The sequence below is a fragment of the Sebastes umbrosus genome, chromosome 1 (genome assembly GCF_015220745.1).
Source record: "Sebastes umbrosus isolate fSebUmb1 chromosome 1, fSebUmb1.pri, whole genome shotgun sequence".
NCBI classification, from domain to species: Eukaryota; Metazoa; Chordata; class Actinopteri; order Perciformes; family Sebastidae; genus Sebastes; species Sebastes umbrosus.
Window position 1 is genome coordinate 26,624,990 of NC_051269.1, and position 235,000 is coordinate 26,859,989.

The window sequence follows — 235,000 nt, forward strand, 5'->3', positions numbered from 1 at the left end:
GCGGGACTCTGGTGCTGAAACGTCTCTGTGACCAAATCCCGGTCCAAAGACAACAAAACGACCCATGTGGTGTTCAGCTGTTCTCTAGAGGATGTTAAGCTCGACTAATACTAACACCGATTATCAACTATGATCAGCAGCAATAACACATTATACAGTTACAGATACTTATTTATCCCCGAAGGGGAATTCAGTTTCTGCAGTCCACCGAGACATATACACACATTCATACTGCACAAGCATCAATGACACACGGAACACAGTAGGTGGCATATGGGGAGGTGCAAGATCAATAAAAGTACAAGAATAAAAATATTTGCAATAAAAACAATAAATACAAGAATAGAAACAAGCCGAGATAAAAGAATAAAGGAATACATTTTAATATAATATAATATATATCAACCCCTGAGACCAGTCTGTATAGTTTCAATTCAAGCAATTTATAAAGTTAATTTTAGCTGCAAAAATGTAACTTTGGCACATCTGCAAAACAACTGCATTTTTTTTTTTTTTTTTGGAAATAATATATGCTGCATGAGTTTGCAGTCAAAGTATTGTAATGATGGTCATTTATGCCAAATAGAGACAGGCAGGACATCAAATATCAAAGTGAAACCATGTTTTTTTTTTATAGAATACATTTAATATTTATGGTAAAAGAAGTTGTTGCTTGTTCTGTTTTTGTATGTTTTTGTATTTTGACATAATATGCTATGGTCCAACCACCAATGACTCATATTTACCTCTGCACTCTGTGAATAGTATTAACTTGAACCTATAGGTCCTGTGTTGTGTCTTGAATATTGTTGTGTTTTGATGTTGTGGTCATTGTTGGTAAAGATTGTAATGTGATTATGTACTGAGATGTAGCCTAACACAGTTCAAAGTGATTTAAGTGGGCTTCAGCCACAGCTAATGGAGATCTGAATAAAAGACAGAGATAAAGATACATACGTGTCTCCAGTTTATCCCGATTCACCTCCTCATGGATGGACATCAGCAACATTTCAGGAGTAAACGCGTGCAAACTTGTACAGTGTCCGTGCAGGTCTCCGGAGCTCCGCTGGGAGAGGATGGAGGAGGCATCATGAGCTACAGTATGGCGACATGTTGGAGAAGACAAGTGTTTTTTAAAGCAGATTTCAGCTTGTCCACATGTCCGTCCCTGTCCTGATGGGGTGAATCAACAAGTAAGACTGTTGTTGAGAGTGGATGCTGTCTCTCCTCCTCTCAACCTGCTCACAGTAACTGTGACTGGGACTGGGATCCTGCAGGAGGCTGATTTCACTCCGGCTCCTCCAGCAGCTGCAGCCTGTCTGAGTTTAACCCTCACAGAGCCAGAGAGAGAGACACACAGGAGCAGCTCAGTGCATCTACACTGTGTTGCTGCTCACATCCTTCACCAGAATTGGATCCAAAATAATTTTAACAAGTGACTAAATATCCAGAACTATCACAGCAAAACTTTAATTCTATGAGTATTATTATAGAGATTTTAAATAGTTTATTTATTTGAACAGGGACAATGCACAAAGAACATTAATATACCTTATATATACTTACATAGAAGACTAGACATTAAAGCAGCAGTGGGTAGAATTGGAGCAAATATGATAAAACAAAGTTATTTTTATTTTGGATTTATGTATATATGATGTATGAAGTGGATTAAAAAGGTGCAATAATATTTCCTTTTGAATTGTTATGGAGTAAAAGTATAAAGTAGCGTGGAATTTAAATACTCAAGTAAAGTAAAAGTACTTCAGACTAGACATTAAAGCAGCAGTAGGTAGAATTGGAGCAAATATGATTAAAAAAATGTTATTTTTATAAAATGGTCACTATATCCTGACAGTAGTGCATGAGACAGGTAATCTGAAAAAAAAAATCATGTGCCTCTGGTGTCTTCCGGTGCTCCTAATGACATCTGCAAGATTTCACAGACCGGAGGAAAACAACCAATCAGAGCCGAGCTGGAGTCTTGCTGTCTCTGAGCAGCTGTCAATCACTAACGAACTCTGATCAAACGGTCAAACTAGGCAGCGCTGATCAAATATGAATCAATATTCTGTGACAGTAATGTCTATTTCTCGCCTCAAATGTTTTCAGAATAATCTTGTAGAGTACTGTTTAGCTGTAAAATGAGAAGGTTTGATCAGGTTGGTGGGCGGTGCTTGGTGTTTCCTCAAGGAAAGGTGTTCTTTCACACAGAGGGAAGCAGAAAGAGGGAGTGTGAGGGAATGAGTGAGAAAGAGAGGTTTAGTGTAAAAGTAAGTGCAAAGTACAACAGTAATGTTGGCAAAATGGGTAAAGAGTGAGAAAAAGAAACAACTAAAACAACAACAAAGAAGGGCCAGATTTGAAAAACAGTGAGTGCCAAGCAGCTGGACATTTACGTTTCTGTGTCTGATGTCTGATCTGCAAACCTAGGAATTTTAATGTGAAAACAATACTCCTTTTTAATCTTTGTAGATTATTGTTTTAATAAACACAATGTTGCACTCAACCTCTTTTTTTCTGCTTAAACAGCCTGAGTTAAAACTTTTTAACAAAATAAGTATTTCTGTGCTAAACAAGACATAACGAAACAAATTGGCTAATTATACTACTAATAAAATGATGATCTACTAATAATCAAACAATATAAACACCCATAAACTTAGCAGGTTATTTAAAACAATGATGTTGCTTTTAACAGTCCGTAACAGCGTCAATAGCATGAGGGGTAATTTTGATGAACGGGAAATTATTATTATTTTTTTTTTTAAATACTTTTTTCATATTTATAAATTATCATAGGGACGGATTGAGGTTGTTAAAGGGTCGGATTTGGCCTGCCCTATAGAATTGGGGATAAAAAAAGTGCCACAAATTCAACCTGGCTGACCTTTTGTAGTGTGTGAGGCCTCCTAGGCTTACTAAACTTACAATATCTGATATAAGTCTGTGCAACAGTATAATCAGTCTTGGCAGAGACGACCAAACTGGCACGCAGTCAGGCTCAGTGGAATAGCTACTCATTGATCCACACAAAGGGACTCCACACAATGAAATTGAAGCCACATTTAATGAGACTGACTTTGTCCTTGATAGTGCCCTAACTTCTTCATGTTTTTCATTCCTAAATATGATGTAAAATATGAGCAGAAATAAGAGCATGTTGTTTGTTGCTCCTCTGCAAACCTGTGCTCTACCTTCAAATCTGCTAGTTAGTGATCAGCTGCTTTCCAAACGACATATAAATGTAAACTTTCCACTCGGCTTCACTCTGCAAACATCGGGCGTGTTGTTAGTGTGACAGATGTGTGGCCGGCTCTGTTTACAGTACAGGCAGTCCCCTCATTACTCCCATGCTCTCTATTTAACACACAGAACCAGGCTACAAAGATGAACTTATTACAGCTCCTAAAACTGGCAAATGTCAACATCTTATTATTAGTTTTTAATAATGTGGGGCTGCAACACAAACTTATATGATCTAGGGCCGTCAATCGATTAAAATATTTAATCGCAATTAATCGCATGATTATCCATAGTCAATCGCAAATTAAACACACATTTATTATCTGTTCAAAATGTGTGGGCATGTCTGTAAAGGGGAGACTCGTGGGTACCCATAGAACCCATTTTCATTCACATATCTTGAGGTCAGAGGTCAAGGGACCCCTTTGAAAATGGTCATGCCAGTTTTTCTTTGCCAAAATTTAGCGTAAGTTTGGAGCGTTATTTAGCCTCATTCGCGACAAGCAAGTATGACATGCTTAGTACCACTGGATTCCTTGGGTTTTCCATTTTCATATGATGCCAGTTTCTATCTTCAGTCACTCTAACTTTTAAACTGAGCCCGCTACAACCTAAAGAACGCAAGTTACTTTAATGAATTAAAGAAATTAGTGGCGTTAAAACGAATTTACGTTAAACGTGCTATTATTGCGTTAGTCAATCATTTTTTCCAGTTATTTAACCTCCTTTGCGACAGCCCAGTATGACATTGGTTAGTACCAATGGATTCCTTAGGTTTTCTAATTTCATATGATGCCTGTATCTTCACTGGCAATCTAAAGATCGATTGTGTTAATATGTTAAGGTTATTAGTGGCGTTAAAACAAATTTGCGTTTACGAGTTATTGCGTTAACTTTACCAGCCCTAATATGATCGTATCATTTTACCCCAAAACACAAAGACATTTGACAACACAATATGGTAAACAATATATTAATTACATTTATTGATAAATAATAAAATAATGATACACTATATGATATAAATATAGAATACAAAAGTACAAAGGGCGTATTGACACTATAAACAATGTGCATGTGTTGAAATGTGCATAACAAAAACAGGTGTTTTTTTTAAAGTCCTAGTGTGTATTCCTAGGTTTGTATCGGACAAGCAGGTCCCCCTCTGGTTGTAGCATCCCAAATCCATAACGACTGGCGTTCACCTCCGGCATCGGAGCGTCTGGATCACACAGCTCCAATTCATAGTTAGTCAACAGCGTGTAAACAAACCTGGAGAGTAAACACAGATGAAACATGAAATTAGAACATTCAAGCAGAAATTAAAGGTAACAAACATTTTGAGGTCTTAACGGATTGTAAAGTTACATGGTGCACTTCTACTCACTGTCTGATGGTATTGATGGCGAACTGCTTTCCCACACAACCGTTGGTCCCGGCGCCCCACGGCATGGTGTAATACTTCAGCCGCCTCCCTCCTTTATAAAAATCTTTCTTCGCTGATCCATCTTCATTCAGGAAGCGATTGTACTTGTATTTCTGGAGAGAGATGCAAGCGATTAGAAAGGACATATTTATTTATGAAACATTATTGAAACATTATTTTCTGGTGCTCAGAGTTTCTTAATGCAGCCTGACTGCAAAGTCCTTCCCACGCCTATTAGCTGTGTCTCTGTTCCCGTGCTCAGCTAATCCCACACTGGTCCACTGGGTTTGACCTCTCACTGGGTAATACCGGGTCAGCTTTGTGTAGGCGTTGATGGCATCTTACACAAACAGCCACACTAATAACACTTAAGGCTGCCTCCAACTAGTCCCAAAGACAATTACTACTATTCCTTTTGGCAGCACAGGAAGGTTTTGAAACGTGTTACTTTAACAAGACAGGGCTACAAACCTGTGGCTCATGGTGAATCTCAGGGTCCATCTGAGGGCTGTTGAAGGGGAACAAACACACTCGGTCTCCTTTCCTTAGCAGGTACTCTTGGCCATCAGCCATGAGGAGGGTCTTTTGATGCACTACCTCTCTGGTGATGAAGGAGGCAGCAGTGAGTCGAAGTGTCTCTTCCAAGACGCTATCTGGAGAGGGGCACAAAGAAATGTTGTTAATAACAGCAAAAGAGCACAAGTGTCCCAGTGGGTCACCTCCGGGTCTGAGAATTGAAGCCAATACAGAAGTGCCTTAAACTTTCTAATATCCAGCAGGGGGCGATTCCTCTGTTTGTATAGAAGTCTACGAGAAAATGACCCTACTTCTCACTTGATTTATTACCTTGGTAAACATTGTAAACATGAGTTTATGGTCTCAATTGCTAGTTTCAAGTCTTCTTCAATACAGCATGATGTTCATGGATGGACAAAATGCCGAACTCAAGGCTTCAAAACCGTTATCCACAAACCAATGGGTGACGTCACAGTGACTACGTCCGCTTCTTATACACAGTCTATGGTTTGTCCTCATCTGCAATATTTCTCTACTTTTTATGATATTTGTTTAACAAATTTTGCCTATTTCATGCTGTACACCAAGTTTTCTCTTGGGTGTAGCATTTTCTCTCAAATATTATATATTGCAAAGAAAAATCACAAATTGGTGCAATAGAATATGTATATAATGGTCATTATTCCAGATTTCTTGAAATGTGAATCCAGACTTTAGTTTCTACCTCATCCTACTAACAATAGGAACAACATACAGTGCTACCAATACATGTTTCTGTGTTTACACTAGCTGGGGTCAGGGCCTCACCAAACACAGGGGTGTTCACAGGTCCGTCCACTAATGAGGTCTCTGAGGTTTCCATCGGTGAGATCCCGCTGAACTCCCTCCTCACCGCAGTCAGAGCTTCAGGATTTGTCAATAAGTAGCCCAACAGCCAAAATGCAGCAGGACCAACATTACCCTGAAAGCAAACACATGATAAGGTTACCTCTCTCGTTCTGGCGTTGCATAGTGACAGCTAGGCAGCAGGTGGTTATTTGGTAATAGCAAATAAGTACACATAACAACCATCACACCTATCTTTTGTTAGAGTTGCAACAAAACACACATTTCAATTAAAGTTCAATTAAATAAAAAAAAGCCTATAATGAATCTTAAGTGCTTTTTGAGATTCAAAAAAAGAACAGCTTCCTCTCATGTGTCCTGGATGAGAGGAGCTGCTCTGGATAGTGTCATGCTGGCAGAGCTCAGCGTGGTAATGGTTTACTTAATAAGGAAAACCTGAGGTCCCCTGCCATCTGCCTGCGTGCAGGGACGAGACAAGCTATGAAGATATTTAGTTTTACGGCAAACAGCAGCGCTGTCTACCGGGAGTAGACACATAAAATAGTGCACTATGTGGAAATTTAATACCGTGAATAAATGACAACAGAATTGCCTCCTAAGTCACTGCAAATACACCCCAAAGTGTAAATAATGCTTACTTTAAAACTACTTTTGGCTGATGTATCACAGACCTGAGTGTGGGAAAGCTTCCTTAGATACAAATATTTCACTGTTTGAACTCAATAACACAAAGTTGACTGATGCAATACTGTTTGTTATGACTGCAAAAACTGTCCTACACGTCATCTGTATGTCACGCAAGTACACGTTAATTTCTCTCACTGAAGTTTTAGGGAAATAAAAAATGTGACTCACAGACGACCAAAACTTGTGATTCAGAAGTCGTAATCAAATGGAAATAAATCATGGTGACAAGCGCAAAAACGGATGAGTAAGCAGCAGGCTGCAGGGAAAGGCAAAATGTTGAAGTAAATATCTGATTAACGCCATTGATGCAATAAACCCCTCCAGCAGGGCTTTAGGCAAGACTGCGTGAGTCAATACCAAGTCCAGCTATATGTGAGGAAGAAGTCAAGACTAAAACTAATATAACCAATAACCTACTTTTGTTTTTGTAAATGTAGAAATAACAATACTTTTCTTTAATATGGGAAGAGATGCAGGTAGAAACACCATAACCTGTATGTACTGTATAGTGACAGAGAAAAATATCAATGAAGTTGCTATTTATTTTATTTTAGTCACAACAATATTCAGCCTGTCCCACTCAACGGCAGAATAACCGCTGTGAAAGCAGAAGTGAACAGCACACTCGTGTGCTAAATAAGAGTACTGCACACTGGTGGAAGTACTCAGACTGTTTTGTGGTATAGGTACCTATACCACAAAGTAAAAATATTCCACCACAAGTCCTGCATTCAAAACCATACTTAAGTAAAAGTATCATCAACAAAATTTGACTGTTGTAGCTGGTTGAGGTGGAGCTAATTTTAATTACTTTTTATACAGTTAGGTAGTTTAATTCAGGGTCACAATATGTATCTGAGGGGTCCAGAGATGATTAATGGGGTCAGAAAGAAGAAAACACAAAATCTGTGCTTCACAAATATCTATTCATTTTTATTCATAACTCAAACAGTTATTTAAATGAAACCATTTCAGATGTTTAAAGAACAAATGTCTCTCATAGACATGGACAAATTATGAGACAATGGACCCCTGAGCACAGATATGTAAAAGACAACCCCCCACCATTTATAGAAGCGAGACATCCAGACAGAAAGAGACACAAAATGCAGCTGCATCTTTGTGTAGTTGTTTTGATGTGTCTCTTTGGTAGTTTGCATCTCTTTGTGGATGTTTTGTGTCTCTTTGGTGTTTTGCGTCTCTTTGGTCATTTTGTATCTCTGTGGTAGTTTGTGTCTCATTGTAGTTGTTTGATTGACACAATATGTTAACAGTCACTTCCAACTGGCTCTCTTGGTTTAATCTTTTACAATGTGTTGTATTTTATAAGCGTATTATATTTAGTTTTAGGTAAATTCTCCATCTACAAAGCTGTGCTATATTTCCCTCTGAACTGTGGTTGAGTAGAAGTATAAAGTAGCCAAACATTTAAATACTCATGTCTGTACCTAAGTACAGTACTAGAGTAAATGTACTTGGTTCACTTCCCACCACAGAGACACGGTGGCATCAAGTTCATCTGGCTGAACTCACGATGTTCCTGATCTCTAGAGGTGATAACCAACTGAAATTCTTGCTTTGCACATGCCGTGTTTCTTGTGCCATCTGACTCACCTGTGTGGCCCAGAGCTGCATCAGTAGAGCTTTCTTCTGCGTCTCCTCGTCGGCCCCTTCCTCCTGCAGGAGCTGCCTGTAGGCGTGAAGCCAGGGGCTCGACCCCGAGTCCTCAGTCAGACCTGCCGGAGCCAGTAGCTCCCACAGTCTCTGGCGAACACTCTGGGCTGTCCTCTTCTCCTCTGTCACACAGATAAACAGCACAGAGTGAGTGAGTGAGTCACAGTCAAAACATAAACATATGAGCTCAATGTGAATGACCAGATACATAAACAGATATCATTGTGCGTAAAAAGGTGGGAGCGGATGATTATTCCATGTATGACAGGCGCGACTGGAGGAGGTGCACAATAATATTGTAATAGTCTGACTTGTCCTGTGTTGTTTGGGTGGAACAGAGGCCTCGAGGGGATAAGGTGTATGTAGTGAAGTACAAGTTAGCAACTGTGAGTGATACTCCCCATGGCAACTGCAAAACAAATCTTGGGGAGCATCCATCGATGATGTCAAAGTACGTTAGCGACAAATGTAAACACTGAGAACACACCTTCTCCTGACTCATAGATTGTAATGCTGACGATACAAATCTACGCTTGATGTGCATCATCATAACCAACAGATGTTTTTTTGTCATTCATTTGGTCAAAGTGCCATCAGATAAACGGACTGAACCTTCTGATAAAGAACATCAGGAGGTAACATCACGAGGTGTTGATGGCGTCAGTACCTGGCTTTAGCGTGCCTCTCGCCATTTTGGTTAAGAAGCCATCAAACTTCTTGTACTCCTCGTAGACTCTTGAGGGATCTGTGCTGTTGTTGTTTTGTTCTCCTCCGAACAGCGTCAGGTACCCCACCCTGCGGAGAAAAAACAAAGCGTGAGAAAGTGCGGGACTCTCCTCTCTCTGATATTTTTCCTTTCTTGCCTTGATGGATAGATAACCAGCCCACACAGTTTTTCCGTTTGAAAGCACACAAGCGATTCCCTTTCAACTGGTATTTTTCCACCATCTCCTCATGACGGATGTCACTGGGTCACAGGTAACGTTCCCACCATATACTATTTCACTTTCCAGATGTACAGTATACTCTCTCCTTTGTTTACAAATGATAATTCACATAAAGAAAGACAGCTTTGTTTCGATTCTGCCAAAATGTTCGACCGGAAAGGTGACCTTCCAACATTCATGTGGTCATTCTACATTTTTCTCGCTGTGTTTACAAACAGAGGACCACAGGGTTGACTTCTGTGTAAACTGTTTAGCTGAATGCTTCTTTTAACATAGTTAGGAGGGAATCCTACTTACTGGAAGAGTAAGCTGTAAGAGAGGTTGAACAGTCCCTCCTCTTTCCAGTCTTTCTGGTTCTGAGGCATTTCGGCTTTCAGCGAGGCCTGCAGGTGTCTGCTCATGGTGCTGTTCATGGTGGCCAAATTCATTCCCTGGAAGTGCCTGCGGACACAAAACAAAAAGGTATAATAAGAGTTAAGAGAAGGTTAAATGCTGTTTACCACGGAGAGGAATACTGTAATTCATACCACACTGATTGATGGTGTTGACATGACACACATTATTAGAGCTACATGTTTGTTTGATTGCCCTATTCTCCCTGAGGTAATAAAACTTAACACCATGAGAAAACAAAGAAAGGAGGGGAAAGCTGCACACACACTGATGCAACTTGAAGGTTTAAAAAGTTAAAATATAAAAAGGGTGTGCCTTCCTTTCTTTGATAATATCACACTGGGTGTCTGAGCAATAACAAAACAAGAAGCCCTAAAAATAGATTTCCAAAATTAGGAAGGGTGTTTTTTAGAAATACCCAGGGCGATGCTCTTCATGAAACTCGAATGGGAGGATTTCCACAAACAAATCTCGCTTCTACATTTACGTGAAAACGAAAATGAAAATACACAGTACAAGCTTTCAGTTTAGAGTAATTAACTAATAAGGACGTACTGTTTCATCATGGCTTTTGCTTTGGCCGGCTGGTGATGCGGGAGCCGCAGGTTGAAGATCCGCTCCATGAGCACCTGAGCATAGCGAGTGAAGTCCAGGGAGTCCGAGTCGTTGATGACCTTGTCGTACGAGTGCGGATCCAGCAGCACCGTCACATAGCGTCCAGCAGCACGCACCTGTACGTCACCGGGGAAAAAGTGAAAATATATGAGATGCAGACAGATGCAATTCTTTTTGCATGCATTTTCTGAGTGTTTACATGTTTTATAATAATAATTATAATAATAATACATTTAATTGGTGGGGCCTTTCAGGACGCCTTACGAAGATAAAATAATTACTCGAACAGAACTCGAATAGGCCAGCATTATTATAACATGCAATAAACACAGTAATAATATCTACAATACTTTGTTGTAATTATAGTTATGTATTTAATATATTAACTTGACTCTGATGAAGTGCAGTATTCCTTTACTCGTTTTAATGAATACAAAACTCAGGATCACATTTCTTGGAAACATGTCAAATATCAAACTTTGTATTTTGTTTCAGGATAAGTGAAAATCATAGTGTATCCTGATAAAAGTAATTTCATGATGTTATCCATACAGTAACATGCTGCTACATGAATATCAACATATTCTTAAATCTTTAGAAAGTATTCTACTGTAACATTTGGAGACTTTTAGCCTCTTAGATTAGATTGTATAAGATAAAAACAAGCAGAAAGTAAATTCACTGACTTTTATCACTTTACGCATCTCTTTTCTCCTGTTGCAATCCCTCTAAATTTAGCATCAAAACTTCCAAGCATTCAATATAATAATATTAGTAATAATATACTTGTACCATGAGGTCCATTTAGTAGCTGATTTATCACATTATCTTCTTCAGTTTGTCATATATAGAAACTTAATAATAAAATAATTTTCAATTTTTTGTTCTGAGCAGTTTAAAGACTTTGAAGTTGAACTTTTACTCCAATATGAAGTCCTTCAAAGTGCTCATAAATATGAACATTTAAATATCTACAGAGGTGCAGTAGGTTTCTTTATACTCACTGTGAAGATGTCGCCGTGTTTCAGCTTCATTCGATTCAAGAACTTGGAGGCATCTTTTCCAAACTCCAGTGCATGACCTAACCATGGGATCACCCCTTTGTCCAGAGGAGGATCGTTCTTCGATCTAAAGAAACAATACAAAAAAAAAGTTAAACTTGTTTAGTGTGTATTTTCAAGTAGTTGCAAGGCACTTTATCTTATACTGGCATGGTGATGACACAACTAAACATCCAGTCCTCTGGACAATAAAACAACAATAGTGGACACATGCATATCCTTTTGTTGTCCGCCACATTGATAAAACATTACAGTGGAGTCTGTGTTTGTATGACTAACTTTTTTATCATGACAACAACTTGGATTATTTAAAATATATATTATTATATTATATATATATAATAAATATTATATATTTTTTTTTGTAATTTGTAATTGCCTTAAAGGAAAAGCAGTGAAGTGCAAAGCTTCCCAAAACACTTCAACACTGTGGTGGTTCAACCACATTCCTCAGATTGGAGAAGAAACAAAAGCACAATAACACAATAAATAGGTAAACCACAAAGTTATTAATACCCATACATGATATATATATATATGATATTTAAACCTGCCACAAATTTACTTCACAGATATTACAAGAAAATATTTGACATCAGATTTCAAGGATAATTTCCCATGCCTTCCTTGTTCTTGCAGATATTACAGTATATTTACAACATGTAGGACAATAGGATAATATAAGTGATCAACTCACCTCGACCTGTGTGTGAGGATAACATAAAGCAGCACAGCTTGCACCAGCAGGAAAACGGTCCAGATCATCTCGTGTGTGTTTCTTTCTTTCCCCGCTGCGCAGAGACTCAATGAATCTCTCCAGCACTCACATGGCTTTTTATGAGCGCGTCAGTGACGTCACCGCGTCACCTCTCCTGCTCACAACACCTGCTCAGCGTGCTCTCTGACGTCATGCCCTTCATCACGAGTATTATGACACCAGGAAATAAAAACGATATTAATGTAATTCCCCTAAAGCCCATTTTACAGGTGCAGCTAATGGTGGTGTTGCAGGACTTTTTGTGCTAGATTATGTGTTGTTGACCTAGAAAAGGTTAAATAATTAAGTCAAACTAGGTCAAACTGGACAATTTAAGGAATCCATTGGTACAGTGCCAACCATGTCATGTCGGGAAGTAATTAATGCTCCAAAGTTAGGCTACAATTTGGCGAGGGAAAAACTGGCATGTTGGTTTTCAAAAGGGGTTCGTTGACCTCTGACATCAAAGATATGTAAATGAAAAATAAGTCCCACAAGTGTCCCCTTTACAGACACTTTATGATAATCACATCGCAGTTTTTTTGCATTTAGAAATGGTGATATTTCTGCATACTGGGGTCCCTAAACAGTCTTGAATTACATAAATTTGGTATCACTGTAAAGGTGAGACTCTTGTGGATCCAATGAGCCCAACTGTATTCATGTGTGATGATGTTAGTCTCCATAGTAGCCATTTCATTGTAGTGAGGCAATTTTTTTTTTCAAAACTTGATCTCACTTTATAAAATGACCTGTGGTGACCTCTAGGATAATCACAGCCTCATGAAACTTTACAGCCACAAACTAGAGAACTAGAGCATTGAGAGGATGGATGGCTTTCCTAGCTAGATTGACAATAAGGGGATTTCTGAGCAGTTTCCAGAAGAGAAGTGCTCGCCATCCAATCGCCGAAAAATGCAATTCTTGCAGAAATCTCCAAATGTTGAAAGTTTTTGATCCCAAAATCACAGCATGGATTTTTCTATGGTGTTCCTCAAAGTCTTGGTGTCTTAATGTTGTAATTTGGAGGGATTATTGATCATTTTGATCAATTCTCGAGTGGTAAAAAAAAATGGTTAAATTTAGCACCAAATCTGTGTAACAAATGGTATCAACCCAAAAATTGCTGCAACAACTTATGAGACATAAAAGAGCATGGGAATGACCATCATGTACTTCTATCATAATGTTCTAAACCCTTATACACTTTCACAATTTATTTAAATTAATTCATGTTTATTTCTGATTTATGACTAGAACAACTTGACACACAGTGCTGAGCAGCATCTCAAATTAATCTTCAGGTTCCCAGCTTTCAGATGATGTACACCACTTCTATGTGACATCTACTGTTGATCTATCTCCCCCTAAAAAAAAGACAAAAACAGGTCTATGTGGGTCTCTTAACAGCACATTATTTAAAACATAGCATTATCTACTGTACTTATTCTTGTTTGGGAATATCTCTAGGTCTTTAGGGTTAGGCAATACTTAACTGAAAGGCTAAAGGAAGTCTAAATCTGCATGCAAATGTTCACGCACACCGGAAGTTATTGCGGTCACGCACTCTCCAATGAGTCACACACCGGTACTTCCTTTTTGACTTAATATCAGCTATTACCTTCACGTGTCTCATCACGTTGTGTGGTCGGATCAGCACGTCAGATATGGAGAAATGAAGGAAAAAGCCCACTGATTTTACATACAGTATGTGCTGGCTTGCAGGTAGACGTTAAAGAAAGGAGGGGAACACCCTTTTCCAGCAGGTCAAATATAAAATGATAATAAATATAAAAGTACACCTTCCCATGCAGGTTAGTCTCTGTTGTAAATGTATCGCTGGCAAACAACTTGTATTATGTGATGAATATTTACATCAACTGACATTTTTGTTTGACTCTTTATTGATCAGAACAATATGGCAATGTGCATTTCCTGTAAAGTGGATTCAGCGGGTCTGAGGTGTGCAGTGAGACGACTTTTTAGCAGATTTCTGAATGGCAATATGACAAAATGAACTTCCTCAGACAAACAGAGAGGGTGAGAATCACTAAACTGCTGCTGAACATGAAAATAGCTTTTCTCTTTTCCAGTTAGCCATTAATCACATTAAAACCAAAATGAGAAATACAAAAAAATGATGCACTAAAACTGCTTGGCAAGCTTGACAAGAGAATTAAGAAAAAAAAAAGAGAATATAAATAATGTTGATCCTACATGGCGTCAAATATAAATTCAGAATTTTAAACGCAGGATGTGAATTAAGAGAGCTCCTTGTCAGCCTTCTCGTCTCCCTGTGCATTAACCGTTCCTCGTGATTCATAGACATCCTCCGGAGTTTGGCCAAACACGGCCCCGGTCCGCTTGAGGAGGTAGACTCCAGCATGTAAACCCCCGACGTTGACCCAAACAGTGTGCAGCTTCCTCCACAGTCCTCCCATCCTCGAGACCGCCTGGGGATCACATAAATCTTGTTGAGGGCAAACTAACAAATGAGACATTTGTTTTGTGTAAAACAAGATCTCTGAGCTTAGACAAATACAGCTGGTTAAAGTCTTTTTCCATGACTCAGAGACTGAGCTGAGCTAAACCTGCATCACTCAAACTGTGGAGGGATTATTTAGAGATTATTTCAGGGTAAACTGATTCTGCACGTGAGCTTTTAAGCAGAGGACCACATTCGATTGTTTAAACTTGATAGTGAGCTGCATAAACATTTAAAAAAAAAAAACACTGGCATTTACAAATGATCAGAACTGATGGATTGTAGTACAAATAAAAACCAACAACACTGGCTTTTTCTATTTCACAATAGAACGCCATTTTACTATATAATATTAATCATCATTTGAGTTTGACCAAATCTGGGAAAGCCCATAAATGTCAACAGTAAACCATGTCATTGACTGAAACAGAGTTAAACTTTTGCGACCTATGACCCCATTCAGAGGTCCAAAATTTGCATAACACACCTTCTTAATCTGATTTTACGATTTTACTCAGCATTCTTTCAAAAGTCATATTTAAATATAGATACAACTATAATTACTACCTCGCGCCTCCGCCAACCGATCAAGTTAATTATTGTTATAATTAGCATACGAATTCTTGAGTTATGGCCAAACACGTGTTTTGTGAGGTCACAGTGACCTTTTACCACCAAAATCTCCCTGAGATGTCATGAGAAATGGGACGGACGTGAGGTCACAGTGACCTTTGACCATCAAATTCAAATAGGTTCATCCTTGAGTCCAAGTGGACATTTGTGCCAAATTTGAAGAAATTCACTAAAGGCGTTGCTGAGATACGGACGGATGGATGACCCGAAAAAATAATGCCTCTGGCCACGGCTGTCGCAGAGGCATAAAAACAACACCATCACCTCATTGACTTCGTAGATATACCATGCTAGCAGCGTGGCTCCTGGGATGGCATTATCAGGCTGTCGGTCAGTGCCGGTCAGTGGTCTAGATTGAAGTCTTTAAACAACTACTGTATTAGATGGATTGCCATTATTTTTTACAGACCTTTATGGTCCCCAGATGATGAATCCTGAGGACTTTGGTGATCCTCTAACGCCACTATCTGGTCAAAATTATATTTGCCCAATACTTTGGTTTACAACAAAATCAGCCTCATTTGATACACATGAGTATCGTGATATTACGCTTTGAGATACTGTATCGATTTTTAATCAATAGTTTGCATGCAAAGGTTCATGAGATAGAAACTGAGATAGATTCCACTGTTCTGACTGCGGGAAAATGTAAACTTCTTAACCCCTGTATCATGATACGTGTCATATCGCCAGATTCTTGCCAATACACAGCCCTAACTGTGTTTAGTGCTAAGTATCAAATGTTAGCCTGCTAACATGCGAAACAAAGATGGTGAACATGATAAACATTAGACCTGCTTATCGTCATTGTGAGCGTGTTAGCATGCTGACATTTGCATACAGCTGTGTCTAAGTACAGCCGCACAGAGCCGCTAATATGGCCTAATAAATGATAGGTCAGCCAGGTGGTGACTAGGCTGGACAGGAATTTGGAAAAAGAAAACAACCTCATTGAAATTAATTATTTTTAGAATAACTTCCATGGCGACTCACTGAGGTGTGGAGAGAGCAGAACAATTGATATACAAGGGTGGAGATCAAAAACAAATTAAATAGTTCTGGGGTGGAGCATTGGTATTTAAATTGTGTATTCTCTTCCTGTACTACAATAGGAACACATGTCTACTCAACGCAAATGACGGCAAATGGCGGCGCATCAGAGGTTTATGATAATTACAACAATGTATTGTACCTGTTCCCATTCCAGTGTAAATGAATACCACAATACCTATTAACATTATTAGCTTGGCATAGGAAAAACGATTCCGTCTTTAATGATTAAAAACGGCACCTATTGAGCATGTTAATTGATAACCGGTGCATGTTGCCAACTCCCAAGTAGTAATCGTGCGTCCAAAATGATGCAGCTAGTAACAATATTAAGTATGTTGCCTCAGTGTTTGTTGCCTCACACGTTTCTGTGTTGTCTAACATAGGTTTAAGGATTGTTGTTCATTCTGCCATTTGTTTATTGGTTTGAGTGCTTTATGAATAATAAGGCTACTGGGAAAGGCAGTGGTTGTTGTATCCCTAATAGGAAGTCTCATGCGTGCATAAACTGCCAACAGGCGTCCCATATCCGGATTAACATTTGGATTAAGCAATCAACAGCTATCATGAGTTGTTATCAGGAAGATGTTGGGCGGGCCGGACTTGCACTGTGATTTATTTGGAAATTCTCACGAACTGAGATCTTAATTTCCTGGAAAAACATCTTAGTTGGAAACCGTGTTCCGTGTGCGTTACGGTTACCTTGGAGAAGCATTTCTTGTCCTGTGTCAACAAGACGGCCTTTCCTGAGCCTGGTGTGCACACACGGGCCATTTCTCTCAGACAGGACGGGTACAGGTCCCAGTTCTTCTTCCTAGAGCCCATTCTTTAAGAGAACAAACGGAAAGATTTTACCTCATGGTTGATGTGAAAGTGCTGAAAAATAAATCCACTATTAAGTATTTTCTGTTTCAAAGTTCAATTTTCAACCAACAGCTAAAACACCGTGGTTACGTTAGAGTCAGACCTTAGTATTGAAACCAGTGAGTTATTCAGCATCATTTCAACATATTATTTAAAGGAACAGTGTGTAACATTTCAGGGGATCTATTAGCAGAAATGCAATATAATATTCATAACTACGTTTTCATTAGTGTATAATCACCTGGAACTATGAATAGTTGTGTTTTCATTAGCTTAGAATGAGTCCTTCATATCTACATACGGAGCGGGTCCTCTTCCCAGAGTCCACCATGTTGCTCCGCCATGTTTCTACAGTAGCCCAGAATGAACAAACCAAATATTGTCTCTAGAGAGAGCCTTTCATGTGTTTACGTTACCTGAAGGCCACCGTAGTTCTCCGACACGCTTGTGAAACTGCAGTAACGTGAGCCGCAGAGTGCAAAACCGTGGTACCGCCAGCTAAAGTAGTGTTATTATGGTAAGGACGGCACTGTCCCTTTAACCAAGCATGTACTGTACACTACTGTTGTTATGGTACCTCTTCCCAAAGGGCATGTCAGTGATGATGATGTCAACAGAGCCGGTCCTTATGGGTAAATTGCACAGATCCCAACGCACTGTGTCAATGGGCAATCCAGATGCACTGTTTGAAATGAGCCAAAAATGATTTAAAATCATTATGATGATCATCAACTACACAAAATAGAATATTAAAACTACCTCCTTATGGGATGTCCAGCTGTGCACCCACTCACCTGCCCTTGGCTGCCTTCCGTTTCTGGAAGTGACGTATGTTATTGACCGTGCGGTTCACTGCCATGTCATTGTTGTCGCCGGCAACGTAGAATGCATTGTTAAATTCAATGGCCCCCTGTAGGAGAAAAACACAATACACAAGTTTTAGAAAAAGTGCAAGAGAAGTGCACGTTTATCAGTACTTTGTGATCATTTGACACTTGAAATCTTTAGTCTGTAGTTCGCTCATTCTTTCAGTGCGAGGCGCTAAGCAAGTAACACTGTATACTGTAGAATGTGAACAAATCATGAGGTTAATGGAGACGGTTTTAACAATACACTGTGTTTTATCTTTGCCCTTTTTCATTTAAACAATATTGTAGTCGAGGTACAGAAGTTATGTCTCACCTCCAACGGTATCGCTCCAGTCCCACACATTGGATCAAGTATTATATCTGATGCCTGAGGTTTACACAGCCTGTCAACAGACAACAGAGTATGAATACAGTGTAACGCCAGTTGCAAAATGACAATATATATAGCATTCACCAATTCTGCTGTTCTTCTCCTCAGATGTCCGGCAACATGTTCCTGCTCCTGCTGCTCTAACCAATTAGACCCTGATTCATTTGAGCCTTTCGCCTGCAGATTTACATTACACATATATTTCTACTGTCTACTCAAGCCGTCTGGAATATATTAGGACTGATTTTACTTGATTTCATTGTTTTTGATTTTGACTTTTATTGCAAAGTGAGAAAGATATGGTCATTAGCAGCAAATCTATCTCACTTAGCACCAGCATAAACATGTTTTGCCAAACAATACTGCACTATAATGGCATTTCATATTACCGCCAACTTCACCTTTTCCTACCTCAACACCATTATTTGTATCTGATGCATTCATCACTTCATTAGTAGTACAATCTCTAAATGTTAAATGCTTGAATTTCATCAAAGTCATATTTATAGTTATAGTTAGCACGGCATTACATTGTTATCATTTGTATTTCTTTGCAAAAACAGTAACTGAAGCATGACCTCCACATCAACATCAACTCGGGAGTTGGGAGAGACAATCCTCTACTTGCGTACAGCATGTCTAAATGGACCATTAATGACTCATATCAATCCTATCCGGGCTAATGGCCTCTGTTGTACAAACAATGAATCATTGTCTTCTCTCTATGATGCCTAAAATGATTAGAATACTTTCAACTTGGTCAATGATCTCTGCCAACTACTGTCTGTTCATTCAACCTCTCTTCTACTTGTAATGTGGACATACAGTAACTGCTACTCTCCATGCTTCATCTATAAATCTGGCATTTACTGCCACTAATATGCTGATGATGCCCAAAACAAACAAACGTCCAAATATTAGCCGAACAAGTAAAGAAACTGAATTTAACGCGCGGGCAAACCTTGTCTGCAGTAGTCCAATTACCTATAAATTAAACCTTTTGCTCAACAGTAAGATATATAAAAATAATTCTAGATAAGGTGCACATATCATCGCAGTGTGCGAGGCTTACTAAATAATTCAGAGAAACTGGTGTTTTAAAACAGAAATATAAAAAAAAATGCATTTTAACTTGGCACATACTGTTTTATCTACGAGCTCATCTTTATGGAAAATGTTGCTTAGAAGAGGAGTTGATTACGTCAAAAGAGAAGAGTTGTTCTTGGTCAGTGTGATGGTATTGGATATTCTTGTATTCAGTCAGGACGTGCACTGAGTCATGTCTACTATCAGATGGAAGGATTGTTTTACAGCTGCACCAACGTCTTTTGTAAATATTCCAAAAAAACGTGTTATTGATCCTTTTATTCTCCCTGTCTTTTGTACACAGAGAGAGTTCTCTGATAGGTTATTATTAGATGAGTTATGGAGCATTATTCAGGTTCCTGCTGATGAGGATTTAGTTTGTGTGTCTCTTTATCTTTCACCTTTTTCTTCATGTGTGTCTATTTGTGTGAATGGAAATAGACAAACAATCAAATCTGCTGTTTTTGTTGGTGAGCGTCTTCGGTTCCAGTATTTTTCTCACTAACTCTTCCTTCTTCCTCCATAACCTTGGCGGCTGTCCAAGGTGATCACATCTGTTGTTGCAAGTGTCATCATGACGTTTTGGGTTTTTTTTTAAACTCTGTCATATCAACACAACCTTCACTTTGTGAACCAAAATCATCAGCTAATTAGAAATTTGGAATTAAACCTTACTTAAATAATATACATATTAACAAAACACGTATGCACAAATTCAGGAGCTCAACTTTATCTTTATAAAATCCCTGATAAATTTAAAAGCAGAGCTTAACCAGTGTTGTAGAATTACCTGAGCATGCCGTAGCACAAGGTCGACCGCAGCGTAGTGGGTCCAAAGTGACTGATGTTTCTCCTGTGAAGACTCTCTTCTGTGAGCGCGATGCCGACCACCACCTCTTCTCTGTGTATGTTTAGTAACACCTAGGGTACATTAACACACAGTGAGCGATTAGAAAGCAATGATCAATGTAACCACGCATACTTTTTTATATTCTACGGAGCTGAAACAATCATCAAACTACTGTTTTGATGTGGATTCATTGTTTCTTAGCAGCCTAATTCTTGTTAATTATCTTTAGTAAACTGAAACGTGCAAGCACACAGCAAACACATAGATGATTTACTGATTATTTCAACATGTATCCACACAAGCATTTAAATATCAGCTCAACCAGAATAGGCACTAAAACTGAATTTATTCTGTGGACTAACTGCAGTTTTAGTAGACAAATTACACACGCCTGGTAACTGCAGTAAAATACTTTCCTAGAAAATGTAGACGGCCACCGATTGTCATCGCTGTGTGAACAACTTTTAAAATGAACTCAAGGAACATAAACATCATCTCCGTCATTTGAAACAATGAAGCATTTTTCAGCTTGTCACATCGTGTGACTCGCTAATCTTCATGGGAAAATGTTACCTAATGGAGTTGTTATTTTTTCTTTTGTTAATCCTCAAACTAAGCTAACATTGTGCCTTGCAAATTTAATCTGAACAGGAAGAGGTTTTTTTTGGCCAATGTGCTGGTATTCCCTTTCGCCTCAGTCCAGTCTGAACAAGCATTACCTACCTCTATGTCAAACTTTGTCATGTCTGCTTTCCACTGGAAGAATTCTTGCACGGCCCCGCCAAAGTCTCTGGCTGCCTCATTAGAGGAGAAGCTGTGTTTGTCACCAGCCCTGTTGCACGTCACACGGAACTTGATGACTTTGGCCTCGGGTGTTGCGTCCTCTGGGGCTGCCTCCTCTGAGTCCTGCGCGCTGGTTTCCGTGTCGGCAGTGCTCTCCGGCTCCTCTGAGTCCTGCGGGCTGGTCTCCGTGTCGGCAGTGCTCTCCGGCTCCTCTGAGTCCTGCGTGCTGGTCTCCGTGTCGGCAGTGCTCTCCGTCTCCGTCTGGCTTTCAGCAGCGGACGTCGCCTCAGGTAGCTGCTTGGTGTCAGCCACAGTTGCGTCAGTGGCCTCGCTTTTAGGTTTTACTTTGGTGCTATTTCCTCCTTTCCGGTAGCCTTTCTTCTTTTTTAGGGTGCCGTTTAGTTTCCAAACCTCTAAAGCGTTAGTCCAGGGGAGTGTGGAGGCGAGCTGCATCATCTCCGTCAATGTCTCCTCCTGCATAAAACACAGTGTTTATTACACTGACGATAATGCGCTTAACATCAGCTACAACAGAGTAAAGCTGGCTGTACGTTTACCTTTGATTCTTTGAATTGGTAATGATCATATTCCTCAACCACAACAAACAGGTTGTCCACAGACCTCAGGAGATGGACCTACAGGCGGGAACACACAGAAAGACAAGATACATTTTTAGATGTAGGTTTTCTGTACCCCTTTTTTCAGCTAGCAAAATCAAACTGAGGGTTTCAACGGTGGTGCAGTGGTTTGCATTGACACCTCACAGCAAGAGGGTCATAGGTTCGATTCCGGCTTGGGGCCCTTCTGTGTGGAGTTTGGATATTCTCCCCGTGTTAGCGTGGGTTTTCTCCGGGTACTCCGGCATCCTCCCACAGTCCAAAGACATGCAAGTTGGGTTAAATGTTGACTCTAAATTGCCCGTAGGTGTGAATGTGAGTGTGAATGGTTGTCTGTCTCAATGTGTCAGCCCTGCGATAGGCTGGCGACCTGTCCAGGATGTAGCCCGCCTTCGCCCAATGTCAGCTGGGATTGGCTCCAGCCCCTTGTGCAACCGCTTCGGTGGATGGATGGTGGATGATAATGAATATGGTTTCAAAGATATCACCACTCGTCTCCATATAAACAGCTATTACCCTTCAGCATCAAAGCTACATTTTCTATGCGTATAATGCAATTTGACAGTGAAAAACACCTTGGCATGCATTTGACTCCAGGTTTTCCTACCTGGAAAAGCTTGTCGGTGGTTATTGGAAAGTATATACGACCACGATCTTTGCTGATTCGTGCATCAGCCCCAATTTTCTCCTTGACCTCCTCTGCAGCAGTGTGCTCAAACCCTGTGGGCACAGTTGCTCCAATGGTGATAGTGATGACATCACTCTCAGCTGGTGCCACTGTGTCAGGGCCTGGCTCTGCAGCAGCAGCAGCAGCATCTTCCTGGGAGGACATGCTGGGTGCACCTCACTAGACACAGATGGAGGATATTTATCACAGCTGATCCAAAAGCTCAGAGGCTCACATGCAACCCCTGCAGACACACACAGAGAGAGAAAGAGAGAGAGAGGCATTCAAACTGGTTATACTGCATATTTAGCCATACTCAGGCATTAAGGGTCATTTACAGGAGAGCAACGTGCTATAAAGATCTACTGAGTACTATCATGTTGTCATACTTTAGCATGAAACTACTGTTTATTTTAACACAGTGAATAAAGCTGCAGATTGCTCGAGAAGCACCGGTTAACTTAGCTGGCTAACATTAGCTTCAAAGTTGTTACGACTAATAAACAAGCTCACTTTAAACACAGATACTTGGCTTTAATATTAAACTTCTGCCACATCATGATACGTGTTTATGTGATAAAACCCCCGGTTGAACTGTCGATGACATTAGTATAAGAGTTAGTTGTGTTAAACTTGCTATGTGGTGTCAGAACCAACCTGTTAAACACGAGGCGAAAGAGTCATGCTTTCACTCAGCAGCAACAACACCACGACACTTCCGCCGGATGTCCTCCAGAATAAAAGCATCATCATCTCCACACATTTAATCATCTGACAAAATGAAAGAATTTTATGATAGACTAAATGTAAAAAGTTAGGGCTGTCAATCGATTTAAAAATATTTAATATTTTGTCATTTTTTGAGAAACCCACTACAGTAATCTCCGAGTATCTTCTTTTTCCTTTTTTAAATTTTATTTTATTTATTTATTCAGTATTATCATTATTATTTGTATTATTTTGTTTCTTCTTTTATGCATATCTTTTATGTATATGTGTGTGTGTATGTATGTATGTGTGTATGTATGTATTTGTATTTGTATGTGTATGTATATATATGTGTGTGTGTAGTAGTATCTTCTTTTTCCTTTTTTAAATTTTATTTTAATTATTTATTCATTATTATCATTATTATTTTTATTATTTATTTTTCTTCTTCTATTTTTTATGTATATGTATGTGTATGTATATATATATGTATATATATACGTATATATATATATATATATATATATACATATATGTGTGTGTGTGTGTATGTGTGTGTAGTATCTTCTTTTACCCTTTTTTAAATTTAATTTTATTTATTTATTCATTCATTATTATCATTATTATTTTTATTATTTATTTTTCTTCTTCTATTTTTTATGTATATGTATGTGTATGTATATATATGTATGTATATATATATATGTGTGTGTGTGTGTGTGTGTGTGTAGTAGTATCTTCTTTTTCACTTTTTTAAATTTAATTTAATTTATTTATTCATTCATTATCATTATTATTTTTATTATTTTTTTTCTTCTTCTATTTTTATGTATATGTATGTGTGTATGTATGTATGTGTGTACGTGTATATGTGTGTACATATATATATATTATGTGTATATATGCATGTGTATGTGTGTATGTAGGTATATATATATATTTTAAATGGGTTTTTTTCTCTTATTATTATTATTTCATGACTTATTTGTGGATACTTTCCCTGTGTTGTATTCTCTACAATTTGCATTTTTTATTTTTTTATTTGAATGACTGTCTTGTACCTTAGTTCATTTAATGGGTGTGGTGCTTAAATTCCAGTGTACTTTATTAAAACTATTAGAAATCATTTAAAAAAAAAAACAACTTTGGTTTTGTTTTGAAAGCCAGAAGCCCAAACAGGAAACGTAGTTGCCTTCGTCATCTTGATCATGTGTTTTCATTCATTTTCTCTGGCTTCTACTTCCGGGTACAGCTCTCCTGTAAGTGACCAGCAGAGGGCGCCATGATGTAATGTTTTGAGCTTAGTGGGAGAAAACTGAACTAAACCATTAAAACTAACATGTAAACAACAAACAATGAAGAAGCAGAATAAGAGAGAGAGACCCCAAACTTAACTTATTATCCCCAGCACTGGGAAAAGTGAAGAAGGCAGGATAATAGATATACAAGTGCAATACCTCAATCATATATCTTATACTGTATATACTGTATATGTTCTTAATATGCCTTGTACAAAGTATTTCCTTTTATTATTGTAATACAACTTATTATTTTTAATAGAGTTTCCCAGCACAAAGTATTTCACACGATTGTACTTGTATAACCGGCGTGACAATAAACATCTTATGTAATAATGTATAAGATAATAATATAATAATTAATTTAATAATTTAATAATAATAAAAACTAATTGTGATGTGTTTTGTTTTTTGTCTGATGGGTCTTACTTGTCTGTTTATGGTAACAGTATGTCTATTGTATGTGTACTTTTTCCCAAACTGAGCTGCCCATGGATGCAAAATGAATTTCAGTGCAAACTGACAATAAAGTTGTATCGTATCGTTTCTTTAATCTTGAATCTTGAGATCTAGTGGGAGAGAATAGGGAAATTATGAAGGAAAAAAATAGATAAATTCTTTTCCCTTACATTTTTGTCTGTAATTACGGGTTGTTATTCACATTAAGCAATGTGTAATCCATTGTATGGACATTGTGTTGACAGAGATATAACAGTTTTATAGATCTGTGTTTGTCATTAAGTCATTAAGTCATTAAGTCATTAAGTATACATTTTTCAACAATGAGCATACACACATATCACACATTAGACTACTCATACACTTGCCAGTTTTAAGTTGGAACAACTTCACAAAATTAAGTAAATATAACAAAATTTAAGTAAACTTAACAAGTTGATATAAAGTAAACAAAACTTAAGACTAATACTTATATTTACTTACCTTTTTCAAGGCAATCGGTTTCCAGATTTTTTAAGTAAGTTCAACTTTTTTAAAGTGTAGTGACAACTGCATGCTAGATTTTTGGCATTTTAGTGGCTTACAATAGTATAACCAAATACACTGCCATTGATTTAAAAAAAATAAAAAAATATATTAGTTTTTCCCATTGCCAGTCCAGGAATCTTAGTTGTTTTAAAGTCACCCATAATCTCCTTTCCAGACTTATCATTTGTGATTAATGATGTTTATGTAGGGAGTTGTGATAAGAATAACTGTCTTCTCCTCTGTGTCACATTTCCTTGTGTGATTAATCGAACCTCTGGGAAGTGGACGTAACAGCTTTAACTGTGTACGGTAATTCTCTATCTATTAGCAAACACCTGTGGGAGAAAATAAAGAGTAAAATATATTTACCTGTTTTCTAATTTGAGTTTAGAGCTCTTAATTAGGATTAAAAGATAATTCTTAAATGCTCTATCTGCAGGACTTTGACAGAAAAAAACACCCATATCATAGCTTGTTTTAAGTCTCTCCACATTACATACAGATGTATGTTTATTGAAAACGTTTTGTTGTTTTTCTAACTTTTTGTTTCAGGTCAACGTCATTCTTTCTAACTGATTAGTAACTGTGAAGTCTGAGAGACAAGTGGGCGTGTGTGTTCATGTCAGGGAACGAAAAGTCCTGCACAACAGATGGCCAGTGTTGCGCAGAGAACAGTCAGACACTCTGCTCTCGTAAACACATTAGCAACACACATTTGCTTGTTCTCTGCAAAGAGAATAAGCAAAGAGTGGCTGACAGTGAAACTCAGAGAGAAAAAAGTATAGTGCAGCTCCAGGGTTTGACAGAAGATCAAACAGACACAGACCTGTTTGACTTGTGTGTACTTCAGGTGTTATCCATGCAGGTGAGATATGCTTCTATCCTCACATGTAACTCGGCTGCAATGACATGCAACGCAGAGAAAAGACATGCAAGAATGAGGGAATAATCCTCAAAGCAGTCAGGTATGATAAATCCACTGGGATTTTCTCCCAGTGTTGAGAGGACACTCACTGAGATTAATCTTCACATCCTTCTCTCACTGTGGTATTACTTGTTAGGATCAAATTCGTAACATTGGCAGAAATATGAGCCTACTTAGATAGCATATCAAGTAGACGTCTCTTTCTCAGCAGCGCTTGTTGACTGATTGATGATTGTGGAAATCAGCATCACGTATCGCAGACAATGATAGAGGTTGTCAGTGGTTTGCATTTGAATGTGTTGCATTACAATCAGTTCTAACTAAAGACAGACGTCAGAGCCTCTGTAGCCTTTAACTAACTGGAAAGAAAATATAACAGTGAACAAAGCATGAAATCAATTTCAACTGCATATTTACCCAGAGATATGTGCATGATGGGAACCATAAAAAAACACCTGAGGAATTTTATGATGCTGCAAATGCATTTATCTGTACAACTGATGGACAGCTGACAGCAACAACAGGGCACAACACTATACACCTTGAATCGGGATCCCAAAGAGCACTCATTTGTTGTATTTCTGCCTAGTTTGTTGCATTTATATCATTTCTAAATCAGGAAAAAGGACTTCCAAATTCAGACACGTCATATTTTGGAGGATATTGTTATATAGACTTTGATAGAGCAGCCTGCAATTGACTGTAGTGTCAGGCAGGTTGTTCTTAAATACCTTAGGATGTATTTGCTGATCAAAATCTACCACTTTTTCTAAAATATACAACAAATGTATGTATGTATGTATGCAATGTATTCCGTAGAAGTGTATATTTTAAATTCTAAGCAACAGTTAATGCAACACGATGAAAATGCACTCTGAATCTGAGGTAATAAGCAAAGTTATTGACTCAGAGGTGTGTACACTTTTTACATCACACTTAATAAATCCATATACAATGTTGTAACAAATTCATCACACAGTTTGTTAAAGGTAGGAAGGATGCTAAAATGAACAAATATATATTGATTCCACAAATACACCAAACTTTAATGTTGAGTGGATGTCAGACGATTGCTGTTGACCCTGACTCAATGAAACATACTGTAGGCAAAAAGCTGTGCACAAACGTGACATACCTTCACTCAGATTATTTACTGAAGGAGCAAAACATGGAAACCTGTTACATCACATGCTGCCTATTTCAAGATTCCCACAGGGCAAATATCTTTTAAATTCAAAGAGGTGCAGTTATGAGTGATATGAGAACCCACACATGTCCGTACAAAGATTCATCTGGTTTGAAAAAGAAGGAGGATATTAGGACGAAGCAGCCCTAAAGGCTTATCATCGGTCTTCTTTCTCACAGTTTTGATATTCACTCTTTAGTTGAGCACTTTCACATTAAGTCTCATTAATGCGTTTTTTTGTATATGTATATGTATGTAACTATTCTGTGGATTTAGAGTTAAAATATATACTGAAGTCAGTTTGTTTTTGGGCCCACATTGTCACTTTTATTTGACATTCATTGCACGTAAGTAATCAAAAGTATTACGAGGCAATTTACAGTACGATGTCCTGGTGACTGAGTGGTGTGGTGGCAGTTTCTGTTAAAACAAGACACAAACCAACGTAACAACTTGTCTTTCAGTGAATTTAATAAAAAGGCATACATTAATAACTAAAACATCTGCAGATGGACTGCAGATGGACTCACGAGCACAGCCACCTGTTGTGGACTGTGGCAAGTGAGCCCCGAATACAAAGAGTAGTCAGTATTTATACATTTAAAGCATAACACGAAGATAAGTGCAAAGAAGAAAGGAAGAGAAGGATAGAAAGTGTATCAATGCGTCAGCACACAGCAGACAACAGAGCATCACAAGACATAACAAGTATTTCAGCAATCTGTTGTTTGCAGTTACAGAGATCTAAAATGTCAGGTCACTGTCCTATGGTGACACAGTTGAACATGTGAGGCCCTGAGATTATCTAAAGGTACAGTGTTAAACTGCAGATATGAAAATTGCCATTACAGTGGTCTAAGATGCCTGTAACCGTGACAACACATGACTCCCATCACATTTTAAAGGAACAGTGTGTAACATTTCTGGTGATCTATTAGCAGAAATGGAATATAATATTCATAATTATGTTTTCATTAGTGTGTAATCACCTGAAACTAAGATCCTTGTGTTTTCGTTAGCTTAGAATGAGCCCTTCATATCGACATAGGGTGCGGGTACTATTCACAGAGTCCGCCATGTTGCTCCGCCATGTTTCTACAGTAGCCCAGAATGGACAAACCAAACACTGGCTCTAGAGAGAGCCTTTCACGTTTTTACATTACCTGAAGGCCACCGTAGTTCTCCAACACGCTTGTGAAACGTGGGTCGCAGAGTGCAAAACCGTGGTACAGCCAGTCAGTCAGACTTCCGTTGCTCCTAAAGTAGTGTTATTATGGTAAGGATGGCCTCTGAGTGAGGCGGACAGCGTTACCACGGTTTTGCACTCGGTGGCTTTTGGAAAGGGAGGAGTTAGCGGAGGGGTACTCAGTTGGTTGCAATCTGCACCCACACCGCTAGATGCCGCCAAATTCTACACACTGTACCTTTAAGCAATGAAATTTCGGACAAATCAAATCTGATAAATGTATTATTTATTACATAGAAATATTACATTTGTTCCATTTGTTGCACATATAAACAATTGTCTGTATGCATTTACAGATTCACTGAGATATTTTTTGGCTGCCAAAAATGTGCAAGCCTCAACACTTCTAAATGAATATCTATCACAGCATTCAGGCCCAGACTGTATCCCAGGGTGGCATTTTTTCACATGTTGGGTACGGAGACGAGAGCAGTTCCCACTCTTGTTCTATAGAAAGAAATAGTAAAAGGATCCCACAATGGATCTTTGTGCCATAAAAACAGTGAAGTCACAGTTTCCCAGGCTTCCCCCCCCCCCGAGACTCCTGATGAGAGAGGTAGAGTCGAGGAACAGAGAGACGTGGGAGGGATGAAGGGGACTGTGGAAAGGTTACCTCCGCTGACTTCTCTGTGGTAAACACAATCAAAAGCAGAATCCGCCCTGCTGTCGCTCTGGCCCTCCAGCAGGCATCTCCGCCTGTCACAGCTGATGTGTCTGCTCTCTCAGGGCTCCGCTCCTCAGACGTGGAGGTAATGCACAATCAGGCGTGACAAACAGCTTAGACTCATCACCGGAACTGCAAAGACACACAAGGCAGCGTGATGCAGTGAGACACATAACACAGGAAGACACTCACCCTGTCTCTGTCTCTCTCTCATATCCAGACTCGCTGAACACAGACATAGATATACACACACATGCACTGCCAGAGGCCATTTATAATTCCTCGGGGGCTTTTACTCCTGCGAAGGAGGCTGTGCATGCTGTGTTCAACGGCCAGAAGAAATCTTTGTACATCATAAGGCCAGCAAAGAATGCAAACCTGATTTCTTAAGTCAGTACTGGTGGGAAAACAGGAGGGCAGTAGTACGCCGACATTTGTGTGAATGGATAATGATGGGGCGAGAGAAACACTATCTTCCTCAAAATCTCTGTAATTGTTCTATTAGACCCTCTAGGACGACTAGCTAATTGTTCCACCTCATTTGCGCAATGTAATATCTTCATTTTTCATATTACATTGTCTTTTAAGTTGGTGTTGCTACAGTAATGTGCCTTACATTGACATAGTACGTCCTTTTGGCAACATGAATGTTTTTTTTCAGCTATTTACCGAGAGAAGTGACCACATCGGACCGATCCTTGCTGCCCTTCACTGGTTACCTGTGAGTTTTAGAGTTGTTTTTAAGATGTTCCTGTTTTTAAAGCCTTGAATTGCTTTGAATTATAACCCTTTAGTGCGTTGCCAGGTTGTGAACAATCCTTTTGGCAGGTGATTGCCGTTTCTTTATGATAATAATGCAGTTATATATGTTGGTAATCCATTAATATATGCTTATTGGTTTATCACTCTGTAATAAGCCATCACGTCTGCAGTTACTAATGTTAATAAGACATTGATAAAGGGTCATGACTTTCTCATGTTCTAATAAGCCATCTGCAAATGATAATCTACAAACATTTTATTAAAGCTGAAGTAGGCGAGATTGGAGCAAATATGATTAAAAAAAGTTATTTTTATAAAACGGTCGCTACATTGTGACAGTAGTACATGAGACAGGTAACCTGACAAAAATCATGTGTCTCTGTGTCCTCCGGTGCTCCTAATGGCATCTGCAAGATTTCACAGACCGGAGGGAAACAAGCAGTCAGAGCTGATCTGAGGTCTGCTGTCCAGCTGCTGTCTATGAGAGCCGGCTGTCAATTACTTGCGAACTCCGACCAAACGGTCAAACTAGGCAGCGCTGATCAAATATGAATCAATATTATGTTACGTTAATGCCTATTTCTCACCTCAAATGTTTTCAGGATCATCTTGTAGTGTACTGTTTAGCTGTAAAATGAGAAAGTTTGTGACGCCGCCTCCATTGTGAAATCTGGTGAAGGAACGCCAAGACCGCAGCACAGCCAATAGGAACGCTCTCTCTCTGAAATGACCTGTGATTGGTCAAAGTCTCCCGTCGCGGGCTAGATTTTTTAAAGCCTGAAAACAGAGCCATGAGGAGGTGCAGAAGTCTAGTTTTCTCTCAGAACACTTGAATTACAATATGCTGAAAGGTTATTATGGATGTTTTGCCCAAATGATGCCAAAAATATACTGCCTACTGCCACTTCAAGTGTAAGTGGTGCAATTTTTTGTAGAAAATCCTTTTTATCTGTTTTTGTAAATGTGGCAGAATGTAGACCTAATATCTGTCAAAAATGTCCTCCCTCCTGTCAGCTTGAATTATGCATCGAAGCTTGTGTGGTGCAGATGGAAATGAAATGCAGTGGGCTTCTACAGTTTGGCACTTTGCAGGTTTGAGTCACCTCATTGTGAGTCAACAGCCCGTTCCCTTCTGAACTGAGAAGAGCTGAGGTGACAGACAACAAACCGAGTCCCATGGACTGTTAAAAACACGGTGAAGCTTCCAGATGACAGTATCTGTCAGGAATCATGCTCAGTCCCCGTCACTACAATGCTTTTCTTCATGATATGAATTCAAATCGTTTCCATGCAAGAAACACAACTCCCATTGCTTAGGCATGAAGGTGAGAAGTTTTGCTTGCCTTTCCAACAATATTTTTACAGTACTATTATTATTATGCATGTGTTCTTGGTTCTGCTCAGCCATATTTAACATTAGGTATTATTATAAGTTTTTATCCCCTTTTACATGCTTACAAGGCTGAATACATTTCTGTCAGTGACATTTTTGCTGTCACATTCATCTTTCAGCCATAAGAGAAGAAGAGGTGGAGTAAACAACGGCTGCAGAGGGCATGATGACGATACACCTGTTTGCAACTAAAGAGGATGGTGCAAAGGACAATTTCCCTTTTAAAAGATAATAGTCAGTGTACATTTGCAGCCATCACAGCAGCGCCTCCATGATTCCACATCAGAGCATAAGTGGTGGTGTTGGTGCTGCTGGTTTGTCATGCCTGAGACATTTAACCACCGGTCCCCTCACTCCACAAAGTCTCTACTCTGGGTGCTCTGGCGTACTCAGACTGTCTGAGTTGCAGGGGTGAAAAAAATAAAAAGGGCACCAACTGCATGCGGTGAGGTATCAACGCACAGAAAGTAGCATTTAGGGCAGCCTTTATGACACTGCATCATGTTTTCTCCTCTGGAAGGGCACCCTAAAGGGCACCTCATCACATTTTCTCCTCTGGAAGGGCACCCTAGAGGGCACCTCATCACATTTTCTCCTCTGGAAGGTCACCCTAGAGGCACTTTATCATATTTTCTCCACTGGAAGGTCACCCTAGAGGGCACCTCATCACATTTTCTCCACTGGAAGGGCACCCCAGAGGGCACTTCATCATATTTTCTCCTCTGGAAGGGCACCCTAGAGGGCACCTCATCACATTTTCTCCACTGGAAGGTCACCCTAGAGGGCACCTTATCACATTTCTCCTCTGGAAGGGCACCCTAGAGGGCACCTTATCACATTTTCTCCACTGGAAGGGCACCCTAGAGGGCACCTCATCACATTTTCTCCTCTGGAAGGTCACCCTAGAGGGCACTGCATCACATTTTCTCCGCTGGAACGGCACCCTAGAGGCACTTAATCATGCTTTATCTACCATAGGGGCATCCAAGAGGGCACTTTCCCTCCTGAGTCCACCAGTGGTGTGAGGGAGCAGCATGTCAGAGATCATCCCTCACCACGTCTGCTGGGATGTTGCCACATCTCCTAAACAGTATAGGGTGAAAGGTAAAATTGTGTGGTTTCCATGGCAATGGAGTCTAAAGAGGGGGGACGTTTTTATTGCTATAGGTCTATTTTCACTTCCAAAAAACATGAATATGATTGTTATCAGGCAGACCTACAGATGATGATGAAGATGGGGATGATGATCTCTATGTGTGTGTGTGTGGTGGTCATATTATATTTGAATTACATAAATCAAATGTGTGTGTGTGTGTGTGTGTGTGATTGTGTGTGTGAGTGTGTCTCTTTGTGTATGTACGTGTGTGATTGTGTGTGTGAGTGTCTCTCTCTGTGTGTGTGTGTGTGATTGTGTGTGTGAGTGTGTCTCTTTGTGTGTGTACGTGTGTGATTGTGTGTGTGAGTGTGTCTCTCTCTGTGTGTGTGTGTGTGTGATTGTGTGTGTGAGTGTGTCTCTCTCTGTGTGTGTGTGTGTGTGTGATTGTGTGTGTGAGTGTGTCTCTTTGTGTGTGTGTGTGTGTGATTGTGTGTGTGAGTGTGTCTCTTTGTGTGTGTGTGTGTGTGATTGTGTGTGTGAGTGTGTCTCTTTGTGTGTGTACGTGTGTGATTGTGTGTGTGAGTGTGTCTCTCTCTGTGTGTGTGTGTGTGTGTGTGATTGTGTGTGTGAGTGTGTCTCTTTGTGTGTGTACGTGTGTGATTGTGTGTGTGAGTGTGTCTCTCTGTGTGTGTGTGATTGTGTGTGTGAGTGTGTCTCTTTGTGTGTGTACGTGTGTGATTGTGTGTGTGAGTGTGTCTCTCTGTGTGTGTGTGTGTGTGTGTGTGTGTGTGTGTGTGATTGTGTGTGTGAGTGTGTCTCTGTGTGTTTGTGCGTGTGTGATTGTGTCTGTGTGTGTGTGTGTGTGTGATTGTGTGTGTGAGTGTGTCTCTTTGTGTGTGTGTGTGTGTGATTGTGTGTGTGAGTGTGTCTCTCTGTGTGTGTGAGTGTGTCTCTGTGTGTGTGTGTGTGTGTGTGTGTGTGTCTGTGTGTGTGTGTGTGTGTGAGTGTGTCTCTCTCTGTGTGTGTGTGTGTGTGTGTGTGAGGGGCGGGCTGAAGGATGGCTGGTTGACAACATGAGGAGGTTCATCACGTGACTATCTTTTAAATTCCTGTTCCCCTGCAGCGCAATTTGTCAGAGAGTCCGACTGGTGTCTGCTGCCTCGCTGCTGCTCCTGTACGCATGTCTGCTCATTTTTGTGACACAGAAGAAGAAGAAGAAGAAGAAGAAGCCACAACAACGAGGACTACTTGACTGCTTGAAACCTCGTCTTTCAAGCGTCTCTCCGCGCTCTTCTTCTTCTCCTTCTTCATCATGTTGTTGTTACAGTTTTGAGCTCGCTCGTCTCTTTTGTGTTTTCCTGCTGAAGCGTTGAGAGTTGTCCGGTACCAGGAGGAGGAGGAGGAGGAGGAGGAGGAGGAGGAGGAGAGACAGAAAACCCGAGCAGAGAAAGAGAAAAATGCAACATTGTAACACAGCTGTGTTATTTCTGCACCGATAAGGCGGTTTAAACTGCACACTGCGGGAATACAACACATTTTGAAAGCTTTCTGTTCTCTTCAGTAGAGAAAAGGAGGAAAAAGCGCTGCAACGTTACAATCCCTTATAATAAAGAGCCAAGAAAGAAGACAGTCCTCGACCTCTGGGGTAGTCCATCACCCTAAACAGCCCGAGGAACCATGTCATCTACCAAATACAAGAAGGATAAGGAGATCATAGCGGACTATGAGACCCAAGTGAAAGGTGCGGTGTGCATGTGATGTGTGTGTGTGTGTGTGCATGTGATGTGTGTGTGTGCATGTGATGTGTGTGTGTGTGTGCATTGTCTCTGCGTGCAGAGGATGACCAACAAACAGCCTGTTTATCATTATTCATATATAACACAGTGCAATCCAGCTCTATAGCTGTTATATATAGTGTTAAAACAGAGAGCATTATAGACTTCCCCTCTCAGATGATGGCAGGTAAACCGTGACAGTCAACCCAATGACAGAGCATCACTGTGTTATTTCTCTTGTGTGCAAAGATTTTTTTTTTGTTAATGAATACAACAACAGCCAGAGGGATTTTTATGTGCTGCATTTTTTGATCTGTCATAATATGGTTAGGATGGTGGTTGAGCAGGGTAAAAAATGATCCCTGTGTTGAAAATCAGTGCAGGATGATGGAGGACTGGCTGTCTCATTCTTTCACATTTTGGGGCCCTGCTTTTTTGGCTCACTGTGGTTATAGATATGTTGATGAAATCTTTGTGAATATTGCATTTAATTCATTTGATTCAGTGTCTTGTGGTGGCTTCAGTTTTAATCCACAGAGCCGATCGCACTCCGCTCACGTTCTGCCTTTGATTCATTGTCAGATTTGGCTGTTTTTCCACACTTTGTGGCTTAATGTCATCATTGAGTCCTCCTTTTTCCACACTCTACTGCCTCGTTACCTGAAACATCATTTTACTTACTGAGTATAATCCTAATCATCTCAAACCTGAGGGTAGATTATAGACTGGTGGGCGGCAGTATTATTTTGTAGGGCTGTCCTCCACCAGAGAAAACCATAGTCAACTAACACCTGACACCTGCAGAGTATGTTTTTAACTTTGAGCACGCAGACCTCGATTCTCAGATTTATTACTACACATTTAATCCAAGGACTTGTACCAATTCCCTACTGGTGTATGGAAATATTTTCTCTGTAAATATTCCAGTAAAATATCTCTCTCTGCAAAGCACACACGAGCTTCCACATTCCGCCGTCATTTCTGCAACAACTTGAGTCAGTAAACACTTATGAGCTGTATCCAGGGCTGTCCTCGACCAAAGAAATCCTTAGTCAACTAACGCTCATTTGATTTTTTCGACTAATCGATTAGTTGATTTAATCGACAGATCTGTGAAACTGAGTTTCTCCACAAAGAATCACACAAAAGCACCTCTTTAAATCTTGTGTTTACCAGAGATGTGCTTATAAGTTTCATGATAAGTTGCATGATAAAAGCATAAAAACCGACTAATCGACTACAGAAATCTTAGTCGACTAAGACCAAAACGACCGATTAGTCACGAAATTGACTAAGAGGGGGCTACCCGAATGATTAATGTCAAACGAAACTGTGCTTGTTGGGGTCAACTCGACTGTATTGGTTATTGAGTCAGACTATGATGAACTGTGGAGCCAGTCGATTATGTAAAAATATGAAAGCATTGTGGAAAAACAAGATAACTGATAATATATTTAAAGTTTGTGTAAGCAGCAATCTACGAAATAAAAGGGCTCCCAAATGAACAATCAAAAGATCCATACACTGACAGTTTATTCTGCCATGTGGTGTAAAAATGAAGGGGGCATACTGTACGTACAAGCAGAGTAGACTGGTTATGAGCAGACATTTCCCTAAGTGGGTTCAGTTTCAAGGCTCTGGACCCATTACTAGCACTCTCCCTGTCAGTGGTTTCACTAATGTTACGCCTCAGGGGCTTCAACTGATCATCCCCCGAGTCATCGTGTACCAGTCCAGACCTTTGGATGCTCAGAGTGAGCGGGTTGATCTACTGACTTGTTCTTCTTTGTGTTGATAATCTTACCTACTAGACTTCCTGTGCCTCTTTAACCTCGGTTTTGTGTTGTGGTAGGCTATTTGCTGGTCATTCAGAAAACTGCACGTCTTGTTTCCACCATATCACTGCCCATCTTTTCATTCGGCTGCTTTCCGTTTTACTCCAGGCCATTTTTTTGGCTAATTCAGACATCAATTATTCATCTTAGACCCGACTGGGGGAATAACTCTTGTCTCACAGAGCCAGGCCCTGTGTGTGCTGTGCTGCCTCTTTGCATCAGACGGGGACCTTGAACTGTGTGAGGATGAAGTTAATGTTAATTTATGGAGAATGCCGCTTGTTTTCTCATTCACAGCTGGTGCGTTGCATCGCCTACAGACACGGAGGGCTCTGCTCCCCGACATCCACCACCTCCCTCACAACAATGGCAATGTTTTGAGTCGAAGTAGGCAGAGTGAGCGAAGCTTAATGAAATTCAGATTGGAAATTGCACCCGTCTTCCTCTGAGTTATTGCTTTATGGTTAATGTCTACATGGCAGAAGGGGCCCAAATCATCAGTGTGTCATTGATTGGGTCATAACAAGATCGCGAGGTTGCTTTATTATGTATGAGGGCTAATAAAAAAAAAAAATCACTTGGTTTCAGCAGTAGTTTTACAACAAAGAAGCAACGCAGTACATTCACTATTGGGTTTCCTAGTGGCTGCAGGTGTGAAAGCACATCGTATTATTAATTCCTCTGTTGCAGTGTAACAAACTACTCTGTTGAAATCTTAACGCACGGCCATTAATGAATTCTTGACGACCCTCGAGGCTGGCTGCCAAAGCCGAGGTCTCTGAAGGACCTTGGGAGATGGTGTTCACTTTATTCAAGCTGTTCAGCTGGCAGATCCTGCATTAGCATGTCAATAGAGAGGGTCCGTACGCTGACTAAAGAGCCTGAACCCTGTTTTGTAGCTTACCATCGTGTGGTTGCAGAGGACTGCAGCTCTGCCTCCTCCCGTTTGCCAGTTTAATAGGCAGCTTGTGAAGCGTTGCTCTCGGGGCTCAGCCATCAGCAGCTGTTTGACATTTACACGCCAGGTTCAGAGACTGAAATATGGTTTCAGTGTAAACTCATACTTCCACATCGAGGATAAACTGAACCATCAGTCTTTATTATATAAAACTGGGTGCTTTAAAAGTCCAGCGATCATAAGTTAAAGTAGCAGTGGATAGAAATGGAGCAAATATGATTTTAAAAAAAGTTAGTTTTATAAAACGGTCACTATATCCTGACAGAAGTGCATGAGACGGGTAATCTGAAAAAAATCATGTGCCTCTGTGTCCTCCGGTGCTCCTAACGGCATCTGCAAGATTTCACAGACTGGAGGAAAACAACCAATCAGAGCTGATCTGGAGCCTTGCCATCTCTGAGCAGCTGTCAATCACTCGCGAACTCCGATCAAACGGTCAAACTAGGCAGCGCTGATCAAATATGAATCAATATTCTGTTACTGTAATGACTATTTCTCTCCTCAAATGTTTTCAGAAACATCTTGTAGTGTACTGTTTAGTTGTAAAATGAGAAAGTTTCTGACCCAGCAGCCATGTTGAGATCTGTTGGGGAAATACCAAGCACCGCCCAACATCCGGAGCAAACTCTCTCATTTTACAGCTAAATGGTACACTACAAGATAGTTCTGAAAACATTTGAGGTTGATCAAAGATCAGTGCTCCGTAGTTTGACCGTTTGATTGGAGTGATTGAAAGCTGCCTCTGTTGAATGTCCAATAGGAACGAGGAATGAGATTTTTTTAAAGTCTGAAAACAGAGCCGTGAAGAGGTGCAGAAGTCTAGTTATCTCTCAGAACACTTGAATTACAATATGCTGAAAGGTCATTATGGAATTTTTGTCCAATGATGCCAAAAATATTTTGCCTAGTGCGGTTTTAACAGAGAAAGAAAACACAGGTCAAAGCTTTGAAACCAAATAAAAGTCAAGACATGGCTGCACCCAGCTAAGACTCCATTGTCTTCCTCACAGCTCAGTTTTATTAAATCGGCCTTGTGTTTACATCTTTTTGCTGTACTGTACTTTGACTCGAGGGACAGCAGGTTGCCTGTTCTGTTGGCGGCGTTCCCTGAATCCCCCTCTGCAAAGAATGTCTGATTCATTGTACTTGGAGTGCAGCACGATTTTACCCCACTCTCCTTCTCTGGCATACTAGGTTCTTAGTGACCATATTTTTCCTGCAGTATTTAGATAGATAAAAGTCAGTGCGATCAGTGCTTTAACTTGTTGTTTTACTTTTCCTAAATGTGACCATTGTCTAACTCAGACACGACCATGACAGTCATTACCCGCACTGACACCAATACACCCACGCACAAACACAGGCGTGCAGATAGACAGCCATTGATAGACATATAAATGCGTGTGTTTGAGAGGAGGCACAGTTTGGATGTGACGGAAATCACACCAGACTTCATTTGCTTTTCATTGTTTTTACTCCAGGCTGCTCTGATCAGGGAAATGAATGCAGGCAACTGCTCTTTGAAATTATTCAGTGTCCTCCAGATGTACAGTAAACAATAATGTCCACCCATGCCAACCACACATTCACACACTGAAGGAGGCTAAATAACGCTCCAAACTTACACTAATTTTTGGCGAGGAAAAACTGTCATGGTCATTTTCAAAGGGGTCCTTTGACCTCTGACCTCAAGATATGTGAATGAAAATGGGTTCTATGGGTACCCACGATACATGCCCACTTTATGATAATCACATGCAGTTTTGGGCAAGTCACAGTCAAGTCAGCACACTGACACACTGACAGCTGTTGTCACCTTTTGGGCTTGAGTTTGCCATGTTATGATTTGAGCATATTTTTATGCTAAATGCAGTACCTGTGAGGGTTTCTGGACAATGTTTATCATTGATTTGTTCAGTTAATTGATTTCCAATAATAAATATATACATACATTTGCATAAAGCAGCATATATGCCCATTCCCATATTGATAAGAGAGAGAGATAAGAGATACTTGACAAATCTCCCTTTTAAGGTACATTTTGAACAGATAAAAAATGTGTGATTAATTTGCGATTAATCGTGATTAACTATTTTCATCAATTGACAGCCCTATACGTTTTATGTAAAATCTTTAAGTGATGTCATGTTATATTCTTTGCAGCTGTATAATACATCAATCATCAGCTTATAGTAACAATACCTAGCGGGGTCACAAACCATACTTTTCATCACTTATTTGAAAATAAAACTATAGTATGTCTTGTGTGATATAATGATTCCTCCTAACGACCCGAAAAAGTGTCGTCAGTTTGCTTAAATGCTGATGAGAATCATGTGAGACACTAGGTGTGTCTCTGTTTGTTGTTGCTCCAGGCTACAGACGGCTCTGCTGAGGGAGATCAATGCTGAAAACGGTTCACGCGTCTTCTGTTTTTTTGGATTATAACTGAACCTGTGGAGTCTTTGCACTCTAAAATACCTACGACTAGTGATGTGTATTACGAACACTGAATGTGTTGGTCAGTTAATGCTGGAAACGTGTCTCCAGATCAGAGCTTGTTAGGAGATCCAGGTGGGATTTGGTTATTTAGCTATTAACATCCTGCTGGGCAGCATGAAGCCGGCTGTGTACAAACTGACGTGTTGGGAGAGAAATTGTCGCGCTGACTCACCGGCAGCTTGTTGGGCAAACCTGCTGCTGACTGAGAGAACATTTGCAAAGAAAAAAAAAATCATCTATTAGCTATTTGGACAGAATAATCTTTAGTGGGTGAGCTTGTTTACTCTGTGGTCCAATAAAGTTTGGGTTGGTTTGTTTGTGTGCTGTGGCAGCGAGTAGTCATACAAACAAACAAACAGCTCAAGTGGCTCTGTTGCTGACTCAGTTAAGATTGTGTGATTTCATTCTATTAATATACAGAGAAGTCTTAAAGGAGAAGTTTTTTTTTTTTTTTTTTTAAAGTTATTTTTTAGGGTGATTTTTAAGCATTTTATTGATAGGACAGTGGATAGAGTGTTGGAAAGGGGGAGAGAGAGAAGTGACATGCGGAAAGGACCACAGGCCGGATTCGAACCCGGGTCCACCGCTGCTAGGACTGAGCCTTGGCATTTACATGGGCGCTCGCTCTACCGACTGAGCTAACCAGCCGCCCAAAGGGGAAGTTTGACATTTCAGGAAATAGACTTATTCACTTTCTTGCAGAGAGTTAGATGAGAAGGTTGACACAACTCTCATGTGTGTACGCCAACTACGAAGCTACCTCCAGCAGCCAGTTAGCTTAGTTTAGCGTAAAGACTGGAAACAGGAGGAAACAGCTAGCCTGGCTCTGGCCTACCAGCGTCTACAAAGGTCACTAATCAACACATTATATCTTGTTAAAGCCACACAAAAACTGAAGTGTAAAAATGTCTGTTTTATGAGGGTTATGTGTCAGACTATTGCTTTGAAGAAAGCATGTATAAGTTTCACTTTCAGTTCCCCGTCAGAAAGGAGAAGGAAAGGGCGGTCTGACGGCAAGATAAAGCGGTGAAAATATTCTAAATATAGCGTACACTTAAACTGATAGGATATTTTTTAGGTGAGCCTTTCTTTTAGGAGGCTAAAATATGTTTTTTTACCGTCCCCGTCCACAGCACTGTATTTGCTTTGCTCCGGTGTCGGTATTCCAGTCTGTTTCTCCAAGCTGGGGGCGTGCCGACGCCATCTACTATCAGTAATACACTGACTATGGATAAGTACCTTATACAAGCCTCAAACACTTGAACTAACATTTTAATGCACAGACGTAAGAGTGGTATCAATCCTCTCATCTGACAAGAAAGTAAATAAGCGTGTTTCCACACATGTTGAACTATTCCTGTAACTATTATTTTGTACCTAATCGCATTTTATTGAAGAAATTTCAGAAGAAAGCAACAAGTCTAACACACACAGTATCTTAGACTCTCCACTCTTCATTTGTGTCCATCAAAGAAGTACAATATATTAAGCATGTGTGACAAAGAAGACAAGAGATCACCATTTAAAAAACAATATAGGCTATTCATGTCATACTGAGCTATCATCATCTGCCACCATAAATCTAGTTATAGTGTTGCATCGGACTTATCTGGTCTCTGTAAACTCAGTGTGAGGAATGCAGCTGCCACTCAATAAATCAAGAGTTTGTTCTGTCCGTTTCACAAGGATTCGAGAGATAATCAGCCCTTCATGAAACGGGTGATCTGCCAGGCGTAGATTATCGCTTAAGACAGTCTCACAATTTGTTTGTTTTTTCTTTGGTTTGTGTGCTGGCATTGATGAAGTAGACAGAGGGTCCTTTAAACGGGAAAAAAACGTTCCATTTTCTTGGTTGTTTGGTGCCAGTCAGTGCATGATCCCACTTCTCTTCTCATTCAGTCGTGTATGCTGAAAGAATTTTAATGGACACTGTCTGGAGAAGTGTCGCTGTCAACACCATGATTGTATTACAAGTCCAGTAATGCACTGCTGTTTGCTGCGGGACTAAAACCTACTGTAGTTACAGGACTGTTGCACTTACATTTAATTTAAATCGAGAGTGATGGTTCTGACATGAATGCATTAAATATTTTTAGTCTCTGAAATGAACAGTTATTGACTGAATGGATGCCCTTTTGATAGACAAACCATATTTGCTGAACTGAAATAGCAAAAATAAATTTCTGTAAGATGCTACGTATAGTTTTCCATTGGAGATTGACACTAATGGAAGGAAAAACTATACAAGCTCAGGTCCCAGGTGATACGAGTGTTTTGGTTCAGTAACTTTCTGCATTATGTAAGTCAGCGAGCTCTGCGTACATTCAGAAAGAAAAACCTTTGACATGAGTTTAAATAGATTCTGTCTCTAGTTTATTTTTTGGTTTATTATGTTTATAAAGTTTTATTGAACGTTTCGTATCGCAAAACATTCACTGAGAGTTGGAGACAATATATCCTGGTAAGTGACCGCTCAGTTGCCCCCATTATTTCCCAGCAAATCCAAAATTACAGGAAATTATGACATTATTTGTTTTTATTACCCAACAAGCATCCATGGTGAGATGAAGCAACGGTTGATACAAGAAAAAAAATAATAAAAAAACAAACTTCCTGCTGAGAGACTGTAACCTTAGAAACAGAGGAAACAGTGCAGTTGTGCAAAAATAACTCAGCAGCGAGAGGGACTATTTGATAAAGTAATTAGTTACGTTCTTCCAGTGCAGGCTTGGGACCTGCTAAATTAACTTCATTATGTAACAGTGAAGCTCAGGTCCCACTATAGACTTTAGATAATTAAAGAGTGTACCTATTTGCTGCACACAGAATTCTCTCCGCCACCACGGAGGGTAGAAATAGAAGCATATATGGCACAGGCTCGTTATTATTAGGAGCACTCTACTTTAATTCATTATTTATTATAGGGCTGCAACTAATGATTATTTGTTTGGTTTGTAAAATGTCAGAAAATAGTTAAAAATCACAATTTTCCTTAAAGCCCAAAGTGGTGTTTTTTAATTGTTTGTTTTGTCAGACCAACCAGCCCGGTCACAGGAAAAGGCGTGTGAATGACACGATAAAAGCGCGTAATAAGAACGCCGTTCTTGCTTTAGGCATGTTAATTGTACACCATGTAGTCTAACTGCAATGTAAATGCATCCGTGTGAATATGCTACGCTCAGAGCTAGTGACGTAGAATAAAAAGCGAGAAAGTCAGCTTATGGTGGGAGTGGAAGTGGATGGGTCCAACAAACACAGGACTTTCAACCAGGAGACCGGTGTTTTGCAAGTGACGTTAGTGACGTTTGTCACGTGTTTTCCGTACGTTGTTGTTATTTTAAGGCCATCACTAAACCTAACTAAGAGGTTTTATTGACCCTGCTGGTTCTGCACCTTCATACATACGTCTCTGCGTGGCAAAACGTGACACTGACACGTTATCCTCTGATGGACAGGCGGGTCTATTACATGATTTGGCGCGATATCGGGTTGGACCAACAGTCCAAACCCCAAAGATATTCAGTTTATTTTCACACAAGACAAAGAAAAGCTGCCAATCTTCATGTATTGTATATAGCCTAAGCCTATACATTTTGAGTTTCTGTAATTGCAGTATATGGTGTCTCTAGGATGTGCAAGCTTTCTACCCACTAAAGGGGAGTTCTTCTTTGCTATTATCACATAATAATGCATGCTCATGGGTGATCTCTTGTTGGGTCTCTAAATTATAGAGTACGGTCTAGACCTGCTCTATATGAAGAGTGTCTCGAGATAACTTCTGTTATGATTTGATGCTGTATAAAAATAAATTGACTTAACTATAAGGAGCTCCTTTGGTTGTGACTCAGCAGAGGGTGAACTATTCTTTCTTTGTCATTTTTCAACTGAACTTTACTCTCTGTTTCACCTACTCTGAGACAATGAAGAGCCGTCCTTGCAGGTTTAGAGGCCCACACACTACTATTTATAAAAGCTAAATTGGATAAATGGAGTCATTTAAAGCTTCCAGTGCATTTCTAAGTACCACATGTGGTGGGACTATTTTATTTTAATTTGATGCAATCAGTGTTCAGAGGGAAATAGTGAAATGAGTTTGACTGCTTGGAACAGTGGGTTCCTTATCAGCTTCACAAATGTACACCACGTCTCAGTCGTTTACATCCGTACGTGCATCCTCACTCAATGCTGCCACCTGTCCACATCCGTCAGACTCCACCTCTCCTCCAATAAGCTGCTCCCCGGGGACTGGTGCACGCCCGTGTTGCCATGGAGACACCTCTCAGCCTGGTCCTGCAGAGCTGGATCCTGGATACAGCAGAGATGGACAGCTAGGCTCTGAAAGGGCGTGTTTCTGGTTGTAGCTTAAATGCTCGGGCTTCTCTGAAGCATCAGACGACTCGTATAACGTGCTGACGTGATGACGTGATACGAGCACCGGAGAGGAAATCAATGTCAGCCAGCCATGAGGAAGTCTGGGATGATTTTCCTCTCCTCGCATTGTGAAGTACAGCAATAACTGATTGTTAATGTGTATTTTATTGCCATCAGGAGTTGAGTGTTTTCCTTCAAAGCAGTGCGATTTGAGGTTTATTACAGTTTGGGAGGCTTAAACGAGCTGTTTATCATCTAGCTTATTATCACAGACAGGACGCAGTTGCCTTAATAGCGTTCATTTTCAATAAGAGGCTACAAGTTAGTTAAAATACTGCATGAGACAAGCTCATTTGATTGATTTTCAGTTTGACAGAACATCCAGGGGAGAATGCGATAAAGCAGCAGATAATTAGGAGGGAGGATTAAGCGTGAGGGACGACTGACAGCTGACATCTTGCTGTAGGACGCTCCGTCGGTTCACCTCTGCTCAGCCATTGATTGGTCTCAGCTCCTGTTGTCTTATCTGTGATTACACGTGCTGCAGCAGCCGGGGCTCTTGAGGGAACAGGCGAGATAGAGAAGAACCTGCGCTGACATCAGGAGCATGCCCTCATGAATCCAAAATTGCATTAATCATTAGGGGATTTCAAAAAAAAAAAAAAGAGCAGAGAAGTGGGGGATTAGTTCAACGACTGGAACTTGTAGTATGAAGCTCAGTGCGAGGGACAGAGAGAGTGAATTATGGTCTGTATAAGGGGTAGCGTTTGTCTGCTTTTCATGTGAATGTGGCTCTGCAGTGTAGAGCCCAGATACTGCAGAGCTGAGTTGGGGATTAGGTTAGTGAAATTTGGCTCCGAGTGGCTTTTGTCTGGTGTGTGTGTGTGTGTGTATACACAGTATGTGTGTCTTGCTGCATGGTGATGTGAGCGCCCAAGGACGTTATTTTCAAAGTGTTTAATACCTTCTGAGGCTGGTTATGATTTATAATTTATCCCCATTACATGGAGACATGTAGTTCTTTCCTCCACACTCACTGCACCAACATCCAAAAACACAACTGTGCTTTTCATTGAGTCAATGAAACACTTGCGCGTATGCTAAGCATGGCTGTAATTATCTGTAGAGAAGGCACCGTCAAACCCGACTTTATGCGAGATATTATTTCAGCCTTGTTGCCCTGCAGGGAAATGATCCATCCCTCCTGCTCCTCCTGCCGCCCCGTACAGCCCGGCTTCCCCTGCTGCCCTCAGGACGCTCTGCAGAAAATCCCTCTCATTCACTGCACTCCAATTTTATCTCGACTTCATTGCGCCAAGACGTCACGTGGCCCTCCTAAACAGCAGACTTGCAGTAAAATGCTGCACCGGTGCATCACCACTGCTGTCCTGAATTGACCTCAGGAGGAGGCGCAGGTTTTTATTTTTATAAGATAATAAGTAACGTCTCGTTGTCAGCACATAAAATGTGTCCGTAATACATCGGAGGCAAGGATATAACTTTTTAAGTGCTGAGGAAATGTCAGAAGTCCTTTTATAGTGCGGATCACTTTTACATCCGTTGGGGAAGTTGTTGACAATGTTTTGCGCTGAGCTGCATTTTGCCTGAGGGAGACGAAAACATAAAACACCACAGATATTGTGAGTTCGGCTGAAAAGAGGAACTTTATCCAAACTGTTTTGAGCAACAAACACTAACCCCATGTAGATTATAAAATGTTTGTAGTTTTGAGAACAGAGACTGTTTTCAGCTGGAGTGTCAGTGGATTTCAACAGTGGAGAAAAACATCCATAGAAACCTCTTTCTTTAATCCTCTAAGACAGTAGACTGAATATCTTTGAGTTGTGGACAAAACAAGACATTTGAGGACGTCATCTTGGGCTTTGGGAAACACTCATTTTTCACAATTTTCTGACATTTTATAGACCAAACAACTAATCGATTAATCGAGAAAATAATCAACAGATTAATAGACAGTGTAAATAGTCGTTTGTTTCAGCCCTACTGTCTTCACTTCAATCCTCATGTACGACCATGTAAAGCTCGCAAGCAGGTTGTTCCTCTTCTATTGGTCAGAATCACTGTCTTTATTCACTCTCTGTTAAGTTAGAATTACTCAATAAACAAGAACGCTCAATAGGCCCAAAAACACAATAGCCCGTGGAAGCCTAAAAATGTTTCTGGCGTATTCGTCTAGGGCTATGACTAATGATAGTTTTCATTTTTGATTATTCTGTTGATCATTTTCTTGAATAATTGATTAGTTGTTTGGTCTATAAAATGCCAGAAAATGTACAAAGTCCAAGATGACGTCCTCAAATGTCTTGTTTTGTTTTGTCCATAACTCAAAGATATTCAGTTTACTGTCATAGAGGAGTAAAGAAACCAGAAAATATTCACATCTAAGAAGCTGCAATCAGAGAATTTATAGTTTTTTTCATAAAAAAAATACTATTTAAACTGATTAATCGATTATCAAAATAGTTGGTGAATAATTTAATAGTTGATAACTAATTCATTAATCGATAAATTGTTGCAGTTCTACTGCAGTGCATTGCAGAGTTTACAGAGCACAACCTTTACTGCAATAAAAGACAGTCATAGGCCTGTTGAAGGGTGTCGGCAAAAGCATAGTTCAGATCTGCTATCAGATGAAATACGGAGTCAAAGATAACAAAGACAAAATCGAAAGGAACTAAATTTCTTCACAAAATAAAGAGATTGAGTTCCTCAAATGTTTCTCTGTGTTTTTTCTAGTGCGTACTGCATGGTTGGACTTCATGCCAACAAGTGTTTTTATTGGACAAACAAGTGTTTTTCTTGCTTAGGCCCACTTGGTGTTTTGGTGGCTCACCATGAGCTTAACATGCACTAAAGTAGGAGGAAGGTCACAGCACAGGGCGTGTAAACAGCTGAAAATATTCACATTTAAGAAGCTGGAATCAGAGAATTAAACTAATCGATTAATCGTCCTATAACCAGTTCTCTTAATACATCCATAGTGCATGAGAATTGAGATAGAAGCTGTCATTTGATGCATTTGTTTCATGCTCTGTGAACCAAACCATTTACAGACACTTGGCAGGAGGTGACTGTTCAGTTCACGCAGACGATTCTGGGTGGAGTTCCACTCCACTAGACAGTTTTCAGTTCATTCAGCCTTTGCTAGAAAACATCACCACGCTGAGCTGTAACACAGCTGCCAATACAGGGTTTTTGTCTGTGAGGGTCAAAGGTCAGAAATCTCCAACATCCTACTATTGTTTTCAGAGGGTTTCCTGTGCTGAGAGGAGACAAGTGTCCTTCCTGTCCTTAAACGCCAGTGTAGGGGAAATTATATTGTGGAGCAGGTGTCCAGTGGAAGGGGTAGGGCTCTTTATATATATACTGCCTGCTCTCATAATATGTCATATACAATATATATGTCATAATGAAACCTAGTAATTTACAGAGCGGTAGCAATGAACCAGAACATTAAAACATGACTGTTGACCTCAGACACATAATCAGACTTGCTGGAGATCTAAAGCTACACATTAATATAATTATATGCAAATACATGCACACACACATTTTCCTCTATCTCAACATACTTAATGAATTGTTGTAATGAACAGACTGCATTTTGATACTTATGGACTAAATCCCAGTTGTCTGCAGCTCAAAAGAATAAAGTGTTTGATTCCAGTAGATGTGAGAAGTGCAGCATTACTGCTCCATCATTATAGTTTAGTGTTACAGAACACTGAATATAAAAGGCTATTTTTCATGCATATAGCAGAACTGGTAACGACAGAGGCAGAGCAGGAATCAAATTTGATTGTACTGTCACAAGGTCCTCCAATAGGCTGTTAAAGCTTTAAAGGACAAAATTATCCTTTTTGGCCTTTATGTGCTTGATCCCAAAGAGTTTGACCATATTTCAGCTGCTCCCGTCTCATCCCCCCCCCCGCCCCCCCCTTTCTCTATCAGCCTTTTTGTCTGAAGATAACCCCCCCCCTCCCTTCTCCCAAAAAAAGAGAAAAAAAGCAAATAAGCAGATGGCTTCATCTCTAAATAGAAAGACGTAGAGGCAACAACACACAGGTCTGCCACAGATAATAGCTGCGTGCTTCATCAAGCAACAACATTAAAGGTTTATAATACTTTGAATTAGAGGAATTGTGTTTTTGCTCCAAAAAATCCCACCTGCTTGCCCCTTTTTAAATAACAGTAACAGTGTGATCAAAAACTGTTTGAAATGAATGGTCAGCAACTTCAAATGAGCCTTAGCGGGGGTTTTTTACATTAAAAGACCTGCAGTATTGCCGTCGATTCCGACCAACTTTACTGTCTTTCAGAGGCTGTAGCAGGCTGTTTTATATGAAGATACTGGTATCATGTGAAATTAGAAAACCTAAAGAATCCATTGGTACCAACTATATCATGCTTGTTAGCTGGATCGCAAAGAAGGCTAAATAATGCTCCAAAGGTAGGCTCAATTTTTAGTTAAAATGGGTTTCTACGGGAGTCTCCCCTTTACAGACATGCCCACTTTATGATAATCACATGCAGTTTGGGGCAAAAGCAATGCAGTTTTTAATAAATAGTATAAATGTGTTATTTTGGCCTATTCTAAAATGGTGTATTTGAATATTTCTGCATTCTGGGGTCCCTAAACAGTCTGGAAATTGCATAAATTGGGTATGACTGGAAATGAGCCCAATGGTATTCAGCAGATGGGTCTTAAGGGGTTAACTATGATAGATAGATAGATAGATAGATAGATAGATAGATAGATAGATAGTAACTTTATTGATCCCGAGGAAAATTCAAGTAAAAACTAATCGAATATTCAATTATTACTGTCTTTATTCACTCTGTTAATTTAGAATTACCCCATAAACAAAAAAACTCAAGTCAGCTGGATCAGCCCGAGAAGGACTCTACTGTAAACGCTAGATAGACCCAAAACACAATAGCCCATAACGTTTTTGGCGCATTAGTCTAAGGCTGTGACTAATGATAGTTTTCATCGTCGATTATTCTGTTGATTATTTTCTTGAATAACCGATTAGTTGTTTGGTCTATAAAATGCCAGAAAATGGTGAAAAATGTTGATCAAAGTCAAAGATGACGTCCTCAAATGTCTTGTTTTGTTTTGTCCACAACTCAAAGATATTCAGTTTACTGTCATAGAGGAGTAAAGAAACCAGAAAATATTCACATCTAAGAAGCTGGAATCAGAGAATTTAGACTTTTTTTCATAAAAAAATACTATTTAAACTGCTTAAGCTACTTGGGATCCTAGTACCATTTTGCATCTAAACAATACAATACAATCGGTGTTTGCTTTTGGCCCGTGGCCCACCATTAAGTTCCAGTTTTGGCCCTCCAAGAGGGAAACGTTTGGGCACCCCTGCTTTAATACATGCACTGCTTTGCTCTTGAACAATGATGCTAATAGTTAAACTGTAAATCTGGCTGCTAAAATTCCCTTTTCATTCCATGAACTCAGTGATGTTTGCATGTATCATTTTCTAAAGAGATCTATCTGGAACGATCTGTTAATTTTTTTTTTTTAAACCAAGAAATCCAGAGCAGCCGAGCTGAAAGTGGGGCATCCATGTTTAGCATCTTTACACTGAAATGTGTGAGTTCAAAGCCTCGTTACATACATGTCAGAAAGGAGGGGAGGCATGAGATGGTGGTGGGCGTAGCTCAAGAGACATTTATACCGCGGTTACGTTTTATACAGATCATATAGAACATGAGAGGTCTCTAATATTAAACATGAATCTTTTCAACAGCTTTAAAAGCACTTGATGTGTTGCTGGTGTTGAACCAGTAATCACTCTTGAAAGCAGTAAAGGCGTGTTGTGTGTCTGAGTGTTTTATCTACACCATTAACGCCAGTCTTTTTATTTCTTCACTTGGTTGCAAATCAGAGCAGAAGGATTTCTTTATTTAAGGAGTGTCATAATAGTGAGCAGGACTTATGTTGGTGGTGATCCAAACAGATAAACAATCATCTTCACTTTTGCTTCAGGCCTATAAACGTTCAGATTCTCCTCACAGATTGAAAAGAACCACAGAGGGGTCCCTCACTTTATACGGTATAAACCGCAGCCAATGAAGCCACTCAAAGAGCTGGGAACACTTAGGGAATAATTCTCCAGTTGCTCATGGTTTCTGAGAGGGATGGGCACGCTACTGGTGTGCGTGACCTATTTTTCCAAACTCATCTGTCAAATGCGGAGCTGCAGCTGGAGGTTCAGAGTTCCCTTTTAGTGTGTTTTCAAAAGTCCTCCCCGTCACTCATGCACGTCGGTGTCACATTTTTCCTGGGGCATTTCTCTCGGCTTGCCTGCTTCGGCACCGTTTAAAGAAAAATCATATAGAATAAAAAGAACATCGCAAACAGGGAACGTGTTTTGGAAAGCAAGATATTCCCGTCAGGACTGAATCGGTTATCTCTCCCCGAGCTCTGGTTCAGGTCTCCCACTAAAGACTGAGCTTTAAGCCCTGAGAGCTGGGAGGGAGAGGGAGGCCCCTGGATGAAGAGGAGGGCTGGGACAATGGTTAACCACAGAGTGAGGCATGCCGCTCCAGGCTGAGGCCAGGCGGCACGACATCACAGGGCTCGCCCCCACAACATCACTGTTTCAGTTCAAATGGCAAGCAGCGAGAAAGAGCCTGCATATATCTAGAGGAGGGTTTGGCTGACCAAATTACACCCTCGGCAGCATGGAAACACAGTCTGTGTCGCTGCAGCGGTTTCACCATTCAGTCAGCAGCTCATCTTCCATGGCTCAGTTATGTAGAAAATCCACCCTTAGTCCTTATTTTTTAGGGCGATGACTCATGTTGTAAGTCGAGGATGTCACAACTTGCAGTGACTTACAATGAGGAAATTAATTTTTCCATCGCTGTTTTCAAGTACGTTACCACGCAGACCTTTTGAAGATAGAATTAAATACAAAAAAGTCCTTTTGAGAGGCTTGAATGGGCTGGCCAAATACATTCTGTGCTGTGCATAATGAGATAGATTGTCTATTGTTGAACTTCTTTGCTTTAAATGAAGGAATTCAACATTTTCTAAAGAAGTCATCACACAAGAAAAACACTGAAGGCATACAAAACCTGTGATGAAACCGCTGCTGGATGAGCTGTAATCACCGAGGCAAATAGTGTTTGTACGTGACAACAAAACGTCTTTAATACGAGATGATCAAACATCATTTTAGGTTTCTAATAAAGGATGCTCATTAGTTCAGGAGCTTTCCTTCCTCTTGAGAAGTGACACCACTCATCCTGTTTGCGGCAGCTTCTTCCAGCAGGTTAGGTTTCTGTTAAAATAGGCCTTTCTCTGTTCCTGAGCGGAGGCATCGGTGCTGCTGATGACAGCACTACAAAGAGGAGTCAGGTTGCTCTTTTGGGTTCCCACTGGCATGAAGGATCTGTAGTCTGCCTGGCAGCATCAGGTTCCTCTTTTACTCTTCTACTCGCTCCAAGTGGGGGAGTGCATTAGCTTCACATTAAATCAGTTTGATCTCACAGTACGTCTACAGTGTAGACACCTACGAGACGTCGTGCACACACGGGTCACCTTACAGCTTGGCGTGGAGCCTCGCTGGTTGTTCCCACTCTCAGCTAGAGGCTTTATGGTGTTGCTGGTCTGAAGGAGTGTAATGAAAGAGCTTAGAATAACGCCATTTGATGATTATTGATTACATACACCAAAATTGCGATTTGAGGATTGATGTAGCAGCCCTGCTTGGCTTGTGTTAACATGTCTCTAAGTGACTGTGATAGTGTTGTCATGATACTGGGATTTCTAACTTCTACACAATACCTCGAAAAATATCTATGCAATACCATTTTCGATACCACAGGCAAAAATGGAAACACTTGGGAAGGGGAGGCAAATCTGAATGGCTTGTTGAATCACATGTTTTCTGATCTCGGCAGCCCACAACAACTGACTGGGTTGTCTTATTTTATAGTTGGTTGGTAGGCACTCCAGATACCCAAATGTATGAGCACAAACACTGAAAAAGTGAGTTTTCATGATATGTCCCTGTGGTAAACCATCCTACAACTTCAAATGAGTGTGTGGAAGATAGCTAATACACTTCATAATAATGCTTGCCATCATCACAACATGTTTTTGACCAGGGCATGTAGCGCACTGTTGTGACAGCAGCATAAACAGTTGACTCATACCATTTTTGCTTGTGTGTTTTGATGGACAGAGATCCGTAACCAGCTGGTGGAGCAGTTCAAATGCTTGGAGCAACAGTCTGAGTCTCGCATCCAGCTGCTGCAGGACCTGCAGGAGTTCTTCCGCCGCAAAGCGGAGATTGAACTGGAGTACTCCCGCAGCTTAGAGAAACTGGCCGAGAGGTTCTCTTCCAAGATCCGCAGCTCCAGGGAACACCAGCAGTTCAAGTGAGTTTCCCTCTCTGCCAGGCAGGTGTTTGAAGCTGTTGCCTGTGCAGTGTTTGTGCAACTGAGAGCTTGTGAGAGAGGCTGATGTTTTGGGTTTTACATATCTTTATCTATGCTTTCTAAATCAATTTAATGATGGTCGCTGGAGACAGTGTAAATATAATACACAGCATTTTTAGCTTTATATAATAGTTAACTATGTTGTATGTATGGAGCTGTAATGTAGCCTATACAAAAACATACAGGCAACATACAGATTTACAGTATCTATCAATCAAAATGAATCTTTTTTCTTCTGTCTATCTATAGTACCAATTTATCATATTAAACTACATTGTGAATCTAATATGATAATATAGGCAACAATTAAAAACGGATTATAAACTTCTGAAGACTGACATGTACAGTATGTTTCACTCACTCTTCCATCCCAGCAAAGATTTGCTTCATATAGTAGTTTTTCAGCAGGGCATATGGCAACTGTTGGATAATGTAAGAGCTTGTCCGAATGTGATAAAATGAGTTTATACTTCATTTAGTTTACTAATTGCTCGATAATGTAATGAACTGGGAATGTGTTTGTTACTTTACTTCAGGTGGAATAGGCGACAGATGGATCTTTTTGCAGGTTTATTTGGAAAATTTAAAAAGTTTCAAAAGGTAATGTTACAAATAGAACATTTGCAAACACGATTTAAAAACAGATGTGCTCACAGCGGGCAGTACCATAAGGAAAGATCACTGTATAGCACATTTGTTAGGAGAAAATGGGTGTATAAGTTCAGATTGTTATTTTTTTAACTCAAACAAGTGCAGAGGAGTTTGCACTATTTTTTTCAGTAGTGCCCTGCAGGCTTCTCTCAGAACCCGGGGCAAAATAAAGTCCACAAATGACTCACTGCTGCTCATTAAGCTTATTGCTATCAGCACAATAATAATTGAAGACGACTCAGCAGCATATCAACATTTTTATCTCATCTGGGTTTTGAATACTGGACAGTAAGAAGACATTGTTTAAGTGAGTAAATCTAACTGAGACAATAAAAGTGATTGGGACAAAAATTGGATTTTGAAAAATGGCGAGGACATGTGTCCCTCATCGTCGGTGGAAGTTACGCCCTTGTCTGTGTATTGTTGTTTGAAAGCAGCAGCATTTTCATATTTACTTTCCTTAATGTTATTTACTTGTAACTGAGCTGATTTTTGTTCGGTTTAAATGTATTTTTGTAAAGCTACTGTCCCTTTTCCCTTTCAACGTGTGTCCAGACCACAGGGCTGATGTGTATGCCAAGTGACTTTATCCCCCCTCTAAACACTTGACTATTTATAACCTGACTGTAAGACCCAGCCCTGCTGCTAATCACAGTGTCTTGTTTGATTACAGTGCAGAACTATACAACAAAATGCTCCAATATGATTATGTACTGTAAAGGAATCTCTATTATTACAGCCATCTCTATATGACGTCTTCAAAGGTCAGCTGGTTCTGGCACGATGACGAGGATGCAGTTCATTATAGAAGTTAAAGACTGTTGAGGGGCCGGACATAACAAATCCAATGCTGTAATCTAGCACTTAACTTTATAGAAGATGCTTTGAGTGAAGCTTTATGCTTCATTATGTTTTTAATTGCATCCATTATGTACAAATACGGCAGACTCTCGACGGGCTCTGCATCAGACAGAAACCTGTGGAGGTGGTTATTAAATTTATAACCATGTCATTTATCCAAGATAGAAGCGTATCAGTGGACTGATACATCTTACTGTAAAGATATTGACTAACAAGGATGAATTAGTTGTCATAGATTAAAACGTTTTTAGAGTGCTTAAGTCTATAGCATATTGTACTAAATTATGCAATATCATATTATATAATTATAGAACTACTTTTAAAAGTTATAAAAACGCAATTATAGAGTCAATAATCTCCTACTACTTTTATTTTATTATTTTACATGTAATATTTGAATGAAAGAAAGACTGTTGAAGAGAAGGGTAAAGCCAGTGGTGAAGTACAAAGGCATAAAGCATGAATAGCTCTTAGGAGTAAAGGAAACAGTGAATAAGGAAGGTCATTGAATGTCATCAGATCAAAATCAGCTCACCCGTAGTAGCCTTGACCCATTTAGATCTGCAGCTCTGGAAACACTGGTGGAAAAAAAAGAGGGATCTTGTGCTCAGAAACCACCAATAACACATTGGTACATGACTCATGCAGGGCATGAAATTAAAGCGCTGCCGCTCCCAAAATCAATCACCTCCGGCGAGCAAGTTTAGTCCAGTCTGGAAACGGGACGCTACCCCAGCTGTGATCTGGCAGCAGATCTCAGACATGATGAATCTATACTTACATGTAGTCTATTACGCCAGCTCTGATTCTTGCAAATGGAAACAGCGGGACTGCATTCCTCACATTTTCACATTTTGAGTCTTGAAATGTGTGATATGAAGAGGTCCGTCTAACTCTCAGAGGATCACTGATCTGCTGCACGACGATGTTATTACTAAACTGCTCAAATGAAAACACAGATGTTCTGTGTCTGTTGCTCAGGTGTGAAAAGATAGAAAATACAGTAAATGCATATTCTATAAATACTACAGCAATGTAAAACAAAAACCACAAAATGCCTGTAGGTTCATCAGTAAAAACAGGAAATGACAACACAATTAATACATTGAATTGGGCTGTAATGCAAACTACATCTTGTGCATACATATATAGTAGTGCAACATTAAAGGAACAGTGTGTAACATTTTTGGGGGATCTATTAGCAGAAATGGAATATAATATTCATAACTATGTTGTCATTAGTGTATAATCACCTGAAACTAAGAATCGTTGTGTTTTCGTTAGCTTAGAATGAGAGAGTCACAGAGTCCATCATGTTTCTACAGTAGAACGGACAAACCAAACACTGACTCCAGAGGGAGCCTTTCATGTTTTTACGTTACCTGAAGGCCACCGTAGTTCTCCGACCGATTGTGAAACTGCGGTAACGTGAGTCGCAGAGTGCAAAACCGTGGTACCGCCAGCTGCCATCTGACTTCTGTTGCTCCTAAAGTACTGTTATTATAGTAAGGAGATGGGGTACTCAGTTGGTTGCAATCTGCAACCACAGATTGCACAAATCCACTGTAAGTTTTAAAAATGCATAGTGTATGTATCCTGGTTATCGATCATGTGATCCACAAAAACAGATATACTTTTCTGAAATGTTGCCTTCCATCTATTAGAAGCCAATTCACCATATTGGATGTTTGCATTTAAAGAGTAGTGAGTTTAGTTATGATGATTATTAAGTGACCTGGTTCAAAGTTTAGACACATGTGCCTCACATTCCACTGTTCATTTGTAAACTAAAAAAGTCACTGTCAGCTAATCAAAAGCTCTTTTACTTTGGTAACACATTTTGGACTTCTTCACAGAATGAGATCATGTAGAAATGTGTGGATACGTGCACGTACTGTATGTAGGAGAGCAGTGTGTGTGAAGTGAATGAGGATTTGACTGTATAATTGAGTCCAGATGTGTTAGAGGAGACGTGCTTCACTGTGGCGTCTAAGACTTGGCTGATAGTAGACAGAACTGTGCTGCTGCTGCTGCTGCGACACAGTAGCTTAACCTTTGGCCTGTACAGTTGATCTTATCCACACAGTGAGAGACAGGTGTTTGAAAAAACACATGTTCTAATAATATTATACCTTACACTGTCGAGATCATGGCAGACTGTGTATTGAACTCCACAGTTCAACAATATGAGCTTAAGAGTCAAACTGAAGCAGTGACAGACCACAGAGGAAGCGTGGGCGGGAGGCTACTGCTCACACTTGACATGTACAGAGGGTGTCATACTGAAAGATATGTGTCACTCATACACACTCTCTCTTTCAAGTATTGGAATGAAACCAGTTTTACCTTTTCCTGCTTAGAGCACATATACAGCGTACATAAAATCCAAACTGACCACTATTCCAGTTTTTTAAGCTCATAACATGATTGCACCTTGTGCCATGCACTCCAGGTCTGAGCAGGCGGGCGACCACAAATCCTGGTAATCAGCTGCGACACGCCCTGCACTCTGTGACCTTCCTCCCACTTTAGTGCATGTTAAGCTCATGGCGAGCCACCGAAACACCAAGTGGGCCTAAGCAAGAAAAACACTTGTTTGTGGAATGAAAACACTTTGTTGGTATAAAGCCCAAAAAACACAGAAAAACACTTGTAGGCCCTCAAGTCTCTTTATTTTGTGAAGACATTTAGTTGCTTTTGCTTTTGTCTTTGTTATCTTTGACTCCGTATTTCATCTGATAGCAAATCTGAAATATCCTTTTGCCGACACCCTCCAACAGGCCTGTGAATGTCAGTCATTGCAGTAAAGGTTGTGCTCTGTAAACTCTGCATTGCACTGCAGTAGAGCTGCAACAATTAAATCAATTAATGAATTAATCACCAACTATTTTGATAATCGATTAAAGGGAGATTTGTCAAGTATTTAATACTCTTATCAACATGGGAGTGGGCAAATATGCTTGCTTTATGCAAATGTATGTATGTATATATATAATTATTATTGTAAATCAATTAACAACACAAAACAATGACAAATATTGTCCAGAAACCCTCACAGGTACTGCATTTAGCATAACAAATCTGCTCAAATCATAACATGGTGAACTGCAGCCCAACAGGCAACAACAGCTGTCAGTGTGTCAGTGTGCTGACTTGACTATGACTTGCCCCAAACTGCATGTGATTATCATAAAGTGGGCATGTCTGTAAAGGGGAGACTCGTGGGTACCCACAGAACCCATTTTCATTCACATATTTTGAGGTCAGAGGTCAAGGGACCCCTTTGAAAATGGCCATTACAGTTTATCATCACCAAAATGTAGTGTAAGTTTGGGACATTATTTAGGCTCCTCCGCGTCAAGGTAGTATGACATGGTTGGTACCAATGGATTCCTTAGGTTTTCTAGTTTCATATGATATCAGTATCTTCACTCTAGCTTTAAAACTGAAGCTGCTACAGCCTCAGAAATATCGATATCGGCAGTTGTGTTAATGCGTTAAAAAAATTAGTGACGTTATAACGAATTTGCGTTAACGCGTTGTTATTGTGTTAAATTTGACAGCCCTAAAAAGTCAAAATACTCTGATTCCAGCTTCTTAAATGTGAATATTTTCTGGTTTCTTTACTCCTCTATGACAGTAAACTGAATATCTTTTGAGTTGTGGACAAAACAAGACATTTGAGGACGTCATCTTGGGCTTTGGGAAACATCTGACATTTTATAGACCAAACAACTAATCCATTAATTGCGAAAATAATCAACAATGAAAATAATCGTTACTTACAGCCTTACACTGCAGACGAGTACTTCAGGAGCAGCCTAGTATCTTGTGCCTAGTTATAACTTTATGTTTTTGAGGGACATCAAAACAGAGCAGTACGATAGAGTCATCTTGACCGGATCCCTGCCTGCAGTCTGTTGGCTGAACCCTCCCAGTGCAGATTCATTAGCAGGCTGAATGCCACAGTGATTTACAGCTACTGCAGCTACAGCTGCACCGCAGCAACCCGACCAAGGATAATTTTGCTTCTTCCACTTTACCTCATTTGCCACAGTGAAAAGACACACTGAAGGGTTACTGAGCTGCTCCGTACTGCAGTCGCCGTGCCAGATAGTGCACCACTTCCTTTCTCTTACTTGGTTCACAGTTCCCTGAGAGACATCAGCTAACTTGATTATAATTATGGAGCAGACGTTTCAGGATATATATCACGGATGGCATTTAGAACGTACCCCATCAAGTTAGAGTGGATTGGTATCTGACATACAGACGTAACATAGCACCATTAAAAAGGCAACTCATGCAATATTGATATGGAGAATAACCTGTCTGAGAGAGATAAGACCGGGCTTGTAGTGATGTCCAAATTGGTGTGCGTGCATGTGTGCGTGTTAATCTCTTTGTGCATGTGTCCAAGCAATTGGTTTGGGAGGAACTGGGGGTGAAAATTGTTTGGTATCGTTACAGTGCCAGATCTTTGTAGAATAAATGTGAGCTATTTTAGTTTTGAAGCTTTTTTTTGCTCATTTTCAAATGATGTCTCTGTTAATTTCATGGTCAGCAGGGCACAGCTTGGGAAATATATCAATGGATATTCCAGCGTGTGTTACTTTTAAGAACAGTTAATTGTGATGCAGCCTGTGTCCAGAATACGTTCATCTTTAAACAGCCACTATAAAAAAGTGTGATGCAATGCTCTAGTTATTATTTAATTATGATGAATGATGTCTGCTGCGTAGTACCAGATGCTTTAATGGTGCTTCGTGCACTGGCACCAAACTACAGCTGTAGCTTCAGTTCCATTTTGTGTAACTATAGTAGGGCTGAGCGATTTTGATAAAATATGTAATTGCAATTCATTTGACTGATATTGCGATATGATTTGCGTAATTAGAGGGAATGATAATTTTTATATCATTATTCTTATTTTCACAGGAAAAACATATTAAAATGATTATGGTGCCATCTGTACCAAGCAAAGATGTTTTGTTAAGTCAGTAGAATATGATGTGTAGGCCAGGACATCTCTGCAGCACCACAATATTTAATTTAAAATGATATTCTGACACATATTTTGCCTTTAACAAATATTGTGCCTCCTGCAATTTGAATATTGCAGTAAGCCACATTAAGATTTGATCAAAGTTAGATTAATTTTGTAGACCTACTATGTAGTTGAACATCGTATCCTCATACAGCGGTTCGTATGATATCTTACGAAAAGTTATTCCTCAATTTTTTTGTGCATTTTCCTACAAATGTCCAGCAACACGAGACACACGTGTCAATTTCCACTCCAGTCTTTTCAAAATAAACTTACATCTTCACAGGAAACAACAAAACTACTTAGTTAGGTTTAGGAAAAGATCGACTTGGTTAGGTTTAGGGAACAAAACTACTTTTTTAGGTTTATGCAACAAAACTACTTAGGTTTAGGAAAAGATTGTGGTTTGGGTTAAAATAACACCGGAAGTGGCGTGACTTATGTACGGAAGTTATGTGACAAATAAATAAATGTTGACTTGGTTTCACACGGGGTGCGAACACTGGTCTCCTGGGCGAAAATCAGTTTTTTTTTTTATACCTACCCGTCCACCCCGACCTCCTCCCTTCGTGGCGTTTGTCGCTCTTTATATTTCCTGATTCACAATTACGTGGATTACATATGAATTGATTTTGTGGGATAATACTGTTATGATTTACACTGCATTGCTTTTCGTAGGTGTAGCTACGAACAGTGTATGAGCACAGCCTGAGTTGAACCGCGGCTGCTCTCAGGAGCTCTGAGGGTAAAAGGTCAAAGTTTAAACTATATCTCTTTGAGCTTGGTTTGTTTGAACACAGCAGTCCGTTCCCTGCTCCTGTCAGGTTGACAAGTCCAGCTGGTGGAAGTCAGCATGCACGACATCGACAGATTAGCTGGTTTGCAGTTTGTTTTTCAGATCTTGTCAAACCCTTCATTGACGCTGCTATCCTGTGCTCTGCTCTGCTCCGGTCTGGCCCCTGTGTCTGTGCAGCTGTGCATTATCAAATGTTGGCAGTGTGTCCGCTCACAAAAAAAAAACTTGCTAAATGATGTGCAGATCAGCGCCGTAGCATATTAAAGCCCTGCTTGAAGACGGGGGCAAAACGAATTTGAATGGCAAAGCTGGCTGCATGTGCCCACGCTAGCCTTGTCTTTTGAAACTGTTTGGCTCCTTCTCCTCTTCCTCGGCTGTTTCATTGATAAGCAGCAGGCTGGCAGTGTGGAGGGGATTAAAGGCCTTCACAGAGCTGAGTCCTGGTTTGATAAATACACACTTCCTTCTGGAAATCCTGGCTGAGACACATCAGAGGCCCTGGGTGATTAGATGGTGGCATCCAGTTCGGCCGTGACTAAAGCACATACACTGTTCTATACAGTATAATGCTGACTTGTTCAGGGCATGCACATTATGAAGACAGCTTGCCATCAGTTTATCCTTGAATCAAAGGATTATTGCAATACTCTCCAACCATACACTCTTTCTTTGTTTCTCATTTCACTTCTGCTGTCTGATCTTCTTCATGCTCCTTCATGCACTCACAGATTATACTGCATGTCTGCCTCACAGAGACACTGATGCAGTGCAGAACTTGTAAAAAAAAAAAACACGGAGACTGCCAGGCAGCGCTTTGCAGGATGAGACAGATGTAATAGGATGCCAGAAAGCTGCACTCGTCTCTCCTCCTCTTCCTTCTCACTTCTCTAGAGACTCTCAGAGCTCATTGTTTGCCTTCTGCATGTTAATGATATCCTGTGTATAAATACCGAGGGCACGGAGCCATCCGAAAGCAACCCTTTTTGAAGGCCTCTAGATTAATTGACCCGCAGGCTCTCGACTGATACTCAGCCCTTTTTACAGGAAATAAGCGAGGAGAAGTGGGTGCAGAGTAGAGATGAATGAGTTTTGCTGCATGCTGAAGTCGATCCTTTGCGATGGAGGCCTCTGTATAAGAGCCAGTATAGTGAAGGTAGCATCTCTTTTCCATAAAACAAGTGGAGGAGCTACATTCATTACTGTGTTAAAACGCTCCCAGAGATGCTGCTGGTACACAGGCCTAATTACCGACCTTCTGCTCCTAATTCCTGTGAAATGAGGACAGCGACTGGGAAAAACAGATCTCGTGTCCTGTCTGTCTCTCTCTTCAAGGCTTTAACCCTGAGCATTAAGAATATATAAATTATATAAATATAAATTCCAATATTATCAGCCTGAAAAGTAAATAACCTGGAACTCCAGTCGAGTGAAACACCTCAAAATCTAAAAGGAAAGGTAACTTTAGAGGGTGAAAAGAGGTGCCGCAGCACATCCGGTATGAGGAAAGTAACATGAGTAACATTTCTTGAACATTTAAGCGTGTAAACATGTTCTATGAACCTGAAAAGGAGCATAATAGGTCCTCTTTAAACAGCATATTTAGCAGCAATATTTACATCGGGGACTACAGGTCCACAAGCACTTTCAACCATCAGAGGAGGGCCAAGGATTTACCTGAACAGTGTTTGGGTGGAAAGCTAAGAAGGATAATAAAAAGGGACTAAATGGGACCCTGGTTGTGCTTGGGGATGTGATGAAGCATCTCTGACCACTTTTAGGGATTAGCAGAGAGTAGAGGTGCTCGTCCCCTAAACCTCTCAACCACGAACTGCAATTATACACCGAGGAGCTGCGTCCCTTACAGGCAGATAGGTCAGTCAAGCACAACTGGTACAAAGTGAGGGATGGTGACTGAGGAGGTAGAAATAGGCCATCCCAGAGGAGCGAAGGAGAATATGCTCTACACCGGGTCCTCTATTGTTAGTAAAACCTAAACCCTGCCAATCTTCTGCATATAGTCTGTCGGTCGGGTTCATCTCAGTTTGATACATCAATTTAATGTTCAATTTCATCATTTTATTATTACCTCTCGATTGCAAGGCTGAAATGTGGCGCGAATTTATGGCTGGATTATCTCGGCTCTTTCAAAGTACTATTACATTTCTGTAATGGCAAATTAATCGACTTGCTTTTCAGACAAAGTGTATCTCAGGGACGCCATTCTCAATCTCACGTTGAAGAAGCAGGCCCAGTAATAAATGGATGGATCGAGTTTTTCTACACATGCCATGCTGTTTTCTGCTCCTCACAGAACAATGTGCTGGTGTTAGTGTGCTGTCAGCCTGATGTGAGTGCGTTTAGGGGCAGAGTTAAGTAAAGGAATAATGGGGAAGGCACTGTGGAGTAGCTGGATATCAACTTCATTAGATGTGATTAGCATTATGGAAGCTCTCTGAAGGAGGGCTCTTTGATGTTGCTGCTCATCTCTGTTTTCTGCTCCACAGTGAAACCCTATCCCCCACCCTACTCTGGCTATCTCCCTCCTTTGCTCCCATTCCCCCCCCCTCTCTCTCTCTCTTTGTCTCCTCTTCGGGGTCGGTTGATTGATTAATGCTCAGATAGGACCCAGACATGGGTATGGGGTTTGAAGGGATTGTGTGCGTGTGTCTGGTTCGATGTGCCTCTGTCTTTCTGTTTGAAATCACCCGAGGCGGAGACAGTTTAAACTGATTATGCAGCAATCAGAGCCCATGACTCTCACCATCATTATGGTCACCAGCAGCATCATACATTTACAACAAGTTGATGCCTTACTAGACCGTAGCATTGTTTGGAGTGTGGTGGAAGACAGAGAGGAAATGATGGAGTGAGGGATGAAGACATTCACCAAAAGAAGGAAACATTGTGGTATTTATGCTTTCAGTGGGTCATATTCGTAGCTATATTGTTTACAATAACTTCAAATGCTTTCATCTTGCAGATACAGACACTCATCACCTCCACAGGATGAATTGTAATAACTCTAGTGATCCCCTAACGTTACATTTAGCACCATCATCGGGTCAAAATGTGACTTTCTCTAATACTTTGGTTTAACTAAATACCTGCAAAACTAATGAACTTCCCATCAGCCTTTGCTGTAATGCATGCCAACTAGAGTTGTTCCAATACCAATACCAGTATCGGAAAGGCCTCCAATACAGCCTAGAAACTTTATTGTCTTTGGCTTCACCACAATCAACATGAACTACAAATAAGACAATAGTAAGAAACAGTAAAAACACTGGAAGAGCTTGAGGATCAATCACATGCAATCAAATACAGTTCAGTAGGCCTATTACCAATGTACAATGTGCAAATTCTGCAAACATGAGACAAATGTGCAAATCCATATTGGATCGGGTATCGGTGAGTAAGCGAGTCTATGCACCGATACCGTTATCATATCATTTACTTTTACACAGGAACAACAACAACAAAATGTGTTGCTCGCTACCCGATCCGTGCATCCGGCCCGATCGGTACAGCACATGTGCAACTTTCAACAGAGACGAGAAAGAAGCCAGATTGCTCACTCGTTAGTTGCTTTCATCATCAGCTCTGGGAAAAAACGAATGCTGCGTCTCAAATCGATGATAGAAGTAGCTAACGAGTGAGCTAATGAGTGCGCCACCTTGCATCTTTCTCATCTCCGTTGAGAGTTGCACATGCGCAGTACCGATCGGGCGGTTGCTAGCGGAGAGTGTAGAAAAATGTAAGCAATTTGGCAATATTTTACCCTGGAAAATCTGTCACACTAGATAATAAAAGAAAGTTCTATGGCATTCATTCTCTGTGTGTATTTGTTCATGTTTTACAAAGGGTTTAACCTGAGCCAGGTATAGCTAGTAGTACACAGCCGTTAAAAATATATATATATATATATATATTAATTTTGTTTTTAACGCACTGGTATCAGATCGGAACTCTGTATCGAGCAATATGCAAGATCAGGTATCGGAAACGGAAAGGGAAGGAAAAAATGGTATCAGAACATCTCTAAACACACTATACTAAGATGGTAAACAGGGTTACCATTACACTTGCTACACATCTGCATCCTAGCCCTGTTGTTGTGAGCATGTTAGCACGCTGATGTTACCATTTAGCTCAAATCATTACGGTGTCTAAATATAGCCTCACAGATTGTTAGCTTGGCTGTTGACTCTTAGACCTGTTTAAACTGGGATTATGTTACATAAAATAGAAAATTTAGAGCAAATGAACATTAAAATACATTACCACCTGTCCACATTATGACATTCTAACAGTCCTGCATTTCCCTGTTTTTCAGGAAAGACCAACACCTGCTGTCCTCCGTAAACTGCTGGTACCTGGTGCTGAACCAGACGAGGCGAGAGAGCCGTGATCATGCCACCCTCAGCGACATCTACACCAACAATGTCATCGTCCGCTTGGCCCAGGTCAGCGAAGACATCATCCGCCTGTTCAAGAAGGTCAGTGAGACTATCATCCTTCCTTCTTTTTGTTACTGCTACTCCCTTATCAGCAGTGCATAAAATGCCAGAGTTAGAAGGACAATACAAATACCAAGCAATTTGCTCGGAGCTTTCATTTGCTGAAAACAATGTTTTTATCTCTCCATTATTGTAAACTTTGGGCCTTGTTGTCATGCCTTGGTGTTGTTATGAACTTGCAAGTTGCAGCATCTAAAATGAAAGCTACGTCTCTAAGCATACAAATGATGATGGCAGCCCAAAGAAATGTGGTGCTTTGAGCTCCGTCTCAACGCACATGGATTTAGTAGAAGGTGTATGAGTTTGGTCTGGCCTGCCAAGCAGCATGCAGAAAAGTGAAGCTGAGCACCCCTCGCCCAACACCCTGCAGCCCCTACAGTAGCGTGAGCAACATCTGGCTCACTGTCAGCACATAGCAGAGATGTCTGAGGTCTTATCCAAACATCAGAACCCTGTTTTCACCTTGCAGGCCTTCCTGTAGGTGAGCTGCACTCTGCTTACTAGGCTCCATTCAGATATTACTCTGTGTGTGTGTATGTGTATGTGTGTATGTAGACATGTGCGTGTATGTGTATATATATGTATACTTGTGTGGATGGCAGCCAGGCCAGTGTTTGTCAGAAACTATGCCAGAGCTGAAAAGGGAGAAACACTCCGTCCTTTTTGAGTCATATGCCCTCAGGTAGCTTTTTCTATATTTGTAAGTATGAATGGGTTTCTCTGCTGCTGCTTGCTGGCAGACATTATGGGAGGCAATAAATAATGCATCAAAGACGTCTTGCAGAAAATTAAAAATGTTAAACAGAAATGAATGCAAGAGCTTTGGATGATTGACTGTTGGACATGACAAAGTGATCAAGGACAAAACGGGGAGCTGTCGACAAAAACTTGATCAATAAATCGTTTAGCATGTGAAAGACAAACACATCTGTGACTTATAGAGGGAATGTATCGTATTAATGATGCATAGGAGTGATGAATATGAATGTACATAAGGCACCGTTTCTGTTTCCATGACAATCTCAAACTCAATATAGATGAATTGCAAAGAGAATATATTAATGGGGCAACTTCGGTATTTTTCAACCTGGACCCTATTTTCCCATGTTTTGTGTCTAATAGGGACAAACATTTCTGAAATTGGTCCAGTACTGAGGGAGAACGCTGTAGAGGGCAGTCATGAAATGAGCTGTGGGGCAAGTGAGCAGCGCCACTGTAACGTTATGTCCACTAAAAGTGATTGTTTTTGCCACTGACTGGCTCAGATTGTTATTGTAAGTGTCTGACAACATTATGGAAAGGACCCTACAAAGAAATAAAACCTTTTTCTTACCTTTCGCTTGATCCAATCTGCTTGTTATTGTGTCCAAGTCCCGCTCAAGGAGAAGAATCGTTGTGAAATCTGAATATCCGTATCCTCTGGCTCAAGTAAATACGGCTGGCCATCGAATTCAAAGACCTCATCCACATTGTCGAAATCATCTAAATATTCAGCCATCACATCGAAAATCTTTTAGATAACACTAAGCTACACTTTCTGTACTCAACACAACAAACTCTTCCCGGCTGACACTCGCGTTTCCACCATGGAGGTATTCCACTATTCCACTGTTGTCTTCCAGCAACACGTCACCTCGCCAGATTTCAGAACGAGACTTCTCCTTGAGCGAGACTCTTTACATAATGTTGTCAGACACTTATAACAACAATCAGAGCCTGTTATGGCAACAACAAGCACTTTTAGTGGAAGTAAATGACGGTGCCAGCTTGCCCCAGTAGCACCATATTGCAGCCCGTGAGCAGCTGCTGTCTACAGCACTCTCCCTCAATACTGGACCAATTTCAGAAATTGTTGTCCCTATTAATCAGTTAGACACAAACATGGGAAAATTGTGTCCGGGTTAAAAAATACAGAAGTTACCCTTTAATACATAAACTACAGCAGTTTCAACTCTACTACTTTTTGCGTTTCATAGAGGGAAGGCTTTAAGGATGTATACTAACACGCGTTCCTATAAGGGCTGTTACAATACGACCCGCCACATCTCTTACAGTGTGTTGCATCACATTCGCTGGCTGAATCCTCCCTGAGCCTCTGCAGTACATGGTGCAGTCTGTCTCACTTCAGAGCCACTGATGCATACCGATGCCATTCACCAGCAGCCGGAGCCCTCGGAGGATATTCCCCATTTATCCCACTCAGTCCAATGCTTGTTTGAGCAGGACTTAATGCCTGCACTCCAGAAACAAACAAAGTCAAAACATCAAATCCCTTCTGTATCACTGAGGTGATTTTGCTTAATCTCTTCTGGGTACATTTCATTATCTAGTTTAGAGCTGTCGGAGCAAGATTTATTTTGATGAGTTTTTCCCTCTTTGATGATTAGTTAAGTCTCTGACTCATCAGTAGCAAGTTTGATCAAGCACAGTTAGCCGAGCAGGGTGTAGACCAACATATTGGGGGTAGGTGTGGTTTGACTATGTGTGTCTGAATAGCGTGAATACTTACCTGTCACTGTTCAGACAGTCATTGTCCATAAAGGTGCAGTGTGGTTTTCTTTCAACACACTTCCTGATCTGACAGAAAAATGATACTCATAATGATTCATATGTGAAAAGACCATTATGCATCTTGCTGAGTCACCATGATGCACCCGAATTAATGAGTCCGCACTGTTAAAAGAAGCCTCTAAGAAAGGTAGAGAGAGCACAGAACGTTTTCTTCTATTTGAAATGTTATTGCCATATTTAAATGCATGTGACACACTGCAGACTTTAGTATGCAGTATCCAAGACATCAGCTATTGTTATATGCACACCAACAGCCCACCCATCTAACATAATTAGCTGTATGCATCAATCTCCAACTGACAAGTGTCATTGTTCCGCTCATGAACATGGCGTTAATTTTATCGACCTTTTCACTTTCAGCAGTTTTTCCTTTCCTGTCCATCACCTGTAAAGACCCTCAAGATCAGACTTTTGTTTTGCCAAAATGCAGTATGTTTCAGATTACTAAGTCTCACTCATTACAGCAACCGGGCTTTGTGAAGGATTTTAGTTTGCAGCCACTAAAATTTCTTGCGATTACTTGCTCAGCATTGATAATTAAGTTTGAGGGTGGACTTTGGTTCTTTTTTTTTTTTTTTTAATTTGCCATCTTAATGGGACTCCTCTCCTTTACTCATGGTAATAGACTGTATATAAGAAGTGGACGTGGCGTCACCGATTGGTTTGTGGACTGCCGTTTTGAGTTTAGCATTTTGGCCGTCCCCACCTTGGCTTTTTACAACCAGAAGTGACATGAGAAGGTGGAGCTAAGCGCAGCAGAACGCTGAATAAGACATTTTTAAGCGATGAAAATGTTACAATTAACTTTCATGAACTGAAAACACACTGTGAAAGGGTTAAAGTTGTAAGACGAAAACACGGACAACTCCCAGACCGGACAACGCCGTGGTAGCGACCTGTCAATCACAAGGTAGCCACGCCCTAAAGCATCCCCTGCTTTATGGTCTATTTGACTCTAAATGGGATCATAATTTACTAAATGAACATCATGTTGTGTTGAAGAAGACTTGAAACTAGTGATTGAGACCATAAATTCATGTTTACAATGTTTACTGAGGTAATAAATCAAGTGAGAAGTAGGCTCATTTTCTCATAGACTTCTATACAATCAGACTTCTTTTCGCAACCAGAGGAGTCGCCCCCTGCTGGCTGTTAGAAAGAATGCAAGTTTAAGACACTTCAGCATTTGCTTCACTTTTCAGACCCAGAGGTTGCTCTCTGCTCATGGTGCAGTCAGACCAGAATCCGCCTGGCAAAATGTACTCGTTCTCCAACATTTTACTGTCGGTAACCTCCGTTACTGTCCTTGCACTCACTACAGACAATCAGCATCCCTTCTTCTCTCCTGCTTATATTAGTTTGTCGTGCAACAATAAAACAAACAGTATACCAACACTATCATACTATAGATGTGGTGACACCTTCAAACACACACAATAAAACAAAAACTGAATTTTTGCTGCAGTGACAACCCACTGACATGAGAATACACAATTAGATGGAATCTGAGCTGCTACAGCTGGATGGAGAGCCCTGGCACATATGGCGGAGGATGTAGACATCACACTTAATGACTAATGCATGCAGGGATAAGGTTGAAAATGGGCAAACTCTGCATAATTTTCCTTCATGTCTCTCCAAATTATAATCTTAAGTGATAGGAATCTTTGCTGAACTTTATGTTTATAGTACATGTACATGTTTTGCAGAAACTTCGTCTACATTTTGAGTAAAAATCGACAGTAAATATCTACTAATATCTAACTGTAAGTTTCCTGATCCCACCACTACATTAAAGACAAATTAAGAAGACTAATTATAGTCACACTGTAGAGAGTAGCTCAACCAGCGTCCTATTTGTGATTGGACTGACATGGGTTTTTGCAGCACCCTCTCTCAAACATAACATATATATAACACATTCTATAGCTCGGTAAGGTTAGGAGAGGTGTTACTTCTGCTTCTCTGAATGTGTCAGACCATTATACTGAGAAACGCTGGTGCTGCTGGTGCATTTTCTCACCTCAGTGTCTTCAAATAACGTCTTTTCTCTCCCACACAGACAGACATTATTATATTCACTCTGTCATTTATATCTCCCTCCAGTCCAGGTGTGTTTCCCATGTTTTTGATCACAAAGCATGCTGAAAGGTGCAGGTGCATAATATCTGTGCAGCTTTATGAGGTGTTCATTGACTCTCTGACAGTTTCTTCCAAAGGAAACATATTAAATTGGTGGCAGAAGGAAATGATGGCTTAAGCCAATCTTTTCCTTATTAATATGAGATATGAAACTGGAAATGGGGCTTGTTGTTCCTCTTGATGCATTATTGATTTTTATTTATCTTTGTAGAGCACAGTGAAACATCAATAGAGCGTGTTTTTCCTTATCAGAGGATGTCACACATTGTCTTCACCCCTTGACGCACTTCAGACACGCACACACACAAAATTGAGACTTTTGAAAAGGTGCAAAAAACACAGGAAATTAAATGTGGCGTTGTTCACAGTTACATGTTGCTGCAGTAAGTAAATGTGTCATGTAAATTTGTACATAAGAGGTATACTACTGAGAAATCGAAAGTCCAACAACACTGTGATTGCTTGTGCATTGTACAATAGGTTTGTGAGCCTCAATATTATTTTTAATTTATTAGAGAAGCGGCCTCCATGTTTGCATTAATTTCCTCATGCAACCTGTTTCATGTTTGGAAGGAATAGCTGGTGAGATGGAGGAAATGAAGAAAATGGCTGTGTTATTGGCTGTAGAATTTCAAACTTTAAAGAATAAAATTTGAATTCAATTAATTTGACTTAAAGGTACAGTGTGCAGGATTTGGTAGCATCTAGTGGCGTGGTTGCAGATTGCAACCAACTGAGTACCCCTCTGCTCACTCCTCCCTTTCCAAGCCTGCAATAACGTGAGTGCAAAACCGTGGTAACGCCGTCGCCTCGCTCAGAGGCCATCATCACCATATTAACTACTTTAGGAGCAACGGAAGTTGGCCCCTTAGCCCCCCTTCTTCCGGTGCCCATGCAACATGGTAGACTCCGGGAAGAGGATCCGCTCCCTATGTAGATATGAAGGGATCATTCTAAGCTAACGAAAACACAACAATTCTTAGTTTCAGGTGATTATACACTAACAAAAACATAGTTATGCTGATAGATCCCCCGAAATGTTACACACTGTTCCTTTAATAGAACATTTATGACAAAAAAAAAAAAAATGTTTAACATTCAGGACATGTGGGGCTGTTAAACTGTAACATGTCAAAAATCCAAATTGTTGGAAGAAGAAAGGCCTACTGACGGGTTTATCTTTTTGGTGAGCCAGTCATTCATTTCAGAGGCAGCTTTTCACAAACTCAGGTGTTGGAGAAGTGTAAATTCTGACCTGACAGTGGCGCTGGATGAAAAGTCGGGGAATAACCAGAGTCATTAGGACTCACCCTCTGATGTCCTTGAATATCTGAACCAAATTTGGTGGCCATCCATCCAGTCGCTGTCGAGATACTTCGCCATGATTCACCAAAGTCACCGTGTCAGCATAACCGGCCGAGTTTGTCGGGTCACAGCTGAAGGCTCAAACCTCATTTGTTGTCTCATCCCTGTTTTTTCTGCTCGCTGTGTTTCAGAGCAAGGACATTGGGATCCAGATGCACGAGGAGCTGGTGAAGGTGACGAATGAACTCTACACTGTAAGTAATACACTGTGTCTCCTGCAGATCGATGCCTCACACCTTATCTCATCACTGATCTCATCCACTTCTTTCTCATCTCTCTGGCCTTCTCACATTTTATTTCATGTTCTTTCTTTTTTTATTCTCTTTTATTACCTCACTTTCTTCTTTGTACCTTCCGAACTACTGGTGCTTTCCTCTCGTGATTGAACGTGACTTTTCTTTTTACTTGCGCACCAAGTAGACAAGTCCCACTTTCACTACCATGCTGGTTGTGTTGAAAACTGGAAGCAACCAGCACCAGAGTACTGGATTTATTCTAATTGCCAGTTTATTAGGTACATCTAGCTAAACCTAATGCAGTCAAATGCAACAGCCATGAAATAAATCCTACCTTCATGAAGGTTATAATGTTGTGTTGATTCGTATTGCGTTATACTGTGAGGAGAAGCTCATGAGAATGCGCTCCATAAAATATTTGAAATTAATGTTGTATTATAGGGCTGGGCAATATGGCCAAAATATCCCATCCCGATATAAGTCACGTCATATGTCGATGACGATATACTGTATATCATGATATAACATGTTTTAATAAACAGTCTTTATGAAATAAGCGCATGGTAAAGCCTATTTTTGTATATATATATGCTCAAATCATAACATGGCAAACTCAAGTCCAACAGGCAACAACAGCTGTCAGTGTGTCAGTGTGCTGACTTGACTATGACTTGCCCCAAACTGCATGTGATTATCATAAAGTGGGCATGTCTGTAAAGGGGAGACTCGTGGGTACCCATAGAACCCATTTTCATTCACATATCTTGAGGTCAGAGGTCAAGGGACCCCTTTGAAAATGGCCATGATAGTTTTTCCTCGCCAAAATGTAACACAAGTTTGGAGCGTTATTTAGCCTCCTCCACTTCAAGCTAGTATGACACGGTTGGTACCAATGGAATTTTCTAGTTTCATATGATGCCAGTATTTTCACTTTAGCTTTAAAACTGGGCCCGATACAACCTCGGAAAGATCGATTGCGTTAATGCGTTAAAGAAATTAGTGACGTTAAAACAAATTTGCGTTAACGTGTTATCGTGTTAACTTTGACAGCCCTTATTAAAATATCTTGATATATGATTTCACCACGATACAGTTCCATTGATAAATGATCGTATTGAGTTATTGCCCAGCCCTATTGTATTATAGAGATTTTAAAATGTATTCTATTCCTGCTTAGTACATATGGGGTTATGATGATGATGATGATGATTGATGATGATAAGTGAGAGAAAGAGTGGGGCTGTTGTAAGTGATGAAATACGTTTCTCTTCAAGTCGGACAGTTTCTGGGCTCGAATCACTTTCACATCTGGTGGTTCCTTCAACTCTGGTCCTGTTCAGGGTTCACCTCACTGGTTGCCTCTGTGGAATACCTGCCTGTATTAATACACCACTGTATTATTTCTTAGACTGTGTTTGCATAATGTTTGTTGAGAGGTACAGAGCTTTTGTGGAGAAATAATAAGCAGATTGCATAATGTGTATCTTGTTTCCATAACAATGGACTCTCTCATTCATTTTAAGAAAAAGGTAGTACATATCATTCACTTCTCTAAAAAACAGATTTTTTTCTCTCAGCTTTCGCACAACACAAACTGCCACAAACAGATTTTTTTCAGCGACCAACTCTTGGGCATCCTGCAGCTGCTTCCCATACATTTTATTATAAAAAAGGTGCTGAATGAATGTATGGATGGATGTTTCCTGTCGTACTTTATAGCCAAGATGTTTGGTTTTCAAAAATCAGTATAACACAATAAGAGGGCATGTATTAAAGACACTATGTCTCCCAAGACCACATTTTCTCAGTTGTATTTTAAATGGGGTGTCACCAAGGCGAATTCCTTGTACGTAAAAACCTACTTGGCAATAAACCAGATTCTGATTCAGCAGACTGTGTTGTTACAACACTGTCAGATAACATAAGCAATAATCTTACATACTTAGTTAATTTATCTAATCAACATTGTTGTGTCTGCAATGTCCTCACTATTTCTTCAACCATTTGCAGTATTTATTCTACAATGATTGGTAAGAACTGAAGAACTGAATTGTTAATAATGGGATTTCCTGCAGGAAACCCTGCAGATAGATGGACGTATGTCAGGGATTATAGGACGTACTGTACTGGTGCTGCACTGAGCGCTCTGGGATGAGTTCTTCTTTGAGGGAGGCTTAGTGCCCAAAAACTGGACGAGCTCCAGGCAACTTCAGCAATCCTCTACCCCCCGAGGTGAAACAGAAGAGATGGCAGAGCTGCCTTATATGACTTATTCATCTGTGCAATGTGACGAGAGTCAAACTACCAAAGGGCAGCGCTGGCAACTCGACCTGATCTCGCCATCTGTACAGTTGGCTGCTGCCACAGATCAGTGTTATGGAGGGCAAGTGATAATCAAAAGTGCATGCACATTCATATGCATTTTAAAAGGACTGTGTTATTTAAATTCTACGTTTATTATTATTTATTATTCTACACTTTATGTCTTTATGTTAAAGAGGACCTATTATGCTTCAGTGCTTTTGTCCTTTCCTTTAGTGTGTTATATATTTTTTTGTGCATGTAAAAGGTTTGCAAAGTCCACGCCAAAGAGAGTTACTCTCCCCCACAGAAACACTGATACTGAACTGTCTGAAACGCCTTGATTGAAGTCCTGCCTTTTCTTCTGTAACGTGGTGATGTCACCAAGTAACACCTTTGCATAATACCTGCCTAGCGGGTAGTTTGCCACACCCTCAAACAAAGCTAGTTAGAGCAGAGCTGGAACGGAGTCCGAAGAGTTTGGTTCGGTTGACCAATCACAACAGTGGGCCAGCTGACCAATCAGAGCAGACTGAGCTTTTCAGTGAAAAGAGGTGCTGAGGCACAGCCTGTATGTGAAAAATAAACCGTTTTTTTTAACATTAAAGCATGTAAAGATACGCTTGTAGAAACCCAAAATACAAGTATGAACCTCAAATAAGCACAACAGGTCCTCTTTAATAAATTGAAATGCAATTATAGTTTTTAAAGGTTATGCCTGCCAGCCATCTCCAGTTTGGTTTCCAGTGTCAGGGTGTATTTCAGGTTCATTGAAACACATGGAAATATATCATTTTTCTATAACTTAATACTTTTTTTTTTTACTAAACATCTGTTTCACCCATTCCCCCCTCCTCTCCGGCTGAGGACAATGCTGCATAATAAAACTCAGATGGTCCCTCTTCGTCTCATGCTCTACTTGGCCTCAGCTGCAGTCTGGCTGAAAATGTAAAATCCAAATGTAGACTCGTTCTTTATGAACAGGAGGATTGTGGGAGTTGTGGGAACCTTCACAGCTAAGGTGGGAAATTGATAATTGTTGCAACAACATAAATATCACTTCCTATAAAATTAACAATTTCATGCTAGAGAATAAAACACATACATTTTCACACTTAGTCATTGTTTTCTCTCTCTAACTATCCATCGCATGATGACCATAGGGGAAGGGGGTCCCCTGCTTTGGTATTTCTCCACATAGGTAATTCCTTTTTTTCTTTTCTTTAATGACGTTTGTGTTTATTAATCTCAGTAGGGTTGGGATGTCTTTATTTATTGTTCTCATAATTCTGCCATTGTGAAGCTCTTTGGGGCCAACTGTATTAAAGACAAATGAAGCTGACTTGGCATTATTTATATGAAAGCATTTCCCAGTTGCCACCATAACCATTGGGTTGGGTTGCCATAACGTATGACAAATGCACAGCCAGGCAGAGAAGATATTTCACAAATGACCCTCCGGCAGCAGTAAGAGGAAAGAGCATTGTTTTTCATGACTGCACCCTTGTTAATATTTGATTGTACAGAAATAGCTAAATCAATAGCGTGGCCACATGGTGATTGCCTTGTGGTATTTTATAACAGTTTTCACTGGCTGCCAACATAACAAAAACTGTGAAATCCCATTTGGATCCCTGGCTGCTCAGTGAGCGGTATAAGACTGTGGGCTGAAGCTATTGTTCAGATATTGTTTAAAGTATGATGCTGCTGCAGCACGAGTATCACTGAGGGTGAAGATCTTGTTGTCGTTGTTGTGGCTTGTCTTTAATTTAATAGCAAACCTGAAATGAGAAATAGGAGCTGAAGCCAGAATGTACAAAGAGCCACTGGTCACTTCCTGCTTTCAGCAACATGTCCTCAGCTTTCTCAGCTTTTACCTGTTTTAATTTCCTGCCGCACTGACCTAATATCCCCACTGGGATCAATAAAGCTTATCTTATCTTTCTGATCCACCACCTTGTGTCTGATGTCTGCTCTTCAGTCTCATACACGCTTTTTCTTTTGTTAACAACAACACTGACAATCTCTGTCTCTCAGTTCTTGCTGCTGCTTCCATTCATTCATTCATTTACTCATTTGTAGTTCATTCATTGTTTTATCAGCAGTATTTAACAACATTTACTCATGGCTTGTTAGTGCTGAAAAAGAAATATCAAAATGTCATCGCTGCTGCATATTTGGGAAAAACACATCAGATTTTTTATATTTAAGATTTTTAAATAACAAGAATCGGATTTATTTTGTGCATGATTGATCTATTTTAACCATCTCAAAAATATCCATAATATCACATTTTGGTACATTAAAAAATATTTTCATACCTAATCAACTAGCTCCTAATGTTAATTTCTTGCCTATGTTTTATCGACTATTATAATAAGAAGATAATAAGATTTTGTTATGCCTTTTGGCATCATATTTTATTGATTTGTTTTTCTTTTTTGTTGTCCTTGCTCATGCATCACCCACCATATAGTATATAGATTATGTTAGGACAAATAACATTTAGACTCTCTTGAAGTTGGCTTTTTCTGCAAACCTAAAGTTTTGGTTAGACTTTTGTGATAGTTGTATTTTACCATGATGTCGTTACAAGCCCCTTTTCACTCATGACAGTATGGCAGATCTTTCCAAGTGGTCAGAGAGGAGAATATTTTAAGAGAAGACAACGAGGGAGTGCAACAAAGGTCCCCAGTCGGAGTGGAAACAGGGACATTGTGGTTAGTCAGGGACTTAAAGGGATAGTTTGGGTGTTTTTAAGTGGGGCTGTATGACGTACTTATCCATAGTCAGTGTGTTACCTACAATAGATGACTGTCGGCACGCCCCAGCTTGGAGAAACAGACAGGATCAACAGAAGAGCAAAGCAATACAGTGCTGTGGACAGAGGCAGCAGCAAAATACATTTTAGCAACCTAAAAGAAAGAACCACCTAAAAAAAAAAACATATGTAGAATATTTTCGTCGGTTTACCTTGCCATGAGACAGCTATACAGTCTATGTTTCCGACGGCGAACTGAAGCCGTTATCTGTTCTCTAGCCAAAGCCAAACTCCATTGAAAAGAACAGCAATTTTAATTACTAACTAACCAACTAACTAACCGATCGAGGCAGCGGTAGACCAGCAACCCCCTGTGTTATGCAAGGTAAAATTACAGTTTTCTTCAATGGAGTCGGGTGGCTTTGACAAGAGCATAGATGGATATATAGCGTACACTTAAACTTGTATTGATTTTTTTAGGTGGCTATAAAATACATTTTGGTGCCGGCCCCGTTCACAGCAGTACATTGCTTTGTTACCGTGCAGTAACTCCTGTCTATTTCTCCAAGCTGGGGACGTGCCGACCGTCATCTACTGTAGGTAATACACTGATTATGGATAAGTAACTCATACAACCCCACTTCAAAACACCCAAACTATCCCTATAAATCCCTAAAATATCTACTTCTTGCCTTGCATTTATTATGAAAAACCCAAGCCATTCTCTCACTGTTGGGTTTCTCTCACCAGCTCAGAGACTGCAGGAGTTAAATAACCCCAGGCTGTCGTCAGAGGACTCAGCTATACACACACCTTCTGTAGACACAGCCGAAGCTCAGTCTTCCTGCAAATGAGTTTGTGTCTTTAGCTGCAGGTCCTGTAGTCATATGGTTCAAAGTTGGCTGGAAATATAGCACGTTTTCAGAAGAGTTTGAAAGGAAACGGTTTGACAGCCTGGGGACGAACAGAGCGTTAGCCTAGTTTCCCTCTTCGTGGAGTAGCAACATCGATGTCGAGCTTTGTCACTCTGAGAATAGACTGGTGGCTTTTATTCTATGTATTTATTTTACTCTCAGGTGTTTGCCTTGCAGCTTTTTTGTCACTCTGTTGTTCTCGTGTTTCCAAGAGTTCCTGCTCTGCCTGGGGAGGAGTACTATTTATTCACACAGCACACAGAGGGGAATAAATAGAGCCTCCTCAAGTGGTGAATATCACTATCACAGGGTTGGAGGTCAGTGGTAGATTATAGTTGCGAGTGACCCGACGGCAAACATGTGATTTTGATGAGCAGCTCCCATAGAGTTAAAAGGAACCCCACTGCTTAAGTTCAGCACCACGTGAGCATTACTTACTTGATCACAGGAAACAAATAAATGACTGTTTATGTTGACTGTCTCGCATCCCGAGGTGTTCATAGAACATCCTGAATGCTTGAGACGTTTGAAGACGTGGCTCCACATCTGGACGTTCCTTTATGAGGCTTAAGAATGGGCTTCCCAAAGGAGAGACTCTCTCAATGAGCATCTGGGACGAGTTAAAGACGCAGGATGCTTCTGTCTTGTCTAACGAGGGTTTTCTGTCACTACAATCTTGTCATCGCCGTGCGGCAGTGGGGCGTCGGCTGTCAAAAGTTTGAGCGTCTAAGTAGAGATCAGAGTGAAGAGGTAACTGTGAAGAATACAGAAAACAATGCCGTCACTCTGCTTCATAAAAGAGCTGAAAATTAACCCGTCTGGGGTGATGAAGAAGCGTTACTGTAGAAGGGATGTGGAGGCTGGGAAAGCCACAGTGAAGAGGGGGATGAGGGGGTGAGTTGAAGATTTGACAGCCAAGGCTACACCACGCAAAACCCTGGGCCCCTGGATTCACTTAAAATATTCCACATGCAGTGACATCTGTGTTAACGCTGCATCGACGCCCAAAGTGATCCACCAGGCCACCATGAAAAAGCTCAAATCAAACCAGATTTGGGACGCTGAGGGCCTTGAAAAAAGTGGCTTCTTATCTACTTATTGTTGGTTGCATCTTGGAGGGAATATGGCTGTATCAACAACACTACAGTAATGCTGTTGTAAGTCAATGTACAGGTGTGGGTGGTTGTGTGTGAATGGGCGTATGAGCACAAAAGCACAAACGTGTATTCTCGTGGATTCTCCTCCCGACAGGGTGTGTCAAGATTGCTATGCTTTTTTTTTTTTCGTGTTTGGCCTACAAAGAAGCTTGTTAAACCATCTTTATCCCATCTCAAGTCAATCCACCTGTAAGATTCTATGAGTGGTGTTATCCATGTCACGCCCACGGTGATGTCTTCAATTTGCTTGTTTTGTCTGACCAACTGTCCAAAACCCCAAAAAGTAGCAAATCCTCACATGTAAGGAGCGGAAACCCCAGAATATTTGTCATTTTTGCTTGAAAACTTACTGAAACAATCGATTATCAAAATAGTTGCTTAATAGTAGTAGTGCTTACTAGTTGATTAATTTTCTGTGGTTAATCACGTTGTTGTTGCAGCTCTAACTGTGTATAAAGCACTGATATAAAACCTCCCCCGTCTTTTAATATGACACACTAAGCAACTATTGTCTCTGTATTTGCTTGTCTAAGTCTGTGGGCTACTGAATGTACTGTTGATAAAACCAGGGTATCCTCTGGTTCGTCACATAGTTTGACAGCATCTGCGAAACATCTTTAAATCTTGTCAGTTCAGCTTATAATAACCGTTATTGTAAAATGTGATGATGATGATGATAAGGCCCGTTAATGGTCAACCTATTGAATGTCTGTGTTTCTCCTCCTGCAGGTGATGAAAACGTACCACATGTACCACACTGAGAGCATCAGTGCAGAGAGCAAGCTGAAGGACGCTGAGAAGCAGGAGGAGAAGCAGTTCAGCAAGTCGGGAGATCTCAACGTTAACCTCCTACGCCACGAGGACCGCCAACCGAGACGCAGCTTCGTCAGGAAAATAGAGAAGATGAAAGAGAAGGTGAGTTTGCAGGATGGATAGTGTTGTGTTTGTTTATATGTAGTGCCATTCAGCTTCAGTCTTCTTTATAATCAGTATTTTTGTTAATATTTGTGTGTAATGTGAAAGGGGTCGCTCATAGTGAGGAACACACTGCATTTCCTCTCAGCTCTACTGAGCTATGTAGCTTCTTTTAGCTCATTGTTTTGGTTCACTCTCACCACTCTCATGCTGTCATTTTTGCTCACAGCAGGCAGCTGTATTGATAAACCCACTGTACACAACCTGCCCAGCACCAAACGACAATGTAAACAACAGCTTGGATGACTATAGCCTGGCTGTGCACAACCGGCCTAATTTTGTGTGTTGGATTAGAGGATACAATATTATGGTACAGTAGGTACAGTATATTGAAGTGTGGTATGTGATATCTGCAATACAGAATGATAATAATTACTTCGCAGTGGCATCAAATTGGGAATTTAACCTGGTATATCAGTAACAGGAATAAATAAACAGGGTTACACATCTGCTCATTGACCAAGGTGAGCACCTTGTGAGTCAAGCTAAAAGCCTGGTGATTACCATCTAAGCTTCTAAACACTACACTATTTTACAGTTAGTATTATAGCGCCATGAAGACCTAACGCCAGGTATTATTTATGATGACTTACATTGTCACTGACGCACACTGTTGAAGCAAAGGCTATTGGTAACAAAGACTGAAGAACGCACCAGCCGAGTGAGGGGAATTAACACGACACAGTATATGTGTAAGAAAATATTGAATGTCGCAATATTATGTTTTGTGACACCGTATCAATTCTCAAAAACGCTGTATCGATTTTTAATTAATAGTTTATATGCAAAGATTAACTCAGTCAATACTTTATTTAATTTGCAAAAAGCCCTCTCAGTGTATCTCAAAGCAGTGCTAAATGCTGATAAATGCTAATGCCGATCTCACTGTTCTGATTGCATAAAAAAGTCAACTTATTTTTACTCATATTTTATGCATATGGTGATGTGTTCTTTATACTATGGCAGTTTTCATAAAATTACATTTTAAAAATTGCAATATATCGCCCTGCTTACAGTATCGCAATATATCATAATATATTGAATTATAACCGCCGTATCATGATACGTATCGTATTGCCAGATTCTTGCCAACACACCGCCCCTACAATAAAGTCTGTAACTGAATGCGTGGCGTGCATGCACACAGTCTCTGAGGCAGAATAGGAGTGGCATGCTGTGACATCAATTATCCTCCAGCAGGGGATTTTATACAGACAAACATACACGTTTAGTCAGGAGTTAGAAGACCAACAACAGAGCTAACAGGAGATTAAATATTGGAGTTACTACCGCCAGGTGGTCAGAAATTGGACTCCAAACAAATCATAACATCTTCCATGTCTGCTGGAAGTTTGCCAACAAGTTCACCATATCAACTTAAAAGATGATATATGTAAGTGTAATGTTCTCCTCAAAGCTGAATGAGGAGGTTTGAAGAGTTTAGTTGTGTAAATGGAGGAGTAGCTCTGTTTGTTGGATTCACTTGGAGCGAGTGAGAGAGGAGCAGACTAGCAGACAGGCAGCAATATATAATGTCAGAGAGTCTCAGGAGAATACTGTAGGTCTGCAGCCAGATACGCACCGAGCAAACAGCAGTACTCCAGGCCAACAACCCAACCCTCTTTCCATCTTATGCAGATTTTTGTGTAAAGGCGTCTCTGCCAGCAGTGCAGGGCTGGTGGTCTCTGGAGCACGGTGTACTTCAGATGCATTTTATTATTCTGGATCTTCTTCTGGAATGTTTTTCATGCAAATGAAACTCCCATTATCTCTCAGGTACAGGAAATCAAAAGGCTGTCAGGACGACAGCGTCTCTCCCTCCTCAGGCTGGTATCCTCAGAGACGCTGCTCAGCTCGGGAACTGAACACTATTTATAACACAGCGAGGCAATGAGTATTTTCCCCTGCTTCTAGAGCAGGGGAGGAAGAGGAAGGAATAAAAGTTAATCTCTTCCTCTAACCCACTGCTGAATTTGCATCATAATGGCTTTGTGAAATTGGAAATAAAATGTCCATGTATAGTGAAATGTACAAACAAACTGTTCAAATAATGGGCGAAATGTCTCTGCTTTAGAATTATGATGCTTTTATTGTATTTCAGACAGCTGTAATGCCTTTCTGAGTCATGCCTGAATCACTGAGTTGCTAAAGTGAAACTACTTGGTCGATACTGTTAGTACCATAGTTTGAAAAATCAGTGTGTACAAATGTCACTTAATGGAAAACATTATTTTGTTTATATTCTTTATTAATAAGCAGAATTGCATGTATTTGTCTGAATTCATATTAGAGATATAGACCCACAGATTGTCTACCATGTAAGTTAAACTTGCAATCTGTGTAAATACTTTTGAAATTGTATTTCTCAGGAATAGTTTGACATTTTGGGAAATACACTTATTCCCTTTCTTACTGGGAGTTAGATGAGGAACTGGATTCCTTTTCATGTGTGCACGGTAAATATATAGCTGCAGTCGGTTAGCGTAGCTTAGCATAAAGACTGGAAACAGGGGGAAACGGCTAGCCTGGCGCCGTCCAAAGGTAATAAAATCTGATTACTTGTTATTTTGACGCTTTGTTTTTAGGATGGATTAAAGAAATGAGATATAACATGTTAATTAGTGAACTTTAGAGGTTCTGGTAGTCAGATTTTGTTACCTTTGGACAGAGCCAGGAGGACTGCCCATTATTCCGAAGGCCCATTGCGAAAATACACGCTCTACGTGCAACAAACAGAAGCACATGGCTAATAATTATGCAGAATGTCATCATCTGACCTTCATGATTCCTACTCATGAAGGCATGACCCACCACTCTGCCTCTTATTACTCGTTTAAGCATGAGGAGTGAGATTAGTTCGGTTTAGGGTAAGAATATCAGTGTAAGCCAACCAGAGGCAGAGGAGGGCAGGTCATGCCTTTGCCATGGTAGGAACAAAAATATCACGACCTATGATGTAATATTGCATAATAATCAGCCCTGTGCTTCTGTTCAGGATAGCGTACTGTCGAGCCATTTTTCGGACTATTGGGATTTCGGAAAAATGGGCCCTCGGAACACTGGCATGGCACCGATCCAGGCTAGCTGTTTCTAGTCTTTATGCTAAGCTAAATGAACCGGCTGCTGATCCCCGACGTCATGTTTACTGTACAGACTCAATCTTCTCATCCAACTTTCTGCAAGAGAGTGAATAAGCGTGGTCTCCAAAATTTCAAATTGTTCCTTTAATGCTACTTTAATGTCACTAAGCTGTTGAACCCTTCATACATAAACACATTTTACACAACTTTCTAAAGCCAGAGCCTCTTTAAGTGCTTCTTTGTGAGCATCCACACTCTGCAGCCTCTCTGGTACTTAAGTGTTTAGAGACAGAATAATGACTAAATGCAAGCCTGGCTGTGGCACTTAACACGTCACTATCTAGAGGCACTTTCTCTACAGCCTGTTCCTCCAAACTTTTCCCTGCCGTCTCTACCTGTCTGATGGTCCCAAAGCTGCAGCCTCCTGAGCACACATTCAAACACTCCCCACTGCTTGATTTTCCTGCACTGACTTTTTTTTTTTCTCATCATCTGCTCTGTCTCTTCTCTCCTCCCCAGAGGCAAGCCAAGTACTCAGAGAATAAGCTGAAATGCACAAAAGCCCGGAATGACTATTTGTTGAACCTGGCAGCAACAAATGCAGTTGTGGCAAAATATTACATCCATGACGTCTCTGATATGATTGATGTAAGTATGCGCTAGGCACATGTGTTTGTTTACATCTCTCAGCTGGGATTTCTGATGTTGATTTAACTCTGCAGCACTGTCGCTTTTCTCACCATCTGTTCCTGAGTCTCTTTCACTCACAGCCTGTTAGCTGTTTGTTTTCAAGCTGCTCTGTTGGCCCCAATTAATGTATTTGCCATCATTTTTTCATTATTAATTTCTGCACAACGAACTCAACGCTGAGATGCTGGTGACTGACTGCTGTTGACAGGAGTATTAGTGCAGTGATCTGCAGTATGACGCAGCCACAGACGGATGATTTTGACTATTTTAAGGGACTCCATCAGTGTTGATTTCTCTGTCTCGTCATCATTCATTTGTTTTTGTTGATGCTGCTTTTGGGAGCTTTGCTGGGACAAACACAGCATGTCCTTGTTATCGTCTGACTCTAGAGCTGGGCATACACTGTACGATTTTAGCCCGTCTCTTGCCCAAATTTTCAGCAGCACGACTCGATTTTAGAGTCGGACCGAATTTCAGCTTCATCGGGCATTTTTTGCCGTGTAGTGTACAGGGGGGACGAGGACCGATTAACTCCTCCCGACCAGGCATCGGACCGTCAGATGAATTTCTGACATGTCAGAAATTTTGGTCGGCCGACTACAAGTTCTCTCACAGCTGAAGCTGAGCTATGAGCCGATTCCCCAACGTCAGGGCCTTTTTTCTACTTTCTTTACAGCAATCTACAGTAAAGTGTAGCTATCAAGATAACAATGTAGGCTACAATAGATATAGCTAGTAAAACGTTTCTAGCTTACCTCCAATTCTCTACTGTCACACGTCTTCCTCGCCACCTGCGAGTCCATATAAGCCGGCACCTCTTTTTTTTTTAGACGTTTCAGCATACAGGATGGCACAGATGATCAAGGATGCACGTTTCTGCCTTGTTAGCATTATGACCCGTAAAGACCTCTGCTAGAAAACAAACTTTACCTGCCTTAAAGCTTTCAAACGAATCTTTATTGACAACTGTCTACAGCCAGAAGGTCCGTGTTTTTTTTTTTCTGTTTTACATTTACAGTGTGAGCACATAAATCGTGAGCTTTGGCTTTACATCGCAAACGATCTACTCGTACAGTATGAGTAGGAAGTACAACATTTCTAAAATCGTACAGTGTTTGCCCAGCTCAACTGTCACCAAGTAAAAAACATGACCAAAGACTCACACTCACTCTCTCTCTATTGTCTATTGTCTGTCCTTCTGTGGTCTCGCGCGCCATGTGTCAGAGCAGAGGAAGCAGTCTCTATAATGTTCCCTTCATTATTACCTAAAATAATAATCCCCATTTTGTATGTCCAGAAAACCTACCTATCCAACACTTTAAATATGAAGTCACTTTTATTCAAATCATGGACCAGTGGCACTGCTGGAAAGTCTGATTACTGGGGTTTGAGAGGATGACTTTGTTTTTGCAAACCACTAATGGTTGGAACTGGATCAAAGTCAGCTGGTGAGCAGAAGCGGTGTTTATGCAGGCATGAATGCGGTTAATGTGGTTGGCAGCGGGCTCTCAGCCCCGGGTGACCTGCTACCAGTCACCCTGCAGACAAACAGATGAACACTGAGATGAGGTAGCCTTTAATGACCATTTTAGACAAAAGCAGTATCTGTATCTGTTCCTTTTAGATATGCACACATTCAGCTCCCTCTTCACGGAGGTGAGACTTTATTTGCTTTCTCATCTCATTGTCTTTCAACATTTCATTGTCTGTTTTGTTTATTTGGTCCAGTTCCTCTATTACACAACACACAGCCAACACAAAGAGGGGCGGCCACTATTAACTGATTTATTGTTTGTCCATTTTTCCACCCAAAAAAGGTGTTTCCCTTATCTTCATTGAAGGTTTGGGTTTCAGAGACGATTATGCTGTTATTGTAGTGTGTTATTTGGTAGTTGTGCTAGCAAGTAAGATCGTTCTAAAATTGTATTTTGGATTTTTTCTTGTGTTTTACGATGTTGCATACTGGATACAATCATTTCGTTTTGGCATTGACTTTGTGTTGATGAGTAGAAACGAAGGTTGAATCGTTGCCAGTGAATGCATACTTTGTTATAAAGGCCTGTGTTGCAGAGTTTAAGTGACAAATGTTAGTGAATGTGGGCTTTGTGGCTGTCGATACCAAACAAAAAACTTAAATACTAAGATTTTTACCACTGATGTTAACCTGTCAGCCCTTCAGTGTGTCGTTTCCCCTCCTCTCTCTGTGCTAATGGCCTGGTTGTCACGTTTTTGCTTGAGGCCTGACCACCATACGGCACTACATTAGTCACAGTGATAGATGCACATTTTCCAGGTCAGGCGTGATAAGATATGAATTTAGAGAGATTCCTATAATATAATGAACATTACATTATTTAAACAGTTGCAGTTGAAATAGCATGATGAGTTTGTCTCTGCTACATGCAGCGTGATGGTGATATGTTGGTAGCTGGACACACTGAGAACCCGATTCATGGCTATCCTTCCCTGCCTCTTTGATGGATCCGGTGTCTTGAAACTGAAAGGTCCGTGTCATCCCAAATCCTGCTGAGCTGCAGGTAATGGGATTGTGAGCTTGACTGGTTTGGCTGCCACAAGCGGGGCAGAGGAGGAAGAAGGGTCCGTTTGTCATGTCAGAGTAACTGCACGCCACACATCAAACCAGACGCTCACGCAGCAAGAAGTCGGCTCTGTCTGTCAGCATCGGTGACTTTAAACTGTTGTAGTTGAGTTTATTTTATGCTGCCGAGAACTGATGAATGCTGTGAGGAGTGAGGTTGTTCAGCGATGTCGGCATGATGAAGTTTTTAAATTGACGACAAGCTTAATATGGTTCAGTTTAATGAAATTTTCTCTAGCAGCAAATAGTAAGCTATAGCATTCAGCAAGAAAAAAGAGAACAAAACAACAATTCAGTACATAGTGGATTTGCATATATTATGTGCTGTGGTGCTTACATGTGACAGAGTTCAAATGAAAGCATTTAAACTGAATGTGTGAGGTTGCTGAGGATAAAATAACTTGAGTAGACTTTAATCAACCAAATAAAATGCAGCCTATGCAAACATGAACATATTTAAAAGGAAATTAGTGTCATGGAATAAATGGGAAATATTTCCAAATATTAAAGAGGATCTATTATGCTTATTGTGCTCTTCCCCTTTCCTTTTGTGTGCTATATAGTTTTTTGTGAATGTAAAAGGTCTGCAAAGTTACAAAGTCCACGCCAAAGGGAGTTACTCACCCCCACAGAAACTCTGATCCAGAACTGCCTGAAACGCCTTGATTGAAGTCCTGCCTTTTCTTCCGTAACGTGGTGATGTCACCAAGTAACACATTTGCAGAATACCTGCCTAGCAGCTAGTTAGAGTGGAGCTGGAGTGGAGTCCGAAGAGTTTGGTTTGGCTGACCAATCAAAACGGAGCATTTCAGACAGAGGGTGAAAAGAGGTGCTGCAGAGTTTTTTGAACATTAAAGCATGTGAACATGTTCTAGTCTAGTAGAAACCCCAAATACAAGTATGCACCTGATAATAAGCATGATAGGTCCTCTTTAATGTGCAGTATGCATCTACAGTATGTTTGCACGGCTCTAATGAGAAAGATGAGAACATAAAAGAGAGTATTTTGATTAAAGAGTGTATCTAATCTTCCTTCCCCGATCATCTGCTTCCTTCAGGCTGCTTTTGCAGATATGAATGTGTTCTCACTAAGTCACTCTGCTAGTTTAAAAAGAAGCTAAATTGCTCCCTTTAGTCTTTAGTCTTTAGTCTATTGAGCCACGTTGACTGAGTGGTGCAATGAGGCTTGTGCACCAAAGTATAGAGACGACTTCCTCGGTGCTAAAGAGTGTTAAAGAGTGTTTGCTTAGTGATTCACAGAGCTGTCAGCTGCCTCAAGCTCCCTCTAAACCGCCTCACTGCCATCCTCTGCTTAATTAGGTTACTTCATCCAGCTCGGTATGATAAGGCTCTGTAATTATCCCTGGTGTCCTACTGCGCTAGCTCCTGTAATTCTGTGAACTCTAATGCTATTTTTGAAAGGTAGCAGGATGTAATTTGGGATGTAGTCCATTAAATAGGTCTGAACATGATGGAAGGTCCTCAAACTTTACAAATTTGCACATTCTTCCACATTCCCTGATAAATTTATATTGATTTGTCAAATTAAAGAGCAACTTAACACCAGTCGCCTAACTTCCCAGCTGCAGCAGTGATGTAGAAGTGTACTCCAGGGTGTGGTCAGTACACCATGACATCACTGTTGGGCGTGGTTACAGGTGCAACACTGTTTTTGAGCCTGGTGTTAAATTATTCTTAATTATGTCAGATTCTGTTTTCCTGGTTATTTATTAAGATATTTTATCCCCGCAGTGCTGCGACATGGGCTACCATGCTAGCTTGGCACGCACCCTCAGGACCTACTTATCTGCCGAGTATAACTTGGAGACGTCGCGCCACGAGGGACTGGACGTCATAGAGAATGCGGTGGACAACCTGGACTCCCGCAGTGACAAGCACAAGATCATGGATATGCATAACCAGGTGTTCTGCCCTCCGATGCGCTTTGATTACCTGCCACACATGGGAGATGAGGTGAGATGCTTTAAAAGGCTGCAGATTTGTTTATCACTTAAAGGAACAGTGTGTAACATATCGGGGGATCTATTAGCAGAAATGGAATATAATATTCATAACTGTGTTTTCTTTAGTGTATAATCACCTGAAACTAAGGATCGTTGTGTTTTCGTCGATGAGTCCTTCATATCTACATAGGGAACGGGTCCTCTTCATGGAGTCCGTCATGTTGCTCCGCCATGTTTCTACAGTAGACCAGGATGGACAAACCAAACACTGGCTCTAGAGAGTCTTCCATGTTTTTTTGTTACCTGAAGGCCACCGTAGTTCTCCGACACGCTTGTGAAACTGCAGTAACGTGAGCCGCAGAGTGCAAAACCATGGTACTGATAGCCGCAGTCTGACTTACGTAACGCCTAAAGTAGTGTTATTATGATAAGGATGGCCTCTGAGTGAGGTGAACGGCGTTACCACGGTTTTGCACTCGGTGGCTCGCATTACCGCAGTCTTGGAAAGGGAGGAGTGAGCGGAGGGGTACTGAGTTGGTTGCAATCTGCAACCATGCCGCCAGATGCCGCGAAATCCTACACACTGTACCTTTAACACTGATCTCACTAAGTGGAGCACTGTTTTTTACAAAGTACCTCTTTAACCTTCAGATGGATCTCTTTTGTCTGTCGTAACCCATGTGTCCTCCTCCTCCTCCTCCTCCTCCTCAGGTGTGCCAGGTGAGCGCCCAGCAGCCCGTCCAGACTGAGCTCCTGATGCGCTACCACCAACTGCAGTCTCGCTTAGCTACGCTAAAGATTGAGAATGAGGAGGTAAGGTTTTATGATGGCCTGAGGTCTGTCCAGCAACCCCTCCACTGCCACCTTCAGCCCCACCCCCCAAAACCAGAAAGCCCTGTCTCATTTCCCCCAGTGCCAAGTAGGAGGGCCACATCACCATCTGTTCTCATTGCAATTACCCTCCAATGACCCTTGCTCTGCAGGAGGCGAGAATATATTAAGATTGTCACAGCGCCAATGTTACGGTTTCTATGAAGTTATACATGAAATTGTCTATTTTGTGATGAAGAGAGGACTTTTCTCATTAAGAGCCGCAGACACGAAGGTGGGAATGGAGGTTATAATAACCACATCCTGTTAGACTCTCCTGTGCCAATGGCTCTGCCTCCTCCCTGTCTCCCTGAGTCTTGTGCTCTGGAGGATAATGGACGAGCCCTGCCATTACTGGAAATGAGCTTTATCAATCTCAGCCCTAAACAAAAAGCCTCCTTCGGTAAATTTCACATGCAATTTGTATCTTTGCCAGACACTCTTCATTTTCATGTCTTAGTCTGATGTATGCCTGACGTCCCAGTTGCTCTGGACTGTTATTTCAATGCTGCTTGATGTCATTTCTGTGTAATTCAAGGTCATTTATTGTTTAGGGGTCAATTTGTCTTTGATATAAATATGCTAGTGCTGTAAATCACTCACTTTTGCCCTTGAAAATGTAATCTTTGGTTCCATCAAGGCTTGGGAAAAATAGCCAGAAAAAAGGGAAAATATGAGCAAGACTGAGTAAGATATGATGCTTCATTTGTCATCTTTCCTTTTTTATCTCCCCCCCCCATCTGTGCAGGTGAGAAAGACCTTGGATGCAACCATGCAAACGCTGCAGGACATGCTGACGGTAGAGGACTTTGACGTGTCGGATGCCTTCCAACACAGCCGCTCCACTGAGTCCATTAAGTCCGTGGCCTCCGAGTCCTACATGAGCAAGCTGAATGTAGCCAAGAGGAGGTCTAACCAACAGGAGACAGAAATGTTCTACTTTTCAGTGAGTTCATGTCAAATTATGATCTGTCTACCCTTCCAAACTGTACCGGCCTGCTATGAACTCCAGCTTTGCAAAATCAAGCCATCAGTCATCATTTCCACATGCCCTGAAAATAGAAATTAAATTAAAACTAGAACAGATTGAATTTATGCTGATTTGAGCCACGCTGAATTGTTTGACTGAGCTCATGTTACACTGGATTAGTGCTGCTGCTGCTCGCTCATTGTTGCCTTCGTCTCTCTGTGTAGAAATTCAAGGAGTACCTGAATGGCAGTAACCTCATCATTAAGCTGCAGGCCAAGCATGACTTACTGAAGCAGACACTGGGCGAAGGTAAGGAGTCCATTCTCTTCGTCTGTCTTCATCTATGACCCACAGAATCCCGCCACAGCTCTGTAAAATCACCGCCTTCAGGGTTATAGTCATGACTTTTCACTGTGACATCACCCATTGGCTTGTTGACTGCTGTTTTGAAGCCTTGAGTTTGGCATTTTGGCCGTCACCATCTTGGTTTTTGGCTGTCGCCATCTTGGTCTTTTGTAACCACAAGTGGCATGAGAGGATGGAGCTAAGTACAACCGAACGCTGATTAACACCTCTCCCTAACTGGATGCGATGCAAACGAACGAACGAGCGAACATGCAATTGTTTCTGTTTTTCCCAATGAAGATGTCCTAACCGGCTCCTACGTCAGCAAACAGGCAAAGCGGCGCGTCGTTTGTTTGAAAAATCGCTTGCCTTGGCTCTATTTATGTAAAGTTTTGCGCACCTCCAACCTATTTTTACTGATCAAAATTGACGCTAACAGTTAATCAATATTGTGCTCTCTATGTAATAGAGTGACATCGCTCGTAGTATATCTAGACAATTTTTTGCGCCCCATTTGCCAAAGTTCGCTCGCTTACTGTATGTTAGGAAGAGGTGTAAGACACTTTTAGGTGACCAAAAAGATTATAATTAACTTTCATGAACTGAAAACACACTGTGAAAGGGTTAAAGTTGTAAGACAAAAACACGGACAACTCCCAGACCGGACAATCACAAGGTGGCCACACCCTAAAGCATACCCTGCTTTATGGTCTATTTGACTCTAAATGGGACCATAATTTACTAAATGAACATCATGCTGTATTGAAGAAGATTTTAAACTAGCGATTGAGACCATAAACTCATGTTTACAATGTTTACTGAGGTAATAAATCAAGTGAGAAGTAGGCTCATTTTCTCATAGACTTCTATACAATCAGACTTCCTTTTGCAACCAGAGGAGTCGCCCCCTGCTGGATATTAGAAATAATGCAAGTTTCCACACTGGCTTCACTTTTCAGACCCCGGAGTTTCCCACTGGTTATTGTGGTGCAGATTTTATCTAATAAGCAGCATAGGATGCTAAAAAGACAACAATTTTTATGGAAGCAAGAAGGAAAGAGGAAATGAAAGCTGATATTTAAATGGAAAGCTATCACACCAAAAGCAGATCACGTCTACTTTGAGGTATCCATTCCTGTTTCTACTTATCTCCATTGGTTAAAGCGGTATCCGGTTAGTCTCTGTGTGGTGAAGCCGCAGAGAGGATTTCCATTTCCAGGCTGTAAGAGAAAGGCTTCCCTCGGCCCCTCCCTCCCCCAAGGGTCCCCTTGTCACCTCAGCCGTGAACAGTTTGCGCCCAATCAATCAGCAGGATCAGACCCAGGCCCGTTTCCGCAGCTGCTCCTGCATCAGGGGTTCAACCTCATAGCAAAGGGCATCAGGCACACACAGCTGAGGCCTCGTAACACAAATGAATATCTCCACATTTCACACCTTGGAATCATTCATTCATTCAAGTCTTTACTTTAATATTTTATTTTGCTCTGTCATCCAAAAACGTCCTTGTGATTCCCTCTGTGGCAAACTACCAGCTCCAGGCTTTTGCTCTCATAAACACTCACATTATAGTTCGTATCAGATCTGTTTGTATGTCCACGGTGGAGCAGCCGAGAGAGTGCACGAACACGGACATATGGCGCCTCCAGGTACCACCCATGTTTAATTATTCAGATGATCAATCAGGGCTGCGTCGTGCTCATTAGCTCGTTGCCTAACGCCCCAAAAATAGCGTGTTTGTTTTTGTATGTGGTTGTTTGTGAGCATGACAGAGGGAACACGATGAGACTGGTGAGTGCCACATGGTGTTTACATCTTGCTGCATGTATTAATAAAAACATAATGTCGAGCACTGTCACCAGACAAGATGGTGCTAGGATATCTGCCAGCCCTTGTTTCCCAGATAAGGAGTCACCAATTCCCTTGTTCAGTGAATCGGATTTGTACTCGTCTCCTTTTATGTTCCTATAATACATATCTCTCTATCATTGAGGCACTTTTTCTTATGAAATTATTTTGCTCATGCTTGAGAAACTGTAATTTTGAGGTTGGTTGGTCAGAGGTAGACAGAGGCTATCACTCAGAGGAACGCGTCTGGGAAATGTGCTGTTGTTTCTTCACATGAATGCTCCAGAGCCCCGTCCCATCTGCCAGAATGATGTGTTGAGAAATGGGTTAGCCTTTGCTCTCACTGTCCATTGTTAGATGGAGCAAAGAAATAATGTTGGAATGCTTTTTTTATACATTGACAGCCTTCCAGTTGATAATCCAGTCACTGGCAGACAAAGAAAATCTCTCTGTTCATAAAGAAAAGCTGGGTCATATTTGAATTAACAGACTAAGGATGTACTGTTAACAGTAGAAACATACACTTTGATGTATTCTTAGTCCAAACCAGTGTAGCTGGGCTTAATGATGACTTTGCAGACTGTGTTTTCTGCCTATAACATGTGCGTGTGTTGTTGGAAAGCCATAACAAAAGGCTCAGTGAACCAGCACAGACATCCCCAACATAATATACACACTGCACTACACCCCCCCTTTTCTCTGCTCTGCGAGGAGGCCTATAACCCCACAGGGTCCTCCGAGTCCCCTGTGGTTTCAGCGACGACTGCTCAATAGCTTTGTCCAATGAATGGTGTTAGCACTGCTCCATTCATCTCCCTCTCAATAGTCATGTTGTGTCTCATCAAACCCTTCAGTGACGGCGGACACTGGAGTCTGTATAAAATGTACCACAAAGACATAACGTGTCCCTCTTGTTTTTTTTTCCACAGGGGAAAGAGCCGAGTGTGGAACTACAAGGTATGATCTCCTTTCAGCCATGAAACATCTGCTTAAATTATCTTTCCAGATCGTTAGAATATTTAAGAGAAAGGGAGACAAAAGCATGTCAGTTGATGCTTGAATACCCAAACAGAAACATATATATATTTGAATAATTGAATTTTGTCTATTATATATTAATTGTATTTGACTGCGTTGCCTAGCAACGTTACAGTCAATGAATGACGAGCAGTGTCTAAACAAAGACCATGCTTAGTATGCTATATAGACATCAGAGCTACAACGATTAATCAATTAATTGATTAGTTGTGAACTATTAAATTAATCGCCAACTATTTGATAAATATTAAAATAACTTTTAGCTACACCTCGCTTTACATATAGATGCATGATTTTATAATGTTGGATAAAACGGTACAGCATATTTTTGCATTCTGATATGTGTTATATTATTTGTGCCCAAAGACAATATTTAGTATGATAAGGAAAAATGACAACATTTGTTCTGATTGGTCAAAAGTCTTGAAATTTGGTACTTTGGGCAAGTATCTAACAGTACATGACAGTGATCACATAAAAAAACACTGTTATTAATAGTCAAAGTCTGGAGATTTGAAAAATTAAGAAAAACGCTAACATTCTGTCTATTAAATGTTTTCCATATATAATATTTTTTACACTCTACCTATGTGTGCATATCTTATATATTCAACTTGTTTTGAGTTCATAGATACCAAATACTCGACTGTGCTCCTGGCAATTTCTGAGATACAGCCATTTTCCTATCATCTAATATTTGGGCATAAGGCACTACTGTTCTTAAAATACGAAGGAGTCTTTTGCAAAAACAGTAATCCCATCTTGTGCTCAAATCCTGGATATAGTATGATAAGAAAAACTCACTTTTCAGCCAAACAGTTTGACCGATTTTGAAAATGTCTTCACATTTGTGCTTAAGCCCAGAGAACACTTCCACCAAATTAAAAATTTCAGTTGTGGGCACAAATGGGTTGATAGAGGGACATAGGAAACATGGAATTGTATTTTTTAAGTGAGGAATCATGTATGTTCCAACATGTGTTAATATGTGATATGTTTGGATTGCTAGTTTAATGCTGAACTTTTCAGTCTGACAACATGACATATCAATTAGCAGGTGCTTTAATTGGCCTTGGTAATAATGCTCATTAATCTGTGCTGTGTCGTTAGTAAGTCAAGAAGTGTTTTACTGAAGATGCACACCTAGAGTTTGGTACAACCCCTCAGCAATAATTAAACGGACGACTTTTATCAGGCGTAAGTGATAAAAGACCTCTTTAAAGAAACACCTCACTTTGGGTTTTTCTCAACTTTTAAAAGATGCTTCTCTTTTTCCATTACTTTACTTAAACAGATGATTTTTTTTTACTGCTCTGTGTTTTTACATACCTGCTTTTGAACCTCCATGTTTGGTTCTACAGTTCTCACAGAATCTGGTGTTTTTGTACCTTTTGTCCATCACTTCACAGGCCCCCCACCCTTCCCCCTAAACCACAGAAAATGCGGAAGCCTAGGCCACGCTCCGTGTATAACCATAAGCTGTTTAACGGCAATATGGAGACCTTCATCAAGGTACCTCTGGTGGTGGTGTATGACTGAGCGGCCCCTGTGGAGCAGGAGGAAGGCAGCTAGAGCCTTCGCTCTCATTCTCTTCCTCACTTTGGCCTCCTGTTCCTCCCTCTGATATCGCCTGATATAACGCCTCTGTTTAACCTCTAATCCTCCTCCTCGCTTCTGCGGTTCTGCCGGTGCAGACAGAGCGGCAGTCAGCTGTCTCTTTATTCCCCTCCAGAACAATTTACCATCTCTGGCTTTATTTCTAAATCCACTCTTTAGACAACTGAGAGGCAGGAGACAGCAGTGGATCTGCTTTGTCCCCTCACTGCACACAACCCTTTACTGCATCTCTGTAGCTTTCCTGTCGCCAGTCCCTGTGCTTAGCCTTCTTTAACCTCCAGACGGGTCATCCGTCATCTGAGCTTTTCTAACTTTGTGCTTCTCTGCCCTCTCTTCCTCTGCTACTCTGTGCTTTGCGGCTTTCTGTCCCAGAGGAAGAAGGAATGCCCGTACCCGCATTCAGGTACCTCTGTTGTTGGAGCGTGTAGGTCAGGGCACAAGGGCACTAAAACTTTTAGATAGTAGAAGTTTACAGGCTGCTGCTCGGGCTACACTTGCATGCTGCTTTTGCTACGTCAGGCTGTTAATAACAGTTTCTTGTAATATAGATGCTTTTGTTTGTTTTATACTGCTCATGAGATTTGCTTAATAAAATGTTTATGAGGCATCAGGATGTTTACGAGGCATTAGGTTTGTGATGAAATGGAGCATTAGACTTTTCCTGTCTTGCATATATTTAATTAATATGAACTAGAACGGGGGAGTCTATATTTTTACTGTATGCTATAATTCTTTAAGAGACTTTTATTCATTTTATTAAGAGGATATTGGATGTTTAATGTATTCATTTATTAAGACATTGTATAGTTAATGTTGCTGTTACTAAAAGTTACATGAAATACTATAGACCTTTTCACAGTTGTAAACCAGTTTATTTCCTGTTGCAGTGTATGTGAATGACATAAGGATTGCGTCCGAAAGTCCATACTAACATGCTATTTAGTACACTAAAACACTATGTGAGATATTTTAGTTTGTACAAAACTTTAATATCAAACCAATAGTACACGAATTGCATACAAATTCCGGTGAAATATTACAGTATGTAATGCTGGACACTAGGGTGACATAAATATCCCACAATGCAATATGGTAGTGACGACAACGATCATAGCAGGCGTTGACGGACAGCTCTGTAACATCATCAACGCTTTAATTTAACTGTAAGTATAAGATTTCACTTTGCTATGCGTAATATATATTTAAAATTAATTCAGGTATGAGTTACCATGGTTACACGTCTCCAACCGGCAAGGAGGTTCTCAGGAAGTGACGACGTCAATTACTGCTCAGTGCGTCCGAAAAGATACATACTGTGCCTTCCAATACCCTTACTACCCTACTATTTAGTATGCCAAAAAAGATTTAGTATGTCCCAATACATAGTATGTCAAATGCAGTATGCCTAAAATAATGTCCTACTACATCCGGTCGCATTTTGCAGTATGCAAGCCAGCATGCTTTCCTGGCTATTCTTACCCACAATCCTCTGCACAGCAGAAGAGGATCAAAGTTCAAGGCACAATGTTATAACGAAGTAGTACAGTATGTCCTAATTATACGCATACTGCATGCAACAGCACGTACTTTATAAGGGCAGCTGCAGTATGTACTAAAAGTAAAAATAAAAAGTATGCAATTTGGAACATAGCCATACTGTTTATTCACACGAAAGTAGGTTGAACGATAGTACACATATTGGGTATGTAGTGCATAGTATGAGATTTTGGACGCAGCCAAGCCGACAGGAGGTAAACATGGAGCCCAGCTGTTGCCTAGCAATGCAATTCCTTTGAAATGGTCTATATATTACTTACTCTTTTAATGATGTCTTCTTTTATATACGGTATATATATATATATATATACTGTATATAGTCTTGCCTTGTCTGTATTTATTTATTTTTCACACCATTTCATTTCAGGATTCAGGTCAACCAATCCCACTTGTTGTGGAAAGCTGTATCAGATACATCAATCTATACGGTGAGTCTCACATCATGTTGCCGTGACGACTACTTCTGAGTGAAAGGGCAGAAAAAGAAAGCAAACTATGAAGTCCTTTTGAAAACTCCTTCAGCCTCATAAGAAGTGACAGCAGCTATTGGACGAGGCAATCTATTTCCACAAATAGCCGCAGGTACAGAGACTGACCCGCTCTGCTCTGCCAGTGATTTGACAAGCTTATAACAATAGATCACACACAGAGAGTTTTGAAAGTCCCATTGGTCTTGGTTTAGTCAGTTGAGCCAGCCCCCACCCCCCACACCCAAACCCTCTTTATAACCCCTCCCTGTCTACCTTCACATCTGTCTTCAGCTCATTGCTGTAGCCTGCAGGCCTTTCCTCTGGATCTGGACCTAATGAAACCTCCAGAAAACTGATTAGGAGCCCTCTAACTGAAACCATATGCTGCAGCCTCACCGAGGGGCCCTCTCACGGAAAAATACGCATCTCCCTTTCTGACTAGATTACATTTCCTGCTCTGTGTTATGTGTTTCCAATGGGCTTTCACGAAGCTGGCACTGGGGTTTGGAGATAATGGTGGCTAGCTAGCGTAAATCTCAATCTCTGAATTCTGGCTTGTGTTTCTTTCAGGCTTGCAGCAGCAAGGCATATTCCGCGTGCCGGGATCACAGGTGGAAGTCAACGATATTAAGAACTCATTTGAGAGAGGTTAGTCAAAGACAGATGCAGTTATATATCCCCCTTTTTCATGTCACAAACACTTGATAAACCCATCAAATGTCACCACTGAAAGCACACATATTTTTCATAATCAGGTGAAGATCCCTTGGTCGATGACCAGAATGACCACGATATCAACTCAGTGGCGGGGGTGCTGAAGCTGTACTTCAGAGGACTGGAGAACCCAATCTTCCCAAAGGAGCGCTTCCTGGACTTCATCTCTACCATCAGTGAGTCAAGCACAACAGACAATATTCAAATTAAAAAAGAGAAAACACACCTTGCAGTTTCTTAGAAGCTCAGCTTTACAGTACTGAAGACGAGAAAAGCATGCAGCGCAGCACATGGAAGCAATCACAACACCAGGGCTCTCTCTGCCTGATATTTAACAGAAAGCCAGTAGACAGAGGAGAGCGTGGGCCACATCAGTCTGCCGTGTGCGAGTTCACCACAGAATCATCTCCCCGCTGTTTCTACAGTAATAGTTTGATCACTCAATGTGCCTCAGGGGTCTGGTGAAAGGCAAGAGGGGGCATCTATTAAAAGTGTCAAATAACAGTTTTCAGAATCCTCCTCTGCCTTCTGCGTTTGCTCACTTTGATCATATCTCCTTGCTAGGGTCTGGTATATATATATATATATATATCATATTTCAGTGGACAGTGTTGTTAAATGCTTGGTGCCCACATATATAAAAGTTCAAAAGTGATATTTGTCTCATTTATTGCGGTGTAAACCACTGTTTATTCCACTTCTCTATCTCTATGTCCTTCGTGTTTCAGAGCTGGAATCTGGAGCTGAGAGAGCGCATCACATCCAGCAGATCACTGTGACTCTTTCTCGCACCATCATAATCGTTATGAGATACCTTTTTGCTTTTCTCAATCAGTGAGTTCACACTGATTCACACTACATGTTAAGCCACAGGTCCTGCTGTATACCGACGAGCATGTGCTGTACACATCAGTGATGTAATTGAATCTTAAACTTAACTTACATGTAAATTTAATTCTGTTATTTGGGAAACTCCATGTTGAACACACACACAGAATAGTTATAGTCAGGTGAAAAGACATGATCCAAAAATATATCGGGGGGGGGAAAAAAGCACCTGCTATTTATTGCTACATCTGTCTGCAGTGTTTTAGGAGTTATTTATGGGCTCGGAAACTCATGCTTCGCTGAAGCAGTATACCTGTCCTCTTATAATGGACGTTATTAATGCTCCTTTTACTGGGTTTGCCTGCAGAACAAAGAGTTTGATTTCATACCCCAGGTTTTACTCTGCTCTGCTATACTTCATTGTTGGAGCAGTTCCAGATGTGGTTTTACTGCTCAGCCTCAGCTTGTTGATAATGTGCAAGGACTGATTATGACTTCCTCTCGCAGCGCTGAATGATTTGGTTACCCAGAGTGGGCTGTGGCATGTGCTGGCTATGTCAATTTCTTTAAGGGGTTGGCTGATCAGAGTGCTTTTTAGGCAAATGTCTAACTAAGCTGTGCAATGTAGCATGTAATACTGTGTGTCAAAACTGAATTCAGTTGAAGCCAGACTCTGACTGTTTCCACTGTTCCCCAAGTGGCCAAAACAATCCGTTATTGCAGATTTAGCAATGTAATAACTAGTCTAATGATTTATGACATAATCTATAATCCAAAAGTAAACAAAAAGGTAGCCCAAGCACAAAAAATACAAAACAGAAATGTAGCCTTATCACTCCCAATTTGATCGATCTTTTAATACAGACAGAGTTAACGGACGTTAACGGTTGCCTACTTCATTAAACATACAATGCTCCCCTGTCCCGTCCATCAGTCTCTCCCAGTACAGTGACGAGAACATGATGGATCCGTACAATTTGGCAATCTGCTTTGGTCCAACCCTGATGCCCATCCCAGACGGACAGGATCCTGTATTGTGCCAGGTACATGTTAACGAGGTCATCAAGACCATTATCGCCCACAACGAACTCATCTTTCCCAATCAACGTGAGCTGGACGGCCCAGTGTACGAAAAGTGCATGAGTGGGGGGGAGGAGTACTGGTGAGTGTTGATGGTGAACTTGTGAGCAAAGTACAATTATGTTGAGACTACAGTTGTTTTTGGAGTTTAAAGGGTAACTTTGGTATTTTTGCAACCCTGTTTTCCCATGTTTTTGTGTCCAAGTGACTAATGGGGACAACAATATCTGAAATTGGTCCAGTATGAGGGAGAACGCTGTAACCAGCAGCCGTGAAATGAGATGCGAGGGCAAGTGAGCAGCGTCAGTGTAACGTTATGTTCACTATAAGTGCTTGTTTCTGCCACTGGCAGGCTCAGATTGTTAATATAAGTGTCTGACAACATTATGGAAATGACTCTACAGAGAAATACAAGGTCAAATAAAGACAGGCGGCCATCGAATTCAAAGACCTCATCCACATTGTTGAAATCATCTAAATATTCAGCCATGACATTGAAAATCTTTTAGATAACACTAAGCTACGCTACCTCTACTCCAACACAACAAACTGCCCGGCTGACACTCGTGTTTCCACCATGGATGTATTCCACTATTCCACTGTTGTCTTCCGGCAACACGTCACCTCGCCAGATTTCAGAACGAGACTTCTCCTTGAGCGAGACTCTTTCCATAATGTCAGACACTCATGATAACAATCAGTCTTTCATGGTAAAAACAAGCACTTTTAGTGGATGTAAATGACAGTGTCAGTTTGCTCCAATAGCACCATATTGCAGCCTGTGAGCAGCTGCCATTTACAGCGCTCTCCCTCAATACTGGACCAGTTTCAGAAATTGTTGTCCCCAGTAGTCAGAGACAAAAACATGGAGAAATAGGGCCCATGTTGAAAAATACCAAAGTTACCCTTAAAGAGGAAAGTCTGTCTTATTTTGTTTTGTGTTCATAAAACAAATATTTGTCACATCTACAGTATATAGCGGGGACGTTTCACTTTCCCTTTGCTCCCACAGTGACAGCCCACACAGTGAACCAGGAACTATTGACGAGGCTGACAATGGAACTGAACCACACACCAGTGATGAAGGTCAGTATATCACACTCTAGTTGTCATTTTCATCATTTCTTTATGAAGGGGTTTTGTTATTACCCAGGTATGTCCCCAGGGATGGCAGCATTGGTCTATTGGTCAGTCTGGTCCAACTATTGGATGGATTGCCATGACATTTGGTTCAGACATTCATGTTGCCCAGAGGATGAACTGACTTTGGTCATCCTTTGACTTTACCTCTAGCGCCACCAGCATGTTGACATTTGTGCTTTTGAGTTAAATATCCTGACAACAATTGTATGGATTCCCATGAAAGTTGGTACATATATTCATGTTCCCCTCAGGATGAATTGTAAAAACTTTGGTGATTCCCTGACTTTTCTTCTAGCGCCATTTTTTTAATTTCACCATTACTTTTATGACCAAAACCTAATACCATAGCCATCAGTCTCTGTAGCTGTATTTTGTGTTTAGTGCTAATTAGCAATGGTTAAAGATGGTGAATATAACACATACCTGCTAAACATCAGCAAGTTAATAATGTTATTTTGAGTAAGGCTGCAGTTAACGATTATTTTCATTGTCGATTAATCCGTTGATTATTTTCTTGATTAATCGATTAGTTGTTTGGTATATATAAAATGTCAGAAAATGGTGAAAAATATTTCCCAAAGCCCAAGATGACATCGTAAAATGTCTTGTTTTGTCCACAAGTCAAAGATATTCAGTTTACTGTCATGGAGGAGTAAAGAAACCAGAAAATGTTCACATTTAAGAAGCTGGAATCAGAGAATTTAGACTTTTCTTTTTTCTTAAAAAATTATCGATTATCAAAATAGTTGGTGATTAATTTAATAGTTGACAACTAATCAATTAATCGACTAATCGTTGCAGCTCTAATGGTGAGCATGTTAGTATGCTGACCTGTTTTTGCATTCAGGCCATTTTTCATGATTTATTGTATCTAGTGTTAGCATCCATGTGAACTGTGTGTCTTGCCGTCAGTATCAGAGCTAAGTTAAGATGTTACCATTGTATTCTCTAATACTACAGCATACATTAAGACTTCATTTTAAATTAACTTAGCATACAAAATATTGAAAATCAAAATAGAAATTCACATCTTGGCAAGTAGTATCACATGGATTTCACATGAGAATATATGTGATATGACTTTCTTTGTGGATAAGAAAGCCATACAGACTGACCTTTTTTTATTAAGTGCTTTTGACTGAGAGGTGAGTGAGGGTTTGCGCTGCAACAGCTTACGATTGCAAAGGCTTATGTGATGTTTGAAGTTGAGTAAACAGTGTTGGCATGCAGCACTGCCTCTTTGATCCGTCTCTCTCTCTGTGTGTGTGAGAGTCTCTCTACCCCCTCTCCCTCCCCCCCTCCTCCCCCCCGCTCGCTCTTTGTTCAGTGTTAGTCAGCAATTCTCCTGAGACTTTCTCCTTTGTGCAGTATTTCCCCAATTCTCCTCTGAGCTTTGAATGCATAACTGGGCCAGGCACAAAAGCCAAAACACGGGTAATACACAGAATAATATCTCCTGTGGCGTATATGAAGAGTCAGTGGACAGGTCTGTGTAGTGTGTGTGGAGTGTGTGAGGTCAGACTGAGGTAACCGTATCTATCTTTGAGCTTCAGTCGTGCTGTTGGCTGTGTTTGTAATGAGTGCTGCTGACCCTTTCTTTTCTTTTTTTGCTCTTACTTGAAATAGACAACAAAGGCTGATTGCCTGCTGTAGGTTCTGCTCCTGCTGGCCTCAATTATGGGCTCCGGTGTTGTGCTGTAGTTTCTGTAGCCGGTTCAGTTGGAGTCCTCTGGCAGCAGTTTAGTTTTTTTAAGGAAGAAAAACAAGTTGGTGTCTGATTAAGAACTAAGCAACCATGCTGTACCTTTTCTATTTTCAATACTTTGGAATTGAAACCAAATTTGAACAAAACAGCTTTTTATCTTTCACAACTATGACTGTCCTCTTTCAGCACACGGGAGAAGTTTGCCTTCAGGGCTTTCTGCCAGAAATCTCCTTAGGTTTAGGCAACAACTTAACCTACTTGGTTTGGTTTAGAAAAAGATTGTGGTTTGGGTTAAAATAAACCCTTTCTGGCAGAAAGCCCTGAAGGCAAACTTCTCCCATGTGTCCTCTTTCACATCCTTGTACCCCTCGGGTATGTTTTTCTTTAAATAAAACCTATCAGAGGTGTGCAAAACAGTTTTTTTCTTGGTAAGAGCTGATTGCTGTTAACCATACAGTTAACTCTGACTGACCCCTGCTGGCTAAATGTTGAAATACACTGCAGACAAGACATTCTGTGCGTTCTAATACCCATACTACCACACTATTTAGTATGCCAGAAAAAGATTCAGTGTGTCCCAATACATAGTATGTCAAATGCAGTATACCAAAAATAACAGGATGTCCTACTACATCCGGTTACATTTTGCAGTATGCAAGCCAGCATGCTCTTCTGGCTATTCTGACTCACAATCCTCTGCTCAGCAGATGCAGTATTTCCCAAATGTATGGATACTGCATGCACCGGTACGTACTTTGTAAGGGCAGTTACAGTAAAAGTAAAAAGAAAAAGTGTGCAGTTTGGAATGTACCCTAGGTTTTCTTTTTAAATGTCAAAATCAGACTTGTTTATTTCCCATACAACATGTTAAAACAGTAGTGGCTGTTTGTCATGCAATCACTAGTTCAATAATTATTGGTAAGTCATTTCTCCACACACACGTTTGTTATATTTCAGCTTTACTCTGTAGTATGTCTGAGGGATTTACAATGTAAATGGACTCGGAATTTAACTTTTTGCAGATAACATTATTACTGAATCAAAATTTTATTTTTGGATTTTGTTTTATTGTTTGTTTTAGTGCTGTATGTACAGAATACGATCTAGGATTGTATATAATGTTGTTGATCATAGCCATGTTGGGGTCTATTAAGCAATTGATTTTTTTTTGTTGATGTCTATGTTTTTTTCCAGAGGTCGAACAGATCGAGGCCATCGCTAAGTTTGACTACGTGGGACGCACTCCCAGGGAGCTGTCCTTCAAGAAGGGAGCCTCTCTGCTTCTGTATCACAGAGCGTCTGAAGACTGGTGGGAGGGACGCCACAACGGTGTGGACGGCCTCATCCCACATCAGTACATCGTGGTACAAGATCTGTGAGTGACCACAGTTTATCTTGTAATTCTCTCACTTTCATTTCAAATCATCATCAATGCAGCGGAAAAAATTACACTTAACAGTTTTAAAGTTACACTGAATATTGCTTTAAAACGTAAGTACTGCAGGTATACTTGTACTTCATGTGTGTATTTTATGCCTCTGCTCTTTCAGCGATGATGCCTTCTCAGATAACCTCAGCCAGAAAGCGGATAGTGAAGCGAGCAGTGGACCATTGCTGGATGATAAGGGTTCATCCAAAAATGATGTCCCGTCACCATGTGAACCATCACCTGATTACAACTTTGGAGGCGTCATGGGGAGGTGGATACACTTAAGAATAACACCTTTATTGTTACTCTATTGAGGAGTTTTCCTGTTTGACTGTTGGTCCGATCTGATCCGTCTCCGCAGGGTGAGGCTACGGTCCGATGGAGCTGCCATCCCACGTCGTCGAAGCGGCGCAGACACCCACAGCCCAACCAGAGTGGCTGACACTCCGCCACGGGCTGCAGCCTGTCCCAGCAGCCCCCACAAGGTGCCCATGAGCAAGGCGCGCATGGAGAGCCCAGAAAAGAGGCGGCTTGGCACCTTTGGCAGTGCAGGAAGCATCAACTACCCAGAAAGGAAGGCCTATCCTGAAGGCCACCCTCTGAGACCGGTGCCGGGGGCCACTCGCCACAGCAGCCTCGGGGACCACAAATCACTGGAGGCTGAAGCTCTGGCTGAGGTAAGGTTCAGGTAGAGGCAAACCTGATGGGGGAAAATAGTGCAAAAATGATAGAAATAGAGTCACTTTTGATGTAATGTGTTTATATGTGTCTGTTTGGTGGCTCTGTGGTCTCAGTACCAGACAGGATATAGAATATGTAATTATAGCATATAAGAGGATTTGGAGGGTTTGGTAGAACAGTCAATCTGAGAGCAGCAGCTGGGAGCCGGAGTAAATGTCAGGGCCAGACTGCAACTGGGAGACAGACACACCTCAAGGACACAGAGGCCTGGAACTGAATAACAAGCTGAAGAGCAATGAAGGTTCGGCTAATGGCTGCAATCATTCATTAGATCCAAACACAATTGAAAAAACATCAAATGTTCTGAGTGTACTAACTTGACTCGAACTGATGATTTCTGATGGGTCATTTCAAAATGGTATACAGTATAATTAAAACAAGCATTTTGTACACAGCAGTGTGTTGAAAAAAACAATATTGCAGTTGAGTGAGTTTAAAATCTCACATTTTAAAGGCATTATGATAACATTGATAACACTGAGCAACTAAATGTCACATTCTCCCTCCCCCGTTCCATTGCATTTACTTCACAACAAGTCGTTGCCAGGCACTTACCGTCAATCTCAGCCATTTATCCGTTTTTTCCACACTAACTGACGACCCAGAGATACCACATGATACCAACGTTGTTTTACTATTGACTAACAAGCCTTGTTAGAAGTGGGAACCAAACGTCAGATATCTTCCACAGAGATAAACAAAACATTCATTTTGGACCCGCCAACATTTTTTAAATGATTAATTCACAATCATAATAATTTTCTTCAGGAAAAGCCGTACTTTTATTCTGCACCTTTCTAAAGGCTCTGTGGATGCATTATTATTTTAAAAATATCCGTGTACATAAAAATGTTATCAATAAAAAGTTTTAACTGATAAAGTATCCCAATAATAGTTTATAGATTCACACATATCACTTATACTTATTATGTCTCAACTAACCAATTTGCAAACCATGCTGCTGGGTTTTAGAAATGAAGATATAATGTTTTATTACCTTTCCAGGCACCCATTGTTTTGCATTTGATTCCATAGGATATGATAAAACATTCACATGCAACAATAATTTAACATTGACAAAAGTTATTGCAGACTTGAAATATACTATGATGGATTACATAACATAACAAGTTTCAAGTTTGCAGAAATGAATGAAGAACCAAGGGCTTCGAAATGTAGGAAACGTAAAAAAGGGTGTAGTCTAAAACATCCTACACTGTGCAGTCTTTATTTGAATATGGTCATGAATCATTTTAAGCATACTTGCAAACACATGGGTATAAGTGTCATTTTTTTAAATGCTACATGTAGGGCTGCAACTAACAATTATTATCATTGTCAATTAATTTGTAGATTATTTTCTTGATTAATCGATTAGTTCTTTGGTCTAAAAAATGGTGAAAAATGGCAATCAGTGTTTCCCAAAGCCAAAGATGACGTCCTCAAATGTCTTGTTTTGTCCACAATTCAAAGATATTCAGTTTACTGTCATAGAGGAGTAAAAAAAAAACAGAAAATATCCACATTTGAGGAGCTGGAATCAGAGAATTTTGACTTCTTTCTTAAGAAATGACTCAAACCGATTAATCGATTATCAAAATAGTTGGCGATTAATTCAATGGTTGACAACTTATCGATTAATCGTTGCAGCTCTTGCTACATGTCTCACTGACCTGGCAGTCATTTTTGATTGTTCTGTCCTCCTCATCTTTCATCCCTCCTCGACCAGGACATAGAGAAGACTATGACCACAGCGCTCCATGAGCTGCGTGAGCTGGAGCGACAGAACACCGTTAAGCAGGCTCCGGACGTGGTCCTGGACACCCTGGAGCCCATGAAGAACCCGGTCAGCTCCGAGCCCGGCAGTCCTCTGCACACCATCATGATCCGTGACCCGGATGCCGCCATGCGCCGCAGCAGCAGCTCCACCTCCGAGATGATGACCACCTTCAAACCGGCTCTCTCCGCCCGGCTGGTCGGGGCTCAGCTGCGCCCCCCGCCCATGAGGCCGCTGCGCCCTCCTCCCACCCAGCACCGCTCGAGCAGCTCCAGCTCCTCAGGCGTCGGCAGCCCCGCCGTGACGCCCACCGAGAAGATGTTTCCAAGTAACAGTGCAGCTGCTGCTTCTAACAGCAGTGATGCTGGAGATAAGTCTGGCACCATGTAGCAAAGGTGGAATCTGGTAGGTGGGAAGGCTGGAAAGCTTCCTACGTGATGGGGAAAGCTTATGGAAATGAGTGCTGATGTGTGAAACGCAGATATGGATATTTTCCCCTCTCTGTTTTCTGCCTGACTTAATTCATATATTCAGGAAGCTCTTGAGCCTATAATATGTTACCATGGTGATAAAGCGGTGGAAGAAGCTGTAGAGGTGTGATAGCGTAAAGCTCAACTCTCTTTGAAACTTGATTTAACTAAAGAGAATGTGTATAAGAATACATGTATTTCAGTTTTACCTCAGTCTCAACAACAAAATAGATCAGTGGCCATGTTCTCGTTTCAGAGATAATGCAAGTGAAGCAATACTTGTGTGACCTTTAGTATTAGTTCCACCCAGCACACGTTGTCCAGCCGGTGTTTCAGTCACTCCTGCTGATGTGCGTGAAACACCTCATCTGGACAAACATTCAGGATAATAAACCATGTCCGGTTACCATTTAGGTCGCAGGCCTTATGGCTGTACATACACACTTACTTGAAGTCGCCATTTCTTCTTTCTGTTTGTACTATAATACAGTGGATGTTCAGCAAAGTAACCACTTAGTGACATTATATAGTTCTGCATGCGGGGTTTGGAGAAAATAAGGAAAACATTTGCAACATTGAGAGAGTTGTAATGATGTGGGATTCTCTCATAGGGTCATTGTAAGCATAAGATATTAGTTTGAAACCTGAAAAAAAAATCAAGTTATATTTGACAAAGTAAAACACGAGGATCTCACAGTGTTATATTTTAAACCTGCCATGTGTGGTACTCTAGATGTTGTACCTGAAGTCATCCCGTTCACAGCTAAAGATTACAGCATCCTGGCATGAAGATTATCTCTGAAATCGGAGACATACTAATCAGTCCTCCACCATCATGTACGGTTTGACTTAACTAATGCAACTAAATGTAGGAATCCTGTGGTAACCTTGTACATAATATATAGCTAGTAATTTTTTAAGTGTTAATCTTGTACAGGCTAATACAAAAAAGGCAAAGGGTTGGCTGCGAATGGCACTTAGAGTAAAGATCACCTTTTAATCATCTTCAGTAAACTATAAACATAACTGTGTAAAATAGAGTTCGAATCATTTACCTTGTGCCGTGTGCTTAGAATGCATTTTGGTAATCGTACTGTAGGAAAATTGTTGAACGGACAACGAAGCCTGAATAAATAAATGTTTCCTCCGTTATGTTTTCGCCCATTTTCACTCTCTGAACTGTTGCTACATCAAATCTAATTTTGGTGATTTTATTATTGCATAAGATACGTGGAAAAAGTCCCCTCTGACAGTTCCTCTTTCAAATGTAAAATGCGATACACACCCAGAGGAACCTGAGATGTTGTGACATACTGTTATCACAGCTATCACAGTTTCCTTCCTTCCTGCCTTTTTCTCATCATTGCTGATAGATACAGTCACGCTCTGACTGCAGACTTATTTCTTTCATTGGAAGAGAACTTAAATGGAGATCATGTCAGTGTTTATATCTACTGTACCTCTTGTCATTCTGACAGCTCTCGTCCAGAGACCTTGTTACTACCCGCATCCCAAAGAGCCTGCTCTGTTCTGCATGTTTTTGCGCTGTAATGTCTGACTCATATTCTGCGTCAGTTAAACAATAGCTGTATGTGGTGCCTTGCCTTGGTAAAACGCACAAATTAATCAATATTGGATTTTTTTTTTTTTTTTTTTTTTAAGAAATGGGCCTTAACATTTATTTATGGGGATTGGGAATGATGAAGCTGCTTGTAGCAGTTGCTAAAATAAAAGTGAAAGAGAACAATGCTTGATTGAGTGAAATCAACTTAAATATTAGCAAATATTAGCATGTAAACCAGAATCTACTGTCAACACTGCAGTCAGTCTGTACTGAGATACATGGAAGTTGAATATATTTGCTTGTTGTCAGTGGATTCCTAAGAACAGAGAGCTCAAAAAGGCAATACAGTATTTAAAGTCAAACAGTGCACTCTGCTGGTTCCTGCTGGTGTTGCCTTTCTCTTGTGACCAACCAGTGGACACCGTCACCTTTACGAGGGCATTATGATCTGGAGATAATATTACAATCATTAAGCTTATCCATATAGCTCTATTTGTCTGTCCTGGCTACAGTTTTGCACCTGTTTAAATCTATGAAGATAATGTTACAAAAAAAAAAGAAGCATATTGAAATACGAAGAAAGCACACAATTTCAAAAGGTGAACCTATCATCATTATATTTAACTAGACTGTTTTGTGTTTTATTTATAGACACTTGTGTAAGTGGAGCGGGAATTCTGAGTGCCTTTTGTGCACAACATCAATTTTTATTAGACTTTTATATTTACTTTTTTTACTGTAATATGTTGTCTATTAGTTGTTATGTTTATTATGAACTGATTTGTAATCTTTACTTTCTATTGCTACTCAGCCGTCAAACCACCACAAGGAATATAAAGATATTCCTCTCATGAATTACAGAAGAGTCATCATCATCTGTGTTTGGGGTGATCGCTGAAGAATATAGAAACTACTGTATACGCGATCTACTGGTGAGGCTCAGTAGAATCATCTCAGAATATTTCTCTCATTTTTTTATTTTCCGTGTGAACTGCCTGTGCTGTGTTTGAGCCGTAACTTGTCATTTAGCTCCTTCCCCTCTTTGCAGTATTGTTGGAAACAGCAGGACTGATATGGACCCTGTTCTTGCAGAGGTTATAAGGCACTTGGTGCGCTCTCTTTCTCCCTACATGTGACGTTACACAGACATTTTCTTTCCTGGAATGTATGCTGAAATGGGTAACACTGTTAGTCTGCTGACATGAGAAGACAATGCGTTAATATAGAAAAGGGACATCACAGTAAAGCGAGCAGACTGTCGTGTTGTGGGGACCGGAGTGTGAGTTGCTGTCACTCTGTTTACCTTCTCTTTAATTGTTTGTCTAGTGATGCTGTTTGTTGATGAGTGTCTGGTTGGTTGAAACCCTGTGATGTAATGTACACCATACCACTGACTGGATGTTAAAACCCCTGCATCCAAATAAAACCATTATTGCTCTGTGATCTGGATATTGTGAATGATTCGTTTTTGATTAATGGCGTTAAAGCTAGGGTCGGCAGTCTTCTTCAAATACATTTCTTATGTAAGTTAAAATTCTCATTACATCCCGACAGCAATCAATAAATCAAATGCTCCGACAAAAAAAAAAAAAAATCTGGTATGTAATGTTATATAATGTAATTGAAGCCTTTTTTTCCATTGTCACTTTGACTGCCCATACTTTGAAGTACTTCTTTATAACATTAAATATTAATTCTTAAATAAGCAATAATGAAAGTAAGAGTTTGGAAAAAAAACTTTTATTTCTTACAGTTTTCAAAGTTTAACCCTCAAAAAGTCAGGTTTGACTGACAATGCCGGGAAAAATAAGCAACAAATCCCACAACTTTCATTTTGAAACATGCTTTGATAATTGTTACTGATCCCTGATTGGTGCATGGAGGTACACGGTGACATCACCTTTTTCCAACTGAGCTTTATCCACTTTAAATAAGTGAGAACAGGACAGTGAAATGCAGAAATCTCTCATGAAATAATCAAAGCCGTTCTCACTTTGGCATAAAACTGTGTGTTTGTGTATGACCTCATTGATCATAGTAAGAAGCTGTGTAGGGTTTTCAGGGCCTTTAAATACATAAGCAATACGTTAAAGGCTCATTCTCACCTAAACCCGAGTGTAACACTGAAGTCGGTAACTTTGAGCAAATATGATAAAAAAAATATATTTTTATAAAACGGTCATTATATACTGACAGTAGTGCATGAGACTGATAATCTATTAAAATAATCATGTCCCTCTGTCTGCTCCGAGTGCTCCTAATGGTATTTTTAAGATTTCACAGCGCCCGAAGGAAAACAATCAATTAGAGCCGAGGAGTCTCTAACACAGCTGTCAATCACCGCTCGCGAAACTCGCAAACTCCGATCAAACGTTCAAACTCTCTGTAGTTTGTATTCAGCACTCCTTTAAGGATAAGAAGCCGGCGTTGTGGAGACGGCTACACAGAGAACAGAGTTTTGCATAAATTAGATGATTATATCTCCCTTTGAAATTGGCTTTCTGGTCCATTGGTCAAAGAATGTTTCACTACCAGCTCATACTGACGGAGCATAAACAAAATTCAATTTGTTCCACCTCAGAAAACCCCTGTTCAACAAGAACATGTCAAACAAGCAACTGTGTACACAGTTTTCATCAGTCTGGAAGAGGATAACACTTACTAACAAGTAAAGATCTGGTGGCAGGGTACTTTTAAAGAGTTCGGTGGACTTGAGTTATAAAAACAATCTCATGTTGTCTTAAATAAGGCAGTAATAAGAGTAAGTAAAAGTAAGCACTTAATTAATTGGATATTGCCGTTACCAAGACAGAGGATCTAAGGAGAATGGAAATGCATACTGTCTATTAGAAAGGAAGTCATTAGGATTACATAAGAAAATAAATTGCACTAATTACAGTAACAGGAAAAAAAACACAGACAACAATGTGTGTCTGTTTACAAAGAGTGACATGTATCCAGTATCTGTTTACATAATTACCACATCATGACTAAGTACATTATTTAATCTTGTTGTTTGGTGACAGTGTTGCATGATAAACTTTTAGGTTTTACGAGTGATTTTGTTCCTTTTTATATCCCAAAACAGTGAACACTGTGGCACCAGAACGTTCTCATTCCCAGGGTGTCAAAAACCAACGCTTTGTCACAGCCATTCGCGTGGATACCGACGCTTAAGCCGACCCTTTAGCGTCGATTTGAGATGCACCGGGCTTTCCGTTAACTACAATGTAAACCCATCTGTGTCAATATTAAATGCACAGGGAAAGTGCGTCGGGAGTGTGGTGATGTAGCTTTAAGAGGGAAAAGACACACACAAAGCGGGGTCGGAGGGGAAGTGAATGGGTCCAACAAACACAAGGCTTTCATCCAGGACCGCTGTTTGTGTCCCATGCGTCAAGTTACAATCAGCTGTCTGTTCGTGTTCAGTGTCATTTTTACTGTACAAACGTTGTAGTTTTTAGGCCAATCATATTGTTTTTTCCTAAACCTAACTATAGTGGTTGTATTGCCTGAACCTAAGCAAGTGGTTTTGTTTACTTCACAACATTAAGCACGTGTTTACTGCGACTGAAAAGAGTGACGCCGAGGGGTCCCTCTTGAACTCATCCCGGCTGACCTCATAGGCTCTGTAGGACCAGGATGGCATGGCCAAGGACCTGCATATGTGTGTTTGCTTTTAGCCATGAAAAGTTGATTTAGTACAAAGATACACCAGCATGTGACCTTCTAAATTATTTAGATTACTTTGAAAGAAAATCAATCAACAAACAAAACCACAGCTACTTTTACTGGCATGGAAACTGTATGCCTCTCTAGAATGAGGTATGCCTCATCGATGAAGAACAGATGCTTCAGCTGCTTTGAAAAATAAGTTGCATAAGCCCTCTCCAGCGGCCTGATTTGGCATATCTGCCATTATGATTAATACGCAAATGAGAGCAAACTCTTCAATAACGCATAATAATCTCTTCACAAGAGTCACAGTAGAACAAAATGATCATAACTTCCTGTTTCAACCTTCACCTTCTCTGTCTTCAACTTAGCTTCATCAAAGTAATTAATGGTGAAGCAGTTACACTCTTCACAAAACAACGTAAACAAATGGAAGTCATGTCTCATTTATTTCAAGTGTTTCCATAATATATGCACTGTTTTATAGCAAAAATAGCTTATGATAAATTAAGCATTTTACCTAAAGCTATATCATGTCAAGTGACTTAATGTAAACTTAATGTACTGGTACATACGGTAGGGCATTTTATTCAAATCATTTCAAATTAAATGAAATTTCTATTTTGTAATCAGCGAGCAGATTAACAAATTAACCAAAGCACAAAAATGCATAATCAGAGCCAAGTCAATGGTCAGTTAATCTCCTTAAAGGACCAGTGTGTAACAATTAGGGGGGTCTATTGGCCGAAATCGAATATCATATTAATAAACTAAGACATTTTTAGTGTAAAATCACATGGCAATAAGAATTGTTGTGTTTTCGTTACCTTAAAATGAGCCCTTCATATCTACATAGGGAGTGGGTCCTCTTCATCGAGTCCGCCAAGTTGCTCCGCCATGTTTCTACAGTAGCCCAGAACGGACAAACCAAACACTGACTAAGGCCATTCTTGTTTTCACGTTCTTGCTTCAACCACTGTAGTTCTGAGTTGGTTGCAATCTGAAACCTCACCGCTAGATGCCGCCAGATCCTACACACTGCACCTTTAATTGTCTGGGTATTTGACCAAAAATGAAAAATAGTTTTTTTATATTTATTCTGAGGCAATAGTTTGGCAGATACCGCAAATGTCTTTTATGATTTTTTTATGCTTGATAATTGAACAAAGATACTTATATAACTATCCAGAGGAATCATGTTTTCTATCTGTTGTTTACATGTGTTGAAGATGGCATGCTACATTGTCATCTGCACTTCCTTAAAGTAACAGTGTGTAACATTTTGGGGGATCTATTAATAGAAATGTAATGTAATATTCATAACTATGTTTTCATTAGTGTCTAATCACCTGAAACTAAGAATCGTTGTGTTTTCGTAAGCTTAGGATGAGCCCTTAGGGAACAGGTCCTCTTCACAGAGTCCGCCATGTTGCCCCGCCATGTTTCTACAGTAGCCCGGAAAGAACAAACCAAACACTGTCTCTCAGATTTTTACATTACCTGACGGCCTCCGTAGTTCTCCGACACACTTGTGAAACTGCTGACTCACGTTACCACAGTCTTGGAAAGGGAGGAGTGAGCGAAGGGGTACTCAGTTGGTTGCAATCTGCAACCACACCACTAGATATAAGGTGACTCTTTATCACACAATGGCTTCATTTAGCCGACTCTACAATTCTATGAGCTAAACTTGTGTTTGATTTCAGCATTTGGGCTAAGACCTCCTCCCAACAATGAGTATGCGTTTGGTGCCTTGCTCAAGGATACTTTGGTATGATACATAAATGGTGGAGAGATCACACAGAGACTTTACAGTTGAGAGAGAGCCTGGACAAGATGTGTTGCTGTTAGGGAACTTTGCAATGAAAACAACATGAAAAGTTTTCATTTTTTGCCTTGTCTCAGTGTGTCATACAAATACTTAATACTTTATACTGTAGGCCAATCAAAGATGTTGCTTTGATGCATTTCCAGAAATATTTCTGATCTCACTCCGAAATCGGAACATCTTATCAGTTTCTGTACGTGTATCAAACACATCGTGACTTCATCAAGCATGAACGGAAAGGAACTTGAACGATCATCAGACTTTCAAGGTTTATAGCCCAACACCTCTGAGTTCAGTGACATTTCCGGCTGTAGGCCTATCTTTGATGCAGTGGGGCAGTGCACACAGTGCATGAATACTACATTAAGCCCAGAAACACAAAGGAAGACGGCCTGGTTGTTTTCATCCATTCACTCCTGAGGATACAACAACCACATGCACATAGATTGCACATTGAAGCTCTGAGATCTTATCATTGCTTGTTTATATTTATGATATTTTTGCTGTGGCGTGCCAAATGTGGCTTTGTAGTTATGGCGGAACTTTGAAGTGAAGATTTTGAAGAAGAAAGATGCCAACGCTGAGGCCAGAGGCAGCTGGTCCTGCATCATCAATCACTCTTTGATAGCATATATAGTATGTGTTCATTTGAAGGAAGCGAAAACAAATGATGCCAAGAATGTGATCAGTTATGCTCAGCTATTTGTGGGTAAGGCAATGGGTTTCAGATTATTTGTTGTTAATGCACTAATGATTAAATGTCTTAAAGACCTGTAAAATATTCAACCCAGTTACTCATGAGTTAATTAAACCGCTGCAGGCAAATGCTTGACAGACAGTTATTCTTTTTAGCTATACTGTGCTTTAGGCTATGTGGTATTTGCATGCATAAATATCACAAAGATGTATATTTTGAAATTCAGATTTAGTATCTTTGTGACTGACAAGGTATCGTGAACATTGCAGTCTGCCTCACAGTAACCTCTCTCTCTCTGATCCTTTCCGTCATGCATACTGTCTAAATACCTAAATTCATGGCCTACACACTTTATGTATTTGTATATATTTTGAAACCTTATCAAATATTGATTGATTTAAGTAATATTTCATATATATATTGTTTAAAACCATCAGATTTATTACCGGTGATAGCTATTCTACTACTTCTCCACTACTTCTACTCATCATTGCATCTTGTATTAAAAGGATGGTCGGGCCTCTCTAAGACATGACAGGCATTGCTTTATATTTATTTATAAAGCCCTTAATGGCAACTTGCCGTCATGTATTGTGTCCTTATTTAATTGGTCCTATAGTATATTTGTCTCGTTCAAGTGATTGGCCAACGCTTGGTGTTCCACTTGCAAACACTAAATTTGGGGAAACTGCTTTTGGTGTTTGTGCTTTACAGACTTGGAACTCTTGATGCATTGTACCTATAGGTGATTTTAAATCCATGATTACAAACTACTCTGCTTTTGAATGTAACTGTTTTTAACAGAGTTCTGTTGTTGACTGGTTGTTTGTTTTCTTGTTAATATTTTTCTTGTGTGATTTTTTTTATTCTGTTTAATTGTACTCTTAACAACATTGAAAATGCGGACATGCCCGTAATGATTCCTCGAGATTTAAATAAAGAATGAATGAATGAATGAATGAATGAATGAATCAGAACATGGTCAGAAATGTGGCATAGAAAACTTGCCATGAATGACTGATGGACAAACCAACATGATGAGTTTAGTTGTTGGTTGTAGAGTTATCCTGTCTAGTCTAATCTACAGTCCATGCATAACAACAAATTATAGCAATTCATTCTAACAAATTTCCAAATAAGTGCACCTGCAATCAGCACGATAACTGAACGGACTTCTTGGTAGAATATATATGTGTACGCTGTATAATACATAATGTAAATATCAAATTTCTGATCTTACTCACCTTTGCCACAGATGAATAATTCAAGTTTAATTCAATTTAACATGCATTTCACACCATGTGTAATGTGATGTAATGATGTGAGTAAAGTACTACTAATAATTACATAGTCGACTTAAAATAAAAATACAGGACACAAACAGCCCCCTTACTATCTGAAACATGTAGTAAACATTGAAAGCATTCAAACTAAAATGAAACAAGGAAGGAATAGCCAAAATATTTTAATCTTCATATTTATATGGCTCAGGGGCCTTTGCACTGCATCAGTAGACCCAAAAAGCTAAAGGGGTTATTGCTGCTGTTTGCCTCCTGCTAAATGAAACAGAAGTACAGTTCTTTTGTACAATAGAAGCAAAACATATACAAGACGTGAAAAAATAATCAAGAATGAATAACAGAGCTCTGTCATCTGCGCCTTCAAAGAGCTATCTGGTGTGTTTAAGTCCATTGTTTAACACTAGAAACAATCTGTTTGCTCTCGTTTCCCACAGCTCCTCACCATTGTTCGGATCCCAGTCAGGTCCCTGTGTACTGGCTAACACAGGGCTGGATGACTCACTGCTAAGAGCCTCATTAGATACAGATAAACAGATAGCAGCATAACACTGATAAGGAAACGCACAGTCCTTTAACATCATGAATGTCATAGTGCAGATGTTTCAGACAAAATCCAATTAAGGATTACACAGTTACATGTGAACCACAGATTCCCCTAAGCCTATACTGAATGTTAGGTTTTCTAGTCTTATATCCCAGGATTTATCTTCACATGCAACTCTTTTGCATTAGCAAAAGACTTTTTGGGTAAAACCTAATGCTGTCTGGATTTCACATGAATGCCCATATTTCCCAGGGCATCAGAAAGTTAATGAATATGCTACAGTGATCTCTATGGTGTGTTTGTTGGAACTCGCTTTAGGCGCACATTTAAGTGAAAAAGTCAGTTCAGATTTACTTACTGTCTGTAGCAGCATACTCATCATTTGAACCATATTTCAAGAGCAGCAACAGGCCACGGCAAAGCTGCATAAAATCATGAAATTGAAAGTTACAGTTTCCTTAATGTATTTCTTATGTGTGATGCTTGTTTTAATCCACATCAAAAGAGCTACACATGCGACACTTCACTGAAGAAAAGCTGAACAAGGTTTCTACACGTATAATGTCTCCCCCATGTGCATGTTACTCTGCAGATTCTGCTCTGGCTCGTTGTTCTGCATAACCTTAAAGAGCATATAGGTCTGTTAGAGGTTTTCAACCTTAAAATCAAACACATACCATGAACTCAACTCATAAATGCAATGCCAAACTAAGTAACACTCAACGACATTTTTTTTCCTATGAAAATGACAAAGAATTTGCCTCTCATATTAATCACTTTTAGAATGAGGTACAGTAGGGCCTATACTTCCTGTCAGCTACTGCATTAACAAACATTGGAACTGGAAATACTAAGGGGCCCTGTCAAAGTTAATGCGAAAATAACACGTTATCATAAATTTGTCTTAACGCCACTCATTTCTTTAACGCATTAACGCAATCTTTTCGAGGTTGTAGCGGGCTCAGTTTTAAAGCTAAAGTGAAGATACTGGTATCACATGAATAAGAAACTAAAAAAAATAAGAAAATTCATTTGTATCAACTAGCTGTCATACTAGCTTGTCACGCACAAAGTTAAATAACGCTCCAAATTTGCGCTAAATTTTGGCGAGGAAATGACCATGACGAGTCCCTTGACCTCTGACCTCAAGATATATGAATGAAAATAGGTTCTGTGGGTACCCACGAGTCTCCCCTTTACAGAGATGCTCACTTTATAAAATCATATGCAGTTTTGGGGCAAGTCATAGTCAAGTCAGCACTTCAGTTTGCCGTGTTATGATTTGAGCATATTATTTATGCTAAATGTAGTACCTGTGAGGGTTTCTGGACAATATCTGTCATTGTTTTGTGTTGTTAATTGAATTTCAATAATAAATATATACATACATTTGCATAAAGCAAGCATACTTGCCCACTGATGTTGGCAAATGTTGATAAGAGTATTAAATACTTGAGAAAACTCCCTTTAAGGTACATTTTGAACAGATAAAAAATGTGCGATTAATTTGCGATTAATCATGATTAACTATTTTAATCGATTGACAGCCCTGGTTGTCTAGTTTGAAATGGTCTATAGTCTGGCTGCCTCTATTTGACCCCTTTCAAGAAACAATTTGAACTTAAAAAAAGGAAAGATTTAGGAATAATCAATAAAATGTTGAATATTGAGATGTAAATTCTTCTTCTCTGTTCCCTCAGGGTGACAGGAGTAGCTCCAGCTCTCATTAGAAATAATGGTGGAAAGACATCCCTGACTAAATATTTGCTTGATATTATCGGTATCATGATAATGTTTTCTCCATGTGAAGAGAGAGTTAGAAAGAGGCCCTGAGTAATGAAGAAACAATAAAAACTCGACAGGTTTAGTCTAACAAAATATCAGAAAACGTTTAAAAGCACTGTGGAAATAATCGTAATACAACTCTGCACTGAAAAGAACATTTAAAAATCCCAGACTGAAACAGATCCGGTGTAATATACCTGCTAATGGCTTTTTTGTTGTAATACAACCCGAGTGTCTCGCAGGCATTCGGTACATCGTGTCATCTTGCTAATTTAAGCATATAATTACTACTTGGCTAAGCATACACTGATTAAACATTCCCATTTTCCAACCCCATCAGAATGTCCCAGCAGAGTGCTGGAGGAGGACAGTGGTTGGGCAAACTCCAGCTGAAAAGCATCTGATACAAAGCAGACTTTAAATCCATTCATATGTATATATGTCAGTGAGTTTTATTTATATCCATTCTGCATTAGTAGTCATTGTACAGTCATATTTGGTGGTGTTTTGGCCTCTGCCTTTTGTGATTTAATAAGTAAGAATAAATGAAGAGATAGATTGTCAAACACACACACACACACACACACACTCACAGAACTGTTTCAATGCAAAGACTTCAATCAAGAAAAGGCAAAGTAGAGCTGCATAATATCATCTTTGGCTGAATAAATTCAATTAATCTGACCAAACATGATAAATTGAAACAGAAAGATTGGCCATGATGACATTCACAATTTCATTGACCCCTGAAACATTTTGACTTTATTGCATTCCAACGTCAAAGACGAGACACTCACCGGTAACAGAAGAAATAATGAATAGTGAAAATATTATTTAATAATTTTCTTCAAAAGGAACAGAGATTATAACAGACAGCAGCCTATTACAAAGGCTCCTGTGATAAATGCCAACAACTGTACAAATGAAAGTGGTCTCATCCGCCTCTGCAGGGGACCATGTGGAAAGAGTCCTTTATGCCTTGGCGATACTATGACATTATCTAACTGGCCAAATGCTTTAGGGGTTTACATCCTGCAAACCACCGGGAGAAATCTAATTACTGCACATAAATGCCCTGGATATTCATGTGACAGAATAATCACATTCAGGCACACATGTGACATGGTCCAACATAAACACATTTGCATGACAATGGCTTGTTCCCTGGTTTCAGAGACTATTAGGACACTCATTTAGATAACAATTGTACATGCAAAGAAAAAAAGGAGCTTCTTTATAATTTGTAAAATATCAGAGGAATAGATTTTACATGCATTAACAGTACAGCTTACATTTCCATCACTGAATATCTGTGATGCAGTGCCTAAGCTTCTCAGGAGACTGAATAATTAGTTCAATGCCGCTGCAAGCAGGAAGGGTACTTTGCTATGTATGTGCTGCTGGCATGTGTCAGAGTAGACATTTCCATGTTTGACAGTCTATTTATCAATTGTCTGATCTTACCATGTTAAAGGCTGAAATGTAAATGCCAATATCAGAATTTCAAATTGGACCCATGCTATGCCTCCAAAATTGATTGGGAGGCCTTTCATTACATAGATTAATCTATTTTTAATGAAGTTATTGAAGATCCCATATTGTAAAAAGTGAGATTTTCACGTCTTTTTTATTATAAAGCAGGTTTAAGTGCTATATAAATACTGTGAAAATATGAAAACACTCAATAGAAATACAAACAGCCTGTATTCAGAAACTGTGCATTTGAACGAGCTGTTTCTGTACATTTGTGATGTCACAAATTTAGAATATTTAGACTATTACTCAGTTTTAATCTTAAACATTGTAAATGTGTCCCAGTTTATTGGTGCCTTCAAATGAAACTCATGAGCTCGTGTTTACAACATGGAAAGTCGTGTACACACTATGCTTGGCATTCAAATGGTGAAATCGGTGAGAACACTGCTGCTAAGCAACGGCAATATTAACGTTACTGTCAGCGTCAAGAAGCTACAGAGGTTAACAATCTAGCAAACTAGCAAGTGGGTAACATAATGCAATAAATGCAAAGGCATAATGACAGAGGAAAAAGATGAGGCCGTCGGGAATGTCAACATTTTCCTCAGACCTATTATAAAATTATGAAGAAAAACAATATACGACTAAAATTACAATACATTAACTTATGCGCCGAACAATTAACTAAATGAATGGCCTCCGGCATTTCTGACAACGTCAACAAACACGTCACAACTCGTGAACTCTGAGCTTTCAGAAACTTTCCACTGAATACCACAAGAGGGGAGCATTCATATGGACTCTTCTCATGAACAGGGTAAACACGACCCCATTTGAAGTGTATGTGAATGACATTAGCTGACAGGAAGTAAACATGGACCGAAGCCGTTGCCTAGCAACGCAATTCCATTGCAATTCCATTGAAATGTGCTAAAACGGAGCGGATCAGACAGGGGGCAAATACAGGCAGACAGTATGAGGAAAATAAAGGGCTTTTTGAACATTACAGCATGTAAACATGTTCTAGTAGAAACACAAAATACAAGCATGAACATGAAAATGAGCATGATATGGGACCTTTAATGTTCTGTGAATGGTTTGTTTACATGAGTCATTTTTGTAAACATGGTTAATACAGGCTTTAAAAAAAATACAATTTGTTGTGATACACACAAATGCTTATTTTTCAGTCACATTTTTCCAATATACTGTACAAGTGGATATACAGTACCTGTAATTAATATGCTCCAAATGTTTCTGATTAAGTTGTGGTCAAACTTTAATGGAAACTTTGAATATGGCATGTGTGCCTTAAGAATATACATTTTTTTTCACATGACTTTGACAGCATTAGCATGCAGGACTCATCTAAGATATGGAAACATGCACACTTTAAAATACAACATATTTGCACAAAAATGATCTGAGTGTGCAAAACAATGTTTTGCTGGGTTATCTTGGTGGCAAGTTTACACAAAGAAACTGGAAATTGTCCTTTCACGCATGTGCTTCACTTCATGCGCAACATAAATGTATGTCTTAGGAACAACAGAGCCCATGGTGCAGAGATGTGGTGCACTTACAGCAGTGCCTTGTCAAGGACATTATGATCAATGTTATTGAGGACTCTAATGACCACAAGACACAAGCTGTCGGCTGTCGATAGTTGGAATATATTCTTTGAGTGACAAAGAAATGTCTCTTTACTGACGCAGTGTCTTTACAAGGCCAGCATTTCACCTGGAGGCTCATTACTATCTGCAAAGCGTTTACTTTGTATTTCTTGTCTGTTCGGAGGGTTATAATAGATGTTATTTTGAAAAGGAGGTTGTCTAATGGGAGTAATTTTGTTCTTTCTGTTGGTACAGTACATCAATTATAGTAAAACACAATCTGAAAATAGAAGGGCAGGGTTGGCAGAACACCTTAAATGAACTATTACGTCACAAAGGGAGATGAACATTAAGTACCTTGTTTAAATGCATTCAATCAAGGGTACAAAACGGACAATATTGTAATAAAACACATCATGGCACGCATCAAGTTCTCGATCATTTATTGTAATTTTCCATTGAGTAAATATACAGAACTACTAGCACAAGGTGTAATGAGAGCAGGACGTTTTATAGGTTATCGTCGCCCTCTGGTAACAGCTAACTGATTTAAAAGGTTCTTAAGGGAAAATACGTGCTCCGTGTCTGTGAGGCCCCTAAAACTCCTGCTAAGCATTTTCCAGTTCAAGGACAAGATGCTATTATAACTCCATGATGCCTTAAATGTGGAGAGATTGTTTTGTTAAAGCCAAAGGGTCAAAGCCACACACTGCAGGGATAATATTATGTATATATTTTTAAATATTATATAACTGGCTATACAATATTTCCTCATACTTACACTTGTCATCCAGGATCACTTGTCTCCTTATCAGCTGAAATGAAGAGTAGCAAGGCTGTCACGGTAGAGGAACCACAAGTAAGTCAGTTGCTCTGGAAAACCCATTTTCCACTATCAGATTTCCTGGTTGGAGTCATGGTTAGATTTAGCAGAGTTTAAATCTTAAAAGGCTGACATCACACAGATCTGGTCAAATCTTGACTTATGCTATCTTCCCTTCATTCGACCCAGTCCCCATAAGTGGCACTAAAAATTGCAATCTTTACAAAGTCCTACGACTTTTGGGTCCTTTAGCTTAAATCTTCACTGAAGCTTGTCTGTACTGTTTGCAAAGTCTTGCAAAATGAGCTACAGTCAATAATCATTTAGATCAGTCAACATTTCCTCAATCTCAGTATTAACCATTAAATACGTATTTTATGTATGATGAGGCTCACTACAGTATACTAGCCCTACATCAAAGCTGAAGAAGGCCTAGAAGTAGAATTGGGGCAATTATGAAAGTTTGTGACCAGGCAGCCATGTTGAGCTCAGTTGAGGAAATAATAAGCACCGCCTACCAGCCAGCATATCATGTTCATCCTGTGTTATTGAGTTTAACTACACCATCACCTATTATTAAACAACTTACAATAACAATATATGATACGATGTGCTTTTGTTGATATTACCTTTGTTGCCTGTCTCCATTTCCATTTGCTTGGTTTTTTTTATATCTGTTTGTATAAAGGATTCCTGATTAAATTTAAAATAACTTTTTTTTTTTTACATAGTTTATCCATTTTTAATACAATACATAGTTGTAGAAATGCTTTTTTTTTTGTTGCATATTTTGTACTAATTTATTCCAAATGACCAAGGAATTAAAAAAAATCTATTTATATTACATAAACTCAAATAGCAAGTATCTATGTCTATCTATCTATATATATATATTTTTTTTTTTTTTTAAATATATTCTATAAATATAGAAAAGCTACAGAAAGACTGATCTAAATCTTTTCAAACTAGTGATGTGTAGGGATTCAGGCTCAATAGTATAAAAAGTGATCGTATCGTAAATCGTAAATTCGTGAGGCTGGTTTGATAGCTCAGGGTTTGTGCTTATTTCCTATGGATTTTCTATCCATAGGAAATCGTTGGAGGGAAGAGAGAGGAGATGGAGGAGCCCAGTCTGCGCTGAGGCATCATGGCCCATGCCCGGCCAGTTGATGAGTTTTTTTTTTTTCTTGTTTTTTTCTTTTATATATATATATATATATTTATCTCCTCCCCCCCCCTTTTTTTTTCCTTTTTCTTCCTTATCCTCATAAAAAAAATAAAATAAAATGAAATATGGATAAAACAAAAAGGAGAGAAAAATAAATGAAAGAAAGAAAAAAAATAAAGAGAGAAAAATAAGTAAATAAATACATAAATAAAAAAAAAAAGAAAGAAAGAAAACTTTAAAAAAGCCAACAAAACCGGGCAAGATCAATATCATGTGAATGTGTGTGTGCGCTTTAGAGGGGTGGAAATCAAATTAAGTCAAGATTAAAAAGAATAAGATCAAATAAAGTAAAATAAATACAAATAGGTAGATAGATAGAAGTAAAAGAATGATGGAAAAAAGGATGGTGTTTAATAGGATGAGGGATAAAAAGTGATCCAGCGACACTTTAAGCGGATCTGTGCCTCCAACTCAGCGGAAGTCGTCATATGACGTCAGAGGCGTCCTGCATCCCTGTGAGCGGGACTTTGATTCCTGATATCAAAGTTTAGTGATTATCTCTAAATAGCTGCTATATTAGTTTACACCATCATGGCCCAACAGATCCAAGCGGATTTACCACCTGGCCTTGCCTGTTTGAAAGTAAGTTGTAACGTTAAATATATGTATTTTAAAACGTTTCGCTAACATGGAAGCTATTAGTGTTTTTAGCTAAACGAAACCAACAACCAGTAACTAACGTTACAGTAACTACGGTTACAGTAACTATCGTTACAGCCACCGACGGTAACTAACGATCAATACAGCTACAGATAAGTATTGATCCAGTGCTTTTTATCTACAATAGACTGACTTAACCCATGCTAATGTTACATCAGCTAACCTTACAGCTATGATGCAACAGACACAGTTGTGATTTAGTAAACATAACGTCACTCATGATCATGAGTCTATCTATTCACAATGTCTAACGTTATTTAACGTCAACGTGATGACGTGATGACGTTGAGAAAGGAGAGAACATCTTAACAACACAGCATATTGTGAGCTGTGCTTGTTTCCTACTGTCCAAATGTGGCAGTAAGTCCTCTTTTCATATCTCACTCACATCTGAACTGTCACAAGAGTCTCTGAAAAGCTAGGAGACACATAGTGTAGCCTGCAAACATACAAATATATATATATATATATGCAAATACACAAAAACAAATATCCCCCTCCATGTGGAATAATGGTATTTCTGGATCTGAAATCATAATTTCATATAAAAATATATAAAAAATCAAAGTAAAAATCAAAGAAACGTGTTGACGTTGACGTTTCCCTACCAAAACAAACACCTCAACATAGCCAAGCGTTACTTAGCTGGGAGTCATATAAGCGTTAACGCTGACTTATTTTAGCTGTGCAATATGTAACGTGAAACATACGACCACATGAGTAAAAGGATGTAGGATAGCAACCTTTAACGTTAGTTACATTGTACACAATTGATTGCGCTTGAACTTGACACAATCCAGTTAAGAGAACCTGTGACAAATCCTCCAGTAACGTGATGCTCTGATGGGGTGAGGATGGGTTTCAGGAAACTGAGTCCTTCCGTAGGAATGTGTTTGAAACTCCTAACGTTGAAATGTTCTAAATTAAAATCACAAACTCCAGTAGGGAAGTTGTGTGTACCAGTCATTAAAGCTCTCTTCTTATTCTTATTTTTTTTTCTTTTATTTATTCTGTTTTTAGATTCTGTTTTTGTGCAATATGAGTATTGTGCAATATATGTTGTTGAGGCTTTCATTGTTTGTGTTTCTCTGTTTACATGTGGATTGTTGTTTGTTTCTATTCATTGATGCTGCTGTGGAGGCAGCTGATGGTGTGCAGCACTGAGTCCAAAACAAATTTCCCCAAAGGGACAATAAAGTGTATTGCATCGTATTGCATCGTATTGCATCGTATTGCATCGTATGGCATCGTATGGCATCGTATCGCATCGTATGGCATCGTATCGTATCGTATCAGGCAGTATGTTTTTGGCATCCTTGAGCAAAAACTCCATAATAACTTTACAGCATATTGTAATTCAAGTGTTCTGAGAGAAAACTAGACTTCTGCACCTCCTCATGGCTCTGTTTTCAGGCTTTAAAAAATCTAGCCCATGACGAGAGACTTTGGCCAATCATAGGTCATTTGAGAGAGAGAGAGAGCGTTCCTATTGGCTGTGCTCTGGCTGGTGGGCGTTTGTTTGGTATTTCCTCAACTGATCTGGACATGGCTGCCGGGTCACAAACTTTCTCATTTTACAGCTAAACAGTACACTACAAGATGTTTCTGAAAACATTTGAGGTGAGAAATAGGCATTACAGTAACAGAATATTGATTCATATTTGATCAGCGCTGCCTAGTTTGACCATTTGATCGGAGTTTGCGAGTGATTGACAGCTGGCTCAGAGGCTCGTTTTCCTGGAGGACACAGAGGCACATGATTTTTTTCAGATGACCTGTCTCAAGCACTACTGTCAGGATATAGTGACCGTTTTATAAAAATTAACTTTATGAAATCATATTTGCTCCATTTCTACCCACTGCAGATTTAAGCAACATTTTGATTTGTTAAATTTTGTTACACTGAAATAAATGTTCTTTTGATTCTACAATATGTGAATAAAATCTCTGATTTAAAAATGCAACTCCTCTATTGAGAATGTTTACGCTAGCTTAGTTTCACCAAAAAAAGAAATATTCATGGCCAGTATTGTTGAATTTCATGCTTCCAACCTGCCATATTTTCAACAGATGTAGAATGTATTATTGACAGTTTTTTGTATAATTTTTGGTTATTGCCAGACAATAAACTAGAATGGCACTCGGAGAGCGCAGACCTCCGCCAAGCTGCCTGAGTACGATTCCCCCCCCCCCCCCTCTCCATGCAGCTTGCGCCATCATCATCGTGTAATTTTGTTTATGTTGAGATCAACTGTACGTAGCGGAGCAGCGTAAAACACTTCATTCAAACTGAACAGAAACAAAGTAAAACTCACCTAAACCATCGTCGTTACTCTTTCCGACAATCACCAAGTGTGCTTTGGTCGAACTCAACTGTAATTTCACCGAGTATAATGTGGAAAAACACCGAATCTACAGGTGTCCCTCCCTCCCTCCAACCCCCGCTCTCTCTCTGCAGGCAGAAGGAAAGAGGCAGGGTGATGCGTCATGAACGCGTCATCAGTTACACTGCGCATGTCTTAAAGCCTGTGGTGTTAATGCACAGGCTGAGCGGAGTTATTAAAACAAAATTCCCGAAGCCAGATCATGATCCAGATCGCCACCAACATCTAATGGATTGTTCATTGTGCCACATCCCACCCCTCCAAAAAATGTCATCTAAATCTATCTCGGACTTTTGGAGTAATCATCCAAACGGACAAACCACCTAACAAACCAACAAACCAACGCCGGTGAAAACATAACCTCCTTCCCAGGCCTTTGGCTTCGGCGGATGTAATAATTGAGCTGTTTGATGAGTGTTGATAGTATGCTGCCAATCACTGTGTTTTTCTACAGAATGTTGATGCCCTGCTTCGGTGTCCAATTTGCTTCGACTTCCTCAATATTTCGATGATGACTAAATGCTCTCACAACTGTAAGTAACAAGTAGAGCAGCTTTTAAGGTAGCTACTGTATAGTACTAATCACTGTAATTAGAAGCAAAGCGTTGATTGAGTAAATGAAAACAAGGCCACTGAGCGAGTCGTGTAAACGAGGAGTCAAATGCAGCTGAGGGCCTTTTTAAAAAAAATAAAATGATACTTTTGAAATGAATTTCAAAGCAGTAAGAGATGAACATGTGAATGTTTATGGATGTCTTTTCAAATGAGTGGAGTCATTTATTTTGCCGTATCCAGCCTGTTAGCTACTTGTACAAATAGTGAATGTTATCTTTGATATTGTTGTTACCATGAGCAAGAGAAGCATTCAGTAGTCATCGTGACCTTCTGCCCCTCCGGATCCTGCTGCTGTCTCTGCAGTAATAGCATCCAGTGAGCTCCCTGCTTAAGTTGAAGCAAGTTTATTTTAGGTGGATGCACCTTTTGCCTGCATTCATTTGTGTCCATAGAATTGTGTCCATGATTGAGCCACACCAGATGCTCCTCATATGTGGATAGAATACAGTTGTGCACTCCCGAGATTATTTTTGTTATGTGTATTGTTCGATCTAAATTGCAACTGAATAACAGCTTTGATGAAAGAAAGGAAATCCTCTGCCCGCTTGCTACCCCATTATGTTGTATAATATACACTTTGTTTGCATTTCATTTCACAGTTTGCTCCTTGTGCATCCGAAAATTCCTTTGCTATAAGCTGCAGTGTCCTGTTTGCAATACAGTGAGTATGAGCTTGACTTGAATGCATAATTATAATCATATATAATTATAATCAGAATTATAACCCCGGGTCGTCATTTGCATAATCACCATTACCCTCAATATAGATAACACAATTTCAGGTCATCATCTGTAATTAATTGTATTAGTCTGATAAAGGAGACAGGATCCTTCATATCTCGCTTCTTTTTTCTTTCAGCAAGCAGCAGAACCAGATCTAAGAACCAACCGTTTATTGGATGATTTGGTCGTAAACTTTCAAGCTGCAAGGTAACCATGCAACACATTATAAATGGTCCGTAGCAAATTGTCTTATGTGTACCCTGCGTCACCAGTAACTGTTTTTCAAAACAGTTTTATCAGGGTGAATGATAGAGCAATTACAATTCAGGGTCCTGCTATCAGTACAAGCAGTGAATATTTAAAAACATAATACTGCCCTAACCACATTTGTTCACGTAAACAAATCAGCAAACAGATACATGATGCTGGAGTTACCAAGTTACTGGTTTATTAGTCCATAGTGAACAATACCACTTATTTATCATCTAAGTACTGTTACATTTAAGTATGTTCCTGGCCTTTTGCGCACCAGCTCAGATGGAGAACAAGGATCTAATCATTCCCTTTTGATACAGTCATCTACAACAAACAATAGTTAATATATTTAGTGTAATTATGTTGCCCTCAGAGATACAGTAGACCAACAGAATAATGAAAAATGGCAGATCAGGAAATAAAACTTACTCCACAATCCACGTTAAGCCTCCTTACCATGAACACAGGTGCACCGCCTGAACGTCCCTCCAGCTTGTGTCGTCGCGGTTTCTAAGAACTGAAGCGGAAACGCGATTATTGTGGTGATTTCAGGGGATCTCATTGTTATTGGTAAGATCACAATATGTCCACAAGGGCACCAATTTCACTTTATTGCAATTTACCAGCTTTAGAGAGACACTTATAATTGCCTTCCAGTTCTGATTTAAGGATTTTCTGTAAATCAAATGGGGATTTTGTTTTCATCAGCCGAGTTCATTCAAGGTTCTCCTTGTATTGCACGTCAGCGTGTGTTGTGTAGCTCTAGGGGCTGATATGTTTTCATTACAGCAGGATGTAGGCATAGGGAGTGGTGTCCAGATCTGGTCTAAAGGAAATGTCTTGGTACTTTAAATTTGAGCTTTTTTTCCCTCCAGTGACAGTGGTCACAGTGTAGGAAAACATTTACTTTAACTCGACCACATGGGTGCAGCTAGCCGCATGCTTGCACTCATTTGTTTGTCTTACAACAACATCAAGGTATAGTAGGTCACCCCAGCCCCTGGGATTATTTATTCCTGCTGGTTTAGGGTCATAACCTCGTTCTCATAATCCTCACTCTGAATCCCTGTTAGTCTTTTTACATTATCCATTATTCATATTCAACATTAATTATTTTTAGTTATTCTCATATGGATATTGCTGTTTGTTGTGTGTAGAGGTGCGTGTGTGTACAGCAGCGCGGCAGCAGCACTTTCCCAGCCACTGAAACTTGGAAGATGGAGACAGACAGACAGACAGAAGAACATGTCAGCCTGTTTCGCCGCGCCGCGAAGCTTCGAATACCTTTTAAATATTTCTCACCGAAGCTTCGAAGCCTTAAAAATGGCATTCAGGACAGCCCTAACAAAAGGACAACAGAACGCACATCTCCTTAGGGATGTATATTTTGCTTTGCTCTTGCTATTTCAGAAATAGATAATAGTCCATGAACAGAGTTTTATGAATGATACATGTTTTAGGGTGCCTTATAGTATCTATTGAGGTAAAATAGATGAAAAAAAATCAGCTTGACTAACTGGTTCATTTTCTGTTCACCAGTGGGCATTGTACTTGAGAAAATACCCCCAAAAATTCAACTAAAACTAAACTAAAATCAACAGAATTGTTTCTTCAAAGTCTGGGCTAATGCGTCAATATAACTTCTGAGCGCTGTTATCAGTCAGTAAGTTTCTCCCTTCCATCAATCGTCTCGATGTTATCGACTCTGAAAGGTCTCCCGTCGACCTGTAGACCTTCCGATTGTCATCACTGTTATGAATGAGTGGCTTACTCGGCTGCTCTTTCCCCCCGCTTTTTAATTTCCTGTTGTGTAGCACTGAGCGTCTGAAAAATGGGATTCCTTGACTTTGTCACAGAGCGTTGCTGTTATGTAGTTATAGACTTGTCTCAAACAGTCGAGTTTAGGAATAGTTAATTTGCTCTGAAATAAATATTCTACAGTTTGAGAGCATTTCTTTCATAGATTTTGCTTTTGGACCTGTGTAAAAACTAATCTGTACAGAGTCATACAGGGAAGAATATTGAGATTACTCTAGCATCTGTCTGTGGTTTGTTTTTTTCTGCTTCAGAAGTGTTTGTTGATTCCTTCTGTCATTTGGGTCACTCACATTTCTCACTGTGAAACTTTGTGGAAAACACAGCATTAGGTAGCTGTTTGCCCACGGCAATCATTTACTGCCATTGAACTAGAGGCCCGTTTCTCTAGCAAACCACAGCTGTATATTATCACAGTAACCAGCTATCTTGTAGTCTCTCCTCTCACTCAGTAAACTCATTTACTAAAGTAGAAGTGGAGCTTGTACATTGGATTTTCAGACACTGCAATTTAATTAATTTAATCACCAAAAGCACAATTCTGTTATGGATACGGTACATGTTATTTCTTTGAACTTAACAGTTTTCATTTGTAATGAGCCAGTGTCTTCATACTTCTGAAGAGCTGTAGTTTATGGCATTTTTTTTACTCTATCCATTACATTTAATTTTGTATGTGTTTTAGATACAAGCTAAAAACATATTTTGATATTTCTCATTGTCACTGAAATACTGTATGTTTAAATTCCTTATCAGAGTTCAGGGCTGGGCGATATGGCCAAAGTCTGCTATCACGATATAGGTCATTTATAGGTCATTTATAGGTCATTTATAGATCATTTCGATAACGTATATATCATGATATTTCTGATAATTCAATAAATAAATAGTCTATATGAAATAATCACATGGTGAAGCCTATTTTTGTATACTCCTGTGTGAATTAAATACTTGACTGAAAGTACTTAGTATTTTCCCATTTTAAGAACTTACACAATTTACACCCCACAATTTATAAGTGAAATTATATAAAAAAAAATAATTAATATAGACTTAGCCTCTATTGCGATAGAAAAGATATAGAAAAATATATGCAATAGACATTTTTATATCACTTTGACAATATATATTGTCATATTGCCCTGCCTTATTAGAGTTGAATAATTATTGAGTAAAGTAAAGTACTAAAGTAAAGTAATCATATTATGATATTGTATTTTGCAGAGGGTGTCCAAACGGACTGGGGGCCAACAAACGAGTGTGTGTTTAAGGTCACTAACATCCAGCTTTAAAATTTCAATAGTAGCTACCCGTGAACTTAACACCCAGTTCTAATTGCAAAAGATTATTCTTGACGTTGTAGAGGGAATCAATATGGTCAGACAATTAAAGTTTAATTAGTGTGTGTAAATTAAGTAGATGGTATTGACTTGCTTTTGGCTCTTTTGGTTACTACAAGTCTAGACCTGGAAAATCAATGAGACTGCCTAAACGTCTGCGTCCGTCATACCCTCATACAGTATCCCGCTATTTCTATTTCATTCTTAAATCCCCAGAAAGATCTGGTATCTTAATTATAAGTTTCCTTCCTCCCGCTGAATAGTGAATTGTGGATACAATCAGATTGAACTATTGTATGTTTAGTTCAGCTGCAACTCATTCATTTCCACCTGAAATGAGTTCAAGCCATGCTGAAGCACACCTTGAATTTGATTTCTGAAGAGGAGATCTAGAATATGTTTTATATTGTGGTGCCGATGCTGGAATAAGGCAATAAAAATGGAATAATAGGTACTCAAAATTGTTAAAAGTTTCTATTGATATTTCTAGGGCTGCCCCTTCTTAGTCGATTATTTGACTAATCGGTCGTTTTGGTCTTAGTCAACTAAGATTTCTTTAGTTGATTAGTCATTTTTTATGCTTTTTTCATATCTGAATGACTTATTTCTAAGACACTTATGAGCACATCACTGGCAAACACAAGATTTAAAGAGGGGCTTTTGTGTGATCTGTTGATTAACTCAACTAATCGATTAGTCAACAAAATCGTATGAGTGTTAGTCGACTAACAATTTCCTTGGTCGAGGACAGCCTTAGATATTTCCATTATCCGCCAGTCTTAATGGACCAGGCAGATAATGTTGAACTTTATTTAAAGAGGCATTTCTTTTTGTTATATTGCCTGACAAAAAGGAACTTTTAAACCTCTTAAAATTTAATTCCTTTGGTGATCTTAAGAGTGTTTTTGTCACCTGTAGCAGAGCTGCCTCGCTGCTTGTCCCCACCATTTACAGACCACTAAGAGAACATGAATTCAGATTCAGAAGAGGTAACAGAGGTCAGAATCATAACATTAGAAAAAACGTCTGTCATGACATAACTATGATGTAATATGTGTTACTAATTTTAAACACTTAAGTGTACTAAGTATGTACTGAATCTCTAACAATATCGTCTGATTAGCTCCTCTGGCAGGTGTCATCTCTATGGCAACAGCCAGTAAACTGCTGGCGTACAGTAGTATTTAGAACCATTTGACACACTAAAGCGACGGAAAAGATGCTTTTGCTCAAATGAGGCAGAAACGGTTACAACTAATGGCTATAATATGTAAAGTCATAGTGGATTTGAATTGTCTAGGTTGTGTTGAGTAACAGTGCAGTTAGCATTAAAAGGAAAATAAAAAGAGTGAAATTAAAAGGTACTTTTTCATACACTTTTTGTTATTTGCTTACCTTCTCTAAATATACTACAAAATAATTTGCTGCAATACAAAGTCCAAATGTTAGTGCCGTGACTAGTAATAGTTACCTGGCTGCATGCAGTGTTACAGATGGATGGTGGGAGGAGAGCATATGTCTTCACGATCTTTGCAGGGAGAGAGAGAGGAGGTGATTCCACATCACATTTGCACAAAGCGGCTTTGGCAAGTGTGTGCGTGTGTGGGTGAGCCTTCTCTAATGGGGACAGTAAGCACAAATTAGTTCTAGATATGGAAAGCAGAACATTACACACCTCATTGGTTCCATTTTATTGCCAAGTAATGGCCCAGCTGCAGTTTGTTTGCTTTCCACATTTCCAAGACCGTAGCCAAAGTGTCTACTTTTTCTCAATCCGTAGAAAAGGAGCGAGATAACTGAACAGGTGCAGTTTAACGTCAAAGGGTTCACTTTACCGTTCGCAGTATTTATTGGCTCTTCGCTCTTTTAATGGGCGAAACCTGTTTTTTAAGAGGTCCACAAGTCCTTTACCCTACATGATATACTTTATGTAATTATGCATTTGTGGCATTTATCCATGCTGCACACGTTTTCACTCACATGCACTTTGCCTTTTCTTCTTTTTACCAGGCAGCAGTTGTCAAAAGTAAGTTTTGAATCTCCTCCAATATCGCCAAAGACCCCAGCTTCAGCTGTCAAATGCAAAACTCCCAGAGAGAGAGGCCAGAAGGGCAACAGCTCTGTTTTGAGTCACTTTTTCCAAAAGAGGCCTAAAACATCTCCCACTGAAGAATCCCAGCGAGATGGTTCTGTTGCTCAGTGTGCTCAGCGGGGGAAAATACAGACTGCACGCACACACGATACAAAAGACGCTGACCTACAATCGACAACTGCTCAATTTCCAGTGGTTGTGAAGGAAGAGCCGATGGATGTGGAGGAGGCATCTATCCAGCGTTTGATGTCAGTCAAACAGGAGGCCGGAGTCTCGCGCAGTATCGGCACCGGCGTTGAAACGGCGCATTCCTCGTCACCATCAGAGGACGTAAAGCCTGTAATCAAAGGTGAAGCCTTTCTACCTGTGGGTTAAGAAAGCTGCATTACCCTGTGTGACTCACCGCTTCTAACTAGCTCGTTATCTCACAAACTCGCAGTCTCGCTCATTCATGTTCACAAGGCTACAGAATCTCCTAAAGGGAGAGCTGTTTGGTCGTCGTCAGATCAGTTGTGTATCTGCAAAACAGCTCCTTGTTGTCGGGTAACAACAGCAGATGTAGATCTGTTGACGATGCCATCTACAGGCAAAGAAAGTAGACGCTGCTGTCATTTTAATGTGCCTCACCTACAGACAATGAGAGTTATACCATTAGCTTTTTGTTTGTGTGCATTTTTAAAGGCTTTACATTCAACAGTTACGGCAACTGTGACCCAACTAACAGAACTGGATCACATTTATCCGTCATAGGTTAGCTTTTAAAAATTTTGTAGGTGAATGTCTCATTTATATCTCTTCTTATACATCTATGAAGTAGGCACAGCATTTAGTTTTTCGGGCACCTCAATATAAGAGTAGTGAGCCTATAAAAGTGCTAAATTGCAAATTCAGAGCATTAATATGGCAGCAAACACCTCTATGTAAAGATATAGAGGAGTAATGTCTACCTGAGCAGAGAATGAAGTCACTCTCCCTCTGTGTGTGTTGTAATCGGAGCCTCTAAAGAGCCTTTAAAGTCCGTTTTGTGTTTTGGGAACTGTATTGAAAACTTCCTGTTGGTACATTCAAGGACTGTCTGATATTACAAAGTCTACTTCTTCGAGCTTCAAACTTCTGGCGTGAGCTGAAGCAATCTGAAAATGTATCTCGTACTTTTCACAGTAGTCAGTGGCAACATATGGTACTTAAGCAAAGGGTTGTCTTGCTTTTTACTTATTTATTATCAGCTTATCATTTGTTTAATTTTAACTGTTTCTAAATTAAGTGTGGTTTGTTTTGGCAATGGATTGTAATGTGTCATGGCATCAAAACCTGGTTTATTATTTTGAATTAAGCTGCTAATAATATCTTGTGTATTTTTTTTTTTGCAGTGGACTGCCCTGTGTGTTCTGTAAGTGTGCCACAGCAGTTTATCAACAAACATCTGGACACGTGTCTTACCAGAGGAGAGAAGAAGGAAAGCTTAAGGAGGTAAAATACCCACTTAACTGATGATCACTTAAACGAAAGCTCTCTGTTGCTGTTTGCTCAACCTGTAGTGCTCTATAGGGAAGTGGGATGTAAGTAAAAGACACTTTATAGATTTCCTGAAATTAGAATGATGAGAGAAGTGTAAAGGTTAGGGCAAATTTTCAAGCATTTTGTCTTTCAAATTTGATTAAAACGTAGGGATAAGTTGAGATTTTACGAGCAGTTTTTCTGTTCGGGGGATTTACTGGACCAACAATTGAGACTGCAGTCAGCACCTGAAACGTCTGCTGTTTACATACCGGGTTGCCATATCAAGATTATTGGATTAAAATTAGGGCTGTCAAAGTTAACGCGATAATGCAAATCTGTTTTAACGCCACTAATTTCTTTAACGCATTAATGCAACTTGCGATTTTTAGGTTGTAGTGTGTTCAGTTTTAAAGCTAGAGTGAAGATACTGGTATCATATGAAAATAGAAAAAAAACTAATGAATCCACTGGTACCAACCATGTCGTACTAGCTTGTGGAAAAGGAGGCTAAATAACGCTCCAAACGTACAAACATTTTGGCGAGGAAAAACTGGTATGGCCATTTTCAAAGGGGTCCCTTGACTTCTGACCTCAAGATATGTGAATGAAAACGGGTTCTATGGGTACCCACGAGTCTCCCCTTTACAGACATGCCCACTTATGATAATCACATGCAGTTTGGGGCAAGTCATAGTCAAGTCAGCACACTGACACACTGACAGCTGTTGTTGTCTGTTGGGCTGCAGTTTGCCATGTTATGATTTGAGCATATTTTATATGCTAAATGCAGTACCTGTGAGGGTCTCTGGACAATATTTGTCATTGTTTTGTGTTGTTAATTGAGTTCCAATAATATATATATACATACAATTGCATAAAGCAAGCCTATTTGCCCACTCCCATGTTGATAAGAGTATTAAATACTTGACAAATATATTATTATATATTACATTTTATAGACATGTACACATCTTATTTAACTATCTTATTCTAGAACAATATACATAGTAGGGCGTACCATCAGTTGACTTTATATGCACACTTTTTCTGGCGTCTGTTCTTTGCACTGTCTAAGAAGATCATTTCCACTGAAGGTGCCTATGTATTTACTTCTGGATGAAATAAAGGGATGATGATGATTAATTTTCTGTACACTAGAGCATTCACTAAGTGTTAATACACTTTTGTTTGCTTAAAATGGCAGAATTACTGCAACTGTACAATTGGAATTATTACTAGATTTGTAGTATTACCATCGTCAACCGGGCTACTCTTAGTGCTGAAGACCTGGTCTGTGACATAATTTGACAGATTGATCCTTGTGAGTGGCCTTTGAAACGTTTTCCAGCGTGATTAACGACCCATGCAGCGATTATGAGGTTCTGTTAATTGGTCCTTTTTGTAGCAGTGCAAAAGACTTAATCTGGAGTAGACCTTGATGTCATAATGACGTATTAGAGGTTTTAATATACTAGCCTTATGTAGCCAGCCTGTATGTAATAATTTACACTTAATGTCTTATATTCAAGACTAAGTATATATTATAATATAACGCGTTTGACGGCCTTGTCTGAATTTAACAGCGCTATAGATCATCAGAGGTGTGTTCCTTCACCAGGCTGACAAATGGTATCCGTTATATACCATTAATCATGTCATCAATATCATTTTGTTATGAGCTCAGCTGAGGTGGCCACTGTGTGATGTATTTTATTTCTTTTCTGCCTTGTGATTTCAAAGACTTGCTGATGTAGAAGTTTATTACAGCCGAGCACAGAAATGCCCCCCACCACGCATTATCAAGTAATATCTGGTGACTTCTGAAATAAACTAATTGACATGTGTGTTACAGCTCCATTGGCAATGCGAGGCGTCCAATGACGAAGCTTGTGTACAACCTGCTTTCCATTCAGGAGCTGAAGAGGAGGCTGAAGGAGTGCCATCTCTCAATGCAGGGTTCTCGAGACCAGCTCATCAAAAGACACCAGGAGTTTGTCCACGTATTCAACGCCCAGTGTGATTCTCTAAACCCAAAATCAGGTGAGGGCACTTGGTCCATTATACCATCACGGTGATACTGGCTGTGTCCAAAATCCCTCACTACTCACTATAGTGGACTATATAGTGAGTTTGCCGCTTTGTAGTGCTGTCCGAATGTATAGTGAGGATTATTATACCCTATATAGTGGACTCAAAGTATCCCACAATGCATTGTGAAAAGTAGTGGACAACGATTGTCACTAACTGAGCACTATATACCATCATGCATTGCTGAAGGAAAATGGACAAGAGGAAAGAGCAGCGTGATTGAGACAAATCCATGAGTTATGGCGCGAAAATCACAACACAGACAGCCACAAAGTACTTTGTATTTTTTAATTTGGGAAAATACGCTTATTGCCCCCACATTCACACCTGCCGTTAATTTTTACCTTTCACAATAAAAGCCCTAGACATGTGCGCGGCATCACTGCTGCTTACCATGGTGGAAAATAGCTTAGTTATATATTTATCAAACAAAACTACATGTCAGTATTTACAGTGTTATGGATAGCAGCAGATGTTGATCTGGCACGTTTTAATTGTACAACAGCAATGACGTAATTAATGGCACTGAGAAAATGACCTGAGTAGTGTCCAAAAGTGTTTTTTAATTTTGCCGATGAGCTCATTGTATAGTTCTCTATACAGTCCGCTTCATAGAACTCCCTGGATAGTGAGAGAGCAGTGAATGAGGACAATAGGACACAACCACTGTGGACTCACTGAGGACAAAATGATTTTACATCCATAAAGATGTTGTTTTCTTATAGGGTAATACAGGTTGTGTTTTTCTTTACTGGCATCCCCAGGAATGCTTCAATTTTGAACAGTGACCTCGCGGGTCAAAGCATTTTGTGTTTGATAGCACAATTCATATAATGGGCAATATTTGTGATCTCAAGAGAAATAAAACTTTTTATTTTCCTCTGTCAACAGCTGAAGATATTGCCAAAGATTTGGAGGCCAATGAGAAGATCAGGAATCAACTGCAGGGGAAAGCCAAACCTGTGCGTATTAACTGCTTTAAGGGATATCTTGTTGGCTTGAATTGTACTATTATTTTTCCTCTTAAGTGTACCCTGTGGAGTTTATTTTATTTTTTATTTATTTTTTTACCACTAGTGGTACTGTAGAACAATATTTTGATGAGGTATTGGGAGTCGGTGGCTATAATGTGCCATAAACAGTGGGAGGTCTGCATTGCATGCAGGAAATGCATTCAGTGTGTTTATGGTAAAGATGTTACTTTAAAAATGTCACACCTTTTGATAACTTAAACCAAGCTACAGGGCAGTCCCTTTGCAAATATTCCTGTGTTTTTTCATTGATGGTTAATGCTAATCTACATGTTTTTTGTCAATTCAAAGGTCATGGTTTTCACAAAGAATCAATCTGAGAAGGAGATTAATGAGGTGCATTCAAATTACAGTAAGTGATTTTTCTTTTTCTGGACACTTTCACTATGAATGTGTTGACACCTCAGGGGTTTGACTCACTAAGCTGGCGACTAAAAATCAGGTCAGCTGATGAAACTGCTTTACATATTCTGTTAAAAGGTGCATATACAATATATAGTGTAAAAACATGCATATACTGTCCGCGCCTGCAGGTGAGTAAATAACTAGTCAGAGATTTGCATTTGTAGTAGCTTTGTGGAAAGATAAGCAAACTAGCCATATTCGACCACTGTCGAATGGTTTAAAAAAAATACATCAAAGTGCAATATAATATCTCAACGCCACGTGTGCAAAAAAAACTTAAAGTGCCAACAAAATTCTGTAGTCCTGGAGTAAAAAAATAAATGAATGCTGTCAAATGCGTGAAATTACAACATCAAATCTTGTACCCATACTCACTAATATCAAATAATGCATGATTGCCTGAGAATACATTTGTTTTAAAGCCAAGGTTGTTTATTAGAGGATTTTTATGATTATTTTTATCATAATGAACTTCATTTGATAGAAAACATTAAATCTTGTGGATATCATACCTTTACCTCATCGCTGAGAAAAAAGGTATAGATTAAACTTAAAGCTGTCAAAGTTAATGTGATAATAACACGTTTTTCAGTTGTAGCGGACTCAGTTTTAAAGCTAGAGTGAAGAAACTGGCATCATATGAAACTAGAAAACCTAAGGAATCTATTGGTACCAACCATGTTGTATGAGCTTGTCGTGTCATGGCCATTTTCAAAGGGGTCCCTTGACCTCTGACCTCAAGATATGCGAATGAAAATGGATTCTATGGGTACCCACGAGTCTCCCCTTTAAAGACATGCCCACTTTATGATAATCACATGCAGTTTTGGGGCAAGTCATAGTCAGGTCAACACACTGACAGCTGTTGTTGCCTGTTGGGCTGCAGTTTGCTATGTTATGATTTGAGCACATTATTTATGCTTTTTTTTAAAAAGAAAATGCTTGACAAATCTCCCTTTAAAGTACATTTTGAACAGATAAAAATGTGCTATTAATTTGTAATTAATCACAATTAACTATGGACAAACATGCGATTAATCGTGATTAAATCTTTTAATCGATTGACATCCCTAATTATACTATGACCCCCAGTTCCTTGTAGCCGTATGGCCAAACTGTGTCCAACTGTGTGGTTCAGTTACAAAAGTGTATGCATGCTTTCTTCTGTAGAAAAAGTCACATCGGAAATGCAAAATGTTTTTATCTCAGAGAGATGGACCACCTCTTTCCAAGGTTTGAATTTGTTTTCGAACTCTAGTTGAATTGGCCCAATTTGTTTTCACTGAAATGGTGTGTAATGTTGCTTTCTCCTTTTTCCTGACACAATATATTTCACAGCACTTAAAAACTAATGCTGGAAAACACTCTGGTGTTCTTTTCCATTCCGCTGGAGTGGTACACGCTACTGCTCTCTTAAGAGTTACGGACGGCTGAGAGTCATATTCGGTTCACCACTTTCAAAGACAAGGCTGTTCAACATGAGCATACAATGTAACACGTCTACTTCTCATTTAGGGCAAGACAGCATAGCTAGAAAATAACTTTTATATGGCTTTACTTTTGTAATACAATTTATCTCGCCAAAAATGCTAATTACAATTATTTTGATCAATATTGAGATCCAGATTATTATTACGATTATTCGTAGATTTTATGGACAAAATATTTTATTGCAATTTCACATTTAAAGAAACGGAGCGCTGCTTTCACTTCCATGTTGGGCTACATTCCAACCGTCAAAAACTCTAAATATTATCCTTTTACATTATTACTGTCTTCTATAGTGGTTATTTGCATAAGAAGACAAAATTCAAATGATTAGGAAATAAATGATAGTATTTATATTTAAATATTTGCTTTGATTAAAAACAATCTTGGCATCAGTAGTTTTAATGATTTATTATAAGCTGCTTAGAGCAAGTGTTAGGAAGTCTCTAATATCTATTTTATATTGATGTGAAGACATCTCCTTCAAACAACTGGATTCATTCAAGTTTATCGCCAAAAACTACATTTTACAAGATTACATTTGAACGCATCATTATAGCCTTATAATTTACCATCGCGTAATAGTCATATTTAACGAGTAGAGCTTGAACGCACCATAACATGCTCTGTGCTGTAGGCCGCTCACAGTGATTACTGCACTGTAATCGGCTGCTGACTGATGTTGCATCTCTATCTGTTAGTTTAGAAAGCACTTGATTCATGCAGCAGAGTTTTCTATGAGTGGAGCATTTTAAACGTCCGTATTGCAGGTGATCGTGTTCATTTAATTGTGGGAAGCCAAAATCGTCATCGCGATTAATATTCGATTAATTGTGCAGCCTTAATCTACTGCACTAACTCCATCTAACTATTACCTCTTCTTTGAGACTAAACTTTTATTCCTTTTTCTTCTTGTATTTCCTTTTCCTTTTCATTGCCTTTTTAATTTATTCTATGTCTTATGCAGTGCTCTGGGAAGTGCCTTTCATTTGAAAGGTCTTATACAAATAAACCTTTCCTTGCCCTCACACTCACACTTATACTCATGAGACAAGGACAGGAATTGAAGGCAGCACCTTAGATTTGATCAGTTTCCCTCAGGACATTTCTTAACAGAGGTGCGAAGCATTGAAACACTAACACTTGCTCCTTTTCTCTGAAGGTTTATGTTTTATTCCATTAAAGAGTATATAAAATCTCTGCTTTGAAATGCTGTCTGAAATCCTGTTTGATGATTTAAATCTTCTGTTAGAATACCTCAAACTATCAAATTATTTTTTTGCATGTCTGTTCATTCTGTTTAAACCTGGTTTCTGCTCTGTTGCAATATATTGCATACTATTAGTATTATACTATTTGTAGAATTAGATTCTAGTGGTGGCTGCGTTGGAATATTACCGACTCGTGTGATCCAAACATTTCCAATAACTCCAGAGCGTTGTAAAGTACAAAAGTACAACTTTATTGAAAAAAAGATGGATGTCATCATTTCTACAATTCACAACATGTTTTTATAAGGGCTGTCAGTCGATTAAAATATTTAATCGCATGATTGTCAATGATTATTTGCAAATTAATCACACATTTTTTATCCGTTCGAAATGTACCTTAAAGAGAGATTTGTGAAGTATTTAATACTCTTATCAACATGGGGGTGAGCAAATATACTTCCTTTATGCAAATGTATGTATATATTTATTATTGTAAATCAATTAACAACACAAAACATTGACACATTTAGTCCAGAAACCCTCAGGAAGAGTTATCTCGGAGATAGATGCCTCAGAAAATGCCTAAAGATTCGATTCACATTAGATTCATCAATGCATTGATGGGTCTAAAAGCCCATCAATGCATTTATTTTTTTCCGTTTGGAGGCAGCTAGCTCAGTAGGAAAATCCACTAGAGACCTGAATCTCGCTTGAGAGGTAATCCATCTGCATGACGTTATTTCTGTCAAATTTGAGAAATTGTTGCATGGTAGACGTAGACGTAGAGAGGGTTCTTCTAGAAACTGAAGAGGCAGTATTCACAAGATTGCATACTTTTGTGTCTCCAACAACATCATTACTATTTAGCATATTCAGTGCGTCACCTAGCCGTAATCGCAATCTTACTTTATTCAGACTAGAAGCCCTCCATTAGGAGCCAGCCTCATATACCTTCCATAACGCATTACCAGCTTCAGAAACAAGCTGAATTGCTGTGTCTTCAGTGAGTAATTTAGCAGCAAGGGGTGGAATGGAAATGTAAAAGAGATTCTTGCCTGAGTGTATATAATACTGAAGACTTTTTTTTATTATGATTTGTAGGGTTACTTGGCTATTTAAGAGTCCATATTAAATGTTTTTCCATTTGCTATGAGCTCATAGAAAATCCCTTGGAGACACATATAGATGCACAGAAATCTAGGCCAGGACTGTGTTTTTATCCTCTGGGCAGAGGTCAAGCAAACACAGCAGCATTAGAGAACATTATCCGAAGTCATGTTGTCATGGTTGAACGAGATAAAAAAAACTTGTTGGAAATAATTCTGCAGCACTAACTTTTAAAGTGCCTGAAAAATGGATGTGACTCACAGGAGGTAGGGCTTATAAATAGCTGCACTGCTGTGATAACCTCTTGATTTATCAGAGGAGGATGTGGATGACTCACTCTGCCACAGTGGGAATGGTGAATGAGCAGACACGAAGGTGAAAGCGGCAGACACGCATCCACACCCCGAATCCACCGGGTGCTTCCAGCCTTTAATGTGACGTATTCTTTTAGTAGTTATACAATAAGTAGCTGGTTTGTCAGAAGACATTGTCACAACCCAGAATAAGTACACGGAAAAGTCCTGCTTTGTGAGACCATCCCCTGACAACTTTGATATGTGCTTCCCGACTGAACAAAAATGATGTGACTGGAGTAACACCCTTAGTGGACACTGTTATAGTTTATCCAATATCCGGCAATGTTGACCCATTGCATTTTGCAATACCTGATGGAGTCCATTGTAAAGCTGTGTGTACTAGTGTTTCTGCATCCCTTATGTCTCTGAAATGAACTTGGTGCATGATAGGGCTACACAATTAATCAAATATTAATCATGATCACTATTTTGGCTTCCCACAATTAAATGAACATGATTGAACTCTATCAAATCAAGCGCCTCCTAAACTAACAGCCAGCCATCACATTCACATTTGGGGAGCTGTCTTGCCGCTATGTGCGCACCCTACAGCGGCAGCCTGAGAAAAACTTACCTGAATGCTGTGGCTGCAGTCCAGAGTAAAAGAGTAATATACTGTATATACTGTATGTTACTCATTTCGCCAACGAGCAAACAAAAATGCACTGAATTCAGGTGAATCAAAAAAAGGTGTATTTGATGCAAAGAGTTGTTAATTAGCAGGAATGTAGCACAACGTGGAAGTGAAAGCAACGCTCTGTTGATTTAAATGTGAAAGTGCAATAAAAATATTTTTTCCCTAAAATCATTTAATAATTGTGATAAATAATTGTGATCTCAATGTTGATAAAAAATAATCGTGATTATGATTTTGGCCATAATCGTACAGCCCTAGTGCCATTAGTGAGACGTTACCATAATTTATAACCCACAAAATGGCACAACTCAGTGTAATCCTGACAAGCCTGCAAAATAAAAAGCTACTACAAATGCTGATGGCACTACTGTAGTGTTAATTGCAGTGTTTTGGCATGAAGGTTTTTTTTTCTTTCCTCTTTCTGTCAGTTCCGTCTCTGTTCTCCTGTCTTTGTTTATATGAACATCACATTTGCAGATGATTATGTGGAAGGTGATTAAATCCTTTATTCATTTTTTGATCGCTGCCAAAACGTAACTTTTCTTCTTCTTCTTTTGCATCCATTCACATTCGGCTATAATGTCTTTTCAATGACTGTTTGGCCTCCACCGCAGCAATAAAAGGATTTTTGTTGCCACAGTGATCTCATCTTGGAGCTTGCATCTTTTTTACTTCAAATAAAGAAGCTAGTGAATAAAATCTTGTATTTTCACGAATCTATTCAACCTTTCGAGGTTGAAACTCATCATTTCCAAGTCCAAATATGAATGTGATTGGCCTGATGTGTTGCAGATACTGTTATCGCACAAAGAAAAATGAGTCCGCATTCATTATAAATATTAATACGTTTTCCAAAAGAACATTCTTTACAGTTGCCTATTCGTGGGTGGTTATTTCTTTATATTATTTTTGTTAATGCACCACTAGGTGGGCTGTCCACTTTACATTATTATCAACTTTGTAACCCTAACTTTAAATGATAAAATGTAGTGTTGCATTAAGCTCATTGACTTAAACTGTTCCACCATATATCTTATTTTGCCTGCAGGGAAGCAGCACAGCAGTGACTTTTCCCGCCTGATTGCCCAGGTTCGGTGTCGCCTAGAGACGACCAGGCAGCCTCGTGTCAAACAGGAAGTCATTGGGGAAGGAGAGGATGCACAGAAATCACACTCTGCAGGTACTGCAACACTCATTAACTTTTTCAAGGAATAAAATATATTCTAGCCACAGGACATTTTTAAGCATTTCCGGGACCCTTCAGCATAAGTTACCTGATCCCCATGGTAACGCCATTGATTGCTTTGTGGCAATTGTTTTATTTTTTTAAAACAATATGCAAAGTCAGCCATGCGATTTAGCTTGACGGGGTTGTTGTGACTCCATGCTGGGTGTGAGCGTAGGAGAGCGAATAAAGTGCATTCAATTTATTGTTCCATCCATATTCACAATGTGACTGCTCTCCATGGTTAGGCACATCAGCCAAGGCCGGATACAGATGTGTCAATAATGGTAATCAGTGTTGGTGTGTTTTCATGCATTTTGAGAACAATTTACCAACAATTTAAGTGCAGAATGACGGAATGTCAGCTGGAAAAAGTTAGGAACCTATGTGTTGGTAATTTATAATAGCACTTGTAGTGTATATATATATATATATATACACTACAAGATGTTTCAGAAAACATTTGAGGAGAGAAATAGGCATAACAGTAACAGAATAATGATTCATATTTGATCAGCACTGCCTAGTTTGACCATTTAATCGGAGATCGCGAGTGATTTACAGCTGCCTCTGTTGAATGAACAGCCAATAGGAACGCTCTCTCTCTGAAATGACCTGTGATTGGCCAAAGTCTCCCGTCAGGGGCTAGATTTTTTTAAAGCCTGAAAACAGAGCCATATAGAGGTGCAGAAGTCTAGTTTTCTCTCAGAACACTTGAATTACAATATGCTGAAAGGTTATTATGGATTTTTTGACCAATGATGCTAAAAATATTCTGCCTACTGCAGGTTTAATTGCCTTAATTAAAAAAGGCACTCACAAAAAGACTGCATGACACTGTCCACTCACTGTGGGAGAGGCTAGCTCTATGTGATAGTCCCAACAGGACCTTAAATCGACTTTTTACCATTGAGAATATATGAAAATCTGGTGTCCAAAGGACACTAGGTTTTCAGGGCCATTCATTTCATGCACATCAGTTTTGACAGGTCATTTCTCCACTGTTTGATTCTCTCATGGTGTCTGACACGATGATATATATTTTCCCCTCCTCCAGATCAAGTTGCAGAATCAAAAAGTTGCTCAGTGATGAAGGTAGAAGATGGAGAATCTGACGCGGAGCCATCTGCAAGAACAATTGAATTGTCATCCAGCCCCGCTTACAGTGACGTTTCCATCAGCAGGTGAGCCCTAGATAATGGACACATCCTGATTCACTTTATAGTAGGTGACACCCTCACAGCTTGTTGTCAAGGGGTCAGTCCTTTTCATGCTAAAGAAAAGAGACATGCTTGTTTTTGACTACTTTACTACAGTTGAATATGTCTAAAGTGTAATTTCACATTGATAATGATAAAAGATGGGTTTGGACCTTGAACGCCTCTCTGATTTGTTTTGAAAAAACAGTGCTTCCTCTTATAACACTTACAATTCATAAATCCTTGTTTAGGATATAGCTGACTATTTTCATTTCAGAAATATGATAGCATTTATTTTTCAAGGCTCTTCTGTGGCATTCGCAGGACAGCATTATATTAAACAATAAACTGGCACATTACAAAATAACTTTCATTGTTTTGGGTAAACATGAAATGACTTGAATTGAATAGACAATGTGAGCTTCCTTGCATGGCGTCTTTTTAATGGCACTACATCCTTGATTAAAAAATGAATGAGGCTCAATCATCACACCACATAGGTATTGGACATTTTCTTTCAGCCTTAATATTCCCCTCCTACAATTCATTCAACTAAATTGTATTGTGCTGTGGCCCTGCAGGGAAATACGTCATGCCTGTTATCGAAAGAGGAATAATAATTAGCTTTTACGTGCGATACAAATGGCACATATTCAATTTAAATGTCGTGGGTTGATTATTCTGAATGTAAATCAGAACATAAGACATTCCAGTTAACATTAGCCGTCCTTTTTTTTGCAATTTTGCATTCAGAAAGCCCAGATTTCCCAACAAAATCATCTGCTTTATTTCAGGTCTTATCTCTAATCAAGTATGAAAGGGCATTCGTGCGAAATCATTCAGGTGTGTAGCCTGAGCTTGAATATAGCTTTGATTATAATTACAAACAGCAAAGATGACTTCTCTAAATAAAGCCTAACAACCAAAAATCTGCATCTGAGACTCAGGAACCTGACGAGCTTCTTCGCCAAACTAATATTATTAGACAACAGAGTGCTGCAGGAGTGAGACAGCCCTTCATTTTTAAAGTTAATCAGAACAGAGGTTTTCGTCCAAACCCCCTTTTGCCTTGTTAGTCCTTATTATAGATGGTGATTTAGCTGTGCTCTTGACACTTTATTTAGCCCTTTATATTTATTCAGCTTGTTATAAGTGAATATTACTGGAATCATTTGTGGCTCACTTTCAAAAGTTGATGTAAGCAGAACAAATTGGATATAGGTGAATATGTAGAATCAAGCCCTGCATCATTCATGTGTCCTGAGAGACTGTCCTTCCTTGTCCGTATATACGCTTTGAGAAGGTCAAGGGAAATTAAGTTGTTGCAGCACATCTGTGTCCATTTCCTCAGGTATTACCAGTTAATGAGTTGCCCTCGGCACAACGCAACTGTGGCAATGAAACCATCTTCAATGTGACATGTGGATGTTACAAGAAATGCAAGTTAAAACTAAAATGCTTCTCTCTAATGAATGGCTACATTCAGCATCTTGCAAACTTTTTTTTATCATAGAATTTTTGATGCTGCTCATGGATGGTGGCTATATAGAAGGACTCTGACTGTTTTCAACCTCCAACGCTAGCTATAAAGAGCTGCATGCAATGAATTGAGGACAAACACACAGTATATTTTATATATATGTACTAAGTACCAACAGTTAAATAAGGACTTATTAAAGTTAAGTTTGCGTTTAAAGCAGAGGGGTGTTAAGAAACAATAGAAATCTTAGTTTTGGGAGCATTTTGAAATGTGACTATCTAGCTGCTGGGCCATGTTTACTCAACATCTGCAGAAATACACTACTGGTATATATATATTTTTATCAGCAGTCTTGATTCAGAAAAGTACAGACTGTAGAAGTGGCCTATGACAATTCTAAAGGGGAAAGCCCAGTGTTTGCTAAAGGTGTGTAAAACCAACAAAACTGTATGCAGAGGCAATGTTAAACTACAGCAGCTCTCAAGGGAAAACCCCCATCTCTCTAGCGGTTATGACAGCTATTTGATTTTGTTTAATTTACTTTGATTAGGACTTTATTGTTCTCTCAAGTCTGAGAGTAAATATGAAACTGGAACACCAGAACAAGTCAATTCTGATCACAAGATGATGAGTCACTTTCCTTTGACGTCTGCTGAAGCCGGTTACGTCATTATTGTGTGTGTTTTTCATATCTGTAAGATTGAATCTGTCCTTGTTAATGTGTATTTTACTGATTCTGAATAGCTGGCTGTGTAACATCAAATCATAGGTCCTCTCTTCCGCACAAACCTTATCTGTCTAGAGATTCATGAGAACTAGCTCCGGTGGCTCAGGGTCAAACGTCAAGTATGTCTCTTAAAATCAGTAGGGATGTCCTAATAACCTGCATGCTGTACATTGAATATCACATTTTGTTTGATAGATGGTGGATCAAAGATCATGTTAGATTGTTTTTCACAACATATCTATTTGTTTCTCTGTATTTTAGTCACGTAAAACCTCAATTTTCCATCCTCTTTTTGACTGATTATTTGTCAGGCCTGGCATAGTGCCAGGCCTGACAAATAATCAGTCAAAAAGAGGATGCTCTAAAACTGCTTTTTATTTTATTCAAGCACAAATAGCATGCAGCAGGGATATGCCCAAGGATGATGGCGCAACCAATTTCTGGTGTATTTTTAACATATTTTGCAATTCGTATGCTGAATTTGCACGACAATCTGCATGTAACTTTCTACTGTGGTTTTGTTATGATGGTGCAGCTCCTTGTTTTATTGGCATGAGTTTTTATCCAGTGCAGTTTGCGTATATCAGTCCCCATTGCAATTCATCTCTCATTCTTTCATGGGCAGAAATCATGTCTTTACATATCCTTTACAAGTAGAATTCATTTTCTTTCATCATTCTCTCTGAAATGTTTATATTCTGTATATAATATAATTTTTTCTGAACTCAACCATTTTTAATTTGCACACTAGGTTTTCTAGACTGAGTGGGTGCAACTAATCACTTTTGACCAATTTATTTTCTTAAATTTTTAAGCCATCAGACCGTGCTCTCTGCTGTTTAAAATCACAATAGTACAAAGATCAGGATGGTGGGGACGTTACTTTCATATGCAAATAAAATAAAAAAGTCGACACATAAGGGATTCAAACGACATCAAAACGTCACACAAACATGTGTGGTTGCTAGGCAACAAAGCCTCATTAACCTTGGTATGCAGAGGTGACAGTAACAGAAGAACTCCAGCCATAAACTATGTTTGTGCCAGGGGAATTTTAAAAACCTGAAGAGTCTATGAGCTTGTGAAATAAAAAAAAAAAAAAAGCTGCAAAACAGCTTCACAATGTTTTGTTATCTGTCATGTGAAAGCCTTTTCATTTGGAGCGCTGACAGAGCATGAATGCTTATGAGAAATGAGACCAGCTTTATAGTACATACAAATGGATACAAATCGATTCAGCACAGCATCCCGTCGTGTGCTTGAGGCATAGGGAGAGAATTGGACGACTCAGTAATGCCAATAGGCTACGTATCCACCCAAAGGTACAGATGTGCTGGGGAATTTTTTTTAATAAAAAACAAAACAAATGCACCATTACCTCTAATTAATAAAAAAAAAAGAAACTCAGCTGTTGCTCAGTTCCACAACATGTAAACAATGGAATTGCTTCTCACTGTAAAATGTTTTTACCAAGCCCATTTAATGCTGTGTTTTTATATTGAGTTGTCACTGAAATACGGGTTTCATATTTACATATTTTTTACTCGTTATAAGTTTGGAAGTTTTGAGAATTCATTTAATTTATAACTCTGCATGCGTTCAACAAAATTTCAAGCTCTATTTTGCCTGGAAAATTAAAAGGCTTACATACTTTTGAACCTATTCCAGTGTTGATTTGGCAAAATGCTTGAACCTGCAGTGGGTAGAATTAGAGCAAATATGATTTAAAAAAATAAGTTATTTTTATAAAACGGTCACTACAGTATATCCTGACAGTAGTGCATGAGGCAGATCATGTGAAAAAAATCATGTTTGTTTTAATAAAAAATATTTCCCAGCACATCTATAGCTTTGGGTGGATACATAGCCTAATGGCATTACTAAGTCGTCCAATCTCTCCCTATGCCTCAAGCACACTCAAGCACACAACGGGATGCTGTGCTGAATTGATTTGTATCAATTTGTATGTACTGTAAAGCTGGTCTCATTTCTCATAAGCATTCATGCTCTGTCAGCGCTCCAAATGAAAAGGCTTCCACATGACAGATAACAAAATATGGGGAAGTTGTTCTGCGAGTGATTGACAGTTACCTCCAATAGGAACGCTTTCTCTCTCTGAAATGACCTGTGATTGGCCAAAGTCTCCCGTCACTTGAATTACAATATGCTGAAAGGTTATTATATAATTTTTGCCCAATGATGCCAAAAAAAATATTCTGCCTAATTGCCCAATTTCATATGTATTCTTGCTCTAAATGGCAAAGGTGCGAATATCTTACAATGTTGGGAGTATGGGGGGAAATGCACAGGTGGTGAACTGCAGAGGCAGTTTAAAACTAACTTCCAGATCTCACTGACGGACAGCATGAGACAGTTCTGCTCTTTATATATGTGTCGTGACATTTTATGAAGTGTTATTCTGAGGCAACCTCACAAAACTAAAGCCCTTTCGTAGTGTGAGAAACACAATATCTAGTTTTTACTCCTTTTGAAGTAACATACCTGGCCATACATTCTTTTAGCCTTTTGTTTATCTTGTCCGTGGCATGGCTGACAGTCGGGTGTGTATGATGTGTAATACAGTGAAAACATCCCAGGTATCATTCATAGTTTGCAGAGCATAAGGGCTCACTTTCAGGGCTGTTACTTGATACAAACCGGTGCACTAAGATTGTTTATTGAAACAGCAAATACCTTATATCAGTAAAACTGTGTAAATAACATGTTCTCCCTTTCTTTCTCTCCTCTCCCTCTTTCTCCCATTACAGCTCTATTTCAGACATTTTTGGTCCTGAGCCTGCCAGAAACCCTGAGTAAGTGATTCTGCTTTCATTGCTACTGTCAAGTAAAATCATGTCATTTTCGTTTTTTACTGTGCTAGGAATGCCACGCAATCTATTCGCCATTAAAAGCACGTTTGTGTTGAAGCATTGATCGGATGTCAACACACTGTTACTGTCAAGATTGTCACGACAGAGAAAATTCACACACAAGTTACATTAGTTTCACATTTAAGAAAAGCAATTTTAAGTGGAATTTCAAATACTTGAATATAGACTTTAAAAATCTTTAAAAAGTGAAATGAAGACATTTTAGTTTTAGATCTGTTAGTGAGGAGCATAGTATTTGAAACCAGTTCTTCTAAGCTCAGTTTGAACATGAACAATGTTCAAATATCCTGTGACCTGACATTGTAAGTACTGTATTTATACAAGACCAGAGAGCAGAGTTAATGAGGCAGTTCTCGTAGTAGAGCCTTATAGATAAATAACATACATACTCCCTTCTAGCAGTTAAAAATGACTCTCCCACTTTTTCATAAAAGACACAATGGTGAGTGAGGAATCTATCACTGGGGACAAAGAGCAGTGCACTGTGATACACAGAGTCAAGAGGCTTTAAGAGGCTGATCAAGAGCAGACATAATTGTACAATGGTCTTCCGACTAGCAAAAGAGAAGCATGTTATTTGTTGCCATACAAAAATCCAATTCTGACCTTCAGTTTCCTTATCAGGGATTCAACATATGTCTTTAAAGTGAGTCTAGATAGATCCCATAGAGCAGGCGCAGTAGCGCTTCCTTTAACCCCGCATCCCAGTACTCACTCCAGCCGCGGTCTGGGTCTCATTCACATGAACGGAGGAAGGGAAACATCTCTGGATTCGGCTATTAGTGCATTTTACAAGTTTTAGGACCTACTGATTTAAATAAGGGCTATTAGAGTGTTCATACTGGGAAGGTGATTTACCTCAAAAAATAATCATCTGCTGAGTTACAGATGTGTCTTTCCCAATGTAAGTCTATGGGAAAAAGTATTTTTGGGCCCAATGGCATCACGTGACGGACACGGAAGTTGTAGTACCGCCGTTTGGCCACTACGAAAATTTGCTTCTAAGCCTGGCGCTCTACCTGGGGGCTTGCTAGTATCCAGCCAGATTCCCAAGTATTTATAACACTCAACAATTTAAATGTGAGAAGAACCCTGTAGAGTATGGATTATTACATGTCAAGGGCCATTTTTATGCTTCCGCGCCAGCGACAGCCATGGCAGCATTATGTTTTCGGGTTGTCGGTCCGTTCTTCTGTATATCATCGTCCGTACGTAGGTACGCTTTGAGGGAATTTCCTCAAATTTGATTTTGGTGGTCAAAGGTCAAGGTCACTGTGACCTCACAAAACACTTTTTTGGCCGTAACTCAAGACTTCTTTTGACAATTTCACACGAATGTCTAACAGGATAAAATGATGCCATTTTGGACCGACATGGATGTAAACTGCATCTTGACTGGTTGGCGGAGGCATTAATCCTAGTCTGGCGTTGATGTACGTGAAGATTCTACTTGAAAATATTATTTTTCTATCCAGCGGTCAGTGTAAAAAGTCAAAGGATTATATTTAGACTGTTTTGTTAGAGTAAGTAAGTAAGTATCTCTAGCACAGACGGGGAAATTACTCCCTGTTCTAGCTGTGACTTGCAGGTGAAATGAATGTCTAGATAGGTGTAACATTTAAAAGGGTATTTATGTGAATTTTTGGATATTTTCAAAATCTGGATCTCGTAGAAATAATGCCTCGACATTCCTCCCCTGTCATTGCTTTTAGCCAAGCCTACTACTGCTATGTTGAGAGGCACTTAATTGTGGCCCGCAAGCCACAATAAAACGAGAAGAGCAGTTAAGCCTTGCAGTACTGCCAGTGCCTGCTCCAATACATGTTTCTTTTCACTCACAGCTTAAGGTTGGACGGGTTGTCCCTGGTCTCCTCTGTGAACATCATGTAATATAATGCTTTCCCTTGAGTTTGGGAACTTTACTTGTTATCAGGGTAGCAAGATAGCAACCCTTTTCAACAAATTGTTGGCAAATAGTGGACATTTTGTTCTCGTAGTTAGTGTCCCTGGGCTCTTGGTGGTTGTTTAGACAACTTACCATGCCAGGAAAGATAATTTCATCCAATTAAACTGTTTTTCAGCGTTATGTCAGCAATAAATCTAATTGTCCAGGGGTGAAGGTGATCATATTTCAAACCAATTATAGCTATGACAAATGGGCTGCATATTGAGTCTTAGTATTAGTGAAGGCTGATTTCTGTATTCAGTTTTATTCTCTTTATTTCCTCGATCATTTTGATAATGGGCTGTTATTGCTGTCATCTCTGTCAAATTATTTTGACAGTGCAATAAGACAGCAACACATAGCTCTTCACCCCGGAGGACTCACACAAACAACTGCACTGACCCGGTGAACTGAAGACAGAGGGTCATTCCGGTGTCTCGTTTCCTTGGCAGCATTGCATCTTCTCTCCCTCTCTTTTTTGCTAATGGTGTAGCCTCGTGCTTCTAATCTAACCTCTGTCATCGGTAGGTCAAGTACAAGTAACAAACTAAAGTAAATGATTATAAATGCATTTTAGCATGACACCATGTCCTCCTCTGGTTCACACTGTGCCCACTTAGTTTTTTTATAATACGGAACGATGCAGATAGAAATTTAAAGAGAGAATATTTTCACACTACGTGCATGCAAGAGCTTTCATCTTAACTAGGCCTGTCAATCGATGAACATTGTCGCGAGTAATTGCGATAAATCACATTATTGTCCATGGTTAATCGTGATTAATTGCATGATTGTCCATAGTTAATCGCAATTAATCGCACTTTTTTGATCTGTTCAAAATGTACATTAGAGATTTGACAAGTATTCAACATGGGAGTGGGAAAATATGCTTGTTTTATGCAAATGTATGTACACATTTATTATTGGAAATCAATTACCAACACAAAACAATGACAGATATTGTCCAGAAACCCTCACAGGTACTGCATTTAGCATAAAGAAATATGCTCAAATCATAACATGGCAAACTGCAGCCCAACAGGCAACAACAGCTGTCAGTGTGCTGACATGATTATGACTTGTCCCAAACTGTATGTGATTATAATAAAGTGGGCATGTCTGTAAAGGGTAGATTTGTGGGTACCCATAGAACCCATTTTCATTCACATATCTTGAGGTCAGAGGTCAAGGGACCCCTTTGAAAATGACAGTTTTTCCTCGCCAAAGCGTTATTGAGGCTCCGTCGTGACGAGCTAGTATGACGTAGTTGGTATCAATTCCTTAGGTTTTCTAGTTTCAAATGATGCCAGTATCTTCACTCTAGCTGTAAAATTGAGCCCGAAGCAATTTAAAAATCGCAAGTTACGTTAATGCGTTAAAGTCATTAGTGCCGTTAAAACTAATTTGCGTTAACGCGTTATCATGGCGTTAACTTTAACAGCCCTAATCTTAACGCATTAAACACTGCAGTCCATACTCTTTTTTTCATTCATCAAACAATGCTGCCTAAGATATGTTTTTCTGCGGCACGTTACAGTTTAAATTAAATGTTGTCATTGTACAGTGCTGTATGATGATACGTTAACACACCGGGAAAATCTGTTTCAAGGATATTTCACACATACTGTCACACTACTGACAAAATAACATCAGCACGGACATCTGCAGACTTTGCTCTTCTTCTCTTTCTGAATGACCTTGAGGCAAAGTCCTAACCTGCCAGTATTCATTCCTAATGTCATCCCTCCACACGGCACTCACTCTGTATATAGTCATAGCACACCAGCAGTACTGTTGGGCCTCATCAACTCAATGGGCAGACGCCAAGTCTGTGCTTGTAACTAGTGTGAAAGTTCATTTTCTTTCCATCAGGCAAGGCTTTATCTCCATCCTCCTGCCTTTGTCAGACTCTGGCAATGATGATGAATTTAACTGTTGATTGTTTTAGTCCTGATCCACACTTTGCACAAAGGCCAACAGCCTGCTTACAAGTAATCCTCTCTACTTAGTTGTCTCCCCATCCCTCCCCACACGTGGACTTCTGACCCAAATTCCAGCGCTGGAATTTTGTTTTTCCAGTCAAGATAAAGAGGCAGAGGACCTTGTCACTGGCTGGAGGGTGATATACATCTGTAGTATAATCAGCTAAAGAGAGCCCTTCATGTGAAGCTGTAAGTGGTTCCACATGGAAGATACTGCGGTTTCATGTTATCTGAACATTTCTTACGGTGGAGATGTCAGTGTCCACCAACACTACATGCTGAGCTTAGGAGCCCACCGAGGCTCACACGGTAGCAAGAAATATTGATGTGGCAGTAGGTAATCCATAAGGGGAAAACAGCTTATTTAGAGGCATTGAGCACTCGGTCCAGATGTGTTCCCCTGACAACAGTGAGGTTTCTCTCAGAATAAAAGCAGAGAATTGTAATGTAGTGTATTTTCTTGTTATACCAACTGAATGCAAAGCACAGAATAAATGGTCTCAGAAAAATCAATATAATACTCTGTGCACCATCTTCCAACTGTAGCATTAATGTAAAAGAAAAACCTTGTTTACTTTAAAGGTGCTGAATGCGAAATTCCAAGCATATCTATTGCCTTTCAGCTGCGGCCATGAGCTGGCCAGGTAGACATTACTCCACTATATCTTCACATAGCAAATAGTTGTTCGCTGCTATATGAATGCTCTGGATGTTGAATAGAGAAATGTAAGAAGATTGGGTTCAGTGTGCCAGTAAGGTGCATTGCATTTAATGCATTACTTTTTTAAACAGGCCAGATTTGAAATACAGTGAAGTGCCAAGGGGCCGGACATTTACATTTCCTATGTGTGATCTGCAAAGCTAGGAATTTAAATGTGAAAACAATACACCTTTTTAATCTTAGTAGATTTATGTTTTGATAAATACAATGTTGAATTTAATGATAATTTTTATAATTTAATGATCAAAGGGCCGGTTTGAGGTTGTTAAAGGGCCAGATTCGGCCCACGGGTCGCCAACTGAATAGGTCTGTTCTATCAGTACAGTATTTTGAAAAGATCTTCTGTTCACCTTTCTGTTCACAGGGGTGCCTAGTAGTTAAGGAAATGGATATGTGTCGTGATAATCATATTTTTCACTTTATACATTTTCAAAATTGCACGATGTAAAAAAATGTTTATTCAAATTACATTGTGTTATAGTGAAAAGAACAGCCTATGTTTCCCAGAGTTGTATGCACAGTAGTCTCATTCTGTGCAGAAAGACCAATCAAATCATTAAAGTGTGAGTTGATTAATATAAACGCAAAGTGTCTGCCCATCTTAAGTTGACTTCATTTTGTCAAACAGTTGACTTTGCGCATCTCTGAAGGAGAATAAGTCCCAAAATGGGAACGTTTTGTTTGTCACGGTGCTGGGAGGACAGGCCCAAAGAGCTTTGTGTTAGCATAAACGTTGATCTTTGTTAATTGGACACACAAGGTTATATCTAAGTGATTATTACCGGTGTGAGCAACCACTTAGTCCATTGTAATGCATTTTTGCTGGGAGGGGCGCCAAACACCCCGTTGCTCAAGATAGAGTCAAAATATATTTTCATTCATTTCAGCAGCATGATAATCAACTATATGAATACACTCAGCCTATGCACCTGCCTCCATTTCCTGTCAGTTGATTGCAGTCTGCAGAATTTATAGTTCCACAAAGTAAAGGGGCTTTGGTGTTAATCGACTGTATGAACTGTTAGTTACATAGAAGGCAGCTGCTGGCAATCATTTTAACTTCTCATTTTACCACATACATTATGACTATTTTAGAGGCCTTGATGGACTCGGTCCCCCGGAATGGTAATGGTTCAAGTAGTAATCACGTTGGCAGATGCCTGACCAAAAGACTTCAACTTAGAAGTGATTTAATTGTAAGGTTCTCCCTGCCGTCTCAAATGTGTGTTTTCTCAACACACACACCCAGGTGTGTTGGTGGATGGCAGGAGAGAAGAAGGCCATTTTAAGAAGACTAGAGAGATTAATTGAAATAAAGCGTGATCTTTATGGCTCTGGGGATCGGAGCTGATGCATATTCCATAAATTAATATTGTGGTTGGTAGGTAATTTACTGCTGGAAGTTTTTTGGTATTAATTAAGTGTGTGCCGAAATCAAGCAGCTGGTGTACAGTAAATGTATATTATATAACAGCAGTTTACTAATTATACCACCTGAAAGCTGCAGTGGGTAGCAATTATGATTAAAACAAGTTTTTTTTATAAAACGGTATTTGGTTGCACATAACAATAAGACAGACAACATAGATGAATGAAACCTGACTCATAAAATATATTTAAAAAAGAAATCCAAGTTTTAAAATTAAACATTAATAACAAAACAAACACAAAACACAACATCTCTGACTAAGTTGCATTTTGTGTTTTTTTTCTGTAGTTTGGAGTCTATTTTATCTTTTCCTTATGAAGTAGCACTTCTATATACACATCTTCTTTGGCATCAGTGTTTCCTCCTTTTTGTACATTTGATAACATGTTCACATCTGTGTTCCCAAGCAGCTCAAAAACAACTTCTGTCAGTACTTTGATAGATCAGTGTGGCTGCCAAGTTTCATGAAACAAGGCAAAAGGAAACACAACGCGCTGATATAACAAAACTTTTTTTAAAACGTTTTTTGAAATAAATTTAACTTTGGTTAAAAACAAGTGAATACATCTTACCTTCTAGCACTAATAGCAGCTTGACTATGAAATACTCAACACAATGTTCTTACTTTGGGTATCCGAAGCTTTCGGCCTCATCTCGAAGCTGTCTTCAGTGGACATAGTCCCTCAGTTTAGCCATAAACTAAACCATCTCCATGAGTTGTCATTGACTAGTGTTACTCCATTAGGAAAGCTCTTTTCTTGCATGTCCCTAAAGGGGATTTGTGATGACAAATTAAGTAGTTGTTAGTACTAAATGAGGATCAATATCAGGTTTCAAATCACTGTAAGAAACCATCAATTGATGTTTATTGGAATATAAAATAGACCCAACTGACTGTCATAGCTGAAAATAAACATTCAAAGGAGAAAAACAAACCGTGTTAGCAGACTTCATCATCACAGCACCTGTGATGAAATACTTGAAATCTCAAGTTCAATGTCATTTTGTAAATGATTTATAGTCTTTAAAGCTTCAGTGGGTAGAATTGAAGCAAATATGATTTAAAAAAAAGTTATTTTTATAAAACGGTAGTAGTGCGTGAGACAGGTAGTCTGAGAAAAAATCATGTTCCTCTGTGTCCTGCGGTGTCATCTTGTAGTGTACTGTTTAGCTGTAAAATTAGAAAGTGTGCTCCGGCTGGTGGGCGGTGCTTGGTATTTCCTCAACTGATCTCAACATGGCTGCCGGGTCACAAACCTTCTCATTTTACAGGTAAACAGTACACTACAAGATGTTTCTGAAAACATTTGAGGTGAGAAATAGGCATTACTGGAACAGAATATTGATTCATATTTGATCAGCGCTGCCTAGTTTGACCGTTTGATCGGAGTTTGCGAGTGATTGACAGCTGCCTCTGTTGAATGAACAGCCAATAGGAACGCTTTCTCTCTCTGAAATGACCTGTGATTGGCCAAAGTCTCCGCCATGAGGAGGTGCAGCAGTCTAGTTATCTCTGAGAACACTTGAATTACAAAATACTGAAAGGTCATTATGGAGTTTTTGCCCATTGATGCCAAAAACATTTTGCTTACTGCCACTTTAATCACCTTTAATTTAATTTTGCATATTTCTATTCTCCTCCATTCACAAAAGACTAAAAGGTCTCTAAAAATGTTCTTTCATAGAGACACGGAGAGGACATCAGTCCAAAAGCGAACGTCCAGCACGAGAGGAGACGACGCAGCTTCATCGCTCGTCAGCGGAAAACGACGGCGGAAAACGTAAGGAGAGATGGAGGAAAACATCTCACCTACCAAATCAATACCAATAAACTGTTGACTGACCTCCAGGCACAACAAGAAGTGATCCTTATGTACATTCCTGATTTCCTGAAGTTGCACTGTTTACAGCGTGTGTCATGGTATGAATACATGTTTAGTATTTTAATATACTTTGTGGTCTTGTGATCCATGAGGATCTGTGGCCCACACAATTTCATCATGTTACTCCAGGGGTAATCGGACTATAAAAACAATACTTGAATCTATTAGTTTGGTAAAGATTTAGTTTCTATGTTTAAATATTAAATGTTTGTTTGTTTTTGTTTAAAAGTAGACATAAGCATGTAGAATGTAATTTCTCGTAGCTAGTGTCAATAGCATAATTATTATTGTAATTTTAATCCACACATATTGTTTTTTTTATGTATTTTCTTTTTTTTTCTTAATTATTTTCTTAATCAAAATATTTTCCTGATTACATGTTTTAAGGTTCATTTTAATATGCAGATTAAATTGAAATAAACCTTAAGCGGCATTCAGTAGTTTTGCATTTGAACACTTTTTGGGTTACATAATCGATTTCAACATCAGCTGCCCGTGTCATCACAAATACATGTTGACATTTTTGTACCCTGTGTGCAAAGCTCAACTTTTGGACTTTGTTGCTGTGGTGTAACTATTGAATTAGCAGCTGTATAAATGATCTCCAAAAATGTGTAAAAATGCAATTATCTTTTTTCCACCAAATAGCTGGATGTCTGTCTGTTTGCTAACATATCACCTCCATCTTCAAATTTTTCCCTTCCGATATTTCAGCCAACTCAGATTAGGAGCTCAGTCACATGGGATTCCGCTGTCATTTGCAATTTCAAAGCATGCACCAAATCTGTAGCTTTCAAATTGATTGTTTTCTTTGAAAGAGAAGTAACCGAGGTCAGTTTAATTCAAGAAACCCAATGCATGTGGAAACCCCAGGTCAAAGCAAGCCAGAGTGTAAACACTTAAGGAGGGGGGCGCTGGTGTTTATGTATACGTGCATGGGAGAGTGAACGGGAACACATTTGGGAGCCGGCTCTTGATTGAAAACAGAGCTCGCCTGGAGCCTGCAGTCCGAAACACAGTGCTCCTGACTCTCCCCTCAGACAAAGCAGGGACACACTGACAGGCATCGCTGGACTCAAAACAATGTGACATGCTCATTAATACCTCCGAGCCCATTGCACGCTTTCTCCATTCCTATACCATGATGCTGTTTCTCTCTGGTTTAATTAGCAGGCACTCTTGCCTGAAACCACAGGAGAGGTTTGAGTGGCTCCTGATGCCTGCCTCCATTTGGGATGCAGTGAAGCAGGCAGTGAGATCACTCATTCCATACACACCGATCTACAGGGACTGCACCCTTTCAGTAGGAATCACAGTCACCTTATTTGTCTGGGTGGTATTTATCATCTGTCTAATGCAAGGTGAAACAGAATTTAAATCTCAGAAGTCATGACGTCGCTCCCCCCCTGGTCCCAAACTACATTTGCTCATATTCCAAATGCCATGCACAGCCGTGACAGCCTCTTGTAACCGTCCAAACCCCCTAAGAAAGGATAACTAATCTGAATGTCATGGTGGGGGATCAGAAGTCAGAGTAGCAGACCTACAGGGGCTCCTTTGCCCTCAGGACTGAGTGTTCTGCATGAACTTCTCTGCCCCCGACCACAGCTCGCATTAAGCTCAGAGGACCGAATGGCAGCCGTGTTAACAGCCCTCCTCTGCTTAAATGTTTTTGTTCCCTTAAAACAGTTGAAAGCTTCTGCCAATGGAGTGACTAATTTCTCTTGATCCAGGAATTACCCAGAGGCAAGCTTGAAGGGGTGCCCACAGTAATAAGGAAATGTCCATTTGTTAGTGTTGGATGGATGAGTTTTATTTGACCACAGACTTTTTTTTAAATTAGTTTCAGGAATATTGGCAGCACAGTTACCTGGAAAGAGACTCATTATTGTAGTCTGCTGCATCAGTTGGTTTTTGTATGCATTGTCATACCAGTGGATTCTATTTTATAATTTACATTTAATTTATTTGATTGCACAAAACAATAAGACAGACAACATGGATGAATGAAACCTGACTCGTAAAATATATTTAAAAAAAGCAATCCAAGTTTTATAATTAAACATTAATAACAAAACAAACACAACATCTATGACCAAGTTGTGTTTTTTTCTGTAGTTTGGAGTCTATTTTATCTTTTCCTTATGAAGTAGCACATCTATAAACACATCTTCTTTGGCATCAGTGTTTCCTCCTTTTTGTACATTTGTACAATTTTCACATCTGTGTTCCCAAGCAGCTCAAAAACAACTTCTGTCAGTACTTTGATAGATCAGTGTGGCTGCCAAGTTTCTTAAAACAAGGCAAAAGGGTTTTTGAAATAAATTTAACTTTGGTTAAAAACAAGTGAATACATCTCACCTTACAGCACTAATAGCAGCTTGACTATGAAATACTCAACACAATGTTCTTACTTTGGGTTTCCGAAGCTTTCGACCTAATTTCGAAGCTGTCTTCAGTGGACATAGTCCCTCAGTTTAGCCATAAACTAAACCATCTCCATGAGTTGTCATGGACTAGTGTTACTGCTTCAGGAAAGCTCTTTTTGTTGCATGTCCCTAAAGGGGATTTGTGATGACAAATTAAGTACTTGAGGATCAATTTCAGGTTTCAAATCACTGTAAGAAACCATCAATTGATGTTTATTGGTATATAAAATAGACCCAACTGACTTATAGCTGAAAATAAACGTTCAAAGGAGAAAAACAAGCCGTGTTAGCAAGCAGACTTGTACTTATACTTTTACTTTCACAGCACCTATGATGAAATACTTGAAATCTCAAGTTCAATGTAATATTGTAAATGATTTTTAGTCTTTAAAGCAGCAGTAGGTAGAAATGCAGCAAATATGATTAAAAAAAGTTATTTTTATAAAACGGTCACTATATCCTGACAGTAGTGCATGAGACAGGTAATCTGAAAAAAATCATGTGCCTCTGTGTCCTCCGGTGCTCCTAATGGCATCTGCAAGATTTCACAGACCGAAGGAAAACAACCAATCAGAGCCGAGCTGGAGCCTGCCGTCTCTGAGCAGCTGTCAATCACTCACGAACTCCGATCAAACGGTCAAACTAGGCAGCGCTGATCAAATATGAATCAATATTCTGTTACTGTTATGCTTATTTCATTATTATTTATTTGTATTTATTATTATTATCATATTTATTTATTCTCTATTTCTAAAATGAAGTTTGTGACCCGGCAGCCATGTTGAGATCTGTCGAGGAAATACCAAGCACCGCCCACCAGCTGGAGCACAGCCAATAGGAACGCTCTCTCTGAAGTGACCTGTGATTAGTTTTTTTTTTAAGCCTGAAAACAGAGCCATGAGGAGGTGCAGAAGTCTGGTTTTCTCTCAGGACACTAAAAATATTCTGCCCTCTGACACTTTAAGTCTTGGGCTGAGCCTAATATATGGAACAAATGTCTTGGAGATGTTTTTGGTGCATGCTTTGCAAAGGTCATCAACAAGTCAAATCACATGATAGAGCGACATGGGTTTGTCCGGGTAACAATGACCATAAGCTGATCTGGTGAAATGTGTCTTTCTGCATTTCTTGCTGTATTGTTCTCTATTGTAAAGTTGCATCCTTGTCCCCAGACATCAGCAAAGATGTTTCGTGATTAAAATGTTACCATAATGGATAGGAATGATGACCTAACCTACAAAAACAAGATCCAGGCTGTGAAATGAAAGGAATTTTCCATTTAGAGATTCATGTTCAGGTTGCTGATTACATTAGTGCCGCAGTATTACTTTTAAACTTGTGACACATCCAAGCCTTCGTTTTGTAGAAAGATCTAATCTGGTCAAGATGAGAGGCCGTGTCTCTTTTCCTTCAAACTTATTGAACTTTGGTTACATGATAATTATTTAGTTTAGTATGAAATATCATTTAATTTGAGTGGTTCACGTAAAGCAGTAATTACCAACAACAGATCTGTGATTGTTTTCTTCTTTGCAATCAAAAAGGAAATGATTGAGACGCATGCAATTATCTACCTTGTCAGAAGAAACACCCGCGGCATCGGCAAGTTCACAATAGACTCAAAGACACAGTAGGAGACAAAGATAAAGTAGTGTTCATAGGGACGAGCCAAACTTTAAATCTCCTCAGTATGTGTCCATAATAAGCACTAGCAGACGAGTTATTTGGGAGAGTGAATTGATCTGTTTACATTCCCGTTTCTAACTGTATTTTTATATTTTCTTTGACATCTCATTATTTTGGAAGGACCCACAGTGCCGCTAGTTTGCTGACTTTGGCCATTATTGAACTTCTTGGCTGCTCCAAGCATCCTTGAAGAGTTCTAAAAAAATGTTGAAGATCTGTTTTACCACTAAAATTACATTGATATGCAGGACACTTTCACGCTTAACATCATACCTGCTTTAATTTTTGCCATTGGTAACTTTAATGAACGTCATTGAAAGGATGCAAAGCAATGAAAGACCTTAAGAACGCTCCTGAGAGTGCTTTCCCTTTTGTTAAGAGTGTGAGCTGTTTAATAGAGAGACGCCAGTCCTGTTCAATCCCTCATTTCCTTGTCTAGAACAACAATAGCATTTTTACGATTTAACACGTTGCTGATGAAAGGATAAAAAAGAGTGACAGACTGAATTACAGACATTTACAGTACAGAATATTTTTTTTCAGACAGGCCTATTCTTCAATATAATAAACTATGGATACAGCGCAGAGTTATTTGCAACTGCAATTATCATTAGCCAGAAAGAAAAATTATAAGAGGCTTGCTTTTTGTAGCTTTTTGAATCAGCTAAAAGCCCAGAAACAGTTTATCTGTGCAGTAAACATAAATAATATGTACTTTCATTCAAGGATGTTTGTTTTATAATGGATTCTAAAGCTGAGAGATTTAAGAAATTACTGGCGTCTTTCTGTCAAAGCTCAATAAGTTTCTGATTTGATTGATTTAAGGTATGTTAAACGTTGTAAGACAACTGCACAGCGTATTGCATTAAGATAAAGGTTATAGAGAATCTGAGAACGTTTTAGACAACGTGTGTCCACACCAGTGTTGTAGTCTAGACCAGTGGTTCTCAAGGACCCCTAAATTGATACACATTAGGTCATGGGCGCCCATTTCATACTATTTTGCTTTAGGGACCTCCATCTGAAAATATTTTGGTTGTTACATATGATTAAATCCATAGTTGTCAACTACAGTTGAGGAGATAACTGAGAAAAAGGAAAGCTGTGATCAGAATAGTCACTCGTATGACTCTTACTCACATTGGGCTCACTCTATAGTGAATTAAATAGTGGAAATAAACTATTCCCCATTTTTCTGGGGACGCACTGGAACTCCCTCAAGACCCTTGGTTGAGAACCACTGGTCTAGACCAACTAAACTGAGACCAAGTCATGACCAAGACCAGAGTGTATCAAGATCGAGACAAGACCAAGACTTTGAGGGGTTGAGACCAAGTGGAGACCAAGACCAAGGCCGGGCGAGACAAAGTCAAGACAAGACCAGACCAGTGCGAGTCCCACACACATATAATGTAGAACATGCATCTGTGTTTCTAAGTGCCGATAAAAGTTCGACGTGGTCCCAGCCGTCTCAGTCAGCGTTGTACTGCAGAACTTACATACTGCTGCGTGTTTCCTTTTGGATGCTGTTTTCCAGATGAACTCTTTGTGGTTCAGGTAGCCAAATTGTATTGTCTCCTGTTTCCGGCGTTTCCTGGAGTGCATGTGAAAAAATTCACATTAGAGATGAGTGAAGTTATTTGTTGCATTTGAAGCAGGATTTTTTCCATCCAATCACACTAATGATGTTAACAAATAAATCAGACAATGCCCAGGCAATTTAATGATATCCCCGCATTTCTTGTCTTGACCAGTCTTGAAATAAAATCCTGCGTCCTCTCTGTGTGAGACCGAGACAAGACCAAGTAAAAATGTGGTCGATTCCAAGACGAGACCTTCAAGAAGTGGTCTTGAGACCGATCTCGAGGACTACAACACTGGTCAACACAGCCTTGTAATCTCAGCCTAAACTGTTTCGACGTGGTCGCCAAGTCGAAGGATATGAGTTTTTGAAAATCCTTTCATCAGTTGAATTTCATTTTTACAGTTTGATGTAAAACAGTCATTGCATCTTAAATCTGTGCATTTCATTACCGAACCAGATGGGTGAATGGCAATTTAATTAATTGTTCCCAATAGAGGACAATGCCATCAGTGGTGCAATTACAATGCAGGCATGTTGAAATGATTTAATGCGGGCTGACAGATGCTGGAATCAAATAAAATGCTGTGAAAATACATAATGTGTCCATGATATGGTGAATTCATGCCTTTCAGCGCAGATGCACACATTAATCTAAAGTGCCTATTAACATAAAGTATCACGATGCCGTACTGTAACTATACGCGGCTAAAACATACTACTTATAAATGCCTGTACGAGTTAAACAGAGTGTAAACACCTGACTTGGAAACATTTAGCTCTACTTTATATTCAGGCTTGTTTGTGTCGATTTGAACAGATGCTCCACTTAGTTTCCTGTATCAATAGTACGGTGTCATGTTCAGAGATTCGTGGCGGGGTTTTGCATCAAAATGGCTTTTGTACCGCTGAAAGCATTGTAATAGAAATTTGCATAAATACACCAGAGGATCCTTCATACTAAAGTGTGATTATGTGGAGAGATAACAAAAACAAAAATCCTCCGTAGATGTTCAGAGTGATTCCTTTGAGTTAATTTAAATGATCTTTGGCATTTGTGTTTATCCTACACAGGGATTCATTTAGCGTTAGACGTGGTTTGATTTTTAATAAGGCTTCTTAATGCAAAAGTAAGTTCAGCACCGAGATAAAGCATTGTAGGACTCACTGAATGCCAAACTGTGATATTACATCACCCAACTAATCTTAATTTTGTTAAATAGATTTATGTCACTGACATCATTAACGTTTTTTCTTGGCAATTAAAACAATCTTGTAGTTTATCCAAGCCCTGCTCGTATATTTTTTGGAGGCAATGTACTGTATCTGCTGAATAGTTGTGTGATTTTTTTTTTAGTGTGTGTGTCTGTGCCCAGAGACTAATTTCCCCTCTGGGAGAAGTCAAAGTTTGCTGAATTGAATTACAAAGCCATATTTTCTTTATGGCTTCTTTGACTTTGAGAGACATGAATGGGTCGCTCAGCAGCCGGCTGCCTGATGACTCGAGAGACCTTTTTTTTTCTTTTGGCTGGAAAAGTGAACACAAACATCTTGCATCACTCAAGTGTCATGAACCTCCCTGCGGAGAAAAGCAAGCAAAAGGAGACGTTTCAGAGATCAATAGACTATCAACACAGAACACCTCCCTTTGATGTATCTATGCCTGGGGTGTAGTAGTAGTAGAGCATGACCCCCACATTTAAATCCACAGTTTAGTGTGTTTTTATGTTTTTAACTACCAATACAGTCTCAACAATTCTTCTACCACAAGAACATTTTTTACTTTTAATGTTGTCTTCTAGGACAGCAGCTCTCTGTCGGTGCTTGTTACCATGTATAATATCATGTTGAGAGACTTCCGCAGAAGAAGGCGTGCCACCGGCTAATCAGGCAGACGAGAGGTTAATTAGAGGTGAAACACATTTTCATTAAAGTCTCTTTTTTAATCATTGAACCATGATCAGTTTTTACTCCTTATAATTATGAATACTTTTGAAATGAGCTTCCCCTCATGAATTGAATCGTACAGTGCATGAAACCCTGTCTGCTCTCAGACGAGTGAAGGAAAAATCTATCAAGTGCACTCACAGCTCTTCATTAATAAGACATTGCTGTCCTGTGAAATGTATCTCCACACGTCTGGGTTTTTAAACGGTTCATTTATCTGAAAGGGAAAGTGCGCTCATTTTATAAATCAAAGTCTATTTATAGGTCTTGGGCAGTGCGAATAAATCAAGTGATGTCATTTGAGTCAGCGTTGGTTGTAGCTGAAGACTACAAGTTTGAAAATGAAAAAAAGAAATCTGTGTGTGGTGTTAGAAAGACGTGAGCTTACCAGACCTCTGTGGCCCGCTGCTCATCTCTGATTGAGGATAACAGCTCGAGGCTACATTAGCTGCAACTAGCAGAACCATGGATTTATAAAGAGAACTGGATACAGCGTTGGAGGCAGGCTCCCGTTCATTCCTATGAGAGTTGCTCAGTGGCGCATGAAGCCGAAATGGCTCGACTGCCGAGTGATAAAGTACCCGGATCATCCGGCGATCTTCCTCATCCATTGGGCCCATAGAGCAGACGCTGTAGCGTTTCCTTTAACTCCGCCTCCCAGCCCTCGCTCCAGCTGCAGTCTGGGACTCAGTCACATGAACGGAGGAAGGAAAATAACTGGATTCAGCTTTCAGTGCATTTTACAACTATTAGGACCTAATGATTTAAATAAGGGCTATTCAAGTGTTCATACTGGGAAGTCCACTGATTTACAGACGTCTCTTTCCTAATGTAAGTCTATGGGAAAAAGTCATTTTGGGCCAAATGGGATCACGTGACGGACCCAGAAGTTGTAATTCCATCGTCGGTTTAACCACTACGAAAATTTGCTTCAAAGCCCGACGCTCCTCCTGGGGCTTGAGCCTAACACACTCAAATCTCAGACCGCACTGTTGGCAGTTGAGTTACATTGTGATCTCGGAGGCAGGTTTTTGACAAGGAAGAAGAATGCATGGAACAAAAAAAAAAGATGCTTTATCAATGTTGATCGCTATGTTTTAAACCGTCCATCAAGAGTCCGACAATCATCAAGAGTCCGACAATGTTATAAGAGTACAACGCTCTTTTAGAGAACATTCTCTGCTGCTTTTCTTATGATTTTATTCTGTTTGTTCCAGTGACTGATGGGAAACATTATGAGAGCATGGTTCATTACCATAGAAAATAGATAATAATAATAAACGTAATTTATTCAGCATCTTTCTTAACTGTGTCACAACATGCTTTTTGAATAAAATATGCATAAGGTCTTTAAAGCACCGCACACCACCAAAAATTAGCATTGGAAGGGAAATGGAACAGACAAGCTTAACCATCTACACTGGAAAACATTTACAGATGATGACTACAAACACCAAACCATCTTTTCTCCAATCAGTGCATGCAGCTCAACACTGTTGGTGTTCTCCATTATCCTCCTAACATGTTTTTATATTTCTGTTGATTAGTGCAGTTTTCCCTGAATCATCTTGATTACTTATTGTGAGCTGTTGCAGCACTCTAAATCCTTTTGTGCATTGTAATAGAGCTCCAATAAAGGACCAAAGAAATACACTTCTCAATTGAACTATACTTTCTACAGCCATGTACAGACAGACTTCTACAGTATATCATGTGTATTACAAAATAGACAATAACACATGGGTCCTTCTGAATTTGCAGTGTTTATATTAAAGGAACAATGTGTAACATTTCAGGGGATCTATTAACAGAAATGGAATATAATATTATAGCTCTTTGACACGCTTGTGAAACTGCAGTAACGTGAGCCGCAGAGTGCAAAACCGTGGTACCGTCAGCCGCCGTCTGACTTTCGTTGCTCTTAAAGTAGTGTTATTATGGTGAGGATGGCCTCTGAGCGAGGTGAACGGCGTTACCACGGTTTTGCACTCAGCTGCTCATGTTACCGCAGTTTTGGAAAGAGGGGAGTGAGCGGAGGGGTTCTCAGTTGGTTGCAATCTGCAACCACACTGCTAGATGCCACCAAATCCTACACACTGTACCTTTAACTTACTGTTTTAGTTTATGGCCCAAACTGTAGACAGACAAAGCGACTAACTGCTGAACATAGTTGAGCATTTAACAGCTAAGAAGTCAGATATTTTTTCTCTGAAACTGATGGAGACCAAACTAGAGCTAAAAGGAGAAACAAGACTGAACAGTTTTGCACTCAGCAGCTCATGTTACTGCAGTCTAGGAAAGGGAGATGTGAGCAGAGGGGTACTCAGTTGGTTGCAATCTGCAACCACTTCACTAAATTTCGCCAAATCCTACACACTGTACCTTTAAAATAATCAAAATCAAGCTCAACTTACTGTATGTAATTGTTGCTATGTCGGTACTATTCCAGTGTAGTAATAAAGAATAATATTATACTCTCCTGAATCACCACTTTGAAATATGCGTATATGTGCCTTCAGCATTAATTAACACCATGCGTCAAATGTGTGGACTGGAATTCATCAACCTCCATTATATTTTCATATCTGGAGTGAAATTCAATTATATTTTCATTGTCCCGGGTCAAAGCACATCCTGGTCATCTGAGCCGGTTATTGAAGTTAGTTTGATAGAAACTTGGAACACAGTGTGCACAGAGCCATAGAAGGCAGGGAAGTGAGTCTGCAGCATCTCCTGTGTTGAATTCTTCTAGTCTTATCTCACCAAGAGGGGAAAAATCTACAACGGAGGTTCACTGGAGGGAGAAATGTCCTTCCGCGTAAAGAAAAATCACCCCTATTCTGTTGTTTATGTCCATCCATCAGAACTACATAAGCTCATGGAAATAATACGTCAACTAAAAATAGAGAAATCAACACACGTCTCTGGATAATCTGCCCTGATGCTCCCGCAAATGCCTCGATTGAAACAAAACCATTTACACCAAATGACTGTTCTGTCCACGTTTCAATGATGCCGTTGAGTGGCTTGATGTTTTTATCATTAATGTTCCCTATGCTCCCATATAGAACACGCCACATCATTACAAATCACATCAGACTGCTGTAACATATGTCTGCAAACGTCTCCCTGCTGCTCACAGTGACTGGAACGAGTTTCAAAAAGACTCAGGAATTGGACAATTTCATTTTTATCTCTGTCTTGCTGGTCTCTATTTCAGAGACATCTCCAGGCGTACATTCAACTGTTTCTCAGCAAACGCGCTTAAGCCAGCGCTTCGCTATTGTAAAGTTTCCTTTTTCTCTCCTGCTGTCACAAGAACATGTTTTGACTCTTTCGCTGGCTGTCAGAGTCTGTTATGCAAAGGTTAAGTAGAAATAGAGGTTAAATGAAAATAAATATTGAGGAAACCCAGCAGGAAATTGAAAACACCAGACCGACCATGCATGCCCTCCAGTGCTGAACGCCTTCTGGGGGAATTTCATTGGGTCTCTCAGTTCCACTTACTGACTAAACCATATCCATTCTGTGTCATGATGGCATTTTTCATGTTTGTGAAGTAATGTCAGTGGACGGTTACACAGTTACAAACACACCAATGAGACTGCATGAACACAAAAAGCATCCCGTTGTGTATAGGATGAGCTATCAATTGATATTCAAGGTAATAGTAGTATTGCTATAGGAATAATGAATACAAGCAGACTCCATTTCCATTTTTATTATTGCCGATATCTTGCTGCTGATAACCAGTGACACTGGTGGTATTTTTGTATTCCAACTCTCAAAGATCACTTCGTCTTTGTTCTTGGATCTTTTTTCTTGATGACTTTCTCTCTGACATTTGTCAGGAATGGATGGCGGATACTGCTGCTCATGATAACAACTCAGTTATTTCTATTTATTCTGAACTAACTGTTGTTGCAGCCGAGCATATAGTCATACTTCCTGTGTGTGATTTGGTTCATTGGTTTGAAACATTGGTGTGTGTTACTGTATTAACCCTCAAATGAGAGCAGCGTAACAATGATATTACTATAAGAATGTCATGGGTTATTCCTCTTCCTCCATGATTTACACTGTAAATGAAGATTTGGAACCTCTATGTGGGAGATTTAACAGCTTATTTTGTGTTTTTAAGCATTAAACATGCAGAGATTTGGGTGATATGACGAGCTGGACAATCCTGGCTGGATTTCTGCAGATGTTGTTATTGTTACAGCCAAAGTGCCACCACGCCACTTTAAACTGAAGCAATTTAATGGTGTTTCAGCAGTGCTGCCTCATCTTTAATGTTGCGATAATGTCAGTAATCAACGATGAATAAGCTTTCAATTTAAAAAAACTTAAATTGAAAGGTAAACTAGGGCTGTCAATTAGTTAAAATATTTAATCGGGATCAGTCGTATAATTGTCCATAGTTAATTGTGATTAATTGCAAATTAATCACACATTTTTTATCTGTTAAAAATATACCTTAAAGGGAGATTTGTTGAGTATTTATTACTTTTATCAACATGGGAGTGGGCAAATATGCTGCTTTATCCAATGTATGTATATAAATATATTATTGGAAATCAATTAACAACACAAAACAATGACAAATATTGTCCAGAAACCCTCACAGGTACTGCATTTAGCATAAAAAATATGCTCAAATCATAACATTGCAAACTCAAGCCCAACAAGCAACAACAGCTGTCAGTGTGTCAGTGGGCTGGATTTGATAGGTTACTTAGTTTCATATGATACCAGTATCTTCACTAGCTTTAAAACTGATCCCACTACAACCTAAAAATTGCAAGTTGCGTTAACGCGTTAATGAAATTAGTTTCGTTAAAACAAATTTGCGTCGACGCCTTATTATCACGTTAACTTTGACATCCCTAGTAAAGACATGAAATATCTTAGAAGGCGTGTGATTTGTTACAGTCTGTGTTGTTAAAGGAACACTGTGTAACATTTAGGGGGATCTAGTGGCAGAAATGGAATATAATATAAATAAGTATGTTTTCTTTAGTATATAATCACCTCAAAATATATATTTTTTTTATCTACCTTAAAATGAGCCGTTTATATCTACATATGGAGTAGGTCCTCTTCACTGAGTCCGCCAAGTTTCTACAGTAGCCCAGAATGGACAAACCAAACACTGACTCTAGACTCTACTATTAACGTTTTCACGTCGGCCACCGTAATTCTCCTACACATTGGCACACGGGAGAAGTTCAATAAGGTATTAGTTGGTTGCAATCTGCAACCTCACAATTAGATAGCATCATATCCTACACACTGTACCTTTAAAGGCCAGATTTCTTTTAGAGGAGCGATGGTCCCCCACTGGATGGGTTTTATGAGGTTCTTTCTTAATACGTGACCTTCCAGTACTTCTGTTTGTTTTTCTTACATACTCCTGCAGCGTAATCCCTGTCTACCACATCATTGTAGGGATGAAGACCTGAGGTGAGGCATGCTACAGTACACCTGCCTGCATTTTAAAGAGACCACAAAAGCAGCTTTGCTGTAGCAAGAAACACAGCTCTCCTTACAGAGGGCAACATTTCATTTACTTTCCTCTCATTTGCCGATATGCCACAAAAACAATTGCATTTGTTACTGTCGCCATTCGTTGGAGTCTCAGCAGGGTGCAGGAGCGATCCATCCCATAGTTAACATGGTGAAACAAGGTGAAAGACAGATTGGTGGCCATGAGCTTTACTGTAGGTTTGTCTTTGTAAACAATCTAACTGAATTACTGCTCAGTGTTTTCCTAGACTGCACAAGGCATTTTGACTGAGTTGATTTTATTAACTTGTGCGCTGCCATTTCAATGAATCTTCGGGACGTTTCACCCTGACATGTCCCTGAATGATCTCTGTCAGAGCGTGACATGGAGAGAGAATAAAATGTGTTTTGATAGAGTCGGATCACAGCCCTTTCTGTTGTCAGGGGGATTGTAAATGGCATAACACAAGGGAAAAGAAACATCAGCTCTGCGTTAATACATTCAGAACATCGTGCATGTAATCTTTTCAACGACTTGTGAATGAAATGGTTCCTTGGAGACAGCACTGTTTTCATGTCGTCAAATCTATCATCTGAAAGAGGCTTATCACTGGGGGGACAGCTACATGCAGTAATCCTGTGAGCTATGACATTGCAACTGTCCACAGTGTGCTGTGGACTGCGCTATCTACTGTGCCTCACCACGCTGTAGGACAAAGGAAGACACATTTAATAACATGAAATATTCTGCCTGTACTGACAGATGCTTCAGGGTGACAGATGTCATTAATATCCACATAATACTCCCCCTAGCTGCTGCTTTAAACTGACTACGACATTCTTCATACGGTGCTGAGCGTGCATTTAATATGTCTAATAATGTATTCCTTTCCCTATGAGGAAAATTAAAGCTTGGAGTTTCCACCATCATTTCTCTGCTACTTCAATCTGCATACATAATGCATGGTTGTGAGATATTAGAGTTCACAGTTTCGTTGCCCTCAGCTGCTCATCAGACATTGTTTCCTTTCAAACTTCATAAAACTGCATGAAGGACATCTTCATTAATCTGAAGCCAAAAATACAAATCTGTAACTGAGGAGCTATTGTTATTCCTTTACTTTCCTGTGTTGACCATACAGTATGACCAAGTCATAAAAAGACACCAAATGTACGAGAAACTGGCAAAAGAAAATGTAAAATGGCAGAATAACATTTACATTTTCATTTAGTTTCCCTTAGCATTAAATCCTTTTTTCAAAAGAATTTAATTTGCTTTCTATGATCCCTACAATCCCTACAAACTAGGGCTAAAGCAGCTGCCTTTGAGTAGGTTGGCTGTAACATTTGAATAAAGGTGCAGGGAAATGTCACGCTGTGGGACTTGTGGATGCACAATCTATTGTCTGACTTCCTGCTCTGTAATTCGAGTCTGTCCCTCTCTTTTCCAAGGAGCCTCTGAACCGAGAGACTCGGTGTGAATAGAGAAGAGCCTGCAGCTTTGCTGTACAATTCAGGACCTCAGTGACTGCACACCCTGCCGGTCAGGTGTGTGAGGTTATGAATACTAACAGGACTAATTATAACAGGATAGTTGTTTGTATAAACCTGTGCTTATTAGAGTCTCAGACTCCAGGGCTCATTCTGACACTCATTCCTCTGTCCGCAGTACATTTCACCCTGTGACATGAAGATATGCTCAACATTCTCCATCTGCCTTCTGCAAGCATTGTGTCTGTTCGTCCGTCCATTCCATTCTTGTAGACGCGATTTCCCAGGAACATCTGGAGAAAATTTCTTTAAATTTGGACTCAAGGATGAACTGATTAGCTTTTGGTGGTCAAAGGTCACTGTGACTCCACATCCATCCCATCTCAGCCCATTCTCATTCCCAGTGGTTTTGCCACGGCCGTCAATGTTCAATACCGCACCCTTTAGGGCAGATATGCTATGCACCGGGCTTTCCATTAACTACAATGTAAACCCAACAGTATACGCTCCAAGAACGTGCTGTGGTGATGTAGTTTAAAGAACAGGGCTTTCATCCAAGAGACCACTGTTCGTGGTCCTTGCGTTAAGTATCACTTTCACTTTACAATCAGCTGATCGTTTGTGTCCCGTGTTCGCAACGTTAAGTCGCATTTTCACTGTACAAACGTAGTCATTTTAAGCCCAACCATGTTGTTTTTTCCTGAACCTATCTGAATTGGTTTTGTTGCCAGAACCTAACAAAGTGTTTTTGTTTAATTCACAACATTAAGCACATTTACTGCGAGCGAAAAGTGACCAGAGGGGTTGTTAATCGCGTGTTTACTGCGAGCGAAAAATTACGCTGAGGGCCTATGTGACGAAGTGGGATGAGAACGTGTTGCCCATTCATCTCAGGAACACCTCGAGGGAATTTCTTCATTTTTGGCACAAGCGTCCACTTGGACTCAAGGAGGAACTGATTTGAATTTGGTGGTCAAAGGTCAAAGGTCACTGTGACCTCACAAAACTTATATCAAAGAATGAATGTGCTAATTATGACGATTTCACACAAATGTCTAATAGGATAAAATGATGACGTTTTGGACAGACATGGATGTAAAGTGCAACTTGACTGGTCGGTGACGGGAAACAACCGTGTTTATTCACAGTTTCAATTTATCTATTTGTGCGAGTTAAAACTTTGCCAAATAACAGAGCACTGAGTCCTCAAGGCTGTTTGAAAGATGCTGTCAGTTGCATTCATCTTGTTTAGTTATTGTAATATTTTGGAAATTAGAAAGTTTCATGAATTCAGACTATAAAAAAGGCAAGGCTAAAAATAATTCCACTTCGTTCGGAGTAGGAAGGATAATGATTTTGAATTCCGCTGTCTGCTCTTCACGCTAGATGGTATCTTAACCTCGGTGGAACTAATTAGGACCACATTACCCTGGACTGCAAGTATTTCCATTCCCAGGTGGCGATTCCAAACCAAGTCAGCATGTCAAACATATAAACAAAACAGCCAAAACAGTCAGATAATCTGACTGCATTCCTCACACAGGTTTTTGAGAGGGAATTCTTCTTTAATAGCGACACTGTTGAGTTAACACAGATTTATTAGAGATGTGGTGGATATTTTGGTGGCACAGACGGCTTGATTTCTGTCTCAGAGACACCTTTAGTTCCTTTCTACCCATGTCATTCAGGTTATTCTGTTAAACTGAGAAGATATACTCCTCCTTTGGGGATTCATATCTGTGTGCATAGACACGTGTGCTAGAGCTCTGTGTTAACATGCTTAGGATGGATGGTATCACCCCTCCTGTGCGCTGTCTAACAGACCCAGCCCATAGTAATGGAATAGCTCAGAAATGAGCCCTCCTCATCCATCACAGCAGGATGGGGTGGAACGTCGTGACCTTACTATCTTCAGCAAAAAGGATGACCAGTTATGGCTTAAAGGTTCCTTTCATCCACATGAGGAGGTAATATATCTGTTTGTTTTGTTTTTTCAATATTGTCTTACACATATAGTATGTATGTACATATATAACCTCCAATGTCACTTTGGCTTTATTGTTTTTCTTGCTGTTTTCCCCCCCTTGGTTATCTACATTTGTGTAAGAAGGAATTCACAAAATGCTGTCAAAATATAGAGTTTTTTGAAGTCAAAACATGTTCATTACTTTTCCAGGGCTCACATTGGCTCTTGAGGGAGAAACATTTTCCACTTATCATGTCAGCAGCCGGCTTTAGTACAAGATCAGAACCATACAAAACCTGTTAATGGAAAAACATCTGTAAATATTCTCCATCCATCTCCTACTATTCCCTCACCTAGCCTGCTGATGTTTTCCATTTTTTCCCTGAAGATACGCATCACTTATTATTATGGCTTATCAGGACCATTCATTTTTTCAACATATCTGAAGGTTGCATTTCAGAGACATTATTACAGTTTTCCTGGAATTAATTATCACACAATTTAATAATGTGTAATCTTATTTGAGGCATAGGTCCATCGTTTCTACAGTGACTTAATTCAACTAACAAGCCACAAATCCGATAAAAGATCAAGATGTTTTATGAAATCATTAGGAAGAAATCCACTTTGTGTTTCCCCCTGGGCATCTCTACTAATATAGTTAGTTGAAAGATATGGAGACTGCCTGATGATGGCGGCTGAGATCACACCTCCGCATGAAACCTGAACCAAAATGCAGTAAGGTTAAGATGGGAAAACACTGCTCCGATCAAACTCTATCAAACATTGTCCCCAGTAGGTCACGCTGTTATGAATGACAGTGATTGAAATCTCTGTCATGCGTTCCCTGCCATCTGTGATTTCCTCCTGTCAGCTGTGTTGTTTCTAAATTAGTTGGACTTAATGGCGATAATTTCAATCAGTCCAGTGATGTATGTTGATGCGACTCCGCCTGAGATCAGACATTGTTTATTATGATACTTAGCATAGATAAGACAGGAAATTATCTAACAAATAAAATCAAATCCATTTACTACGCTGTGTTCCAGTAGCAGGAGACATCCATCAGTCAGCATGAGAAAACCAAGCTGAGTTGCTTTGGAGCTTGATATACTTGATTCAACAGAGACCTTGAATAGGGTACACAACAACATACAAACACACACAGCTCAAAACACTAATGTCTGGCCTTTAATCCATGGTTAATTGTGTCTTTCATACTTTCGTTAATGCATTACTTGAGAATTCAACAAAGCAAACAACCAGTCCTGCAAATGTCAAGGTAAAAACACAGAACAGGATGTGAAGGACGATTGATGTAGTCAGCTTCAAGAGCTGAGCTGTATCCGCTCCCTAGTATGTCTCCTTTGTGCTACTGAACACAAGTTTCACACAACTATTTGTGTGGGAGAATAACAGGGCATCATGGATGTGGTAGTATCAGAAAAGTGAGAAACTCACTGACTTTGCTCTGAATAAATATATATTCCCCACCAAAATATCCACGAACTAACCTTGAGAATCATTTCTGAAGCACCATCAACTCATTTAATTGTGCCCTTGCAAACAAAAAGTGGCATCATCAATCATTACTCAATGCAAGATCAAAACTCGATGCAAATGTCTACACCACTTGTGTGATAAGCAGGTCCTTGAAACAGTGCTTAGCACAGATTCACCCTAGGATCTACTTTGTTACTGAAAAGCTCCACTGATTAAAGAGTTGAGTGTTAAGATGCAGATTGCCCGCTGGATGGAAAGTTTATTGAGTTGCTAGACTTAAACCTGCAGTAGGCAGAATATTTTTGGCATCATTGGGCAAAATTTCCATAATAACCTTTCAGCATATTGTAATTCCAGTGTTCTGATAGAAAACTACACTTCTGCACCTCCTCATGGCTCTGTTTTCAGGCTTTAAAAAAATCTAGCCCGTGACGGGAGACTTTGACCAATCACAGGTCATTTCAGAGAGAGAAGTTCCTATCCTGTGCTCCAGCTGGTGGGCGGTGCTTGGTATTTCCTGAACTGATCTCAACATGGCTGCCGGACCACAAACTTTCTCATTTTACATCTAAACAGTACACTACAAGATGTTTCTGAAAACATCTGAGGAGAGAAATAGGCATTACAGTAACAGAATATTGATTCATATTTGATTAGCGCTGCCTAGTTCGACCGTTTGATCGGAGTTTACGAGTGATTGACAGCTGCTCAATGACGGCAGGCCCCAGCTCGGCTCTGATTGGTTGTTTTCCTCCGGTCTGTGAAATCTTGCAGATGCCTTTAAGAACACCGGAGGAAACAGAGGCACATGATTTTTTTCAGATTACCTGTTTCATGCACTATTGTCAGGATATAGTGACCGTTTTATAAAAATAACTTGTTTTAATCATATTTGCTCCATTTCTACCCACTGCTGCTTTAAAGAACCAGTGTGTAGGATTTAGGGATGAGGTTGCAGATTGCAACCAATCGAATACCCAACACATTCTCGTCCCAAGTCGTCACATACTGCCGCTTTATCACGCCCCTTGGCATCAATTTATTTTTGGCATCAAAACCACTATAGTTATCCTTGGCATCACTTTAGGTTTAGACAACAAAATCACTCAGTTAGGTTTAGGAAATGACTACATGGTTGGGCTTAAAACTGATTAAAATTGCTGATTGTAACGTCAAAATGAAACAGGACTCGAACAACGGTCTCCTGCATGAAAGTTGGACCCCTTCACCTCCCCTCCTGCCTGCCCGGTGTGTGTCTCTTTTGCTCTTTAAACTACGTCACCACACTCCCACTGCACTTTCTCTGAGTGTTTACTGTTGCTGTGGATGGGTTTACATGGAGAGAGAGCTGCGACATCTACAGACTTTTGTTATGAAGAGACTAACAACTTGAGACATTCGGAAGATTTGGGGTATTTGGGTATAAAAACCTGAGTCATGAGTTAACGATTCTACTGATATATAAGTTTTAATTTGTTTGAGCCCATTCTTATCTTCTCATCTGCAATAGAAGATAATAGGAGGGATGAAATGATGTGAAATTCATTGCCGGCACAATGGACCCTTTGGACTAAATGGAAAACCTGACACTAATGCAGAGTGAGCATAATCCTCAGTCTTCTTCTTAATGGGGTGATAGAGGACTGACTAATAAGCTAAATCTCACTTGCTAAGAGGATTAGCTTTTGTTTCAACTAAATGGGATTATTAAACCCTGGTTCCTTACTCTTTGGTGTAGGGCAGGATCATGAGCAGAAGTTCATTTTCATGATTGTCACCCGCTGTCTAACAATAACTTTATTATACTCAGACTAACTGTTGAAGTGTGAAGTTGGAAACCTGGATGAACAATATTGCAGTAAGTCTTTGTGAGACAGTTACATAACCATCGACATACAGTACATCTAATACATGTAAAACCCTCTTATTTCCTGCTAAATCTCAAATCAATAGTCTGCTGGATTTGGGAAGTTTTACAAGAAAATTCCAATTTATGCGACCTCTTTGAAAAGTGTAATACAATATGTATTACATTTACATGTACTGGACTATAAACCTTCTGGTCTCTCATGTGGCATATTGGTGATTGTTCCTCCCCTACCTGAAGAGACTGCTGTCAGATATGCATTTAATAACACACTGTTTGAGAAAGGATTGGACCAACTGTCTGTATGCAAATTAAATTTATAGTTAAAGCTGCACTAATCAAATTTTTTAGACCAACAATGGATCATCATGTGTAAAATCAAAGGGGTTGCTCAGAGTGACGAACCCACTGAAAACGATCATCCAACTTTGCAGTTTCCCTCTACTTTATGATGCATGTTAGCATCTTTTAGCTCATTGTTTTGGTTCATGGCCCAAAGTTCAGACAGACAAAGAGACTAACTGCTGAACATAGTGGAGCATTTAACAGCTAAACAGACAGATATATTTCTCAGAAATTGATGGAGACCAAACTGATTGAGAGACAATGTTGAACAGGTGGCCAGACGACTCCAAATTAATGTTGATGTTGATGTAAATAAATACATAATGACTTTATCGGTGATAATGCGTCAATGTTGTGTTAACAGCTTGTTCTGCTGCCCCCAGTAGGCAACAGAACAAGCTGCCAATTGGCACACTTCTCCCATGTGCCAAGCGTGTACGAGAACTATGGCGGCCAACGCAATAACACGAACGGCCTTATCTGGAGCAGTGTTTGGTTTGTCCATTCTGGGCTACTGTAGAAACATGGTCCGTATGTAGATATAAACGGCTCATTCTAACACTAACACAACAATTCCTATTATCAAGTGGGCAACAAAGCCAACACAACACTATAGATTTTCTGTCATGAAAAACCCTATAACATCCCTCCCAATGTTCGACAGTGATGTGTACTGTTCAGGGAAATGTTTTGAGATGATATTGATTTGTTTCTGAGCCTGCAGGCAGTGAAAGATATGTCTTATACAGAAGAGTCTCAGAGTCAGTTTTGATTTCAATGGTGCAATTTGTGTGTTGGATGTTTGAGCTCATTTCAGGAAATTACTCTTGAAATGACCGACTGTTTGTGGATCCTCTTGCTGGCGGGTGTGTGTGTATACTATAGCTTCAAAAGTGTTACAAAATTCACATTACAAAATGTTATCAGAGAAAAATTAGGAGGAAATTAGGTGAGGCTTTATAAAAGTAACAATTCTTTCCAATTTACTAATAGCGTACCAGTGCAGTACGTATACCAATAGGATACATACCTGTAGTGACAAGGGAAGAAGATGTAAAGTTAGAGAATAACTATCTGGGAATTCGAAGAGAGTTTATACTGTATTAAGTATTTTAACTACCGGGTAACTATTCTAATATTCTAATATTCTAATAACATGACAGTGACATTTTAAATTGGGAAGAATTGTGCATAATCTAAAGCATTATGGAATATTATTAGAAAAATTACAAACACGTTAACAATTAAAAAAATCAAAGTATTTTAAGATCTGTGCCACATTAAGTAATCATTTTTTTGGTCAAGTTTTATTAAAGAAGGGTTTCAAGATGTAAGACATGAGAATACAGTCCGCATTTTCATTTAAAACAAACAAAGTGAATACAACAGATGGTATCCAACATAAATAAACAAAAAAAGTTTAGTAAAGAAGAAAAATAAATAAATGTACGCTTAACACACCCACCCTCCCCCCCTTTCTGTACAGTAGGTAAGATATGACAATAAAGGTTGCAATGGAAAATAATAAAAACAAAATGTGAAAAGTAACAATGGACAGTCGACTACACGAGTGTCCACTACGGGTTGTTTCTCAGGTAACAGACGAGGGGCATCCAGTTGTGACTCTTTATTCTTCAGAGAAAACATTTTTTTCAAGACTTTTATCGGTCATTTAACTGAGCCACATCTTAAATCTGGGAACTTCAGAAAGCAAGAATGTCTTTAATGTAGCTGTAATCAGACCGTATAGAAGTGTCTGCTGGGCTCTTTTTAATACGGATGTGCAATCTGTAGTTCCCAGTATAATAAAGACAGGACCAGGTTCAATGTGGATATCAAGAATATCAAAGAATGTTTTGAAAATGGTTATCTCTCTATCCTGGGACAGAGAGCGGAGCTATGGAGGAGATTTGCCTTTGCTATATTGCAGTTATCACGCTGAGAGGAGATGTCTGGGAACATCTTTTAAAGCTTTGATTTTGAATAGTGGATAACGCAAAGAGCAAGCCTCTCTTTTGGTCTCATCAGGGGTCTGCATCCCCAGCTAATTTTCCCATGCAGTTTTGACTGAGGGGGGATTGACAGATTGTAGTGAATTGTAAAGGTGTGTCACTTTACTGTCAGAACCCGCAGTTTGGAGAAAGCACCTATCTGGATTTACTCGTAAGGAGTTCATACAATTCTTGTAACTGAGCAAACGAGGCAAAGTTTCCACCGACTGTGTGAATATCCAGCTCTCTCTGCTGTAAGAATCCATCATCAAGCTGTGATGGTGGGAATGAAGGATCGCCAGCTTTGGGGAGCAGGGAAGAGAGCAAAGATTATAGTACTGACCAGAACACAAAACACAGAGCACAGCTGACCCTGTCAAGATATAACCAGGAAGAGGTTGAACATTTTCCTTGCTGTGTTATACATCATAACTGCATTTCTGTATTGAAACTGCAGGAAAAAAGGTCGGTAGCACTGAAGAGCAGCGCACAGCCGCTTCTCAAGCCTAAGGGCCCTATTTTAACGATTATATGATATTTTAGCATATAATTATTGAATAATGTTTATAATAAAGTCATATTCAAGGTTTTTGAGGTAAATATTGGAGTAATTTGGCAGTAATTCCAAAGAAATTTCAAATAAGTTACTTTCTAATTATCACCTAATTACCATAAAATGTGCAGACCTGTAAAATGAAGTGTTAGCAAATGCTCTTTTTGTAAGAAGAGGTGGTTGTAAATTGTTATTCAAGATATGCATGAGCTTGAACCTTTCAGATTTACCAGTGGTTGAAGTAACACAAACCTTTACTTTAAAATGCACAAGCACATTCTCCAGACACGAGCATGTCGGGTTTACTGATGGAAGCCTTCTAAGTGGTTTTTGAAAATCTCTGTGACGTAGTGGCTGCCGGCAGAATTAATCTGACATGAATTACTTTTGGAATGAGAGCCACAGGCGTGCTGCTGGACAGATATTAGAGTCAGGGAGGCAGCTTTTTCAGGTGTATGTAATAGTACCATAGACGGAAAAACCCCAGCGCTCACCTCCCACTACAACACACACACACACCCACACACACTAACACACACAACAAACAGTCCAATGGCCAGTAGCTAACAGGTGTATTTGGAGTTAATGGTCCGAGAGGAGGCGAGATACCGGTATTTCAAAGAGCTCTGATTATCCTCCCTCACGTACAGTTTTGTTCCAAGTCTGCTTGTCTTGATAAAATTGAGAGTCCACTAAGAGAGGATCCCTTATCATTCTGTGTCTGAGGTAGAATGATAACTCTATAAGCAACACTTTGTACATATTATCTAAGGCTTTTTAATGTAACAGACACAGATGGTATCAAACCAGTTTTTCAAGTCCTGCACACACAAACACAAGTGCCTAATGTTTCAGTCATATATTCACGTACGTCCTTATCAGAGAACCCAAGTTTTTACTTTTTTCTGCCACTATCAATACACAGCAGGTGCACTCTTTGAAATGCCTTTGAAATGTCTCTGTTGGTTGCACAAATACATTTCAAAGGCCTGCTTTTTAAAAGGAAACAGAAATTCAGCATATTAAAGCAAATAAGTTTTGACCCACTCCTATTTTCTATTTTTTTTATGTGAATTCAAAGCCTCTGCCTCAAACCAAACATTCAAAATTGTAGTGTTGCCTCTTTCTTTTGTAGGATGTTCCATTTGTCCAAAAATGTGTTTTTCTCCCCTTCCTCCACTTTTTTCTCATAAATAAGATGACAAACACTATGATGCAAAATTAAGGAGATGTTTGTATTTTTTAATGTGTTTTGATGGACTTGTATAATCATACAATAGGTTCCTTACTGTCAGCACAGTCTATAGTATGTCACATGATTACAGCAATAGTGTCATAACAAAGCTGCAGCTGGGACATTGTTATGGAAACCCTGAGAGGCAAGTGAGTAAAAAAGAAAATCTGGTGCTCCATTTTCTAAGTCTGATATAAATTGTTTTCTCTCCTGTGATTATGACTTTAGAAAAGTTTTTTTGCCAGGATATTCTTTCTAAGGTCCTTTAATTTTCTTTTTTTCATATGGTGTACGGTCTAAGACCTGCTCAATATATAAAGCATCTCGAGATAACTTCTGTTATGATTTGACGCTATATAAAAATGAATTGAATTGAATTGAATCAGGTGAAAAGAAAGTTTTGCCACGAACGTTTTTCTAAATTACTTTTTTTTCCATCTGTGAAAACAGGTTGTTGTAATGTTCACTTCGGCCGCAAAGGGTGAAGTGCATCACTACCCCATGTTCTACACAGGACTAAAAGCACTGTTGTTCTCTTCCAGGTGAGTTTTAATTTACATAACTTGCTAATACAAAATATATGTACCTTGTGTTTAGAGTGCATTGAGAATTTAAAACTCACCTGGAAGAAAACATGAGTGCACTTGAGCCCCTCGTGGCCGAAAGGAGTATTACAACAACAAACAAAACAAATAATTCACCCGCCAAAACATTTTTTTCACCTGAAAAAATAAAAAAAAAATAAGGGACTTACAAAGATTATCCTGGCAAAATCTTTTTTCACCTTCACCAGGAGAGAAAACAATTTAGATCAGTCTTGGAAAATGTATCACCAGAATTTTCTTTTCTCACTTGCCTGTCAGTGCTTCCGTATATTGTGCTTTTTTCTAATTCAATATTTTGCAACTCTCAGTAAGATTTATTAGAAGCAGTTTCACATCTCTGTCCACATGTTTTGTGTGCTTAGTGCATGCTGGCTGCTCCAGTACATTGTGTGCCTGCAGTAAAAGATGCTTTATCTCAAACAGCACCACGGTGTACGATTTGTGAGGCAAACATGTTAGCTGGTGGCGTGCCAGGTACATTTGTGAGGTCATAATGTTTGAGCGTGAGTGTGGCTCTGCTCCTCGCTCCATACACCCATAGGAGGCTTTAATGTCACATTGAGGCTCTGATGTATTGTCAATGTGTCCACCGCTCTAGCAGTGATCCTTGGCTGTGCTGCTTACTCCCCCATTTCAACTATCCAAACAAACTGCTGCCTATTAGCCAACATCACGTCCTTGAATTTCCATTGGTTTCAAGGTCACAATAGAAATGGTTGTGTTCTGTTAATGTTGTTTCTTTCATGATCCTTACTAATGTTTATATAAATGATATATAAGAGTGAGGTTTGATTATCACGTTATTTGACTATCTGAAACATCTAATGCTTTATCAAATAATTGCAGAATAAGATGCAGAATTATCAAACAACAGCTGTAATCTGACAACCAGAGCAAATCTGTAAGTGTACTTTGACAACAGTATCTACCTTGAATATAAATTCATATAATCTGGACTATGGGATAGGATTGTCTTGTCTCACTGCCTAAAACAAGCTGAGTTTGTTAGTTTTTGAGTCCGTCATCTAAATGTATGTATAAATACAAATGTGATCAAACAAGACTAAGAGTCTACAGCCATGCAGCAGTGCTTTGAGCTAAATGTTAACACCTCTTAGTTTAGCGTTTTAGCATGTAACATTTGCTAACACGACAAATTGCGGCCTGAATGCTGGATGCTGAAAAGCTGATGTTACACTGAATTGCTGCCTTGAATGTGAAGTAGTAAGAATTGTTGAAAAAGTAGGAATAGGTTTAATTCATATGAATGTCATTGAAAAGTTTAAATATACCAATAACGTATATAAGATGTGGAATATTTTAAGTTATTTTGAAAGGCTGATGCTAAACTGCATCGCTATATTTAAAAGTTTAATAATACCAATAATATGAAATATGTGAAATATTTTAAGATTTGAATGGAGTATGAATGAGGAGATAAGAGTTGAAAATGCATGAAAAAGCAACTGAAGCAGTATGAATGGTTGGAAAACTGGGAAAGGGATGATGAAGTATGCAAAATATAGAGTAAGCAATGAAAGAACTTCAAATGAAAATGTTAAAGCAAGGATTTTTAAATGAGAGTACTGAGAAAGAGTTGAGATTTCCTTTAATTGTCTTTGTTGGATTAACGATAAAACATCTGCTGAGATCTAAGCCTTGACAAGAGCACTTTTATTTTGACATACTGTGAGACTTTGGAGCTTTTATTTTGAAAAGCAAGCATCATCCTGAGCTTCCATTGGGGATAGAGTTATTCTATGGGCTTTTTATTTTGACAAAAAACAACAACATTGTCCTGAGTCCCTGTTAAGATACAGTTACCTTCTGCAGCTTTTATTTTGAAAAAACTTGGTCCATCCATTAGTTTTGCAAGAATCAAATACAAAATTTATACAAAATTTCATCTCAATCCATCCTGTAATTTTTTAGATATTTCAGTCTGGACCAAAGTGGTACCAAACCAACCACCAGACAGACCTGCATTGCCATTCCTCAAGCCACGCTGCTAGCAAAAATAGTCAGTTAACTTAAGGCTTTAGACAGCTCATCTCACCACTGTGCATTAGACATCACACTTCTACAACAACTACAGTCAGCACAGCATGTTGTGTTCATCTAATGGACAGGAGAGTATGATGGACAAAGTGTTATTCACAGTGAGGACGGCGCTGATTTATCAAACCAATAAAAGCAACAGGAAGAGAAATACAGTTCACTGGTCATAAAGTATGATAAGCCCAATGTCCCCGCTTTTATACATCGTGAATGTGGAAAACCCAATTATGTTTATCTGACATCACGGCAGCTTGTAATGAAAAGCGATGGACAATAATAACACATGTCCAATCACTATGTCCTACCAAGTTCCCCATCTTCACCCCTTTGTGGCATGAGTCATCTGCTGCCATCCGTTTATCATCAGTTTCTTCTTTTTTTTTTTACTTCAGCAAACAAGCCAAATATGGTTTATGGGTTGGCACACTGGCTTAAACAATGTGTTTTCTGACCCTCAAAACATAAAACGGGCATTAGATAAGGGGGTATTGTTGAGTTGTTTGCTGTATTTCCATTGAAGATCCAATGCCACTTCCTGTAAATGCCATGCGGAGTGGGCAAACCCACATATATAAACAACTTTTCCAGATGCACCACAGGAAGCCTTATCCTGTTATTGTTTTTGGAAGCAGATGTCTTAGATCTTGACCTTAAAAACAGCCCAAAGAGAAACTCAGGAAGCTCCTGTAATGAAGCAGGGCATTCTCTCAGAAGTGAGGCCCACCTGAAGAGCTCTGCATGCAATATTGTTTAACACATTTGCAAGTTACCACTCCATGCTTGAGTGAGATATGTCTCGAGCCGGTGTGATGTATGGCTTAATTTCGCTTGTTTACACTCGCTTCGGTCTTACAGGCCTCTGAAACATGTGGCCATGATCCCAGAAATCTCCCAACACCCTCTCCTCTCTGAGCCTAATGGCTCATCGCGGTGCTTTAAGTGACGTTAGCATGCAGAATATATCATGCGCCCACTGAGCCAGGAGTGACAGCATCCATCTGCACCCTACTGTGTTGGTCTACTTTTTACATGCGCCTCATGACACAAGATCATCCAGAGGAAAATGGCAGGCTGAGAACCTCGTGCACTGAGGGATTACATAAGCAGCAGGAGCCGAAAGTATTAGCGTGCAGATCCTTTGTATCTTACTTCATCAGGGGCTTGGGCCTGAACCTTGTCTCTAATTAGATCTGTCAACTCAAAGCCCAATATCTGTGGGAATGGTACAGAGAACTGCTGAGCAACTGGAATCAGTCAGGCGTGGGGGCTGGGTGGAATAGATACGCTACACAGGTTTCCGTGGCTGGAGAAGAAAGGGGAAATATTAATTTATTACTATAATACTGCGTGTGATTGCCAGTAAAGCACAGCAACGCTATCAGTGTTTAAAAGAAGTGTTTGCCAGAGTTTATTGTGTGTCCAATGTCCGCAACCATCAGTTAATTTAACCCTTAATATCGTTTTTTCACAGCAGCTGTCCCAGTGCCATATCAGATGGATGACTAGATAAACAACAAACATCTGTCAACTCATTATAACTTTCCCGAAAAAAACACTTTGATTGAATTCAGCGCCTTCAAGATATAAGATACAGTCAGATAAGATAAGACTTTATTGATCCCCAAGGGAAATTCACATGTTACAGCAGCACAGAGAAAGTCCGAGAGGTTAGAAAACAGATAAAGAACCATTTGAATGAAATAGATAAAAAAAATAAACTAAGGAATTAGAGAGGTGACATAAAAAAGTTATATACAATGTATACATTACTATACCTATATAAGTGAATTCTGTGTAAAAGTAGTCGAGTAGTCCAACCCCAGCAGCCATGATCTGTGAACTCTATGTATAGTTTAAGTTTGTAGGTATGGGTATGAATAATAAATACAATATACATTATAATATAAGTATGTTATGTAATGTTATATATTAAATGTAATATACACATACTATACAGTACAGTAATAATACAATAAAATGAACATATAAAAGCATAATTATAGCAAAATAGTATTAATATAGTATTGTTACAGTGATATAAGTAACATTATACAATGTAAGATATACATGGTATCCATCTCAGACCACAAGGCTACGTATGATGTTCACTAGAGTCGTACTGAATTATAAAATGAGATATATGCAGACTTAATTTACCATCTTCTGCCTCATCACTCTGAACTGGGCCTGACATTATCCCTTAAATCCCTTTCAATATTTTTTGAACATTTTCTCCGGCAGTGTCATTAATATCAGGAAAACCTAGAGCGTCATTTTTTAAATTTTTTCCATGTGTAATCTATCCTACTTTCACTCTATTTCCATGAGAGTTTACGCTCACCGCAAGGAACCTGGACTTCTCTCAGCCTTGTCAACTTAATTTGTTCTCATCATGGCAAAAGGAAGCTCTCTACCATACTCCTCTCGACTTTAGCATTCAAGTCTGCTCGGCTTCTATACTGCCGCAGCCATCTATCCTTTTAATCTGTCAGCGGAAACCTTCAAGCAAAACCTCATGCTGTTTGCCCGTTCACCTGAATTCACAATGCCTCACATGCAGTTACGTCTATCAGCAGCATTTCAATTGGACTGTGTAACTTTTTTCTCTAATCTCTAAATCACACCCTAATCTGACACTATACCTGTGTCCAATTTCAGAGACTCCTCCTCCCCAAATGAGTCTAAACTGAGTGTTCAGATTTTCCTCATCAACTTTTAAAATAATGCACTTTTAAGTTCTTCACCAGGAATTTGCTTTCAAAAGCAGGCAGATTTGTAATGATGGAAATTGGCAAATTGTGTACCAGATTAATCAGAAATACCTAGATATGTTTCTGAGGACACTGATTAACAACATATCCAGGCTGTCAACAATAGCAAATGTCTTGCCTCCTTTATTCACATCTTGCTGTAGGGTTTTCATGATGTAGTTTGTAGGGCTGCACAATTAATCAAAATGTTATCAAAATTGCAATATGGCCAACGGCAATTCTCAAATGGCAGGAGACACAATATTTTTTAAAGGTGAAATGTGTATCAAAATACCAATTAATTAAATATTATGGTGCTGCAGAGATGTCCTGGCCGACACATCATATTCTACAGATTTAAGAAAACCTCCTTGTTCGGTACAGATCTCCACAAAAATCACACCATAATCATTTTAATATGTTTTTCAATGAAAATGAGAATAATAATCCAAAAATGATCATTCCCTCTAATATCGCAAATCATATAGCAATTGCAATATCAGTCAAAATAAATTGTAAATATATATATTTTTTGTTTGTTATAGTACGTATTAACCAGTAACTGACCACCTGAGCTTGAATACCTGGTAAACATGACATGGTCACCTGATAAATCTGGACTTTATGAGTTGATCCAGTAACCCATCCTGTGCCCAAATACTAGATATAGTATGATAAGAAAAACTAACTTTTCAGCCAAACAGTTTGACCAATTCTGAAAATGTCTTCACATTTGTGCTTAGGCAGGCCCAGAGACCACTTCCACCAAAGGATATTAAAAATTACAGATGCAGGCACAAATGGGTTAAACAATGTAGCAGCAAGCTGGGGATTGTGGGATACTTAAGGCCGCAAAGTAAATATTGTACAGACCTTGCCAACTTGTTATGACATATTTAGTCTGGAAATACACAGTTTAGAGGATTCAGCACCTGAAAGGGGACACAGCTTATTTCTAACAATAACCCCATCTCACACATTGTGTACATCTTCCATACACTAACTTAGAAAGTCCAAACTCCTGACACTAAGATGACTTGACTTCAGTCTTACCGTGTAATCAAATGGGCACTGAATCTTCTCTGGCAAAACCCGCTTAAAGCTTTGCACCACTGACTGGCTCTTTTCTTTTTCACGGTCATAAAACCATGGAAAACACATCGCTTTATTCCACATCTACGACTTCCACAAAATGAACTCCTCTAATTACCTTCTGCTGAGCGGTAGCAATGTTCTAGCTGTACCAAACTATCCAATTTTCTGTGCTGACTTTGTTTCGTTGGGACAATTGCATGTGTTATTTTGTGTTTTGTTGTTCTTCATACTATATCCAGTTTCATTCGTCGCTTGTTGGCTCATTTCATGTCGCTTGCCACAAAATGTAGTTAGTGAGGTCATTAAATGTTTTCATTCCAATTTCACAAGTCACATCGTCAGATTTAATGCATCATTATTCTTCTTTTTTCCTTGTCCCTTTAATTTCCAGTTGCACTAAATCATCTTCAGTCTTCATGTTACTGCTTTGAGATTCCAGCAGATTTGCAGTTTTCCAAAACCCAAAGCCACAAAATGGGGGAACAAATCTCTGGCGTAGGTATAGGACCAGAGGCCTTTTCCCGCAGGGTTTGCAACTGATGGAAATTTAAAGAGCCGCACAGTAGCAGACAAATCTCACTTTTCAGTACCAATGACTCTGTTAGCATCGGTGTAACTGTGTTTAGTACATCATATAATCCCGCATTTTTATACATTTTCAACAAAATGTGTGTTTAAAAAGTCAGCGTTTAGCTTTAGTTCTCATTAATGGACATGATCTATAAAGTGTTTTACATATCTTAGACAGCAGCAGAATGACAGACAACTGTTATTTTACATGGAGATTAATACAAATCCTCCTTCTGTAGTTTTTGTTATTCCCGTACTTCCTGTAACAAACCTTCTCATCTTCATTCAGGAATTTCTGCATTATGCTTTCTACATTCGTGTGTCTTGGTTTTCATATTGTTAAAATCCTCAAATAGGCTAATGATGATATCAACATCATCAATTAAGTAATAATGATAATAATAATCACCTTCATCATTTTTGTTCCAATGTAGCATTGCCCTCGGCAACACAAATTGGAAGAAGGAAGAAATGTGTGTTCAGAGGAATCGCTGGAATGTAGCACATGGACATTAACATGGGCGTTGCATAACATTGCTAGTCGAATTTCAACAGCATATGTTTGTTTTTTTTCCCATGAGTATGAGGGTAACAGGTACTCGTTGTCACTTCTTGACCTTTATAATAACCTAATGACCATCAGTACAATATAATGAGTAAACAGAAAAACACAGAGAGGCTTTCTCTCTTGTGTCAGTAAAACAAAAATTCAACTTGAACTCTTTGCTTGACCTCTGGGTACATCACCAAGGTTTTCCCAAAGCAACTGAGTCATGAATGTTGTCTAAGACGCCTTTTGTTACAGACAATAAAAAAACACATGTTGACAGCAGCTATTGTGAACATGGAGCGTGTGCAGAGCTTTCTCTGTTCTTAGTGTCTCTCCTGAAAAGGCTCATGGCTCAAATATTATATGCGCCAACAAACTCATCATCCCCCACATAATCAATAGATCAGAGGGTGCAGAATATAGACTAGAATATTGATTCATATTTGATCAGCGCTGCCTAGTTTGACCGTTTGATCAGAGTTTGTGAGTGATTGACAGCTGCTCAGAGACGGCAAGGCTCCAGCTCGGCTCTGATTGGTTGTTTTCCTCCGGTCTGTGAAATCTTGCAGATGCCGTTAGGAGCACCAGAGGACACAGAGGCACATGATTTTTTTCAGATTACCTGTCTCATGCACTACTGTCAGGATATAGTGACCATTTTATAAAAATAACTTGTTTTAATCATATTTGCTCCAATTATACCTACTGCTGCTTTAAGTCCATTTACTTTCAAACTATGGTTTAGTATAACTGTTTGCAATTTTTGTTTTTTTTGTCTTTGTTGTTCTTTTTGGGGTTCAAAAATGTACCCTGCAATTAAAGAGAAACGGTGTTTGCATGTGTTTTTCAAGCACTTCCCCTCACAAATTCATTTTAATAATGATATTGACCTGCGATCTTTAATATTTCAATTCTAATTTTGCCTCTCAGTTGAAGGTTATGAATGAGCATTTGTTTATTAAAAAGATGTTTACTTATCAAACCCTGAGGTCAGATTATAGAGGACTTATGTTTAGTCTCATTTGCTCCCCATGCAGACTTTAGCACAATATGAATATATCTTATAATGACAAGGATGCTTTTTTCATCCTGCAGGCTTCACTGTGCAGCTTTATAATTCCACACTAAGTCACAGTATCTGACAACAGGAGGTCCCTGATTCAGAGCCTATGTGGGGGGTTCATACTGTAAAGAGGTGCAGAGCAGGACTGGGAGGGTCCAGATGAGTGGCTCACATCGCTACCTTGTGGCTGTGATGGGTAAGAAGACTACTTACTGTCCTCACTGAACCGGGGACACATATAACAGAGGCTGGAGAGCTGAGCTGCTGCCCATTCCGACTCTTACCACAGATGATGTTGGAGCTTTTCACTTTCTGCTGCATTTTTTTTTCCTCTTAATATTTTAATTCCAGAGTTTAATTTTTATTTTTAAAGTAAATATATGTTTTTTTTGCTTGAACATAAGCAGTCTAATTCTTTGAATTTTTGTTTTGGAGAATTTTTATGACCAGTGAGGTGTACTATACTCACATATTTTAGACCCTAGTTGTAGATTTCTGTACCTTAAGTTTACTTTTATTTTGGCAAATATTTCATATTATAAGTGGAAATATTTTCTTCAGTTTTTTTTTTTTTTTTAGAAAGCATGGGAGACTGATATTCAACCCATCCTTATTTATCACTTAAAGAAACATGTGTTTGAGCCTCATCATACCTCACCCTTCGTCTTGACACCTGAAGGAAGACTTTGTCACTTAAACTGTTCCAGCCATTTGCATGACTGCACAACAACCCTGACGCATCTGCAGAGAGGAGAGGAGAGACAAGACTGCGGCACACAATGGAGAGTATCTCAAATGAAAGTGACTTCTTTTTGTGGCAATTGAACGACTCCCTTCGGAACTCAAGTCTCCTTAATGGAACCGGTGCTTGGTCGAACAAGACGAACCCTCTGAAGAGGAATGAAGAGGTGGCTAAAGTGGAGATGGCTGTGCTCGCCCTGGTGCTGTTCCTGGCTCTGGCTGGCAACCTGTGCGTCCTGCTGGCCATCCACACCACCAAACACAGCCAGTCTCGCATGTATTACTTCATGAAGCACCTGAGCATCGCAGATCTAGTCGTGGCCATATTTCAAGTTCTCCCTCAACTCATCTGGGACATCACATTTCGCTTCCAAGGACCTGACATCCTGTGCAGGTTGGTGAAATACCTGCAGGTCGTCGGGATGTTTGCATCCACTTACATGTTAGTTCTGATGTCTGTGGACAGGTGTTTGGCTATCTGTCAGCCTCTGCGCTCTTTGCACAGGAGAAAAGACCGTTTCTATGTCATCTCCACCTGGGTGTTGAGCTTGATCTTCAGTATCCCCCAGATGTTCATTTTCTCCCTCATCGAGGTGGGCTCTGCAGGATCAGGAGTGTATGACTGCTGGGGAGACTTCGTGCAGCCTTGGGGAGCCAAAGCTTACATCACATGGATCAGCCTCACAATATATATCATCCCAGTGGCGATATTGAGCATCTGCTACGGCTTGATCAGCTTCAAAATATGGCAAAACTTTAGGCTGAAAACCAGGCGAGAGCAGTGCATCAGCTTGACGCCAAAAGCCTCCAAATGCAACACGTTGTCACGCGTGAGCAGCGTCAAGCTCATCTCCAAGGCGAAGATCACCACGGTGAAAATGACTTTTGTGATCGTCCTGGCTTACATCGTGTGCTGGACACCCTTTTTCTCTGTGCAGATGTGGTCCGCGTGGGATCCAGCAGCGCCTCGTGAGGGTAAGTTGGATTTTTAAAGTTGGATATCTTGTGCGTAAAGGCTATAATGTGCAAGGCAAGGCAGCTTTATTTGTAGAGCACATTTCAGCAACAGGGCAACTCAAAGTGCTTTATATAAACATTCAAGAACATTGCGATAAAAAGTGCAAAAGAACATTAAGACATAATTAAAACAGTTATAAAAACAAGCTAAAAATAAAAGCTAGGATAGAAGCTGAAATAGAGTATAACACATAAGAGTTAAAGCCCTAGTGCAGTATATAAGATAATTATTTGATTTAATAAAAGGCAGCAGCAAACAGGAAAGTTTTAAGCTTTGATTTTTTTTAAAAACTCAGAGTTGGAGTTGGTCCTGCAGGTTTCTGGGAGCTTGTTCCAGATATTTGGTGCATAAAAACTGAACGCTGCATGTTTAGTTCTGTCTCTGGGGACACTAAGCAGATCTGATCCAGATGACCTGAGAGGTCTGGATGGTTCATAACATAGCAGAAGATCAGAAATGTTTTTTGGCCCTATAGCAATTTATTGTTCTGTAAAGGCTATAATGTGGCCATAATGTCATTACGCACCTGGAACATTTTTAAAAAACACTTAACCTACACACTGCTCATCTTCTTTTTTTTTTTTACATCAGTTTGCACATTTTGCAAACAATTTATTGCCCAGTGGAATTTGTGTAACTGCCGCATCTCTCTTGTGCTGCGCGCGCATCAGTGATCTTTACGCACACAAGTGTCACAATTCGAATCAGAATCAGAATCAGAATCAGAATCAGAATCAGAATCAGAATGGTGTTTGTTGCCAGGTGTAAGAGGTATACACTAGGAAGTTGCTTTGGTTTGGTTGGTGCAAGTCAAACAGTATAATAACAAAAGAATAGATAAAATAAAACGTTAGAATAAAATAAGAATAAAAAAATTGAATTTCTACCAATATACAATATACAAAATAAGCTATAAACAAAAATAAACAAGATATAAACAGATAGTGCAAATTGCCGGTGTGCAAACAATCAGGTATCAGAGGGAGAGAGAGAGGGAGACAGTAGGGGTGTGTGCCAGCCCTTATACTTATCCAGCTGGAGCAAATAGTGACAAGAAAAAACACAATCTTTAGATGGATTTAGTCTGTTTTCCTCATTCAGGTCAGGCGCTGATGGGGTTATATGGCTGACTCATATAAGAGAGCTTGTTCTGCTATTTTAGTGTCAGGGTTAATAAAGCATCCAGGGTGCGGTGCGGATCACAGTGACTGAGATAAAGCTCTGAAAGATCAGTGCAGGAGGTTTCACCCTATAGGACGAAACAAAAACTTGTGTTTTTTTCAATTTGAAACACAGTATTCGAACATGTCATTTCCAATTTGACTGACAGGTTTTACACACTAAACAAGTTAATCTTAGTTGTTAATGATTTCTGAGGCTATTGATTACATTAGGAATGCAGAACAGGAATAACCTATTTTTAGTTTTTTTAATATGTCAAATTCTTAATATTAATACTATTTTTATATTTATATTTAACAATGAACCCGTTGTATAAGGTATAAGAAAACATTTGAAGTGATAATTAGTGACCTTTAATGTGCAAAAGCTACACACAATAATGTTCCAGGTTCCCTCTGACCCTCCTCGAGTTGTCTGCTAATCATTAATCAAATTAGTGTGCGCTGCCACGCGCCAAGCAGCTCTTATTTGTGCCTGTGGGGCACGTTGGAGTGCGTCGTTGACATTTAACCACAATAGGCCACTAAGCAGCCATCTATTGTATGTATGTATGTGATCCCTATATCCATCGATCCGCATGTGGACATGGCCACACCCATAGAAGATTTAAAATGCAAACTCAAATGTGCTCCTTCCATAAGCAATAGCCTTGTGAAAAGTAAAGATGTGTTTAATGTGAAATATGCTATAATTAGTTTATTATGATGTAAGGGCATTTGTGTGTACTGGAAAAGCGAAGAGTAAATCTAATTAGAGCTATTATTATGAAGACTGCAGAATAATATGTCTACATCTCTTCAAAGACAATACAAATCTTGTTTTTCCAAGCAGTTTCCATCCCTTATAACTTTACTGTTCTAGTATTTCCTCAGACAAAAAGTGAAAAGAGAAACATTCCCTACATAAGCAGACTAAGATGAAACAAACTGGAGCCTATACACAAGCTAAAAATAAGAAATAATGTCAGGAAGTTTCTTGATGAGTAGAGAGTAAACAGACTTTGGTGTTTTCAGGTCTTGGGGTCTTTTGTTTCTGCTTCTGTAGGTTTGTGTACCAGGTTCCAGCTGACTGCTTGTGTGATGTTGTCATCCTCCTCAAGCTGCATTGTTCACACCAGCTATTTACACAAGAGTTGGAACAGTTGCACAATACACTTAGCTGTCATCCAGTTCTCCAACACTCAGGAGGTATATTTGCTATAATTGTCTCTGATGCTGCACCTCACAGGGATGTAGCAAGAAAAAGAGCAACAAAAGTGCAACAGCCCTTGAATGAAAAAAAAAAAAAGAAAGTGATTAATTCATTTTCTTTTGCAGAGCGTGGCTCAGTGCAGGGAGGAGGCGGATGCCTGATGGCTGTCCTCCACGTGAACAGTGTTCAGAAAGGCCAGCATTGGCAGTGACACGTGCCAGAGTTTGTGTACAAAAGATAGGCTGGAGTGTCACCTGTGTGTGTGTGTGTGCGCAGATAAGGTGTCCATTAGGGCTTTCTGTTCTAAGCTGTGTGGTCTCGGCTCACTTTGCTGACTATGTTAAGGGAAGAACCTCTACATTGTAAACATGTCTTTCAGACATTCATGATGTAAACGATCCAGTTTGAGAAAACATCAGTTTATTGAGTACGATTTTGTAGTTAATTGTTGTTAATTGTAGTAGTTAATTAGGAAGAGACACCAGGTTGTAATAATGTGTTTTGAATTTTAGTTGTGTGGCGACTGAATCAGGGTCTGCACCTTTAAATCAGTTTGTGTTGTAGTGAAAGATTAGCATACATAGTAGTATTAATGTATGATTATTGCTTAACCTGCAGAATTATAGCAAACATTTTTATAGCAGCTGATCTCAAACAAAGATCACCCATTCCATATAATCACCTTTATTATCCTACCATGGGATATATCCATAATTATGTTATATGAAACTTGTGTGACACAAATAATCATGAGAGAATTCAAGTCATGGTCATTTTTCCATGGTGCAGAATAAAAGTCTCAGCAAAAAGAAAGTGACTCAGCAATCTGCGAGTGATTGATGCCATTATGGAACATTATTACCGCGGTTTCCTCTGAGATTGACCTGTTAAAGACGCCTTTTTGTTCAGTTTTCTCCATCAAACAAGCTGTCGTTTCAACGTAAGTGGAGGTTTACTACTATACTTAAAGGTTGATGTCTGTCTTTAAAAGGCCACTCTCGGCAGAAACAGGAGATACAAGCAGCAGTTTATATGCACACTCCCACACTTTCTCCATCTGGTCCCTCATTACCAAGGTAATCGTCTTATGAATGACTTCACTTGATCACTTGAGATGATCAGCAAAACAATGCATAATTTTAAAGTTCAGAGTGTGACATTTTGGAAAATATGCTTATTCGCTTTACTGTAGAGTTAGACAGGAAGCAAGCCTGGCTCTGTCCATAGATCTTCTTGCTTTGTGACGACTATTTCTAGTTATCTGGTCAAGAAACAGTCCAGCACGTAACTCCATGTAAAATGGAAAATTCTTGTTTTTTAGTGTGCTTTAGCTGGCAGGTGGATTTTGTTACCTTTAAACAGTCAGGCCAGCTGTTTCAATGCCTTGCTGTGTTTTAGTTCATTTTGTAAAAAGAAAAAAGTTTCATGAAATCTTAAAGGTCCAGTTTGTCGGATTTAGTGGCATCTAGTGGTGCGGTAGCAGATTGCAACCAACTGAATCCCCCTCTGCTCACCCCTACCTTTCCAAGTGTGTTGGTGACCTACGATGGTCTTCAGGTACAGTAACGTAAAAACGTGAAATGCTCTCTCTAGAGCTAGTGTTTGGTTTGTCTGTTCTGGGCTACTTTAGAAACATGGTGGTGCAACATGGTGGACTTTTATATCTAATTTTAAGGTGATTATACACTCATGAAAACATAGTTATGTAAATTATATTCCTTTTCTGCTAATAGGTCCTCCGAAATGCTACACACTGTTTCTTTAAGTAAAGAGGTAAAAATTAAACGCCAGACTATGGTGTACATTTTGTACTACCTTGTCATTTGCAAGTGCCCCCATCATTTCAAGTGTTAATTGTGAAAATAAGATTATAGTTTTGTTTATTTTATGCTAAGCTAAGGTAATTAATTGCTCGCTGTAGCATTATATTTACTGTACAGATGTGAGAGTAGTATCAATCTTCTTATCTTAATCTCATCAAGAAAGCGAATAAGCGTATTTCCCCAAACTGTTAAACTATTCCTTTAGCCAAAATTGGACCAGTGTGACCATACTCACTGTAAGGAATGTTGAGCCTTAGATACAATGTCCGCATTGAGCCAATCAATGCAGGTTTTTTTAGATGCATGAACAAAGAGCTTCAACCTTCAAAGTTCCACCAAAACTGCTGATTTACTGTCAGGGAGCCGGGACCTTTCACAGTAAAACGTTTACGATTTTTAGCACCCCATTAGGCTTATCAGTATGATTTTTGGAAATGTCAATGTCCCATTCCTCTATGCTTTGTGACATCAGTGGTGTCTATCATTCCACATTGAACAGCCAGACAGATTTCATTATGTAAAGGACAAAAACACCTTAAGGTTAAACCCTGGCTCAGACTCTAACACAAGCTCCCAAAAAATCAGTGAAAACACAAACATCTCCCCCCGCTGAGCCTGGTGCCCTTGGATGCTGACTCACTCTATGCGGTATTGATGTGATGGACACAATGCCCAGTGTTCAATCTCCAAGTGTTTTCTCTCTAAGTCAGTTTCTTATACAGTTTAGTGTTTTTACAAGCAGTGAGAAAAGCAAGGCGCTGTCATGCGTACAGAAAGACGTCTCAAAGCAAAGTATCACTTAATGTAAAAATGAAAATGAGATTAGTGCGCTTCTTGTTTACCTTCAGGGAACAAGAATCAGCACTAAGTGTTCTCATTAATGACTTGCTGAAGAGTCTTTTGGGGCTACCCAGTATCAGCCATGACAGTCAGACAGATGTACCACCCATGGGGATGATAATTCTGCCTTTTCATTTGCTGTGTGATTCATCTTTCTCTTGGAAAAACACCGTGAGCTAATTCAGTTAAGACTTTCTCTTGATAGTTCCCCTTATTATTCAAATTAGATCCAGGCTCTTCTCTCATCCATCCTGATAAGAATGCTTGATAACCACCAGTTGGTCTGTTTCACTGTCTCCAATGAAGCGTATTCCTCCATTCATGTCAGCAGCAGCAGCATAGTCTACTGCATATTAGAGCAGGTTGATGCATAGCTCACAAGGTTTGTTGTACAATTGTGTCATATCAGCTGGTAAATTAACACATTTCCTGCTTGCAGTTTGCAGAATGTTTTATAGCTTTGCATTTTCTTTTCAGGTTAAAATATAATTTCTACATTTTTCTGCCATTTTCATCTGACACACATCTGAAAGATTACAACGCAGCGCTTACCCAAAGGTGGATTATAAAACCCATGACACAATAGTAGAAGGGTAATTGAATAATCTGCACTCAGTTAAACTCATGTTTTAGTCTCATAAATCAAACCCTTAATGGCTGATGATCAATTGGTGTTGATCATGCGTGAGACCTTTGTGATTTACAGAGATAATTTATACTGAAGAATTTCATGCGAGCTCAGGGACTATCATTAACGACAACCCGAGTATAGCAGGTCCACAGACTGATTAGCAATCAGTCAGAAGAGGTTAAATACGGGATGCGAGCCAATTACATGAATCCGAACCTCATTTGCCCAAACGTCAGTTGGATATTGGAGTTGACGTGGCGTAAATGTCATCCGCTGTGCCGCTGCAGGTTGGCTATCACACCAATGTTGTGTGAGGAACATTTCTGCCTCTCCTGGTCTAACCTTGAAGTCTTTTTGCATGAATTTGCTTTGTTTTAGAAATTCAGTGCTTTCTTGCTTGTTTGAACAGGTCGCCCTTTTAAATTCTTTTGTGTTTATTTCTCACTCTTGAGCTGCAAGTATTATGAAACACTTTCCTTCCTCAATTGCGAAAGTTGTTCAAATTCATCCTAACGGTGGACATGAATTTCTGTTTCAAAGCAATCCACTCAATAGTTGTCGTGACATTTCGCTCAAAACTACAAATGTCGACCTCATGGTGGCGCTTGATGAAAAGTCAGGTGATCGCCACTGAGATCATCCTCTGGGGACCATGACTATCTGTTCCAAAATTCATGGCAATTCATTTAATAGTTAGAGTTTTTGGAGTCTGGACCACAGTGGTAGACTGACTGTAAATCAACATTGTCATCCCTACAACCACGTCACTAGCATGGCTAAAAAAAGCATGAATTTATATAAAGTTGTAAATCATAAAACAAAATGTTTGAGCACAACTCGTGAATTATGTTGGATTAACTTTCAACCAGCTAACACTTTTACATATTTGAATTAGGGCTGTCACAATGTCAGATTTTCACCAGCTTATACGATTATCGTGGCCAAAAGAATTCATGATAATGATATTATCAAGATATTGATTGAAATTTTGAAAAAAAACTAATTCATAATAATGCCATCAGTCAATTTCATATTCACCTTAGTTTATTTCGCATTTTGTCTCTTTTTTGGCAAATGAATTACACTAAAAATGTGTAGGGAGGTGGAGAGAGAGTCTGTAACCATAACCATACAAAAGTATGATTTAAGAGTAGCAGGATTTTTTACACAATATTATCACATGTGTATTATTAACATTATATGAATATTACATTTTTTTTTTTAATATCACGGTTAATGTCAATACCAGTATATCGCCACACCCCTAATTTGAATCAAACCTTTCACAGAGAAAACAAGCTGCTGGTTCATTTCTGTTGTCACGCCACAGTAACCTTCACTCTCTCTGGTTCATCTCCTGCAGCCCTGCCCTTCATCATCTCCATGCTGCTGGCCAGCCTCAACAGCTGCTGTAACCCCTGGATCTACATGTGCTTCGCTGGGCATCTGTTCCAGGACCTAAGGCAGAACTTCCTGTGCTGTTCCGCTCGCTACCTTAAGTCATCCCAGTGCCGCTGTGAGCGTGACTTCGACTCCAGTCACAAGAGCAACTCCTCAACCTTTGCCATTAAGAGCACCAGCAGTCAGAGGAGCATCACACAGACTTCCACCACATGAGCAGCCACCCTCCAGCTGCCCACCCTCCAGCTGCCCACCCCGCCTTTCACCACATCCACTAATCCAACTCCTTCAGATACCTCTCGCCCTGAGGCTTCCTGTTCAAGCCCTGAAGGGGAAAAAAACAACAAAAGTCTTAATTCTTTTATTTACAGTACTTTACAGTGTAAAGTGGAAATGAAATTGTAAAATAGAAAAATGTACAGAATATTGTTAAGGGTGCGATATTTTATTCATAAACACGTACAAATCCAAGCTGAGCAATCACTTGAATCTTTTTGTGTGTTTGTTTTCACATTATTCTTGTTTGACATGTACAGTATATATTTACATGTTTGCAGTGAAAGTAAAGCAAAAGAGAATATTTTTAAGCGCTGTCAACCTTGGCTAACGACACTATTGATTCAGCTGTTGTCACCAGCAAAGCTTGTGGATCCTGTTTGTCTGTGTTATGATGAAATTGCTCCCCTTGTTATAAATATTGTGTACAACGTTGCTCACTTTGTTACATTTGCAATGGCTTGCATACATGTAAACTGTTACTTGAGATATTGTTAGATGTGAGGTGTCATGGCTGTCACTGGTAAAGATTAAAATAAATAAAGAGCGAAAGCAGCACTGACGGCTTTATTATTTACACCTAGCTGATGCTCATTAGAGCTCCTATTGCCTCCTGAAATCCTCGGCAAGGTTGCTGGAAACATTCCAGAGGGATGTGTGTCGACGCTGAATCAATAACCTCACTGAGTTCCTGCAAACTTTTGGCAGCACACTGAAACTTTGTACTTCCTGTTCAGCCTCAGCCCCAAAATGCATTATTGGGCTGAGATTTGGACACTGTGCAGACCGCTGGAGTGAACTAAAATGACTCATGTTTCTGGAGATATCTTGGGGCAACAATTGTTGCGTGAGATGGTGCAATATCCCGCTGGAAGTGACAATAAAGGTTAACTGGCCATGAGTTCCCTTTAGCATTCCTTGTTGCAATGCCAATTAAGTCTAAGGGTTGTTGTTTAGTCAGATGTGTTTATAGTCATTGTAAAAGTTTCAAGTATGAAAGCCAGATATGAACCTTTGTTATTATAATTACAGTACATCAATTATATCTGCCAAAAATGAGGAGGACCTGAAAGCAAAAGCAACTCTGTTATTCAACTCATCCTGATATTTTGTCTCTCTCACACATTACACTGGACTTAGGATATAATGTAAGAGAAGCTTACTAGAGAACTATCATTACAAGCTTTATGCAGGTTAGTTATTGCAGGAATATTCAACTGCATTACACTGCACACATGTTGCTTTCATTTTATTACCATGTGGATTACAGGATTAATTAATTAACCAACATTTTAAGTAATATTTATGATTATATTTAGGGGGAGTTTGCTTCCCCAAAGACCTTCCATAAGATAATCATGCACCGGTGGTAAATATTATATAAGGGGAAATTCTACAAAAACATAAATCTTTTAAAGGTAACAATTTACACTGAAGACTTAACATAGTGCGTCAACAACCTTTGCTCTGAATTGAAATATTATGAGTCATTTTTCTATTCTCAAAGATGCCAATAAGTGTGTTTAGTTTCATTAATAATTTTCAGAGGGCAAAAAAATAGATAAATACATAAATAAAATCATGAGATCTGTATTTGTGGAAAATGTGTTGTTGTATTTTGGTTGTATTTTTGTAGGTTTATGCAAATAAATCACTCTTGTTTCTTAATTACACTGGTTAATACAGTTCATTAATCATCAGAGCAACGCTTTCTGCTCATATAAATATAACTGTGCATTTTCTAGCACAATAAAGGACAAATGCGTCGGCCAGAAAGAAACACACTGCGGTTATGAACAAAGACGGGTGTGGTGACACTGAATCATCAGTAAAGGATCTCAGACAGGAAAGAGAAGCACATGAAAGACACAACAGCAGCCTCTAGTGGGTCACAGCTCCCGGGTCACTGACTGACGTTGACAAAAATATCACTGAGACACGGTTGAGATGTTTGGTGAATCTTAAAAATGTGTTTCTTAAGCCTCTTTGAATGAATAGAAATAGCACACATAATATACTGTCAATCAAACACTGAAGCAGTGGTGCAATATACTTATTATAAGGACAAGTTTCATCAAGTGTCTTCAGATTAGTTTCAGCCCATGTATAATTAGCCTTTCGTCGCTGCAGGAGCACAATAGCAGCAAAGGTATCTACTGTACATAATTAAAATAACACTGTGGACAACGGGTCTCATAGAGAGGCTTTTACTTCACTCCATCAGTAGTTAGGTCCATACTTGTTTACACATACTTCTTGACTGAAATGTGCAGTATTTAAAAAGGTTTAATATTCCACTCATCACTCTTTGATAAAAGGAAGTAGATTATCTGCATCGTTGACTCCAAACATATTTATATCTTAACATCTGCAAGTCAACAAAAACTCTGTTAGTTACTGTGGAGTCATCACAACTTACAAAATATTTTTGGAGAGAAAACATTTTTCAAATCTTTCTTGTTGTTAGAGCGTTTCAAATGAGTTTACATATGTGATTGTCAAATCCAATTCAATCAGTAAAGTTAAACAATACCAGACGCGGCGACATACAGAATGGCCAAATGTAATACAGGCAGCATTGTCCACAGGTGCGGCAGTGTTGGGGTGTTCATTTCATTTGTGGTGAATGAGTAGCTATTGTCTTTGGCTTTTGTGATACAAATAAATGAGGGCAGGCAAATCCTCGTCATGGCAGGCGGTCCTTTTCTCTCTCTCAGCGAGGAACACTGAGCCCTCCAGGAGTGCCAGAGCTGTCACAGAACCACGCAGCCTGCTGCAGCTGTCACAGAGCTTCTGGTGGCAAAAGGCACACCGGGCACGTCAGGACAGAGCTTGAGGATGGTTGGGTGTGGAACAGCATGTTATGAAGACAGGAAAAGGAGGAGTATCAGGGAGTTAGCAAGATGCAAAGGCTGAGCTTCAGGGTGTATAAAAAGATACCGCACTTCATCCGATCATACCACAAACACTACTGTGTGAGTTCTTAAACTTCTTTGCGCAGTGCGACGCGCACACTGCTGAAGATCTTGCCCAGGGCTTCGAAGAAGGGATCGCAGAAGGTCTGGATGCAGAGAGAGTAGATGCGGCTGATGCACTGCGACTCGATCAGACAGCTCTTGATGCAGGGAACCACAGCCCAGATGTGGCAGAAGGAGATGCATGCGAACAGGAAGCCCCAGAGCAAAGCAACAGGGATACCGAAGACAGCAGACAAGATGCGGTAGCACCAGTACTTGGACACGGTGAAGGTGGTGTAGCTGAGCTTCCACACCCCATCCAGGCTGTGTGTACCGTCAGGCTCTGCAATGACATCCTCAAAGTCCACCTAATAGGGGATTTAAAAGAGGCTTCCATTACTACACATCCCTGAGTAATATGCATATGCAATGTTAAATGTAAAGATGAAGCTTGTGACAGCTGTAGAGAGTTAGGGTCAAATATATGCACAGTAACCAATTATGTATTGCACATACACATTTCTTAGTAACCGAAGTTCACCATATGTAAAATGCATGAGAGCAACTGTGCAATGATCCAATCTGTTTTCAGTATGTGTCACCTGGTCCTTTGGAAAAGCGTTGTCACATTCTAAGCAGACACTCAGCTATAAAATGCTAATTAACTTGACATGGCATCATGAAAGGCAGACACACTGCACATCTAAATCCCTTTCTTTTCTTCCAGACCCCTGGATACGATCATTATGGGAAGTGACGAGTTGCTGTCCGTTTCCCGTGGAGATAGCAGCCTGAGATCATCCTCTGAATGAATGGCTGGACATGCACTGTTTTATATTTCCTCTGTAAGGCCTGGCCTCCTTCAGCTCTTTGCTGGAGTCCAATTCAGAAAAAGAATCAGTGTTCTTTAGAAACAATAGATGGTCACCCAAAGCTGGTAAGTCTGATAAGATTCCCTGACTAATTAGGGAAACCATTTCAGGGGGTATTACTTTATTTTATTGGCAAGGTAGGAAACAATATTGTTAGCAGAAAATGATTGCATGGAATAGAAATGTAAAAGCACACTATCCCTCACTGTTGGGATTAATGTTAACAAAGCTTCCAGTTTAAAACAGACGTGAGCAGGCATGTGATTCATTCTAAACTGAGCCAGGCAGACACTAAACATACGCCCTACTCATAACTTGTGATTTACCATCTTCACTGACCATGTTTACATGAACTCATACCAGTCAAACAAAATATAATCTAAATGTATATTTGGTCCTGTCCTTACAGATAATATTTTGTGGCGATGACATGGCAACAATCACCGGATAAACATTAGTCAAACCTAAATAAATCACGGCGGCATAGTCAGTGTATCAGTTTCACACGCTTCTACCCCATTCCCAAAATAAACTTTGGGTTCTGCACAGGCAACAGGAATAGCTCTTGGTCTATTTAAGGATTTTCCAGACAGTGTTATAACCTGTTCTCTTGTCTTTTTTCCCTACTAACCACTTTATTTATTTTCTCCCTATGATTCCACACATGCCAAGACAGGGGTTCTTAATGTTCTTAATCCTCTCTGTGTCAGGGCGTTGTCTCCATGCTGCACAAACCTTCACCACGTCCTCATTGATCTGCTTGGGATCTCTGTTAATTAGATCAATCTCCTTGGTGTGGCTGTCCTTCACAATCTTCTCCTCGTTGGTGTTGTACTGGTACTGATCCGCCATGGTGGGGCTGCAGGTCCTGGACGGGCTGGAGACGGTGAGAGTAAACCTTCTCGGATCAAACTGCTCGGATCCGCCTCGGTTCCCTTCTGAACCCCTGTATCAAAACTGTGACGCTCCCTCTGGCATGCCAGTGGACAGCTGCTGCAGGCGACCTGGTAAAAATGGAGGCCTTACCCCCACCCTGCACGCACATAGGCAGCCCCCAGCCCACACACACACACACACAGACAGTGGGCACACACACAATGTAATGCACACAGACAGAAAAGGCATGCCTTAAAGGAGAACCCAGGGTTGTGTCACATTTCACATAGGGTTGTGGGGCTAACTGGGCAGGGTTTACACAGTGGCACGAACTTCCACCACGGAGCGAGGCAGCAAGCACAAACACACCCTCCTGCTCTGGCTTTAGTTGGGACAGTGTTTTGCATCCTAATACTGAACTTAATATGAAAAGAAAAAATGTTTTTAAAGCTAAATTGCACAAAAGAAGAGAGACAAAACGTGTACTCAATGGTACCATGAGGATTACAGGCCTCTGTGCTGTTAATGTAGATTCACACGATTACTATAATTTAGATATGATTCACATTGAAATACACTTTACTGAAGCAGAATGCATCACCTCATCACCTTCATCATGCTTGATACTCTTAGTCAGGTGGTGAGGTGGTTAGTATGTCACCTTATTTGTTGACATTATGCCACCACTGTGCCTCTTCCGTCGCTATAACCCTACAGTTGACAAACACTCTGTAGAGTAGTAAGTAAGTAGTAGTAGTAGTAGTAGTAGTAGTAGTAGTAGTAGTAAGTAGTACTGTGCTGCACCAAGAAGTGTAATTATCAGAGTTTTTCTAATGGTTTTGTTTTATTTCTCAACATATTTATTGTAAAACGGAGCCTGTGTTATTTTGTTGTTTAATTTGCAGGGTTTATTAGGAGAGATTTGCCTTTATTGCATGGTAAATGTATTTGCAAATGCTAATGTTTCTTTGCAGATGCAATGCCTCAAACCATATAAAAGAGTGAACATTAAGGAAAATGTAATTCAGTCATTGGAAGTGGAAAATTGAAATATTTAATTCGCTGTTATATTCTAATGAAGGTGTTTTCTTTCATAGCAATAAAGTGGTTAAATGTTTCACAGTCTTAGTGGTGCACAATAGAGAGAGTTCACACACGTTGGGTCCTGGGCCTCTTATTCCAGTTATTTCTGGTTTTAGCAAGGCCAAATAGCTACATAAAATCCAATAGTGCCCAAAAATAAACTCTGATTCAGTCTTCCTTAAGCTGCGCAGTTGTTGCTATCCGTCATAGCTTTCTATATCAGCAGGTCGCATAAACACACGGCGTGGTGCTGCCAAAAAGAGGGGGAAGAGGAGGAGCCGCCTATGAAAACTGGTGTAAGGTCTTCCAGCCCCCCCAGATCTCTGTTGCTATTTATCTCAGTCAGTGGGGTGTAAGAGCAGAACAGGAAGCAAGAGTTTGGAGCAGGGATTGGCATTTCTTGCCCCGGTTCCCTGGTGGTAGAGACAGGGACTAAGTGGGAGGGGTGGAATGGGATCCGAGTGCATGTGATCCAGTGAGCCAACCCAATTAGAGGAGTATGGAGAGGGTTGAGGCCTGTTAGGCATGGAGGCAGACGGACAGAAATAGCTCAGCAGAGAGTCATGGTGGGCAGTCACTGGGCATACCTCTATGGGTGTCAATGCAATCAGCTGAGAGTGCACTGGCTCCTGTCTTTCATTTGATGTAGACAGACACACTGGGCTCTCAGACCTATACTTAGAGTCATAATGTAATGGTAAGAGTGGGTATCAGTAACTCAGGTTAGTTTAATGAACAGCGCTGTGTTACTTGACACATAGAAAATTATTTTTATTATTTACCATTTCAAAGTAATATTGTTACATACCTTAATAACAGTAATTTGTCACAGGTACATTTTTCATTAAATCCTCAATAGTGTCCATTTTGGGAAATGAGTTAGATCAGAATATTGATACCACTCTCATGTGACAAGACTGCAAGCAACTGCGCCCGGCCAAGAAATAGTCCTGCAATTGTAATGCCTATTTCTCGCCTCAGATGTTTTCAGAAACATCTTGTAGTGTACTGTTCAGCTGTAAAATTAGAAACTTTGCTCCGGCTGGTGGGCGGTGCTTGGTATTTCCTCAACTGATCTCAACATGGCTGCCGGGTCACAAACTTTCTCATTTTACAGCTAAATAGTACACTACAAGATGTTTCTGAAAACATTTGAGTTGAGAAATAGGCATTACAGTAACAGAATATTGATTCATATTTGATCAGCGCTCCTTAGTTTGTCCGTTTGATCAGAGTTTGCGAGTGATTGACAGCTGCTCAGAGACGGCAGGCTCCAACTCGGCTCTGATTGGTTGTTGGTTAGGAGCACCGAAGGACACAGAGGCACATGATTTTTTTGCAGATTACCTGTCTCATGCACTACAGTCAGGATACACTGACATTTTTATAAAAAATAACTTTTTCTAATCATATTTGCTCCATTTCTACCCACTGCTGCTTTAACATATTGTACTGAGTTGATTTACTGATATTTTGACCTGGTACTTTGTAACAGTCTTTGAAAAGTCCTACATAATGTAAATAAATTGTATAACCTAATTGGTGACTAGACTCCAGTGAGTGACTTGTAGACCTAGTTCAGGGGTCAGCTACCTGCGGCTCCGGAGCCACATGTGTCTCTTCAGCCCCTCTCCAGTGGCTCCCTGTAGATTTTTAAAAATGGAAATTAATAACCGTTTTTTGTTTACATTTTCATTTTTATTTTTCATTGTTGTAGGTCTATAGTGAGTATTAGGGCCACATTGAGGAAAAAATAAATAATATTATATATATATATATATATATATATATATATATATATATACTGTAGTAGTAATTTTACATGGTATTTTAATTTTTTCTTGTAAAGTTATGACTTTATTCTCCTAATATTAAGACTTTTTTTTAAAGTAGTATGACTTTATTCTCATTAAATTATGACTTTTTTCTCGTAAAGTTATGACTTTATTCTGGAAATCTCAGATGTTTTTCCCCTCAATGTTGTCCTAATACTCCGTCGTACATTTGAACTTTGGCCCTCACTGCATTAGACTTATATACTATATACTTGGACTATAAACTGTGTTACCTTCATCACAATGCTCAAAAGACAGATTATTATTATTATTTTTTTTGCCTAAAATGGCTCTCTTGATAGTAAAGGTTGCTGACCCCTGACCTAGTTAAACTAATCGCACAGTGTACTTCACATTTATATTATTTAAATTCATACTAATGTAGTTCTGTAACCTAGTAGAGTTTTTGGCTCTGTGAGATTATTTAATTTACAATATTATTTTCTGTTGCTAAACTTTAATATGTCAGTCAGAGTACTTTTGCTCAGACTTGATTCTTATTGGCTATATATAAGGCAATGCAGACTTCCAATTGGACAAGGGGAATAAGTCCCGCCCCCTCCAGGTAGACGTTCGACAGTACCTGGTAGAAGATAAACAACACGAGCAGACGACTGCTACTCCAGTTAGAAACTAGTTCAACTAAAACAACGTTGCTATGTACCTAGATAACTTTGCTAAGCCTACCTTGAGATGAAACTTGTGTGAAGTGAACCAGGTGAATCTAGAACCTGTGCTCTAGGATATATCATCTCTCTTGATGAGTTTAGCTGAGTTGGGCTAGTTTTTAATTATAAGCCAGTGTTGTCTGTCGACTATGCTGAGCTGCTATGTGCTTGATATTATATTCAGGGAATGAAATTAGCACCTGCCACCTGCCAAATAACAGGGTAAATGTTGGCTTTGGCAGGTAAAAATGTCAGGCCACCTGCCACCATGGCAGATTCCTTATATTAAGAAATATTATTTTTAAAAAGCAATTCCTAAATTAAATATAATCAGGGATTAAGGTTACATGATCCATATTTCTACTGTCTATTACCACTGACTCAGTGTTTACTAGGGGTAGAAGAAAATATGGAGTATTGCAATATTGTTTTTTTTGTGATACTGTATTTATCAATTCTCAAAAACTCTGTATTGAATTCTAATTAATAGTTTACATGCATTTACTTTATTTTATTTGCAAAGATATGTGCCGTCTGTGATAAATGCAAATGTAGATCCTACAATTCTGATTGCTCAGATTTTATGCATATGGTGGTGTGTTTTTTATACTATGACAGCTTTCCTAAAATTAGATTTTTTAAAAATCGCGATATATTGTCTTGCTTTACAGTACCGCAGTATATCGCGATATTTTGAATCGTAACCCTTGTATGATACGTATCGTATCGCCAGGTTATTTCTGATACACAGTCCTAGTGTTTACAATTCTAAAGCGTTCTACATAGATTTCAGAAGTGGCAGACAAAACAGTTGTGTGGCTAGTAGAAATGTTCAGTGACCTGCCACAGTGGCACGTGAGGAAAAAACTTAATTTTAGACCCTGATTATATTTACTGCTGTGATATGGGGAGTGTTAAAGAAGCATGTTTCTGCATTGATAACCTGATATAAAATATGAGTCGTAGCTCCATTCTTTTACTTTTGATGCTGGATCTGATTACTTTTCTAACTTTTGTGTGGTTGCCAGTTTTGCACTGCCAGTGTTTATAATAATAACTACTGGATATGTGCACTTAAACTATAACCTTGAGTATAAGAACATGAGGTATGTTAGATGTATAATGTGCTGTTCATGATTTAATAAGAAACACACATGCCAATATCATGGTTAAATGTTTAATAATCATAATTCATGGTTAATTAAAAAGCTGAAAAATAATTCATGATTGGGTAAAAAGGGGTATACTATTCTATATGAGAGATGCTGCACAGTAAAAAAAAAAATAGGAAAATCATATAATGTTAATTGCTATTCTGTTATTGAGAATTTTGCCGTAATATCCGTTATGGCCATGTAGGGTTGATATTTCATGATTCAATATAGCTAGTAATAGTCTTGTTTTTACACAGGCTAGGTTTTGAGATTCCCTGGAAATACTCTAAGATTTTGTATTCTCCTTGACGACAGAGAGAGCGAGCCAACCTTGAACCCGATCATCTCCTTACCCAGTGGAGGTGGACTAAGATCACATTTTGCCCCGAGGAGGAGAGGAGACCACCCAGTCCTTCATTCCCATCATTTGAGGACAGCAGTGTGGTAGGAATGTTAAAGCCCACGTCTTACTATTTGACAAACCTAAGGGCACAAACTGAAACTGACTTGACACTGCCTTATCTGACTGAAGCAAGCTACAACTGACCACTACAAATGATCAAACTTGAACTTAAATGAATGGACCAAAAGAATCTTTAACTGTTACACTTCAGAGACGTTTTCCAACGCAAGTGAAACATGCTCAGTAACCAGTTTCATGAGATTTATGTTATGTGATCAAACTGTGTCATGGCCAGCCCAATCTCCAGACTTGAATCCCATTGAAAACCTCTGGAATGTGATCAAGAGGAAGATGGATGGTCACAAGCCCTCAAACAAAGCCCACTTGCTTGAATCTTTGCGCCAGGAGTGACATAAAGTCACCCAACAGCATTGTGAAAGACTGGTGGAGAGCATGCCAAGACGCATGAAAGCTGTGATTGTAAATCAAGGTTATTCCACCATATATTGATTTCTGAACTCTTCCTAAGTTAAAACATTAGTATTGTGTTGTTTAAAAATTAATATGAACTTGTTTTCTTTGCATTATTCCAGATCTGAAAACACTGCATCTTTTTTGTTATTTTGACCAGTTGTCATTTTTTTGCAAATAAATGCTCTAAATGACAATATTTTTATTTGAAATTTGGGAGAAATGTTGTCAGTAGTTTATAGAATAAAACAAAAAATCTAATTTTACTCAAACACATACCAATAAATAGTAAAACCAGAGAAACTGATCATTTTGAAGTGGTCTCTTAATTTTTTCCAGAGCTGTATATGACAGCATGCCAGATATCATGCCAGGTGAGAAATAATGCAAAATAATTAGGCAATTATAATTCAATTATGATTTATAATTTATCTGGAATTAGTATGCAATTTGTTAGCACTTGCTTTTTCTCTGTTTTAACCAAACATTTACTCATACACAGTGTGTTTTTCTATCGGTCTTCGGCCAGATGAATGGTGATTCGACCACAGCTCTTTCCAATACTGGTAAATAAGGGGCTGATGAGGATGTTCAGCATGCTGCCCCACACAGTCTGAACCCAGTTCATGTTGATGAGAAGGAGCTGCACACAGGGCATGATTAACCTGGAGAGATACAGGGAAGTGGACAAAACATGAGCTCATCTTGTTGATAAAAACATAGACATTCTTCTACACTCCTAAAACTGTTCTCATTGGGGGAAAAACATTCAACTAATTTACTCATTCTAACTAATTAACTACCTACTAAATGATCCTATTTACCACAAAAACATTTAGCAGTTCATCCATGCCTGTAAGTCTATCTCATCTCAGTGTGACAACAGTCCTACCAGATGTGAAGGCAGCTGAGCAAAGCGAAGAGGATCCCTGCTGCCAGTGAGACCGGCACTGCCAGAAGGAGGGAGATGAGGCGGTAGATCCACAGTCTGGACACCTCAAACAGGGCGTGACTCCACAACCACACTTTATCAAAGCTCCGCACCGAGGGAGGCTCTGCAATCACATCCTCAAACGTGACCTCAAGACACACACAGAGACACTGTAAGTGATTTCCAGAGACAGTTTTTCTCAAGCGTGTAAAATATAGCAGCTAAGAACTGGGAGGTTGGATATGTCGGCGTGGAGGCTATATATTACAAAATCTTGACACGCAGACTGAGAATGATCGGTAATGCATGCAAACATACTGCACAGAGACGTCTTTAATTGCAAACTGTCATTTTGTCATCACTTGTACAGGATCTTATCAACAGGCAGAAATAGAAATGTGTGTATGATCATGTCCACTTGGGGTCAGTGTTATGCAGCATATTGATATTTACCACATTATTAAGTTGGTAGTCTTATATTACCTGAGAACAAAAATGGAAGTCATTGGCCTAGATAAACATTTGTACTTAACAAAAAGCTTTATTTCTAAATTGCATTTATCCTCATCATCATGACTCGTTCCCCCCCCAAAAAAAACGCTAAAACCCTGTATAGATTTCTGTTTCAGTTCAGCTTTGCATTATCAGTGATACATGTGCGGCAATAGAGACAGGAGGACTATGCAGAGCATGCACAGCGGGTTTGTTTATTTTACTGACCTGTCAAGTTCTCTGTTTCTCCAGACCTCAATATGACGCACCTCAGCTTGTGGCCTGTGCGCTGTGTTCTCTGTAAAGGCTTATGTTGATTAAACCCCAGTGACAGTGCTCACTCGTTACCTTAAGACTCTTGTTGATTCCTTTGGGATCCCTGTCGTGAATCAGAGGCCCTTTGCCGCTGTGGGTGGAATTCAGATCTTCAGATTGTCCATCCACTTTGACTTCCATCAGTTCCTCAGCTGGCCTCATGTCTTTTAATCTCTGGTCCTCCATTTCCACTAAGATTAGCTGTGTCCCGGCTCTGTTGAAAGCTGTGGTCATGCCATTGGAAATATGGAGGATGAGCAGGGCGTAGCAGGAGGATGGCTTACCAGCCTAACCTCTGCGAGCTTGTCGCTGACACCCAGGTGGAACATAGTGGACCGCTGACTGCTTTGCTCCTTATTGAGGAATGCCTTTATTGCCTTCTAAAGGCTTGTCTGTAGTGACATTTTCCATGTGACTCACTTCATGTAAAGTCTCATTAAGACCTGCGTGAGAAATGGCCATCGCTAATCAACCTTCACTTCCTTCTTAAATATTGAAGGAGGGAGGATGATCAGGGGGATATTTTGGCACTCTCATGGTTATACAGACCTCTCACCATGAAGGCATAGTTGGCAGTTTTGACCCGTTAAGAACAGAGTTCTCTGCACTTCAACAGCTTCATTCATTCGGGTCATTAAAGTGAATGTATTTAGTAATATGAACACCACATTCCTAAATAAAGACAATATCAACTAATCTGATAAAGATCTTAACCTGCATTAACAGATTTTTGGTCCCACATGGACACAGCACTCACATACAGTATTATCACCTTGTAAAGTTAATATGAGCTTGTTAGCAACCAGTTGCATATCCAGCAGTTATGGACATTACGGTATTATTTATTTGGCGTCATGTTTCTGTCCACCTGATGGATGGAAGTGTAATCTCCACCAACCAATTTAGCTCTGTTTTGCGATATAATATCAGGCTCTTAAACTGCTAGATGTTCCACTGTATTCACTAGATTTTCATTTTAGACATACTATACTATGAGTTTTTATGACATTTATGACTTAATTACTTTTTTATGACGTACTATATTATGACATTTTTTACGGCATACTTTTCAAAGACATTTTATGACATACATTTTTTCTGACATACTATACTATGAATATTTATGACATTACTTTTTTATGACATTTATCACTTTTTCATGCGTTTTTATGACATACTATACTATGACTTTTTATGACATAATATACTATTACTTTTTTATGACGTGCAAAAGTTCATATTATAAATCATAAAGAATATGCGATGTGAGAGACAATAATCCACAAGCAGCAGCAGCAGCAATCTGACTCCAATATCTTATGTACATTGAGACGTCATTCACATTTTGAAAAGAGCATGACCACACACTTAACAGACAACATGTAGCCTATCTCACTTTGTTGAAAATTCCTAGAAGCCTTCTCATCAGAGAGGAGAGAAGAGAATTCACTGCTATATAGCACACTCTGTTGGCCATGGATTGTCCTTGTAGCTAAAATAAATCCTCATTGTTCATCACTGATGGTTAAATCAGCTGCATTTTCCATTTGCATGTGCCAAAATAGCTGATTTTCTCTCCGTGCTCATTGCTTCCAATAATACCAAAGTGCTTGTGTTCCCAATCGCATCAGCATTGCAGCGGTAGTAGAGTCTGATTAGCTGATGATTAATGCTGTGTTTGTGGAAACCATGGTGATGAAGAGCCCTCGATATTGTGTTGTGATTGAGTCTGGGGTCTGTAGATCCTCTACTTAACAGATGCTAGTTTGGTTTTCAACAGGCACATATCCTGGTTTGTAAAATATCAATTTTATTCAAAAATCGTATCATGAATTGAATGAAAGAGAAATATCACAGTAAAAACAGTGTATGCTTTTGGAACCAACAGAAGACAAATGTAAGCACTGGTTCGTAGTGTTTGCACTGGTGAAATAGAAATATCTGAATACTTTTCATGGTAATATCATTTCTATTACTCTGACATCTTTAATAAAACTGATAGTATTGATGGTGATACTTTACAATGAAATGTGCTGTCGTATTGCATATTGTTAAGCTCCAAATGTCACAAATAACATGAGGCGTAATACAGATTTTTTTTCCCATTCTGCATGCATGCCCAGTCATAATTCCTGGTTGGATGCGGTACGTAAGCATTTAATCTTGAAATCTATCCCGAGTCTGTAGGTCACAGGTCCAGATGAAGTGGACAATGGTTATGTTAATAATCAATAAGCTTGTCAATAAGATTGTCCTCTGGTGTTACCTGACTAACCACAGAAGGTAACATTTCATTTTACAGGTCTGCAAATTTCATAGTAATTGGGTGATAATTAGCAAGTAGCCTATTTGAAATTTCTTTGGAATTACTGCCAAATTACCCCAAAATTTTATCGAAAATGACTTTATTATAAACATTATTTAATAATTGATTACAATTTGAACAATCAGGCTTTTACTGACTGGGTTTTGGATGACTTGATTTTTTATTTTCTCGCCAACTGCCGGAGAAATCAAAATGTGTATGCTGCCATGCAGGAGTCTTGTATGTTGTCTTAAAGCAGGTTATCCCTAACCTTTCTAATGACTTGTGACTCGACTCTGGAGCGAATGCTCTTTCCTTTGCTGTAATTCGGCCTGATAAGATTACAATTCTTGTCTAAAACCCTCTACAAAAATACCTGGCTCAGTGGATGATCTTTATTCCTGCTGTCTTCTGTGATCCGTGCCGTGTATAAACCACACTCAGACATCTGAAATTAAATTTCCAGACCGAGACAGTGCAACGGATCAACACATTATGAATGAATGCCAGCAAAGACACGGGCAAATCCTCTCTTGATTAATAGGCACCATTGAAAAATGATACAAGACACAAGAAACAACAATTTCCTACCCAACACGTGATTAGATTTGCGAAGGGAAATCAAAGTGCTGAGCTCCAACAGCCATACCTGTCCTTCCAGATGTTTCTGGAGCAACATGCTCATGTCTTTTTAATCTGTTTTAATTAAAAAAATGATGTCGTAAAATGCAGAGCTTTGAATGTGGTGAATTGCAATGTGATGGATAGTGATTGAAAAGTCCTTCAGACAGGTCACACAAAGAGATATGATGGTCCTCCAGACTGTCTCCTAATTTGTATTCACTGATGTTTGGTTTTACAAATGCTGTATATAGATCCAGCTATTTTGTTCCAACCCTTTTTTTTAATCATTGTATAGACACACAACCGACACAAGGGTTCATGAAATTCAAATCTCAGCATGCACGTTGTCGTTTTATTACCTCAAGTTGCCAGCAGCTGTCAAGTTCTGAATTCTGAGATACTGGATAAATAATGCTGTTCTCGTTATTTAGTGGCGAGACATTTCTGAGGAGAAAATTATATGAGAGGAGGCAAGGAGAGAAACAAACATACATATGTTTAAAAAAAGTCACAGCATGTTTCTATGTTGGGTGTCTGTTTATGTACACGTATCCTCCTGGTAAGAAAGCTATTGCAGTATTCACCTCAAAGTATTAAGTACACAACCAGTGGTGTATACTTCAGTTAGTGACATCCATACAGCAAAATGGTGTTTGCCGTTATTTGCTTTAACTACACTATTGTTTTTTAATCGCCATGACCGCTGTTTTTGAAAGCCTAATACAAACAGCAGAGGCCATAAAACAGCACTTTGTTGCCACTCTCAGAGCATTATCAATGCCCAGTAGTGATTTCCATTGTAAATTCACTATCTCGTACGCCTCACCGTACCCATGTCACCATTATAGCAGTCCATATTTGCAGGGACTTGTGGTACCTTACCCTCAGTCTCTTTTCACATGTTAATGAGCCTCTATCTGAACGTATCGGCCTTGTGTTATCAGTATGCATGTGAAAAGCAGAATTGGTAGACTCCCATTAGGATTTGAAGCTAAAGCATACATCCAGCCTAAAGGTGCTCGTTGCTATGTGAGTCACAGGCTCACTCAATTTCCATGACGACAGGAGCAGATGACATTCACCGTCTATCAGCATATCTGTTGCACACAGGAACTCTGGGGTATTGTCTCTCAGATTCATGAGAGCTTGTCACACTATAGAGGCAACCGTGTTAGTTATAGGCCTGCCACTGCTTGGCAACATTTGCATCCAATACTTTACTGAATTCAACTGTCACCAATACAACATTTGAATATGAATTGTTGTTGACATAAAAAAAAGGATACAGTGGAACAACTCATGTTTATATGGAATACAAATTGTTCCTTATTAAATACAATAAAAGATTTAAATATCCATCCAATCAAGACCTTGTTATTGTAGTCACACTCCAAATTTTTATTTCACATTTATAAACATATAAATCCTTTTCTACAAACATCATTAAAATCAAGTCAATTGTAATATGCACAGGGGAACATTTATCACTGTTTCAATATTTCATGTTACAGCCATAGCACCTTGACCTGACATAAGAAAGCCTACCTGAATTAGACAATAAAAGGCACTGGGCATTTAAGATGTATTTAAAGGATAAGGTCACATGTGTTCACGTCTGTCTGCAACACTGACAGTAATGTCTGTATGTGCATTGGAAGGATTATCGGTTGCTGTAATTGTTCTACCTGTCCATACTGGCCACATACTGGTCATTGTTCCCAAAAATTGAAATTCAGCTGAATACAATATGAGGCTCAGCAGTTGTAATTATCCAAATCAAGTGGGGATTTTTGCCTAAAACAATCATGGTACGTGTCCACAGGGGCGTTTTTTAACGCGAGGGGACGCAACGCTTCCCAACATTGGACACTTGGTGGGCTGTCCCTAGAAACAAGGCACTCCGCTCCTGATTGGACGAACGCTTTCCCGCCGTTGGCTGCTGCTCCCAGCTTTCAAACCGGAACCAGTATGGAGGCTCGTTTGGAAACTTTCTTCTCTTATTTCACGAAAATAGTTCGCTGAAATGTGTTTCTGAAAACATTTGAGGCGAGAAATAAGCCACGCAGTTGCTGAATCTGTCTTTATTTTGGATCGACAACGTTTATTTTAAAAGATTATCGGGAGTTTCGAGAGGCGGCGAGTCGCGTCGGACGCCCGTGATTTGCATAAAGTAGCGGAGCCCTCAACTTCATGCAAATAAGGAGCGGGCGTCGTGATGCCTAGTCTCTCCAATCGCGACGCCACGCTACCAGAATATATTGCGCGGCTGCTTACATAGACAATGAATGGAGAGCGTGGAAGGCACGGAGCCTGTGGACACGTACCGTCACTGTGGAATTTGACCTCCATCACTTCCATTGAAATAATGGATCTCTTTGTGGCCACTATAGGCAGGAGGAATTATTACAGTGACCAATAATCATCACAATATACATACGGGCATGTCAGTATTGTTTTAAGATAGACTTACCTATATGTTAAGAAAAAATGTCCCGCTAACGTAAAAAACTGACATGGCCTATATACAGTATTAGCACTGTGGTCCATCACTCGTGTTGGTCAATGTCTAAGCGTGCTCCTCAGGTATTTGTCCTGGGATTTTTATCCCCTGGTCCGTATTGTTTTTGGGACGGGAGTTGGCACAGTTAGATGGGCTTTCAGTTGTGCTGGTGGTTCTCTGGATGAACTGGAGGAAGTTCTCTTGAAGGGAGCCCTCATGGCTGGATGTCCCAAACTCCGACGGCTGGGTCAAGCAGCAGCGCCGAAACTTCACCAGCTCTTCTCTGATCTGCCTGTTCAACATGCCGTAGAAGAACGGGTTAACTGCAAAGGAGGAGTAGGCCAGCCAGGTGACGCCCTCCTCTAAGTCCCCGGGGCTGTGCATGGAGCCAGTCAGAGACATTTGCAGGTGGAAGATGAAGTATGGCAACCAACAAACAAAGAACTGACCCACAATGAATACCAAAGTAAGGGCAGCCTTTCCTCCACTGAAGGCCCTCTCTGGAGATAGTCTTTGGGGCAGAGTACGGGTGGTGGCGATCATGGTGGTCTCGCTGTTGATGGAGTCTGAGCGATTTTTAGCAGGGCTCGAATTTGTCCATGTTGGCACGGCAGGGACTTGCTGCAGGGCTGCAGAACGAGCTACCTTGTACACGGCACCGTAAACAGCAAAGATAACCACTGCAGGAACCACGAAACAAACCACACTGAAGAGCACAGAAAATACACTTCTCAGACGACTGTGGCTTGCGTGGAGAGAGCAGTGTGCTGCTGCAATAGAGCTCTGATGTCCATAGGCTGGCCATCCAAACAGCGTGATCAAAGCCAAGAGGACTGACTTAACCCAGATTAGGAGCATGACACCAATAGCAAGGTTGATGGTCATCTTGACTTCATAACGCATGGGGTGTACGATATAGAAGTAACGCTCCACACTGATGGCTGTGATGGTGAGAATGGAGAGACAGATGAGAAAAACATTGAGAAAGATGTAAACCTGACACTCCAGAACAGTAAACACCACAGTGCCAAAGAACGCTGAGCTGGATATGATACCCAAAGGCATGAGAAGGATGGCACACAGCAGGTCCACTGCACAAAGGTGACACACAAAAGCAAACCTCTTTAGGTGAGGAGCGCGGGCAATGGCCACCATCACGCCAGTGTTGGCCAACAATGCAATGAGGTTAAGGGTCACCATGCAGAACAACCCAAAAAGGTCTTTGATCTGTGACTGGGAGCTTGTGACGACGCCCACTTCGGCAGGAACCGTAGGATTGGGCTCCCATAGGGCAGAGGTGAAATTTGTCACTGAGTGATTTGGCACAGAGGCTATCATGGGACCAATCTTATCGGCCATTATTCACTAACAACCTCCATTTGTATATCAGATGTCTTCAGATGTGGATGTCCTGTGTTGAGAAGACAGAAAACAGTTATTTATAAATATTTTTAAGTGCATTTATATATCCATTAAAAAACAATTCCCATATAATATGTAGTAATAGTTCAATATAGTTGAATACTGATGCAACATATGGTCTGATTATTTAATAGTACAGTGTGTAGGATTTGGCGGCATCCAGTGGCGTGGTTGCAGATTGCAAATAACTGAGTACCCCTCCGCTCACTCCACTCTTTTCAAAGACTGCGGTAAAGTGAGCCACAGAGTACAAAACCGTGGTAACGCTATCTGCCTCGCTAAGAGGCCATCCTTACCTTAATAACACTACATTAGGTCAAATGGCGGCTGGTGGTACCACGGTTTTTCACTCTGCGGCTCACGTTACTGCAGCTTCACAAGCATGGCCTTCAGTTAATGCAAAAGGTTCTCTCTAGAGCCAGTGTTTGGTTTGTCTATTCCGGGCTACTGTAGAAACATGGCAAAGTAACATAGCGGACTGTGCGAAGAGGACCCGATCCCAACTGGATACAGCGTTGGAGAGGGGGCCCCGTTCATTCCTATGAAAGTGGTGCATGAAGCCAAAATGGCTCGACTTCCAACTGGAAAAAGTACCCGGATCTTCAAGCGATCTTCCGCATCCATTGGGCCCATGGAGCGGGTTTAGTAGTGTCCGCTTGGTCACATGGCCCGGTCACAGGGTCCAAACGTCACACTGTCATCACGGCTTGCTAACTCCGCCTCCCAGGCCTCACTCCAGCCTCGGTCTGGATCTCATTCACATGAATGGAGGAAGGGAAATAACTCTGGATTCCGCTATTAGTGCGTTTTACAACTATTAGACTAGGTATCAACTATTAGAGTGTTTGTACTGGGAAGTTGATTTACCTCAAAAAACATTATCCGCTGAGTTACTGACATCTCTTTCCCAATGTAAGTCTATGGGAAAAAGTATTTTTGGGCCGTCATCACGTGATGGACACGGAAGTTGTAGTACTGCTGTTTGGCCACTACGAAAATTGGCATCAACAACCAGCACTCTTCCTGGGGGCTTGATGTAGATATGAAGAGCTCGTTCTAAGCTAACGAAAACACAATGACTCTTAGTTTCAGGTGATTATACACTAATTAAAACATTGTTTTGAATATTATATTCCATTTTTGCAAATAGATCCCCCGAAATGTTACGCACTGTTCCTTTAATATCATGTTAATTAATTGAAAAATATACCGCAATTATATTTCAGTCGACTACTGATTCCTAAATGGAAACATACTAGCAGTTGCTCTCATGTTTACAGTGTAAACAGATACACTTTGGAAACCGTTGACAGTAAAATATAGCAATGACCAGCCTTGTTTATGTGAAATCAGCATTGGCCACCTTGAGGGCCTTTCTACACTGATGCTAAAGATAAGAGTTGTGGGAACAGTAAGCAATGACACGCCTCAGTAGTCTGAGCTGTTTGCTACCAGTTGTTTTAGGTCCAACTGCATGAAAAAGGAGTAGCAAACCAATGTGATAAACTTTATAACCAAAGGACAGATATTATGTAAACAAGAGCTAATGTGCATGTGAGTTTTTGTTGGACGTATGGAAATATTATTAATATAATATTGGAGAAATGCAAGTCTGTCCTTTCTGAGTGCTAAGTGCTGAGTTAAAAGTTGAAAGGCTTTCACCTGCATCCATCTTTAAAAGATCATTGTTTATGCAGTTTCAAGACAAAGGTTGTTTTTTTTACCATTTTGTCACATGTTTTTTTTCTCCAAAAAGTCTATCTATCTAGACAAGTTTGTTTGTTTTTTAAAAATATTAATACTGGACATTCTTCCTATCTGAGAATGCAATGATTTGCTGATATCAATACCTTCTTATCTCATTGTGCGGTAAAACATATTAACTGATCAATTCCGTCTAGATTACAGCATAAAAGAAAACAACACTGATTATGCATAAAATGACTTACCCATGATCCACTCTGTGTTTGTGTGGTACAGTTCAGACCAAACGGGTTAACCAGATGTTTGACTTGACAAAGTTCCCATTGAAATCACACATATGTTTCAATACAGTAGGCCCAAACCAGCTTTATTTCTTTTTTCCTTCCAAAAAGTAAAATAGACAGTCCTCCAAATAAAAATCTATATCATCAAGTCCAGTTAACTGGTTTTCTGAGGTTTTGTTCTTCTGTATAGAGGCTCCAGAGGGTCCAGACTTATCACACATGTATATCTGCAGGTAAAGAAGTACTGATCACTGATTCCATGATGATTTCTGATGGTAAATGATGCTTCCTCTCTCTTCCCCCCTCCTCCAGTAGCTCTCTCATTCCTGTCCTGTGTATGGCAGTGACTGTCACACATTGTATTGTGTGTGATGGTGTTTTTTTTTTTCTTTCTTTTTTTTGCTTTCAAATAGACACACACTCCACTGTCCCCCTTCCAGAGCCCAGTCTTCCCTGGGTCCTAATTTCCACCAGGTTAAAGGGAAAACTCATGTTTACCCTAATGCAGCCAGCCCTGTATTTTTGCATAAATTAGATTATTTACTGAAATCAGAGGCAACTGTAACATTAATAGAGAATGGAACTGCTCCACTGACAGTAAGGGATTGACTATAGTAGGATGAACTAGGAAGTTTTTTATCTCTTTTTTCGTCATTCTATAATATTACTTTTTTATCCCTTTTTTGACATAGTATAGTGTGACTTTTTTTATCATTCTTTTTGACATACTATACCATGAGTTTTTAACTTTTTCCAACATACTATACTATGACTTTTATCGACATAGTATGACTTTTTTATAATTTTTGGGGAAATAATATACTATGATTTTTTTAACATACGACTTTATATGACTTTCTTTAATCACTTTTTATGACATACTATTCTATGACTTTTTTCGACATACTATAATATGACTTTTTTATAATTCTTTTGCGAAATAATATACTGTGATTTTTTTCAACATGACTATGACTATATATATATATATATATATATATATATGACTTTTAATCACTTTTTTCGTCATTCTATAATATTACTTTTTTATCACTCTTTCCAACATACTATATTATGACTTTTTTAATCACTTATTATGACATACTATATACTATGACTTTTTTTGACAAACTATAATATGACTTTATTATAATTTTTTTGCTAAATAATATAATGTGATTTTTTTAATCACTTTTTTCATCATTCTATAATATTACTTTTTTTTATAATTTTTTGCAAAATAATATACTTTGATTTTTTTCGGCATACTATACTGTGACTTTTTTAGTCACTTTTTTCTTCATTCTATAATATGACTTTTTTTTAACATATGTATGAATTTTTTTCACTCCAACATACTATATATAACTTTTATCTATACTATGACTTTTATCGACATGTGACATATGACATATGACTTTTTTTATAATTTTGGTTTTGATACATACAAAACACATAAACGATAATTATATAAATGTTATAATAAATACACCGCATTTACAAGAACTTGTTATAATTTCTGATTTTCTGTTGCATAACCCCCTAGTAGTATCTCTGGTAAACCCTGGGAGGAGACGCTCGTCTCACTCCACTGTCAAGCACCGGGCATCGATGTGAGGGTGGAGATCGAACCCTGCTCTGCCGCAGCCAGAACCGGGAACTAAGCAACCAAGCCACCAATGCCACACGCACTTGAGACTGTTCTCTTCGTATATTTGACTTTGTCATTGGAAGTCAGACCTGAAAACAGACTGTGCCACATAAGGATCGAACCCACAACCTCCAATCAGATATCTACCAGACTGAGCTATCTGACCAGATACACTGATGTAATGTTTGTTATTGTATTTGACTTCTTCATTTGAAGTTGGACCTCAAAACTCACTGTGTAACATAACATTTTTAGACAAACTATACTATGAAATTCTTTGACATACCAACTTGACTTTATTTTCCATGATATCTTTGGACATGACATGACTTTGACTATGACTTTTTTTCATGAAATTTTCCGACATCTATACTATGACATTTTTCATGAAAGTTTTCGACATACTATAATTTTACTTTTTACTATGACATTTTTTCATGAAATTTTTCACATACTATACTATGACATTTTTCATGAAATTCTTTGAGATACTACAACTTGACTTTATTTTCCATGATATCTTTGGACATGACTTTGACTATGACTTTTTTTCATGAAATCTTTCACGTATTATACTATGACATTTTTCATGAAATTTTTCGACATACTATACTATGACTTTTTTTCATTACATTTTTTGACATGCTATACTATGACTTTTTTCATGAAATTCTTTGACAAACTATACTATGACTTTTTTTTCATGAAATTCTTTCACATACTATACTATGACATTTTTTCATGAAAAAATGTTCATGAAAATTTTCGACATACTATACATGACATTTTTTCAGTTTTTTCGACAGTATAGTATGTCGAAAAAAGTGATATTATTTCATGGCGAAAAGAAGTGGTAAAAAAGTCATAGTATAGTATGTCGAAAAAAATCCGAAAAGTCATAGTATAGAATGTTGAAAAAAGAGGTCATAGTATAGTGTGTCAAAGAAAGGTAAAAAAAAAAAAAAGTCATAGTATAGTATGTAAAAAAAAAAGCAAAAAAGTCATAGTACAGTGTGTCGACAGAAAGTCACTGTATAGTATGTCGAAAAAAAACAAAAAAAGTCGTAGTAAAGTTTGTCAAAAAAGGCAATAAAAGTAATTGTATAGTAAGTAAAAAATTAAGTCATAGTATGTCGAAAAAAGTCACAATACAGTATATCGAAAAATGCAAAAAAAAGTCATAATAGTTTGAAAACAAATGCAAAAAAAGTCATAGTATGTCGAAAAAAATGCACAAAAGTCATAGCATAGTATGTCCAAAAAAAGTCATAGAATAGCATGTTGAAAAAAGGCAAAAAGTCATAGCATAGTTTGTTGAAAAAATGTCGAAATAAATGAAAAAAGTATTTGTATAATATGTCGAAAAAAAAGTGATACTATAGTATTTTTTAAATCTAAAAAAATAATAATAGTAGAATTCATAGAATAGTATTTTGAAGTGAATGAAAAATATAATATGTCGAAAAAAAATGTATACTATAGTGTCACGACACCACTCCACTAGGTGTCCCGGTGTCCTTTTGCTGGTTCCTCTTTGTATTGCAAGGTGGAGGGTCGTCGGGCTGATGAGCCACACCTGGGCTTGGTTTTTGGCCAAAATTTAAAAAAATGTGGGCACCCTGGACTTCTAACCCCCAAAAGGCACAGCTAGACCAAACTGTCAACCATCATACCAAATCTGAAGTTCCCAAGTTAAATAGTTTCCGAGGTCTGCTCCGGAAACTAAAGTCTGACACGAACCGGAAGGACGGATGCTCAACATCCAAAAGGAAAACATTGCAACAAGTTTGAGGGGCACTTTAGTTTATTAACTAATCACTGGTTCAAGTCATGATTTAGTGCAAATATGCAGAGGCAATTACATTCCAAAGGGAGTTGCTCATTTACTGACACCATATGGTGACATTTGTAATATAGCAAGAAGACGTACTGGGCATGATTGACCAAGCTATTAATGACGTACAAGTTACATTACTTTGCATAGCAGACACACTTTCAGAGTCTTTCTTTAAATATTAGATTTGTACCAGTGCTTGAACATTAGCCACAAATTGCACTTTATACTTCTAACTGTAAACATATCTATGCATAGAGAATCATTTTTACTTCTGGTCTACTATATAACATTAGTCAAAATGTCTATCACTGCAAAGGCATGCGGTAAAATTCTCCTACGTATCAAAGATATTTTCTCTCTGAAGGACAGGTTTATATAAGCGTTACCTCTTGGATTAAATAAAGCAGTATGTAAAAAGTAAGCTACTCAAACTAGGACTGAGATGCCAAATAGAACATGAGGTGCAGCATGTAATTTGAAAAACTGTGCAAATAGCTAGAGGCCTTTTAGACATTTAAAGTAGTGAAAAAGTAATCTTTTCATTGCACGGGAATAAGTAATTACAGTAAGTCAGCATGTGTTATAACAAAAGTGCAGTCTAATGCGCTTGGGCCAGTTTTACAGTGTGCAAAATATAAGGCACAGAGAAGTCATTTATGAATCACGGTAGGGACATATGCACAATAACTGTATAATAAAATAGTCATATTATTATTATTATTATATTATTATTATTATTATTATTATTATAAAACAGCAAAGCCAAGCTTTTTACGAAGCCCCTTATATAGAGGGAATGTGTAATCTTTTCTGCTTCTTTCCTTGAGTTGAATTACTGCATGTGAAGCTCCAGCAGGTAGCGAAGGCAACACTGGCTCTCTTTGTAGATGAGATATTCACTGTTGCTGAAGTGGCTGTCTGAGAACTGGGGCTGAGCTATGGGCTTACCCTGAGGCACAGCAACCTTCTTGCCCTCCAGGGTGATGAAGATGTCTTTGGATGGATCTGAAAACACAGGAGTTAACAACTTTACCAAACAAAAGACGCTGCAGAATATCATTTAACACAGTCGTTCTCAAATTTGTATCAATATTGGAGAAACTAGTAACAAAATGAGCCAAAGAGAATTTCATTGAAATAATATAATCTTGAGCATAAACTGCATGTTTCTTTTTGTGCATGTTTATCGTGAATTAATGTTGTGCAAATTACAAATGCAACTTAAACTTTGCACAAAGTTTTTAGACACAAAACACATGTATGGCTCTGACAATATACTGACAGTGAGCTTGAGAGCAAGATAAACTTAATTTTACCATATGAATAAAACTGAGGAAGTATTGTACCTGGCTCCACTGATCCTCGTGCCACCACACTATCATGGCCTGCAGGGGCCTTCTTCAAGGAGCAGTTGTCTGCAGTGATGGTACATTCTTTGCCGAGGGCAACCTCGCTTAAAAACATCACTCCGGTATTTTTAGAGGTGCACACTAAAAATACATGGCATAAAAATGGGATATTTCAAACATCATATTAACGTTATGACTGCAATCAATGACATAATTATCTTCTTCAATCCCTGTGCTTTCACACAGCCTCACCGTAACCCGCAGACTTGCTGTTCTCAGATGCAAAATAGATACCACGACCAACACGGCCTCCTGAGTGGGGCATTATCCTCAGACCACTCTTCAGGATAGCTGCCACCACCGCTATGTTTGTGCCGTGCCACAGCAGACGGCGGTTCTCCAGACTGTCGTTCTCTCTAAACCGCTCACCCTGCAATATGCAACGTACGTGTTAGGACACAGGATTTCAGTTTCTGGTATCACATTAAACAAATATTGACTCCAGTTCCTACCTCTGTCTCTCGATCGACGTCCCAAACATTAACGATTTTTGGGTTACGATAGCCACCTCCAGTCGCTTTCAGGTATTTTTCTATGATCTTTAAATGAGAAAAAGTTAGGACAGCATCAATGGAAGATGATCTGAGTGCTTTGTATCTACTGAACCTTATTATATCACTTTTGACACAGTACCTTGAAATTTTCTGTATCCTTGTCCAATAGTTTGAGGCTGCATTTGAGAGAATTGTAGTCCTGGTCTAGCGGGTGAGGAACTGTCTCTATCATCTCTTCCTGAGCCTTTTCAGTCTCTGACTTCAGAGTCTGGGCCATCTCGATGTCAGCCAGCACCTTTACAGAGCATGTAAAAGCAGAGTGACCTTATGACTGAGAAAACATCATAGAAAGATAGCTAACATATAATCTAAAAATAATCTCACCATAAGCATCTCTTTCTTCTTCTCCACAATCTCTTTGTCGTTGATGGTTGGCGGTCTGTTCCGGCCAAAGTTGTGTGGGATTGTGGTGAAGAACTTTGAGGAAAGTTCTTCCAGACGTGCGTTTCTGCTTTTTTGGTTCATGGCTGCCTCGATCTCCTCCAACACTTCAAAGCCCTTTGCAATCTGAACCTTACTGAGCTTGCCCAAAGGCATCTTCTTGATGTCTGTGTAACGTCCACATACACAAAAACACAAATCAGACTACTTAATACTGTGTTTTCTTTGATTTTGCTAAGAAAAGGCCTCTCACACTGCACATTTTGACTGTTTAAAGTGCAAACTGTTATTTCAATAACCGCCAAACAGGAAAAAAAAACATGCAATAACAATGATTTTGTTAGCAAAGTGCAATGCACTGATCAGCTATGTTCAAAAGAGATAAGGGAATGCATTGTGTGAATGCAGATTTCACCCTCTGTTTGTGGCATATGGTCAATCATTTACAGGTCACACTCAGCACCCTTTCTTCTCCAAGTTACTACATTTCAAAGCAACACTGAATTTAAGCTAAATGTACAAAAAACAACTCATTCAGTGCAACAGGCATGCTACAGAACAGGTGTGTTGTGTACACCGGACTTGTGCAGACCGCACAAACCTGCTTGTGTTCAATGGTTGGTGAACTGAGGCACACCCACCTAGGTTCATACATTCCATGGCCTCCTTGAACATGTCATTGCTGAAAATGAGCTCGACGAGCTTCTTGGTAGAGGCGTCAAGGGTGCAATCTAGGATGTCTTTTGTGACTTTGACAGACTTTCCATCGACAGTGTCTACCTGCAATATAAAAAAAAGTACAGCCAGTGAGATTCTGCTAAAGCTGATACTAAATTTCACAAAGTTTTTTTCTCTCTGATGAAGTCTGTCATGGATGAACTGATTCTACAAGATGATGCTTATAGATTTCATATTCAATGCTCCTTGTCCCCGTGAGATGTGCATTTACAGTACGTTACCTTGACCTCAGCATCCTGGTCTCCATCCACCTCGATCAGGGTGTACTTCCCAGAGTGAGACACAAAGTCTGCCCGATCGTCCCAGTTGTTCTTGGTCTTGTCCTTAAACTTTTTCTCAAAGTCCTTGATAGCCTTCTCAGCATCAGCAAACTTGTTAAGTTTACTTTGTCCCGATTCCCCCTGAATTTAGATTAGAGATGAGGCAATCAGGGGGCATGTTTCTTTATGTAACAGAACGAAACACTACAGCACAGTAATTACTATTATTTAAAATATAATGAGCATAAGAAATGAACAGAATAATGTAAATAGTTTAGTAGGAATGCAGGACAAACTTACCACTCTACCCCATCTGTTCCATGTGTAATAGCTGTTCTTTTCTTTAACAACTTGAATGACATAAAACTTGTTATTGTTATGCCCAATGTTGGTCTGATTGAGCATGCAATCATAGTCCTCATATACCTGGTGGAGACAATAAAATAAACAGTTTTCAAATTCTCTTTTAATATGATTGATTGCATACAGTATACAGAATACATACAGTATGTTTCTTACCTCTACAGATTTTGACAGCATGCAGTAATCATCCACCTTCCTCTTGCCTTTTACCTCTGGCCCTGCAGCCAGAAGGGCCTCTTTTGCAGAGGTGAAGGCATCCTTTGGTTTTGGTGTCTCAGGCTCTTGTTTCACCTTTTTGCCACCTGCCTTGGCTTTAGTAGCAGCACGTCTCTTTGGTGGCATGATCCTGGCTGAAAAAAACCCTGCAACAGAAATGTGCCATGTTGGGTGATCTGGGCATGATGCCTTCAGGACAAGCTCAGACATGCCTCCACTGATCAGCTCAGCTATAATAACCCTCCCTGGCTCTGCAGCAAAACAAATGAATGAATTCATCATGCGTGTACAGTACTTACTGAGTGATAAACAGTCAGCTACTACTATATACTGCCACAATAATAACAGCAATCCACCATTATGCAAATGTAGTTTTCCTGTGTTTTGGAACAAGGAAGCCATAGAGCCTCCGCCCTCCTTGTTTACTCCAGAGACGACCTGAATGTCCCTCAGCTGGGAACTCACCTTTAACTTCAGATAGACGGAAGGCAGACAGGCACACTCTGGGTGGTCTCCTCGCTGTTGGAGCTGTCAGCTGGATGTCTGGAGGCTTCAACTGTCTGACTCAGGTTTTCGGGAAGTTTACATTCACTTTACAGTCAGAGGAAGAGGAGGAGCTCGACTGCATCATCGCATTGGATTAATTCTCCTTCTTGCTGCTGCTACTACTGCCATCTAGCTTATTCCTGTAAGTATTGTTCTCTCAAAACCTTCAAAAAAGAAATAATAGGTCTGTGTTTTATTTATTTATTCATGTTTTTTTTGTTTTGTTTTGTTTTCCTTTCACTACTTGTGTTTTTTGTATTTGCTTGTCTCCATTTTTGTTTGCCCTTAGTTCATAGTATTGTCTGTTTTTTTTTATATATATATATATATATATAAAACAAAATTAGGCATGATACACACCCCACAGAAGTCTGTATCACTGACATGCACATGCTTCTTCATAAAGATATTTGAAACGAAAAAATAAATAATAGTAATAATAATGTGATGGGTAATAATGGCACTCATTATTCTCATACAGTTTCTTTCTGTATAAAATGGTAACAGACGGATCACCTATCTAATCTTGTCCAAGGTTAACAACCACTGTTATCTTCTGAATAGCTTCACAGATGTTTTATTATGAGCACATATTTGATATTTCAAAGACAAAGATAATAAGGAGTTTTAGAATAAGTTTATTGTGCTGAATTCAATTTACACAAATAATTAGAAGTATAGGGCCAAAGTTGGCTACAGATTTGATCAACATTTCACAGTTGAGGAAACTGTATTTCCTCAAAATATCCAGAATAGTCTTTTCAAAGTCCCCTAATGAATTTAAGGTGGGGAGTAACTGATGTTAACTCTTGCTGTTTATTAGCTATTAGGGTGATGCTGTGGGCAACCCTCACCAAGTGTGCTATTAGTATACTTCTTTTAAAGTATACTTTCAGTTTACTTTGTATGTACTTATCAGATATCTTAACAAAAGTATACATAAGTATACTTGGCTCATACTGACAAGTGTACAGAAACGTTTGAGTATACTTGGCTTATACTGATACGTATACAGAAAAGTCTAAGTATACTTGGAACATACTGATACATATACAGAAATGTCTAAGTACACTTGGCTTATACTGCCGAGTATACAGAAAAGTATACTTGGCTTACAGGCCAACTGTACTAATCTTTTGATCGAGATATACTTAAGAAAAGTATAATTAAGTATTCTTGCCTTATAGGCCTACAGAAAGGTATACTTGGCTTGTAGTTGTGCTTACTTTTTGATAGAGTAGCCCATGAGTGAGTTAGGGCCTATTTAATAAGCTACATAGTTATGTCGTGGGCCTTTTTTGTAATATTACAAAATAATAGTATTAAGATAGTATTAGATAAAAGTTATACAGTTAAATTGTTTTTCTTCCCTCATTTGGGGTGGCACTATGGATGGATGGCGCCCCTAGCATTCGCCTATAACGCCTATGCCTAGGGCTGGCTCTAGGTATTATAAATGGGATCATAAATAGTTTTGTTTAAACTATCATTCGTCACCTTCAAAAACATTCAATTGGATTAAGGGCCCATTAAAATGTTTTACTTGTTGCCGTTCAGTTCAAAGTTGTTTTGAAAATGTAATAGTAAACTGAGAGGAGATTTGGAGATGTTGTCCTCAATTAATGCTATTAAAAACAATAGCCTACATCTTTGAGGAGCTCCACTTCATTGTTTTTAATTTTATATATCATCCCGTACTTGACATTGTATAAGTATATTTATTGTAAGTCCAAAAGGAAAGAACAAGGAAACATATTCCATGACCTCCCTATTTTCTCATCTTCTATCCAATGTTAATTCCAGGATAAAAAGAAACTCCAATTTAATAAGAATATATAAAAGTTGACTTTATAGATAGATAGATAGATAGATAGATAGATAATACTGTGAAATAAATCTTGTTGGTCAAGAAAATATCTTCTTATAATTATGTCTTATAATTAAATATTTTGCTGAATGTGGGTCTTTCTTTAACACAAGTTGGCACTCTTGTTTTTACAATCACAGCAAGGAGTTTAATACATGCTGTACCTGGTTTATATGATTACAGTTATCTGATGATGGCCATTGAGCAGATCTAATAAAACAAGACATTGCTCTGATTATCAGTCCACTTCCTCCATATGTAAACTCTCTATTTACAGCAAGCCCCGGGGCTGCACATTACACATTACACTCTGCAATGTGCAAGATTAGATCAAGCAATTTGGACACAAGATGGCAGTGTTAAATCACAGATACTGTAGGGTCTGTTTTCCAAAGCATCTGCCTCTTGTAGGGGGGGTACCGACTGCTCTGTATGTCCTCAGACAGCTTTGGTGGATTTTATCAGCAGCTGATGATATTTGTGCTGGTAATATTCATGTAGAGGCTGTTTGATTTTGGCAGATGGTGTAGATTGAAGCTGATAAATATCAGACAGCTCAGATTTCAAACCCAAACTGAGTCCAAATTTAATTTGCATTAACATCAACATGAATCTAAATTGCACTTAATTCCACATAAGTCATTTATGCATGACTTTCTTTGGGCTTTGTCCTTTGGCTGTGTGAAGTGTCCTTGAGCAAGACACTGAAACCCCAAATTGCTCCCGATGGCCAGGCCAACGCCTTGCATGGCAGCTGTCTCCATCAGTGTATGAGTGGTGTGAATGGGTGAATGAAAGGCAAAGGAAAGAAGTGGAAAGTGCTTTTTGCCATGAGGTTGAAAAACGCTATACATGTGCAGTTAATTATGCATATTATATATATATATATATATATGCTTACATCAGTAGGCAGGCAGGTGTAAATGTCATGTAACAATGTAGTATGACAGCATGTTTGGCAAATATGTGCAGTTTAAGACTACAAGATACAAGGTTTATTATAGTGTCAAGCTAAGCAAATCAACAAAGTATGTTTGTATATGTTATCCTCTGGAATATGCATCTCATGATGATGATGTGCAAATAAAAGGTCAGACTATAAGTAATTTTGGTATTAATAAAAAACACATTTTATTTACATAAATTACAAGAAAGCACAAACTGGTTCACCAAAATCTACATTAAAAACGTCTTGTATATATTACATTTAACAGATTTACTATAATTTACTCCATTGTTGCAAGTAGAATCTTCAATAAAAACAAGGGCTATACGCCACTTTATCGGCATCTCATTTCAAATCGCTACGAGTCAAAGAACAAAATAAAATAATTGGGACATTGTACTCACAGCACTTCGAGGACAACAAAGTCAGGACGATCGTCTGTATGACCTCTTTAATATCTGAGACACCTGATTCAGGACTAGTGATTATATAACTCTGTTTACAATGCTTGGCAAAGGAACTCGGCTGATCTTCACAAGGAGGACGTTGTGGAGTCCACCACCTCTCGTCCGTTACACACTGTTGGAACAACATTGGAGGCTGATGCTGCAAAACATAACAAAAGTAATTTTTGATAAAATAAACAATACATATGTATGTAACATATTCAAATGATTTTAAGAATGAAAAAGGAAGAAAAAGCACTGTAACCCAATAAAACAACCCCGCCGCCAACAACAACCAAGAGAGACAGATATTTAAAAAAATATTTAATCTAAATAAAAAATAAAAAAAACACTAAATGAATAACCTAAAACAAATACATTTAAATAAGTAAATCAAAATTAATTAAAAAAAATTAAATCAATTTAAAAAAATTAAATTAAATTAATTTAAAATAAATAAATGTAATAGATAAATAAATAAACTCGACTAACAATCAAGACATTGTAAAATCACCAAAATTGACATACATATATGATAAATTCCAAAAGTCCAGGAAAATGGTCATAATCGATATTGGACTGTTTAAATCTTATGAATCCTAATCTGGTGGAGTTACAGATAAACTCTGAAAATAAGTCAAAAATAGTTGCCACCTCTTATAGATGAGTCTGTCAATCAGCAGTATGATAACCAAGTAATGAATTAAATGAAATCTGGTGATTTATGTGTTAATATCACATTTTAAATTAATCATCTAGAAACAACAGTGGGTACGATTTTTTCTTCTGATTGATCTGGTGGAAATTTCCCAACGTTTTTTTTGTTTTTGTTTTGTTTTTATGGAACAAAAGAGCAGCGGACAAACTATTTGGCCGTTCTAGTTTACTTGATCTGAACCATGCATGATTTGCAAAAATGTAAAGAGTATACAATGTGTGATGATGCCACTTCCTCAACCAATAGGGATGGCAGACACTTCCAATCATCCAATCACATTGATTTGGTGGTGTTTAAAAGAACACACACACACCACCATTTTATCTTCTTAATGTCCTGATGAAGGTCCTTGTTGACCGAAACGTTGACTAATAAAGCAGAGAAAAGTGTGTGCGGGAGCAAGTCATTTTTTTGAAAAAGTACATATTGGAGGGGATCAACTCCCAGCACCACAAACAATTTTGAGAATGTGCATGTTTTCCACTCCTTATACAACAGCCAGGGTTAGACGTGTGACAGAAAGGTGATCTCATATAATGAGTTATGAGTAATGTATCACTGTTTTTGGCAATGAGCATATAGCTGAATAGCTACAATGACATCGTCGTGTATATCAGGTGGTACCTTGAGAGAAACTGGAGCCGGGGCCGGTGGTGACGCTGAAGCGGGTGGTGGCCGTTCTGAGATTGCAGACATTCTTCTGCGGCTGGAACAGGATGATGTGGACTTTGGGAGCGAAGAGGCAGCCCAACACCACCGACCCACTCAGACTGACCGAGATGCACATGGTGGTTGTCTGCACCTGGAGGAGGAAAGAGAGGCGAGAAATTCACAGATATTACTCAGTGATACTTTCAGTTGGCTTTTATGTAACAGAAAAAGTAAACTTCTAGTTTGGCAGAACGGAGAGAATTCCTACACACCATCAAAAGCGCCTCTAAATTTCACACCAGTGCCAGTATTACTCCCAATGTTATTTTTTTGAGTATTAAAACATGGTTATTCATCCATAGAGCTGATATGGCTCTGAGGGGGAAGGTTCAAAACAACCAGAAAGTGTTAAATAAACTCTACTCGTGTGGAATCATACCAGCATTGACATCGTGTTGAGAACCATTTTTGCTGTACAAGAAAATTCATTTTAATAAGAAAGGCAGTCAGAAAAGTCAGAAAAGAAATGATTAAGACGTCTTCCATTATAAAGAAACAAAGCCAGGTGCAGCAGAGAGAGGAAGCTGTCAGCTGGGACCGCTAAAGAGAGGTGTTAAGCGAACTGCTTATTTGCTTGTCAATCAACTGCTTGACTCTCCCTCCTCGCCCACATCTCCCTGTGTGTCATCGGTCTTCTCCTTCATTTCCAATCTCCCCGCATATTTCTTTTTTTGTTTTTTTCCTGGATAACAGGATACAGCCCGGCATCGTGTGGTGTGTGGCAGGTGCATCCCATTTTCACACGGCACAGCAGGTGTCTGTTTTCACCCTGAATGCTAATGTTGGTGTTAAAATAATGTGGGCACCAAATATTGCACTGTGCACACACTGTTCTGCAACAAAGATAACAAACAAAGAGGGTATGAGAATATCAAATAAAATCCCATTACTTTAGGCAGGGACGTAAGTTTATATTTACAGAACAGTGTTTAATCATCTTACATGCTGTGTTTATTAGTTTCTTACTCTCTTACAATTCATAATTACTAATTACTGTTATATTATTCAACAATTTATAATACATTTTATGAAGATAGGGACTAATTGATAAAGATATCTATATAGACTTTAATATAATTTAATATTCATATATTTGATATATATGTTTGCAACATAGTGGTCACTGACTGAAGGTTATATTGTACCACCATGTCAGTGTGAAACATCACTGAATGTATCTCTGTATCTTGACATGTATTGTAGGTTGCCATGTGCAATAAATTCAACATTAAAATTCACCTCACGCAACCTCTGAAATACAGCAAACACACTGATGCGCTCAGGTTCTGGGTTGAGATGTAAAAATCACAAAAATCGACTATTACCACTTTTTCTTTTCTGTATATATCTGACCTGTATATTTGGATACATGGAATAAGGGCATTATATACAAAGGAAACAGTTTACACCTTATAAGCTGAGCAATACCAAAGTGCACAGAGGCTAAATGTCCTCTACTTAATTCAGAAATAGTTTTGAATAAACCCGGGGACAGTACTGCATAGGAATGACCTGTTAAGTGGTTTTAATAATTCACAAGATGCTTCTCTGGAAGAGCAAAGGACAAGGAATCTGCCTTTGCAGTAATATTTCTCCAGATGTCTTCTGCTCGAGTGTGGAGAACAGGATGTAGAGCATGGCTACTACGGTTTCTGCTCGTCTCTGTTCACTCTTGTTTTTTTGTTTTGTTTTTAGCTTTGAAGGTATTATTTTATTTTACCAATACAGCACTGCTGCTTCAGATGTAAATAATGTCTTCTGTTTTCAGGTAGTTTTATTCCTCCAGAGAACCTCACAGCGGAGATTTGATTCCTCCTTTTATTGGACTTCGTGCTGTAGGTATATTGAAAAGCTTTATTGGATGAAAAAAACATGTTGGCTGACACGGATGCTGAAATGACAAAAACCCACAATACACTGATGGAGAGCCGTGTGTGATTTGTTGAGATTTCACAAGTGGAATGATGTTGTTAATCTGTAA

At 39.4% G+C, this 235,000-nt stretch overlaps 11 protein-coding genes and 1 long non-coding RNA gene across 20 annotated transcripts in view; 4 read left to right on the plus strand and 8 right to left on the minus strand.

Annotated features, from left to right (window-relative positions):
• Nucleotides 1-1,318, minus strand: part of LOC119484317 (potassium voltage-gated channel subfamily B member 1-like) — a 48,454-nt gene extending 47,136 nt beyond the window's left edge. The window contains exon 1 of the mRNA XM_037763174.1: nt 958-1,318. The gene's annotated coding sequence lies outside the window, so the exon portion shown is untranslated. The remainder of the gene's footprint in view (nt 1-957) is intronic.
• A 2,885-nt stretch (nt 1,319-4,203) lies between these two features.
• Nucleotides 4,204-12,239, minus strand: LOC119494324 (prostacyclin synthase-like). Its single transcript, XM_037780159.1, has 10 exons — nt 12,109-12,239; nt 11,355-11,478; nt 10,291-10,466; nt 9,640-9,783; nt 9,063-9,190; nt 8,336-8,517; nt 5,996-6,149; nt 5,144-5,325; nt 4,634-4,785; nt 4,204-4,518 (listed from the first exon to the last, which is right to left on the minus strand). Exons 1-10 carry the CDS (start codon nt 12,174-12,176, stop codon nt 4,368-4,370), a joined length of 1,461 nt encoding a protein of 486 aa, XP_037636087.1. The 5' UTR covers nt 12,177-12,239; the 3' UTR covers nt 4,204-4,367.
• A 1,810-nt stretch (nt 12,240-14,049) lies between these two features.
• On the minus strand, nt 14,050-23,231 carry thumpd3 (THUMP domain containing 3). Of its 3 annotated transcripts, XM_037782373.1 has the most exons (11): nt 23,100-23,231; nt 22,383-22,686; nt 21,716-21,793; nt 21,417-21,632; nt 21,099-21,368; nt 20,316-20,446; nt 18,383-18,452; nt 17,995-18,110; nt 17,778-17,882; nt 17,039-17,162; nt 14,050-14,621 (listed from the first exon to the last, which is right to left on the minus strand). In XM_037782373.1, exons 2-11 carry the CDS (start codon nt 22,605-22,607, stop codon nt 14,430-14,432), a joined length of 1,527 nt encoding a protein of 508 aa, XP_037638301.1. In that variant the 5' UTR covers nt 22,608-22,686; nt 23,100-23,231; the 3' UTR covers nt 14,050-14,429. The 3 variants fall into 3 exon arrangements, with proteins under 3 accessions (XP_037638301.1, XP_037638283.1, XP_037638291.1); XM_037782355.1 differs by having other exon boundaries at nt 21,099-21,632; XM_037782363.1 differs by lacking the exon at nt 23,100-23,231 and adding an exon at nt 22,956-23,066 and having other exon boundaries at nt 21,099-21,632.
• Nucleotides 23,232-33,768: 10,537 nt separating this feature from the next.
• srgap3 (SLIT-ROBO Rho GTPase activating protein 3) lies at nt 33,769-108,871 on the plus strand. Of its 6 annotated transcripts, none has more exons than XM_037772650.1 (23): nt 33,789-34,448; nt 52,383-52,578; nt 64,327-64,489; nt 70,720-70,782; nt 78,687-78,872; nt 82,532-82,660; nt 87,054-87,275; nt 87,977-88,078; nt 88,884-89,081; nt 89,330-89,414; nt 92,225-92,252; nt 93,743-93,845; nt 95,875-95,935; nt 96,548-96,625; nt 96,733-96,867; nt 97,420-97,525; nt 98,454-98,681; nt 99,612-99,685; nt 102,155-102,193; nt 102,642-102,822; nt 102,998-103,147; nt 103,238-103,553; nt 105,347-108,871. In XM_037772650.1, the coding sequence occupies exons 1-23, from the start codon at nt 34,385-34,387 to the stop codon at nt 105,782-105,784; spliced, it is 3,345 nt and encodes a 1,114-aa protein (XP_037628578.1). In that variant the 5' UTR covers nt 33,789-34,384; the 3' UTR covers nt 105,785-108,871. The 6 variants fall into 6 exon arrangements, 5 of the variants coding, with proteins under 5 accessions (XP_037628615.1, XP_037628578.1, XP_037628597.1 ...); XM_037772669.1 differs by lacking the exon at nt 93,743-93,845 and adding an exon at nt 94,323-94,353 and having other exon boundaries at nt 33,790-34,448; XM_037772687.1 differs by lacking the exon at nt 82,532-82,660 and having other exon boundaries at nt 33,788-34,448.
• A 13,927-nt stretch (nt 108,872-122,798) lies between these two features.
• Nucleotides 122,799-158,020, plus strand: rad18 (RAD18 E3 ubiquitin protein ligase). The gene is made up of 13 exons (XM_037784035.1): nt 122,799-122,980; nt 125,897-125,975; nt 126,657-126,718; nt 126,917-126,987; nt 132,201-132,631; nt 133,653-133,752; nt 135,635-135,822; nt 136,762-136,832; nt 137,193-137,253; nt 143,154-143,285; nt 144,388-144,514; nt 149,505-149,549; nt 157,390-158,020. The coding sequence occupies exons 1-13, from the start codon at nt 122,930-122,932 to the stop codon at nt 157,487-157,489; spliced, it is 1,518 nt and encodes a 505-aa protein (XP_037639963.1). The 5' UTR covers nt 122,799-122,929; the 3' UTR covers nt 157,490-158,020.
• Nucleotides 158,021-190,486: 32,466 nt separating this feature from the next.
• On the plus strand, nt 190,487-200,038 carry oxtr (oxytocin receptor). The gene is made up of 2 exons (XM_037774450.1): nt 190,487-192,093; nt 199,167-200,038. Exons 1-2 carry the CDS (start codon nt 191,157-191,159, stop codon nt 199,418-199,420), a joined length of 1,191 nt encoding a protein of 396 aa, XP_037630378.1. The 5' UTR covers nt 190,487-191,156; the 3' UTR covers nt 199,421-200,038.
• A 1,480-nt stretch (nt 200,039-201,518) lies between these two features.
• cav3 (caveolin 3) lies at nt 201,519-204,318 on the minus strand. Its single transcript, XM_037774462.1, has 2 exons — nt 204,045-204,318; nt 201,519-202,805 (listed from the first exon to the last, which is right to left on the minus strand). The coding sequence occupies exons 1-2, from the start codon at nt 204,159-204,161 to the stop codon at nt 202,464-202,466; spliced, it is 459 nt and encodes a 152-aa protein (XP_037630390.1). The 5' UTR covers nt 204,162-204,318; the 3' UTR covers nt 201,519-202,463.
• Nucleotides 204,319-210,102: 5,784 nt separating this feature from the next.
• Nucleotides 210,103-211,771, minus strand: LOC119494492 (caveolin-2-like). Its single transcript, XM_037780410.1, has 3 exons — nt 211,571-211,771; nt 210,692-210,879; nt 210,103-210,464 (listed from the first exon to the last, which is right to left on the minus strand). The coding sequence occupies exons 1-3, from the start codon at nt 211,769-211,771 to the stop codon at nt 210,311-210,313; spliced, it is 543 nt and encodes a 180-aa protein (XP_037636338.1). The 3' UTR covers nt 210,103-210,310.
• A 4,907-nt stretch (nt 211,772-216,678) lies between these two features.
• gpr61l (G protein-coupled receptor 61-like) lies at nt 216,679-221,049 on the minus strand. The gene is made up of 2 exons (XM_037779744.1): nt 220,338-221,049; nt 216,679-218,377 (listed from the first exon to the last, which is right to left on the minus strand). Exon 2 carries the CDS (start codon nt 218,323-218,325, stop codon nt 217,033-217,035), a length of 1,293 nt encoding a protein of 430 aa, XP_037635672.1. The 5' UTR covers nt 218,326-218,377; nt 220,338-221,049; the 3' UTR covers nt 216,679-217,032.
• Nucleotides 218,394-228,281, plus strand: LOC119494124. Its single transcript, XR_005208127.1, has 3 exons — nt 218,394-218,703; nt 225,270-225,274; nt 228,267-228,281. It is a non-coding gene; the product is annotated as an uncharacterized LOC119494124 (long non-coding RNA).
• Nucleotides 223,814-228,409, minus strand: parp3 (poly (ADP-ribose) polymerase family, member 3). Of its 2 annotated transcripts, none has more exons than XM_037779730.1 (12): nt 228,251-228,409; nt 227,731-227,931; nt 227,507-227,634; nt 227,168-227,347; nt 226,850-226,988; nt 226,152-226,375; nt 225,907-226,062; nt 225,726-225,812; nt 225,466-225,643; nt 225,211-225,354; nt 224,615-224,869; nt 223,814-224,582 (listed from the first exon to the last, which is right to left on the minus strand). In XM_037779730.1, exons 2-11 carry the CDS (start codon nt 227,909-227,911, stop codon nt 224,697-224,699), a joined length of 1,590 nt encoding a protein of 529 aa, XP_037635658.1. In that variant the 5' UTR covers nt 227,912-227,931; nt 228,251-228,409; the 3' UTR covers nt 223,814-224,582; nt 224,615-224,696. The 2 variants fall into 2 exon arrangements, with proteins under 2 accessions (XP_037635658.1, XP_037635650.1); XM_037779722.1 differs by having other exon boundaries at nt 227,507-227,632; nt 227,726-227,931.
• A 2,895-nt stretch (nt 228,410-231,304) lies between these two features.
• The window catches only part of grm2a (glutamate receptor, metabotropic 2a), a 42,098-nt gene continuing 38,402 nt past the window's right edge, over nt 231,305-235,000 (minus strand). The window contains exons 5-6 of the mRNA XM_037769215.1: nt 232,933-233,110; nt 231,305-231,750 (exon numbers count right to left, since the gene is read on the minus strand). Coding sequence (XP_037625143.1) covers nt 231,677-231,750; nt 232,933-233,110 — 252 coding nt within the window. The 3' untranslated portion in view covers nt 231,305-231,676. The remainder of the gene's footprint in view (nt 231,751-232,932; nt 233,111-235,000) is intronic.

Excerpts from the sequence above, each read along its gene's own strand:
- LOC119494324 (XM_037780159.1), bottom strand. The coding sequence starts at position 12,176 with ATGATCTGGACCGTTTTCCTGCTGGTGCAAGCTGTGCTGCTTTATGTT. Across the intron at positions 9,191-9,639 it reads TCTTACAGCTTACTCTTCCA|GGTGGGGTACCTGACGCTGT; the intron begins GTAAGTAGGATT and ends TTTTCTCCGCAG. Across the intron at positions 5,326-5,995 it reads TGTGAACACCCCTGTGTTTG|ATAGCGTCTTGGAAGAGACA; the intron begins GTGAGGCCCTGA and ends GCCCCTCTCCAG.
- thumpd3 (XM_037782355.1), bottom strand. The coding sequence starts at position 22,607 with ATGTCCTCCCAGGAAGATGCTGCTGCTGCTGCTGCAGAGCCAGGCCCT. Across the intron at positions 21,633-21,715 it reads ACCAATTCAAAGAATCAAAG|GAGGAGACATTGACGGAGAT; the intron begins GTAAACGTACAG and ends TGTTTTATGCAG. Across the intron at positions 17,883-17,994 it reads CGGAAGGCAGCCAAGGGCAG|TGCATCTGGATTGCCCATTG; the intron begins GTGAGTGGGTGC and ends CATTTCAAACAG.
- srgap3 (XM_037772650.1), top strand. The coding sequence starts at position 34,385 with ATGTCATCTACCAAATACAAGAAGGATAAGGAGATCATAGCGGACTAT. Across the intron at positions 87,276-87,976 it reads TGCCACACATGGGAGATGAG|GTGTGCCAGGTGAGCGCCCA; the intron begins GTGAGATGCTTT and ends CCTCCTCCTCAG. Across the intron at positions 102,194-102,641 it reads TATGGATACTGCATGCACCG|AGGTCGAACAGATCGAGGCC; the intron begins GTACGTACTTTG and ends GTTTTTTTCCAG.
- rad18 (XM_037784035.1), top strand. The coding sequence starts at position 122,930 with ATGGCCCAACAGATCCAAGCGGATTTACCACCTGGCCTTGCCTGTTTG. Across the intron at positions 133,753-135,634 it reads AAGAAGGAAAGCTTAAGGAG|CTCCATTGGCAATGCGAGGC; the intron begins GTAAAATACCCA and ends TGTGTGTTACAG. Across the intron at positions 149,550-157,389 it reads GAGCCTGCCAGAAACCCTGA|AGACACGGAGAGGACATCAG; the intron begins GTAAGTGATTCT and ends GTTCTTTCATAG.
- oxtr (XM_037774450.1), top strand. The coding sequence starts at position 191,157 with ATGGAGAGTATCTCAAATGAAAGTGACTTCTTTTTGTGGCAATTGAAC. Across the intron at positions 192,094-199,166 it reads TCCAGCAGCGCCTCGTGAGG|CCCTGCCCTTCATCATCTCC; the intron begins GTAAGTTGGATT and ends CATCTCCTGCAG.
- cav3 (XM_037774462.1), bottom strand. The coding sequence starts at position 204,161 with ATGGCGGATCAGTACCAGTACAACACCAACGAGGAGAAGATTGTGAAG. Across the intron at positions 202,806-204,044 it reads TCAATGAGGACGTGGTGAAG|GTGGACTTTGAGGATGTCAT; the intron begins GTTTGTGCAGCA and ends ATCCCCTATTAG.
- LOC119494492 (XM_037780410.1), bottom strand. The coding sequence starts at position 211,771 with ATGACCACAGCTTTCAACAGAGCCGGGACACAGCTAATCTTAGTGGAA. Across the intron at positions 210,880-211,570 it reads GAATCAACAAGAGTCTTAAG|GTCACGTTTGAGGATGTGAT; the intron begins GTAACGAGTGAG and ends GTGTGTCTTGAG. Across the intron at positions 210,465-210,691 it reads CTCAGCTGCCTTCACATCTG|GTTAATCATGCCCTGTGTGC; the intron begins GTAGGACTGTTG and ends GTATCTCTCCAG.
- gpr61l (XM_037779744.1), bottom strand. The coding sequence starts at position 218,325 with ATGGCCGATAAGATTGGTCCCATGATAGCCTCTGTGCCAAATCACTCA.
- parp3 (XM_037779722.1), bottom strand. The coding sequence starts at position 227,911 with ATGCCACCAAAGAGACGTGCTGCTACTAAAGCCAAGGCAGGTGGCAAA. Across the intron at positions 227,633-227,725 it reads TGCTGTCAAAATCTGTAGAG|GTATATGAGGACTATGATTG; the intron begins GTAAGAAACATA and ends TGTCTCCACCAG. Across the intron at positions 226,376-226,849 it reads CATGGAATGTATGAACCTAG|ACATCAAGAAGATGCCTTTG; the intron begins GTGGGTGTGCCT and ends GACGTTACACAG.